This window comes from Colias philodice, chromosome 5 (assembly GCF_061535455.1).
Source record: "Colias philodice isolate Cphi_HAF_F1 chromosome 5, ilColPhil1 Martin Lab GWU primary, whole genome shotgun sequence".
Classification (NCBI taxonomy): Eukaryota; Metazoa; Arthropoda; class Insecta; order Lepidoptera; family Pieridae; genus Colias; species Colias philodice.
This window is the reverse complement of record NC_143090.1, coordinates 143,374-358,500: the sequence shown is the minus strand read 5'-3', so window position 1 is coordinate 358,500 and position 215,127 is coordinate 143,374. Positions and strand designations below refer to the sequence as shown.

The 215,127-nt window shown below is 35.2% G+C and overlaps 11 protein-coding genes, 1 long non-coding RNA gene and 1 other non-coding gene across 17 annotated transcripts; 7 read left to right on the top strand and 6 right to left on the bottom strand.

Annotated features, from left to right (window-relative positions):
* The first annotated feature begins 62,191 nt into the window (after window positions 1-62,191).
* Window positions 62,192-73,616, top strand: Muc91C (Mucin 91C). Its single transcript, XM_089695345.1, has 4 exons — window positions 62,192-62,293; window positions 63,290-63,331; window positions 71,786-71,852; window positions 71,992-73,616. Exons 2-4 carry the CDS (start codon window positions 63,311-63,313, stop codon window positions 73,275-73,277), a joined length of 1,374 nt encoding a protein of 457 aa, XP_089551471.1. The 5' UTR covers window positions 62,192-62,293; window positions 63,290-63,310; the 3' UTR covers window positions 73,278-73,616.
* A 2,034-nt stretch (window positions 73,617-75,650) lies between these two features.
* On the bottom strand, window positions 75,651-94,742 carry ChT (choline transporter). Its single transcript, XM_089695344.1, has 10 exons — window positions 94,402-94,742; window positions 93,411-93,601; window positions 92,063-92,170; window positions 88,997-89,152; window positions 85,985-86,283; window positions 85,665-85,794; window positions 85,321-85,519; window positions 84,991-85,125; window positions 79,200-79,472; window positions 75,651-78,333 (listed from the first exon to the last, which is right to left on the bottom strand). Exons 2-10 carry the CDS (start codon window positions 93,574-93,576, stop codon window positions 78,015-78,017), a joined length of 1,785 nt encoding a protein of 594 aa, XP_089551470.1. The 5' UTR covers window positions 93,577-93,601; window positions 94,402-94,742; the 3' UTR covers window positions 75,651-78,014.
* Window positions 94,743-95,647: 905 nt separating this feature from the next.
* On the top strand, window positions 95,648-105,854 carry LOC149488182 (uncharacterized). Its single transcript, XM_089695273.1, has 14 exons — window positions 95,648-95,659; window positions 96,053-96,176; window positions 97,494-97,640; window positions 99,626-99,801; window positions 100,804-100,998; window positions 101,267-101,482; window positions 101,962-102,142; window positions 102,601-102,814; window positions 103,232-103,376; window positions 103,631-103,759; window positions 104,088-104,236; window positions 104,540-104,780; window positions 105,196-105,342; window positions 105,766-105,854. The coding sequence occupies exons 1-14, from the start codon at window positions 95,648-95,650 to the stop codon at window positions 105,829-105,831; spliced, it is 2,142 nt and encodes a 713-aa protein (XP_089551399.1). The 3' UTR covers window positions 105,832-105,854.
* Window positions 105,855-108,126: 2,272 nt separating this feature from the next.
* On the bottom strand, window positions 108,127-112,298 carry LOC149488181 (uncharacterized). Its single transcript, XR_016315624.1, has 2 exons — window positions 111,882-112,298; window positions 108,127-108,159 (listed from the first exon to the last, which is right to left on the bottom strand). It is a non-coding gene; the product is annotated as an uncharacterized LOC149488181 (long non-coding RNA).
* A 605-nt stretch (window positions 112,299-112,903) lies between these two features.
* On the bottom strand, window positions 112,904-118,769 carry sqd (RNA-binding protein squid). 2 transcript variants are annotated; one of them, XM_089695341.1, is made up of 8 exons: window positions 118,541-118,769; window positions 117,467-117,507; window positions 116,991-117,265; window positions 116,662-116,793; window positions 116,291-116,558; window positions 114,758-114,820; window positions 113,684-113,806; window positions 112,904-113,474 (listed from the first exon to the last, which is right to left on the bottom strand). In XM_089695341.1, exons 1-7 carry the CDS (start codon window positions 118,666-118,668, stop codon window positions 113,721-113,723), a joined length of 993 nt encoding a protein of 330 aa, XP_089551467.1. In that variant the 5' UTR covers window positions 118,669-118,769; the 3' UTR covers window positions 112,904-113,474; window positions 113,684-113,720. The 2 variants fall into 2 exon arrangements, with proteins under 2 accessions (XP_089551467.1, XP_089551468.1); XM_089695342.1 differs by lacking the exon at window positions 114,758-114,820.
* LOC149488180 (small nucleolar RNA snR61/Z1/Z11) lies at window positions 117,331-117,400 on the bottom strand. Its single transcript, XR_016315672.1, has one exon. It is a non-coding gene; the product is annotated as a small nucleolar RNA snR61/Z1/Z11 (small nucleolar RNA).
* Window positions 118,770-119,393: 624 nt separating the features above from the next.
* Window positions 119,394-134,911, top strand: rin (ras GTPase-activating protein-binding protein 2). 4 transcript variants are annotated; one of them, XM_089695340.1, is made up of 9 exons: window positions 119,394-119,530; window positions 121,764-121,904; window positions 128,694-128,835; window positions 129,114-129,576; window positions 130,360-130,485; window positions 131,104-131,250; window positions 132,188-132,570; window positions 132,851-133,004; window positions 133,188-134,911. In XM_089695340.1, exons 2-8 carry the CDS (start codon window positions 121,807-121,809, stop codon window positions 132,995-132,997), a joined length of 1,506 nt encoding a protein of 501 aa, XP_089551466.1. In that variant the 5' UTR covers window positions 119,394-119,530; window positions 121,764-121,806; the 3' UTR covers window positions 132,998-133,004; window positions 133,188-134,911. The 4 variants fall into 4 exon arrangements, with proteins under 4 accessions (XP_089551466.1, XP_089551465.1, XP_089551464.1 ...); XM_089695339.1 differs by having other exon boundaries at window positions 131,101-131,250; XM_089695338.1 differs by having other exon boundaries at window positions 129,114-129,585.
* A 5,998-nt stretch (window positions 134,912-140,909) lies between these two features.
* SPARC (secreted protein, acidic, cysteine-rich) lies at window positions 140,910-154,946 on the top strand. The gene is made up of 9 exons (XM_089695336.1): window positions 140,910-141,055; window positions 150,528-150,596; window positions 150,838-150,990; window positions 151,328-151,406; window positions 151,645-151,760; window positions 152,134-152,280; window positions 152,613-152,815; window positions 153,522-153,669; window positions 154,582-154,946. The coding sequence occupies exons 2-9, from the start codon at window positions 150,534-150,536 to the stop codon at window positions 154,633-154,635; spliced, it is 963 nt and encodes a 320-aa protein (XP_089551462.1). The 5' UTR covers window positions 140,910-141,055; window positions 150,528-150,533; the 3' UTR covers window positions 154,636-154,946.
* A 2,133-nt stretch (window positions 154,947-157,079) lies between these two features.
* His2Av (Histone H2A variant) lies at window positions 157,080-159,511 on the top strand. The gene is made up of 5 exons (XM_089695335.1): window positions 157,080-157,233; window positions 157,377-157,454; window positions 157,628-157,741; window positions 158,597-158,796; window positions 158,976-159,511. The coding sequence occupies exons 1-4, from the start codon at window positions 157,231-157,233 to the stop codon at window positions 158,789-158,791; spliced, it is 390 nt and encodes a 129-aa protein (XP_089551461.1). The 5' UTR covers window positions 157,080-157,230; the 3' UTR covers window positions 158,792-158,796; window positions 158,976-159,511.
* A 2,036-nt stretch (window positions 159,512-161,547) lies between these two features.
* SF1 (splicing factor 1) lies at window positions 161,548-172,367 on the top strand. Its single transcript, XM_089695333.1, has 16 exons — window positions 161,548-162,007; window positions 162,086-162,190; window positions 162,272-162,404; window positions 163,029-163,230; window positions 163,595-163,741; window positions 164,724-164,799; window positions 165,937-166,089; window positions 167,524-167,630; window positions 167,908-168,074; window positions 168,212-168,370; window positions 168,535-168,660; window positions 168,888-169,026; window positions 170,566-170,640; window positions 170,754-170,836; window positions 171,145-171,205; window positions 171,603-172,367. The coding sequence occupies exons 1-16, from the start codon at window positions 161,721-161,723 to the stop codon at window positions 171,713-171,715; spliced, it is 2,133 nt and encodes a 710-aa protein (XP_089551459.1). The 5' UTR covers window positions 161,548-161,720; the 3' UTR covers window positions 171,716-172,367.
* A 3,041-nt stretch (window positions 172,368-175,408) lies between these two features.
* On the bottom strand, window positions 175,409-179,111 carry mats (MOB kinase activator-like 1). The gene is made up of 5 exons (XM_089695332.1): window positions 178,959-179,111; window positions 178,548-178,714; window positions 177,821-178,048; window positions 177,189-177,352; window positions 175,409-176,642 (listed from the first exon to the last, which is right to left on the bottom strand). The coding sequence occupies exons 1-5, from the start codon at window positions 178,970-178,972 to the stop codon at window positions 176,562-176,564; spliced, it is 654 nt and encodes a 217-aa protein (XP_089551458.1). The 5' UTR covers window positions 178,973-179,111; the 3' UTR covers window positions 175,409-176,561.
* Window positions 179,112-179,316: 205 nt separating this feature from the next.
* ND-MLRQ (NADH dehydrogenase (ubiquinone) MLRQ subunit) lies at window positions 179,317-180,329 on the top strand. The gene is made up of 3 exons (XM_089695196.1): window positions 179,317-179,477; window positions 179,897-180,043; window positions 180,206-180,329. The coding sequence occupies exons 1-3, from the start codon at window positions 179,436-179,438 to the stop codon at window positions 180,260-180,262; spliced, it is 246 nt and encodes an 81-aa protein (XP_089551322.1). The 5' UTR covers window positions 179,317-179,435; the 3' UTR covers window positions 180,263-180,329.
* A 459-nt stretch (window positions 180,330-180,788) lies between these two features.
* On the bottom strand, window positions 180,789-194,758 carry ALiX (programmed cell death 6-interacting protein-like protein AliX). The gene is made up of 13 exons (XM_089695361.1): window positions 194,477-194,758; window positions 194,216-194,334; window positions 194,016-194,143; window positions 193,792-193,945; window positions 193,297-193,421; window positions 192,902-193,217; window positions 192,517-192,640; window positions 190,875-191,052; window positions 189,719-189,913; window positions 183,839-184,318; window positions 183,474-183,629; window positions 182,966-183,071; window positions 180,789-181,999 (listed from the first exon to the last, which is right to left on the bottom strand). The coding sequence occupies exons 1-13, from the start codon at window positions 194,674-194,676 to the stop codon at window positions 181,797-181,799; spliced, it is 2,484 nt and encodes an 827-aa protein (XP_089551487.1). The 5' UTR covers window positions 194,677-194,758; the 3' UTR covers window positions 180,789-181,796.
* Window positions 194,759-215,127: the final 20,369 nt, after the last annotated feature.

Sequence of the window (215,127 nt, the reverse complement as noted above, 5' to 3'; positions counted from 1 at the left end):
TAATTTCCTACGTCGGCCAAAGTGCCAGGTTTCCGTGTGTGAAACACGCAAGGGCCATTATTTCTGGGAAATTTTAACTTTTATATTGTTCCGTTATGCCCTTGATCCAATTAACGATACTGCAATGTTACGTAAAACTCGAAGGTGAAATCCGTGGAAACGTATTGATTGTATTTTAGTGTGTAAATGGTCAAGAGTGCTTTTGGTAGCTTACTCTAATAATAGTAAGCTACCAAAAGTGGAGTGGGTTGGAGTTCAAATATAGTTTGATAAAACATGATATTTAATTGTAAGGTTATTTGATATTAATTGTTTTTATTAAGAACTAGTGGTCCGCCCCGGCTTCGCCCGTGGTACATATTTCGCAATAAAAGGTAGCCTATGTCCTTTCTCGGGTATCAAAATATCTCCATACCAAATTTCATGCAAATTGGTTCAGTAGTTTAGGCGTGATTGAGTAACAGACAGACAGAGTTACTTTCGCATCACTACATAGTATAAAACAAAGTCGCTTTCCCTGTCCCTATGTCCCTATGTCCCTATGTCCCTTTGTACGCTTAAATCTTTGAAACTACGCAACGGATTTTGATGCGGTTTTTTTTAATAGATAGAGTGATTCAAGAGGAAGGTTTATATGTATAATAAGATCCATTAAGTAGTGGAGAAGTACTGTTATTTTTGAGGTTTCTAATGTGATGTCGTAAAAAATTACATTTATTCCGCTTACATTGCAAACGCAGGCTGAACCCTACGAGTTTTATCAAAATAATGTACTAAGTATTATACACATTGAAAAGGTCTACAGAAAAGTCCGCGATGGTATATGTCTATCTCTTATGGATAACCCACAATAACTTTTTTTTGTCATTTACTTTTTACGACAAATAATGGCTAATTTTCGAAGCGATTTTAACCAATACAGCATTAATCCTTAACCAATTAAATACCATGGATACATTGTTCATTTAATATAGATCTATATGGCCCTTTACACCATATGATTTAAGTGAATATTTTCGAAGATATTACAGATTTAAAAATTGCAGGACGTAGCGTTTGCGGCCGCCCGGCTATGTATTTTATACCCGTGCGATGCCGGAGGCCGGAGCGGGCCGCTATATTTTTATACCTATACAACGTTCACAATTTTTCTGTAGTGTATTTAGTATCAGCATTGCACCCGTGCGAAGCCGGGGCGGGTCGCTAGTTTATAATATTAGTAAGTATGGATAATTTTAATTACTCAGATAAAGTAATGATTGTATATTCATAGTCGTTAAACCATATTGATCATCTTAATCAACCATTTGAACGTATCAGACGGAAAAGCATCGATAGAATTCATTTTGCCTTAAAAGTAACATGTAGGTAAGTTTAATAAAAACGACCGATATAACTATTTTTCATTGCCTCAATGGTAACACTAGTATTAAAAAATACACATTTTAGTCTAACATTCATGTAATTATCCACTAAAAATAAGTTGAAAACTTTCTGTTTCAAATATAGACAAAAATAAGTTATGATTTGCTGTGTTTTGCACCCTCGTTCCACCCCGGCCGCACCTCCCGTGAAGGTAAACAGACACATTCAATTTTAATGAAATTGCTATTTCTATGAACGACCGGTACACTCGCGTAGTCATTTAGTGGTTAATTTTTAATGTTATTTAGTTTAAAACGGAGATGAAACTTAATTCTGGCACGTTCTTCTGGGCATTGTGAATTTTAGCATAATGCAGTCTATAGAAGAAACAATCGTGCATGAATATAATAAAGGATAAATGCATCTTGTGACAAAATATTATGAAGTATGGGTTACGAATGCAGGTATTTTAAGCATCACATACAAGCAATGTTTTTGTCTTTACATACAATTATAGAAAACTAGCTTTCCACCCGCAGCTTCGCCCGCGCAGTCAAAGAAAAACCCGCATAGTTCCCGTTCCCGTGGGATTTTCGGGATAAAACTTATCCTATTTCCCGGGGTAAAAAGTAGCCTATGTCCTTTCTCGGGTATCAAAATATCTCTATACCAAATTTCATGCAAATTGGTTCAGTAGTTATGGCGTGATTGAGTAACAGACAGACAGACAGACAGAGTTACTTTCGCATTTATAATATTAGTATGGATTGTTTATTACTAAATACTGCTGGAAAGTGAAGTAAATTAATTTCGCTTCATATTTAATAATAATATAGTAAATTCTATTCAAAAGAAGTTGTCTACGACTGTACCGTCGGCGCGGCGTCTTCAAAGGCCAGGTGAGGGTTATTCCAGAGGGCGCTCTCCCAAGAGAGGTAGGGCGATTGAACCTCTATTCAATGTGTTTCCACAGCAAATTTAAACTCTCTTCCATTGGAATAAAGTTAAAAATCGGACGCTGGGCAGATGGAAAATTCTCGACCTTATAACAAAGCGAATTTAGCGCAGACGTGGGCTGATGGTGGTTTTCAATATTTAATGAACAGTTTCAGGCGCAGTAAATGTTTTACGACTTCAACGATTGTGAGAAATATGAAGCTCGCTTTTATTCTCAAACTTTTGCTGGGAGTCTATTAAAAATTTATGTTACGTTTTTTATTTTTAAAACACTGATGTTACTCGCAACGAAGAGTAGAGTTGAATATTTTACAGTAACTATGATAAACTGTATGTCTGTCGAATGCTACAAAATATTCCCTTAAAAATATTGCATCAGTACGCCTTTTGATTTTTGATTGTGATTTGATATTCAGATGTTTATTTATTTAATGCCAAACCGACTACCCTCACTTCGTCATAAGTCGCAGTCATTGACTAATAGGAAACAACTGTTGTTGTTGTAGTTGTACAAACAATTAAAATGTTCTATTACTTTCTATGAACTTATTAAATTTTTATCTTACATCAGATTAACACATCCCGTTATCCGTTTTCTATAATTTCTTTCCCTTACCCAAACATTTTACCTTCATTCTTTCTTCTACCTCAGTTTTGATTCGCGATAACAATTCCGCTTATACCGGTAAATAAAACACAAAATAAATAAAAATGTTCATGTACCACTGTTAAGTTATAACAGGTATAACAAAAGCTAAATCGCGCAAATTATCACAAGAATTGAGGAGAAACATGTAACCTGTAGGCCTGTACCGAGAGCCGGCCTGTAGAGCCTGTTTAGAGCACACTAATTATTTTTCTTCGTTATTTTTAGTTCCACACAATATTAAACAAATGTTATTCAGACTATTCACTTAAAATTAATTAGTCATGTACATACACTCGTATTGTGAGGCAACGGGCGTGTTTCTTTTGTTTGTCCATCGCAACCCTCTGTCCGCGACGGGCTTAGCCTTTTGTGTTTATTTTGACGAATTTAACGTGTTATTGTAAAATGTAGAGCTATTGATAATGTTTTCGTATATATGAAGAATATGAATAAAAATATAGCTGTGGATATGACATTTGATAAAATTACATAGGAGAGAACTTATGTTAAGTTTTCAGATACTTTATTATTCAAACAAGTATGATTTAATTCATATATTTGCAGACTGACACCTACTTACACCTCCCACAACAAATCATGTCTGCTTATTTTAATACAAGTGGATTACAGCCTATCCAAATCCCGTTTCAAAATATGCAAACTTCGCCATTTTCTTTAGACCAATTTACTTTTTCTTACACCTGCCTTAACCACATCAAAAGAATCATCCTATCAAATGCTAAAACAAAACCGATGCAACTATTACGTCACAGAATGATCTCGAAGCGGGTCAGCTGAAGGGCCCTCCGCGACTGCGATAGGGCACGCTTGACCCCGGGCCTTAGCACCCTTTGTGCGGGCCCTTAACTCGCGTATTGTTTCTTTATAATTTTTGTTGGCTTTATAATTGAAGCTTTCGTATAAATTTGTTCGTTTTTAAAACATATCAAAGAAAGGAAAAAATCATAGACATAAAGAAGATCGTGTGGGCTGAAGACACGTGTCAGAAGTTAAACTTCTTTGGAAAGATTAAAAAATACCAAAATCGTCGCCTTACTCCATGACGTGACAGTATTGCCATGACGCGACCTTGAAGTTTTACTCTCAACGCGCCTAAAGATGTTTCACTTATAAAATAAACAAAAACTAGGCATTTTCAACAACTACCTAGCTGGTAAAAAGTAGCCTCTCTGCTAATCTTGATTTAAATTTAAATCAATAAGAAGAAAGAAGTTTAATTAAATAATATAATCTAAAAGTTTCAAAAATCATAAATATGAACAACGCCACTACAACAAAAACAGATAAACGACAAAAATATTCCCTATAAAAAAGATATGCGAGGTCAAGAGTGAAAATTCTATATATCATTAGATTATGCAGTAAACTATAATTCTACATACAAAAGCATGTAGTAAAATGCAATTTCATTCTGAGCAATAAAATATAATAAAGAATGCACACACTAAAGGAAAAAGCATGAAAATAATTCATGAAAATAAAACATTTCTCGTCGCACAAAAAGTGGGAAAAAATTGCTTTTTCCGAATCCCATTTTGCGAAGAATGGTTAAACTGGATTATATCGCCAACGTCCCGAGGGGTTGCGGGGTGCGGGGTGCGGGGGGTTCAGAGGGGTTGCCCAACTAATCTTGTTTCGTCAGTTTGGTTAGCGCTACGTTCAAACATTTATTTGGGCTTACAATGTACTTTTGACTAACTAGGCTTTAACGGTTGTTATGCAATATTTTAGAGTGAACTAACTTTGTTGTTTACGTTTTTGTTTGTAGTTAGGTACATATTTAGTTTTCATTTGAAAAGATTTTAAGGCCTTTGCGCTAATGTAATTCATGATGAAGTAAATCATTTATAATACTAGATAATAAGTGCCGACTACCAATTTAGGAAGTTGTTACCGAGCGAAAAATGGAAGAAACTCAATAGTTATCACGTTTCAAACAATATACGTATAATTCATCCAATAGAGTTAAATTTCTTAAGACTTAACCCATCTAATAAATTTCGATCTCTTTTACTAAATACTGATACGAAACGATTATTAAAGTAGTGATACAGGAAACTCGAAGAAAATACCTTTTCAAGTTGTCCTCAAAATATATCAATTGTTGAAAGAACAAAAAGTTCACAACATCATCTGCACCATAAAAGAATAAACAAGCAGTCGAGGAAATAATAAAGTTTATATCCATTACAGTTCTGTAATAAGAAAAGAAATGAAAAAGAGGAAAAGCATCGCGTCAGCATTTCGTTCATATTCTGAATTATGTTATCCAAGTTACTTTGAGTTTATTTCTCGTTATCAACTTTCATTTTGAATATCTTCCTGACAAAAGTTTTGCCATGGCAGCATATTGGAATTTAAAGGAAGACATGCTACGCACGTGATGTTTATATTTCACGAAATAAAGTTGAGAATTGAGATGTTAAATAAACAAAAGCGTCACAACTTCTGTAAGTATGGTGTAGCGTTTTCACCTAATAGCGGCAGTACACATGGGGCCAAGGCGTTGGGCCAACGTGTTGGGAAAAAATGAAGGATATCAAGATTCCTGTTCACACATTGGCGTACTGATCATTCTGCATTGGCGCTTCAAAGATGGACGTAGTCCGTAGAAGTTCTTGCAGCCGCGGCAATTTAATTATATGTATACAGTGCGTTTAATTATTACGTACATGTGCATCAATAACAATGAGTGTACCTACTCTGCCGTCTGCGATGATACCATTTTCCAATCTCTATTGTCCTTTTTTTATAACTGTATAAATAAAACATTATTATGTTTAGATTTTTTCAAATGTTTAAAATGTGTACATTTTACATTTAATTTAATTTTAACTACTTACCTATAAAACGAAACTTTAAAGATTAGATTTTAGATATTATTTTATTAAATGATAATATTATTTATGTAATAAAGCACAATTTGATCAAAATAATGCTCATTGTAGGTATATTGTTATTTAATTTTTAAGAACAAGTAACTTTTTAATACTATTTTACTCATTTTATAAATATATTCATTTTTTTATCGCATTGTATGAAAGTTAGATAAGAAAAACATCTAGAATAATATAATAAATAGAAAATAGAACATCTAATTTATTGAGTCATATGGTTTTATTTTTGTGTAGTTCATGCCGTGGATTCCAAATTATTCCTTCATGTCGATACAAATCTACGAATTGTAAAACCTCGGCGCCGCCATCGCTATCGGAACATGGTTAAACGTAAATTTCATTGACGCGCAACGATACTGTCTCCGCTGACGAGTAACAACAAACTGAACAAGACACCAACGTGTGAACGCTGTTTGTGGAGCGCGCCAAGATCCTTTGATGTGTGCACAAAAAACCGACAACATTCGGTTGGCCTGCCAATATTGGCGCCAACTAGGCTAATGAAGCCAACATACCGCCAAGTAGCTCTCTACACGTTGGCCCAACCCGTTGGCCCAACACGTTGGGCCCATGTGTACTGCCACCATAACAGAGTAATAATACATCTAAACAATTTCCAAATAATCTGTATTTTGCATAAGCAATAAGCATAACAGAATACTTATTGAGGACTCAAATGCAAAGCAATCTTCTTTTATTGAAGTAAAACTTCTTTAGGCGCGACTAGGGAGTAACTCAGATTTTTTTTTCTGACGGAAGTAACGCTTACTATAGTCTGTGTAGTTTCCGCCATTTAAAAATAATAATTCTGATTGGTTGTAAGTATATGTCATATACTACACGCTTCTTGACTTATACGCCAGCTAGTGGCAAATATCATAATCAATTAGGATTATTTATTTTCAAATTTTCAAACGGATCAATTGTGAATAGCAAAGTGAATGAAAAATTCAACAGTTTTAAAAACATTATTTTAAATTGCAAAATTTTTTGAAAATCTCTAAATATACTTGTTTATTTATTACTTTTAAAATAAGTAAATTAAAAATAAATTTTCTGACAATTGCGACATTTTATAATATTCAATAACAAGGTTATATTGACATGTGCGTTTTACTTCAATCGCGCGTAAAGGTTACACGCACACACTTTTTTTATTAGCGCAAAGATCTATTGAAGAAAATACGTAGGTATTCAATCAACCACCAGATATAAAATATTAAAACAAAATATTTACATAAAGTACTTGACATGTTTAAGTTCAAGACCTGTATCTATAACAACTTTTGTTCACAGAATGCTTTCAAAGCGGATAAACTCAACTAAACCTCAATAAAACAATGACCACTAAGCTAGAAAAATATACAATATATACGATACATTTCCTACATAATAACAAAAGGAAGGAAGGAAAACATCGCCGCAGTCCGCACTTGATTAACTTAGCAGTCACTACCAGGTTCTTTGCTTGTTTCATGCTTACGTATTACAAAGTTGGCGGACAGAGACATTTTTAGATGCTTCTATTTATGTATTTATATTAAAAACGTATCATGGTTGAAAACATATGTTTAATAATATTTTTAATGAAAAATAACATATATGTCTAATTCCGTTTCTTCCTCTATTGGATTATTATTTTCATTTCCAATTACATTTACTTATAGGTAAGAAATATGCAAAATATCATGGAAAAAGTAATACAATATTACGTCGTGTTTATAAAGAAAACGCTTTACCTGTTTACGATTATAACCCGACCAAATACAAAAGCATCTTGAAATATTTCAACGCAGTTAACAACACACTCACTATTCTTAATTTATTTTAAAATAAAACAAAAATACACCTTATTGCTTCGTACTAAGTATTTTTAATGAAAGCGCAGTCATTACTTTCACACTTCTCTAGCATAATAATTGTTTGCGTAAAATAAAAGGTGAACGGTAGGGGACGTTAAGAATAGCTTTGTAAAAATGCACTCTAATTCTTACTTGCTAAGATTTAATTTTATGTGTCAAAATGTAACACGGTCTGCAGGTTTCAACTAACATGTTCGTAGCTCCCTCTGAGCTTGTATTTCAAAGGAAAATGTATTCATTTTAGCTTCATATTATCACAGGTAACCTTAGATAGAACTATTTAGTTGTTTACAATATCAAAATCCACGTATCCGACTCTCTTAATATAAATAATATATTATTTGTTATATTGTTTTCCTTGATAACGGTAGTGCCTGCTACAATATATTCCAATTTTCTAAATCCATACTAATATAATTATAAATGCGAAAGTAACTCTGTCTGTCTGTCTGTTACTCAATCACACCTAAACTACTGAACCAATTTTCATGAAATTTGGTATGGAGATATTTTGATACCCGAGAAAGGATATAGGCTACTTTTTATCCCGGGAAAATGACGCAATCCCGGAAATCCCACGGGAACGGGAACTATGCGGGTTTTTCTTTGACTGCGCGGGCGAAGCCGCGGGCGGAAACCTAGTTGGTAATATTTTTTTTTGAAAGCTAAGTTTTGACTTATTTCATCTGACCAGATAATTAACAATTTCTCTATCTTCTTGTTATTTTTGCCGTATTTTACTAAGTGTAATCCACATTTCGCAAAATACAGTAGCACCTCTATAAGTCGAATATCAAGGGAGACGCCAAAAAATTCGAGTTATAGAGTTTTCAACTTATGGAGAATTTCGACTTAGGCGGATTTTGATTCGACATATAGAGTTTGAGGTTTATTCTTATAAATTTTGACTTAGAGAGGTAAAATAAATTAAAATTCAACTTGCAGAGGTCACAAACATGTTTTTATTTATTATAAATCAACATTATTTCAAATCATTTTAAAATAAAAAATATGGCTTTAAAAGTTCTCTAGCATTTTATAATCTATAAAGAGCAGAAAATTCTTCTTTTTCAAAGATACTGGTTTGCTTTATAAAATTTCGTAAGGTATTCAATGCGGTTCTTGCCTCTTTAATGGAAACCCATGGAGCGCATGTACTATTCACATCTTCTATGTCATCTTAATCATTAGTATCGGTTTTCTGAGCTACTGAATCGATAATTTCGTCATCAGATACTTAACGCAAACACGTGTTTCGTGAGTCATAAATTAATATAATTATCGTATACTCCTAAAATGTTTTCTAAGAAACAATAGTGTACTTGCACTGTCGGCAAATTCTTAAAGTCGGTAACTTATTTTTGTTCGAACAATAGAGGTAATAAATTCCAAATCATCAAGTTATAAAGGTTGTAAAATAAAACGTTGCTATGTTCGAGATACAGAGGTCAAATTTGATTTTTCGAGGTATAGAGTGAAAATATGTACCAAAATGGCTTGGAGGGACTTGGTGATTATTTCGACTAACAGAGGGACAAAATTTCAAGTAATAGAGGTTTTCGGGTTTGAAGGGAAGGGAACAAGACATTTTTTCGAGATTTGGAGGTTTTTGACTTATCGAGGTTCGACTTAACGAGGTGCTACTGTATAACATTTTCTTTTGTTTCATTTCTTTTATAGCATAGATAGTGAACGCCTCAAGCCCCATACGTGGTGCCCCATATAAAGACGTCACTACTAACAGCTACTCGCAGTAAATTCCAGTAAAAATAAATTACAAGTTCCCTCAGCCAATCTTACGTAACGTCTCCCTCGAGGAAATGTTCCAAAGAATTCCACAGAGCATTCCGCTTTTAGAAATGGCGCAAATATTCCGCTTCTGTTATGACAACAGATTTGAATGTCAAATGTAGGGAACTGCTGTTATGGTTATTACTACCGTTACATTTAGTCGGTTAATATCAATGCAAGAACAAAAGAATGCAGACTTGTTTCAGAACCAGTGTTTGTTATAAAGAGCGAAGTCGAAATCTTAATATATAGGTAATAGAAAAGTACGTTGTAAGTGATTGAGAAGATTATGAAGCAAATAATTTATCAAACAATTACAGCTATATTGACGCATGAGCGTTTATGTTTTTGCTGCACCATACCCGCCCGCAAAGGGAACCTACTGTTACATATAGAACCATGACCATACAAAGCCCCTTGTATATATGCAGTCAGCAGCAAAAGTACCTACCTACTTGAAATATTTAATTAAAACTCATTTTAACGTTTACATGCCTTAACTGTATGATAGATAAACAAAACCTATCGTCACATAATTTATAACCACCGAAAGGACAAAATTGTAAATTCTAATTTCAATTCTAATTTTTAAAAGTTTCACTAGTAAACCACAACAAAATTTAAAAAACGTACCAAGCCTTTTTTGCTGACCGTCCTCACACTATCTGTCAGGCGGGACGTGTCCAAAAAAAGGCACTTTGTTCTCTCCATTAGCCATTTGTTCCCTTTGTGGAATTTTATCGCGAGTGTCGGGTGTAATGCTATCGGACATGACATGGATTTGAAAGTGTATATAGGTACAGTGAGAATTTTCTGCAATAATAAATTATATTATTGACGAGATAAGGATATCCATTTAAAATTAACAAGTGATACAGAGATGAAAGTCACAAATTTAATCTGTTATGTTTATAGGGATTGAGGAAATGTTCTGCAAAAGTATAAACGTAATTATCAACATTTACTTAATACTATTCACGTTATTTGTCTGAATCAAGTCTGAATGTACGTATTCGTGAACCCGTAAAAATGTATTTAGCGGCAATAACAGGTGTTATAAGCGAAAAATCAATGTCTTTTTCCGTCAATTTGATATTTCTGTTATCATCTGTTCATGTGATTGACGTGAAATGTCAATTTGACAATACATACATACAAAACAACATAATAATGATAACAATCCTGAATACTGTCCATACAATGCTTTGAAATTTATATAATTAATGGGCAAAGGTCAATTCGACCTTTATATCCAGTTAATTTTCCGAATACAGGGAAAAGATATAAAATTGTCACAAACGTAAAACACTTAGGGTTCCCTCAGAGGTCCCTACGCACCCTCCCTTCTATTGTGGCTTGCAATTACCGAGGGTTCATTAACAAAGGGCAACAGTTTATTAAAAATGGTATTAGGTTGGTATACCTTGTCTTTATTAAAACTGAAAACAAAAGAATGTTTCTTTAGAAAAAACTTGAGTAGATATTGAGTTATTGTCTGGCAAATCTTCCAAGCCATATTGGAATAATTTATAGGAATTAAAAATGCCATATCACGTTATGGCTTTTATTTTCTTTGAAACACTTTAACAAATGACCTTTTTAACTTACATACAAGTCGTTTAATAGTCTTCATAAGTTGAACATATCCGTTGATTTCAATCACCAATCGTTGTAGAGCTTTAGCTTCAACCTTTCTTACAGCCGACAATAAATCGTGATATAATATGTATTTTCAACAGAATAATTATAATTTTTGTAATTTAACTACAATCATATTATTATTTCCATTAATTTTAAATCCAACAGAATTTTCCAATGCATATAATAAACAACAAATAATCAAAACCGTACTACCCGAATCCTACCCATAGTAAACCAGGCACCACAACTACCAAATAATAGCCGAAACATGTGGCTCTATCGAAAACGTAATGGCGCGTGAAAAATAAGCAATAAAATGGCGGGAATCGCACCGCCTATTATGACACGATAATATTCGCGACCCTAAACATTTATCATTTAAGAAGCTGTCCTTATGCTGCGAGACAGCGTGGCCAAATATTTGCGTTGGGGCTTTGAAGGGAATAATAATATTGTTGTTTACATTTTTGTTCATTTTTCGATGAGATGAGATGTTTATATGTTTATAATATCTATTCATGTGGTTTTTACACATACTTTGCTTATTCTAAATTTATGGGGGAAGCAGTATTAATTAAAACACTTGTGATTTAACAACAGCTGAACGGATATTACTGATTATTTGCTTTATTTGCTTTGCCTCGGACTGAACAAGGATATTGTCCAAAATTAAATCATAAAAGTATCCAACTTCATTAAACGAATTTAAAGTACAACTAGACAGTTATTACTTCAGCCAATAATTATCTGTAACGCACAACATAAAAAAGTATAGGTATAAGTAAAAACCGCACTTATATTTCACGATATCCCAGCTCCCTATCATTCGAAACATGACCATGTAGAATCATCAAGAAGCGAGTCGCCCCCATGTCCGATTCTCCTCGGTTCACCCGCGCTAAATTAGCCGACAGAGGGGACCGGGGATGATTTGTGTGTGATAACGTAGCTAATACGACCCTCGTAACACGCTCGTGAGGAAAATTGACCAAGATTTACATCTGGGGGCTTTGGTAATGTCGTGGAAGTTTTTCAGTCGTAAAATGTTATCTAGCTAGCTATAAGTTATCATTCTGTGTCTTAAGGTAGGTTATATAGATAAATGTTAAAAGCTTAGGTTTCTACTTGACTGTATGCTGCAAAAGGAAGATTTTGTTTTGTATCTATGCAACGCAACAAACACGGTGGTAAATTGTAAAACAAGTGTATAAGTGTAATGGCGATTCAAAAGTGCTTCTGAAATCTAAAAGAAGTAGAAGAAGTGAATATAAATGTTTGAGTTTGAAGAATAAATTTAAAAGTTCCTTATTTCCTTATTTAGGCGAATTAAAACACCACAAACATCTCTAAAATGAAATAATTGTTATTTCATAACATATTCTAGCCATCGCATCGGATCATTCTCAATCAAGAACTTTCACAAAACATAAAACTATATTACATAGAACGTAATTTACGCATATATAAGTAAATGTCACACAACAAAGGTTAAGCATCCGCAAAGCCCCAATCCAAGTTAAATTATAAAATACGTGTTTGAAACACAAGTTCAAAATGGCTGCGGCACACCACTTCATACGATCGTTCTGTTAATTAGATTTTAAACTGCTAACGAACAACTTATAACAAGAGCAACAAAATCGAGGATTACGCAACGCCTCTTGTAAAATAATTCGGGGAACGGAAATTGTGCAAAATTTACTAATCTGCGGCAGATTTACCTTTGAAACTCTCAATTAACTTGTCTTTAGAGAAACATGAATTAAGCGGTAAACACAACAGATTAAATACAACAACAAATGTGTGTATTTCTTTATTAAGGCTTTTGTTACCTCCTCAAATAAAATGCTATTTAAAAAGCCGAATGAATGAATGTTTAAAAAATTAGGTTACAGTTTGAAACTATAATATAGACTAACTACTTACTTTAAAATTAACGCTAAAAAAATATTGATTACATTTACGAGAAAAAAAAGTTGAATTAATCGCGTCTAATCTAAGATAAAGGTTCATCCAATCAACCTACAAGTAAAAGAATTGGCACAAACTAAGATACAGTTGTTACATTTAAATTCAGTAGGGGGAGACCGTGGTGATTAGGTGATCACGTTCCAACCGTCGAGAGCAAATCGCTGACGGGGCAGAGGGCGCTGATTGCACACGCGATCGATAAATTTACGTCTATTTGCAAGATTTGATCTCGTTACAGTCACTGACTTATATTATTTGAAAAATGCTGCCTTTGCATCCAAATAATATTTAAAAATTTCAAAGAATAGTCCCTAAAGCTTAGTTGTAGGTACTTTGCAATTTTCACTAGGATAGTTGTACATATAATAAAATAACACTCAAAGTTCTCTAAAAATCCGATCATGCAAGACCTTTTTGCATTTTTTACTTTTTAAATAAATCTCATAAATAAATCTACAATAAAAGTGCCCTGCCATTATTACAATATAATAGCTTGAGATACAGAAACGTTATCGCAATCCTAATTAGAAGTCATAACCATTCCCCTCTACCCCATGTTTGCATTTTATCAGATCGTGTCCCACCGCACCTCTAGTTATCCCGGGAAATCCATTTGTCACGCGTTGTCAAAGCGACGAGGGCCACGCGACACAATAATACAATCGGCTGTTGTCGTTCGAGTGCCTTTGATAGTTATTTAATGGGCCCGTTTTAATTTTATTAATACCGTGATTTTCCTTTTATTGGAACGTGAGTTGTTGACTTTGTTACAACATAATCGCTGAATTCAGGTCACATTTGGGTATCATTTAACATTTGTCTACTTTACCTTCCTTTCACAATATTGTTGCTTTTTTTTGTAATTTTCATTTCTGTGCAATACATAAGTGACTTTTGTGGCCGCAGTCATTAATAAAAAAATGCTATATATTTAAAATTAGGAAATTTATAACTGTAGTGCTCCTTGGTTAACGTCTTTGTTAAATTTTCCTAATAAGTTAGTTAGTCACTCATAGACCCTTTTTTATTCAACGATCATTTCATCAACTGAATGGGTTTTTAATAAATATAATACCTGCTGTTGCTAACTAGTTTACAAATTACTAACAAGTTATGTACTAACTTATGTACAGTGTACTATTCTTAGATCTGAAAGAATAAATCTCAAGCCCCCAATAAAACCTATTTTCTCACCTTTACCCAGTACCTTCAACCACAGCCCCATACATTTTATCATTCTTTTCACAAAAGAAAACCCAAAATAAAACTTGTACCTACTGTATAGGAAAATCGATAATTCCCATTAACACCGTCGCCCCAGGCTTTTGTGTTATCCAATTTACCTGCGTAAATAATATACGAGCTTTTCGTATTTCTTGTATACAATGAATTACTTGGGAAATTTTAACGTTTTGGTGTTATTTTCTTTTTGTGTGACTATAGTTACCTACCTACTTAACAAGAATATAACCATTTCAATCAAATAATAGTGTATAAGACGTGCTATATGTGTTATTTTCAGCCCGCTCACAATTTTTAATATTAATTATAATGTAATATATGTAGGTACAGATACTTTCATTTTTGTTAAAGTAGGTACTTAATATTATTTGCTTTAAATTCAGGATTAGGTTAACACATTACATAAACAACGTAACTAATATTACGCCAAACCATACTATCTCATACATAAATACGCAACGCAATATCCCAAAGTCTAAAATAACGCAATAATTTCGTATTTGCATAGTACAAGGGTTTAGACTTATGCCGCCGGCGTCAAATATTCATGACATGGGATTCAGCCCTCCCCGGTCTCCCCTCAGGTACTCTCGGCAAGTAATGTATAAATATAATATTCGTACGTTATTAAGCTAGATTTTCATGTATATTTTGAGCCTAGAGCGATGCTGAGTTCTAAAATTTTATGAGGTTATTTAAATGTGTAAAGGTATCAACGTATAATATAACTAGCTTTCCGCCCGCGGCTTCGCCCGCGTTTTAATAGAAAACCCCGCATAGTTCCCTTTCCCGTGGGATTTCCGGGATAAAACCTATCCTATCTCTCAAGTTGGATCGAACTGCACATGGTGTGCGAATTTTATTATAATCGGTTAAGTGGTTTAGGAGTCCATTGAGGACAAACATTGTGACACGAGATTTATATATATTAAGATAATTTGTTATTTTATTATTACGTATATAATCATCAAACTGTTCGTTTATTGCATAAAAGAAAAGGAATCACCTTTAGATTCAATAATTAGTTTTAATATTAAGAGATATCTAGGTTTATCGTGCAAGTATTACCTATATTATTTGTGGTAAAAGTATGATCTGTATATTGTTTAAGGATTCAACATAAATATTAAAAAAAGACAATCAATTTCAAACATTACAATTCTAAAATTACACGAAATAACGCGAAGAGAAAACGACATCAATAAAAACGGAGAGAAAATATCAAGAGAGTAAAAATACTTGCACAAGTTACCTGTCTAGAAAATGTAAGGACTGACATTCTAAATTATTTATTTACACGATGCTGTTCCGTGTACGATGTTCTGAAAGTTGTTTTATTATTCTGTTCCTTTCTGAAAGACACATTTTTTTTTTCGAATAAACGAATGTTATTAATAATATTATGTCACCCTTAAAACCTGTTTTTAGTTATTACGCGTTTTCCCTAGTTAAAAATAGTACTTAACTAAATGTTTTTATACAACTTGACTCTAGTCAACGAAGACTTTTTCTATCGAAAAATGCGTTATAACTGTATCCTATATCTACAAAATGTTTGTAAATGTTAGACAAGCTCGTCGCAAACCACGTAACGAGAACTTCAAAGGATATAACTTGCTTCTTCACCTCACTCTAATTGCATCAATTATGTTCCCTTCTTACAATCTCCATTATTACCTCCCTTCTTTGGGAAAGTCGCGTTGAATGCTGTACATTGCTTGCTTTGAATATTATTGTATGATAGTGCTACGAATTGCGTTGTACGCAAAAATGCATGCAGCTTTTCACAAACATCACTGTTGTTAATTGAAATTTTTCATTTTTAAGCTATTGCATAGCTTCTATCGCGGGCCTTGAGCGCGGGGACCGAATCCAGAAATTCCGTAACGAAAAAACCTCACGCTCCCAACTCCGACGGGCACGGAGGTGTGGCTTGAAGGCATGCTATGCAATAGCTTTACCGCGGCAGTCCTCGAGTGCCACACGTCTTTTTTTTGTTAGTTTGTAGTAAGTACCTAACAGTTATTAAAAGAGATACACAAGAGCATTTAATTATTGATGTTATAAACCATCACATACTTAAATAGTTTAAAATATCTTCTAATAATCCACAACATTATACTACAGATGCGAATAAATACCTACTAAACAATGGGTAAGAACTTTAGCGATATTGTCCCAGTAACATGGTAGGAGGTTCGATCGCAGGGCGCTTTCGGCCATTTTGCCTAATTTTTCCCGTAATTGTATTTATGTCGTACACTAATTGCATGTTGTTAAGAACCATTACAGGGTTAGGGCAAGATATTATTAAGGATTCAGGAAATATTGGTGTTTCGTTAAATATTTAAAAGTTATCCTTTAACAAAAGCGTTCCTGTTTTTCTGCAAAAATGAACGAAAACTGGTACATTGGTAAATTAGTAATAAAATAGATAATTAGCATATTCCTAAATACAAAGCAAATGCAGAGAAATAGATACCTCAAACCACCTACACTTTTCATGAAAACACTTTTTATCTACAACTTACAAAATAAAATATTAAGACTAAGATCAAAGATGAACTATAACATTCTCAGTCTTGAATCGAGGTCGACATCTGCCCTTAGCCAAAGGCAATCATCCCTTTGTAAGCAAACTTACAACTCTGTAAGTGACGGCTTCAAATTGCCTGTCATTGAAACTTATTGACTTTCGATGAAGGTATCTTTCTTGTGATAAAGTCGTTTTTATTAGAACATTTGTGGAAGTTAGATTTGATTGCGTGATTCGCAAAAATAGAAAACACCATATTTCTTCTTATATCGCACAAATCTATAGATCTAGACATATAACTTGATCGCTATGAAGTTCGTTAGAATAGGCGATGATTTTTTTTTAATACAAAAGAGAACGACGCCATGACAACAACCTAACCTTTAAGAGTAGTAAAAATATATATTTTCAACGTTATTAGCGGGAAGAATAAAGATATATTTTGACGTTTCATTAAGTGGGTAAAAGAAAATTATTAAAGTATTTTGTTCTCATGTACCGTGCACTATTATAGTCTCGTATTTATTGAGTGAGAAATATGTGTAACGTTGTCCCTACGCCGACTTCGCTCCTGTTTGATTTCTTAATGAGGTAAATCTCATGTGTTTGTTAATTTCATATTCATTCATTAGAATGTAAGTTGTAGATATTCGTAATAACATTCATTATATGGTAGATATTTGTTTGTCTGCTACTCCATATTATGATTATGTAACGAAAATAGAAAATGGGAAAACCCAATGAATGAAAAATACATCTCATATTTATAGAAGTTATGTGTACGAAGAAGATTTCACTTTATAATATAGGTACAATAAAAATTACAGTAAAGAAACAAATTTTATTCAAATATGTTCCAAGAAACCATACCTACAATAAAAAATATAAGAACACTTTCCACGCGACACGCGCTCCTACCAAAGGTCAGACCGTCCAATAACCATTTTTAAAAGAGCAAAAATATAAAGAAAAAGCAAAAGCTTGAGTTAGAATCAAGACACGATATTTCCCAAGTCCCGAACACGCGACCCTCGCACGAGAGCATACAAGCCCGCCGCCCGTGTTTGCTCGTTATGTTTTGTTTTAGTATGTTTGCACATCGTTTGCTCCCTTCTATTATATTTACAAGTGATTCTTGTTTTAATAACATCCCGGTTTGTTCTAATATTGGATGGTATTTATGTAACTGTCTTTAAATGTTATTTTTAGAGACTGATTTTTGATAGAAATATTTTTTGGTACAGTGAAAAAATCGCAATGTAATCTACGACATTTTGAGTGTAATATAAAACTGGTAAGTATTTATAGAACTGACCTGAAGAAATAACGAAATAACGATGTTGTATTTGCTAAAGTTCATTTGTATATTAGGTAGTTCGGTAGGTAATTAGTTCAATGTGACTCACATAATATTTTAATTGTAGCATTTTTTTCAAACATGTCCGCGCGCCGTTCCAAATTCAAATAGAGCCTACAAAATTTTCAAACATTGTTAAAAACAATATAACTCACCTGTATCTCTCAGCTGTAGCGAGCCGACCTTGCTCAAGTAGCCCCTGATGGAGCTAGCGACACGCGAGGGCGAAGCCGCTGCGGCGCCGCCCCGCAGCGCGCCCTGCAGCCGCCCGAACAACGCTCCCCCCTCGTCCTCCACGGTCGGGCCCCAGGGGGCGACTGCCCCACGCGACAGATAAAATCGAACACTAACTTTTTAAATTTCAAAAATCGAAGGCTCTCGCTTAAACAGTCTAGTTGGCTATGAAATCGTGTATAATCTGTGCTTATTACTATGCTATCAGTGCATGTTTGATATGTATTGGTTGTCTAGAGCGGGCTCATGGTGCGCCGGATCTGTAACAAAAAAGTGATTTTTAATTTTATTTCTATTGTATTATGTCCTTTCAACGTCGTGTGTTCTATACTTGACTACCGTGTTAAACTTTTGTACTATAAAGTATCGCCCTTCTTTTACAAATGAACAAAAATGCATGTATTTACACTTCAAATCATTCTTTTTTCCCTTAATTCAATAATATTGAAGAGGAATCGCTTAAGGCAATCGACACAATACGCCACCCCAAATAACTTTCACTGTACGAGAAAATTAAAGTTGTAATTCGCTGGGGTTACATTTACGTAGGAAAAGTAACGGAAGTCATAAACTGAGCGGGTTTCCGCAAAATGGCGGCCGGAAGCGTCTCGAGAGTCTGTTTCCGGTGGCACACATCCGAAAGTACTTTGGCAGTTCTTAAAATTTTCTTTGTAGTTTATGTATTTAGGTTAGTGATGTTTTATGCAAAAAACTATGAATTAAGTGTGGGCTTGCTTAATCAATTTATTTTTTTAATAGTAATATGATCATTTTTCCGTCGGCATTCGTTTAAGTACTAATTCAGATTTATATTTTACCTAAACTTTTTGTTAAAGTTTAGTAACCATTAAATGAAGCCAGTTTACAAAAAAAATTCACTAAGTGTGTGTAGAACTGTTAATTAACACCAAAATTTAAACTGTAACAAGTGACGACAACGAAATACCTAATTAACGGCTGTGTTTTTATTCCAATTTGGCATTTACAATTGTCGCACATGTGAGTACATAACTTCAAATTAACATAATAAATAATTACATTTATATCTGGTTGAATCGAGCTTTTTACATAAAACCGCTTCAATAAGTTTTATTTAAATCAAATATAAAATAAAATATAAAATAACATTAATATCACATCGATCTCACATCCCCTTTCACAACTAGGTTAAACATTGCAATACCCGCAGAGCGGAAAAATGACAAGTAACAGTTACATAATACCGCCCGCCCTAACGGGATCAGAGAGACCTCTCTCTATATACCGCAAAAGCTTTACTGAAATCTCCCTACGTTTGACTTTTTTTTACTTTTTATTTTTTTCTTGGTAGTTTTTACAGTTAATTACAGGCGATGGTAACTTTTGTGTTTTTTAGATATTTTGTTGTTTTATTAACTTTATTAAGACTGACAATGTGTCTGTTTCTGTCTTCTGATGGCATTGGCATTATTAAATATTGTTAACCAATAAATGCATAATAAGATAACTATTAATGGACAGTAATTGTTACAAAAATAATCATAAAGGAAACTTCTAGAACATCAAATTATTATGATACAACCACGTCTAATTCGTATTAGACTATATTATTATAATGACATCATAAACAATTAAAACACATGTTTTAATTGTTTATTCTAGTCACTTATTTTGAAAATGTATAAAAATATACCGATTTTACAATTTATATTCGAAAATGATCGAAAAAAGAAATCGAATTGAGTAAATAAAATCAAATTAAGTGACATACTCATATACGACTAACATATTACTTATATCTAGTATATGTATAAGGCCTAAATAAATCAAAGCTTCTAGAAATAGCACTACATTATATTTTCATGATGGACCTCTCTCTCTAACACACATAACAACAAGCACCCTCTCACTCGCACACATTACGCAATCACCCTGTTACATAACTACACAAAAATTAAAAACACACACGAGATTCTAATTTTCGAAATGAGAACACTATTGGAATTAAATATAACGGTTAAATTTAAAAAATAGTATTAAAATATTGACCTTTGTTTTGTGTAGGCGCTAGCTTGGCACACCTGGTGTCCGCAAGCCCAGACTGGCAGGCTTCGAACAAGCTTCGTCGAAGCCTCCGCCGTCATGCGCAGAACCTTGCTCGCTGATTGGTCGCTGAAGAGCTGTGACGTCACGGGGCGCCAGCCAATGGCGTGCTCCTGAAATTCATGTAGGTATAGCTGGCGGGTCGATCACTAAAAATAGGCCCGAGGGCACATACTCCGGTCGATATGATCATAATGGTTCATCCCCTATGTGCTCAGATTTGACAAACGTTTGTGGTCTATTGCAAATTAGTTTTAGATTACAAACATTCACATAATTATTAAAAACAGAAAAAGAAAGTGTTATAAGCTAGATTAAGACATATTCATTTAGATTTTATTTGGATTGAACTTATAAATATATTTTCTATTATGTGCTACAACATTTATAGCATATTTTAAGAAGTTCATTCAGTTTGATTAAAAACATGTAAATACCTAGGATACCGTATGAAAAAAGGCTCATTCATGAAAATATGCTTTGACTATTCATTACATTTGCAGTGTCAATAAAAGGAATAAAACACTGACTCAGTTGAACGTAATTAATTAACCAAAAAAACATTTACACTTAAAAAGCATTCACGTCGCCGCTGAGTCAATCTTATGTCATAAAAGAAACAAATACAAATAATTAACTTGTTCTTCAGTTTTTCTTAAATTTTTAACGGAACAAATTATGCATTTAGGTACTTGCTTCTATTGAGTATCAAAGAGTGATTGTAAACTTATTAAAATATAAATAAAATTCTACTTTATATCTACACATTTCGTCTAGTGAATAGGTACTATTTAAAAGAATTAATCGTGAATCCCATTTTCCATTGGGAGGATAGTTTATTTTGAAATCTTCATTTAGTTAGTGATAAGTTTCTGCCTAAGGCTGCGTCTGGGGACTGAACCCAAGATTTCTCTGGTTATGGTCTATGGAATATGTTTGGTCTGGTTATATGTTTACACGTAACAGCTGTAATAATAAAGTGATCATAATATATTTAACAATTATTTTTTTATTTCACTCAATATAGAGAAATGTCAAAGATAAAAAAGTAGGTACCTTCATATAAAATGCTAACATCATTGTGCTTTAACAAAATTGATGATAAGACCTCGTTAGCAATATTATAAACTAGCCTCTCCGCTCAGATTAACACGCAATAGAAAATAATAAATAGGTATATAGCCTATGATTTACTAGAATAATATAGCTTTCTTGTAATAAAATAATTTTCAAATTGATTGATTTATTATAGTTTGTGGTACAAGTATTATATAGATAATACTTACTAACGAAATAAATATAGCCTACGTAACTCAGGAAAAATAACCTTCTGCTGGTGAGAAAAAATAAATTGAAATCGGTCAGTATTTTTTGTGTCAAAAAATTACAAACTTACAAAAACACATGTATTTCCTCTTTAAAATACTAGTTTAAATATGTCAATGTAAATTAATATAATATATAGAAATTAAAAACGTAGTTACATCAATGTACAAAAACCTCTACCAAGCTGCCAAAATAACACAAACTTACAGCAAAAGGGGTGGAGTAAGAATTTGAATTGCAAATGAGGCCAAATCGAGCGACACAATATCGAACCAGAGGAATTATAATTAGAACTGACGTCTCTAATCGGGATATAAATAAATATAGACCAAAAACAATTACTGTTACAATGATGTTTTTATATCAAGATAATAGCGATAACAGTTAAATAAAAAGGATTAAAAACTTGCTGTTGGTTTACTGATCTGATAGGAGCTTTATTGTAACATGACTTATTATTTAGCATTTTAGATGTAACTTGCTTTTCAACATTAATATGTATTTATCTGATGATGTGAGTTACTGCTTCTGTGGCCTGTTTAAAACTACTGCAAAATAAACTTCTCCTACCAAATACCATCTACAAATTAGTTTCTGCCAGGAAATGAATAAAAAACTACTAGATTAATATTCCCCGCTAAACTCACCAAGGGGTAGGGGCTACAGCAATCTATCAATTTGTTCCATCGATTAAGGTGTACATATTAACAGCAATATTCCTTATTTATTATTAAAGTTTCAACTATAACTATTGATGCTTTTAGTTATACATATATTTATATAAATTTTATTGGAATCTGTTCCTCGATTGCTGTACACACACAATTTTTTCTAAATTCGTATAAACCGGAAAGACTGTATATTAAAACACTAGCTGCGCTCCGCAGTTTCACCCGCGTGGCTCCGCTCCTGTTGGTCTTAGCGTAATGATATGATATATAGGCAATATAGCCTATGCCCTATAGCCTTCCTCGATAAATGGGCTATCTAACTCCGAAAGAATTTTTGGACCAGTAGTTCCTGAAATTAGCGCGTTCACACAAACAAACAAATTCTATATATCGCTATATATCATCACGCTAAGACCAACAGGATCGGAGCCACGCGGGTGAAACCGCGGGGCACAGCTAGTACATTATGATAGTTTATAGGTCGCGAGCAAAAATATAAGTTTTAAAATTCTGCAGCTTTTTAAAATCATAGAGAAACAAATTAGTTGTAGTAGGTAAAGGCGAAAAAATCTTCATGGGTGCAAGTTTAGATGATTTTATGACTTCTGACCAATCGGATTAGTTTTGCAATGGAGGATAGAAATCTGTATGAAGTCGATCAATTTGAAATATGTGAAAAGCTGCAGGCGAAAAGCCCGTTAAAAATAAATGTATGTTACGTAATAAGTATTTCTTAAAACTGCATTTTAAAATCACTAGCTTCTTTTTCAGGATCCGCCGGACTTTATCTGGTGTGAAAAGTAAAACAACTATATCATATAATTCAGGCATAATTTTCTTTTCTACTGGTGATAATTTTGGTTTAGTAGTTTTTGGTAAACAAACAAATCTTTTGTCATATTAATTTTACTAAGGGCCGATTTTTCAATGCTTGGATAAAACTTATTCGTCGAATAATGTATAAAACTACCATTTTAAAAACGTATTCTAATTGCCCGTATTTGACAGTTTACGTGACATTTTAATATTATCGTGTAATAATTTACTGGACGGATAAGTTTTATCCAAGCATTGAAAAATCGGCCCTAAGATTTAGAACAAATAAGTGAATACGTATCTAATATAATACGTGTCTTTGATCAAATATAATGCAAGTCTTTTTTTCTTAATGTATTTCCTTATTTCAAGCATCCTAGGGAAAATATAAAATAAATAACGTACCTAACAAATATGGGCCAACAACTACCCCCTAACCTTCAACATTTCCTTCCAAGCATAAGAAATGTAGTTTTATAAGTTAAAAGTTATTATGTATTACGCATGCGCGGTCCGATCGATTCGCACACCTGTGCCGTGGAGAGCAAAGCTCTAAGACCAGACCACTTGTATTTGGCTGGTGTATTTTTGGTGTACCACTGCCCTCGTTTTGGGTGGTATTATTGAGGAAATAAAGAAAATTTAATATCTAAGTCATATTTCTCTAGTTAATCATAAGTAGACAATTAAATGTGTCAGGGATTTTATGAAGAACATTTTTAGTATTGTTTTTTCTTATTTACATAATACAAGACCATTATTTTTTGTTAGTTTATCTGTCCATTTTCCTATTTTCCGTGATTATCTTGGAACGGGTGAACCAATTCGAACAGGTCTGACCGCTCTACATGTAATAAAATTATTATCGCTCTCCTTTTTAGAGACATAATATAGATTATAATTACAGAATGGATATATTTATTTATACGAGTAAACCTAATTCTAAAGCGCGTCACACACGGTGAAGATACTATAATGACCCACAAAATTTCGGGTTATTTGTAACAGGATGGCGGTTCTACAGGGGTCTTAGTACGCAATGACAAAAAGAAAAATGATGGTCAGAACGCCGATACTGGATACCTTAAGATACTGTAATATAAAATATTACAGTAAGATAAAATATTGTAGTATCTTCACCGTGTGTGACGCGCTTTAATTTAAGCGCATATGTACCTATGAAGCGATTACTTCAATTGCAGGCGAGAAAAGTCGCGGACGAAAAGCTATCTCTTAAGCTGTATTCTAAATATACTATGCGGTCTCAATTTCTACGGATAAAATGTAATGTAAGTTAAGACCAAATTGATTTCTGGAGCAAAAGTCACATCCATACAACAAGAAAACCCTAAATCCGTCTTGTTATCCCTTCAAAGCTTCCTACATTGTATCATTTTAAAGTTAATTACAACGCATTCAAACATACACTCTATTCCCTTAAAATAAATTCCAGTTTCGCTCAAAAGAGTTTTTAAAATTTACATCCTTTAAAAATGAAAAGAAAAATGTCGTGGGAAAATCTTTACAAAATGTGTGTCAAGATTATTTGAACTTTCTCCCTCGAGCAGTAAGGTCTATTTTTGATGCACACGATAACAAATTCTTTCTTTACAGCTTTATTTTATAAAGAACAATTTTTCTCAATGCATTTAAAATTGAAATCTTAAAAATGCTACAGTTAAAATTAATTTCATGGTTGCACCTGACTTTTAACTTTGACCTTTAAGACCTTTGCTATTTGAGTACATTTTTCTATGTGATGCCTTCTTAAGGCTACTACTAGTAGAAAGGGCTCAGGTCATCTTTTTTTGGAACAAATAAATAATTCCTGGATATTTTAACACTATTGCCCTTACCTCACTTCAGTTCCGAACGTGGGTAAAAAACAGTTGGGTAGCATTAAAATTACATTAATTAAATAATAATATAATATAACAAATATTTTGTTCAATTTCACGCGAAAGTAAATAATTTAAAGGATGGAAACGAAAACAGAACTTAGAATCTCCCGTCATCTTATTTAATAACAATTCAGAAACCGAATTCCAACAACAACTCTATAAACCAAATTGTGCAAAATACAGAAAATTGTTGCTAATTCATAAATCTTATTTTACACTCAAGTAAAAAACAAAGAGAATTTAAATACACACATCAAATAAAATTACCATATGTCGCCTAATCCCTCGCTCACAATTTACACAACGAATTTATTCATTGTATAAATATAGAGTTAATTAAATTTCCTTCTAGACGCGGCTAAGTAAAGTTCATTCAGTTCGCCTCTACGCGCTTCATTAGTCATCTCTTTTCATGGCACCTGGTAATTTGTCGCGTCTATTTTCAAAGGGCCTGAGCCCAAAATAAATACACCTTTCGAGAAAATGTTTTGAATATAAAACGCTATTTAACGTTGACATAATTGAATTCCTAAATGTGGAATTTATTTTTGAACATTATAAGAGTATCTCTTACTTGTAAATAATTGTCGTTGATTCAAAGAAAGGTTGTTGTCATATGTGTTCATATAATCATGAATTTGTAAGTATACCTACTACTAAAGTACGAAGGTTTGTGAGAATGATGATACTATGATAGATGAATTGTAGAACGCTTTTAAGAAAAAAAAAAGTGATGGCTTCTGGATAAAGAATAAAATATTAGCTGGTAATAGTTTTTATACAAATACCATCCAAATTGTACGAACCAGGCAGAAAAATGAGGAAAATGACAAGGATGAGGTTGATGACGTTCTTAATCATTATGATTTGTGTCGATAATTTGCTTGTAGAAGTATAGATGAAATAAAACCAGATACAACATAATAAACGTATATTAAATAAACATTACAACAATTTACACATATCCGCAAACATTACACAATAAAAGTTTTGTAAACCTTAATCTAGAGTAGAGTAAACCTAATAAAAGCGGAATGCTTTTAGCGTTGCAACTCTAAGGCTTTGTCAGATAGGACGCGTATTTTAGCGCTGCGTAGTAGCGCTACAGCGTCCTGTTTTAACGTCGCGCGAGGCTTCGTCAAACAGAACGCTTTAGCGCGCGTTAGGACACAGCAATTGATATTATTAAAGCTGCATGTTGTTTACATAATTATTACTTACGAACAAAACAAGGTACAGTGATATTAACTCCGGAGTCGGAAGAATTTTTTACTTACCAGTTTCATTAATTTCTTCTCCGATTTGTGCCCACAATTTTGCCTTCATTGATATATCTTTATAGTTTATATGAACTATCCTTCGTATTATATAAGCATGGATATTTTATAACCAATTCTATCAAATTTTTGGTCATTATGCAGTATTTTATTATTATTTTACGCCTATTAACTCCGACGCTAAAATAAAATTTGTAAAAAAATACAACACCCGACGTTAAAGCGTCCTAACGCCGCGACAGAGCGTTGCGTACTGCTAGCGCCGGCGCTCTGTTTGACGGTATTCTACGATGGTAGTAGAACACATCTTAGCGTCATATCGCGGCGTCAACTTAACGCTCTGACGCGCGCTAAGTACGCGTCCTGTCTGACAAAGCCTTAAAGGCACCGTAAAGACTTAACTGAACATAATGCGTTGCAAATCCCCTGCGGCCTGTAACTCAGACTCGGTTGGAAAGGTTTCAAACTTAATTCTACCCTCTTTTAACACGAAAATTTTAAAACAACAAAGCTGTATTTAGTCGAGTATGGATCTACTACTGTACTATTATGCTTTTGTCGAGAATGGATTAATTTCTAATCACTTTAACTGATCGATTTTATTTACCAGTACTATAACAAATGATCAACCTTCTGTACACTGCTACACCAGTTCACATACCTTTTAAAATTTAATTAAATTATTTTAAAATTTTCATCTATTCGGCGTCTCTTATAGAAGAAGATGATAGTGTCACGTCATGTCTGAATATCTTTATTATAAACTAGCGTTCTGCCCCGGCTTCACCCGTGATACATGCGTTTACGTTTTACCTCCATAAGAACCGTCGTCGTACTTCAAGGAATATTATAAAAAATAATTTACGAAATCGGTTCAGCTCTTCTCTAGATTAGCACTTAGCAACATAGGTGAGCGCAATTCATTTTGATTCTTTAGATAATAAATTAGCAAGGAACCTCAATTCCTGAATAATGCAAGTGTCACACGTTCTCTTATCCCTGTCATTATAACCACATCCTTTTTACAAAAACATTTCTACCCTGGCTTAGCTTACTCACATGAAAGTCGCGTCACATACCAAATGCGTTGATCCCTTGTGTTTTTCGTGGTCGTTTTTATGCGAATGGCAATTTGTTTACGATGTGTCTACCATTTTGTTGACGACTATTATTTTTATGTGAAACTAGACGATTATCCCGGCTTCACTCGGGGTGAACGGAAAAAGTGGAGCCTATGTTTGTTCATACAGATTTAGCTTTTAATGGCTATGACTTTTTTTAAATCGGTTGAGTAATTTCAGTTAAATCGTAACAAGCGATTATTTTTTTATCCTATTAGTAGGTAACTAAACTGCTTTGATTTTTTCGATGTAAAACGAGCTTAAAAATAACTTTTGAAAATCTTTGGCTTGAAAACATATTATTATACATAGGTATAATAATATGCTTTGTTATAGGCATAGGCCTAGTGCTAATATTACTTACGTAGATTTGAAATTTTCATTACGGCTAGCGCCTAGCTATCATAGGAATAAGAAATCCTTGTACATTTATTATTATCTACTTTCATATCACAAAATGATAAATCGGTACACATATCAAAAAAAAAACGAAACATTTGACTTAATACATATAAAGATAAAATATCTGCTATGAAAATGTGTATTTCAGAACGAACTTGCAGTTTCTCAACTAATGGCCTTAACTCATACAACCTCCACTTATAACCTTAAGATAAGTAAGCCTCACACAAGAGCCTCTAAACTCTAAACTATCAGCTTGACCTTACCAGTCAATGGAACTACAGATCTTCGTGGTATCGACCGGCCACGCCCACCCGCCCTCCCGCCGCCCCCGGACAATCGTGCTCATAATTCAATAGGACAATTTAATTAATGTCTGTATTTTCTTCCGTGTGTAGAGTGGTTTTTAATGCTAATATACAAGGTGTCCCACTGTTGGTATACTAAGCTCAAAGGAGGTTATAGTTTTGCATACGCTGAGTTCGTAAAAAATACTTATAAAATTCCAGACGCATTTTTTTTTTTCAAATAGATGAATTCTTAAAACTCTATGTGTACAGTGTACACCCCTAACAAGCAACCCGCCCATCTTTGCCACCAGCACGTGAGCTATCGTTTAAGATTATGTTTTCATAGACAAAATGCTCACATTAGCGAAACTAGAGAAGCTAGAGAAGAAAACATGGATTTTCAGGAAAATTTTATCAAAAAATTTTTGACTTAATTTTGTTGTTTAAGTATTTTTTTTTCGTGATCAGTGTATGCAAAACTACAAGTTCTTTCACGCTTAGTATACCAATAGTGGGACACCCTGTATAGTAGGTAAAGTAGGTCAATTTATTTAAGAAGTTAATAGTTATGTAATCATCATTCTGTTTAAGTATAATTTTGTACTATTTTGACAGCCATAAAAGAGTTTTTGTTATTTCAAGATTAATGTATTGAATTTTATTAATTTCGTTATTAGTTTCTATTTATGTATTTTAATTTACTTGAATGTTTAAAAATAATCACAAAATATAGACTAAGATTGCAAGGGTTCTTTCAGTATAAAACATATTTTTATGTTTTTGTTTAATTTGCTGTACGGCCATATTGACTCCATCGCTTACTGCTTTACCAAATAATTATTAGCATCGATGAATGAACAACGAACAAGGGTTAAACCAAACTAAATATACCTATATAAATTACTAGCGGTCCGCCCCGGCTTCACCTGTGGTACATATTTCGCAATAAAAGGTCCTATGTTCTTTCTCAGGGTCTAAAGATTGTCTGTGCCAAATTTCATCAAAATCGGTCCAGTAGTTTATGCGTGAAAACCATATATACATACATACATACAAACCTTTCCTCTTTATAATTATAGATTAATGCAAAGAAAACAATAATTGTTACAAATTATCTTAACTGTTGTTTTCTTTATTTTCTATTCAGCAAGTTAATCAACAGCATGAAGTTGGGTCATTTTTAGTCCTTCCTGTAGATTCAGATGGCGCCCAAAATAAGAAGGTAAACCGCGCGGCACAGCTAGTCTTCCATAAATCCATACATTTGACACAATTCGCAAATGAGAGCGCGGCAGAGCGCCAGAGATGTTATCCGAAATGGACGAGCGGTCGCCAATCAGCTTTTAGCTTAATTGGGAAACTGTTTGGGATTGCATTTTGTCATATCTCGATGATGTACTAATTTGTTAATTATTGTTGTGCTATAGTTACCAATGTTAGATATATGTATTATTGAGAGCCTTGATGCAGTGTTTTAAAACAGAATTGTAAAATTATGTGCAAGCCATAATAGCATCTCGTATAATACATATATTTAAGTAATTAATTAATAGAACTAAACTTGAAATATATACACTAATAATAAACTATTTAGCTATTCTTTATATGTCCACAAAACTTTAGATTTAGATATTTATCCTGACAAAAGCGATTAGACATACAAATACACATATTACAAGTCTATTGTAACTCTCACTCTATCAATAAAACTGTGTTTTCCCAATTTTGAAACAGGAAAATGCTCAGGCACGTAAGTTTTGAATGCAAATTCCGACTTTCCTGATAATCAAATTCTTAACAACCATACTGATGGTAAGGTAATTTAAAAGATTAAACAAAAAATTAAATAATTTTAAACTCATTTTTGAAACAAGTACTCCTCACCTTATCCAATAAATATTAATAACAACCTACACCATAACTTATAAAGAAGCATATTCACTTTAACTTTCACACGATTCTGGTTCCTATTTACTTTTGATAGCTACTATAATCGTATAAATCTTTAAACAAGTAAATATTCGGTTGTATGATAAAAAATAATTGATTCGTGAAAGCCCGGCCTCACATGTCGTGAAACAAAGGCTATGTCACACTAGGGATGGTTTTAACGAACGTTCATAAACAATATTGTTCGCACGAATTCACTTTATTTCTGCTCGGATGAACTGCTATAAATGTTTGTGGTAAAAATAAAATTTATTTATCGGCGATTTCGACTTACAAATATACATATAATAAATGACTAGCTCTTTAATGACTCCGGTCAAGGCAAAAATATTGAACATGTCGTTCTGAAAACTATTCTACCAGTAAAGTAAAAGTGGAAGAAGTTCTCCATTATAAATTTAGGAAATAAATAAATGAAAATGAGCTTGAAAACGTGATTTCTTTTGATTGCCATTTCCATATTAATTGGAACTTGGGCGAAACAATATAAACTTTTATAATAGCGCTAAAGATTTAATTAAATTTTAATTAGCTTCAGAAATATTAAACCAGAAACTTTATGACTGAATAAACCACGTCATTTACCTGGTTTCTTATGAAATGTTATATTTTATATCCATTTTAAAAATATCTTCCTATTTAATGATGCCTGCGCCTTCCTTGGGAATATAACACAATACGATCTCCTTCTTTTACCATAGGTACACATAGAAAGCACAAGAAAAAATAAATAAATATTTATCGTGTTAAATGGGCCTCATCACTTGTAAGCGATCTCTGCCAGGCAACCTTTTAATTCATCCGTTAGTAAAGAACCGAAGGAATCGATTCCGATGGAAAGTAAAATAAAAGTTGTCACAGTTTTCCAAAACTGCTTTCCGATGCAGACCGCCAACTTCACCTCAAAGATAATCGATCAGTGAAACAGATGTATAATGTATCTGTCCCATACCCCACGAGGGACTTGGGATTTCAGACAAAAAAATATTTGTTGATGGAGGATTTTCCACCCCACAGATGCCGATCTCCTGAGGATTCGTACCTCAAGTTTTCGAATAAAATTATCTTTATTTCTACTGAAAAATAAAAATTTTATGAATAAAATAATGATAAAAATTTAATCTCGTATACAGTTTATTCATGTTTTATGTTCTTCATTTGTATAATATCATATTTTGTAAACTTACTTACCTATAACATAGAACATAATATAATCTAACGCGACTCTATAATAACCAAAAAACATATTAAATGCTTATATTTATCAACTAGCTTCCGCCCGCGACTCCGTCCGCGCGGATGTCGGTCTTCGCGTGGATCGTTTATTTCTCCATTTTGAGTAACTCTGACAATGACATCTTATAAATATCTATTGGACCCAAATACGGCTAGGCCTATAATAATACGCAACGTGTGTTCGCAATTCTACAGAACAACGTCTATGGATAAAACTGAAAAATTAAGATTATTTTTTTTTCTACGTATTTTTCCAGAATAAAAAGTATCCTATTTTACGCCCAGGATGATAAGGTATAATTATACCAAGTTTCATCGAAATCGAACCGTTAGTTTTCACGTGATGTCTTCACATACAGACAGACAGACAGACAGACAAAAAATTTTTAATCACATATTTGGGTTTGGTATCGATCCAGTAACACCCCCTGCTATTTATTTTTTCAATATTTTCAATGTACAGAATTGACCCTTCTACAGATTTATAATATGTATAGATTATATATTACTAAGGATCCTAGAGAATTAATGAGACGAAAAATGGCTCATTACATCTCAAAGTTTTAGACATTAAACATGGCCTGCAGGGCTGTAGTGGTTGGGGTAGTCATACAAACAACAATAGCTATAACTCTCAACTAATTATCCTAATGCTTGAGCTAAAATTTCATTTGCTATGTTGTGTATTCACAATATAAACTTGGTTAAGGAATGAAACAGCGTTGTGAAATTACAAATTAAATCTATTTCTTATATTATACTAGCTCGTGCCGCGGCTTTGGCCGAGGTTTCATCTACGGATGAAACCGCACAAAACTGTTAGTGCACATTAATTTTTAAAATGTATTTAATATTATGGTAATTTCAAATTAGGATAAAAATAAAACTATTGTATTTATTAGACATAGATTATGGTCGTAAAATAATTCGTTAAAAGCTAATGTGTCACAACCCTTATTCACTTTTGAACTCTACTCTGGTGTGATCATAATTTTTTCTTTCATTACCTTGTTAATGATTAATTGCCGCTTAAAATATTTGTAAATATTTCTACGTATACCAAAATATTATACAGATATAAAGATTTTAAATTAAAATTAACAATGGCTTAAATATTCACTTTTTCTTGCTATTAGTTCTTCAATCGTCCCTGCACCTAATGCGGGATACACGAGGCTAGTTTAGTAGGATAGCAAGCTAGTGTCAGTAAGCTAGCAAGCTAGTACTTAGACAAAACTAGCTTCATTTATTAGCTAGTAATCTAGTAAGCTCGTGTATCCCAGGCATAAGGGAAATAATAATTTTGACAACAGCAACTTAAAACTACAAATGCAGCAGTGCTTTATCAAGTTACACATTTTATAAATATTGTTTTTTATTTAATATTAAACCAAACTTCCATTTCGCCAACAGAAGGGTGTTGGTAGTGTTGGACACCTGCCAATCAATGCAGTCATATCCTGTGCTCACCAAGGTACTAACTGCCTCGTTTGCCGTTTCATTCGTATTCCCTACAGAATTGTGCAGAATAAACATTTGTTAGCATTGTTGGTTACGATGGTTCTTTCTTTTTAACTCGGTTAGCTATGAGCTGAAAGAAAAGAGAGAAAGAAAACATGTATGATGTAAAAAAAAATGTTGTGTGGTTTTATGAAACCACGGTAAAAGTGAAACTGTTCGAACGGTTCTGAACACTGCTTTGTGTAGCGCATGTCGCGTGACGGTCGGCTGCCGAGTAGATACCTACTCGGCAGCCGCGATACGTACCTACGCGGCATGCGCTACACAGACCAAAAAGTTTGAGACGATAATTATAGTAAAAGTTTCACTTTAAAACAGAATTTTGATAAGATCCTTTTCGCAAGAGGTAGAATATAGCGTAAGACATAGACTGTGAATAGACCTGTATCAGGTAAATTAAAAATTAAATCTTTTCTATTTAAATTTCATATAATAATTAAAATTTCAATATATTTTTAAGGATTATAAAAGAAAAAGATACAAAAATGATTGAAATGGACATTACTTTTTTCTTATTTGGTACATTAAAAATAGTATCAGTCATCCTACCTCTCTACCTATACCAGACATATGCATCAATTTATCAACTTGCATACAATTCCCGTGAGTCAGTGATGGATGGCGTCCCGGTAAAATCTCCAATATTGCTGCAATGTGACAATCCGAGACGTGCACACCTGACAGATTTCACACCATTTGTAAACTATCTGGATACATGGAAGATATGGGTGTATTTTCAATGAATAGTAAAAGTATACTGTTAGTACCAGCAATATCTGAATGCAGAGTTACAATCAAATAGTATCTAAGTATTTCAACAGAATATTTTTAACGGATTGATATATATTGAAGAAATAAATTGATTTTATACATTAAAAACTAGTAAAAACTTATAACAGACGATTCAAGTTCATTCAATTTCAAATTCATAGATTACCAATTTCGGTTATAAGACGTGTTATTTTTAGTAAACTACAATGCAATAAAAACATAGAGATAAATTGTAAATCCTGTAATTTTTATTGTATTTAGACATTAAAACATAAGTTAACACGGTAGCAAAACAAAATTTCATTCCCCATAGTACCTAAACTCTACATCCGTGATAAAATCGCGAAATTAAAACAAATAAATTACACTCGTTTCACAGAATACGACAAATGATGGATTTCTCAGAACGGCGGTTTATTTCATTTTTGTTTTAGAACTCGACTTGATTAGGGTTCTGTTTTCCTCCATCGTTGCCTGTCTGGTTGTTCTGGTAAGCTTTTTAGCTATCTAATAAAATAGATTTAGTAGATCTGGATAGGATCACTTAGAGATTATTTTGTTATGAAGGGCTGCAAATCATGAAATTGGTTTTATCAAAATTCTAAAGGATTATTTTATGTTGTTGGAAGATACAGATAAAGTTCGTTATAAATAACACGAGTATGTGATGCTGTCACCGTTAAAATTGACCTCCTCCCTCCCTCCGTCCTTTTCAACATTTTTGCATTGTATTGCTTTAAAAGTAAAACATTATAATGATAAGAAATAAAAAAGAAATATGAATAAAGCAGAAACATACGTACACAAATTCTAAATACGGAATCCATAAAACTCAATAAAAAATAAAAATACTTTATGGTTTTATTGACCCTCAGTACAAAATGAGATTTATTTTTACCTGAAATTATATGAATATTATGCTGGTATTTTGCAATGTAGTATTTGCTTTCCATGTGATTTGAGCTTTTTGTTAAATCGAGCTTTCCATGTGATTTGAGCTTTTTGTTAAATCGAGCTTTCCATGTGATTTGAGCTTTTTGTTAAATCGAGCTTTCCATGTGATTTGAGCTTTTTGTTAAATCGAGCTTTCCATGTGATTTGAGCTTTTTGTTAAATCGAGCTTTCCATGTGATTTGAGCTTTTTGTTAAATCGAGCTTTCCATGTGATTTGAGCTTTTTGTTAAATCGAGCTTTCCATGTGATTTGAGCTTTTTGTTAAATCGAGCTTTCCATGTGATTTGAGCTTTTAGTATTTACAGACAAGTTATAATTTAATAATTAATTATTCAACTATCGCGATGATTTTAAAATGCATTACATATTTAGACATAATTTGAATAACGTCTCTTTTTAGATGTTTTAAGATAATATAATCAAAATTCAGTCATAATATACTTGTTTAAAAATATTATATTTCATTTGATTCTTAATCATTTCCGTAAACATATCACAGACGCCATCTAGTTTTAAAGTGTGAAAGCTTTGTACCATGTACATTGTACATTATAAATTATAATCAACAAACTTTGATATCATTTGCAGCGTGGAGTATTATGTTCACGTTTCAAAAACATATTTCACACACTAGGTAATTATAATCTATGAAAAAAGATTGCCAATCGCTTCATCAATCTACTTCTGTGCTATATTAATTATTCCACATAATTGAAGCCGTTCGGTGTTATCTTATTACGAACTTACGCATTCGTTACGATGTTACCTATGATCATTAGAATGAGTCTTATTTGAAGTAGTCTAGAAATGTTCCTCGTTCTATAAGGGTGGTGACTACTAATGAAATATAAATAAGGGAATTGTAAATGACTTTTTGTTTTTTCGTTGATAAGGTACCAATATTTTTGACTGACTTATTATTACTTATTTTATTCACAACTAGCTACGCTTCGCGGTTTCACCCGCATGGCTCCGCTCCTGTTGGTCTTAGCATAATGATATAATATAGCCTATAGCCTTCCTTGACAAATGGGCTATCTAACACCGAAAGAATTTTTCAAATCGGACCAGTAGTTCCTGAGATTAGCGCGTTCAAACAAAAAAACAAACAAACTCTTCAGCTGTCAGTATAGAATATTTTATGAAACATAACATAATAGAACAAGATAATATAAATCACAAGGTGTATTAACGATATTTTTCGTTGCCAAATGGCGAATACAAAACATACACTTTCACGCACTCGAGTAAGAACCATACGCGGCCGAGTGACCGAGAAATGACCGAATACAATTAGCGAGTATTATCTAAAACTTGCATAATACGTGGCCCTGTAGCTGTGGGTCACTTCCGATCAACAATGAGTAAACTTTAGGGTCTATTATTTGAGGAAGTTTTCAACTCTCTCTTATAAATATGTGTTATAAAGTGTCATTTTAATAAAGCTTTTATGTAGTAGCGCCATCTATTGGTGAGTCTTGAGAATTAATAAAAGTGCTATAGACCTAGTAACAATTTAGTTATGTGATAGTACCTGCAGTGTATGTATTTTAAATATTGTTGTACGTGGTTATACTATACACAAACTAACTTATAGAGAGTAAACCCATTTATTAGAAGGTAAGATCGACGTTTTAACTGCTCAATGGATATAAAACATTCTGCATATACATATAGATTAATGGAACCTTAGAAAAATTTATAGTAAGTAATACCTATAGGTTCCGGATTTATGGAGCTCGCGCGTGATATCTTCGAGTGCACGCGAGTCGCGACGAAAGCAGCAGTATATTAATAAACAAGGTAGGTAATTAATAGTGAATAGTATAGAATATAGCTTAAGATCTCTTGCTAATAAGATTATCCTTTAGAATTGGGCTATATTATACTTATTTGATTTAGATGTTTCATCACTACATAGTATAAAACAAAGTCGCTTTCCCTGTCCCTATGTCCCTATGTCCTTTTGTACGCTTAAATCTTTGAAACTACGCAACGGATTTTGATGCGGTTTTTTTTAATAGTTAGAGTGATTCAAGAGGAAGGTTTATATGTATAATAACATCCATTAAATAGTGAAGAAGTATTGTTATTTTTGAGGTTTCTAAAATGATGTCGTAAAAAATTACATTTTTTCCGCTTACATTGCAAACGCAGGCCCTACGAATTTTATCAAAATAATGTACTAAGTATTATACACATTGAAAAGGTCTACAGAAAAGTCTGCGATGGTATATGTCTATCTCTTATGGATAACCCACAATAACTTTTTTTTGTCATTTACTTTTTACGACAAATAATGGCTAATTTTCAATGCGATTTTAACCAATACAGCATTAATCCTTAACCAATTAAATACCTTGAATACATTATTCATTTAATATAGATCTATATGGCCCTTTACACCGTATGATTTAAGTGAATATTTTCGAAGATATTACATATTTAAAAATTGCGGGACGTAGCGTTTGCGGTGGTACCGGCCGGCCGCCCGGCTATCTATTTTATACCCGTGCGAAGCCGGAGCGGGCCGCTATGTTTTTATATACAACGTTCACAGTTTTTCTGTAGTGTATTTAGTATCAGCATTGCACCCGTGCGAAGCCGGGGCGGGTCGCTAGTACAAATATAAAAGGTCAACTAAAAATACATTTTATACAATTTCCTACAATCATTTCCCTATATGGTACCTACGCTAGCGAAATTGCTATTTTAATAATTGCGAATACAGATTGATCAATTATATAGCCTTAAAGCTTGTAATATACGCTAAAAATGAAATTAAGATAACCAGAAGTAAATATAATTAATGTATTCATCATAACAATTCATTTTTACTGCTTCTTACTCAAGAAGGAAGCTGTAATTTAAGACAATTCAAAGATGCACGCAATAAACATTTTATATAATGACATATGATTTTATTACTGCATTTTATTAGTAGTAATATCAATTTAAAATTCAATTTCCTACTATGAAATTGGTCAGAGTTCAAATGATATTAACATTGCATTTGTACAATAATTATAGCCACATATATTGATATATGTATATATAAACTTATATATTATAAGAATTGTAGGTATTTCTTATTTAAGATAATGGTAAATAAATTACCAGATAGTCAGAGAAACTATGAATTTGTAAAAATATGGGTTTATTAATATAATCTAATTTAATGACTCTACCTAGATTAGTTAAGACTAATTTGTATGGCTATCCTAATATTAGTCGCTTGCTTGTCGCTTGACTAATGAAAATTAGCAATTTTTTTCTCTTCAAAATACTACTGTAGATGTAGCCTAAACGCTAAAATATTCTTGTACATGTATCCTCCTAATCAAAAATCTTCTCGTCCTTAAAAACACCATAAAACGAATACATTATCAAGGTCGATAAACAAAATGGCGCAACACAAATCTAAATTCAAAATGGCTCCCTAATCCTTGCTACAGAATTAAACACATTGCGATACTTTACGTGATGGCTGTTACTTTTGAATTAACATAGATTGTCTATTATCTTACGATTACGAATTTGTTACCGAATAATACATGATTTTTGGCAGTGTGATTCGTCATCTTTTTCCCAACTGCCCGGAAGATTATATGTCATGGCTTATGCATGCTTCTTCTATGGCTCTAAATGACTTGATCGATTGGAATGATATAGTCATTAGTCATATTCTTTTTAATTGAGAAAAAAACAGTCATATGCCGTTTTTTTCTTTAACTTTATCTTTTCTAGAATCCTTAAAAATGGTATAATATTATGTTTAGCGTAACAATTTAAGTAGCGTTGTAATTTAAGTGATCTAACCACAAACATATCAGTGATCGTGGTCACATCAAAGCGGTCATCTGATCATGAATATATTTCAATATTTCATATTATATCGCTCACAATTATTAATACAAATAAAGTTGTAGTATTTATACAAGTAATAATAAATAACAGGTGTGTTATTATTCCATATCGTTGTTAATTCGATTGTGTTGAATTGGTTCAACCCTTATCGAAATTTTTGCTTAGTAACAAATATAGAAATTTATTTTTCTTTACAGAAGAATGAAGATTTAAGCAGATGCCCACTTCAAATAGTACCTAGATACCAAATTAAAATTATCCATTATAACAAAACTGTGCTAATTAAAAATAAATAAATAAAAGCCCACGTTTTCTACTTCATAGTTCCTAATAAAATCGACCTTACATCTCACGATCTATTTATTTAAGCAAGTCCTACACCATTTTCACAAACATCGAGGTCATGTTATGACTTATGCCGTTAGTACTGATACAATTAAATATTACGAGAGAATTTGCGTCAGATAAACAATATAACCTTCGCGAACATCACAAGAGCACTTGCTACACAGTTATTAAGTGCGGGTCAAGCGAAGCCGCGTTACATTGCGACACGGACACGACGCGATATCGCGGGATATGAGGGTGACAATATATCGATTCTATATCGATCGAATTGCAGGTCTAATCAGGCTTTTTTATTTGTAATCATAATAGTTGTGTAATACAAAGCTTCATAAAGAATTCTTGGATTAACATAAATCAAACATTTAAATTGAAAGCATACGGAAAATGACTGAGCTTTTAATATAGTCAATGATAGAACATGTGCAAACACACAGATTAAACTTATGGCACTTTTCGGTTAAAGAAAGGAGACAGAATGCTTAGCACATACACCTTAGTTATACTTTTATTAAAATCGAAAAACTCATTGCAATAATATAGAGTCCAAATATAAAAATAAAACCACTCATTTGTGTACATAAACTTTATTAAAGTGAAACTTTTATTACATCGTCTCAAACTTTTTGGTCTGTGTAGCGCATGTCGCGTGTATCGCGGCTGCCGAGTAGGTATACCTACTCGGCAGCTGACCGACACGCGACATGCGCTACACAAAGCAGTGTTCGGAACCGTTCGAACAGTTTCACTTTTACCGTGGTTTCATAAAACCACACAACATTTTTAAAAACATGCTTCAAATGTATAAAATAACAAAATTACATAGAACAACAAACTTTCACTTTTAACAGTCGTATGTTAATACATATTCAAAACAAAGTCTATTATTGCAGAAAACATTTTATTTAGCGTTGTACATTATACCATTTATGTATGAATCATTATATTTAGCACTAAGATCTTGTTCATACAGATCCATAAAGCGTGAATGAGTTAATTTTATCTCGCTCCTATTGTGACAAATATAACATAGACTTCAATAAAATGTGAACTTTATAGCCAACAAAGATATCCCAACATTTGTACTCATGAATCAACCAAACGTCTCAAAATGTTTATAACATTTTTTTATTACATGCAATATTCGCTAAAACTGGCGAAGTATATAAGTATATAAGTCAATTGTGTAATTTTTACACTATCATAAATTTTCTTAAAATTTCAAGGCTATTTTTAGCAAGATACATCTTAATTGCAACTAATGACATAGATATCGTGCCACAGTCGTACAGTATAAAAATGCAAAAACATGTCAAAACGTCTTGACCCCGAGCCTAAAGTAACATCTCTAGGTCGCTGCAGAATGAGATCATCCACATTTTGTCAGACCATCCATTTTATTATATTACGTGTGACCTAAACATTATAAACCCTTACCAATTTTTATTGACCTCTCATGTGTATGACTACTCGTATGTTACAGGGAGCAAGATACACTGGTGCACTTATGTTTCAAAACCTTAGTAACTACAGTCTCTACGTTTATATTTTTTTTAGTAGATCTGAATCATGTTACTTTCTGCCTATTATTTTTAGGGCCCTTATGATAAGTATTTTTTATGTAATACATGATTACGGTAAGCTTTGACTCTAACACTGAACACCATAATTTTTATTTGCTTAAAAATAAAACGGATATTTATTAAATCTAGCAAATAACTTTGCATAATGATCCGTCCTAATGAACGTTGTTTAAAAAAATCTCGTTGATTTTCTATTGTTCGGACCTGATATAAATCTAAAATCCTATAAACATTACCATAAATGTTCTTCCAGCTCTTCTAAAATTTAAAACTAAGTTAGGAATAAAACTTATAACCTCGTTCTTTTAACACAAAAAGATGAACCGAGCAGAACTTGTAACGTACTCGTATATTTTCTATTGTTCGAACCTGATATAAATCCTACAAACATTATTATAAAAATAGAGTCCAGTTCTTTTTCAAAGCAGTGTTACTTACAAAGTGACCGCTTTATTGCACGCCTCATAAGCGAAGCGTTGAGGTGGGTACTACTGTCACTTCGCGCAAAACATCTGATTTTTCAAACTTAAAATGTCTTTATGTATCATACATTGCACTTGTAAGATAATACATACACACACATATTAAGAAAAAACACTATTTTTAACGTTCATGATATTTTTGATGTCATTTTTGTTATTTAAACTAGTTAAAAAACAGTTTAAAAAAGTTCTGTCTTGGACGTCCGTGTGTCTGTATGTGCGGATCCTTTTTATAGATATATATATATCATATTTATTAAATAAACAAAAATAATAATTAATAAATATTTATTAAAAAAAAATTATGAGGCGTGCACTTTTGGATTTTCCAAATTATTTAATTTTACTAAGATCACATTGAAACCCACATCACATCATACAAGTACCATTAAAATCAGTGTGAAACAGAACACCAAACTTTTAACACAAATATTGTCCCTTCTATATAAAATTTTACTTAGTTCATCTCCCACGTCACACCATACAAGTACCGCTGACGCAATGAGCTATAAAACGCACCATACCTTAGAATCATACCGTCAATTATACATTCGACACATCGCGTGACTATGCCAGTTCCAATACCTTCGTCCTCAATACAAAGAGGCATGGAGAACTATGAATTAGCGAGGAACAAAGAAATATTATGGAAGTTCCTCCCAAAAAGGAAAATGTAGTAATGTTACAATCTGGATAGTTGAACATAATTCTTCTGAATTGATTTTCGGGAATGGTGGAAAAGCTTGTAGGAAGCAAGCCAATTGCGAATGATGCATATCTCTTATAACAGCTGGCTTAAAAGTACTAAGCACAGAACCAACGAAGAAGTCATTATTGACTATTTAAGTATACATTAGTACTGAATATGGTCTTAGACGCCGAGATGACACCGACTACCTAAAAGCTAGCTGTCAATTTGGTAATAGTTATCTTAATCAGTCTGGTTTCAATTTAATTTTCACATTGGCAGAATTGTACTCAAACAAAATTGCCACCCTTCGAAAAAATTGAATTAAATTCAATTTAATTTTGTACTTTTCTATTATTACTAAATATAGACTTCTGTTTCTCATAACTCTTAACAATATCTTGGACGTTATCACATATCCTATAGCATAACAAAAGAATAAAAATCATCAGAATTTAGACGTCATTCACCTCCTCTAAAAATCGGTTAAAAATGATAGACATTTTTATGGCTTATCACTTCGTTTATTGTAATTACGGAACCAGTCGAGAGAATGCATCGCTTCCGTGGAAAGGTTCCAAATGTCATCAAATGTCGACACGAGTGCGATCGTATGTACGTAATGCTATCATTTGTTATTCAATGCTATTTCTTTTGTGCTAAATTGTTGCCATATTGTATGAAATTAATGACGGTTCAATACGCGCATCTTTACAACGGATTATGAAAAAGTCGAATTTGGCGCCAAATAAAAGGCCTTATTATAGACTAGTTGTCTGCAGTTTTACCATCATAATCAATTGTCATGGTACAAACTTTCATCCCCTATTTTATCCCCTTGAGGGTCGAGTTTATCAAAATCTCTAATCATCACGTATCTGCATGCCAAATTTCAATCAAATCAGTCCCGTAGACCAGCGTTAATAGAACAGTCTGTCGACTGTCACTCAGTAAGCTTTTTCTTTTATATATTATATGAAAAACTTAATTTTTAAAAACTACAAGTTTCTTTTTTTTTCGACAATTATTTACGTTTAACACTTGGTTTAACATTATCTATTGTGACCCTGGCCATCAAGACTTCAAATGACAATAACCTTTGTTAGTCACTCATTCAAGAATGCGTAGGCTTCATAAAATTATAACCCGTATGTTATTACAAGTACCAAGTGAATAAGATATGAAATATGTAAGTAATTTCAACCCATATTATATTCTTCATATTTATCTAAATTAAGAAAATTAAATACATCAGAGTTTGTCTGAAGCTTCCTTCACTTAACCTTCACAATGTCATGCGATAGTTATGACGTATATAAAAGTAAATGCTGTAGAAATTGAGCATTTACTTCAATCTCTTAAATACATATATCAAATCTCAATGCTAAAATACATCGTAAATTTATTCGCAGATAAAAACGAGAGACGGGAGGAACGTACCATAATATAATGTTTGTTATCCATTACGTAATATGGTAAAAATTAAATATGGGCCAGAAATAAGCCTCAATTCATAAATATACTTAAGGGCATAAAGAAGAAGGAAATAAACATTTTACCAAATAAGATGGCCGGCATTCCTACCATCTACAATATATTATCATATTTTATAGCGCAGTCAAACTTGCTTCTTCGCATACATTTTTCTTATTTTATCACCGACGTCGACTCGACGCAAATCTTACCTAAACTTACCGTATCCTAGAATATATTTAAAATTACCGTGAAACTATGACTATTATTATCATTTTTTTATAATATCTTAACATAGCGATTTGTAGCGGAGTTCGTCACAGCCCATAAACGTATTATAACACTTTAGCATAAAGCTTTACGTAACTTTAATCGAGTCTTTTATGGTGATAATAATTTTGGTACCATCTACAGTTATGTTAAGTACTAGCTGTGCCCTGCGGTTTTATCCGCAGTGCTCTTAGTTGGTCTTAGCGTGATGATAGCGTATAGCCTTCCTCGATAAATGGGCTATCTAAACCCAAATAATTTTTCAAATCGGACCAGTAGTTCCTGAGATTAGCGCGTTCAAACAAACAAACAAACAAACTCTTCAGCTTTATAATATTAGTATAGATTAGTATAAAGACCTGAAATAAAGACTAACGTATAAAGCTCTTTTAGAAGTTGCACCAAATGAAGATAAATGTTTGAGTGTAAATTTAAAGGTAGTCACATTGTACTATCGAATTTATTTACCAAATTCTAATTCAAATTATTAACAATGAAATTAAAGAAGAATTTGAACTAAAATTATAAGACCTTAAACTAAAATTACAAATAGTTTTGTTAAATTTAATATTCATACTCATACCAGATGTAACAAATGCATTACTTAGGATAGTAGACTCGAAGGACCAGATGCTTCCCTTTTACTCCTTTCCTGTGTAGCCTCGTTCTTTGTATTTCAAACGAAAACATAAAACGGCAAAGGCCAAACATCAAGACCACTTGAACTGTAACAATTATGCCGAAATAAACAAAATCTTTTAATAAAGGTATTTTTATGAGTACTTCCACTACAAATGGAATAGTTATTTTATTTCAAAGAAACTCTCAAGCAAAATATGATTTTTAAATGTACCTAAAAGTTAAAAATATTTTTGTTAAATATTTTTCACAAATTACAAATGACCAAATCTTCTATTACTTTACCTACGATAAGTCTTTTGTCTAAATTCATTAAAATTAATGTCCGTTTGAAACCTTAACCTTTTTATGGGATTAGAGGTCAGAAATCACATGATGGGATGCTACGCACATTTTGTTTCGAATACGTTATTTTATTGAAGGTAAAAAAAAACTAAGACAAAAAGTATGAATTTTGAAACGGTTATTTTTAAATGACCATGTATCAGTCTGTATAATATGCAAGTGGATTTATGAAATTGATGTATTTCAGTCAGCTCCTAAGCTATATTAGTTAAATTTGTATTTTTTTAGAAATTTTTATGTTCATTACACTTGTATTTTTTTCTTAAACAAACTATCTGTATTTTGTAGTCATCTCTATCAGCACATGCCAATTTATTGTTATAACAATATAAAATACATATATAATATTTTTGTAAGAATTTAGAGTTCGATTAATAACATAGAATTAATTAACAGAAAATAGTGATGTTTCGTGTCAATATACCAATATGTATTATGTAAAATTTATAGAATTACAAGTAAACCCGTGGCATGCGCCGTATTTCGGCCGTGCACATTATAACAATTTTAAGCTAATTACTAAATGAAACAAGGCGGAGCTTCCCAAATGAATCGCCATTAATTTGAATCTTCTTAATTATGTTTAAACTGTTACGTATATTTTAGAAATTATTTCTATTACCTTATGCCACTTGGTTCTTAACTTGGATAGTATGTACTTCGCATCCAAACAGATATATATTATACTGTACATTATAATATTAAATGGTGTGGTACAATAAATGATTAAATAAATAAATAATAAATAAATAGTGTTAAAAATGTTATTTAATAGATACAGCCTTCAATAATTTACTCCTTTGAAAAGATACAATTCATATAACTTACTTATCTTAGGTACCTACTTAAAATGTATATAATCTGATAAGGAACATAACAAGGATTCCTTAAATTTATCGGATTATAAAACTTATCTTATAATTTAAATTATAGAACCAAATAAGACGTACATGCGTAAACACTCAAATCTATGGTCTTGGTATGTATTTATACTTTTATAAAAATAACCATTTTTTTTATTATTAAGAAGTTGAACAGAACACAGCTGTTCATGAAATTGTACACAGCATTTGTGTATTGTTACGTATTTTTACTCAAATAATATACTATTAACATAAAGTATTGCAAGTTCACGTATTTAAGTAATTACTGTTTTATTCATGTTACATTAATTTTAGAAATTTTTTGTCTATTTTAGTTAGGGTGTGTTTAATTAATTTAGATCACCATTACATTATTATTTTGAAACTTTTAAATATAAAAAAATGGTTTTAATAATACAAATTTCGACTTATTTATTTCATCTCAGAGATCTGAGATCAATTCTTTGATATCTCAATTGTAATGCTCATAGGTGTGCTACAACTATCTATTAAATATGGTATTATTATCTAGTACTCGTCGTTTTGACTCTACATTTGAGAAATAGTACTAATAAATTTTATATTCTGCTAAAAAAATCAACAAATAAACATATACATAAAGCTTAAATAGTAAATACAAACAACATAAACAGCTTTAAAATTTACGTCATTCCAAAGAATTACGGTTATAATTAGACTATACGCATAAATTCATTGCGTCGCGTAGGTAATATTGACAAATTTTACATAACCATGGGCGTGTGAGATTATGTATTTTCTTCTGTTTGAACACCGCTGACCTCTGATCTAACGGTTAACTTATTTGCAAATCGTATTTGTTTGGCTTAAAGAATTAGCAAATTGGGATAATGTCCAAGCTACATTAACATTAGATGCAACTACTAGATATGTTTGAATAGTTTACGGCTCCTTAAACCTATGTTTTCGGTTTGATTACATAGTATGGACGTTATCCATTACTTCTCCTTGCATTAAATTCGTTGAATGATTTTTTTTTATTGGTTGTAGAGCAGCACGAAGAGAGTAAATTCCACCTCGAATTTTCACGAACAGGAAGTATGCGGATTATCTACCTATATTTTTCTTAAAGCTAATGCGAACGTATAATATTGAAAAAGGAATTGTTATCTACCAAGTATAATTTTAATAAATTATATTATTGTAGACATCATTCTGTTAAAAATGTTTTGATACACAAATATTTATTTACGGTAAGGATAATACTGGATAAAAATAATGAAAACGACGTTCATATAACTGCTATAAGTGCCAAGCTTAGCTCTATAACTGTATAACCTGCGGAAAAATCATCCAATTTGCGCAGCTTACTTCACTCCCACACTCGTATTATATATGTTACGCTTTTAAAAGGAACACATATTTGGGATATGTTTTACTTACATTACTTATTACTTTCTAAGGGTTCGATAGTGGTAGAGATTTGTTGAATATATAATTTAACAAGAGCCTCGGCAAATTGGACTAATTGAACCATCTTACTCAATGACGTATTCAACACAATGCCTATAAGAAACAACAGTATCTATCAATACAGTTAATAACAATTAAAAACACAATATATCTATAAATAATATAGATACCGTGTAGTACGATATCTCCTTGATTGGTCAAGCGATCAATCAACAATAGCACATATTATATTATACTATAAATGTGTCAAAAAGCAGTGTCAAGTGTCTTGGAAAGGCGCGGTGTCGGGTGTCGGCGCGGTCTACTGGCTGTCTGATAACCTTGTAATTGAACACTGATGGCTTTATTGACTTCGTTATATGGATTAGGTAATAATGCTACCTGTCTTAAATAGATCTATAGGGTTGGTAATACAGTGCAAAAAGAATAAAACTTTTAGACTCCCTAAATTGACGAGGTGGAGCAGTGTCTTAATTAGTCTAGTTTACTAAAACTTGACTATAAACCATTATTTCTTACCAATATTAAGTCTGTAATAAAAACATTTCACCAAGTAGCGAACTACTTGTATATTTTACAAATCAAATTTAAAAATAAAGAAACAACTCCTATTCCTCACTCGCCTAAAATAATTTTAGTGTGAAAGCATTCGTCGAACCGGCAAATTCATCCTCAAAGTTTGGTTAGAAATATCAATATTCTTATGATATTGAAGCAGTTACATAACTCGATTTTCAGTCGAGTTTGCTGCTTGAACCAGGTTATCAGTTACCATGGTTACAGCAGGTTTGAAACCTTCGGAATTATTTTACTTTAATTCGATTTTAAATAGCAATATTAGTATTTATTTACTAGAGCAGCTTTTACAGGCTGCGTTTGTGTAACATCAGTTCTGCTATAAATCATTTAAATAATGTCAAAAAATCACCTTTTTTATTCACCATCTGAAACAAGTAAATTTTACTAACAAGCCTGCTACATTAGGCATACCTATAGGTTTTTTTACTAATAAAGAAGCCGGAGACACCTTAAGGATTTAGATGTGGCTTATTACTTTTATGGTGAATATACACATCCGTGTTACATCATGGTCTGGTATATACAATTAAATGAATCGTGTACTTTTTTCGAAACATTGAAGATGTTACGAAAAAAATGTTAACTATCGATAGATCTTTTTGCCAGTTACATAATAAACAATCGCCCGTCACTTGAAAAAAATTGCAACGTTTTTATACATTTTTTCCTTCTAGTTCTAGACTAGGCTATAAAATCCGTTAATTAATAATTATGTACCTATTTACATATGAAATATTTTTATTAAACTAGGTTGCCAGATGTATTTAATTTTCATCTTTCTTACTTCATAGTAATTAAAATCGACAAGTCGTCAACTTTTACGACAATTATTTAGAGAGAAATAAAGAAACTATTTTAAATGGAAATTCGTCCCATAATTGAGTTAAATTTACATAATATAAGTAATAACTATAATTGTCCGTATTTATGCAAAATGGAACCACTCGACAAATTTCGTTTTTTACTTTTATTGAAGAATACTCATTCAAAAGTGGTCTAAATTCTTATACAAACAAGAACCACATGATTTTTACGTTGGAAACAAGGTATACTAAAAGCAGAAAGGAACCACCAGCAACAACGAATAATACCATATTAAGCAAAACCGAACCACAGCACCACGGGACTGCTTTGTTCAAACAAATAAACGATATTACTATCATGTCATTTTATACAAAACAGATCCACACCTACTTGGTACCATTATACATTACACATATTTCTATTAATAACAATTATTTTTAATACACAAAATGGAACCAGGTTTCTGTGGTATGGTTATGCGTAAAATAAATACATAATTTAATTGTAATTTTTTATTGCAAAATAAAACCACAAGCATTCGGTTCTATTATGCATAAATAAATATTGTAAAACATTCTGAAACCCATCATCGCTATATGGAACCAAATGCCTTGACTTGTTACAATGCTTCTCATCTTTAAACGACGTATTTCATTACCTAAGTGCAAAACTCCAATTTTTTAAGTAAAACGTCGAACATCTGTCAATATAGGTGACATTCAGCGAAGTAGTTCGAATACGTGACGGTGTTTTTTTCCTCCGCGAAGTAAGTTCTATTGTTTTTGTTAATAATTACCTTTAAAATTAAATGTGAAAATGTTTAGTAATAAATAAATAAGCAAGCAATTGGTAAGAAGGAGACGGATTGGAGACGAACACCGAAGATAATAATGAAGATACAACGGGTAAGTAGTTTTATTTAATGCATTTAAGTACTTATTGAATCTGAGATGCAGGTACGCTTTATCCACTTTTGATTCATTCCCGATTGTGGTGTGATTTTAAGAAGATAGTTCAATAAGTAAGTGCAAGAGGAATCCTCTGTGGATTTACGTATTTTAACGACAATGTCGTTGTTCACGAAGGCGCGGCGAGTCGAATTAAGAGATCATTTTGTTACGATTCATCTGTCATTGTGAGATGAAACTACTAAAGTCTAAACCCTGTTTTAAAAATAACTGTCGATGATCTAGGTACCTACCTACTATTTTGGTAAAATACGTTTAGATTCAGATTCAGTACAGTACATTCAGCCACATCATTCAGCGCATATAATTATTTGTTTGATTTTAAAACTCGCGCGGCTACTGTTTTGACCGGAACAAGGCCCTAGCCTGCGAAATTCAAAATTTTAACAAGTTTATTTAATTTTTTGCTAGGATTGCCACTGTTGCGTATGATTTTTAGGGTTCCGTACCCAAAGGGTAAAACGAGACCCTATTACTAAGACTCCGCTGTCCGTCTGTCTATCCCTCTGTCTCATGAACCGTGACAGTTAGATAGTCGAAATTTCATATGATGTATTTCTGATGCCGCTGTAATAACAAACACTAAAAAACAGAATAAAAAAGACGTGTGGCACTCGGGGACTGCCACGGTAAAGCTATTGCATAGCATGCCTTCAAGCCACATCTCCGAGCCCGTCGGAGTGGAGAGCGTGAAGTTTTTTCGTAACGGAATTTCTCGATTCGGTCCCCGAACTCAAGGCCCGGGATAGAAGCTATGCAATAGCTTAATAAATATTTAAGAAGCTACAATAAGCCGTGATTTTTTTGGCGTTTTTATAGATAATGGTACGGAACTCTTCGTTGCGCGAGTCCGACTCCCACTTAGCCAGTTTTTTGTACATGGCGCATGAACATACAATATACTTAGTCGTCTAGTAGGGACACGGCTTTATAAGAACTAATAATATTTTGCTGTCGCCATATTATTAGTTACCTACCTACCTACATATAAAAGCCACGCGGCTTTATTATTTTGATTTAAAGCTTTTTCTTTTTATTACAGAAGATAACGAAGAACCTTATACGTCGCTGCCTCTGGAGAAGCTTTCTTCACCTTCTAGCGATATTCAGTCCATATTACATCTCATTCCACAAGATGCACAGTTTTTATAACGGTCTCATTAGTGAAGATGCAATAGAAGACCACATAGATGGACTAGACACGGTGGATTTCGAAATCCAATTTGATGATAACGTCGAATAAACGTCCTATATAAGTATTATTTTATATATTTTATTAATTAAAGCTTTAATTACGATATTATAAATACATAGTTTCATTTATATCATTAAATCCCTGGGATGTGGTTCCTTTTTGTATAAGAGAAAACCTATCAATTGATAAATGTTAAAAGGAACCACATGCACATTTTCTTAATTATCTAGAAAGTTTAAGAATATTCAGAGCAAATTTATATACACATACTTAAATAAATAATTTATCAATGAATTTAAATAAAATAAATTTTAATTTTACTTCGTCTGACAGAGCTGCAAATGTTTTTGTAAATCCTTTGATATCTCAGAAGTGCGTTTTTGCTGGGTGGTTCCTTTTTGCTTAAATACGGACAATTGAGACACTAAACTTTACCAAAATATAAGAGGTGAAAGAAACTTTTAAGATATAATTATGTCAATCTATATATATAAAAGAAAGTCTGTATGTTCCAACACTTATAACTCGAGTTCTACTGAACCAATTTTCATGGTTTTAGATTCGTTGGATTTGTCTCCGTCCAGAATAGAAGAATAAATCATAAAAACAACAAAAACTAGACGAATAAATATTTTCCCAAAATTTTGATTTTCGTACATGTCAATCATTAGTTGTCAATCCTGTCAAATACGGAAAATAATGTTTGACATTCATGCGTTCAAAAATGTATTATGTGTAAAATAATAAAAAATTAAAAAGGGTGAATAAATTTTGTTTGTATTTATTTTAAAAAATCAATTATTAAAAAGTGCAATAAAAGCAGATACATAAAAATTCCTCAAATGTTTGTTTACGCGTGTTTTCAGAAATTAATAAGGTATTTTTGGTGGGGAAACTAACCAAAAAGTTTAGTTCGATTAATTATTAAAAAAATTCTATAAAAATGTAAAAATTCTGACAATTATTTGTTGCGATTTCGTCGACTGCGTCAACAATATTGCTATCAAAATGCTATAAACAAGCTAAATTGCGTTTTGAAGATTACATCCATTTATGCGATGCAATTAGCACAGAAGAAGGTGCAGAAAATGTTGGTCTATTGATTATTTTACCGGCGACATACACAGGTAGCCCAAGTGAATATGCGCAAGATGCAATGACATATAATAATATGTTCGTCATTATGTTCGGCCAGATTTATTCATTACATTTATATGTAATCCGAAATGGATGGAAATTATTCAACTGCTGCTTCCCGGACAAATATCAAGTGATCGGCACGACATCACCACACGTGTTTTCAAGCAAAAAATCCGATCACTGATGAGTTACATTAATGGAACACATCTTTGGGATTATTCAATGATGGATGTATTCAATCGAATGACAACAATCTGGCTTGCAGCATGCACACATTTTAATTTGGTTAGTCGAAAGGATTCGGGCAGATAAAATATATGAGTGTGCGGGGATTGCTACTTAATCCTGAAACCGATCCAGACCGACATAACGTTGTTATCACGAATATGATTCATGGACCGTGTGACACCATCAACCACCAATCACCATGCATGGTTGACAGTGAGTGTACCAAAAGGCATCCACGAAAATTGATGGCAGAGACCATCACAGGCAACGATGGTTACCCACTGTATCAGCGTCGATCGCCCAATGATAATGGTAAAATTATTATCACAACTAAAGTGAAACGAAACGATGGCGTGGTCGATAACAGTTAAAGAATGAAAAGAGTTAATCCATGCTGAACAAATTATTAAAATTCAGTCATTTTTCTCTGAGACGTGTTTGAAGTAATAAAATAAAATACTATTACATATCAATCCATATAAATATTTATTTTGTATCATTGTATTGTTTTTCATCAAAGCCTAAATTAGTTCAGCTAAAAGGTAAAACAACATTCATTGACAGGGCGGTACAAAGTTCGCCGGGACAGCTAGTATGTATTAAAAAAGAGCGTGTCTGTTGAACAACCGTGTCAGAAGTATTCCGATAATGTCATAGGTACCTATATTAATTCTGACATTCCGTGACGAAATCATTATAATTATTAAATACTAGCGGTCCGCCCCGGCTTCGCCCGTGGTACATATTTACGTTTTCTCTACATAAGAACCATCCTCGTACTTCAAGGAATCTAATAAAAAAAGAATGATCGAAATCGGTCCACCCGTTCTCGAGTTATGCGCTTACCAACACATTTTGCGATTCATTTTTATATTAAACTAGTGGTCCGTCCCGGCTTCGCCCGTGGTACATATTTACGTTTTCTCTACATAAAAACCATCCTCGTACTTCAAGGAATATAATAAAAAAAGAATTATCGAAATCGGTTCAGCCGTTCTCGAGTTATGCGCTTACCAACACATTTTGCGATTCATTTTTATATATAAGAAGATATAATGATACGGTGTCACTTTAACAACACAGTTAAAATAATGTATCAATTGTTACTTGAATATTCACAAAATTATCCCTTATGATGTAATGATAATTACGAAATGTTTAATTTAAATGAAAAAAGGAAATAACCCACTTCCTAATTTTTAAATATAAGGAAAGCAAAAGAGTTCATTAAAAGCCTACCTACTAAATTCAATTCAATCATTTTTTAAATTTAATTTAAAATGAAATATAAGTAAAAAATAAAATAAGCTATATTATTTAATACTGTTAAAATATACATATATAAATCGTAGCACACTGAGTATGATTTTATTCGTATCTTAACAAAACCCAAATAAAACTGATCCCGTCAAGAAAATAATGAAACGCCTCTCAAATCCTCCATAATATGTTTTATTAAAAACAAAAAATGGAACTCAAACACGAAATAGAATGTAATTTATGTAAAAACACGAGTAATAATGTGATATAGACTGACTTTCATATTCCCTCCACATTTCAAGCGAGCCGTGATCGGCATACCCGATGCTTTGTAATTCCGGCTTAGCCATCCTATCCATGTATAAACATCTATCTGTATATCCTTAGTAATATCTATACCGATATTATAAATAGAAATGATATTCAGCTTTTGTAATAAATTCAAAAAATGGTTAAACGTGTTCATAAACCTTTATCATTCTTTTAGCAAAATATAAGTGCTGACTGCTGAGTGACATACAAAAAGCTATTTTTTTACGATTCAACCTAGACAAACCCGGGGTGAACGGCTAGTAACTGAACATGCCCATTTGAATTTGATGTAATTAATCGAACTTTAGGATCTTTTCTTTAGAATTTATATTCGATAACTTGAAAGGAAAACGAGCAACGCCAATTACTTTAACCCGTGTAAAATTTCTTTAATCTCCGTTTTATATACTAGAATATTTTATTAAAACTCTTTGATGTTAGTAAATTCTCCCGAGGAAGGAAGCAAAGGCCGTAACTGCTGATGGCGTTAATTAATCTCTTGAGAAAAGAAGCAAAAAAATGGTAGCTCGAGAAAATACAGAATGAGGGAAATATCGACAAATAAAAAATGTGACGAAGCGGAACTCAGGTGGAGATGGCACGAAACTTGCACGAAATAACTTTTTTATCCTATTGCGCAGAAAAACTTATGTTCTTCCAGTGTTTGTAAGTACGGGAAAAGCTTGATGGATTTTAGCTTTGAGGTGTCATTACTCATTATGGATTGCTGCAGTGAGCATTAAGACCCAGTATTATAGAAAATGTTTTTTACTGCATCTTTCTGATAGCTTATGATGCTTTTTTCAAACTAAGATAATTTATATAAGAATAAATCTTTCAATCTTGAAATTATTAAAAATATCAAGATTGCTTATCTGTTTACTACATTAATGTCAAGTATTTTAGGGCAGGAACCGATCTAAATTTTCTTCAATAAAACCTTTGTTTTACCTCAACATCCTGCAACAGAACTTCTCAACCAGGATGTTCTATATTTAGTCATAAACCACAGACAGACAAGTATATTATTTATAAGCAGATGACATAAGACGTGCGGTAAGATGTAAAGCCGACCGGTTGCTATCTACCATCTCTGGGGCAATGTCACGGACGGGGCTGTAGTAGCATCCTGGACATTTTAACGGGTTTAAAGTCAATTTTTCCTCAAATCATTTACTACTCACGATACATTCGCCAATAAGATATTAAAATAATAAAAATCTAGAACCTGAGCTTAAAATTAAGAACTATTCTTCTAAAGTGACTCAAAACATGTACCACATAGCTATTGTTTCATTTTTTAATTTGTGTAACTACTGTGCTATAAATTAAACATTATTCTTATGACCTAGAAAACCTGATTTAAATATAAGACAAGGAACGACCCTCTTACAACCCTCTTTTAACTCTAATTGGGTACTACTGATCTTGGACGATATTATAGAGCTTACAATTCTTGTAATATAGACGTCCTTTATTCGAATCTTATTACAACTAATGAATGGAAAACAGACTAAAAGTTAAAACAAATACTTATAGTTAAAACTAAAAAACACGCTTTAATAAGATAACGTCATGAAATGATTGTATCTTCACCGAGCCTTGATAAGTGTTCAATGTTTGAATTAAATCTCTCCCTTTAAAGTAGGTCAAAATCGGGTCTAAGAATCGGTTACACGCAAATATACAGAAGGTATTTATAAATTTATAATTCCACAATAATCCTTTAGGATTCTTCAAAAAACTTAACATTTCAAAGGCCAACAACACATACAGGATGTATGACGATTTATCTGCATATGGCTTCTCTCGGTCACTTCTATTAGATGTATTTTTTTTTTTTTTTTTTTTTTTTTATGAGAGAGGAGGCAACAGAGCAGACGCGACGCCTGATGGTAAGCGTTCAGCGTCGCCCATAAGCACCCACAACGCCAGGGACATTGGAAGTGTGTTGCCGGCCTTTTAGGAAAGAATACGCTCTCTTCTTAAAGGTCCCCAGATTGTAACCATTCGGGAATACCGTACTAGGAAGCTGGTTCCATAAGACGGTTGTGCGCGGAAAGAAGCTTCGTTTAAAGCGCACAGTTGTCGACCGCCAGCAGTCAAGGTGGTGAGGGTGGTATTTCTGTTTATGGCGGGCTGTGCGGTAATGGAACTCAGCGGTGGGTAATGTTCCAAACAATTCCTCAGAGCACTCCCCATAGTAAATGCGGTAGAGAACGCATAAGGAAGCGATATCTCTTCGCAATGCCAGAGTATCAAGCCGATCGGTGAGACTCGGTTCGCCAACGAGTCGTACAGCTCTCCTTTGAATGCGGTCAAATGGAAGGAGGTATTGTTGGGGTGCCCCGGCCCAGAGATGGGAACAGTATTCCATGTGCGGCCTGACTTGCGCCTTATAAAGATTGAGGCGATGGCGCGACGTGAAATACTGTCCCGCTCTACAGAGCACACCAAGTTTCTGAGAAGCCAACTTGGCTTTGCCTTCCAAATGACAGGAAAACTGCACGTTACTCGAGATTTCGAGACCGAGAATACCAATACTAGCTGTGGCTGATAGAGGAGTGCCCTGAAAAATAGGGGTTACATCGAAGGGAAGCTTTTTAGCGGTAAACGCGCAAACCTGTGTCTTCTTCGGGTTGAATTCGACTAAGTTTAGTCGACCCCAATTAGAAACTTCGTCTAAAGAAGCCTCAATTTCAGACACGAGGTTGTTCCGGTACTCAATGACGCGATCCTGAGAGACATTGCTACGGCCGGAGTAAACTGCATCACCAGTGCTGTCATCTGCATAACAATGAATGCTGCTGTTGAGCAGCATATCATTAATATGCAGAAGGAACAGAGTGGGAGACAGAACGCAACCTTGTGGGACACCAGCATTCACAGGCTTAGGGTCGGAGCAAGAACCGTCGATAACGACACTCATGCTACGCTCTGTGAGAAAACTGGCTACCCACTGGCAAAGTCTCTCGGGAAGCCCATAGCATGGAAGTTTTGCTAAGAGCGCTTTGTGCCAAACCCGATCAAAGGCTTTCGCTATGTCCAAACTGACCGCCAAGCCTTCACCTTTGCTCTCAATCGCTGCAGCCCATCTGTGAGTTAAATATACAAGAAGATCACCAGCTGATCGACCGCGACGGAAACCGTACTGTCGGTCACTAATCAGCTGGTGATCCTCCAGATATTTCAGTAGTTGGCGATTAATAAGGGATTCCATTATCTTGGAGAGCAAGGAGGTGATTGCTATAGGTCGATAATTGGACGGATCAGAGCGATCGCCTTTTTTCGGGATTGGGTGCACTAACGCTGTCTTCCATGAGTTCGGGACAACGCCTGTGGAGTAGGAGTACCGGAAGAGTCGCGTGAGGACCGGTGCTAGCTCAGGTGCACACATCTTCAGCACAATTGGAGGAATACTGTCGGGGCCACTCGACTTGTGGACATCTAGGGCAAAAAGTGCTTTCCGCACAGCGCTCTGGGTAAACCGGATGTCCGGCATAGAGCCCTCATACTGCGGGATGGTAGGTGGCGAGTTTCCCATGTCATCCAAAGTCGAGTTTGCGGCGAAAAGGGAGCCAAGAAGATCGGCCTTCTCCTTTGCCGTGTGGGCCAACAAGTCATTCTCCATGCGCAGAGATGGTAGTGCAGGCTTGCAGAAGTTTCCTTGCACAGCTTTGGCGAGTGCCCAAAAGGCGCGCGTTCCCGAAGGAAGTCGGGCAAGTTTCTCGCCAAGCTTAGCAATATGCTCTGACTTTGCTTTTGCAATTGCTCTTTTGAAGGACCTAGAGGCCGAGTTTAGTTCTCTCTTAAGTGTATGGGCGTTTGGATCACTAGACACGAGCGCATTAGCCCAGGCCTGGTAACAGTCTTGTTTTCGGCGTGATGCCGTTTTACAAGAGAGACCAAACCAGGGTTGGGACTTGCCACCAATGGGTACAACAGAGTTCGGAATAAAAAGTTCCATGCCCTGAAGTATCACATCGGCAACAGAGTCTGCGCAGGTGCTAGGATCGTCTGCCGAGAAGCAAACACGGCCCCAGGGATAGGACGAAAAGAATGTACGCATCTCATCCCAATCTGCTGACTTGTAGTGCCAAACGCGTCGACGGCCAACACGCTCCGGCCGTGAAGAGCGCAAGATTGGCACTACACTCCGCACTAGGCAGTGGTCCGATGAGCCTAAAGGGGCATCAACATGGACCTGATAGCCATCCGGGTGAGATGTCAACAGTAGGTCCAACAGGGAAGGCGTATGATCCTCAACATCAGGGATTCGCGTTGGCGATTGTACCATTTGAGTAAGATCATAAGCAAGAGCAAAGTCGAAAACAGATTTACCCGCGTGGTCAGTTGTTCGGGACTTAAGCCATTCTGAGTGATGGGCGTTGAAATCCCCAAGGACTACAATTTCAGCGCAGGGTATCTGATTGAGCATAGTATCTGCCGCCGATTGTATATGCTCGATGAGTCGGTCGGTTTCCTCATTACCGCTATGGGATCTGTATAGGCACGCATAGACGCGAGGGTGGTCGTCGCAGTCTACACGCAACCAAATGATAGAAAGATCCCTACCTTCAAGATAGCTGAGGCGTCGAAAGCAGATATCATTCCGGATAAAGGCGCATACACCAGCGCGGGGTAAAAAGTTGTGCTCCAGATTGTAGCCTGGGTAACTGAGATAAGCTGTATTAGAGGGGGATGATATCTGCGTTTCGGTTAAAAAGAGCAAGGCCGGCTTCGCCGTCTCAAGGTGGTAGTGGACGGCATTGATGTTTGAGTGTAAGCCCCTGATGTTGCAAAAGTTGACGCAGAGCGTAGAAGGGCGTGCACAGGACTTGTTGCTCTTATTGCCTCGTGCTTGAGTATTGAGCGGGATTTTGCCCTCCCCAGAATACACAGGGCAGCCTGAACAAAAGTGCTCAGGGAGGGATTCTCCAGCACCTTGCGTGTTGGTACCCTCCTGGGGTAATAAATCTTTTAATTCCGCTGCCATGATTTTAAAGGGAAAAGGGGGGGGGGGGGAAGTGGGCCTCCGGAATGTCTCACTCACCTATGCGAAACGCTCAACGCTTTACGCCGGTTTTTGTGAGATAGTGGTATCGCGCCGGACGGACTACAGCCCATTTGTGCTGCATATAATAAATAAATAAAAAATTATATGCAGCTGTAGTCCTGCCACTCTAGAAAAATAACGCCAGAGCCTCGTCCGTTGATCGGCAGGGTGCACCGCGAGCAGGTGAGGTTGGCTTTGGCCGTTAGGTGGTATACAGCCATTGCACCCCAAAATATGTATCCCCAATATAATGTATTTTTCAATACAATAAAAAACGCCCTCATAACCTTGTTCTATGAAACTAAACTAATAGGAAAAGACCTTATCATATAGTTATCTAAACTATCTAGGTTCTGTTTTTCTAATAAAAAATCAAGATGCTCTTTTAAGCAAGGAAAGGAACACTAAATTATTAAGCCAATAGACAATGTAAATTAAAACCGGGTTGGAATCCCGCCTGATCAACTATGATTTTTTTTACGAGTCCAATTTATACAGGGTGTACCAAAAAGTAGTGATGAACGGAAGCTGAGAGGTAGAGGACCTAGAGGGCTATCCGAATAATCCCCATGTATGTTATGCGATTTTTCGTATTTTCGGAGTTATGACGTTTTTTTCAATTTTTCACCTATCGCCGAGTACGATGATATTTTCACTCATGCTGACGTCAATGATTGCGGAAAATGCTTGATTTTTTTTGTGTGCTAAGCTGAAAGATAGGCCAATTCAGTATGGTAACATTTACTATCGTTAGATCTTTGAATGGAATAAAAAAAAGAATTAAATGGCAAGAAAGATAAAATTACCCAGTATGTTCACCACTTCAAGGGCCCGTAAAAAAATAAAATCACATAAAAAAAGTTTTCCGTTTGACTTTTAAAAACTTGCTCTATCTATCAGATAGCTACCCTGAAAATTTCATTTTATTATTCAGAAGGCTTCAATCGAAAAATTTAAATCTAAATGTGGTAAGTGCAAAAATTGAATTAACATGATGATCATTAAAACCAATAAATAGGTGTTTAATTACCAGAAATTCTTAAAATAACCCCGCTGTTGCTCAATGCAAGTGCGACATCACTGTAAAAAGTTGTCTTTTAAATGTCTGAATGCCCTTTTATCATTTTTAATGGTTTCTTCTGCTACTATGAATTTCCGGGTTATTTCGTCCAAATTGTGGCATTCTCTCAAGTAGCCGAGGTCTTTTTAGTATTCCCATTGAAACAAATCAATGGGGTTTAGGTCGAGGGACCGTAGAGGCCAGGCTTTAAGGCAGGCGTCACCGGCGCATGCGCAGGCTGCAACGACCAATCCATCTTTCAGGGTATCTTTGCCCTTTAGCCTGGCCTGCACGGTCCCCGGACATAAACCCTATTGATTTTTTTTCGTGGGGATACTACAAAGACGAGAGACTGCCACAATTTGGACGAAATAACCCGGAAATTCATAGTAGCAGACGAAACCATTAAAAATGATAAAAGAGCATTCAGACATTTAAAAGACAACTTTTTACGATGATGTCGCACTTGCATTGAGCAACGGCGGGGTTATTTTAAAAATTTCTGGTAATTAAACACCTATTTATTGGTTTTAATGATCATCATGTTAATTCAATTTATGCACTTACCACATTTAGATTTAAATTTTTCGATTGAAGCCTTCTGAATAATAAAATGAAATTTTCAGGGTAGCTATCTGATAGATAGAGCAAGTTTTTAAAAGTCAAACGGAAAACTTTTTTTATGTGATTTTATTTTTTAACGAGCCCTTGAAGTGGTGAACATACTGGGTAATTTTATCTTTCTTGCCATTTAATTCTTTTTTTATTCCATTCAAAGATCTAACGATAATAAATGTTACCATACTGAATTGGCCTATCTTTCAGCTTAGCACACAAAAAAAAATCAAGCATCTTCCGCAATCATTGACGTCAGCATGAGTGATAATATCATCGTACTCGGCGATAGGTGAAAAATTGAAAAAAACGTCATAACTCCGAAAATACGAAAAATCGCATAACATACATGGGGGTTATTCGGATAGCCCTCTAGGTCCTCTACCTCTCAGCTTCCGTTCATCACTACTTTTTGGTACACCCTGTATAATAAATGCTTAAGTTGGTGAGGATGGAAGTATGTATGTTTATTACTCGTTCACGAAAAAACCGATTATATAGACAGATATTATCTATATAATCGGCCCTATTATTGGACCGATTTGGATGAAACTTTACAGAAACGTAGGAAATACTAGATTTGCCCTTGCGGGTTTATCCGCGGGTAAAACCGCGCGGCACTATGGATATTTTACAAAACTATAAATTTACATATAATACTGTATCTTAATTTAAGCTATGTCCGCAATGAGGTTACAAAATATGCAAATGAAATTTGACCTGCTCAGTAATTATTTACAGAAAGTGCATAATAATTGTATTTCAAATGCAAGAGTGATTCTTGTATTATGTAATACATTACCATCCTAAATTATTAGATGAGCCAACCTACCCTTACGAGTTACGACAATAAGAGAAATAAGACCATACAGCATATAGGCCTCTCCCAAAGACTTCCAGAACGGCTGATCATCAGCGGCCTGCATAGCTACTGCCTTTAAATTATAATTCAGTAATGTTTAGCTTAAATTATGTGTGTGTGATCATTCATTTATTTATTTATTTATTTATTTTGGTCTACCAACGTTTGTTTACATTACATATAAAATATCAAAATTTATATACACAATTATAAGGTCAATGTAAAAAAACACTTACAGGTAAACACAACATGCGAAAAATAAGTTTAAAAGTATACAATTAGCGATAAACAAAAAAAAACAATGATTTATATTATGTACTTAATCTATCATATTCCTTAAAAAGTGAATTAAAAGTGATTCATAGCCTTTTCATTAAATATATGAAAAGTAACACATTACTTTAATATTATTAAATGAGTATGTCTTTCTTTCACGTCACAACGCTACGATTTTATGGAAAAATTATAGTAGGATTTAGGAATATAATATATAATATAGTAGGTTTACCTTTTACCAAGGCGAAACATCTTATTCCCATTTCTTTGACCAGTCAAAGTCGCGGACAAAAAGCTAGTAAACTATGTATCAAAAATTAATGATTTGAACTGATTTTTTGGGATAATCTCAATAATTATCTTTCAATGAACCGACGTAATATACTCCTAATGAGATTGTATTATGTATCAAACTCAAGATCTTAGAATAAGATAGTAACACCAGATCCAATTTTTAGTAATGATGGGAAGCATCTTGACATTTTTCTTATCCATAATAAGCTAATTAAAGCTATAAATCTATCAATTAAAGTTCAACTTGAAGTCGGAAGTGTATCGAGTGGTGTATTTTTTCGTTATAGCTCTAACGAGCTTTCGATTATAATCGATTTTTTTGTATATTCTACACTGAAATATTATCTAGTTTAATGAAATAAGTTAGTAATTTTGTGTACTGGTTTAAATTGAAGTTATTTGCCATTTTTTTAAATATATAGAACACAATGGTGTTCCCGACTGTTATTATCCCGATTATTTCGTCTGTTTTAAATTTTCTGATTTTCAGCTTTGAATCATTACGCTATAAAGACAAAGACAGAGATTTTATAAAATAAAAAGAGTGAGACAGATTTATTGTGTTCCTATCAAAATAAGTTTTTGATGATCATATATTTTATTTTTTTATTAACTGAATTAAAGGTTAAAATTAGACATCAAGTGCTCCCGATTTTAATAATGTCGAGATGAAGCCTCCCACCGTATGAGAGGGGGCGGCCATATATATCGGAGATGTGCTACCCACCGTCAGTCGGCGCACGCGCTTTGCTGTTTGTCTGTGTGTGTGATATTCGGATAGTTTCGCGCCCTTTCGGTGAGTTGCGCGGGAAAATTTATTTTTTATTTTTATGGTAGTTTATTAGTAAAGTTATTTGATAATTTTGTAGTGTGCTTAATTTGATTAAGTGTCAGATGTAATTAAATTAATTATTTAATCATATCAATTACGTCTAATAATAAATTATTAACTTTAATATCCAATAATAAATAAGATTGTATCATTCAGTAGAATCGTCGTAGTACTTTTATTCTTAATAAAATATTTTAAATAAGTTTATTCAAAAATGCGAATATTTCCAAAAACCCGTATAATATATCAAATCATAAAGTTGCTTCAAAATATATAAAAGCTCTTCATTATTGTAAGTTAATAATTCATTTTTCCTTCAGTTAACAAAAAATATTTTAATATATTTCGCAATTAGCATTATACAGATTTAATTGTGCCGAAAGTAAAATTATTCATAATTAAATTTTGCAACATATCATTATGCAGAAAATAATGATTGTATAACTCTAATTTTGACGTAGAAAATTTATATTTATACTTGTTATTTAATTATTTTATCATAATGTTTGTAACATTAAATTATTTATGAGATATGATAATAATTTACGCTGCAATTAAAAATGTACAAAATACTATTACTGTAATATCTTCATTGTTACATTAAGTTTATGCCTTCTCTTAATTTAAACTGTAAAAAGTTGCTTATTATTATTTTTAAACTGTTTTATACGAAATTCATTTTTGAACTCATCGGAACAAAAACATCGGATAATATAAAAAATGTTACTTTTGAGCTAAGAATTAATAACACGAGAACGTATAGATTTTAATTAATTATATTATCATCACATATCTCGATTTTAACAATTACATAAGATTTAATATAAATTACATACTTACCTTTAAATGTAAGGAAATTATAACCCCAATTACCGCTCTTTTTAAGTAACCATGATTTTACTTCAGATCGTTTTTCAGGAATAAATTAGAGAACAAAATATATTTATTTTTTCTTTACAGACAGACAACAATCAAACAACAATGATGCATCTTAAGGCGATGGTAAGCTTTTATCATTTTTATATGAGATTTCTTGATGAATGAATACAAAAAACAACTCTTTTATAAAAAATCATCACTTAAACGTTCAAAGAACAAATAAATAATAAAAAATAGCGTTTATTATATTTTAATTAGTTTTGCATTGAGAGATATAGAAAGTACATCGACGCGACAGTAGATGCGGGCTAACTTATTGATTCATTGTTTAAATAGAACACATTTCTTTTATTTGTGGCCGTGAACAATTTATTATTTAAGTATATTAATACATATATATATATATATATCTATAAATAACTGTTTGCACTAAACATCTTTTTGATATTGTTCAATCGCAAAATTATTTACAAATCACTTGATTAGTTTTACGGTAAATAATTAACTTAATGTCCACATTATCAAAAATATGTATTAATCTATAGAAAATATACCTACTGTCTCTGTCTCTATGTAGAGCTGTTTAAATTCATCTGCCCCTTACCCGCAATATTTAACTTCAAATTAACGTATTTTTATAAGAAACATAGTCATATAATATGAATATAGCAACACATACACAACGATTCAATCTGGTAACATTTACATATTAAAATAAAACTCGATTCCCGATATATGTGGCTGGTGAATAAAACATTTGGGGGAGATTTAGCGAACGAAATTTATACGGTCCAGTGGGATATTTTAAATGTGGTTTTGTCTAAACGAGTCAAATTTGTATCTGAAATAACGTTTATTGGCTCTATATAACAACTATATTTACATATTGTGCCTAATTTGCTTAACATATTTCATATGGGTTGGTAAGTAATATCAATTCACAAATAGATAATTTTTCACTATGGCACAGATAATAAAACATGGTTTCGAACGACCGACGCGGAAATTAATAAATAAAGTTATTTCTTCAGTCATTCGCATAATTAATAAAAGAGAAAAACACATATCATTTTTTCTTTTGCAAATTCACAAGAAACTAACTCTCAACACAACCTCACACATATTTTTATTCTAAACAAGAAGTAATAAAAAATATGCGAAAATTCCTTAATTTCCATACAGCTACAAAGAACATTGCGTCACACGTTACGTCACGTGAAATATGAAACTCGTTAGATTTACTTTTATTACTTTAAATGGGAAAACACGCGGCTCTAACATATACATATACCATAGACGCTAAAGAAGATACATATAACCATAACCAGTCAATGTAGACATCCATATTGTATGGCAGCTCATATGTTATAGAGCTCAAGTAGTAATACTTTAAATGGTTACTATTGCTCGCGACGTCGATTATAATCGAAACTATGGTATGGTTTATGGATAGTTAAATCATCATTACACAAAACACTGTCCCAAATTCTATACAATAAGATGCCTAGTATTAGCCGTATTTACATTTCAATAGATAGAAACACTTTTTAAAACTATTCTCTAAATAGATTCAACAAAATCTAGAGTTAAAAATAAGTGTCTTTATAAAAAAATAATTCAGCACACGTTAAAAACTGATTAATAATATCTTTCTAATATTAAAACATTATAAAATCGAATAGAAAGCTACAGAAGATCAAGGGCAAAGTGACATAAATCACGCAAACCGTCACGTAGCGCTGGTACCTATAATATCACAATTACTTTAACCCTTTTTACATTATAGCTGCCCTAAAAAGTTTTTTTCAGATGAACACATTTCTTGGGTTAATTTATCTCGAAGTACAGCCCATAATTAAAATACCATTATACCTTTTTCAGATTAATGCAATTTAAAATGCTTTTTAAATCAAAGTTGAAATAAGCCCACCCAAAACTTTTATAATAAATATTTGGATAGCTTTTCCTTAACTATAATTACTACTACTAGTATACTAGCAGCTGTCCGACGGTCTTACCTATAACCTTCCTCGATAAATGAACGATGCAAATGTGCCAAAAAGAACAATATAACATCGCGAACCGGTACTAACACAATTCGTACGAGACGAAATACCTACATATACATATAAATATAGCTCTTCCGCGTTCATACCTCTAGTATCCGCTATCTAATAATATAATAGACGTGACAAACAATACAAGAAACATGATATATTCGCTGTCGTGACACAAAACATCTTACTTGCTCTAAATAGTTTCACTTTTCTATCACATCGTGGTACATCTGATTGTGACCCTTTTTCTATAGATGTGTAGAAAATAATGAATAGTAACAGACATAGTTTTTAATGGTATGTAACATAAAATATAACGAATTGAAACATAATAATGTGTATTGAGTTATATTTTTAACAGATCATATACTTACTTGACAAATTAAATGTTTTCAATGAGAAACTAGAGGAAATAAATAAATATATGTACACAAAAATTTGTGCAAACATCGAATTTAAATTCTTAAATAAAAAATTGTAGAGTCATTTTTATTTGCAGTTATTTTAAAAACCATATGTGCATGTAATCCGCTCAAAATATGTTTAGATTTTATTATATCAATTTGCACAGATAATACGAGGGTCATGCCAAAAGTTGTTAGATGCTCTTTACTTAATAATTTGATACTGGCAAGTTATACACCATCGTAAACACTAGTTATTTAGTGTCAAATTTAAATATGGAACATATTTGAATTCAAATATTTTTTGCTCATAAAGGCTTATTTTTGTGACAATCTGGCGGGAATTTGCTTGCAACAATGGAACTCAATCGACGAGATTTTCGCGCTATGATTTATTATGATTATAAAAAAGGTTTAAAGCCGCAAGAATGTTTTAAACTTTTGGTTACTACTTTTGGTGAATCTGCTTGTTCACGAGCAACAGTTTTTAATTGGTTTGCTGAATTCAAAAGAGGACGGGGAAGCTTTGAAGATGAAGCGAGGACAGGTCGGCCGCCAACCGCAGTCACTAAAGAAAATATTCAAGCAACTGAAAAATTTATTCGCGAAAACCGACGAATTACATATGTAGAGCTTGAGCGAGAACTGGGTATTGGATCAGCAGCGTTGCAAACCATTATTCATGATCACCTTTCTCTCCGTAAGCGTTGTTCAAGATGGGTGCCGCACAAACTGACCGATGAGCAGAAAGACCGCCGGGTAGATTGGTGCCGATTTATGATAGAGAAATTCGACGGAGGCGAGAAGAAAAACGTATACGATATACTTACAGGTGACGAAACATGGCTGTATAACTACGATCCCGAAACAAAACGACAATCGACTGTATGGTGCTTCGATAATGAACCAACACCAACGAAATGTCGTCGTGCACGCAGCACGCAAAAACAAATGATTGCCTCGTTTTTTTGTAAGACCGGTCATATCGCTACTGTAGTGCTAGAGGATCAAAAAACAGTTAATTCTGAGTAGTATGTGTCAATTTGTGCCCCCTCAGTATTGTCAGCTTGGTGTGACAAGCGACCGAAGTCAGGAATCCGGCACCTTCTTTGGCACCACGACAACGCCTCGGCGCACACGTCCGCCAGAACACTTGATTTTTTTAATTCAAAAAATGTGTCTATCCTGCCTCACCCGCCATACTCTCCTGACTTGGCACCTTGTGATTTTTACTTGTTTCCCAAAATTAAAGAAAATTTGAAAGGAAATAGATTTGAGAGCAAGGAAGATGCATTGGCCGCCTATAATTTCGAAATTTCCGAGGTATCTGGAAAAGAGTGGTCAGAGGTGTTTTCCAAGTGGTTTAAACGCATGGAAAAGTGTATACATGCTCGGGGTGAATACTTTGAAAAGATAGATATAAGTAACAAATAATAAATATTATGGTTTTCGAGTATCTAGTTTTTTTTGGCATGCCCCTCGTACTCGTGTAAAATTGTTATTTTACACTAATAATAATATTCAATCGGGCTCCATTTAACCGACTTTCAAAAGGTTATAATATTATGTTCGTCTATATATTTATTTGTTTTGTTTTTTTAAACATAAAAAGTATAAAATATTTGAATTTAAAACTTAATTCAACCATAAAAGTGAGTTCAACTCTTTTGTCAGTCATAGTACTGCAGCGGGACAAACGCGCACTTTCCTCGCGTGTTTAAATTTCAAATAGATGACATAAGATGCAACAGTCGTTTGACCACAGACTCTATTGACTGACAACGTCGTAGTTTTGGCGCGGAAATACTTGTCTATGACCTCACAATTCAAATACGGCACAGATAATATACCATAGTGTGTAACATATTAAAGAACGAAATAATAATTTTGAGTAAACGATGTATAATTTAGGCCTAATATTATAAGATAATATCATTTAAATATGTTGATTGATGTAACTTATTTAAAATGTTTATTATAAATTCTCATAAATCAAACGATATGAATAATTTTGAAGTTAAATAGATTTTTTTCTTTCTCAAGTCTCTAATGATCAAAGTTATGCATTCGGATTTTTTGCATTAAAACTCACAACACTGTAAAGTCTGACCCAGAAACATCATATTTTCCAAACGTACTTCGAAACGAATCGTAAAGCCAGTAAAAAGCAATGTATAACCTGGGTCATAGTTCACGCAACTGTGTTCGTTCGCATTTACATAACTCAAATGACAACGTACATCACCCATTCAAACGTTCGAGCAACCATAAAGTTGATATCAAAGCATCAATGTACAGTTAACAATGCGAGATCGTCGCTCATGTCTCGTTACTTACACTTTCTACGCACGTGACGGATTATATAACGTTTGTTATTCAAATATTCAACGGTGCATTATTTTACAATGTTTTCCCATTTATGCGCATAAATTAAAACACAAAATATTAATTATTGGGCTCGGTCCAATAAAAACAGGTCAAACTGAACGGAAGAAGAGTTAAATTAAATTTCGTTTTCGTTCGTTCTGTTTGATGATTATCTTCAAAATTATGTTAAGATAAATCGTTTTAAGAAGGTCAGTTTACGTTATTTATGATAACATTAACATAATCATATAATCACATTCGTATGAACAGAACAATGCAATATCATCGTCTTCATAATTGCACCTTTACGTGACAGACACATTGCATAATCTGTGCAGTGCAAGAAAATGGGCGGCAAAAAGATTCATTGGAAAGTGTCATGGCGTCTTTAAGTTCCGTCAATTCTGATCATCTGTAACGACTTCCTTTCGAGACAACTCAATCAAAAACGTCGTGTGAAGTTCTATTCAATGCTTAAATAAATTAATCTTAACTCGTTATCCGTTCGCAATAAAAAGATGCGGCATTGTTTCGCAGATTCACGTAATAAATTAAAACGGTTGCATATTTGATTTGCACAATTTTGGAACAATACGGGGTGTTGCGCAGACGGCGGGAGCTGGCTGTAGACTTGGCAGTTCCCGTGAGATACCTTGTGACTTATGGCTTATTTGATTATTGCAAGCCTCCGTATACCAGTTCGTTTATATAGACATAACATAGATGTAAAAAAAACTTGCTGTTGAAGGTACGCGTTGAAGTATGTAATTTAACATTCAAGTTTAATATTATGTTTGGATAATAATCAACAATGTTCAATATTAAGTTGTATTTCACATGCAACAAGCCAAAAATTTTCTTTAAATATCAATCTTAACATATTATTGATGAAATAGATAGCCACTTAGGTAGTTCTCGCTATTTCAAGATTATAAATTCCATGAAAGTAAACCAGAAGTTTTATTTCAAAGTTGTGATGTTTTAAAGTTTCAAGAACACAGCTAGCTGTGTTTGAAAGTTGTTATATTTCCTGCTCATCCAATTTCAAGTTATTTTCGAGACTATCCAAGAATAAATATATTTTCCGTAATAAATATAGCTCGAAAGTTATACGTCTAGTTCGAATATTACTCACAAATATATAATAAACATAGAGTCAGAATAAGCGTTATCTACAGCCTACGTCAATCTCATACATTCGTAGTCTTATTCTATTGAACGCTACGCTAACAGAAAGCCACTTGACTAGGGGGGCAGAACGGTTGTAGTAATCGAAATGAAATGTTTATCCATTATATTAGACTGGAAAAAGCATCTTTCATGTACGTATACCACGGGAATAAAACACACTAGGACTTGGAACCATTTTATTAAAAAAAGTCTTACAAAGTTTTGAAAAGCTCAATTCAACGTGAACTAAAAAGCGAAATAAAAGCCTAACAATGTTACAATAGACGTAATTCCGATATAATCACAAGAAACTAATTAATCACATTCATTAGCATAGCATTGTACTTGCAGTTCATATTTTATCATCTATACAATGCCTATCGATGACAGGTGCGATGCTGTGTGAAGGTATCACATATACTTATTGCCTAATAATCTTTCTGTACATTTGAAATTTGAATATATTGACTTAAACCTACCTAAAATCTACCAAAATTACCTGAATCCTATGAAGGTGGAGAAGAAGGTAAGAAGAATGTAAACGGCTGAACTGATTTTAATGATTTATTTAAAAGTATTTACATACTATAGACCAGTTAGTAATATCTACACTACAAAAAACCATATGTAATACCTACCATGATTACTAAGTACAAACCACGTAATTTTAATCTTGATAATCTTAATTTTAACCGTAATATAAAATAATGACACTGTCCTTTGTTCTAAGCGCTCATTATTTCGCCACACTAAACGGTGTTGGCATTTATAAGTACATTCCGACCTTAGCCATAATTACCAAAATATAATGAGAAACATCTGGCCCTTATATTTTATCAAAAGATAATTTCTCTCCAAAGAAAAACATGAATACCTACAAATAGAACATCTGTGAAGTATCTCTTTTCGACGCTAAAATTACGAATAGTTTAAGAAGAGAAATGTAGCATAAACCTACTCATACTAATATTAAAAATGTAATCATATCTCTACCGGTCTCCTAGGTACGTTTTCCCATTACATTACTGAAATGAAATATCAATCGAAAGGTTCAGAAACGCCACTTCATGTCCCGAATACAACAATATAACAAAACATACATTTCTACAAGCAAACACAAGACTTGTGGACTTGTTGACTTAGTCACCGCAAAGCTGCCAACAAAAACGATCCTAATTAAAGCCACGTACGCAGATAAATCTTAGCGTTTCTATTATCCGCACAAAATACAAATTGTTGAGATAACATCAGTTAGAAAGTGTCCGCGACCTGCGTGCCAATTACGTTAATACTTTTAAACTTTCCTCATCCTTTAAATTCTAAACATTCATTGGTATTAACTCGTATTTTTGGATAAATAATACCAGATTTAATCCTTCCTTCCGAAAACTTAACAAATAGCTGCCTAATAAGTAGTAATGCATGTTTTTTACAGATAATGAAGGCATACATATATCTTCTCATATCAGGAAGTAGGATGGATTATCTAATTAAAAAATTATACATTGTTACATTATATAAAACAGCCGTGCTGGTTGAAGCTGGTCACTCAGATGAACATCGCATTGACAATAGTTATGTAACATGATATAACAGTTCAAAGATGAGTTTACAATATTATATTGTTACTTTTCGAAATTTCGTAATCATATTTAAGAAATGGTTTTGAATCAATACTTGAAGGCAGAGCAAGACCGCCTCTAGACAGCCTTTAGAACTTGAATCTTTAAAATAAGATGAGCTTTATATTATTATAAATTATTTTCATAAAACTTAAAGCGTAGAGTTTTCGTAAAATGGGAAATAACATTTCACTTTGTAGTTGTGTGGGTTAGTTAGAAAACTTTGAAGGCTTTTCCACCATTCAAAGTTTCCTCATTAAAATAACATTCACTAACAACTATCATTTGTCAAACTCAAACTAAAATCAGAACATTACTTTTAGTAATATAGTTGGGATAAAAATCTCAACTTTTCGATAAAGTCAATCACTAAGCATATATACAGGTTGCGAATACTCAAGCTTGCTAAGTCAGTTATATAAGTGACATTTCTATTTTTTGTCGCCTTAACATCAATACAAAGATCCCTTGAGCCAAAGGTCATATACTATTGAAGTACGAATTATATAACGCAATTCCAAACGAATTGACCAAGTACGTTACGTTAATTGTATTCATAGCTTTCCTAATTCTTAACACCTACTTATACATATTGTGTTTATATTCGTCACATATGAAGTTTTATAATTTCTTATCATCGGTGTTCTTTAAATTATTATATTTTGGCTTTGCGATTATTTTACTTCAAACATAATAGACTTCTAATTCTATATTAATTTGTTCAAATATAAATTAATTAAACTATTCACGTTAATTTCTTCGCTATTCAATATCTAATTTAATTCTAATTTCATCAAAAAATATGAAACAAAAGAAGGTTAACGAGCAGAAAATGTAAACCATTGTGTTAATTAATATTCTTTCTTTGCCTATTTAATAAAGTTATCTTTGGGAGTTTAGAATAATGTAGTATCAATTATTTTTGACGTTAATTGAATCTTTTTTTTTAATTTACAGCTTGCGAGCGTGCTCCTAGCGGCTGCCCTAGTCTCGGCAACACCGCACAAAAGTCACAAGCGTGAAGGTAAGATACGATTAATACCTAGTTTGTAAAAAAAAAACAGCAATTCAGTGATTTATAATTATTTTTTGTTAAAATTTTATTATTAATATAAACACATTTAAAGGGATAAACAAGTAACAAAGTAAACTTCTTTTTACAGCGCCGCTGAGTTCTTCCTACCTACCGCCATCTAGCGGTGGGTTCGGCAAACCCTCCTCAACGTACGGCGCTCCACGACCGTCCAGCAGCTACGGTGCCCCCAGGCCTTCATCAAGCTACGGTCCGCCGAAGCCTTCAAGCAGCTATGGAGCTCCCTCTCGCCCATCATCGTCATACGGACCTCCCAAACCGTCTAGCTCTTACGGCGCCCCTGCTAGGCCACCATCGACCAGCTACGGCGTCCCCACTGGTCCCTCTTCCTTGTACGGTGCCCCTAAGCCATCTAGCTCATACGGCGCACCATCATCCAGCTTCTCCGGTTCATCATCTGGCTCTTTCTCCGGTTCTCATTCAGTAGGAGCCCCATCAAGCTCTTATGGCACTCCATCCAGTTCGTACGGTGCTCCATCCAGCTCGCACGGTGCTCCTTCTAGCTCGTATGGTGCTCCTTCCCAATCTTACGGTGCTCCAGCCCCTTCTTCTTCATACGGAACTCCCACTGACTCTTATGGTGCACCAGCGCCATCATCATCTTACGGTGCTCCTTCATCAGGTGGTTTTGGATCCAGCCATGGCTCGAGCAGTAGCTTCAGTTCTGGACATGGCAGTAGCTTTGGTGGCTCTGGGCACGGCAGCAGCTTTGGTGGTTCCGGACACGGCAGCAGTTTCGGTGGTTCTGGACATGGAAGCAGTTTCGGCTCTGGCTCATCTGGCTTCGGCAGCTCTGGATTCGGCAGCAGCGGCTTCGGTTCAAGCGGATCCGGTGGAATATCTTCCAGCTACGGAGCTCCAGCTGCTCCATCAAGCAGCTACGGTACCCCCTCCAGCTCTTACGGAACACCATCAAGCAGCTATGGAGCCCCTAGCAGCGGTGGTCATGGCTCCAGTTTCTCATCTGGTGGCTTCTCTGGTATCTCAAGCGGCTCCGGTGGATATTCTTCTGGAGGATCTGGCGGCTACTCTTCCGGCGGTCACGGATCAGGTGGCTTCTCGTCTGGCGGACACGGATCAGGTGGCTTCTCGTCTGGCGGCCATGGAGGTTTCTCTGGCAGTTCCGGCGGCCACGGTAGCTCCGGCGGTTACTCGTCAGGAGGTGGTTACTCGTCAGGCGGATCAGGCGGTTACTCTTCAGGTGGTTCAGGCGGTTACTCCCTAGGAGGATCAGGAGGTTACTCCTCCGGAGGATCAGGTGGTTACTCTTCGGGTGGCCACGGGTCCGGCATCTCCGGCGGAGTGCCCGCTACCATCGGTCAAAGCTACGACTCCAACGGTGGTTACGTTTACTAAATTATTCAATAAGTTAGGAGTTGTGAAATTATGTGATATACGTCACGACTTTCATCAAATAACGAGAGTTACCAAATGAATTTAAAATGCGATTAGCTTCAAATGTATAATGATCACCAAGCAATACTAATAATAAGTCGATAAGTGCATTTGAAGGAATTGTAATAAAGGCGAAAATAACAATAGTTGCACCGGTTAGTGGCTGCTTGATGACGTATGTATTAACAGCTAAGTGTTCACCGCTGATGTTAAAGTATTATTATTTAATTGTTACGAATTATTGTACAAAATGTAGTTGTAAGTGCAAATTATTTTGTATTAAATAAACTATTGTAAATATGTTATTTTGTTTTATTACCTAACATAGTTCCTTTTAAAACAGATCGAACACGAGTACTATACATATTTCCTTAATAAAAGTAACTAAGTTTAAAACAATATATTATGTATATAGTAACTTTTATCAAGACCAAGTCCTTATTAAGACAACTATACTTCCTATATTATGGGTACCTTTTTTCCATGATTATAGATATTGACAATTAGTTATTAGTAAGTAGGTAAATCTGATTTTAAAACAAATAGACTTACGCCATCTTGTGCCAATAATAATTAAAATACTTACCGTATCTACTCTATTTATTTTAATTAAGTAGTTAACCGGTTGTTTTTGTGTTATATAGATTTGTGGCTTTTGGTATTTGTTCTGAATAAGTGTAATAAATCTGAATAAGTGTTTCAGGAAACTAAGCTAAGGTTCATAACTCACAACACACATAATATATTAGGTACCTATGCATTATATACTTGTTAGCAAGTCATGTAAATATTCTGTAGTTGTAAGGAATATGCTTTAATGTTAGAAATATAGACGATAGTTAGTATAGACGTTTGTGACTAAATCACACTTAAACTACTGAACTGATTTTGATGAAACTTTATAAAATTGTATCTTAGGTACCAAGATAACAACATAACATAAATAACATACATGATACATGAATAACAAGAACATAGGTAATCTATTGCACAATACTAGCTTTTATTCACGTTTTGTTGTAATTCATACATCAATGACGAGTTGTTCAGCTGCTGGTTTAAATTAAAAAGGTTAATTCAAACAATCTCATATAGTCTAATTTTAATAATCTTTGTACCCAAAACTATTAATAATACTACGCACTTCTATCTACATTTATCTATCTACCTAAGCGAATTATTTCTCCCAAAAGCTAAGTGAAGGTCAATTATTTATGTTCATTTTTAAATTTAGGCATAGGAAAAGTGAAAAAGTTGGTGATAAACCTTCTTCTTTTTCGCTCTTTTTAATTCCCACTGGGGATCGAATCCAGGAACCCTCGGTGTCACGCTTATCTATGCGTTAATCTCTAGCCAGTAGGCAGTCTAAAGTAAAATCAAAGGCGGGTTATAAATAAAACAAACGAAGCCAGTCAACATACTATATTTTGTTAGTAACGCAGATTACTGCGAAGTCACAACGTTACACATTTATACACATTTCAAATGATCAACAAGAACTAGGAATAAGTCAATAGATACTACATCTAACAGTGGCCCGGCCGTGGTTCGTCGAACATTTAACATCTCATCATCACCATCATCACCATCAATACAACTTATTAAAATTAACTTATAATTAACTAATTAAAGTGTTGTTCCTTATTGATTTTAAAGGTTTAACTTATAGAACTATTCACTGAAGTAAATACTCTCTGTGATGTGTCTGAGATATGTAAATACTCTCATCATAAATATACAGAAAAAAGAGAGATTGATATCTTGATGAAATAATGGAGAATAAAATTTGACGTTAGGTAAGTATGAAATAGAACTTTTTAACGACAAATTACAAATAAAATATAAATATCCATAAAGATAAATAATTTGGAAAATCCAAAAGTGCACGCCTCATAATTTTTTTTTAATAAATATTTATTAATTATTATTTTTGTTTATTTAATAACAATTAAACCACATCGAATCGGACCCTGAAAAATGAAAGGGTTCTATTCCTGAGCATACTCAAGCGTAAGAGAAAAAAAAAGACTCGATTAGTAAAGTATTTCGGTCGCTATCGTGTTAACAAGAAAAAGGATCCGCACATACAGACACACGGACGTCCAAGACAGAACTTTTTTAAACTGTTTTTTAACTAGTTTAAATAACAAAAATGACATCAAAAATATCATGAACGTTAAAAATAGTGTTTTTTCTTAATATGTGTGTGTATGTATTATCTTACAAGTGCAATGTATGATACATAAAGACATTTTAAGTTTGAAAAATCAGATGTTTTGCGCGAAGTGACAGTAGTACCCACCTCAACGCTTCGCTTATGAGGCGTGCAATAGGACGTTTCTTTGATTTTAAAAACAAAACAATAGTTAATTAACACATCAAAGTTTTTATTATTTATTCAAATAAATTATCACAACTCACACAGAGACGTTAAATGCGCGACGATAAATACACATACACACAGACATCATAACAGTCGATAAACATCTATAAAATATTATTTAAAACTAAATATAAATCAATCCAAACTTCAACAAACTAAATTATGTTACATGTCTGCATATAGATGTAAGAACGACTTCGAAACAACAATAATTACATACTACACTTAAATATAGTGATATGCATTGCTAAGTCTATCGTAGGTTCACATTAGGTACCTTAATAATCTGATATGTATCGTTTCATCGCCTGATAGCGACTATCACATCTATGTACATTAAGTAGCAATGTATAATTTACTTCATACATTCATCTCAATTTATTACACAAGCTTTTATATCACATTTTTGATAACATATAAGTATGACAATCTTGCAATTTAGATTTTTCTATCGTTTCTTGCTTTTAAACTTTTGTAAGCAACTTCAACTTTCTTGTGAAAAATCATCAAACTTTGATAGTTACTGCATATTTTCGCAAGTTTCAATTATTACATAGTCATATGCTTTGCCCTTAGGCTTTGCCTGATCATTTTGTTTAATACCATTTTTGGCGTCATGTATATGTAGACTTAGATCTACTATCATTTTAAAAATCATTTTTATCAAACGATTACATTTATCGAAAACATAGCCAATTTAACTTTTCAGAGGCACTTTGACCCTTAAACTTTCAACACTTTCATTTTACAAGCAATTATACATCGCCACTTTACAGGATTCATATTTATATCTATAGAATATAATCAACGATATAATATACTTTAGAAAAGCCAATAAAACCATCGAATATTGATATAAATAGGATTTTACAATTTTTGAAATACATATAATATATTAAAAGCGTCATAGTTAACATTGATGTTTATTACAAGGAGGGAAGGGACACTGAACACGGATATTAATTAAAACTACATTTGTCCATTCATGACACCAAGATTTTTCGTTGAATTGGATACTTTTTTTATTTAATACTGAATTCTTCTAGTCTATGAAGATATTGATCCGCGAAGACAAATAGACCAAGTTATTATGTTTATTGGAAGATATTAATTTGATATATTTAAAGATTTCCTTAATATTGTAAAAGAAAGCAAAATAAGGAAACTCTTTTTATCCATAATTTAAAAAACTTCAATTTCAAATTTCGCTTGGCAAAAAATTGATGGCATGAAATAATTACACATTTTTTTGTACTAAATAATAAATTAATTTGTACTTTCAAGCTAAATTTCTCCAATATAATAATCAATTTTAGAGACAGCCATTGATCGTTCATAATTTTCAATATTTTGTTTGTTTGTTCACATTTCTGATAGAATATTTTTTATTCCTTGATTAACAGTAATATAAATTTAGCCTTCTTAAGATTCTCTTTCTAAAAGAATACAAAGATCGATGACTGTCTACAAAACCTTGTTTCGCTAAAAAGCTGTGCGAAAATTCGTTTAGCATCACAATATATATCAAATATAATCATTAATCTGTGTAAAAATACTAAAACTCTAAACACTTTAATTTACAGAATAAACTTTCATGATATTATGTATTTTTGCGCTTTACTTATGAAATATAATCTCGTTTAAATGTATCGTAAAAATATGAAACTCTAAACTATCAACTAAATACAACATTAGCAGATATATTTTATAAGCGATATGTATGTAGCGGAATACTTCAAATTCGTTATATAACACACGTTTCCGCACTTCTGTGTGCTCGCACTTATTATAATTGACGTAAATAAGGATCAATATAATAGATAATATATAAGTTATATAAATCTAACATCGATTCACAACATGATATGTATGCGTTACTTTATCACTCCATTTAACATTTAGTCCGACTACAAAATAAATTCTCTTAAATTCAGAATAATTTACACTACGAGTATTGCTGGGCTAAGTCAGCTCTGTCGCTTCGGATAAAAATATATTGGCATTCAAGTGTGCTTCGGAAGATGTCCGTCATTGAGCATACTTAGGCCATTTACACACGCGTCGCATCGTATGTCGCCACCCCGTATATTTTAGGAATTTGGCCATTAAATACAAGCTTGCCGGCACGAATTTCCCTGATGCTCTAAAACCTACAAAAGGTCAGATCTACGCTATGTACTATGTCACACGCATACGACACGACTCGTGTACAAATTCTCTAGATGTTTATCAAAAACAGCTTATAGAAAATCATTTCTAATTCATGTGCAGTCACTACGTAAAACCATCGAAAACACTCACGTACATCAGTTGTCTCAGAAGGCGGTCTGTTTGCCGAACGGCTGCACGGGCGGGGGGGCGCTGCTGTTGCCGAAGAGGGGGGTGGGGCCGTCGTTGGGGTCGTCGAGGTCGTCGTCGTCAGTCTCCAGCGCGGGGTTGATGCGGCCGGACTTCTCGTCGGGACCTACTAGCGTGGACGCGGCGCCGTACAGCCGGCCTGGTACACCACCCAGCACGGACATCTGTTCTCCTGCCTCAGAGGGCTCGTCCACGCGGCGGATGTCTTCAGGAATGTTTACAACACAGTTGAAGTAGTCTGACTCGGGGCTCAGGTAGCCAGAGTTGAAGAGGAACCTAGAAGGTGTGGTTATTTAGGCACGACAACGATCAACCACATATTAGCATAGACAAATCTCGTCGAAAGCTTTGACAGATCATAATATCGCAAGTTATTATAATGTTGAAAGTATGCAGGCAAAACATAACTTATTAATTTTACGACACCATTTAATTAATTTCGATTTTACTTCTACTTAAATCAAATAACAAATATTTAAATCAAATCACAGAAATAACTCTCGAATATAAACCAACTCTGAAAGCTTCGGAGAAATTTAATAACAAGAAAATAAACTAAGTCCGCCTTCTATACTCTCAAAGGACTGAAAGTTAAACATTTCTCTTTCGTATAATTAATTGAGCGAGGATATTTGTTCTTCCAATATTTCTTCAGTTTTCTGCGTTTCCAAGATTTATAAGCCTTAATGAACTGAACTCAAATAAAAATGCTGTAATAAACAGAAGGAAAAACTGGAAAAGGTATTTTAAATGGTTGGCTCTACAAAGAGAAATATGAAGTGCAGGTGTACTTGCATAGTTCTCTAAGTGCTGTTTTATTCTCACGTACTTCTTTTAAATTAGAAATAATGCACTTTAGTGTAAAGTTTTGCATTAACAGATGTTTCTGATTCAGTCACAAATTAATTCGTATGTCTCTATCACCTCACAATTCCACATTATTCTGGAAAACCGCCCATACCTGTAATTTAATCTTTCACGTCCACACCAACAACTGAAAACCTAATTACCTTATAACCATTTAGAAAAATACTATTCTATTATCAATATACAAACACACGTTGCCAGCATTTCTGTAATCACAATTATCAATACCTATTCCCACCTTCCCCCAATTTTGAACCAAAAATTAAAATACTCACACGGATAGCCAGGATATAAACGCCAGGGTGAAAAGCGACAGCGACATCGCCAGCGTCCTGAACGGGAACAGCTGCACCTCGTTCTCTGCGTCCCACCCTGGGTAGTGTATCAGTGGGGGGAGCCCCAGCAGCTTCTCCCCCCCGGAGAGCCTCACAAACAGCGCCACGATGTAGGCCGCCAGCGACCCGTAAGTATTGCAGTACTTCTTGAAGTGCACAACCATCAGCAGTTGCGGGAATAGGATCACGTACACCAGGTCTGAACACATTGACCTGGACAGAAAGGATGATGCAAATATTTTCCCGAAGATGTGTTAGGACAATTATTCAGGTTTGAACTTTAATATATATGTAACAATACAATGTAACAACGGTAACGTGCGATAAATTTGTTTTAAGCCGTTAAATCGTAACATGTGAAATTAGTGACATCAATTTGAGAGTACCTAACAACAAAATTATGTTAAATATAGGATTACGAACAAATGATAAAGGATTTCGTAAAACTGGTCGATTTAGTATCATTACAGCGTCTATTAGACCTCAGCCCCGGTTTTTACTCAAAGTGTTACAATGTTACAGCCAGTGTCATCGCTTAGCTGATTTCTTGTAGATATTAAAGTTTTTGCTGTAATTCCGAGTAATAGATTAGTTACAACAGAGTTAAATGTCTGTATCATAACGTATAGGTCAATGTAATACTAAGATTAATCTATAAATCATATGCCTTCAAGATATAGAGAGTCTTAACACTAATTATATCAAATTTAAGTTCATACATGATACAAAGATTTTCCTCTGTGTATAAATAAGAAGATATTTCTATTAATCGATGTAGAGCTGTCGTAATTTTTATATTAATAAAAAAGTTAAGATATCATAATTCTTCAATTTCAATGTAGATATAATTATATTTGAAGAACGATTAAATGTGTATACTCTGAAACTGTTTCCATTTTTCTACTTTGCGAATGTTTAAAGACTTTTGTACCTACATAGTTCAAAAAACATAGCACAAGCAAATTCAAACAACGTGGTGATGAACCAGATGCATACTTTTACTGAGAAATAACATAAAAATTTAATCTAGTATCCTCTTCAAAGTTCAACATAATTATTTTATCGTTTCTAAAACCCGAGAATAATCGCTGAAATTGAAACACATCTCTGTTGCAGTTTAATTGAATTTTAATCATCAAATTCAAAATCCTCTTTGTTCTCGTTTGTTACTGTACATATAATGAAATAATAATGCACGAGCGGGTTTGTGTTATTTCTGTTAGGTAAACTAGACGTTGTATAATAACTTCATATTATATACTTCAAAAGCGATCACGTATTCTATTAAAATTGAATCGTGATTTAGTTCAAAACTGAAGGGACGTTAATTGGGTTATCAGTTTTATTAAATAAACGTGATTTTGTGGTAATTGACGCCAACAACCCTTCTATTAAGTGTATTAAATACATGTCTGTTATAGCGAAGTAAATATTTCAATTATCGTATGTCGTACCAGTTTAGGCTCAGTATTACAAAAAGGAGACTACAGCACATTTAAAAAACGTAGTTCATTTACTCTAAGAAAGAAGACGGAGTATTTGAAAAAGCATTTCTTGATAAATATACGTCCAGTACGATGAATATTGTCTTTAATTATAATCAATAATGTCTGTACTAAGGAGAAAATTGTAAAAAGTATGTAAAGATATTATGTAATAGCAGTCCACACTTGCGAACTCTTTCTTCACGAAATAAGTATATGACATATGTAGAATATAATATTGAATATAAGAGTTTAACCACATAATAATTCGCAATCATATTATATCACAGTGAAATAACATTTGCATAAATGACTACAAAAAAGCCTATAGGTCATTAGAAGTATCTACATATTATACATTTGCAGGAAGCGTTGTTTGGATTATGAGCTGATGATCGAATAAGCATAACTTCCCTATATTTCTATTTGCTACATTATAAAACACAGAAAAGTGGTAGTAATTCGAGTATGGGTACCTAATAAAATATTTACGGGAAAAGCAAGAGCTTTTTTTAAACGTCCGTTTACATTGGTTGCGTTTATGCATGATTAAAAATAATCTATCGGAAGAATTTACGCGAGCCTACTGAATGAAAATCTTTTAGGGACTATAAACTGCTACAGCGTTTTATACTTTGATCGTTACATGAATGTGTTAAGCAGAAAAATATTTGTTTCATGTTTATTTATTACCTACACTGTTCAATAACTCCATATCGTTACCATCATCGTCTCCATATTAACACAATATTAGTGAGGATTATTATAAATCACAAAATGAAGACAAATTGCGTTCCAAATCCCTTCGTATTTATTTGAAGGTAACGGGTGACATTTAACCGCAAACCAATATAATTAGAGCACATCGCATGTTTGTGACATTATCTCGTAACACATAAATCTTTGGCCAGTCGTATAATCGTGCAATATATCCATGGGACTTTTGATAAAATTAAATGTAGCAGTAATATATTATTTCTTCTTTATATTTATGTAGTATAAATGCTCTGATTCAATAATAAAAACACATGTATTTTCAAAACCAAACTATCACAATACTTATAAAGTTAGTATTGCAATTTTTAGATGCCTTAAAAAACTGTAATCCCACTTCATTTTGTTGTAATTCCTGTAAATAAAAATTACATTTCATTACTTTTTATAAAGATATTGTATTATATCCAATATCCATATTTCATACGTTACATACATGTACTAGCTTTATTTATTTATTTCTAAAAGTAGAGATGATAGAGCCGATATCCGTCAATCGTTAAATCGCCGTTCCACTATGTAAACGTTATACATGTTTCTAATTACGTATTCCGAATAATAAGATAATCTAACTGCAATCATTCTCACGTGTATCACAAAATACATAGCAAGTGTACAATAATTATTATAATATACACGAGACAAGGCTTAGATTTCAATCAGCCGCGAGCGGGCAGCGCGGTAACTGACTCGGGAATTATATTTTAATATTTCACACATGTAATTGCTATTGTTTACACAAGGAGCATAAAGAAAACCTATCTGTGTTCATTTGAATATTTTTATATTTGGAATGCCAAATATGAAGTTTTCTTTTGTGTTAACATATTATAGAGAATTTATCGACTTTTAATACCTATATTGCTGTTCAAACCTCGCTTCTGTAATATAAATTCAATCTCTCAACGATGTGTGAGATTGTTCGTTAAGAAATCACTTTATCCTACTCTAGTAGATAATATAATTAACATAACAATTTAAGATTATTTCAGCTTTTTGCTAATTTATATACTTTTAAATGGGGAATAATAAAAAGAGCGACTGAAAATAAAGTGAGCGATTGATTATGAGATACTGATTTAATAACTTGAGCGGTATGAAATTGAGTAATCGACAAATGAACTAAACAAGCAACGAAAATTAGTTGATAATAAAATACAGATTGAGCGTACTAAAGGAGGATTGTGATTAATCCATTTGATATATTAGAATTCTAACTGTGTGATTACATTACTATATGAGCGACTAAATTACTAATTGAGCGAATAGATTACTAAGTGAGCGACTAAATTACGCTCATCTAGAGCGACTAAAAACACTAAAATAAATTGTTCAAATAGTTATTTGATAAAACTTTCAAAAACAAATTGAACTGATAGTAACTACTCTGTCCATTATAGTATTTTTCAAAGTGATTTTTCTATTCGAAATACCTCGATTAAGATAAAATGCCACTCAGTATAAATAAATCATATGCCAAATAATGAATATAATACAAGACGTAATTTTATCATTCAAACAATTAATATTAGGTCGCTCAAATATTATGAAGCTGCTCATTTTGTATTTTATGTATCGCAAATGAATGTTTGTTAGTTGCTGATCTATTAATTTTTCATCGCTCGCAGTCAGTCGCTCACTTAGTAATTCAGTTACCCCAATTTATTATTTTTGTTATCTAAAACTTTAATTTACAGTCACTCGTTTAAATACTACCCCTTTTAAATCTATTCCTTATTTAAAACGACACGAAAGATCTGAATACGATATTTCAATAGTAAAATTAAATACAATTATTGATAATAATGAATAACAACAATCAACAATTAGATCGAACATAACACTGCAATGAATAGAATCCAGGTCATCAATGCATCTAGACCGTAATCTGCGACATTCGGTGTGCGATGTGACACGTCGTGCGACGGGAGGACGCGTTGGTGACGCAATCCAATAATTGGATGACTATCGTGATCATCTAGGGTTGACAATTAATTATTTTTGGCTTATAAAAGCCCTAATAGGTACTCATTTAAAAGTTATACGTCATCTTTGTGACTTGAGTTTATTTTAATTATAATTTATCAACACGTTTTTCTAGCTTTTAATACTCTTCAATTTTTTTACTTCGGTTATATTATGCTTATAAGCTTAATTAAAACGATGTTGGAATTACATATTATTGTGTAACATACATATTTTCATTACTGGGATTAGAAACTAAAAATCTATAATAAGGATAATTTGCCATAATATTATATCCTTGATAACTAGGGCTTCCAACCCCTCAAAGACGGGATTCAGATTCATTCTCTATTCCCCGTGTATAACGGGATTACAGATTAATCGTTATATTTAGATAATACTACCTACAACTACTTACTACATATTATGCTCTACCACAGAAATCATAGACCGTGTGAATTGGATATGTATATATCTTGTAAGTTCAGATATAGTTAGGTACAAATATTACGAAATATTGAAAATAATAAAAATATTTTCGTTACTCGAAAATCGAAATCATAATAGCAACAATTTTCTTCACCTCCTTACTAGTAGAATCAGATTTTCTTCAGTGATGTTAATTTATTACTTCCACAAAAAATCTGAAAAGTTTTGCTAAAAGTTGCAATTATTCAAATGGTAAATAATAAATATCCACAAAGCTATTACAATAGCGTGTCACAAATTAAAACACTAATGAACTATTTGTACACTTAACAGTCGTATGTAATTAAATCATTTGTCGTTCAACATTTATAATTGTATCGCACACGACATACTTCATTACTTCATTCATAATATATTCAATGAAATAATCATATTATTATCAAATGAATAAACAAGAGAGAATGATAGCTTCAACTGTACTGTGCTTTGCAATCGATGTCAAAATTGTCCCCAAATCATTAAAAAATAAATACATATACAACTGGAAAATCATTAAAGCTCATTAAATTCGTAATCTCTGCGTGCGAGAAACATAAAAGGCTCTTACGGGCCACAAATGTGAAGGTATCCATTGCCGCGCCCGGCACGTCTCCGTTACGAAAGCTAATGGAGCCGTCACGATCACAATCGACCATAAACCCATTTTGTGACCACACTCAGCCACCTACTGTGATGAACGTGCTACAATTATTTGGAGATTGTCTCACGTGATATACACTTCGTGCAATTTTCGCATGAACATCCGCTGATTTAATTTTGATTAGTCAATCTTAAACATAACCAACTACATATATCACGACGATATTGCAAAGCTTAATGTTGCAAAATACATAATAGTTTGATACATAAAAAGTATAAATGAAAGAAATAAACTTGACGAAAGCAGCATAAACCGCTCCAAATAACACGCTGAAAACACGTAAAAATGTATAAGCACCCATTTCTTCTCCCACATTATAGGGTACTGACTACTGCTGCTAGGCACGGTGTATTCAACAAGAAAAAAGCACTAGACTCACCATAGACCATAGATGGAAGGTATGGTGAGCGCCATGATGGTGGACAGCACGCCCACCACCAGGATGGAGACGCGCATCACCCAGATGATCTCCATCTCTGAAGCGTTCTGTCTGAAGATCAGCTTGTATACGTTCCTGTTGCGAAAAAGAATGTGTAGAGATGTATCTTTTAAAGCGCTCTCGTTATTTATGCAGTTTTAAAAACGATGAAGCTTTATGGTTTTTGTTTATGATCATTTTAATAATCACGCAATATGTACAATCTTTATAGATGATTACGCAGCTTAACGTACCAATCAAAAACATGACTTAATATTGTTCTTTACAAACCTGGCGAACATAGACGATGCACTGAGCACGCTAGAGTCAGCTGAAGACATCACAGCTGCTGAAATGGCACCAAGCCCGAAGAAGGACACAAAACTCGGCGTTAAGTGCTGGAGTACCAATGGTAAGATCATTGATGTTTGGTCCGAGGTGAGGTCGCCTTCTGGAGTCAGGTCGCCGTGGAAATCCGTTTCGTTCCATGCTAAATAACAAAAAGGCTAGATAATCTTCACCAATTTTACATAGCATTAATTAACAAATGACTCAATTTTCTTAGGGATAAATTTTTCAGGATTCAAGAAAAGGAGCCAAGAGAAATTCTTCAAAAAAGTGGAGATATAACTTACCAGTTCCCTTAGCAATAGCTCCAATGAGCACTGGCGGGATGGCCATGATGATGCAGCCGATAGCCGCCACGTAGGAAAGCACCTGGGCGCGTCCCGCTGTCTTGCTGCTCAGCACGCGTTGGAAATATACCTATGCAATACGTTATTATAAGAAAAATATGTATTCTATATTTAAAAAAAATACATTGATACACATATAATAGACTACAATTGTAACGCTATCTATCAAGTCAAAAAACACACAGGGTAGGTTCTAACATCTATTTAATAAAAATATACATAATAAATAAACCTATATTCATAAACAAGAACATCCTTACCTGCCAAGGAATCCCTCCAAAGATCAGCAGCAAGCCATAATCCACGTAGAACCAGTAATAATCAGGATCGACTCTGCCAATCCAGTCCACTTCCATGGAACTGAGGGGCTTCACATGCGGGCTGGCCCACGCGAACGGGATGCACATCCACAGCCCAATGAAGATGCAGAACAGCTGGATGACGTCAGTGTAAGCCACGGAGTACAACCCTCCAAAGAGGGTGTAGAACACGGCCACACAGGCACTGAATATCACGGATGTCTTGTGGTCCATGTCAATGATAACGACCAGGGTGGCACCTACAAAATTAATGATAATTTACCCTAATTTGGTGGTTCTGATAAGCGTTTATGAGATTTACGTGAATACAATATTATAAACACAAAATACTAAAGTGGATAAAAGTAATAAAACAGACATAAACGAAATATATTGTTGAGAGTTATGTATTTTATCAGACGCAATTTCGTTTGAGATAATGAGAGTTTTCCTTGAGTTTAATGTAATAATAGAATATCATTCAATATTTATTCCTCTTTATAATAAGCAAAGAAAACGATTCAATGTCGAAAATCAAAGAGAATTTTAAATAATCACAAAAATATCATAAACAAATAATTATTCTGTACAAAGAACTTGAAATAAATATTTTCTATTTTCTTTGACGAAGAACATCGTATTTCTTTGTCATATATTTATAATGAAAAAGTTTTATTTAAGTTTAATATTCTTAAATATTATTATTTTAAGTAACATGAATATAAAACATAAACGTAAAAGATAAACTGGATTAATATATCTCATATTTTAAAGTATAATTATATTAATATTCATTTATTTAAGTAAATCTGCTCATTATCCATAAAAATGTTCACTTCTATAATTATAAAAACATCATAGCTCATTAGCATTTACCCGTGACTAAACAAATAGTACACGTCGTTCAAACAGGCAAATTAACGAGCTACAACATCGCATTAGAAATCTGTTGGAATGAGAATCTAGCTGAGAGCTCACAAGCTAACTCAAGTGAATACAAAGAGATGCTTTCAAACATAAAATCAATATTTTGCAACCGCTCACATCACAGACTGCGTCAAACCACACGATGAAGTTATAGTGGTTATAGTTAGCTTACCTATATATATATATATATATATATGAAACTAGCTGACACCCGACTTCGTCCATTTTAAAGGAAAGGCATTAGTTTCTACTTATAATATCTTCTATCTGCCTATACTCTATTAAAATTTATCCGATTGTTTAAATAGACGGACGTAGTTATTTATGCAATCCTCATAAAGTACATAATTTAAAATATTATTACGTTAGTACGCATTATAAACATCAACTAATCAAAAAAATACAATTTGTACAGTTTAAAACGCTTTGTCTTCCAATATACGCAGTTCATTAAAAAAATCTTGTGAAAAATCGTTTACTTGTTTGTATTCATAATAATTGGCCACTCCAATCTGTCCACAAATACATTTATGTATTTATGTATTTCAAATACAGATCCCGTTTGAGATCACAAAGCTGGCCTTTAGTCGCCAATTTTGCTTTATAAATAATTCCAGGCGCATTTCAATGCTTTGCTTTGTTAGAAAGGATTTCACAGAACTTCCGAAGTGTCCTTGACATTTGACCGAAATAGAATTGTTTCACTGAGGAATCTCTACGTGCACCAATTTGTATTCGCGGATATATTGCATAAGTCATTAGGAACGTTCAACCGCTGTAGAATATATTATGGCAATTTTATTTCATCTGTTTTGTAAGAAAATTAAGATGTTTTACCAGTTTACTGAATCACCTATGGTTTATTATAAATTAGGAAGGAAAGCTACTTTTTCATCAAATTACGAATATGATGTAATTTGCTATTTTAACACCGTAAAGTTTATGTTTTAAAGTTTCTTGTGCAATACCCGAAAAAATGCGTCCTTCCAATTAAACCGCCGGATTTTAAATATATAATTGATTCATTTACAAACATTCCATTCATAACTCAATACCAAAACTATAACAATGTAATTAGTCACTATTTAATGACGAGATATTATTTCAAAGGCATTACAAAGCTAACAATAAAAATACTGCTACGACGTAGCACTCATATTTGTATGTCATGGAATATAGCCATTAATCGTCCGTTTAGTAACAGTTTAGTAACATACGATTATTTCGTACATTTTACGTAGAAATAGAAGCAGACTAAGTCTTCTGAATATTTGATCAACAGACCACTCTCACAGCGACTCTCTTTTACTATGTTAATGCTTTTATTATGTATATCTCGCCCAGACCCGGATTAAGACATTTAGCAATTTCATCCGATGAATTTTAGCAGGATTATATCTTATTATATTTATGAGTGAGTGGAATATTAGCTTAAATTATTATTTTATCACTTATAAAAAAATAATAGCGCTACGATTTATTCATGTTTGTAAAAAATAATCTGTAGGAACGTTTTAGATATCAGAATGTTCTCCTCGTAGCGTTATTCGTTTTTGATGCAAAGTTTACTCATATATTAATTTTATCAATTTTGCGTTATTTACTTTCCCTTTCCACTTTTTAAATATTTTTTAATGAGAAAGGATTTGAAACATACCAATGTAGTAAAGTTATTTAATCACAACTAACTATAAGAAATACATATTATATTTGAACGGAATCAAATCATACTTCCAAGATAAGTTATACGTAGTATATTATCATTTTATCATGCACCCTTGTTATTAAAGGTACTGTTTTCTCAGATAGGTACACGCCGCCGATTTGAAGATAGAGCAATCATATCTGTGATATTTGAATAACAGAGTTGCTAATCTATACTAATTTTATAAAGCTGAAGAGTTTATTTGTTTGTTTGAATGCGCTAATCTTAGGAGCTAATGGTCCGATATGAAAAATTATTTCGGTGTTAGATAGCCCATTTATCGAGGAAGGCTATAGGGTGAAACCGCGAAGCACAGCTAGTAAATATTATACTTCACTCACCAAGCGCAGCCAAGATGCCGGCCGCCCAGAAGACCTCCCCGCACAGCGCGGGCAGGAACAGCAGCCCGCCCATGCGGCTGCCGAACGAGTCCTGCAGCGGGTCCAGCATAGTCACGTAGCCCTGCTTGCGCATCGGGTTCGCGAAGAATATACCACCTAACAATTTATATCTTAGATTGGTCATCGTAGTTTAAGACTGGGTTAACTGACTTTGAAGAATAAAAACTATTTCGAAGGGATGGACATCATGAGCTGAAGATGGATACAGTCAAATAAATATTCAAAACTACGTGAGCTTTTCATTTTTATTTTAACAAAAATGTATTTGTTCAAATCAATACAAAAATAGACGCGATTTGAGAAAATAAAGTTTCGATTTAGCTAACGTAATCATCATCAACCAATTAAAACATGTTCCAATCTTTCAAGTTATTCAGATACGTATGAAAATTAGCAAACCCGCATAATTTAAAATTAGAGTAGGTAATAATTATGCAAATCCGTATGCTACAAAGATTTACGGAAGCCCAGAATACCTCGCCTTACCTATACTTTATCAATAATAAAGTGAAAGCTAATACCTAATTGTGAAAAAGGAATATGTAATATGAAAATGCTGCTTAATGAAAATTCTTCTAAAAAGATCTTAATGACTCCCAATTGTTACAATACTGAAGTTTTATCACGTATTTGATTAATTAAACTCATGTAACATGTTCAATATCTACTGAAGTCATAATGAATATTCCGTGCCCATATTTTCGAACTAATTAAACACACAAGTACAACACAAAGGCGGAGATCTTGACAATGCAAAATAATTAAAGAATTAGCGTCATATATAAGGTAACAACGAAATTAATAATTTCACAAGAGGCCCTCGTCCCGCCTCGTTAACCCAGAACGTGCGAAGGGCTCTCCACTATGGCCACGTGACCAAACTACTTATAAAAATATATCTAGACACAAATTTAACAAGATAAAGGGCAAACGATGAGGGTGTTGTAGTTTTGGTGCATAGTTGTGTGGCTTTTCACAAGACATTCAAATATTCAAATATAAAATATCAATATAGACTGGGGTAGAAGCCTTTAAAAATAATGAAAAGATAAAAAAAATCGCAGTCGGATGAAACCCATTAGAAAAGGAGGGGAATATGATAAAAATGTAAGGAAAAATAAATTACGGTCAATCCGAGTTCGGGAAGCGGGAGGGGGGAGCTTTTAAGAGAAAAAAATGGTTTCTCTCGATTTCCGACAAAACAACAAGTCCTATAGAAAAAAGTTCAATGGCAAAGTTGTAGGTAATTAAAAGTTCTACAACTTTTGTATTCACAATTTTTTCACATAACCTCAAAATTTAGGTGAAAAATTCAAAAAACCAAGTTTTTGGTCTTTTATTTTTATCTACTTCAAAATTTATTTTTTTTTCTACGAAATTTGGTGGAAACTTACTTTATTATGTCCCAAATACACTGTAATTTATTTGATTGAAAATATTTATTTTTCCGCCTTATTTTGAATTAATACCAAAAAAACAACCTAATTTTCAATCGAAAAGTCACCCGTCAAAATATCAGCTTTTTTCAAAAACTTGGGGTGCCTTTTATTCATTGAAATCTCTACTTTCATATGGTGTAAAAAAAATAAACACCACTATAGTAAATGTTCTCAGGAAATGCATACAAACAGTGTGATAATGAGCTTTTACTAAATCAGGCACACTTCTTGAACTCTATATCTTCTCTTGTATCGGCTTTTTGGTAATATTTCAAAAGAAAAATAATTATCTGTTCTAAGTTTAATATTTTACAGCATATTCAAAAGCAAAATGATGTCGATAAAAACATTTCAGGTATTTCGAGAAGTGTGTCTGATTTAGTAAAAGCTAATTTTCACACTGTTTGTATGCATTTCCTGAGAATATTTACTATGGTGGTGTTTATTTTTTTTACACCATATGAAAGTAGAGATTTCAATGAATATAAGACACTCCAAGTTTTTGAAAAAAGCTGATATTTTGACGGGTGACTTTTCGATTGAAAATTAGGTTGTTTTTTTGGTATTAATTCAAAATAAGACGAAAAAATAAATATTTTTAATCAAATAAATTACAGTGTATTTGGGACATAATAAAATAAGTTTCCACCAAATTTCGTAGAAAAAAAATAAATTTTGAAGTAGATAAAAATAAAAGACCAAAAACTTGGTTTTTTGAATTTTTCACCTAAATTTTGAGGTTATGTGAAAAAATTGTGAATACAAAAGTTGTAGAACTTTTAATTACCTACAACTTTGCCATTGAACTTTTTTCTATAGGACTTGTAGTTTTGTCGGAAATCGAGAGAAACCATTTTTTTCTCTTAAAAGCTCCCCCCTCCCGCTTCCCGAACTCGGATTGACCGTAATTTATTTTTCCTTACATTTTTATCATATTCCCCTTCTTTTCTAATGGGTTTCATCCGACTGCGATTTTTTTTTGTTTCAAAAATTATCTACTCTAGTCTAATAGTATAATTTTCATACTAAAATCATAGCTGAAAGATGAAATTGATAACGTTAATGAGTACATAAAACACAATATTCATTAATCAATGATACGATACCAAATTTTTGACTCAGTTTTATTTCAAAATATACAAGCTCTTCCTAATAATTATATTGAACTGTAATGTAGAGCTGGGGCGGGGTAAATCGTAATCATTTTTCGTTTTCTTACTTCAAATTGTCTTATAACTTCGGAATTACATTTCCAAAGACTTAAACGACATTTTATACCCATTAAAATTCAGTTTATTGCTTTTCTTTACTTTTATGTTTTTGATAATCTTCATCTCAATTTTATTAAACATCGATTCTGTTCCTATGATATTTTGGTAATAAAATTATTAAAGGGTAATCATGATTCAATAAACGCACATACTGAATAATACATTGATAGAATTTTTTACATCTCTAACAGTGATTGTAGAAAGCCCTCCTTTCCATTCACAAACCATCATCAAAACCAAACGATACATAGAAATGTTAACAAATAAGGTCATACTAAATATAAAATATAACTTACCGAACACCAAAGAGAGCGCATAACCAAACGGTGCCTGACACCACACCAGGCCCGAGGTGTATATCGCCTCAGCCGTGCCGTTGATGTAGCCGCCGCCCACCCACGTGGCTGCAACAAAACTTTGGTACTAACTACTAGAGGAATGTTAGTTATGTGTATAAACCCCTGTACCATTATATCTGATAACAGTATACTATATAATTCCCAAAATGAATGTGGCAAAATGACAGCTTTAATAAATGCATTTTCTTTTCTTCTTTTTTCCCACACTGAAAAATAATATACATACCTACTGTATACTGCTATTAGACATCACGATAACTCTCCTAATTTGTTGGTACAAAGTATACTTCTGTCTTCAGTCTTTCTCTGTCGACGCTGGGAGTCTCGGACTCTAGAAACCATTCATCTATATTCTATTGTAATAAATAATGGCCACAGCCATTTTTAATACGCAACTAACTTTTACTTTTTACGTTGTCTAAATATATGTATTTTGCCCGTGTTTATTAACGTGTCTCTACAGGAAATGGGATAGGACCTTTGTAAATATAAACTCACTATTTTATTAGAATGATAATGAACTTATACACTTCAGGAAGAAGGTATAAAAAATTAAAACGTGATTAACTAAACATTTTATAATTTAGTAAACCGACGTCTCACGTGTTATAACAATTAACTCAGTTAAGAAACAAAAGAAAATACTCAGTGTTATTACAATGGAATATAATTGAAAAGCTTTTGTCCATCTGTATTTGAATAAAACAATTCCGACATGAATGGCCGACCACAACAATTACTTGCGGTTGTGAACTCAAACGGGGTTGCGATTTGAACAGGGAAAATGAAGAAAATTGGATTTTTCTTAGTAATTTAATATTCCTTGGTCTTGACCTCAAATATTTATGGAAATTAATTATAGAAATAACAAAATTGTAGAAATGTAATAGAAATTAAAGATTTTACGATGGAAGTTTAATTTATTTCATAATCCAATAATACGTAAGAGCTTTCCCGTTACATATTAAAGAAATTACATTTCTCTTCTGCTTCTACCTTAAGATTTATTTATATGTTAAAATGTGTAAACTTATTTTATGTAACTGATAAGAGAAAATAAACTCTTTTTTTATTTTTATTTTATTTAAGCTAGTTAAGAATCATCCAATTGTATAATGCTTATTGCAAATACATACCCAATATCTTTCAATAATATACACTGCATTTTTAGTGCCAATCAAAATCCAATCCCGAATTAAATAAATCTACACCAACCCTCTTAGTGGTGAAGCCATCTTCAATCCAATTTCTACCAAACCAACCAACACATACAGTCCACATTTACCTGTCATAGTGAAGATGCCGACGAAGAGGCCGATGGAGCGGCCCGCCAGCATCACCTCCTCCTCCGACTGGTCCCCGGCGGGCTTCTTGCGGCCCGCCCATATGCCCACGGCCAGGATCAGCACGTAGAATATTATGATCGAGATCACACCCGCTATGTTTATCATCTTGGATTGTTTGCCCCCTCCTTATCTGAACAAGAAAATTATATGCATGAGGATGGTGGTGATGGTGCTTCTTTTGTAATCAAAAAGCTTTTTTATTATCGAAAGCAGTTCCTTTCTTGGTTATAATCTTACTTAAATAATCTCCTTTCTGTTATGAAATACATTAAAACGATAGCATATAGACGAATTATAGTATTTTTAAGTCTTTGAAGAATAAGTCTACTAGTTCTAATGTACCTATATGTAAGTATATCTACAATTATTAATAAAACTTTTCATTAATATAAGGCTTATTAAAATAAGGTAATTATAGATAAATATTTCTAAATATACATATCAATTGTCACACAACTTCGTACAATTCAATATTGTATCATCACTTGGCCTATTTCAATCGCAGCTATTATTACGATTTTGCACAATTACACATTGAGTGTCGTTTTCTGATTTACATAATAATAATTAGTTTCATTCCGTCGGCGAATCTTCAATGAAAATCGTGCTTTGATCATTTAAATAAGTACTACTTACATTTAAAATGAATGTATAGAGAGAAGGTATGAGCAAATATGAGCTTTTAAGTTTTAACACACGTTATATTTAAATGTCATCATGAACTTAATACATAATGAGGGTAACTGTCACCTATTTTTATTTCTTATATATTTGGCGATTACCTAATGGTTGAAGAACGTTACTGTCAACTAAAATGTATTCGGTTCCTCACTTCCTCATATAACTTGACATTATGCCCACAAACTCTACTTCTAAGCTCTTGACCTTTAACCTTACGTGTAAGATAGAAATGATGAATAAAACACTTACTTATATACAAAAAGCCAGCAGTAGCGCCTCCCTCACACACAGCGAACGTCTTTTACGTATAACATTCAAGAGAACGGTACATTATTATATCTAATTTACACTATTATGTCACTCGCGTGCGGGTGCCTCCGGAGCGGTTAGACGCGGGGGCAGCTATCGCCCCATCGGAGGGAGGTCTTTTGAGATGGGCTATTCCTTGTTCTAAAGCTGAGCCCGCACATGAGCGCGCGTAACCTCGGCTCCAGGCATCCAAAGGGTTTCGTTACATAACCGCCCCGCGCTCCTCGGTGTGCCTGCTGTGACAGCTCCAACCTGCGCCGAGCTTCGCGATCGATCCTTTGACGTCATTGGTCTCTACTCCGGTCGACCGCGCATGCTCTACCACCCACACACCCTCTACACCACTCTACGACACTGTCGTTAGGGATACTATACATTACTGCACATCCAGAGCTCTATAGTGACTCGCCACGTTATCTGACATGCAATGTATGGTACACAAGGAGCTTTTGCTAACATAAGTACGAGTAGGCGTTGTAATCGTAACGAAACGGTAGAGTTCGCTTTCCCATTGACAAATTGATTGATGAGAGTCCGTAGAGGCTGTCAAAAGGCACGTATCGAAATAGCATTCAGGGCTCCGAGACCCTTCAGGGTAGAGCCCTTGTCTGTTTTATTATTCAAACCTACAATGTGGTTTTGATTTTACTCACGTCGTGACAAAAGCTTTACTTAGTTTCAGTAGGTAGGAAAATAAAATATGCTTTAACTTATTTTGTTTTTCATTACACAATCTAGATAAAATAAAATATTACAGTAATAGTAATAAATAATAATAAATAAGAGAGGTGTATGGTACCTATACGTTAGTTTAGTAATCCAATCATAATTATATCCATATTTCATTTGTGAAAGGTCGATAAAAACAATACCATTATAAAATACCCACATTTTATAACACGTAACAATGGAACAAAAATCACGACAGTTTTATATAATGATTATATACAACCTTAATGAAGATACAAATTTTCATCAGCAAGATCATCAGTCATTATTTTGACATACTTCAAAACATTTTCTATCAAATCAATGTAGCTTTTAAGCTTGTTCAAGTATCGTGCTTTTATACATTTCAATTCAAAATTATTTGCTGAATATTAAAATTACCTGTGAAATTATCAGATATCATCAACAACATTTGTTGAATATTTTATTAAATTAGTTTACAACTGTGTGATACAAAATGCATGATACAGTAAGTTTTACTTACCATTCTGATATTTATAAATACCTATGTAGGGGTTGTTGTATACTTACATTTTGTTTACAAAAATAAACCCCATACTGTTTTACAGGGAGTGAATCCCATTAGGTATGAGGTACCTTCTTAGAACTACCAAACTTTATGCTTGACTCACAGGACTTAAAAAAGAACGAAACATAGAATAATAATCATCACACCTTTTTTTGCTATTAAATAAAAATGAATTAATAACATATTAAATTTGCGTTCCTGTGCATCTGTACAAACTTTTTTTCCGAACCAGTCGTTAATGATAGAAAGTAAACGTTCTAAAAGACGTCTAATTGGATAAATACATGTTTGAGATCCTGATAAGGATACATTCAAAGCAATAATAATTTGTAGATCGTTCGTCTGGCCGATGTTTGGAAGACGTGCAATAAGATCCGCGCCGCGGCGTTCCGCGTCGGCCTCAACCTGTGGGACTTCTACCGGCCCCTCGATCCCGAGGGAAACTCACTTATTTCTGGTAAACCGCAATTTAACCCAGATATTGCTAAATAATAATCTTTTGTTGAAAATAATTTTATGAAAACTATACCCTTCGTTTGGTGGACAGACATACGGCTTACCTGTGTGACGTACAAACTTTTTTGTTAAATCTTTTAAAGAGGTGACTGCTGTCGATCTATGGAATGCATTGCCACATAACGAAACTATTTCTTGCTTTTATTTTTGTTTATTTCAGTACCTAAGACCGTTTAGATGTATTAAAGTACTCTTTTACCTACTGGTAATTAAATGAAATAAAACGATTTTTAATCATTTTTTACGCTTTTATTAATTCCAGTATCTGATGATATAGAGCAATGTTCTTATCGTTACCTAGTTATATTATAAACAACCTAGCTTATTAACATTCTTATTACAAAGCATGGATTCTACCGCAACCAAGAGTTGGCAACATTCTTATAATACTCTAAACTCTAGTATTATGTCAGTATCTATTGCTTTCTTTTCTGTAGTAATACCATGGACCAATATATATCAAGGTAATACGAATATAAAACAACTCAGTAAAACAATGTAGTTTGACTTGACTTGTTCTATATTCTCAGTACAACTTTATCAGAAAATACGTAAACATTATCAAATATATTTTGCCAAAATGTAAGAGATTTTAAGAATCATTTCCACGAATTTTCATGAACCACTTTTATGGATCGTGAAACATTTATCCATATCATTTCATTCCATTACTGTTTGGAACAACGCGAGGTAATATCGTAGCATCATTTCATTCATTTTAATAAAGCAATATAAAGGTACTTGCTGCTTTTACCTTTTTCAGCGAAGTACATATTCCTCATCTGAATTAAATTTTCTTTTCAAAATAAGTCTCGCACGTGTGAATTTCTGAACAAAAGTGTAGTAGGTACATAGTACTAGAAAGTAGTAGATATTATATTAACATACTTTCTAAGAGGATAATTATTCGTCACCAAGTGTACGATCAATATTTTTATCATGAGAGTGATAGGTACATTAGGTTCCCTAAGTACCTAGTAACTGTTTAGTAATCTCTTCTTTAGGTTGATTTACTGCCGGGACATGATCGACATAAAAAAAACTTCTCACAAGATAGACCGTACCTATTCGATATTGTCATATAAATAAAATAAGAAGTCGGTTAAAAATAAAAATTTATTTTCTCACAACTTAAAATTACATAAAATAAATTAATAGATACATTTATAAAAAATAACATGGAATTGTTTATGAAAAGTTACAAGAGAATTTATACAAAATAAACATCTGTAAGACGATAAAGTAAATATTGTTACAGAATCAAAGTTCGTGTCGGTGCTGGCCGGGCCGCTCCGCTCGGTCATCGGGCTGTCGGACGCGGAGATAGCGCAGCTGGCCGACTACTTCAGAGCGCAGGACGGCCGTGTGCTGTACCACCAGCTCTGCCAGATTGTGCATGGAGAAGGTGATGATTGATGGGACTCTCGAACCAGTCTATATGTCGCAGGCAAATTGTATAATGTCGCTGTTTAAAAAAGTCGTCAGTTTACAAACGCGTATTGTATTCTGCCTGCGATCAAGATTATTGACGAATTTTAATGTTGTTCTTGGTAGTGATAAAAAGTGTAATAAAATAGTTGAAATATGGCTATGCTTTTGATGTTTTCATAAGTACTTAGGTAAATGTTAGATTTTGCTTTCAATACTTCATAAACAATGATGAATTTCTTAAAAATTTAAAAAACATGGGTTTATAAGTCAAAATCTGGTCGGTAAAAAATCGGCTAGAGCCTACAAAAATATACGACAAATCATTATCGCTCTCAAAAGATCTATTTGAGCTAAAAGTTGCAAGTGCAATATATCAATAGCCACTTCATTAGTTTGTGATCAATGATTATTCTATATTTGTAGATTGTAGCTACATTCGATTTTTCGTAAGATAACGAATATCTCAGTTCAAGGATTCCGGATTAGCTGATCTTGTCCGCTGGCTACTCTCCAAGCTTGTTGTATTGCTTCAGTCACGTCCAAATATCGACATGTGTTAACATTTAAAATTTCTTCGTCGTACTTAACGTCCAATCCAATTTATATACATACTTAAAACACTTAAAATGAGTTGATGTATAAGGGATCTGTGCAATATAGGTCAATAATGAATCGAAAAGTATCATGTATAGGTACAGGGTGTACCAAAAAGTAGTGATGAACGGAAGCTGAGAGGTAGAGGACCTAGAGGGCTATCCGAATCACCCCCATGTATGTTATGCGATTTTTCGTATTTTCGGAGTTATGACGATTTTTTCAATTTTTCACCTATCGCCGAGTACGATGATATTTTCACTCATGCTGACGTCAATGATTGCGAAAGATGCTTGATTTTTTTTGTGTGCTAAGCTGAAAGATAGGCCAATTCAGTATGGTAACATTTACTATCGTTAGATCTTTGAATGGAATAAAAAAAGAATTAAATGGCAAGAAAGATAAAATTACCCAGTATGTTCAACACTTCAAGGGCCCGTAAAAAAATAACATCACATAAAAAAAAATTATGCCACAATTAAGACGAAATAACCCGGAAATTCATAGTAGCAGAAGAAACCATTAAAAATGATAAAAGGGCATTCAGACATTTAAAAGACAACTTTTTACGGTGATGTCTCACTTGCATTGAGCAACAGCGGGGTTATTTTAAAAATTTCTGGTAATTAAACACCTATTTATTGGTTTTAATGATCATCATGTTAATTCAATTTGTGCACTTACCACATTTAGATTTAAATTTTTCGATTGAAGCCTTCTGAATAATAAAATGAAATTTTCAGGGTAGCTATCTGATAGATAGAGCAAGTTTTTAAAAGTCAAACGGAAAACTTTTTTTATATTTTGATTTTATTTTTTTACGGGCCCTTGAAGTGGTGAACATACTGGGTAATTTTATCTTTCTTGCCATTTAATTCTTTTTTTTATTCCATTCAAAGATCTAACGATAGTAAATGTTACCATACTGAATTGGCCTATCTTTCAGCTTAGCACACAAAAAAAATCAAGCATCTTTCGCAATCATTGACGTCAGCATGAGTGAAAATATCATCGTACTCGGCGATAGGTGAAAAATTGAAAAAATCGTCATAACTCCGAAAATACGAAAAATCGCATAACATACATGGGGGTGATTCGGATAGCCCTCTAGGTCCTCTACCTCTCAGCTTCCGTTCATCACTACTTTTTGGTACACCTGTATAAGCTGAAATTAACTTACATTCAGACAAGTATGAATTGAATAAATTTGAGTATACTTACCTTAATTAGGTTACATAATATCAAATACGTAAGTGCCAATTATATTATACAATATTTTTCGTTAGACGTTACCTACTTTAAACTCTAATCAATCATTAAGCTCTATTTACGCGCCCACATAATTATCGTATATTTATTATCCAGATGCCGGCGGGCGCGATAAGACCACGTCGGATTGCCTGCTGGAAGCGTGCCCGCCGCCGCCCGAGCCAGCCTGTCACAAGCTCGACATGTGGCAGCTGCGTCGCCTGTGCTGTCTGCTCGCCACCATCGCGCAGAGGGACATACCGCTCAAACCTTACTTTCAGGATTATGAACTAGTAAAATATATAGTAGATAGTAGATAGCAGTAAATATAGTAGTAGTGGTGTTGCTGATTTGCAATTTGCAAATAGATAACAATGTCAAGATGAAATAGCACTTAATGTAAATTAGGCATTACTTATCGAATCAAAAAATATTTTTGATCGGTACCTAAAACAGAAATGATGAGGGCTACCGGTTCCATGCTGAGTCCGAAAGAACTTGCAGAAAAATATATAAAAAAAAACATATGTACATACTAACCTACCTGCACATAAGGTTAACGTGTACGGTGTAAAAAGGAGACTCGTTTAAAATGAGTAAAATAGACCATAACGTTCAAATGATTATTTAATAAATTTGCATTGAAATAGATGGCTCTATTTGTGAAACCTTTATAAAACTGGAGCAAAGATCAAAGTCGATATCTGCAGACAAATTGATCGGGTCACAGCCGAACGCGGTCTATTCAAAGCTTCCCTCATTAGTCAGTAAATATAAATAAGAAATGTAGAGTCTCTGAATATTTAATCATTTTATAGCTAGCGTTCCGAGAGACAGTTTAAATCAATATCCGCCGCGCAGTTCCACTACGAAACCGTCACAAAAATAAACATCGTACCTTTTCCTCGTGGTCGCAAAGAGTCTGTCCTACATAAATTATCAGCATATAGTTCTGTTCCTGTGAGATTTCCAGGATAAAAAGCCTGTGTCTTATTCTGGGTCTTCATATACCTACCTACATACCAAATTTAATTGTAATCGGTTCAGTAGTATTTGCGTAAAAGAATAACAAACATCCATCCACCCATCCTCACAAACTTTCGCATTTATAATATTTGTAGGATATTTATAGAAATTTGAGTCAGTCTTCCCGTGACCACGCTCAATGTAAAACGTCGATATTTTTGTTTTTAATCCACCAGCTCAGGATGTTGGTTGTATTAAGAATAAATCTTAGAAAATTGAGCAATTATAGTTCTTACGCCATGCAATTAAACAATCTAATCTGTACATAGGTTGCCAAAAACGATGGTAGGATAACATTCGCCCACTTTGCGCGTATCCTCAACTACATTGGGATCCTGGTGTCTCCGGAAGACTTCAACCTTCTCGTGCGTCGCTTCATCAAGGATTCCTACACGCTGGATTATGTGGAATTCATTAAGGCCGTTGAAGCGGTCAAGAAAGAAGGCATTCAAGGATTAGGACCAGTGCGTATGCTTTGCAAAATCACATAAAATAGGGGCGATTTGTCTTCATTTAAATTTAAAATTGTTTATTTTCATGATAGGTTCCGTATTTATTCCATATGAAATGAATGTTATGAAAGAATTAGCCATTAGGTATTAGTTAATTAATTGATTCATTCTGTTATTCATATAGATAATAGATTTTAGATATCGTTACGCCATTTATATCAGAATTCAGCTTTTTATTTTTTAAAGACCTACAGTAATCCTTCTTCATATCTCGTTTTAGGAATACAACAACCCGACCGCAGTGATAGACACCACACTGCCCAAGATGGTGCGGCCGGAGATCGAGGCGGGGCGCTCCTCCGCGCCGCTCGGAGCCTCCGACGTGTTCCACCCCGCGCTGCAGGCTCCCAAACCGACTCGGCAACTGTTAGACCTTATGCTGCGGGTGCAAGAATTCGTGATGCAGCGCCGAGTGAGAGTGTCTGAGTTCTTTAGGGTGAGTGCGTGACAAGACTTTAGAAGTAATAAACGAAAAAAAAATGATATGAAAAGTATTGGTAACTAACTGTGAAATAAATAGTGTTTGTGAACTTAGTAGGTCACTCTCCAGCGGAGCATGTATCTAATAATTGGAGTTCCGTTAACATGAACCATAGTCCATCAGTTCCTGATAATTTTAAGAAAGAGTTTTGGAAAATTGAGCCCAGAAAATCATCTATTTAAAAACATAATTTTATGCTTACATGGCAGAGCATTTGTTGATTTTGAAAAAAAATATGCTGTAAGTACGGAATCTGACGGTGAACTTCTACAGGTCTCTCATACTTTTATAGAGCATTCAAGGACGTAAAATATTTAAAGTTATGAAATATGAATTAATATCAAACCAATAAGTAGCTAAGTACCTATATATGTTACTACACGGAATAACACAAAAGCTTAATTTCTCAAATATCTATCTCTAAACTGTTTCAGGACTACGACCCCCTGAACAGCGGCCGCATATCGCCGCAGCAGTTCCGGCGCGCGCTGGACATCATGGGCTTCGGCGCGATCATGTCGGACCTGGAGATGCTGTGCGTCACCAGGCACTACCTCGACCCCAACCAGCCAGACCGCGTGTGCTGGAGGACGTTCGAGGACGATTGTGATCAAGGTAAATTGGTTATATGTTGTGGTAACTTGATTTAATAAATTGTAATACTTTGAATGTAGGCAGCGTGGAAGCTTAAATTTTTATTGTTATAAGTATTTAAAAGGTTGTCTAAATAACATAGTGACGTAGGTACTTATTTACTGTGTTTTAAGATATAAAAACTATGTAAATTTTACCTATCTAATTACCGAAACTAATTTCACGCCAAAACAGCTAAATAAATGTTAGACGAAATTTTGACACAGACAAAATGATTTGCACCGCATGATTGTGAATTTTACTCAATATAATTTTTTTAATAGTAAAGCATTTTATAGGTAGGTAATGAATGATTAGGTAGGTACCGCAATTTTAAACCAGTAATTTAGACCTGTTTCTACTTATTTCAATATGTAGCCACATTCCTGTACATATTTCAATCTGTCTGCAGCATGAATGAAACTGTGAATGTGTTTCAGTTTTCACGATAAAAGAGCTAGAGAAGCACCCGGACGTGTCGGCGGGCGGTGTGGCGGCGGCGGTGGCGGAGCTGCCGGCGGTCGGGTCGGCGGCTGAGCGCGGCGGGCCCGCGCCTGCCGACCTCGACCTGGCGCAGGCGGCGCTGCTGCGTGTGCGCGCCGCTTGCAATGAGCGCGCTATCGATCTGCGACCCGCGTTTGGGGAACATGATGAGTCAGTATATTATGTTAATTATGATAGGCTTTAAGATAGAAAAGTTTAAAAGATTTGACGAGCAAGAACTTTCTGGCTTTCGTTTTACCTTATTTTTTAATTTGAAAAATATGTAGGTATTTTATAATGTAGGTGCTTATTTTTACATTTATTTAGCACTAACATACTTACCGCTCGCGGCTTCGCCCGCTTTGTCTAAAACCTAATAAATTATATATACTAAAACCTTCACCGCATCAAAATCCGACTTTGTTTTATACTATGTAGTGATAGTGATATATATCAATGAATGCCGTAATACTCGAATGTAGTAACCATGATCCAAACTTTTCAGTCGCAATTCACATAGCATACCTTTAGATAGGTATTGCTAGACTTGTTAATCTTCAAATTTTAACTTTTATCCACATTCCACAGGCACAACAACGGGCACGTGTCCCGCTCGCAGGTGCGGCGCGTGCTGGCGCGGCTCGGCGTGCTGCCCACGCCGCAGCAGATACGCGCGCTCGAGACACGGTATTTGGATGATTGTGGGTTTAACTACGTGGCTCTGCTTGATGAGGTTACTATTTTTTCTAGTGAAAATTGTAGAATAAGTTTAATAATAGATACTTATTAAAAAGGCTGCTGATTTAAGTCGTTAATCTCTTATAACTAGGTATTCATTATCGTACTAACTAAGTCTTTTAAAACTTTTCCTGATACTAGTAGAACAAATTAAATTATTATTGTAGAGATTGAATAAAGTTTGCAAGTTTCAAAATGTTGAAACTAATTATGCTAAGTAATGACTTAGCATAATTTTTTTGTTTCCAGCTGGAGGAGCGACCTGCAGAGAGCGCTACTATCGCAGGTCCGGCGATCGCACCACGCCGCCCGCAACAATCTGCCGCAAATCCACTCGAAACTGATATTGTACAAATCCTTGCCAAAATCAAGGGAAAGGTATGATTTTAAAATAAGCTTGACCAAAAAGTAGTTACTTCATAGTAAATCCGACTATATTATATAAATACGTATGTACTTACCTGTTTTAAAATTAAATGTGATTTTACAACAAATCAATTTACTAATACATAAGTACATGTTTCTGTTTGTGACTAGTTAATCGTGCTGTTTATACTGTAAAATCAGCAAATAAGATAGTCATAACTTTTGTTACACTAACATTAATTATCGTAGCTGTTTCGTAGCTATGTAGAGTTCGTTTATAAGTCTAAAATAAATGTCTCTAATATTATTAGCTCATTATAAGATTTCTCAATGCTAACAGATGGTGCGAGAAGGTGTACGTCCGCGCGATTTCCTGCAGCAGTTCGACCCGCGCCGCGAGTTGGTCATCCCTCGCGCGGACTTCTACCGTGGTCTGGGCTCCGCTGGCCTGTCGCTTACTCCACGGGAAATGGATACACTTATGGAAGTGTTAGTATAGAATTTATGGTACGTTAATTGAGTGTAGGTACCTACACTCAATTAACGGTCAACAACAAAAATATTTACGCCTGATAAGCCTGTAAACCGTTTCTTGTATTTCCATATTTATTACAAACACATTACTGGCGTAATCAGATAATAAAGTACCTACAAAAAAAAAAAACACTAAGTACAATTATTTTTCGTCTAAACTTAGTAAAATGGATGCATTTCAAAAATAGATTACGTATGATCATCATCATTTCCAATAATGATGTGATGTGAATTTACAATTGTTTCGTCTTCAATTAGTTTCTGTGCGCCGGGTCGCCGCCGCTACGTGGAGTACGACAGGTTCTGTGCCACGGTGGGCGAAGCGCTAACGCAGAGCGGACTGGAGCGCGCGCCGCTGCTGGAGCCGGTGCCGCACGTGCCGACCATCGACACGCCGCTCAACTTCCTCAACTTTGAAGAGAGGAACATCGTCGCGATGGCTCTGTCCAAGCTGGCCAAATTTCCTGACCAACTCTCGAATATACTCGAGGTGTTTAAGGTAATTACAACTTTTATAGCTTATCAGAAATGAAATTTACTATTTATTAGTTGGCAACAACATAGATTTGAAACTTGTTTTCGTTATATGAAATGGAGTAATTACATTTTCGAATAATTTAAGTTTATATAAGTTACTAGCTTTCCGCCCGCGGCTTCGCCCACGTTTTCAAAGAAAAACCCGCATAGTTCCCGTTCCCGTGGGATTTCCGGGATAAAACCTATCCTATGTGTTAATCCAAGTTACCCTCTATATGTGTGCTAAATTTCATTGTAATCAGTTCAGTAGTATTTGCGTGAAAGAGTAACAAACATCCATAAGTACATCCTTACATCCATAAATCCATACTTACAAACTTTCGCCTTTATAATAGTAATAGGATGATAATAAAATAAATTTTACTCTTTGAAAATAGGACATCGACAAAGAACGTTGCGGCACAATCCCGCGGGTGTCCATTGAGCGAGCTCTCTGCCAGCGAGGTCTGCTCGCTTTGCTGTCTGCTCGCGAAAGAGATGTGGTGTACAAATGCTTCGGCTATCGAAGAGGGTGTGGTGACGAGGTTAGTATCAAAGCAAATCATGATTATTTTACTGTAATAGCGTGAGAGCCAATAAGCTTGGGATTAGCGCCATCTTACGATAGTAACTATTACTTTTATTATAATGTAAGTTCAACCATTTCAGTATTGTGATGGAACATGAAATTTTCAGATCTCCATTGATCTCTTATAACATAACGCCACAGAATATGAAATTAATGTTTCATCTCTATAATAATACAGATCATACCTTTACGAATTTCATTACGGAAAATGACTCAGGACCTGCTCAGTTTGCTGAAAGAACAGCCCGTTGTTCTTCCCACCGGGAATCGAACCCAGGATTCCTCGGTTCTAACTGCAGTACCAAGAAGGCGATCATAAAACTAAAACTAATTTTACTTAAATTTTTAATATTAAATTGTTTCGTCGTCGTCGTTTCAGGTCAACTACAGGGCTTTGTGTAATGCATTGGATTTACTGTTTGCTACCTCCGCACAGCCTTGTTAACTATCGTATCGCTTACAATAAACGTTGGTTATAAAAACATTTTGTTTTATTCCTAGTACGTGCTAGTACCTCCAAATCGATAAGTTACCTACCTCCAAAATGATCTAATTATCAAACACTAGCTTTCCGCCTGCGGCTTCGCCCGCGTTTTCAAAGAAAAACCCGCATAGTTCCCGTTCCCGTGGGATTTCCGGGATAAAACCTAGCCTATGTTACTCGTGGATAATGTAGCTTTCGAATGGTGAATTTTTAAAATCGGTCCAGTAGTTTATGAGCCTATTCATTACAATCAAACAAACAAACAAACAAAGTTTTCCTCTTTATAATATTAGTGTAGATGAAGCACTTCTACTTATGGCCAAGATCCCACTACTGCGATTCTGCATGTATCAGTTATTTGTCCGATATCCACACAGCGAATTTGCATTTATGTTCTAGTAACATTTCGCAGTAAGCATGTTGGTACTTCTCTTGGAAGCAGTCGATCAATAGAAGACATATTCGTGTCCTGAGTTCGTGTCGCAGTCTTCGAACTTTTGCAACATTCGCTCGTTGGTTATAAAATTGTGTCCCTTCGTCCAGCATACTCACCATGGAATCCTGATATTTCATGAATGTCAAAAAACTGTTCTGAAATAGTGCTAAATAGTGCCCAAAGGAAAAAAATAGTGCTCTTGTACTTGCGAAGTTATAGCCATAGTTCGATGAGTATGCTGGACGAAGGTTTCGCCCAGCATACTCACCTCCGTCCGGAGAATCTGTATACGCTTCAAACATAATTCATACTTCAAAAAATAGTTCCCAAATAGTGCCAAACGGTGCCCAAAAAGAAAAAACAGTGCTCGAATAACTTCGGAGTTACAGGCTTCGTTCAGTGAGTATTTCTGTATGCTGGGCGTAGAACCTACGCCCAGCATACTCACCTCAGTGCGCGAATATCGAACGAGCTATAGGTACAATTTACGTCTCAAAAAATTGTGCTTGAAATAGTGCCCAATATCAGTCCAATTTTTGCTTGACTTTTGACCTAGAAAACCATTAAATTTGATTGTAAACTTCTACATACATTACATTGAGTACAGTCGAATACAATATTATTAACTTTCTTTCTAACAATTTTTGTCTTGTGTAAATTATTAATTGTCTATGTAAGGGAGTATTTACTTTAGAATCGCAATATTATTAATTACACATTATTTTAATAATACTTTATAATAATATGATTAAGCCTTCGCGCGTCGCATGGGACCCCGGTAGCTAGGAACAATGATTTTATATATTTTGTCTAGATCACGGCGCTTGAAGGATTAAGATATCAAATGAAGTAAATCATGCATGAAAAATAAAGTTGCTGTTATTAATGCTTACATTACAACTGACAAAATTATTCAAAATAATCATTTTCCGGATCAAGGACGGTACCACAACGTTTACGGAATTGACCTGTATTCCTCATGTGATAAAGTTCAATATAGTGTGGCAGTAATGGATGCACGTACGGTCAATAGGTATGGGGCTTACGACGCGCGGCGCCCGCGACGCAAATGAATATGTTTATGTTTAAATACTAGATGGCGCTGCCCTAACATTTTACGATTATTAGACAAGACTGATCTGTATTTTGAAGGTGATAAGGGTCCATTTTGTGTCACAAAGCAATCGAAACGAACAAGCGCTTCTCAGTTTCTTTGTTTGTTTACTTCGTCGCACATCATTATAATAACGCCGGCTTTTGAGTTTGACTACATAGTGGGTTGCAAAACCAAACAATGTGTTGGTGATGTCATTATTTACCTATATAAAATTGTGTATCTAGTACGTAATCAATATAGGAGCTGCACCCAAATCAGTAAGTATATTTCAATTTATAATAGTGGCATTTAACTAAATTGATTTTACACTCATTCATTAATTGCACTGTAAAACTAGGTAGCAAGCGAGTTGTTTTTTACAAAAACACGTTCATTTTTTCGTTGAATATGACACTGCACACTTAAAATTAAGGACATGCTTAAGAAGTTTTAAAAATGGGTACCTACTTAGTTACTTTTTTAAAGGTTTGATGTAGGTAGGTACACACATAATAACGTAATGTAACTTGTTTGTTTATCTAATTGGATCTCAAATACCTATTTATATACCTACTTCTGCGGAGGCCTGGTTTTATCCTCCAATTCTACTGGAAATGAAACACTGTCTTATTTGCTAGGATATAATTTACTTTTCTTCAATTTTTTTATTACAAGCTTGTCCTCGTTACCCGTCAGGATCTGTAACTAATTAAAAATGTAAAACGTAAGTAATTAAAAATGTTTTTTATTGCTAAACCTTTCATTGATGAAACTATTGGAATGAGTTTTAAAAATTTGTATAACTATGTCACAGTACTAGTTTTGACTGGTTATAAGTTTTGCCTGCAACATATATACAAAAAGAAACTATAATTTCCTTTTTACAATTTTTCAAGATATTAATTTTATTGGCTGCAAATGACTGTTTTTATTCAGACAAACACACAATGCAATGAAGTAATAGACTTAATTTACGCTTAAAGTTTCATTCATTTATTATTATTTATAAAATATATAATAATGCATTTAATCGAAAGTTTTTGACATGTGAGAAAATACCATAATTATTTCCAATAACATGAAGTCTACAATTAGAAAGTTTTTTTTGTCCAAAAACATGTGTCGACGACTGTACCCCATTTTACGTTAGTATGTAGAAGTTTACATTAAAATTTAATGGTTTTCTAAGTCAAAAGTCAAGCAAAAATTGGACTGATATTGGGCACTATTTCAAGCACAATTTTTTGAGACGTAAATTGTCCGTATTTATGCAAAATGGAACCACTCGACAAATTTCGTTTTTTACTTTTATTGAAGAATACTCATTCAAAAGTGGTCTAAATTCTTATACAAACAAGAACCACATGATTTTTACGTTGGAAACAAGGTATACTAAAAGCAGAAAGGAACCACCAGCAACAACGAATAATACCATATTAAGCAAAACCGAACCACAGCACCACGGGACTGCTTTGTTCAAACAAATAAACGATATTACTATCATGTCATTTTATACAAAACAGATCCACACCTACTTGGTACCATTATACATTACACATATTTCTATTAATAACAATTATTTTTAATACACAAAATGGAACCAGGTTTCTGTGGTATGGTTATGCGTAAAATAAATACATAATTTAATTGTAATTTTTTATTTGCAAAATAAAACCACAAGCATTCGGTTCTATTATGCATAAATAAATATTGTAAAACATTCTGAAACCCATCATCGCTATATGGAACCAAATGCCTTGACTTGTTACAATGCTTCTCATCTTTAAACAACGTATTTCATTACTTAAGTGCAAAACTCCACTTTTTTAAGTAAAACGTCTAACATCTGTCAATATAAATGACATTCAGCGAAGTAGTTCGAATACGTGACGGTGTTTTTTTCCTCCGCGAAGTAAGTTCTATTGTTTTTGTTAATTACCTTTAAAATTAAATGTGAAAATGTTTAGTAATAAGTAAATAAGCAAGCAATGGGTAAGAAAAGCATTGGAGACGAACACCGAAGATAATAATGAAGATACAACGGGTAAGTAGTTTTATTTAATGCATTTAAGTACTTATTGAATCTGAGATGCAGGTACGCTTTATCCACTTTTGATTCATTCCCGATTGTGGTGTGATTTTAAGAAGATAGTTCATTAAGTACAAGAGGAATCCTCTGTGGATTTACGTATTTTAACGACAATGTCGTTGTTCACGAAGGCGCGGCGAGTCGAATTAAGAGATCATTTTGTTACGATTCATCTGTCATTGTGAGATGAAACTACTAAAGTCTAAACCCTGTTTTAAAAATAACTGTCGATGATCTAGGTAAAGATTGTCTAATCTAAAAATGAACGCCCCTCCACTGTGTTTACGCTCACATTCAAAGTACGTGTATAGACGCAATACACACAAATTGGTCTGCCTCATTGGTCGTTCAGTCCTCCAGTCCCGTCCATGCCCGAACGACAGGACTAGTTGGCCAACTAGTGCATAAATGACGCGATGCACGACAGAACGGACGTGTCATTCCGTACATAGCGCGCTCTCCCCGCCATACAATGCTAGGCACCTGAACTGATCGCCCGATTAGTTGACAAATCAGTGCGCGAGTGTCAAAGTTTGCAGTAGAATCGACGCGCGCACACATATAAAGTGGTTCAATAATTATTTGTCCTCACACATTGAAACAATTAAGTTTAGTGGAGGGGCGTTCATTTTTAGATTAGACAATCTATACCTACCTACTATTTTGGTCAAATACGTTTAGATTCAGATTCAGTACAGTACATTCAGCCACATCATTCAGCGCATATAATTATTTGTTTGATTTTAAAACTCGCGCGGCTACTGTTTTGACCGGAACAAGGCCCTAGCCTGCGAAATTCAAAATTTTAACAAGTTTATTTTTTTGTTGCGTATGATTTTTAGGGTTCCGTACCCAAAGGGTAAAACGAGACCCTATTACTAAGACTCCGCTGTCCGTCTGTCTATCCCTCTGTCTCATGAACCGTGACAGTTAGACAGTCGAAATTTCATATGTATTTCTGATGCCGCTGTAACAACAAATACTAAAAAACAGAATAAAAAAAGACGTGTGGCACTCGGGGACTGCCGCGGTAAAGCTATTGCATAGCATGCCTTCAAGCCACACCTCCGAGCCCGTCGGAGTGGAGAGCGTGAGGTTTTTTCGTAACGGAATTTCTCGATTCGGTCCCGCGCTCAAGGCTCGCGATAGAAGCTATGCAATAGCTTAATAAATATTTAAGAAGCTCCCATACAATAAGCCGTGATTTTTTTGGCGTTTTTATAGATAATGGTACGGAACTCTTCGTTGCGCGAGTCCGACTCGCACTTAGCCAGTTTTTTGTACATGGCGCATGTACATACAACATACTTAGTCGTCTAGTAGGGACACGGCTTTATAAGAACTAATAATATTTTGCTGTCGCCATATACCTACCTACGTATAAAAGCCACGCGGCTTTATTATTTTGATTTAAAGCTTTTTTTTCTTTTTATTACAGAAGATAACGAAGAACCTTATACGTCGCTGCCTCTGGAGAAGCTTTCTTCACCTTCTAGCGATATTCAGTCCATATTACATCTCATTCCACAAGATGCACAGTTTTTATAACGGTCTCATTAGTGATGATGCAATAGAAGACCACATAGATGGACTAGACACGGTGGATTTCGAAATCCAATTTGATGATAACGTCGAATAAACGTCCTATATAAGTATTATTTTATATATTTTATTAATTAAAGCTTTAATTACGATATTATAAATACATAGTTTCATTTATATCATTAAATCCCTGGGATGTGGTTCCTTTTTGTATAAGAGAAAACCTATCAATTGATAAATGTTAAAAGGAACCACATGCACATTTTCTTAATTATCTAGAAAGTTTAAGAATATTCAGAGCAAATTTATATACACATACTTAAATAAGTAATTTATCAATGAATTTAAATAAAATAAATTTTAATTTTACTTCATCTAACAGAGCTGCAAATGTTTTTGTAAATCCTTTGATATCTCAGAAGTGCGGTTTTGCTGGGTGGTTCCTTTTTGCTTAAATACGGACAATTATACCTATAGCTCGTTCGATAATCGCGCACTGAGGTGAGTATGCTGGGCGTAGAACCTACGCCCAGCATACTCACTGAACGAAGCCTATAACTCCGAAGTTATTCGAGCACTGTTTTTTCTTTTTGGGCACCGTTTGGCACTATTTGGGAACTATTTTTTGAAGTATGAATTATGTTTGAAGCGTATACAGATTCTCCGGACGGAGGTGAGTATGCTGGGCGAAACCTTCGTCCAGCATACTCATCGAACTATGGCTATAACTTCGCAAGTACAAGAGCACTATTTTTTTCCTTTGGGCACTATTTAGCACTATTTCAGAACAGTTTTTTGACATTCATGAAATATCAGGATTCCATGGTGAGTATGCTGGACGAAGGGACACATAAGGCCGGGACTCCACCAAAGCGGAGACGAGACGAGCGGAGAGGAGATGTTTTTTAAACAACCAATAGAATTGAGTTATTGACACGTCTCCTCTCCGCTCAGCTTCAGTGGAGATCGCTGTGCGGAGATGTGTAATATTTGTATGTCGCGATGGAAGCGGAGATGTGAGCTGTGCGCGGACGACGCGCAGTGGAGACGAGAGATGTGAGCGGCGTGCAGTGAGCGATGTCACCCTCCCCCCTCTCGCCCGCTAGCAACCCGCAGAACCCCGCGCGAACCCCGAAACATCTCTTCTCGCACAGCACACAGCACACCGCACACATCTCCGCTTTGGTGGAGTCCCGCGAGCTGAAAAACATCTCTTCTCGCACAGCACACAGCACACCGCACACATCTCTGCTTTGGTGGAGTCCCGGCCTCAAATTGATTTCCTTACATATTATTAGGTACCTACCTATGTAATTCAATTATTAAATACAAACTAGGTTTTACTTAGGTATATATATTTTCCTGTTTACGATTATCCGTGGTAAAAAAATGACATTGAGATATGTATGTACCTAAATGATAATATTATGTATTATGTATGTACAATGTACATACTTGCAATATTTACAGGCAACCTATCGCTAGATACTTTGGGTAGATAGGGACCTAGAGCTACGACAGATATTTTCAATTACTACCTACCTATATGTATATAAGTAGGTAGGTATGTAACTACTCATTACCTAATAAAAATTAAACAGCAAATTTGAATAAACTCTGCCCAAATTGTATATTTCACGCAGGCGTAACTAAATTAATTATAATTCAAATAAGTGGGGCGTCTGTACCCGTGTTCAATGATAGGTACCTAATTTTCATATCAAAAAAAGCTGTATTTTTTATTTTAGGTACCTATGTATACCTAGGTATTTGTATCTAAACTTATTCTATCATTTTGGCTAAATGCATACGGATAAGCGAATGGGCCCCTCTGTTCAGGTAAATCTGAAGATGAGGACAAAAACGCAGAAAAAGTCAATATTTTATTTACACATTGTTTTATTCGACATACATAACTTTGTATATCTCCAGAGTTTGTTCATGTCTGAGCACTTACACTAATTTCATCCCTACGATTTGGAAGAAACACTATACCATACAAAATACATGATTCAGATTTTCTTTGTTCGATTACCAAATAAAAAATACAAATCTACAACATGTTTGAGATCCAGAACTTCCAGAGGGGGCGGCTTCGGACACGCTCACAGACAAACACCACGCACGTACACACACACTCGCGCGCCAAAGGGACTGTATTCATTAAGCTCTGTTATTGATCATTACTCTACAATCAGTTCAAAGGTGATTCGGTTACTATAATGTCAAAATTGAATCTATTCAATAATACTCAAGTAATCTATTAAATCCATACTATATTATATTAAATTTATGAAACGACCGGGACGCGGCCACGTCTAAGCGACGTACTTTTAGACTTAAAAAATCTTCTTATTTAGTTTTCTTAAATTAATTATGTGGAATGGAATGAGGCTTCCCGCGCGCCGGCGCGGGCCGCGCTCATCTCCGCTGGACTTAACCTGCAACAACATTGCGTCACTTGACAGTTGACACTCACTGCACCCACGTCATCGCAATTCAATTACAAGTCTAGGTCATCTACAATTAATAATTTTACTATTTTGTCTTTTATTTATTACAAGTTTTATTTGTGAAAGTACTTATTTATTTGCAATTCAGATCAAAATATAAATATGAAATGGTGGCAAGGTATCGTGTGGGTGAGCACCTTAATGGAGTGAGATGACTATCGTGTCGCAGGTACGTTAGTAGGGCTGGTGCCTCTGGTTGGCGCGGCCGCCGCCGCCGCCGCGCTGCTTGCCGCCCTGGTAGCCCGCCGCCGAGTTCGACCCTAGTGGAACACGCACCTCACTACACCTGCTCGCGATTCTACACTACCCACGCACAACTTGACGAACCGACCGTCCTATTCTTTTCAATTTATTTACGAGTACAACGATATTTCAAGTGTTTCGTCAAGTTGCCGAAGGTCGTATAGACAATCGTGAGCACATAGTGAAATTGAGAAAATAAGACCAACCGATTATTATCAGCGTGTGTAAACTATTATTCGATGTAGATTGTTCATCTCCGATATGTAATACGTTTTGGTCATATCTTCCGAAATTAATTATTATTACAACAAATGTGTGAAACATTTAAGGTTTGCCGAATGCCACTCGTGTCTATATAATTTTGAGAAAATGTTCCACCTTCTGTGTTAATAAAACGTGTGAATGAGAGTTAACAAGACCTCACACTACATGCAGTCTCCGTATTTTTCGTTTCGATGGGACGAATCTAAGTTTATATACGTTCTAAATAACCAACTCTAAGCTAAGACTAATAGGAAGTAAATGCGATATTTTAATAATTTTGAAACATTTTACGTAATCCTAATGTACTCGTGCATGTTAAAACGTTAATATAAGCGCAACACAACGTACTTGAAACATGTACTTTAAATTAATGAGATAAATGCCAATCGTTATACCAAAAAATGAAGCAGGGACTATCGGTGATTAGAATGAAACATTTGATTATCGCCTCTACATCCGTAAACTGTTTCGACACGTCGACTTATCGCGATATCACGTTTGCACCTAAAGCGATAACCAAATAGTTTACAAGTCGAGCTCAGTTTTGCCAACACTAGATGGTTCAACAATTTCTCTCTTTGGAATAAAACCAGTCACACATTTTTCAATCGAAGGATCCATTTAAATGAACGATGCGGTTGGCAATACAGAGCGCACTAGGCAGTGTGGGAGTGAGGCGAGGGTCAATGGGCAGAGGCCGGTACCTTTCCCGCGAGGAGCCGCGCGCGCGCCGTAGCCTCCCTCGTACCCTCCGTACCCGCCGTAGTCTGCCCGCAACACAAAGCCGTTAATAGCGCAGTCGCCCCGAGCGTGCCAATAGCGGACCGCGCTACTTGCCAACCAATCTTAGAGGAAAGCATCTCCCAGATACCGACAAACTATGCCCCCATAGACAAAAGTACTTACTAGAGTTCGAAGCTTCGCTTCGTGCTTTCAGCAAAAATTTTGAGTTCGCAGCGTCTGCGACGTTCGGGTGCGTCCACTATTGACATGTCGAATGGCACTAACTATAAGCCCTATCGTTTCGAACAGATAGTTCGCTTGTGATAAAAGATTCTCTAAATGTGGCATTGGCGAATCATTTTAAACGATTTTTCTATTATACTATTGTTTTCATTCTTTTGAGTAAACTTAAACATTATTAACCACAAATTGTAATAAATAAAAATAAAAATTTATTCTCACTAAAATACAAATTGATAGCAAATTTTCATTTCACAAGTCAGTTGTTTTTGTCTGACCCAGTCACTAAAGAAATATTTTTCAATATCAATCAAATTGAAATGAAGGAAATTGATAAAATATTTTATTTATAATAAATAAAAATGTTAGTAGAAAGCAGAAGGCTCGTTTTAAAAGTGTCTAAATTGAATGATTACTCCGAATAAAATGAAGATTAGTGACTATCACCCTGTATGTAGTTACTGAAGTCTAGATGTTCCGTGTGGCATGCAGATGATCTGTGGGGTTGGGAGCGGGAGTTGGGAGTGGGGTAGTGGGAGGTGCGGTGTATAGGAGTGGGGCATATATGGAAACACATTGGTTTTTGGTAACAGTGCTTTATTTAAAAGCTTCATCATATCTTTATCACTTTCACAATGTCTCTCCATATATTACCCCATTTACCCAGATGTAGCATGTGGCAAGAGTATGTAAGGTAAAATAAAAATATACCAAAATAAATATAAAACTCGGGCAACGATGCTACATATGTCAAAAGTGGTATTACAAAAACACTTAATAAGATAAGGCGGTAACATATATGTACAGAACATAACCCTAGTGAAACAATGATAAAGAGTGATCGCTGGGCACCGGAGACACTAGCCAAATGGAATTTAAACAAATGCAAAATCAGCCAAATATATATAACATAAGATTAGATTAGATTACAAATAGGAGAGTGCGAGTATGTCGCCCCGTTCACTACACATTATCTCGATAGAATATCAATGTAAATACGTAGCTATGATAGAAAAATAAATATTTTCTAAGCACTAAGGTATACCTAACGTTCACTGTACGTCGATAGGAGGCATCTCAGGGACGGAGTCTCCTCATTACACGCTAAGCCTAGCGCGGGCGGGGCGCCGCGGCGCCCGGCCGGAGCCCGGCGCTGCTGCGGGGCGCCGCCGCGCCCGCCCGCCTTACGTCTACATTTACATTCTACTATCAGGTAACATCAGTCGAGGTAATGTGTCGGTGAGAACGCGCCTAGTGCTGCTTGCCGCGTTTACCGTAATTCGGGTATCCGGAGTAATCGTAACCACCGTAGCCGCCGTAGCCGTCATAGCCGTAGCCGCCGTAGCCCCCGTAGCCGTCGTAGCCGCTGCCGTAGCCGCCCTGGCCGTAGCCGTAGCCGCCGTAGCCCTGGTTGCCCCAGGCCTGGCCGCCGTAGCCCCCGCGGCCGCCGCGCCCCCCGCGCGCGCCGCGCCCCCCGCGCCCGCCGCGCGCGCCCATCGCGCCGGGGCCGTCCGGCTTCGGCGTCGCTCTCTTCACGTCGACCTGCAACACGCGTCAACCGTTAATATGACTATTTACATGTCACATAATTTATGCGATTGCGTTCTATACGATTCAAGAAAAGATGAAGAAACTAATAAATTACCTCTTTGCCAGCGATGGTCTGTTTGGGAGTCTTGAGAAGTTCGTTCACCACCTGCTCAGACTCGAATGTGATGAAACAGAAGCCTTTCCTTTGATTCTTCGTTTTATCGAATGGCATCTCGACATCCACTATCTGTAAGACATGATTCGCTTAGAGATCTATTTAAAAATAAACAAATATAATAAATTTTAAGTTTTTGTGTCAGTGGCCCGGGTTCATCTGCAGCAATGTGTTAGAAAATTTCAATCTCACCAATTCCGGTATTTTCATCATTAAACATGTATCTATAAATGTGTTGGGTGGGTGTTAATTTCAAAACACATATTTACCGTGCCAAAATTGCCAAAGAAGTTCTTGATCTCATCATCTGAGATTTCACTGCTAAGTCCACCGACAAAGATCTTTCCGTGGCGGGCTTTGGCTTTCTTTGGATCCACTTTCTTGTTGTTGATGGTGTGGTCCCCGGCGGCCATGACCTTGTCGATCGAGTCTGGGCTTTTGAACACGATAAAGGCGAACCCTCGTGATCTGCCAGTGTTGGGGTCAGTCTTGACATTGATGCTTTCAATTTCTCCATAGGCGCTGAAGTGTTCACGTAATTCCTCTGCAAAAAAGTCTTAATGTAAACCTTGTTTTGTATAGTATTATTCATAATTAGTAATAATATTAACTTCAGTTTTGTGGGTAAAGGTTGTCTTCAAATCTATCAGAAGCAGAACTGATATGTTCATCATTTTAATTAAATATTTTATTTAGAATTATTCATGTTTTAACGAATAAATGTTGTTATATGAAATCAACTTACTGTCTGTTGTTTCCCAGCTCAATCCACCGACAAAGAGTTTTCTGTAATTACACAAAATAGAGTGAACATGGGTCATCAACAGTACGACAAATGTGCCGCGAAAAGAAACTGACTTAAACATTACAATTTAAAATTATAAAATATTACTATAAACTATGCAGTACTTGTTTTCAGTACTTTACAGCTACTTTTTTAGTCAACAAAAATAAAAACAAACTCCAAGCACTGCAGCAAAGCAAATTGAGAAACCTGTAAGTTACAAAAAAATTATCTCCAAAATTTTAACATTAAGACAACGAGAATATGATACAAGAATGTTACAGTTTAACGCAAGATTTGAAATTGGCAAGAGTGAGGGCCCAAAGTTAAGTGGCCGAGACAATGGTAACTAGTCAGTTTGGTCGAGTTTACTTTAGTGTGAGCCCAGCGGATATATACCATGACGTCCTCCGGCGGCTGCTGCGGCGGCGGCGCAGGCTCACACCTGCAGAGAGACAGGGCGTTAGTAGCGCTCCAAACTGACCGCGAGAGCGAGCCCTCGCACCTATTTCCACTACCACCGATTTAAAATCTTGCAAAATATACTCTCAATAAACCGTTAAAAAGAACGGTCCACGCCCGTTCATTAACCGTAACATTCGAACCACAAGTCGTGCGAAAAAACTGATGCGCAAAATCGATAACGGGACTGTGCCGGTGGAGTGAGGAGGGACGCGCGAAAGACGCCATTTTACATCGTGCGCCATCAAATTGATTTTACATGAACTTAACCTGCGAATTATCTGAAATGAAAACTATAATGTCCAGGACTAAATTTAATTCGCGAACATACCGCTGCAAAAACAGAAATAGTCAATTTGGAATAGATCTTAAAGATTAAAGTGGATTAAAATGGCCGATACGTTAAAATGCCGGACCGCCGCCGCCATTGCGGCGAATGAATAATGTACTGCAAAATAAGTTGAAAACAAAGAAAAAGAGATTAAAACCGCATAAAAACTTTGAAAAACATTGCTTTTTAGTAAAACTAAACAACAATATAGGAATATCTAAGTATAAATTATAAATCAATACCTGTCGTCATCTCGCCCCGGGGCATCGGCACTGTTTTGTTCTAATCCACCATCACCTCCACCGTTTTCCGCGTTTCCATTTACTTGATTTTCAGTAACGTCTTGTGCAAAGTTAACGATATTAGCCATGACTTATGAATAGACTTAAATTAACAATAAACTAAAACTAAGGTCTACACACGACCTTCAGTAACGAATGCCAAACGCAGAAGAAAGATGGAGTGACGAAGGAAGCGTAGGGTGAGTCGGCGCGAAACCGATTTTCATGTTGGTAATCCTGCAGGAAAATACGCTTCGCGTTGTGCGTTGTAATCCCCACCTTAAAATTAACCAATGAAATGTAAGCCGGGCTTGGGGTCAATGGCATCATTTTGTATCAACAAGAATAGCAAATAGCATGTTACACATATCAGACAGAGATAGATGTTAATTTACGGAATCAATACTTTGACCAACATTCTGGAAATATTTACCGCCATTTTGTGAGCACAGAATAATATTCGTCTAAAAATTGAATCCAACAATGTGCTAACTATTAATCAAATAATACGACTGCATAAAAAAATTGCATGAATATTTTATTCATAAGATAAGTGGAGCTTTTCATAAAAAGCCTCAATGACCATTTTATAACTGCATGATCTCTGGAGCTTGATAGTTGCGTCTTATTTTTTGTTTATAGCATAAGCGAAACGTATTTAATTTATAAGTATATAAAAAACTTAAAGATGTTCTAAATCTTTGCAGAAATATTGTAATAATAAAAATAAGACTTAAATATGACTATATTTCTACAATGCAAGTTACAATTTTAAAAAGTCGAAGCCATTTCCAAATTGGCAAATAAAAAAATGGCAATACCGAAATTGAATTGACACCGAACGGTGAGGTAGGCTCTTTTTCTGTTTTCGTGAAAAATAAGCACTGAAAACAGACACAATTCGTTACAAATTACAATCACAATTATTTTTGATGCCTATAATTTACTGAGGTAAGATTGTATTTATATTTTTTTCACCTATGTGCATAGGGATGCAATATTTTGATTGTCGGCAGACTGATCTCTTTCTTGAGGTTAAAGCCCTAATGTTTCGTTTTTGTGTCCGCTGCAATGTGCATATACTCGAATGCAGTAATATTCAATTTTATTGCACTTATTTTTGATCGAATAACACATATACTTGTAAACTTGTAGAATTCATGCAGAAGTGTAGCAAATTCGCCTATAGGTCGCCATGCATGCTTTGACATTGCAAGACTATATCACGGAATTATTTTGTGTTGTTAAACTTCGTAGCAAATTGCAAAAGGTCTTATCTAATTTCGATCCTATCTAATGATAAACATGCTTATATACTTTCTTCAATCTTGTGTATTTTATGAAACAAAGACCCATTGAGTTATAAATATATAATTTCATTTTTTACTTAGAATAGCTTTAAAGGGTTGGAAGTGAATTTTTTGTTCTGTGTATATTATTGTTTATATGTGTATATTATTATATTTTATTGATCGAGCCATTGAAAGGAAATTTATCGTTTATAATAATTATATACATACAGCATCATCAAAAAGTTTCTAGATTAAATAAATACTCAGAGAAATCAGTGAATAAGAAAAAACTCATTGATTTTATATCATTTGTTATTTATTATAATAAAAATTATATTATCATTAATCCTATTAGTATTGTAAACATGATAGTATGTAAGAATGTATGTATATTTGTTACTCTTTTACACAAACCACTGCATGGATTTTGATGATATTTGGCCACTATATAGGTAGCTTAATGTATTATAATGCTATCTACAACATAAAATACTTTGTGCTCACATCTGGCTCATCTACAGGGGAAATCTTGCAGCACAGCAGGCTGAGACAAATGTTGTAGAATAGATTAACGCTAAAGAATAGCAACTGCTATCGCTAATTATTGACATAAGATAATGACATTTTAGTAATGTTTCGGTCACACTACTAACGACAATGACAACCACAACCAAAATTCCCATCCAGACAAAATTTGTTTGAAATAAAAGATTAAATTTTCCTGTCATACTGGTACTCGGAAAGAAAAAAATGTCGAGTGCAATGAGTAAGAAAATATGTTTTTTGCTATTTTCGCCGAAACGGTAATTTAATCATATAATAACCTAGGACCAAAATTGTAGATCATAAATTAATGATCTATAAAAAACTTCAAATACTTACATCTTTTTCTAGGAGCCACCATTTCTACAGAAAATCTATTTTTTCATTCATTGATCTCAAAAAAAATTCCAATCACCAGAACAACAAGAAATTTAAATTTTTATAGACTGGATGAAAATTTTGTTCGTGGTCATTGTCGTCATTGGTAGGGTGAACAAATCCTAAGCAAAACATCATACGCTTATATGTCAATTAGTATCGATAGCGAATTCTATTCCTTTGCGTTTTAACGTTTGTCTTGGCGCTCAGCTGTCATTACTATTAGATATATCCTTTTTTACTAACTTTGCATGCAAGCAATTACTTGTCTCCTGTTAAATTATTTCTTTATATATTTTCTATTTTTACAAAGAAATATTTTTTATTGCAAAATCGGGGGGTAATAAGGTTTAAATGCATTGATTATAAAGTTTATTTATCAACATTTTTCTCATTTTTATTATTCTCCAAAGGGGCTGTTCATAAAATACGTTCGCATACAATGGGGGGGCAGGGGTGTTCGCGAGTGTGACAAGGGGAGACAGGGGGTCTACGGCAGCGTGACATTCGCCGTTCATTAAAAATTTTTACTGATTTTATTCGTTCTCTAGACTTTTTTTTCAATTTTGTAATGATAGAAGACATTTATTTCGTATTAGTAAATATACAGATATTTAAATGTATATATATATTTATTACAGTAAAAATAAATTGTAACTTGGCATATTTATTTTTTTCAACATGAGCGCTAATATTTAAATTTTATTACAATTAAAAAAAAAATTTCTAATATCAAAATTTGTTATCAATCAAAATTTATTATGTTTAGGGGGGGAGGGATCTTAGTTTTTGTGACGATATATTTGCAGGGGGGGTCACAGAAAGTGTGACACAGCGTGACAACCGGGGGGGCGGGAGTCATAAAACGTTAATTTTAGTGTGACGTATTTTATGAACGGCCCCAAAGCAGAGTTCAAGAAAACATTCTAGAAGCTCATATCCTTGTGCTTATAGCGTTTGTCACATTGCAGGCGTACAGCGCAGGGGTGTATCGGCGCACAGTGACCAACAGCGATGGTAATGGAGGCGTCCCCGTCCCCGCAGAGCGTCGGCCGCGAGTTTGTCCGCCAGTACTACACGTTGCTCAACAAGGCGCCCGCCCATCTGCACAGGTATTTATATTTATCTTATTTGATTATTCAAATTGTGAAAAAGCTATTAAGTATTAGCTTTTTCATAATTTCATAAATCCATTTGAAAACACAAAAAAGTTTAGGAGGAGCGTGATAAACACAAGCACAGAAGAATGTCTAAAGATGAAACTAGTTTTGTTCGTCGTCGATTTGTTTCATCAAATATAATATCAAAAGGAATATAAAATAGATGAACATAGTTAGTCAATATGTAAACAACCTCCTTAGTATTAGAGATAGCACATGACAATAATACAGGTATCGAAACTGTTGAGTCTGACTAAATTTATAGAATATAGGCTGAGGTTTCCAAAAACACTTGATAAACAGATCAACAGGCAGACAGGCAAATAAAAAATCGAAAGAAGATTTTAATTCTTGTATCCATTTGCAAGTATTATGGTGCAGTTAATTGATCTATTGTCTAAGTGCTTGAATTTAAGTGAGATTAGAGTATGCAAAAAATTCACCCTTGTATAAATAGTAATATGTTTGTAATACTTTTGTTTTGCTATATTAAAAGTTGTAGGTGGTGAAATATCAAATAAGTCATAAAAACTTGTATGAAAAATAGCTTCTGCACAATAACTTATTCACAGATAAGTTGAAAATAAATATTATTTCATATGATTCCCAAGAAAGCCCCAATGTTGCTGACAGCTATCTAACTTATTTCCTGATTGCTTTTAGCCTTAGATCATTAAGTAATGGATGGAGCACGCTGGCAAATGTTCTAACTAAACTTTCTGCCGGTTTTGGTGCGGGGAGGGCAACTCACACTTTGAAACACTATCACACATTCACAAAAATAATTTGTGTCTTTACAAACTCAAACTATTACAAAATGGACAGACTAGCATGTTTTTGCACACATACATCGATTACACAGAAAAATCTCTATACATATACGTAATAATACAATCGCTCTAAAGGGATGTAACCATATCGATATTACAAAAATAATAATTTTGTTGAAATTAGAAATAACATTAATATTAAATTCATAAAAAATACTACACAGGTCATTTGTAACGTTTTCATCATTATTATATGCATACGAAAAAACAATAAAACGCCATTTTATTTGTATTTGAATATGTATTTATTCAACACATCACATATTATATTCAATAAAATAAATATCGGTCCAGAAATTTTTATTATTTCTGTACCGAGGTGTCCATTCTGATTTTCTCCCACAGCATTCAATCCACCTTAGCTTTAAAGCAGGATTTTTTGTAAATCTGAAATATACGCAATATTCGTACATACATATAAATAAAGTAGCTGCTCCGCGCGGTTTCACCCCCGTGGCTCCACTCCTGTTGGTCGTAGCGTGATGATATATACCTTCCTCGATAAATGGGCTATCTAACACCGAAAGAATTTTTCAAATCGGACCAGTAGTTCCCGAGAATAGCGCGTTCAAACAAACAAACAAACAAACAAACTCTTCAGCTTTATAATATTAGTATAGATTACATAATAGAATAATTACAAGATTAACATTACAAAAAAAACGGCTAAATGCGAGTCGGACTCGTGCACGAAGGGTTCCGTACCATTAAAATGTTCTGCCAGTTAAAAGTAACCGAGCGTAAATTTTAATAAATATATACAAGACTTACAAAATAAACATTATACTCCTTTTTATGCAGTTGTGTAAAATTTTAATATTATAAAGATTAATTCTCATCTCATTTCAAATTATACTTAGAAAAATATTTTTTTATCGACGTTCAAGTTAAAAGCAGTCCGTCACTAAGAAAGTCGTAAAAATTAACGACCTTTTAAGCGACGAGTTTTTAAATTCAACTCTATCACTAAGTTCATAAGGATTAAATTTGAATTTCTCTTCAAGATAGTCTCGCTACATCACTTTATAGTCTCGTGGGGAGTGCGGTTCAATATCGCGTTCTAAATTCAACTTTATCGCTTAGTTTATAAAGATTAAATTTGTATATTTTCTCTTCAAGATAGTCTCGCTACATCACTTTATAGTCTCGTGGGGAGTGCGGTTCAATATCGCGTTCTAAATTCAACTTTATCGCTTAGTTCATAAAGATTAAATTTGTATATTTTCTTTCCATGATAGTCTCGTGAGGCCGCATCAATGATCGAGTACACACATGACTCGATTATTTGTCTTGATCATATCGCTAAACGATACATCGACGATTATTAGAAATTGCATTTAATTAGAAATGTACGTTAAAAAAATAAAAAAATATACACAAATGAAAGGTTATTCCATCTTTTTTAATATTCGACATGTTTGAATTGCTTCTGCAAGACTTGACAGTGCAAAACGGCATTTTTAGCGGAGCACTCGCAGACGTCCTTTCGATGTTTTACGAATACGCAGAGTGTTCGTAATCGATTACGCAAGTAGTTTTTATGAAAGCATAAGATTTTTCGATTCAAATAATCTTATACCTCGGCAAAAGGGGAAACGCTTGCGTGTGTTATCCATTACTTAATGATCTAAGCTTTTAGCTGACATACAATTCACATAATGTTATAATGATATCAACTTACAAGTATGACTGTGCTTGCCACATGTATGTACCTACTTAACTCTTTGGGAATAATAAATAATTTGGAAAATCCAAAAGTGCACGCCTCATAATTTTTTTTTAATAAATATTTATTAATTATTATTTTTGTTTATTTACTTAATAACAATTAAACCACATCGAATCAGACCCTGAAAAATGAAAGGGTTCTATTCCTGAGCATACTCAAGCGTAAGAGAAAAAAAAAGACTCGATTAGTAAAGTATTTCGGTCGCTATCGTGTTAACAAGAAAAAGGATCCGCACATACAGACACACGGACGTCCAAGACAGAACTTTTTTAAACTGTTTTTTAACTAGTTTAAATAACAAAAATGACATCAAAAATATCATCAACGTTAAAAATAGTGTTTTTTCTTAATATGTGTGTGTATGTATTATCTTACAAGTGCAATGTATGATACATAAAGACATTTTAAGTTTAAAAATCAGATGTTTTTCGCGAAGTGACAGTAGTACCCACCTCAACGCTTCGCTTATGAGGCGTGCAAAACACACAGAAATAGGAAAAAGTTACTATAGCTTTGAGTTACAATGATTATAAAAATAAAGAATCTGTTAATTTTCAACAACAATACAACAAGTACACTAACTAACAAGTAACAACAGTATAAATAAAACTCGCTAAGTTATAACCATGACATACAGGAAAATATATTTGTCGCGCTTATAGCAGACTTTGATAAAACTTAGCAAGGAAATGGATGAAAGATGAAAGCCAATCATTGGCACGAGATTTTTCTATAATTAATCTTCTTTAGAAGAACAACCAAAAGGATATTAAGCAGAACAATTTTCGCGCCATAACGTGAAATGCACGCGAGCGAGCCATATTTAAAAAAAGGTACTTATAACATACTAGCTTTCCGCCCGCGGCTTCGCCCGCGTTTTCAAAGAAAAACCCGTTCCCGTACGATTTCCGGGATAAAACCTATCCTATGTCCTTTCTCGGGTATCAAAATATATCTATACCAAATTTCATGCAAATTGGTTCAGTAGTTCAGGCGTGATTGAGTAACAGACAGACAGACAGAGTTAACTTTCGCATTTATAATATTAGTATGGATAGGATGAATAGGTAAAATGCAAACAATTTAGGTACAGAATTCTTTATCTGTGCAATACTTTTTCATCCAATGACGCGTCAGCGATTTGACCAAGCATTACGGGACAAGTTCACGAACAAAACACTCGTAAAACCCAAATTTACTTCCATTGTATTGTTGCACTGAATTCTTGGAATAATTTATTGTTAAAACATTTTTAGATAGCGCAGACCAAAAGCTTTGTTTTATTTTAGTTGTTATCTACCGGATTTGCTAATGTAATGACAAAAAGTATTGTTATTTTAGTGTATGTAACACGTGTGAGATTAGACCCATTATTATTATTATTAAACTCGATACCCGCCCTAGTTCAACTTGTTTTTCTAGGAAACACGATATTACTCGAGTTTCAACCCTCATACTGTTACCGTGCACAAATAATTCATATCGATCGATGTCGACAAACAAACAGTCTCATATTATATTGACTGCCGATATTAATCTATAGCGTCTGTACATGATACATATCCAAAATAATTGCCGTGTCGATTTCCGCTATGTTCAATTTTATTTGAAAAAACTTTAAAAACTTATAAACAATTAATTAATTGATCTCTTAACTTATCCAAAATCCAAATCTATTATCGAATGTTAAACCCGTTGATATGATGTTCTAAAAATAGATAGATACGTAATGGTCCGGGAGCCAGCAGCAGATTTTATGACCAAGTTCCTCTCAAGCGGTAATTAGTAAAATGCATCAAAGTATAGTATTATGAAGCCTCGTGAACGTCAGCTGGAGCTCGGTTGGGGGGAAGAGCGGTTGTAGCCTCCCGTATCAGCTGACGGTTTTTCCACCAAGATACAGCCAGCTGACATATATATTTATCCACAGTTACATATAAGCTATCATCGGGTAAATTTTTGTTTGAGAGGAAATAACGGAAAATAAATTTTTCTTTAAATTTAACTTTCATGTTCGAGACACCAGCTGACGTATAATACACCATGTTGTAACCAGCTGACTATTTTTTTTCGTTGAGATATTGGGTTAGCTACAATTTGACAAATTTTTAGCTGAGAGGAAATGAATGAATGAATGTATTTTTTTTCCTATGTGCGTGGGAGGCTACAACCGCTCACCCCCCCAACCGAGCGCCAGCTGACGTTCACGAGGCTTTATAATACTATACTCTCATGCGTCTGACGAATTATCTCTTGAGAGGAAATAGTTAACCAAATTTGCACCTGGCTCCCTAACCATAAAGTTTATCCGTGCATTTGATTGTCATTAATCATTTCATTTTTATCCTGTTTCTGACTCATACAACTTTTTTGCATAAGCCACTAAGCACTACAATGTTGGCTTTGTTAAAGATTATCAAAGGGAAATTAAAATAGCTGATAGATACTAAACATATTGCTAATTACACTATGAAATAATGTCCCATAGAACAGATGTTCTCAAAATCTTTTGTACTTTTATTCGTAGAATTTGTTCACATATTAATCATATTATACATGAATCTATAACAAAAGTTTAGCCATAATTCTACAAAGAATTATCAACAGCAATAAATATCTCTCTCTTTTATCAATATGTCGAACTACCTACAAGAAAACATACAAAGAAAAATTATTTTTTCTGATTGATAGATAGCCTAACGGTACGACAATGTTTCCATCATAAGTATAAACAACGATCTGTAGCTCGCGACTTCACTCGCATGGTGCGTGGCACAGGTGCGTGGTATGAAGAGAAGCTAAGTGCTTATCCTGTTATAAAAACTTATTTATACTTTGATCTGTCTCTGTACAAAATCATTGTGATAATGAGTAGCAAATAAGCACATTTTTGAATGAAGCTGTAAGAATCTTAATCCACAACTTTAACGTTTATTAGTTAAATATATTGTAATTTGACGAACCCGAAAACCTTTTCTAAGAAATTGATAATAAAATTCAAACACTATAACACGAAACGCAAAGACTTATTTTAAATTAACATTCGTATGAATAGTTTTTTTTTTAATCTTACACGATTGTAATTGTATATTTGAGAAGTAATATTATAGTAATAATGAAAAATGAATATTTTATCATATCTTAGCGATCGAATGCGCCCCTAATGTACTAAGAAATTCATAATATTAAAATAACATGTATCTATTTTGAATAGAATAAGGAAGTCTACAATAAAAAATAATATGAGAGGACAGCAAAAAATATCTCACGCGACCGTTTTCGTAGCACCTGCAACATGTCAGCTTTTACTATTGTAGTCAACAACTTTTTACTTAGCAATTCATAACTTAAGTTTATATTTACGTACTTACTAGTAAGTTTAAAATAACTCTGCTTTCTTTAGTTTTGTGTTTGGTATGATATATTTACGTACTTACTAGTAAGTTTAAAATAACTCTGCTTTCTTTAGTTTTGTGTTTGGTATGATTTGTGTTCAACACATTCAACGCATTCACAAATTATTATCCCAAGTCATTATTACGGACAGACATATTTAAAAAAAAATAGTCTTTAAGTTGTTATATTATATTATTTCAATTAACGTCAAGATATTTATAAATATCCAATGGTAGCAGCGTTATATAATTTTAGTAATAATATAAGTAAACAAGTAGCCATAAAATAAAAAGTACCTAGATAATATTATAAGTATTGGGGTTTATATGCGATGATGTCATCCCTCTGATTGTAATTGCATTTGAGTGAGTACATTCTGTATTACTTTGTTTACCTTCTGTCTGTGTTCATTGCAATCGAGTGTACTCATTTTATTATATCTGGTTTGTCTATACTTTATCTACTATCTAATAATATTTAAATATGTCTGAATCATTAAATTCACAAGAATGAATGAAAATATTAAATAATCCACATAATATGAACAGAACAGAAAAGAACAGAAACTTCGTTTTTCTTATGATTTTTTTATACATAATATATTATTTTAGGTAATTATTATAGAGATGATATGAAATAACATTTGAATACTTTCTTGCAGTAGTTTTAGTTTTTAATATAACCAACTACAGTTATGTTATGTTTGAGCAACTAAGGTAATTAGTTAAGTAGTAACATATTTTGTGTGAAATATCAATACAAAATGAGTTCATGCGTTGTCGACAGATTTTACAACAACTACTCGTCGTTCGTGCACGGCGGGCTGGACGCGCCCAACCGCGAGACGCTGCCCGTGGTCGGCCAGAAGCAGATCCACAACCGCATCCAGCAGCTCAACTTCCGCGACTGCCATGCTAAGATCAGCCAGGTGACGTGGACATTATTTGTGATGTTTTAGGATTTTACTATGGATTGTTTAACTTCAAATTTCTGTTGACTATATTTTTTTTAAATAAATAGTTATGCAGTGAACCTTATTACTTGTGAACCTTTGTGTGACAAGAAACTAAATTGGAAATTTGTAATTTTATATGAGCTTGAGCATTAGATTTATTGGATCTGTTTTCATTTTTCAGTTTATAATTATGTAATATTGACATATTGTATCAAAATAACAATAAATTAACGACGTGTCTCGGTGCACAGGTGGACGCGCAGGCGACGCTCGGCAACGGCGTGGTGGTGCAGGTGACGGGCGAGCTGTCGAACGGCGGCGCGCCCATGCGCCGCTTCACGCAGACCTTCGTGCTCGCCGCGCAGTCGCCCAAGAAGTACTACGTGCACAACGACATCTTCCGCTACCAGGACATCGTGTTCTCGGACGAGGAGGGCGAGGGCAGCGGCCGCTCGGAGGGCGAGGAGGAGGAGGGGCCGGCGGGCGGCTACTTCCCCGGCGGGTTCGCGGCGCCCTTCCCCGCGCCGCCCGCGCCCCCGCACGCGCTCGTGTCGCCGCCCGCGCACCTGAGCCCCGCGCCCCCGACGGCGCCCCCGGCGGCGCCCCCGGCCGCGCCCGCCGCGCCCCCGGCCGCGCCGGCGCCCGCGCCCGCGCCGCACCTCAACGGCCACCCGCATGAGGACCCCACGCGGCATCTCGTCGCCGCTCTGCAAGGTATGTACAGTGTACACGTCGTACTGCACGTCACATGTAAAAGTGGGTAGGCATTAAGCATATAAAACATTAGAAATTGATCGTTCCTTCCTTCAATGTACTATAAATAAACATTGCTGTACGGTTTGCGTATTACATCGAATGTGGACTGTATTTAGGTCGCGTTATATGCTGCTAATAATGCTATGATATTATGGGACAACTGGGAACACTTTAATTATCGCTAATAATTATATATAATTTACGCGGATTCGAGCGGATAGATTAGCACTCGGGCGCTGCTATAGAAGAACTGCCCTTTCCGGCCGGCTCGGCCGTCGCACGATAATAATGCTGAGGCAGCTTGACCTCATTTACGTTATTGCTCAATAATTGTCATTAATGTAATGTAACTATGGATAATAAGTGATTTAAAATAAAATATTTGTTCGTTGCTCGAACAATTGCTTATGTTGAAAATAGTTAATATCCACTTAGGCTAAATTTATATAACTCACTTTGAGTTGATCTATATCAAAAAGTATCACATAAAATTTTTTTTCGCTATAAAGTTGTATTTCTCGTCACTATTTCGATACATGTCTGTTTCAATACATGTCTGCCTCGCCAAACAAAATTTAAACTTGTCTCTTATCTGTTTAATTTCTACATTAATGACATTCTGTAAGTTAATTCTTATACATATTTTCGTTTCATTTATTTTTGCTTATATTTCTGATTTGTGGGTTATAAGTTTGAAGTGATAAGTTTTAAAAAATAAACCAATTAATGCAATATGTGCAGGCGCAACAGTATCGGGCGGTGCGGGTGCAGCGGGTGTGAGCGCTGCGGAGGCGCAGAGCCCCGAGCTGAGCGAGCCGCAGCCCGAGCCGGAGCCCGAGCGCGAGCCTTCGCCGCCGCCGCAGCCCGGTATGCACTCATGTTGTGTTTAATTTCACTCATTATGACCGTTAAATGTTAACACATATACAGTGGTGGTCGTATAATTAGAAACACTAAGGGTGGACACCTCTACGAAATAACTTGATAATTAATAATATTTAAATAAGCAAAGGAAATCTATCGCTGTTTTCATATTATCGACATCACTGAGTATTATTTGAGGCAATTTTTGAAAATTCCAAACAATTAATTTATTTAAGAAAATAAGAAAAACATATGGCATTGCTTAAAGCTGTATTATTTACGGTGGACACCAAATTAGAAACACAAGAATGAAAGGCTATTAATTAAAGGTTAGGTTAAGTTAAAGTTGATTTAAAAAAATATATTCGTGAAAATAATATACTAAATGCTAATTTATTAATAACTTATCCATTTACATTTAGTATGGAAGCCGTTTTTTTGGTAATGGCTTTACAACGTTGTGGCATAGATTGTATGAGATTTTCTCACGTTTGCGGGGAAATATTGCTCCAAACTCTAAGAAATTCTCTTACTGAGTTTTCAATATGTTTAGGATCATTGTTTGATACGACCAATTTATGTTCGATACGTATGCTTATGATCACTTTGCACCCTTAGCAGCGCCGCAAGCGCCGGCCGAGCCGAAGACGTACGCGAACCTGCTGAAGTCGGGCAGCCGCTCGTCGCCCCCCGCGCCCGCCGCCCCCGCGCCCCCCGCGCCGCTCGACCCGCGCCCGCCGCGCGCGCGACCTGCGCACGCGCACACCGGTCAGTCACATTCACAAAAAGATAAAAATGATATGTTATTATAAAACCCCAAACCTTTCATACAATATCTTCACGATACTTCGATAATCAGTTATCCAATATGCCATTTGGGTGGGTTCTTCTGTCGGGGTCACCGATTTGCCAGAGTTTGGGGTTTTGGCAATACAATAACGAGACTATATGTACTCGGATTTTTAATTAGATGAAGTAAACTGACAGCAGCTAATGTCACTTTGTAAAATAATGTTGCCATATTTAAAGTAATAGTGAGGAATTCAGTTCTCATTCAATCAGATGAATGAACAAAGAGTGAATAGTTCATCATTTCAAAGTATAAAATAACATTATTTCTAATTAATTAATTATAATATATAAAACTATATAAGATATAAGTTACTAGTAGAATGTAATTATAATTTTTTTATTTATAAAGTTACGCTGTTTACGTTATTGTTTTTGAAAATTTTTGCGTTAATTGTAACTAATTACGTTGTGTTTGTTGTCATTGTTGTGTTTATTTCATGTTATATTGTTACACACTAAATATTAACTAGACGATCGATGCAATTTCATTCATTCCCGATATTCAATCATTCACTTTGTGACAACGCTATTTTTATTTCATTAAAAACTGACAACTCAGTAAACGTCAGTTTACTTCGTCTAATTAAAAATCCGAGTATAGGTGTTCTAATGTATTCGTGACGACTGTATATTGTCTCTATAATTACTCTATAACGACTTACTTATTTTACATACAACATTGTTTTATATATTATGCACTATGTCCTGTTACAATCTTAATTCTAATAAAACGTGCATTAATCTATCTACGTGACAATATTACTGATACGTACAAATATGTAGTCGCTACGAACCCTATCTAAATATTTATTCTATTCTTCTGTTACAATTTTTATGAATGTAAATGTTTCAGGTATGAACGCGGACATGCGCGACGCTCGTGAGGGACGCGACATGCGCGACATGCGGGACCAGCGCGACCCGCGTGACATGCGTGACCAACGTGACCCGCGTGACATGCGTGACCAACGCGACCAGCGTGACCAACGTGACCAGCGTGACCAACGGGACGGGCGCGAGTCGCGGCGCTACTCGGACTCGCAGCAGCTGTTCCTGGGCAACCTGCCGCACTCGGCCACGGAGGAGGAGCTGCGCGCGCTGTTCGGCCGCTTCGGGCCCGTGGCCGAGCTGCGCGTGCACAGCAAGCCGGCCGCGCCCGGCGCCCCACGGCACCCCAACTACGGGTTCATCACCTACGAGACGCCGCAGGCCGCCGCCGACTGCCTCAACGCCGCGGTGAGTACTGATAACGTGCTTCTGTGTAATGCTAGACAAAATGTTGCTTTCTTTAACTATTATTACAAATTTGAGTGTGGAATTTCCTTACTGATTAATATGATTGTATACATACAAATATGCTAATAACATTGATTAATTATCATCATAAGTATTTATTTAAAATTATATATGAATGTTTATCAGCCATCTGGTTTCCATAACACAAGCGAAAGCTTAGTATGTGATCAGATCGTGCCGTGTGTCCCGAAATATTAATTAATTGTATGAATGTCGGTAGCCGCTGTTCTACCCGGCGGAGAGCGGCGAGGGCTGCGAGCGCGTGAAGCTGAACGTGGAGGAGAAGAAGGCGCGCCGCGGGGAGCCGCCGCGCCGCCGCCCGCCCTCCGCGCACCGCGCACAGCCGCGCCAGCCCTACCGCCGCTAGCCCGCACGTAACTCACTTTCATGATGCACTAGCTTTGTCCACGTCTGTCTATACACATATTTTTTAATGATTCATTTTTTAAGTGACTTAGAATTAACAATTACGACAATTTTATAGTTCCATTTTTTATTGTTTTCATAACTTTTCTTTCACATAAACACAGTGCTAACAAAATAACGTTTGTTTGCAGCCCCGTGGCAGGCGCCGGCGTGGCCCCCCGCCCCCCGCCCCGCGCCCCGCGCTCGCCCCGCGCCGCTAGCGCGACACACTGTACTCACTGGCGCGCCAGATACGCCATGACATCGCCGTGCCCGCGCCGTCGCCATGGTTACCGCGCCACGCCCGTTGCCATGGTTACGGCTGACGCGCGCTACACGTTCTCTATTTAAAATTCGAACAGTTGCAGTTATTTGGCGCGCAGTAATCTCTGTCCAAACGACGCTTGCGGCGCGCCGTAAGGTCGTTTGGACACAGACTGTTATGTTGCATAGATTACCTTAAATCAGAAGAAAAACTCCATTAGTGTTTAATGGACTCGATCGAAATTATTCATGAAGTTTTTCCGTTTATTGTTTTATAAAAGTATTCAATCGAATTTGAAAATATTCCACGATGAATTATTGCCGTACTCTGGTGTCGATATCGCTCTCAATTTTCGTTAATCGCCGTCGACGAGCGAGGATTATATTACGCGTGATCCTCTTCAATCCATACGATGTTATATCGTAGTCTGATCGTTCCCGTTACGTCCCCTCGGGCTGTAAACACGCTTCGCTTTCTTTTAAGTAGTTAGATAGTAAATTAATTTTATTAGTGCGTCGATGCTCGCGGCCCTTCTAACCTTCCGACACCGCGACCGTCGACGATACGATCTATACACGTGCTGGGTGATGTCACTGAACGATTTCTGTATTGGCTAAGATTCGCGCTGTCGTATTGGGAATTAACACTATTTTGTTCAATGAAGTCGTCCCGCAGCAATAAATATATTTATTTTTATCCTATATTCACATAAGACTTAATCATTAATGAAACGACATTCTCACCCTCATTAAAAATCATGAAGTTTTCATTTAGTCAAAATAGTATTAGTTCCATTTACAAGGCACGACCGGCGACGACATTTGGTTTTGTAATTATTATGTGTAAGTATTAAAATTGCAGGGAAACAATCGGATCGTTCAGTCGCGTCGCACTCGTCGCTGTATCATTATCAGTAATTTAGTTGTATGTTAAGGTTTCAATGTTTTGTTACATAATAAAATTATTTGTATGTGTGAATAACATGTATTTATACGATTACTAACGCAACGAAATAACACGTCACGTTTCGTTCCCCGATCTACTTTCTCGTGCTCATGAACATTTGTTTGATGTCTCAATACAAAACTGTATATATATACCATTTTTTCGTGATTCTTGTGATAACAATCTTCAATAGGACTAAACATGAAATTAACTATACGTATATAAAATATTATGAATTTCACTATGAATTATGTCAATTTTTAAAAAGACAGTATATAACTATACTTAAAGCTCATCGTCAAAGCGATGTTTATGAACACGCTCATTATTTGAGTCTTGCATAAATAGAATTGTGTTCGCGCGATCTCATGTAACGATGTACTATACAAGAAGCTCCGACCCGACTCTGTCCGCAGTCGGTTGCATGCTCTGGTAGCATTTATTGCCATATCGTGATCTTCTTGGTGTCGTATCGTCTAAATTGTACCGACCGTAACGGTTACATTATACAGAATATTGATTATAACATAGACAATATTTTTTTATTTGAATTAAGGTTTATAGTATTGTAAATCGTTCGAAAACGTCAAGGTGCCGTACGTCGGAATGTTCGTCGCTTACTTAACGCCTCGACTTAATAATTACAATAAAATTTTGTTTTGGAAACTGCAGTTTTACTTTTAGCTTCGTGCAACCCCATCTTCAGTTGGCGTTAAATGAACGACGCACTTGTCTCTGACGCCTTATGGTTGTTTCGTAAATCCTAACTACTGACTTGCAATGAAAGGGCCAGAAGTGTACTGTGACATGTTATTGTAATTTAAATGCAAATTGAATGTTGAAAGCTGGATATATTGCGAAAACAAGCATGACGTTTATTTATTCATTCCTCATTCAAGTTCACTTTAAGGTATGAGGGAACTAAATGACAATATCTACATGTCATAGTATATCTGCCCGTATAACTATATATTATGTATTATGAAATTTGCTATTGCATTATTGAAAAAAAGCCTATATGGTCTTGAATGACACCATAGCCCCACCATCAGGCGTGATGAAAACATATTTCGGCCAATAGGCAAGTTTTCTCTATCGCCTTTACAAAGTAATTATTTGTGTAAAGACAAGTTTACTCGATTGCTATTGGTCGAAACATATATTAGAGATTTTCCTCCTATCTACGTAAAGTGCGAAATATGTTTATCAAATTATGGTCCGTATTAATGTACATTATTATAATTTTAAAAAATCTGTATATCTAAGTCATTTCAAAAGATTGTGTTTCTTATTTGTTGAAAACTTTACAATACTACGGTCCATAAAAATGAATGTTTGTCCTGTAACGTGTGTAGCGTCCCGTCTTTACATCAATTTCCAGAAACTTAATTCTACCAATAAAACATTTTCAATAGGATTTGTGGTTTTGTTGATTTTTTCCCGCTTGTACCGAAGTCTAACATTTTCAGCCTAAATATTGCGGTGTGATTTACCGTCAGAGTTGTGTGGACGCTCCACATGTTGTGTGGCAAATCATTACATAGGACTATATCTTAGTGACCGTCTTACACTTCGTTCTATGTATATTTGTGTATTTTATACCTTTTTTATTAGAACCTATTATCGACCTTGAAGCGTTCTTATTATTTTTTTCCATAAATTCCAATTATGTTACTGTGACAATCTAGTAGTGGTTTTTGTATACGTAGCGATATATCTTAATGTCGATAACCACGCGAGGTGTCGCTGTCTTTTTAATATAAATTGATAGTAATTAACACTTTGATCTTTAAATGTATGCATACTCGTAATTTGGAATAGCTTAGGATAGTAGAGTATTGATTTTTAGATTATAATCATTCAATTATCAATCTAACTCGCTATATTTAACATAACTTCTAGTAAAGAGCCTTGAATTAATAATCACTGCATTAACAACAAAGGAATAACGCCTCTATTGTTTGTTAGTATGCAAAAGACACCAAACTTCAGAAAGAGTTTCGCTCATTCATAAAATACACAAGAACCTAAGAGTGCGAGTAAGAACAATCTATAGGTTATAGAATTTTGAATGAATTCTTAATTGGCACGGGCTACAAAATATCGTCAACTTATAATGCGAACTGATCGCGCTAGTTGACGTGTGTAATGCGTATGCATTAGGTAGCTGCGTGTTGCTGTGGGTGCGCCTCATCGTAAATAAATTGATTATCTACCGCCACTTTCAGGAAATTGTTCGTTAGAACTGTGATATCGTCGTGTCTCATAGCAAATTCATCAGTGTCAGTAATTAAAAATCAGCAGGCATATTATGAACATATTGTATTGACATTAAACAATTCAAAAGTATTTTTGACATGGATACTAGAAGCAGTTTACACAAAACGACGTGAGAAAGTGCCATTCCTTCAAGACACAATATTATGTGCATTAAAGTTGTGTTAATTTTGAAAACATTCATCTGATTGAAATTTGTTGTGATTGGGCGGGTACCCACAGCGCAAGAATGAAATGTCACTAAGTGTTTGATTACACGTATCTCCGTACTGACTGCACTGTAAGTGGTTGTATGTGTGTGCGGTGTTGCTGCGTCTTAGCGTTATTAAGATTTTATTTTTTCAAGAATAAATGGTATAGATTACAGCTATTCCAATGAAAATTATGTGACTATATTACTTCCTAGAGTAAAAGGCAATGTTATTTTTTATGAGACTTTGTCCAGTAACAGCCAAAAAATTTGTGAGAAGTAAAAAGATCCCAACTAAACACGAACCAGAAATAATGAAATTGAACGCGTTAAGATGAAGCAAACCCACACAATATGCTATCGTTTATGAAAATTTGGATGTACTTATTTATTGTAAATGTAACTATTTTCCCATCGCCGGCTTGGGGTTGCATCATTAATTATATATCTATCATATAGGTACATATTATTAACATACTCAAATCCGCAACACTGCCAAGATTTAAAACATATGTATCCTATTGAATAAAGAAATTACAATACTGACATGACCATAATAACCATAAACAATACACGATTGTTTTGATTAACAACATAATATAATTTATACCCATTTGCTGCCAGCGCATAATTGATGATAATATAAGATTGTGAACATCAATATAAAGCCAAGTGTTCATATAAAGTATTTGTTGAGCAACAGTTGTTCAATGTTGCTGGCGGAGGTTGCTGGAAACTGTCTAAATGTTGGCACTGCAAGGGCGAAAACATTAAACATGTTGACAGCAACTCTGCAACACGTTGAATCAACTCAAATGTTTACCAAGAATACGTTATATGAAATATTCCTCTGGTGCGAGTCACTTTCTTGTCTTTCTTCTTGATTGGTCTCAATCAGACCAAGGTGCAAACGAACAAATATAAAACAGTTTAATAGAGGCATGCCCAAAGAAGTGATTTATTATTGAACATAGGTAAACAGACTTCATAAATAATATCACAACCCAAGCCGGTCCTTCGACTATACTACAAAAGACCCTGGAACGATAGCGATCATAGAAATTAATGTATATTTTCTAGCCATTAGAATTATTTCTAAATTTGTGACTAGGGGTCTTCAAATTCTTGTCAAATGTAATGGTGTAGTGTGCGTGACACGCGCGTGTGTACGTTCGTGCGTGTGACGCACACCACTGCAACAAGTTGTCCTCTGTAATAGAGATGTACTTTTTGTAACAATTCGGTTGTTTTATTTGGAAACTCCTCTCCTGTTAATTGATTCTATATAACTATAGTCCTTTCCACCTAAGATGATTTCTGTGACACATGGATTTTTGACACGTGTAGAGATGTCTTTACTGAAATCATATCAATTGTTTTCGATAATCGATAATATTTTATATGGAAATGAAATCGATTTGAATAAAGTACCAAAATTAGTTTTTTCGGCATTTCGCCAACAATTAACTAAGGAAACTTAGCAAACAACAGCAACAAAAAGTCAACAATAACAATTAGTAACAATAACAGAATACCACGTAAAGTATCATTATAAAAATGCAACTTGTATGCACTCGTACAGACGATTGACTCGATTGACAAACGATCACAAGATGGGCGCCGATTATATGATTTTCCAACTCTATGATTTTTCAACGATCCATTTCATGTACACAAATTGCGTAGGTATTATATTTTTGTGTTATTTTATTTTATTTTTCATTATATTAAACTAAACAATACTGTTTTCGATTTAAGAGTTTATGATGTTTTATTTTTATATTTTTGGCAATAATTCCGCCATAAAATAAAAATATTATGCACTAAAATTATTTTGGCGTTTTAAACATAAAATACGTAATTCGGAACACGATGAAGTGTCACAGGAATCATCATAGGTGAAAAGGACTATAATTAGTATTCGCTCAAGATCTTTAGAGAAAGTTTTTTTCAATATTTTCCAATTAACTAATAGACTCTATAACCTATACCTATTACCTACTGAGTTAAAATTAAGGATTAATAACATAATGTTAATATAATAGTAATTATTTAAAAGAATGATAACTAAGTGCAGCGAAGACAAAATTGAACAACTATTTTATCTTCGTAAGAAATATAAATAAATGATCTCATGCTAACCGTCCGGTATTGATTACAATCAATTAAAATATATAGGACATACCGAAAGATTTAGAACTTTTTGTTGTTACATTCTTTAGAAACGACCAGAAAAATTCAATATATAATTTTAAACTTGATTCATTTTACTATTAAATTCTGACTCCCTGTTATTGTAGGTACCTATAGGTAGGGTCATTGCGCTGGTTTTCGTCCAGTTATGGCAGTTGCCAACTTTGTGATGCGAAATAAATATTTTGGAGCACCCTTCCTTAAACATATAATATTTTTATTTAGTCCTTATATAGTCTTCTTTAAGATAATATTAAGTGAAAATAAATCATTTTGACGTATCTTTTTATTTAAATTATTTTCTGCAAAAGTAGGGTAAATGCTAGTTTTCGTCCAAAAAAACTGGTTTTCGTCCTAGTGTAAGCTAGTTTTCGACCACCGTGTAGAAAAAGGAGGGTAGGTCAACTATTAAGTTAAAAACCAATTACAGGTATATATATACTTTTATTTAATCAACATCACAATTTCTCACTACCTTACAGGTTTAGTTTTACTAATAATAATCAATATAACTAGTCAACACTGAGATCTATGTAGCACTTGGCAGTCTTTATATGCGTTAGTGATGACTGTTTAATCATTCGTAATAAAGAAAGGAATGCGTTACTTACAATGTAAATGAATAAAGTAATAATTATAGGACTGAGAAATTACATCAAAAAACAGAAATATTCATTCTAATACTTTGTTTATCAAATGAAACGTACTATATTAAACACAGCCATAATAATACGTTTTAGCTACTAAAATAAACTATACTATGCCTTACTGAACTATGCATTACTGTCTTACTGATGCCTTTATTAAAGATTCTTCAGTGTACGTAGCGTTTTTTTTCTAGCTTTCTTAGACTCCTTCGAGGCCATCTAAAAACAATAAGATATACAAATAAGATATAAATATTGCATTGGCAAAACAGACCTAGAATAAAAGATGATACTCAAGTGAATGATAATCAAGAAAAATACAGTGTATTATGTCTGACCTACCCCCATTTATGCCACGAATAATTGAGTCTACTTCACATAAGGAGAATGATACATGACTGAATGAATGACAATATTAGGTACCTACAACACTCTGGCCCTCACCAATTATTTATAAGGAAGATACTGAATAGAAAACTTTTCAATACGTAAAAAAGACGAAAAGTACTGCAAAAGAATAGCCATTTTTAATTTTTGTCCACTCCAATACTCATTCATGGACGAAAACTAAAACGTTTAAAGCTAAATTTAGTTGTCGTCCACTTCTTTAAATATTTTTTTTATTTTGGCAGCACTGACAAAGCAGTGGACGGAAACCAAAAAATCTAAACTAATAGCAATAAAGATCATTTCGGGAGAAACTATTCAGTATTTTAAAGGTCCGATAGAGTAAAAAGAACCTAACAAATATTCACGTAGCTGTTTGAGTTTTCGTCCACTTGGACGAAAACCAAATATTTTGAGAATTTGGTAACCTAGTATCCGTCCACTTAATTTTTCGAAGAGTATTATAAAAAAAGTATGAAAAACACTTCTAATTGCGTTTAATAGGCTTATAACTAAACATACGTACCAAAAACATTACGTTAACTAGCTAAAACAGTGATTTAACTTACCATGAACTTTTCTCGCCGGCAAATTTTTCTCTCGCGCGATGACATCTGCAAGGCACGGATGGGAAGCGGCCACTTTTACGTTAATTTTTTGAACTCTCTTCTTGTCAAATCAAATTTTGATGTTGATAGTACTGTTGCTTACACATTAAGGACCGTAAAAAGTGCAAACTTGCGCGGGAAGGTAGGTTTGTATTCAAGTTTTACGCACGTGATTGTAGCAGGTCAGTCAAATGGACGAAAACCGAAACTGGACGGCAAACCAGCGCAATTACCCTATATACAAAATAAAAAAAACGTGTTCAACTAACTTTAAACTTCAAACCATAATCAAGCATTCACAATAATAATTTAGTTTCAACAATTCCTAGATTTTCAACTAAAAAACAAACCAAGAAAAATGGGTTACAGTTACACATAATTGCGTAGTGCGCATACGCATATATTCGGCGATCGATCAACACCTCGCACCAACGACCGAGCAGTCGGCGGCGCGCGCTCACATTAGGAGCAGCTCCTCGACTTTACACACCCTGCGGACAGCGACAAGGTAAGTACATCGATATTACATACAAAATATATGTATGCAATATTCATTTATTTTTATTACCATTCTAAAGTGTTTATACATTACCTATTTCCTACATAAATTTTGACTTGTGTTACGTTCATTATTCAAATTAATATCGCAAAAAATGAATAAAAATTAGGGATCCCGAAATCGATCCCGTTTGATAAACTGGTTTCTGGAACGTCTCCTGTGTTCTATTCATGTTACAGGTTGTTTGAGCTTTATTGTGAGCTTTTCAAATTGGATTTAACTAACTAGGTATTAAAGTAATTATATTAATAAATATATATTTAAAATTAGGTACTAGTTAAATGAATAAATTTTTGAAAATGCAGAAATTAATTCGATATTTAGTTAAATAAATTAAATACATAACATGTTGTGTATATGATATTTCATGCGAATGCATTTTACATAATTAAATACAGTCCAGAAGTCCTGTTTATTAGAAACGTAAAAATCAAATTAAATAATTTCGTAAATAATTACATAACTACATGCGTTTAATTTAAATAATATGGAATACCTTATTCAGCACGCAAGAGGAATTTTGTTTGTATATTAGTGAAATCAAACAACAATATTATACAATATACAGGTCATTGTTTTGTGTTACTGTTTCGATTTTAACGTCTGATTTAGCGTACCTATACTAGCTTAAACTTCATAACTACGTATAAAATATTTTATGTAGGTATTACTTGGCTGGCCAGGACATTTTTGAAAATAAAATATGTACCTTATACTTTCAACTACCTATAATTAATCGGATAAATCGGAATGATTTTCAGTGATTTTTCACAATTTTCCCTTACAACACGAAGTTATTAATGATTTTTTTAATGTATGATAACTAGATGTTTACCTAAAATATATTCTAATTATCATTGTAAGGAAAACACGAAGGCATCAAAACTAAATCGGCGTGCCAAGAAACTTAAACTAAATTTCTGTCATACGTATACTATATTCGAGAATAAATATTTTTTATTGAGTAACTATGTAGTTGCAAGTGAAGTAGGCATTGTGGCAGTGATATATACAGGGCATTTCCAGACATTTATAAATGGATAGGATTAGATTAAGACATTTAAAAAAAAACGATTTCCGGCAATTTTATATAAACCTAGTTACCAGCTGGCGCCTGGAACTGCAGCACCGTACTAAAAAAAATGAAGCTAATTCAGGATACCCCTTACAAATTATCTGATGGTACCGCCTTTCATCCACGTGAACAAGAAACAAACATACACAAAACCCGGACAATACATATTATGTTTGTATTTATGTGATAGGTAGTTTTAAATCGAATGGTTCCTCTTATTATTATACAAAATATATACTTAGATAATAATTATATCTAACTGGTAGCAATAATTTAGGCCGTTATCATCGCACATCCCAATAAGTCCATATTCGCTTCAATTAACCCGTTTATCGCAGCAATGTGACACAAAAGCTGTGTTTTTAATATTTTTATCATCGAGGCGGGGTCACGACTATCAACGGACACCAGATAACTTGGCTTCCGTCCGTGCGAATAACCAACCATGTTTGCCGCGATTTACATATTGTGACCCAATTTTTTTTTAATTTGAGTTTTTCCTCTCAAAGATATCAGAACTTGCAAAAAAGTTTAAGATAATCCGACTTGTCAGTGTCACGCCATAACTATAAGTACAAACACATTTGTTATGTTACAATATTTAGATACGAAGCAACAACTTATGGTTGTTGAAAAATCAAGCTATTCCTTAATGATTCAAACATTCCAATTTTTTTTAATAAGTTTGTTTTTCTTAGTTATTATATTTCACCTGGATATCTAGTGTCCTCCATAACTCCATGTAATGCCATAGGGTAGCAATGAATTAAAATCATCGTGGTTTAAAGTATTTTAACAGAGGACCAAAAGCTCGTTAGATGGCCGCGCTATTTTAAACTGAAACCTACCTAAACCTAATATTTAATGTAGATGTAGTAATCTACACTATTCCCTGAATAACGCATCCCGGTAGACGGCACAGTTTGGATGCTGTGTTATGAGAAATCGTAAATTTTACGAGTTTCACCCAACAACGTGCGACCGGCGCACACAGCCCGCGAGGCCGAGGGGTTATCGATGCCTTCATATTTATTTTAATCTATTTTAAAATATTTAACACAATCTTACTAGGTTACAAGTGCATGTTTTGAAACAATCAGTTAAGGACGCATATACAAATTGACGCGCATCAATTTTACGTTTTGAGTCTTACTACTACACGTGCACGGCTCACACACACAGCGAAATGCGAGAAACGACGAAATTATGACTAAACTGACACGACTTGATAATTGAACTTATTTTTATTGCCATGTTTTTTTTTTTTAATTTACTTTGATTTGTTTGTAACGTTGAATGGTCACAAAAGTAGATACCATTTACCTAATTTCATTGGACAGTGATTGATTGGTAAACAAGTACTTGCCAAAGTGTACTTCGAAGACGGCTACTGGAACTAATAGATGATTAGAGCTACGTGTACCAAGTTTGGGCTCATTTTGTTAGTTATGTTGAGACCTTACCTCCGGACTTGATGGAGTGACCTGAAGGTGTACTTCGAAGACAGCTACTGGAACTAATAGACGAGTAGAGCTAGGTATGCCGAGTTTGGGCTCGTTTTGTTAGTTACGTTGAGACCTTACCTCCGGACTTGATGGAGTGACCTGAAGGTGTACTTCGAAGACGGCTACTGGAACTAATAGACGAGTAGAGCTAGGTATGCCGAGTTTGGGCTCGTTTTGTTAGTTACGTTGAGACCTTACCTCCGGACTTGATGGAGTGACCTGAAGGTGTACTTCGAAGACGGCTACTGGAACTAATAGACGAGTAGAGCTAGGTATGCCGAGTTTAGGCTCATTTTGTTAGTTATGTTGAGACCTTACCTCCAGACTTGATGGAGTGACCTGCAGGTGTACTTCGAAGACGGCTACTGGAACTACTAGACGATTTGAGCTAGGTGTGCCGAGTTTGGGCTCATTTTGTTAGTTATATTGAGACCTTACCTCCGCAATTGATAAAGTGACCTGCAGGTGTACTTCGAAGACGGCAACTGGAACTAACAGACGAGTAGAGCTAGGTGTGCCGAGTTTGGGCTCGTTTTGTTAGTTATGTCGAGACCTTACCTCCGGACTTGATGGAGTGACCTGAAGGTATACTTCGAAGACTGCTACTGGAACTAATATACGAGCTGAGCTAGGTGTGCCGAGTGCTGTGAACGAGTGCTCGTTTTTTAGTATATAATTTTGTTGTGGTATCAAATGCAAGTGGGTTTTCGAAAACTAGAAAGAAAATACTTTTATTTGGCACATACATATACTACTGATAGGTACTTGCAAATACTTTTTAAGTTCCAATATACTGAAACATTACTATAAATAAAATGTTGTGTGGTTTTATGAAACCACGGTAAAAGTGAAACTGTTCGAACGGTTCCGAACACTGCTTTGTGTAGCCCATGTCGCGTGCTGAGTAGGTATACCTACTCGGCAGCCGCGATACACGCGACATGCGCTACACAGACCAAAAAGTTTGAGACGATGTAATAAAAGTTTCACTTTAATAAAATCTATCAAAAATCTTATATCATACGTATATAATATGTATCTTTATTTATATCTAACTAGCGACCCGCCCATGCTTCGCATGGGTGCAATGGCACGGCCGCGGCGGCCGGCCGGTACCGCCGCAAACGCTACGTCCCGCAATTTTTAAATCTGTAATATCTTCGAAAATATTCACTTAAATCATACGGTGTAAAGGGCCATATAGATCTATATAAATGAACAATGTATTTAAGGTATTTAATTGGTTAAGAATTAATGCTGTATTGGTTAAAATCGCTTCGACTTTTCTGTAGACCTTTTCAATGTGTATAATACTTAGTACATTATTTTGATAAAACTCGTAGGGCCTGCGTTTGCAATGTAAGCGGAATAAATGTAATTTTTTACGACATCACATTAGAAACCTCAAAAATAACAGTACTTCTCCACTACTTAATGGATCTTATTATACATATAAACCTTCCTCTTGAATCACTCTATCTATTAAAAAAAACCGCATCAAAATCCGTTGCGTAGTTTCAAAGATTTAAGCGTACAAAGGGACATAGGGACATAGGGACATAGGGACAGGGAAAGCGACTTTGTTTTATACTTTGTAGTGATGCCACTTTGCGTTGTAATTTTATAACTCAAGAACAGGCTCACCTATCCAAACAAAATGTTTAGGCTTTTTTCAGACTATTAAGTACATGGTTTATGTGAAGTTTGGTAAGGTAGAGTAGTGTATAGTATGGTAGAATAGGGTAAAGTAGTGTAGAGTAGAGTAGTGTAGGGTAGGATAGATAGGGTAGGGTTATGTAGGGTAAAAGTTAAAAAAATGGATAAAACTCAAGAAAAACAATTCTTTTTAATTAATTCTTAGTTTTCATTATATTACTATGGCAATTTGATGAATGTTCCTGTAGTTCCATATTTCTTTTGAATCTTGGATCGGTCAATTCTGGAAAAAGGCTGTTCTTATAAAATCGAATTAAATGTGTCTTCATGTTCTCCTACAAAAATTGATCGTCATATCTTTCCGGTTGCCCTTCGGGTGTATCATCACGACTACCTTCACGTAGCTCTAATCGTCTATTAGTCCCAGTAGCCGTCTTCGAAGTACACCTTCAGGTCACTCCATCAAGTCCGGAGGTAAGGTCTCAACGTAACTAACAAAACGAGCCCAAACTCGGCATACCTAGCTCTACTCGTCTATTAGTTCCAGTAGCCGTCTTCGAAGTACACCTTCAGGTCACTCCATCAAGTCCGGAGGTAAGGTCTCAACGTAACTAACAAAACGAGCCCAAACTCGGCATACCTAGCTCTACTCGTCTATTAGTTCCAGTAGCCGTCTTCGAAGTACACCTGCAGGTCACTCCATCAAGTCTGGAGGTAAGGTCTCAACATAACTAACAAAATGAGCCTAAACTCGGCATACCTAGCTCTACTCGTCTATTAGTTTCAGTAGCCGTCTTCGAAGTACACCTTCAGGTCACTCCATCAAGTCCGGAGGTAAGGTCTCAACGTAACTAACAAAACGAGCCCAAACTCGGCATACCTAGCTCTACTCGTCTATTAGTTCCAGTAGCCGTCTTCGAAGTACACCTTCAGGTCACTCCATCAAGTCCGGAGGTAAGGTCTCAACGTAACTAACAAAACGAGCCCAAACTCAGCATACTTAGCTCTACTCGTCTATTAGTTCCAGTAGCCGTCTTCGAAGTACACCTTCAGGTCACTCCATCAAGTCCGGAGGTAAGGTCTCAACTTAACTAACAAAACGAGCCCAAACTCGGCATACCTAGCTCTACTCGTCTATTAGTTCCAGTAGCCGTCTTCGAAGTACACCTTCAGGTCACTCCATCAAGTCCGGAGGTAAGGTCTCAACGTAACTAACAAAACGAGCCCAAACTCGGCATACCTAGCTCTACTCGTCTATTAGTTCCAGTAGCCGTCTTCGAAGTACACCTTCAGGTCACTCCATCAAGTCCGGAGGTAAGGTCTCAACATAACTAACAAAACGAGCCCAAACTCGGCATACCTAGCTCTAATCGTTTATTAGTTCCAGTAGCCGTCTTCGAAGTACACCTTCAGGTCACTCCATCAAGTCCGGAGGTAAGGTCTCAACATAACTAACAAAACGAGCCCAAACTCGGCATACCTAGCTCTACTCGTCTATTAGTTCCAGTAGCCGTCTTCGAAGTACACCTTCAGGTCACTCCATCAAGTCCGGAGGTAAGGTCTCAACTCTCAACATAACTAACAAAACGAGCCCAAACTCGGCATACCTAGCTCTAATCGTTTATTAGTTCCAGTAGCAGTCTTCAAAGTACACGTTCAGGTCACTCCATCAAGTCAGAAACTAAATATGAAATTTATAATCCCATAAGTATAAAATCTATAAATAAAATAAATGCGTGAAGGATCAAGTTTATTAGGTGAAATATTTTGTATTCGTACAGTGATCTTTTCGTAAACGAGGAGCTGCTTACAAGCGTCACAGTGTCTACTCACAACGGCGGCTGAGCGCAGACTAAATTACTAAAATATTTCATTACAAATTGTGTTGCAATAATTCAAGGTAGTGACAAATAAAATAACCCTTATTTCAATGCAATAAGTATCACGCGTTACAGCTAAATATGTGAAAAAATAAGATTTGATTTTAATTTTTTTCTCAGCCTATTTGTAACATTTTGATAGTTTTATCTAGTACCTTTTTGAGTTAGACATGTCTACTTACTTAAAATATTTTTAAATAAATCAATTTGTTTTATTAAATACAAGAAAAATGTTCGTTTATTCAGCACGATATTGTCAATTTTGGGTGAAGAGGCAACGGAAATTATTTTTTTCAATATTATAAACCAAAATTTTCGACTTAAAATATAGTACCTTTTAAAGATTAAGGAGTAATCTATTTATGGTAATTATTAGTTAAATTTGGTTTTGTACTATTTCGCCGCAAAATGCACCGAAAAACTGCGTATTTTTGTCAGATTCGTAAACGCGTCCTTAAAAACTTGTTATTTACGTCGCTACACTATCAACGAGTGCTGAAAGGGTTTTGTTAAAGCTCTCGTCTGTCGTAAATTCCCCATAATTATATCGTTTAGACTTTAGATAGATGGGTAATATATTTGTATATCAACTCGAACTTGAATGGATAATTGAGAATGAAGTACCATCCATGTTAATTTAAAAATTATAGGTAGGTACAAACAAGAACAAGCAAAGTAGCAATTATTCAGGCAGATATCTAATCCGGCTACCCGAAGGACACGTAATACTTGGTCAATAAGTTTGTGCCTACACAGTGGGCAGTGAGCACATCCTGATGACCTCCGCAGATGTGCGTCTGCAACTCGCATCAATATGACTAAGCACGTTTCATTTCGAAGCTTTTCATTCATCCCAACGCTGATTTATACAATGGCACCTTAACAACTTACGTGTTAATCGTATCAATTTGCAAAACGTGAATTAACTCGGAACTAGTTAATACTGATTAATTCATATTAATATTTTAATAAATTAATAAGCCTCACTTCAGAAATCATTCTATTAAAAAATGTAATATGTAGTACGAAAGCGATTTAAGGGCACAGGCACGTAGAATTTAAAGCGTAGTGCACTCTATCGAATGATACAAATACTGGCTACTTAAATATTAATAGTTAGGTACCAACCGTGCACCAACTCTGCAACTTCGATTCTAGAAAATATTTCACCTAAATCAGCTATAAGTGTCGCCTACAGTGGGTAACTAGAGTAACTCTCAATCTATTTCCAATATAGTTCAATTTCGCCGTGCAGATGATGCCCCGCCGCAGTTGACACGCTGACCGTCTGCAAGTAGAAATGCCTCTAGGGCTCGTATATCAATAATTAAATGACAATGATCATTCCAACGCCGTCATTGAATTAAATTGCGAGGTGACCGTTTATTTGGGTCAATAGAAACAAATGATACGCGCCTTCGTCACCACCAATTACTCTATGGTCCAATTTCTTTCTCTTCGCATACGCAAATGGGTCGAATGAATAGAATTCGAACTATGGGATGCCTTTATAATTAAACCATAATAAAGATGTACCGCAATTTTTTATGATGTTTTGATTATTCAGCCTACTAATATTAACCCATTGACCACCGAGCGGCCCGATCGGGCCGAGACACAATAGATTTTCTACCTATTGTGTCTGTGATCCGAGGACTGACGGATTAAACCTACTTATCAGTAAAGAACTTACGCTACTTGAAGAACTTGCAAAACATGTAACTATACTCAAGATTTCTTCGTATCGTTTTTTCAATTGAATTCGTTTGTCGACCAAAACAAAATATTGCTGAAGGAATAGGTACATTCATAAGCTGCGGATCAGCATTAATAGAGTTAGCATCTGTGAGTGACATCATCGCAAGTTCGCAAAAGTTCAGAACGTGACCTAGTTACTGAAGCCATCATTTAATGTTTACTGCATACCTGACAGGCGATAGATATGCAACATTTTTATTTGTATTGAAAAGCATTATCGTAAACTTACTGCATGCTGTGCAGGTGGCGCTTATCATTGAATAGAGTCGCAAAGACGTATTATGAACTACAAAAACTTATTGCTATAATACAATACATAGTTATTTAGATTTATATTTAAATCGTTAATCATAATATGTTATTACTGTAAAAGAAAAGCCTTATTTTAAATAGTAAACAAAGTGTCAAATATATTTTTTAATCTCCAGTATTTATTAGCAATATATAACCATTGTAAAACGTTTAAGCACTTTCTTCACATTAGTCATAGGAAACGTGATAGTGTGGGGTCACTCGGCAGGTCGGCGGACACTGAACTTGCAAGACGAGCGGGTGCGATGCCCCTCGATACTGCTGACTGGCGACATCCACGTGGTGATCGTTGACGTCATTATACTAACACCAGTCCATAAGTCCTATCACCTTACATTCAAACCCTATTCTAACTGTGCGAATGATCTTTCAATTGCACCCTAAAACTTACCATTTGATAAAGAGTAGATAGCTTAGGGCAGGGCAGTAATAATCCTCAGAATTGCGCTTAAAATATATTTCTTTTTGACAATAGCTGCTAAAAGATGTTACGTTTAAGTGCAGTGCACAGCTGCCCTAGTTAAACATTGTACATATAAATATAGGTGATAGGATTAACTGCTTTGGCCGGAAGCGAAACACCTCGATACAAGTCGTAAAAGCTCAGACAAATACTTGGCGGAAAATTAACTCGCACCTATAAACTATTTATTGTGGTGAACGATATTAATAATATATATGTTTGCATATTTTTAAAGAATATTTGCTTCACGGAATATAAGAATCGGATGTTAAATAAATTACAATGGTCGGAAATATTAATTAATGTCTCATTTTTAAATACACCGGGTTAGCAAATAAATCTGTATTTATTTAAACGTAAAATCGGTTTGTGTACGGCCTCATAGTTATTCAAACCTGAAAATTCCTTGACCTGAAAATTTTTCTCAATTATCATCCCTAGTTACAACCATAATAAGCCACAGTTGTGTAGCGTTGCAAACAAGCTGCAGTTATAAAAATTATCGCTCCTGTCCCATTGCGTCATTATCGATATATTGTTATTACATATATTGTTATATCTACTGTCCTGGCTCGTTATGTTGCAATTGATTCCTAGAAGCTGCGGAGTGATTCATTGCAAAATTTACGACAACCAATTCAAGAGCGATTGCAGATTACTTTGCTATCTTTTATAAAATTACGAGTGAGGATAATTTTCATAATAATAAAATCAACGGAATATTCTGGTATTCTTATTTTGAATTCCAATAAACGATTGATATCTATTGCAGGATAAGATGAGGGGCCACCTGCTGTTGCTGACCGTAATGGTCGCAGTTATCTGCTCCACGGAAGCAGTTGTAAGTTATTGTTGTTGAGTTTTATAAAATTATTTTCGTTATAATCTGTTTAAAATATCTCGTAGGCACTTTTCAACACGCTTTTATTAGCTTCAACTGATTTTGACCAATTTTAAAGGGACAGATTTAATTAAAACTTTCTACACATCGGTGACAATACAATAATTTCATGAGTTTAAGCGTATTTTTGCTATATTTATAACGATCATATGTAAGTAAATAAATGAATATGTGGTAACAGCGGCGGCGGCACCGTCGGCTGCGCACGACGACGACGACCGAGCCGGCCATGCTGGCGGCGGCGCGGCTGTTCCCGCCCGCGCACCGCGCAGACAGCGAGGCCGAGCACATCGAGCTCGCTATGGCCGAGAAGCTGGACGAGAAGCGCTTCCAGGTGAGTTCACTGATATGTGTCAATATTTTTGATGGCAAAGCCGGTTGGAAGCTGCAGCCTAGCATTCACTACTGTATACACTGCGAACCGAGTTCCGAACCGAACCCATCCGTGGACAAATCCATCATCTTATACACATTACACAAATGCGGCGAACGCGTCGTAGGTACATTTACACGCAGATTTATCTGCGTATGGGCGCGCCAAAAAATGGTAGTCATAAAAAGCTAATTTTATAAATTAAGTAATTCATCAATCATAGATATTTTTGGCAAGACCCATTATTTTATTTCATTCTTCATTAAAACACATTTGCTCAAGTGATAATATTTTTCAGGAATCAGAAAAAGCACGCGTAAATGAATTAATGAATGAAAACTCCAATGAAGAAAATGACAACGAAGTGTTCATGGATGGTGAGAACAAAAATTATAATTAACATTCTTTAACTTTTTTAAATCGGAATTATATAAGTGTATATTTTAAAATTTTACTGCTGCATCTCATCTCTTACAAATCACCTTTATAGGTAGATAACGATGATGTAAAATAGAAAAACCATCTGCAATATATTCCAATATTGATTCACATATTGATGTGTACATTGTATAAACGTATACATTATTTTTATCATATCTTTCGTGTTACCAATAGACCCGTGCCTGAAAGTGCACTGTAGCGCCGGGCGCGTGTGCGAGATCGACGAGCACGGCGACGCGGTCTGCAACTGCATCAAGGAGTGCCCCTACGAGACTGACTCTAGGAGAAAGGTCTGTTTTTGTACATCATTACATAATATTATTAACAAACTTCTATTAAAATTTAAATGATCTAGAAATTAAAGACTTTTTAACGGATTTTAAACGCGATTTATTCATTATATTATTTTCCCGACGTGGTCTGGTCTTTAATTTCTAAATGTATATTACTCGCGTAAAATCAAACACTAGAAAATACTATCAAGAAAACTGCCTGATACACGCACAGGCAGAGTTTTGCTTCGGACTACTTTAAATTGAGACTATGATTGTGTGCAGTTGTATGTTTATATTTTAAGTCAATAATGAAATTACTTTCATATTTTTTTTTTTTTTGCTTTATGATATTTAATATTTATATTATCATTACATGGTTTTTCGCCAGGTGTGCACCCAAAACAACGAGACCTGGTCATCGGACTGCGAGGTGTACCGCCAGCGGTGCCTGTGCCTCGACAACTCGGAGCTGTGCAGAGGACCCGAGTACCACCACGTGCAGATTGAATACTACGGCGCCTGCCGTGAAATGCCGGTATGTTATAACGTTTTGTTAAAACCGACCTTTAGGATGAACATTAAAGTTAACTTATAGTTTTTTTTAATTCAGTAAGAGATTCCGATACAACGATAATTTACAGTCTTCTAATTACATATTATATAATTAAAATTTATTTAGCTACATTCTGAGATATGATTTACTTATTATTTCTTTACATTTTTCAGTTAGGCCAGCCACTTTTGCTTATAACTTGGCTTTTGCTTAATTTTTCGTGGTCAAGTGCTTCCCTATCCGACTATAATTCTTTGCCAATTTAGCTGCAAACCCTTGTATCATGTGCTATATCCCGTATTGTGTGTGCGCAGGAGTGCACGGAGAGCGAGATGTCGGACTTCCCGCGGCGCATGCGCGACTGGCTGTTCAACATCATGCGCGACATGGCCGAGCGCCGCGAGCTCACGCCGCACTTCCTGCGCATGGAGCGCGAGGCCGAGTCCAACCTCACGCGCCGCTGGACCAACGCCGCCATCTGGAAGTGGTGCGACCTCGACACGCACGACAACGACCGGTCAGTTCTTGTGCTCACCACGATATGCATAGTCCTTCCTAGTGAGACTAGGAATATTCAGATTTCGTTGCTGTTCACTTCACCAGTCCGAGATAACGAGAATTTTGTCTGATACTTTTAAATAGTAAGCTGACATGTAGGAAGCATAGAGTAATTTGGGTATCATAAAATAACAAATTTTTAAAGTTATTATATAGAAAGAAAGAAAGAAAATACATTTATTTGTACCGATGCACATTAATACATAAAAAATAAATAAAATTAACTTATAACTAGTTACAACGGCACAAAATGGATAATATCCACTCAGTGGTTTGAGAATCTAGAACATATTATAAGACACTTAGATTCTCCACTGATTTTCAGTGGACACCACATTGACATATAACTGTTTTAATTAACAATACATAAATACTTACGTAACTACTTACTTACCAAAGCGTCCTTTCGTAGTCATCTTTACTTATAAACATACTTATCTAAATCTATGCTTTCATTAAAATACAATCAGCACTATTTACACGACAACAAAATATACGCATGCGCGCATGCGTATGTGTGCGTATAGCGCCCGGCAAACTTCTTGGCCAAAAAGTAGCGTGGTAGGGGAAGCTTGCGCATATAATAATGTACTAAAACTTGATGCGCAAACTTCTCCCACCACGCTACTTTTTGGTTATTCTCTACAACACATGTCCGTGTGCAGGTTCGTGTCCCGGCACGAGCTGTTCCCGATCCGCGCGCCGCTGATGGCGCTGGAGCACTGCATCGCGCCGTTCCTGGACCGCTGCGACGACGACAACGACCACCGCATCACGCTCGCCGAGTGGGGCAAGTGCTTGCAGCTCGATGAGGTACGTGCTGCAGCTTATAGATATATCTTATTTGATGACGTCATTATTCATGTTTCAATATTCACCCTGTGTCTGTAACTTTAATCTTCTTATATATAAAAATGAATCGCAAAATGTGTTGGTAAGCGCATAACTCGAGAACGGCTGAACCGATTTCGATAATTCTTTTTTTATTATATTCCTTGAAGTACGAGGATGGTTTTTATGTAGAGAAAACGTAAATATGTACCACGGGCGAAGGCGGGGCGGACCGCTAGTCTATAATATAAAAATGAATCGCAAAATGTGTTGGTAAGCGCATAACTCGAGAACGGGTGGACCAATTTCGATAATTCTTTTTTGATTATATTCCTTGAAGTACCAGGATGGTTCTTATGTAGAGAAAACATAAATATGTACCACGGGCGAAGCCGGGGCGGACCGCTAGTATATATTATAAATAGATGTTCGCGCTCATCAGAGCAGCGAATATAGCGGCGCCTTTAGTTGCCTACTAGATTTCCGCCCGCGGCTTCGCCCGCGTTTTCAAAGGAAAAGCCGTTAGTTCCCGTTCCCGTGGGATTTCCGGGATAAAACCTATCCTATGTGTTAATCCAAGTTACCCTCTATATATGTGTGCTAAATTTCATTGTAATCGGTTCAGTAGTTTTTACGTGAAAGAGTAACAAACATCCATACAAACTTTCGCCTTTATAATAGTATTAAGATAGTGTAAATAAATGATTCACTTTTATCGTGGTTTCATAAAACTACACAATATTTTTATAAACTTATTTTAAGTATCTCCATTAATCCCAAAATCTCAATTTAATTAAATTTTATTCCCATTTAATTCACACATTCGCAGTTTACATCACAATACTTAAATACCATTTAAATAAACAAATACTTACTTCATATTTTTATTTCTAGTATGAGCTGGAAGACCGTTGCGACGAGTTGTCTGACGACGCGGACGCGCTGTGAGGGGCCGCTGATCCTCACTTACAACACTAGTGTACAAAATCTCGTCATAAGCTAAATGCCTCTAGCTTTACTCACTCTAGAATACACTTATTGCATTTACTTATTAGTTTATTAATTGTATAAAACTTAAATAAAGAATAGCAATGAAAAAACCGAATATTTCCTCTGTAAAAATTTTAATTAACATTATGTTTACTGTCTTCTCAACGATCACTGAAATCACTGTGATTATGGAAACCAAAAATTTGTAATTAAACTTATACATGTTATATGTTACTTAAGTATTTTAATAAATTTTACTACTTACCAAATTGTTTTTTATTCATAGAAAGTTGTTGTTTCTTATTTTATTCTTGCTGAAAGCTATTACAGTGCAATATGTAAATATTGTGAAAAAAAAATTACGTACTTTATACAATCAGACTCACAATCGCCTATTAATTTAGTGTTTAATAAAACATTCATTGAAATCAACACGTTATTTGAGGCAATAATGTTCAAAATTTATTGTAACGCTCATTAAACAACTGTAGTCAAAGTACTGCTGCGGTTTTGAAAAAACTGAACCCATGTAGGATTACTTTGTTCTCTGCCTATCTGTATGTCTGTCAAGACCCTTTTTCTTATACCTAGTAATCAAGCTGAAATTTATATTGAAGCCCTTGAAGCTGTGAAAAAATCAAACTTATAATATGAGCCAAATTAAAACATAATAGGTTTGTTTGGAGCTTCGGTGCACGAGTCAACCTCGCACTTCGCCGATTTTGAGAAAGTTCTGGCGCGTTGAGAGTAAAATTTCAAGGTTGTGTCATGACTATAGCGCTACGTCATGGAGTAAGGCGACGATTTTGGTATCTTTGAACCTTGCTCACTTCTGACACGTGTGTTCTGTACACACGCTCTTATTTCAACTTATTCAATAGCATAAAAAATAAATAAGTAGGTGCTTATTTTGTTATTATTCCATTATTAATTAATGCATAGCAGCTGTACTGGGCTACTTAACCTTATTGGAATTTATCACGGGTAGTGGGGCGCCGTAACTATGTAATTGTGTATTATCTGGCAAGCAAAATCTCCTGACCTAAGAGTATTAATTAATTTGCATGATGTAAAGAAATAAAGTCTCAAGCATAGCGCAAGCGCATTTAAAATTACAAGGGTTAAAACTTAAAACAGTATTTTTAAATCTATGTTTGTTAAGGGTTAAGAGGAGGCTCCCTAAATTTTACGTGAATATGCATTAATATTCTGAAACAGTCACACATACCTACAATCAAAATGGAACTTTAGTATATGATTTATTGGGTCTTTTTCTTTCCATGCACAAGACAGTTACGTAATTGCTTACGTAATTATTGTAACATTTTCGCTCGATTCATTTTTTTATTCAAAAATTATGCCCTTTTTAAGGATTATTACATTTTTTTAAAGATTTACTTGGACTTTATGTCTAAAATAAATGTAAACAGTAAGAAAATACAGTTTACTATGCAATCCCAAGATATTTTTTCTCTAGATCAATTATTATTAAAGTGAAACTTTTATTACATCGTCTCAAACTTTTTGGTCTGTGTAGCGCATGTCGCGTGTATCGCGACTGCCGAGTAGGTATACCTACTCGGCAGCCGACCGACACGCGACATGCGCTACACAGAGCAGTGTTCGGAACCGTTCGAACAGTTTCACTTTTACCGTGGTTTCATAAAACCACACAACATTTTTTTATTACTTTAGGAGTCTCCTCTTAAAATGAATATATTCGGTATTCCAGTCGGCATGTCAATCATGGGTAGGTTCTACTAATGGTACTCGAGCCTCGAGGATGTTTATTGTACATATTGTATGTATTTTGTTCTAAGTAATTTAACGACATTTTTTAATTGAGGTGTCGAGAAAATATAAGGACAGACAGACGCGGCGGAAGACAACTTTGTTTACATTTTACAATAACTTCTGTCATTTTTAAAGTCGCTTTTTAAATAACTTTCTATATTATACATTACTACAGGACCTCACATTTTACACAGCATAGGTATCTTTTATTTTTTATTATCACTATTTAGTTCAAAATTATGCAATATTTTAGATACTGTAATTTTGAGTTGTTGGGAAATAAATTTAATATTTTATTTTATACAAAAGAGTAAAACTCTATTAATTGAGGCCGTTCTGATTATAATATTAAAATTTACTTTATTTTTCAAATAGTGAAGTTAATTTAAATAGAAAAAGAAATTATTATAATAATCATGAATAATCTTGTTAAAAATATTTTCTTTGCTAATTTTAGCATCTGTGCTACAAAACATCATCCTTGACTTTGACAATCATTGTCATAATGCAGTAGTGTTCGTTTAAGCCACTATTTGGCTTGGCAGCACTGAGCTAACCCGCCATTTTGAAGCACGCTTATTGGTATGCTTGGTCGATTTACGTCCTACGCAGTTTCCGCTTACTGTTGTTAGGTTGGCCAGCCTGTAAAAATTTCATCAAATAGCGCGGCGCTGCCATCTTTGTCTTGTCGATTTGGCTTGGCGCCTTTCCTGTGTTGGTTATTCTCAGTAGTGGTGATAGTGTGTTACACGTTTCAAAATGGTGAGTTTTGCAAGATTTTGTGAAAAATAGTTGGTGTTGTGTTTATTCTTTTACTTATTTCGGTGGACAATGTTGTGATTTACTTACTGGCAAAGTTTCAGCTTCGTACGACTAAATTAAATAGGTTTTTTCACGATTTTTAGGCTGGAGGTAAAGCTGGTAAAGATTCTGGTAAAGCTAAAGCGAAGGCGGTCTCAAGATCAGCAAGAGCAGGGCTACAGGTATGTTAATACACCATTTTAAATTATTTTATGATTTTACAAAGCATTAAATATAGAAATCAATGTATTTTTACATATTTGATAAAATTAAATAATACGTATGACCGAATCAGTATGGCGGCTTTTTCTGTGAAGTGCTAAATCGATGATAACAAAAATGTTAATAATTTCAGTTTCCAGTTGGAAGAATTCATCGGCATTTAAAAAACAGAACGACAAGCCATGGACGCGTTGGAGCTACAGCAGCGGTATATTCTGCTGCTATTCTCGAATATCTTACGGCTGAGGTAAGCGACGCCTTATCAATATGGCGGCTGGGAATATAACAATTCTAATGTTATAATTCTAGCGTTTTCTAGAAATTTTCCCTTTGTTTTTGCATTTGTTATGTTCTGTTATATTACATTTCCATATTTTTTTACAAATTTATGTTAATTATTATAATGTTTTATTGACATTAATTTTGGCGGGAAATTAGTTCGTTTGTATACACTTTACATATAAATATATAATTACTTTGTCGTTATTAGAAATCATTTTCTAATGATGATTACAAAGCCATTTATTGAAAAATTTTCAATAGTTTATTTATACTAGTCATTAATAATTAAAACGTCTACTTATTTCATCACTTTGTGTTATTATTACTCGATAAATAAAATTGGCGCCAACATTGCTTTCTCCAATCTATTAGGTATTATAAATTATTATTGTCCTTACTCTTAATAATAAGATGAATGGAGTGGTTTTTGTGTTTACGATAAATATATAGTTCAGGAATCAGGATGCAAAATGCAATGCTATTTTGATTTATTGATGCAATGACCTATGTCAGTTAAACAAATACTATGTAGGTACATAAAATTTTTAGTTTACTTTAGTCATATTTTTATATTGAACTGATTGTTATCATGGTTTTTATAATTTATATAATATTAAATTAAATACTTAACTATAATAATGTTAAAATTACATCCAATGAATGTGTTGTCACAAATGCAAGTTTAATTGCATTTGTAAGAAGTAAATCAATGCTATTAAATTATTGTTTATAGTAACAAAACCGATATTTAAATAAAATAACTCGATCTGATATTTCAATTGTTTTTATAAAAATGAAACCATTATTTATTTCATCCTAGGTTTTGGAGTTGGCTGGCAATGCATCAAAGGATCTTAAGGTGAAGCGCATCACTCCCCGGCACTTGCAGCTGGCCATCAGAGGAGACGAGGAGTTGGACAGTCTCATCAAAGCCACCATCGCGGGGGGTGGTGTCATCCCTCACATTCACAAGTCTCTCATCGGCAAAAAGGGAGGCCCTGGTGCTCCAGTCTAATAAAGGTACTACTCCATTATAACACTACTTTTAATTATTTGTATTACAAGGAAACATTTTCTCTTGGTTTTATTTGTATCTTTCATAAATGTAGATTTTAATGTGTAAATGTTTTATATTTAATCTTGCTGCTATAAAGTTTGTTTTCAGCCATGTTATTTCATAATAATCTTGTTTGTTTCAGTGTATAGCAAGAATTTCCGCATTGCATTTCACGTTGGGTGCATTATCAGCATTGTAAAATTCATCACGCATTGGTTAATAGTTATTAGTGATGTGGACAGTGGAGTGACTTCATTGAACTGTCTGTCTGGACTAACTTGTAGCATAAGGCATAGAATATTTAGCTTAAGGAGATTTAAATATGATTGTATTAGGATTAAGTTTTATTTCCTCTGTTCATGATGGGAATGTTTTATTTAGTAAGCATTGTGTTCTACTTTGACTTATAAAATTTGTTGTTGCGAGCCTCGGTGGGGATCTGTTGTTATATCCCTGTCGCCAGCTGCATTGACATAATTTTATTACAATATAACTTTATCTACATTTTTTGTTTGTAAGCTATAAGCTATTTAACATAATTTGCAGCATTTTGTAATTTTTTTAAGACAAATTGTAATAAGCAATGGTATATTGTTTGTAATTTGGTATGATTGAACTGTTACAAGTTGTAAGAAATGTATTTTGATCTTTAAAATATATTGGAAAACAATTAAATAATTTTGTCTACTTCATTTCTATTCCTCTCTATTTTAGTATAGTAGTAGACTCACAATAAACTGATTTATTACTATCATCAATAACTACGGGAATGCATTAATATTTAAATATAACCAGATTTGTTTTCACAAATCCATAATCTTTTATTTTATTTATTATCTTAATACTAGCTGTGCCCTACGGTTTTACCCGCAGTGCTCCACTCCTGTTGGTCTTAGCGTGATGATATTATTTAGCCTATTGCCTTCCTCGATAATTGGGCTAACACCGAAAGAATTTTTCAAATCGGACCAGATTTGAAAAAAAAAAAAAAAAATTGATTTTTTTTCCTGAGATTAGCACGTTCAAACAAACAAACTATTCAGCTTTATAATATTAGTATAGATGAGTATATAATACCATTGTATTATATTTACAGGGGTAATAATTATTTTGGAGTTATCATAAAAATTTGAATTCAATCAACTTATTATTTATAAATCAACTTGTTTCGCTGGGTGACTAAAATAATTAAGTGCCTATGCCACGCCTATGCATACATACATTTTATCACAGCATTTTATAAATTATAGTAATTATAATAGACTAGCTAGGCATATTTTGTTGCGGTTTGACGAGGGATAAAAAAGCCTGTTACATAGGTACTCCTGAATAGTGCATTCGAAGATTACAAACTAGCTCTTTATTAGCGATGGCGAATCCGTTTAAAATATTATATATTTTACAGTACACATTTTTCAAACAAATGAGTAGGTACCTAAACTAAATGATAAACTATTTTCAGCCTGAACTGCTGTAGGTACTGATTTGGATGGTTTTTGTTCAAGACGTAATCCTTAGTTCCTAAGTAGTTGATATAAATTTGTATGGAGTCCATCCAAAAGACATGATTAATTTTATCATTGTAATTTAATTATCCTATGAACTTCCTAATTATTATTATAAAAGCGAAATTTATTTTGTTTGTGTGTCTGTCTCTTGACGCCTACACCATTGAACCGATTTGGATGAAACATCGTGCAAAGTATTTTGAGATCTGAGAAAGGACATGATACCTATTACCGAAAATCCCACGTGAATTAGAACTATGCGAGTAAAATCCCGGGACTGTAATATATATTTCCGACTACGCGTATGCGGGCGAAAGCAAGTGCGTATAATATTTTTTAAAAAAAGCAAGTATAATATATTTATATATGTTATTTTGTAGGTATCACTGATCAAAATGTTATGTGGTAGGAATGTAATGTTGAAATAAAATGTTCATACTACGGCCACATTACCGTGCCCGTGATATGCCAATAATTATTGCCACAACTTTAACAACACCTATATAGGTGTAACCACGACTTATGGCCATAATTCTACAATGCCAATCAATATGACAAATGGCGGTAGGCAATAGCTCCGGCGGCGGTATTCTTTCGCACATCAAAGAAGATTACCGCGGTAATTATTGCGTATGCGGCCACACTACCGTTTGTCCAGTGTGCAATATATGAGCTCACCGGCGACCTTAGCCGGCGACGCACGTATCGACATGGAGTGGTCAAATGAAAAAGCGCTCGATGGCGCTCGAATTTTTGGAATTATATTCTAATCCGAACCGTCTCTTTGGGATACCCGACAGAAGAACTATAAAAATCGCAGTGTACCTACTACACATCGATTTTTATGTCGGATCAAACAAAATTTATCATCATTTCCAACTTTTCCAAGGATTCTAAGGTAGTGTGGCCGTAACATTCTGGTAAGGCTGGTAACTGGCCTATTAATTATTTCAGATGATTAAGAACAGTGATAAAACAAAAGTGCTTTGTAATAAATATACGAATTCGAATTAATAATGAAATTATAGAGATTAGATATATATTATGTAAAATCCTAGTAAAATCACTGTAAAATCTTGTAAATTATACGCCTGTAGCAAACGTCAAATAAATGTCAGGCTGTATGGTTTTAAACCTTTGCTTCTTTATATAAAAAAAACTTGGTTTTTGACATTAAATCACTAAAATGACTGTGTATAATAATGTCAAAATCAAAACTCCATTTTGATTTGTCGTGTAGAATGTGGATTTGTTATTTGTGAATTTTTAAAATTGTTTTTTTGCACGATAAACAAAGCTTTTTAGTATATAATTTTAACAATAATTGAAAAAAAAGCAATACATAATAATATTATAGGAGTTTCGATTAAGTATTAGTAATGAGTTCGCGACACAGAAGTCGTTCCAAATCTAAGGATAGGGATAGGCACAAGGAAAGAGATAGGGGCCGTGATCGTGAGCGTGATAGGGATCGGGATAAGGAGAGGGATAGGGACAGGGACCGGGACCGAGATCGTGACCGTGAACGAGATAGAGACCGTGATCGTGATCGTGGTCATCGTGATCGGGAACGTGACCGTGATCGCGACCGCGACAGAGATCGCGATAGGGACAGGGATCGTGACCGGGATCGCGATCGTGATCGCGACAGGCATCGCACCAAACGGTATGTTTAACTCAATTTGTCTTTATATGTTTCACAATTTATATCTGTAGAGGTCTATATTTATCACTGTTTTCACAGACGAAGCAGCAAAGAACGTGAAAGAAGTCGAAGCCGTCACAGAGAGAAAAAGCGAAGTAGAACTCGCTCTCGCTCACGCAGCAGGGGAAGAAAATCCAAAGACAGGTCATTTATTTATTCAATGGTTATATACTTTTTACTTTTGGATTATAATATTAATGTTATATGTATATATTACATTAACAGGGATGGCACAATTGCACTTCTGGACCAGATGGTGGGCACAACCACGAAGGCTACCGCCCGACAGGTCACCACAAACGGCAACATTAACCCGGCCACACAGGCTGCTATACTTGCTGCAGCTGCCGTAGCACAGGTAAGAGTCCTCCTTAATACTTATTGTTAACTAAAGCTGCACATAACATTTCTTAAATGTATTACAAACGGGTGATAAATTCCAGCATAAAACTCAAGAAGTTCAGGTAAATAAACTACTATCAAAATACTTATGTAATTTATAAATTCCTCTAAAGACTCAATATAATATGATTAATGTCCATATTAATTATTGTACTTATTATTTGTAGAATTACATCAATATAGCAGTAAGTTTTACTTCTATTGGAATTAATATTTATATTAAAACTATTGTATTGAATGTTAGGTAGAGGTTACATTTTATTGATATAATTGAATCTAAATTTATGATAAAGTCTTCTAAATGAATTTGAATGTGTTTCTAATAAATGATCATAATAACCAGCCATGGTTAATAATGGAATTATGTATATGAATTTGCCAGTCAGTTCAATTCACGGTGTAAACTGACTGGGAATTAGAGGTCATAACATGCCCCCTGATGATAAATCATAAAAGTGTTGTATTTTGATTCTATATGAATATTATTTAATCAATTTACTAAGTTTTAAAAGTTTGTTTTGAGTATTTTTGACTAATTAGTTGGGAAAGTGTACATGCGTTGCATAAATATTGTGTGCAGACGTTCGTCGCTCAGCGGCGCATCGCAGCCCCGGTGCAGCCCGCGGCAGCAGCGGCGGCCGCGCTGTCGGCCGCGACCGCCATCCCGCCGCCCACCTCCGTGCAGCAGAAGCTCGAGCTGCTGCAGGCGCGCACCGAGTCGCGCTACCGAGACAAGATGATGCTCGACCACCACCCCGACGACGACAAGGAGGACGGCCTCGGTGAGACTCCCCGCTCGCTATCTCTGGCCATTTGCTACTTATTCTGTGTTCACATGCTCATATTGCGTCAATGCTTACATATCACTCCCTGATGATAAGGAGGATGGATTGGGTGAGGCCTGCTTATTATTTTAACTATTTATAAATGTGCATCGCCTTACTTAAATTATTGTGCATATGCGTAAATTTAAATTGAATGAGCAAACGTTCAAATATAAATGTTAAATGTGTATCAGCAAATATTCTGTGCATGTACGATGCAACCTGTTTGTTGAGTGTTGTGTGGGCGCGCTACATATCGTTCTCTCGGTGTCGCTAGGCGCGGGGCACGCGTGTTATCATATGGAGTGCGACATGTGCGCAGGTCCGGAGGGCGAGACGGCGGCCGAGCGGCGCGCGCGGCGCCGGCGCACGCGCTGGATGGGCTCCGAGCACGACAAGACCTTCATCCCGGGCCTGCCCACCGTGCTGCCCTCCTCGCTTACCAAGGAGCAGGAGGAGCAGTACTTGTGTGAGTGTCCTCCCGCACGCCCACCACCCCTTTACACACACACATGCACATGCATTGCACCAAGCTTTGTGGCCAATTTGAAACATGTACTAGTATGAGACTAAAAAATGTTATGATAAGCCATCAAATACTGAAGTTAACATTGGTCAAAAAGATTGGTGTTGACCATACACTCTTAAATTACATATAAAGTGTATTTAGCTATGCTGAGAAATTCATGAAAATGAAAATTTTATCATGTTTCGTGGTTTGGTACAAATTATTAGATTTATGAGTGTGACTAAATGTATTATTTCCATCGAAATTCTCGGTATTGCTTGAATAATAACACTAATTAAATACATTCCACGATAGCTTTCAATCTATTTGTATCGACAAAACTATTGGAATTGAAAAACCCATTCTAAATAACATACCCATTAATTATCCCCCTATTATAACTGTATCAAATAGTATTGATGATTGAAAGTTATTGTTACAAATTATATCAAGAAATATAATTAAGACTTAATGAACAATCAGACAAATTACAAACACCAAATACAAATGAAACCAACACCAAATAAAATTTGCATTTATTGTAGGTAATCAATAACATTATTAATGCATAATTATTTTAATTTTAATTAATTAATTTACATTTCTAGGGGTTATTTTATTCTGAAATATTAAAATTTTATTTTCAGGATAACTAATGCTTAATGAATTTTAATATATTTTATATCCCCAAATTCAGGTTTAATTATTTTCAAATAACGATTAATTAATTTTTATTTTTTTCCTATTTTCGTAACGTAATTTTGTGTTTTCTAAACTTGCAGCATTAATAATAACAATGCAAAATATCAAGTTTGATTGATTTTTAACAATGAATTTAGAAAAAGATGAAAGTTTAAAGACGGATGCGCTAATTGCAGCCGGCGAAGTAAATGTAAATGTATAAGTATGTGTTGGTAAGTGTGTGTGTAATGCGCCCTTGCAGTGCAGCTGCAGATCGAGGAGGTGTCCCGCAAGCTGCGCTCGGGCGACCTCGGCATCCCGCCCAACGTGGAGGAGAGGTACACCAGCCTGAGTATCCGACACATCACATTATTACTAGACTTACACCCCCCCCCCCACCCCCTCGCTAATGTTTTCATGTTCGCAGGTTGCGCACGCGCCGCACCCGATAATTCAATTAAACTTAACGTTTTCAGGTTGACGATAACCTAATTTTTCAGCTCTAATCCCGATTGATGTTTCAGGATTTAATTGAATTATTTTTTTCTCAGGGCGTTAGGTGTTAGGCGTAGGTTAGGTTCGGTGCTCCCCGCTACCGACGGTCGCACGAATAAAGCCAAATTCATCTTTGTGATCATGGGGTTTCTTTTTCTAATTCACAATACTTGTTTTCAAATAAGTTGCAATATTTTCATATAATAATATATGGGGAGCATATAGTTAGCGTTATTACTGCTTGAAGAACAATTCAATTTAGAAAAAGTAAATAAAGGAATTGGAATAAACTTATCATTTTTATTAAATTGGTAAAATATTTATTGTGAAACCCAAGTTTTCTTAAAGTCAAGTTAATTGCTTGCATAGAAAAATATTCTAATTTAAGTTGATTGTCCTTGTGAAAAAAAATTGCCTGACAAAGTACTTTAAACCACCAATATTAAAGAACTCTTATGAATACTCCTCTTATAAAAATACTGATTGGCTAAATACAATTAAATTTACCAATCTTCCTCTATAGCTATATAAATGTTGTGATAATAATAATTCTTAATTTATCTAGTTTATTTTATAGGTGGAGTGTTGGATCTTACCATCGCACCCTATAATTATTACAAGCTAATATATTATCCAACAGACACATCAATATTTCAAATTTAATTGAATTTACAAATAATCTAATCTATATTATCCATTACAGCGAACATGTAGTTATGTCATAGTATATAGTTTATTTATAAGGGGATAGGTGTAATAATAGTTATTTTATAGAATTTAATAATAGTTTTAGAAGTGAAACTTCTTTAGGCGCGTTGAGAGTAAAATTTAACTGTCGCGTCATGGTAATATCCTCACGTCATGGAGTCGAAGTGACGATTTTGGTATCTTTGAATGTTGCTAAGGAAGTTTCACTTGTGACACGTGTGCTCGTGTTGGTTGAAGTGATTGCGCGGTATATACGTGGCGGTATGTTGCAGGTCGCCGTCGCCGGAGCCGATCTACTCGACGGACGGCAAGCGGCTGAACACGCGCGAGTACCGCACGCGCCGCAAGCTGGAGGAGGAGCGGCACCGCCTCGTGCAGCGCATGCAGCAGATCAACCCCGAGTTCAAGCCGCCGCCCGACTACAAGTGAGTACCGCACGCGCCGCAAGCTGGAGGAGGAGCGGCACCGCCTCGTGCAGCGCATGCAGCAGATCAACCCCGAGTTCAAGCCGCCGCCCGACTACAAGTGAGTACCGCACGCGCCGCAAGCTGGAGGAGGAGCGGCACCGCCTCGTGCAGCGCATGCAGCAGATCAACCCCGAGTTCAAGCCGCCGCCCGACTACAAGTGAGTACCGCACGCGCCGCAAGCTGGAGGAGGAGCGGCACCGCCTCGTGCAGCGCATGCAGCAGATCAACCCCGAGTTCAAGCCGCCGCCCGACTACAAGTGAGTACCGCACGCGCCGCAAGCTGGAGGAGGAGCGGCACCGCCTCGTGCAGCGCATGCAGCAGATCAACCCCGAGTTCAAGCCGCCGCCCGACTACAAGTGAGTACCGCACGCGCCGCAAGCTGGAGGAGGAGCGGCACCGCCTCGTGCAGCGCATGCAGCAGATCAACCCCGAGTTCAAGCCGCCGCCCGACTACAAGTGAGTACCGCACGCGCCGCAAGCTGGAGGAGGAGCGGCACCGCCTCGTGCAGCGCATGCAGCAGATCAACCCCGAGTTCAAGCCGCCGCCCGACTACAAGTGAGTACCGCACGCGCCGCAAGCTGGAGGAGGAGCGGCACCGCCTCGTGCAGCGCATGCAGCAGATCAACCCCGAGTTCAAGCCGCCGCCCGACTACAAGTGAGTACCGCACGCGCCGCAAGCTGGAGGAGGAGCGGCACCGCCTCGTGCAGCGCATGCAGCAGATCAACCCCGAGTTCAAGCCGCCGCCCGACTACAAGTGAGTACCGCACGCGCCGCAAGCTGGAGGAGGAGCGGCACCGCCTCGTGCAGCGCATGCAGCAGATCAACCCCGAGTTCAAGCCGCCGCCCGACTACAAGTGAGCCGCGACATAGTGCTTTAGTTTCATTTCGTATGAGAAAGTTTTCTCGTAAAATGACTTAAAAATATCGTCTGTAAAAGCTACCTTTCGACGACATCTTCTCATTCCGAATTGGCGGCAAAGTGTAATAAGATCATCTCGAAATCTATGAAATGAGCTGCCTTTCGACGACATTTTTTCATTAAAAATTTGAGGCTAAGTGTAAATATGAAAAGAGTATCTCGGTATCTATGAAATTACCAATTTTCTACGCTCCTGGAAATTTTTATGAACTGACCAAATTTTTTTGTAACATATGGCTGAAATATAAACAAAGCGACATAGCAAAAAAACTGCTTAAAAACAGACTTAAACATAGTCAAACATTTATTTAATCAAACTTCTTCTAGAAGCTCTATTACATCGTCCATAACAGTTTTAACATTTACAATCAATTCGAAAAACAGTATCTTTGGAGAAGAACGGGCAAGAAGTGTGTAGGTGTTTAAATTCACATAAATGAATGTTTGACCAAAATGTATCTGTTCGCAGGCCGCCAATAATCCGCGTGCACGACAAGGTGATGATCCCACAGGAAGAGCACCCCGACATCAACTTCGTGGGGCTGCTCATCGGGCCCCGCGGGAACACGCTTAAAGGTATGTTAGTCGCTATGCATTCCTACTTATAAATTTTGAGAATTTAACATTTATTTATGTCCTAATATAAGTTTTTTTTCTATGATTGCAAAATTGACAAAAATATTATAAATTTTTTTTTATAGCTTGATAACATTGGTAGGATCATTAAATTATTAATAAAGTTATGATATAACTGTACTGTATACTGGTATATTATATCAAATATTTTAGTGGATTGTGCAGATTATATTAACTAGTATAAATTTTCTTATTAATATAATGAATGTTTTATTAGCAATGGAGAAAGAAACAGGCGCGAAGATAATAATCCGCGGCAAGGGCTCGGTGAAGGAGGGCAAGGTGGGGCGCAAGGACGGGCAGCCGCTGCCCGGCGAGGACGAGCCGCTGCACGCCTACATCACCGCCACCAACGCCGACTGCGTCAAGAAGGCTGTGGAGAAGGTGATGTGTTTTTTGTACTTTAATAGATTTATAATAGATTGGTTACAATGGTTATTACGTTGGTTTTTAATTTCAGGAATTGTAAACATTTTTTTTTTTGTTTTTATTAAATTTTATGTTTTTTTTACTGTGTGCAGATCAAGGAAGTGATCCGGCAGGGCGTGGAGGTGCCGGAGGGGCAGAACGACCTGCGTCGCATGCAACTGCGCGAGCTGGCCCAGCTCAACGGCACGCTGCGCGAGACCGACGGCCCGCGCTGCGCCAACTGCTCCGCGCTCGACCACAAGACCTGGCTCGTGCGTACATACACACATACACACACGCGAGCGCTATTTATGTTATTCATCGTGTTATTGAACTTATATCATTAATCGCAACACCTATTTGTCTATTCCATTTATCTGATAACTACATAATATTATGTGCGTTACTATAATAGCGATATTGTTTTGTGTGTCAGTGCCCGGACAAGCCGAACGTGACGAACAGCATCGTGTGCTCGTCGTGCGGCGGCGCGGGGCACATCGCGCGGGACTGCCGCGCCAAGCGGCCCGGCCAGGGGCAGCTGCTGCCCGCCGCCAACAAGGTGCGCGCAATACACGTCACTATGTTTTATTTGTTATTTTAATTGTAAAAGTATGAATTTTAATATTTTCTTCGTCTAAAGTCGTTGGCCTATTTGATCTGTAGTAGATCATATAGGCCAATGACTTTAACGTCTAAAGTATATCTCTAAAAATTTTTTTAAATAGTTTTCATAATACTTTGTTGAAAAACCGAAGGTTGAATTATTTTTTCTGTAACGCCTGGCAGGCGAAGATCGACGAGGAGTACATGTCGCTGATGGCGGAGCTGGGCGAGGCTGCGCCGGGCGGGCCCGCGCTGCGCCGCGCCGCGCCCTCGCTGTTCGCGCAGCACGCGCACCCGCCCCGAGCCATCATGCCGCCGCCCGGTAACCGCACACACAGTACATGTCGCTGATGGCGGAGCTGGGCGAGGCTGCGCCGGGCGGGCCCGCGCTGCGCCGCGCCGCGCCCTCGCTGTTCGCGCAGCACGCGCACCCGCCCCGAGCCATCATGCCGCCGCCCGGTAACCGCACACACAGTACATGTCGCTGATGGCGGAGCTGGGCGAGGCTGCGCCGGGCGGGCCCGCGCTGCGCCGCGCCGCGCCCTCGCTGTTCGCGCAGCACGCGCACCCGCCCCGAGCCATCATGCCGCCGCCCGGTAACCGCACACACAGTACATGTCGCTGATGGCGGAGCTGGGCGAGGCTGCGCCGGGCGGGCCCGCGCTGCGCCGCGCCGCGCCCTCGCTGTTCGCGCAGCACGCGCACCCGCCCCGAGCCATCATGCCGCCGCCCGGTAACCGCACACACAGTACATGTCGCTGATGGCGGAGCTGGGCGAGGCTGCGCCGGGCGGGCCCGCGCTGCGCCGCGCCGCGCCCTCGCTGTTCGCGCAGCACGCGCACCCGCCCCGAGCCATCATGCCGCCGCCCGGTAACCGCACACACAGTACATGTCGCTGATGGCGGAGCTGGGCGAGGCTGCGCCGGGCGGGCCCGCGCTGCGCCGCGCCGCGCCCTCGCTGTTCGCGCAGCACGCGCACCCGCCCCGAGCCATCATGCCGCCGCCCGGTAACCGCACACACAGTACATGTCGCTGATGGCGGAGCTGGGCGAGGCTGCGCCGGGCGGGCCCGCGCTGCGCCGCGCCGCGCCCTCGCTGTTCGCGCAGCACGCGCACCCGCCCCGAGCCATCATGCCGCCGCCCGGTAACCGCACACACAGTACATGTCGCTGATGGCGGAGCTGGGCGAGGCTGCGCCGGGCGGGCCCGCGCTGCGCCGCGCCGCGCCCTCGCTGTTCGCGCAGCACGCGCACCCGCCCCGAGCCATCATGCCGCCGCCCGGTAACCGCACACACAGTACATGTCGCTGATGGCGGAGCTGGGCGAGGCTGCGCCGGGCGGGCCCGCGCTGCGCCGCGCCGCGCCCTCGCTGTTCGCGCAGCACGCGCACCCGCCCCGAGCCATCATGCCGCCGCCCGGTAACCGCACACACAGTACATGTCGCTGATGGCGGAGCTGGGCGAGGCTGCGCCGGGCGGGCCCGCGCTGCGCCGCGCCGCGCCCTCGCTGTTCGCGCAGCACGCGCACCCGCCCCGAGCCATCATGCCGCCGCCCGGTAACCGCACACACAGTACATGTCGCTGATGGCGGAGCTGGGCGAGGCTGCGCCGGGCGGGCCCGCGCTGCGCCGCGCCGCGCCCTCGCTGTTCGCGCAGCACGCGCACCCGCCCCGAGCCATCATGCCGCCGCCCGGTAACCGCACACACAGTACATGTCGCTGATGGCGGAGCCGCCCGATTACATCACATCTCGTACCTTTTTGTCCTTACACATATTTAGAAATAGGGTACTATACTAACTGAAACATTCCACTTCATAAATATAATAATGCTACTTTGTATGACAGGTATGTGCGGTCCAGGCGGGCCGGGCGTGCCGGGCACGTTCCCGCCGCACCCGCCGCACGCGCACCCGCAGCATCACGCGCCCTGGCTAGGTCAGTGCATTACATTAACTCATTTAATCATCGAATAAGTCAAATTGCAAAAAAAATCATAATATATTTTTTCTTTTAATACATTGTTAAAAAAAAAGAATATAATCGTGCAGGTGCAGGCAGCCAGCCGCCGCCGCCGGGCAGCCAGCCGCCGCCGCCCGCCTTCCCCCCACCGCCGCCGCCGTCAAGGCATCAGGTAATACAATCGTAGTCTAACACACAAATTAACTGAAATTGTCCAAAACTAAATTTGATCAAAAATTGTTCAAATTCACATCAAATCTATAAGTATAGATTTCAACATATTACTTTATATTTTAAAAACAGAGAATGTAAGTAATATTTTTAAATCACTGCACAAGTAAACATCATTAGTTTATCTCTTAGCGTATCGCAAGTATCTCAATAATATTGTATGGTAAAATTCAAAATGATTTACAACTGTATATTTTATGAAAAAATCTTATATTATTTGAAATTCAAAAGACGTTTTAATAATTTCAGGGAGAGAACGGATCCGGCGGACCGGGGCCTAATCCTGGACAGATGCCGCCACCTCCACCGGGTAATTGTAATTTAATTTAGAACATAAATACGATATTTTAATTTATGTGCAAATGCAGACATATTATAATATTCACGGTTAATCAATACAAAGATTTTTGAAGTGAAACTTCTTTATTGGGGTTAGAAAAAAATTTAGTGTAACATTTTTTCGTTACGCGTGACATTTTTCCGTTACGCGCCATCTTTTTCTTATCACTACCACGCGTGATTCGACGTATTTCTGTAAAATTGCATATAGTAAATTATTTTTTGAAAAATAAAGAAGTTTCACTTCTTACGTGTGTACCTAGTACACGCACACATTTTTAGTCTAGGTATCTACTTTCTAAGTAAAATTGATAATATCTGTAATATTTAAAAATAGAATGTATTGATATGCATGTTGTTTGTCCCAGGCATGATGATGCCGGGTGGCGGGTGGCGCGGCGGGTTCCCCCCCCCGTGGGCCGCGCCGCCGCCGCCCTTCCTCGCGCCGCCGCCGCCGCCGCCGCCCATCTCCTCGTCCTAGCCGCGCGCACAGCCAGCTCGCGCCGCACACACAGCATGCGCACCGCACACAGCACGGGCCGAGCCGCACTCACCCCCGCCGCCGCCGCCCGGCGACGAGCCGCCGCTCCCGCCATGTCGCTAGCCCACACTCGATACGCGTTTATTCAATTAAATGTACATTTAAAAACGTTCAACTTATTTAATTAAGATTAAGCGTTTGATTCTAAATTGATGTTTTAAACCGATAACGATTTTCGGTGACTCCGTGCGTCGCCCCGATGGACTGTGAAACTGTGGGTACAAATATATTTGCGAGCATTCGAGCGTAGACTTAATATGATAAATATTAATGTTGATAAGTAAAAAAAGTGTTCATGTCCATTTTACGCACACTTCGTCCGCATAGTTTCGTTACGTCTGATAAATAATTATTAATTAATTAATTAAAAATCGAGAATTAATGATATTGACGATTATGAAATATTGAGGACTGAATTAAATTTTACTAACTTAGTATTTTCTTCACTTTTTCTGCGAAACATTAGATTCAAATCGATAAGCATTAATGTGTTTGTTTAGTTCTTAGTTTAGAAACTGAGTAAGAGCTCTATCGGGTACACTATGTACTACTCTGTATTATAAATGATAATAAATTTATATAGCAATAAAAATTGTATTTTATTTTGATTTATTCCTCTCCTGCAGATATATGTATTATGTAGTGCCTTTGTTGAACAGAAATATAAATTTTCCCGACGTATAGAAATTTTCCTGGCTTATAGAAATTTTCCCGACGTATTGAAATTTTCCAGGCGTATATAAATTTTCCTGACGTATAGAAATTTTCCTTTCTTATGGAAATTTTCCAGCTTGTAGAAATTTTCTCGACTTATGGAAATTTTCCTGACTTAGAAATTTTTCCTGACTTATAGTAATTTTTCTATCAATCGAAATTTCCCTAACTATTGACATATATGACATATTGGATTGGGGTTCAGGCCCCCTTAGTATTGTTTAAATCATTTTTTTAATCTTCCTAAAATTGGAAATTGTGACGACTGATTAAAGTAAAACACATCTAAGTAACCCACCTATTCCCACCCACATCCCGTACGCTATGCTCTCTATCCACAGGCCGCGCGTGCGCAGATGGCTCAGTAATCAGTATCTGCATAGCTAGCGAACGTATTTAAACTCGCCTGGTCGTTGGGCGTTCATGAACAATATCATCATCATCATTTTTATTGAAAATAATATTCATATATTTTTCTTTGCCCGCGGATTCCCCTGATGTTAAATTCGCATTAGTATGAGTCGTTTCACCGCTGTCAAAAGTTACCCATGGCCATGTCACATTAAAACGAATAAACACACTTTCGCATTTATAATATTATGCTAGAGGTCCGCCCCCGGCCCCGGCTTCGCCCGTGGCACATATTTCGCAATAAAAGGTAGCCTATGTCCTTTCTCGGGTATCAAAATATCTCCATACCTTTCATGCAAATTGGTTCAGTAGTTTAGGCGTGATTGAGTAACAGGCAGACAGACAGAGTTTCTTTCGCATTAATTTATAATATAAAATATTAGTATTAATGATTTGTCCTATGAAATTAATCACTCAAAATTTATAATATTCGCCGATGACCCTAAAATATTTAAAAATATAAATAATACAGAGGATGTTAAATTTCTTCGAGACGATCTAAATCGAATCTCGGAATGGACAGTATATCTAGCATATTAGATTTAAATAAATGCAAATTTATAAAGTTTTCCAAAAAGTTACAACCTATCATCTTCGTATTCCATAAATAATATCATCCTTGAGGAGATTACCCAAGTGCGAGACTTAGGAGTAACATTTGATAAAAAATTAAGTTTTATTCATCATATTAGTAATATAGTAACGAAATCTCTAAAACTTCTTGGGTTTGTATGGAGAAATTTCAAAATGTTCAAAAGTGTGCTACCTTGAACCAAAAATTGTTTATTGTTCATTAGTAAGATCTCTCTTGGAATATTGCTCACCAGTCTGGAATCCATCTTATCGATGTCACATAAAAAGACTTGAGCCTGTACAGTAAAAGTTTCTTTTTCTACTTACTTTTCATCAGCAAAAACGTAAATCTTTATAATCATAGGACCTCAGATGAAACTTTTTTAAAATGGAAAGTCATGGATGGCAGATCAAATGTTGTTATATAAAATTGTTACAAATTCGTATATTTGTCCTAATCTTCTATCAAAAATTAATATAGCTGTTCCGAGGAGATACTCTAGAAAAACCAATGTATTTTTTGTCAAAAGATATAGAACCAATTTAGGCTTCAACAGCGTCATTGCTAGAGTTTGTCGGGAACATAATAGATTATTAATGAATAGTACAAAAGTTGACATCAACTTTCTTAGTTTGTTTGCATATAAATTATTAAAGCGTTTTACATAAAAATATTCGCAACGACGTGTACCTACGTGTAGCTTAATGAGGAAAATCTCCATTTCTCATTAACAAAAATCCTAAAACGTCTTCAAAGATGTAAACCACTAGGTTTTGATTTTACCATAAAGTGGATAAGTAAGTCGGAACGTACTTAATATGTAATACTTATTTAATAATACATATATACGTTTGCTTATAAATACTTCTATCTTAAAGACAAAGTCCCATCAAAATCGGTCCAGCCGTTCCGGAGATTAGCCGGAACAAACACACGAAATTTGTAAAAATTACTATTTTTTATAGTTAAAGCTGAAAGTTTGTTTTTTGTATGTTTGTTTGTTTGTACGCGCTAATCTCAAGAACTACTACTGATCCTATTTTAAAAATTCTTTCGGTGTTAGATAGATAGTCATAGCCTAAGGTCATAGCCCATTTATCGAGGAAAGTTATAGGCTACATATCATCACCCTAGTCCCTAAGTTCAACAGGAGCGGAGCCACGCGGGTGAAACCGCGGAGCACAGCTAGTATTCAATAAGACAAGAATAATTTTTAATCATAATAAGTGTCTGAATTCTCGTGTTACCACTCATATTTAGAGCAGATGCAACATACCAACATACCTAATATGTTTCACTTATAGATGTTCGTCCAAGAATGTGATTACAAGAGATAGTCCGATTATTGGTTTTTTATTCGATATTGGGCAGCTTTACTTAATATTTGGCTGAATCACCTAATGTTCGGCAAAGTGATACTCAAAGCTTTTACTGTTAAGAGTTAAGACCCATGTAATGAGGTGGAATTTTAGTTGAGACACTGGAGACGGTTCGTTGGACAAAGAGCCTCGTACTTAAATTATTATTGAAGTGAAACTACTTTATTGGGGTTGGAAAAAAATTTAGTGTAACATTTTTTCGTTACGCGCCATCTTTTTCTTATCCCTACCACGCGTGATTGACGTATTTCTGTAAAGTTGCATATAGTAAATATTTTTTCGAAAAATAAGGTCATAAAGAAGTTTCACTTCTTACGTGTGTACACTAGTACACGCACACATTTTTTTACGCAAAGGATTACTATAAGTAGGAGAGGAATTTTTTTTATGTGGACGCAAAAGGTCTACAAAGTTGTAGCTAACCAAACTCCGGTAAATGAATGTGAATGATTGGTATGGTGCTTCCCTAGAACGAACTCAATGGTGATAAATATTGTTCTCAAACCTAACAACGTACACAAGGAAGGAAATGAGGATATAAATAATAAAACAGTATATTTGATATTCCGTATAATACATTTGCTTCAAATACAAAATCATTATAAATAAATCGTACTATGTGAGTGTACACTAAATCAACAAATGTAAATGAAATGCATTCAATATCTACACTTAAACTATGAGATATTTTGTTAAATAAACTTATACATCGAGTGCTCTCTACAAATAGAATATAAACTAAATTAAGTGTAACTCGAATGCTCGTGCACTCGAGTTCAATTCATCACAATAAATAAATAAGGAACTTAAACTAATTCGTTTCAAACTTTTGCCGTGTTAAGTTTTTGAAGTGAAACTTCTTTAGGCGAGTTGAGAGTAAAATTTCAATATCACGTCATGGCAATACCGTCACGCCATGGACTTAGGCGACGATTTTTGTAACTTTGACAAAGAAGTTTCACTCCTGACACGTGTGCTCGGCACACGCGCTTCTTTTTTTATTTGTTTACTTATTGATAAGTCTGCAGTGTTAAGAAAATAAACACAGTATTAATGCCGAAAATAGTTGAAACAGCAAATAAATGTTTTTATTATAATTTTCACAGGTTATTTAACTGTCAAATAAAAAAGATTATTTTTTCCATTTGAGTTATAAAAAAAAAGTAATACAATTTGATTAAAAAAAAAACAGATATAATATAAATAACTAATGTTTAATCTATTCTTATATAAACCGGGACGAGATCGGAACTGCGAATGATGAATCGTCCCACATCTTATAATAATTGATATATTTCTGTATCAAATCTAGATCCTCTTTACATATAAACACGTAATCTCTCGCGAGCGCTAAGGCAGTGGTCGGGCGTCGAGCGCGGCTTCTCGACTGTCATATAAAACTCAGTTATTATTAAGGAAATTCCGTTTATCGCTTTTATTTCGCTACACTTTAGAGTTCATATATAAAAAATCGGAGAGAGTAACTAGGCACTCTGTATTCAGTCAAATAGCGTACTAAAATTGTAAAGTCCATTTCATTTCATTTCTCTCCGTTTCTATGGCCATGTAAACATTGCGATGGCTTTCATATGTTTCGCTATTTCCGTATTTTTAAGGTAAGAGAAGATGATGAAGAAGAGATGTGACAGAGAGAGAGTGAGAGTGAGTGAGATAGAGTGGGGGGAGGGGGGGAGGGTGGTGTGAGTCCTCATCGCGCCTCCTTGGCGGTGAGCTTCTCGATGAGTTCCTGCAGCGGCGCCAGCTCGCGTCGCTCGATCAGGTTGAACTCCTGGAAACGCGCATCTCATCATTATTTATAACTAGATTTCCGCCCGCGGCTTCGCCCGCGTTTTCAAAGAAAAACTCGCATAATTACCGTGGGATTTCCGGGATAAAACCTATCCTATGTGTTCATCCAAGTTACCCTCTATATGTACGCTTAATTTAATTGAATTCGGTTCAGTAGTTTTTGCGTAAAAGAGTAACAAACACACACACACACACACATCCTTACAAACTTTCGCATATATAATTATAATATTAGTAGGAAGTAGGATAAGGACGACTATGTTACAGTCCAATTTAAACTAAATAAATTATGTTCGGTTTTTCACATTATTTTTATATTATCGAGAATGTATGTCACCATAAGATTGTAAAATGAATTTATAATACTTATAAGAACAATCTTATGGCTAATCTAGCCACAAGATTGTAACTTGTTTACAATTTTAGGGTGACTTACCAATTATACATTTTATTTCATTAAATGTTTGCTTAGCAATAAAGTAAATTGTAAGATAATAGACATACAGAAGCCACATTGGGATAGTACCTGCACAAAGAAGATGAAGTGCTTGAAGGAGGTGTTGAGGTGAGCCTCCTCGCCGAGCTGCACCACCTCGGGGAAGTGCTGGTGGTAGATGTGCGCGTACACGCGGAACAGCCGCTTGAGGATCGTCTTCGCCATCACCAGGAAGTTCTTGGGGAACGGCACACCTGCGCACACAACGCAGTGATCAACATTTTTTCTTATTTATATTATACTAGCTTACCGCCCACGGCTTCGCCCGCTTGGTCTAAAACCTAATAAATTATATACTAAAACCTTCCTCCTAAATCACTCTATCTATTAAAAAAAACCGCATGAAAATCCGTTGCGTAGTTTTAAAGATTTAAGCATACAAAGGGACATAGGGACAGAGAAAGCGACTTTGTTTTATACTATGTAGTGATTATCTTGCCTCATTTTTTATTTTACAGAAAGTAATAAACATTAAACTTAAAACCATGTTTTTTATTATGAGTTACAGAATTAAATTGGAACAATTCATTGTTTCGTTATCATATTATATTACATTCCATTAAAAAGTAAACTGAAATATTAAATTAATGTTATCTCTCTGAACTGATAAGCTACGGTTCACTTATTACATGTATAATGTTAAAGATTTAAAAAATTCATACCTATTTTGGAGGGAAACAGTGTTTCATCATCGAGTTGATCCTGGGCCCACGTCATCAGGTAGTCAATGTACTTGGGGGCGGAGCACTTGATGGGCTTCTTGACGGTGTGTCCGTCGGCCCAGTGGTACTCGTACTTGGGCCCCGCGGACATCACCGCACACGACTCCTCCGTGCAGAACTCTGTTATTGTGCCGTACAACATGTTGATCTGGTTGAAGAAGTCTACAGCTGAAACATTTATATAATACATATATACATTATACATATTATGTAGACCAAGTATAATATTCACAAGTGTGTTTAAAAATAACTTATTAAAAAATAAAAATTAGATACAATACAATTCAATTCCTTCATTAAGTACCTTTTAGGTCATTGTTTATTTAACAACAAATATCTATGACATTTTCTATGTTTATTTAATATTTATATTAAGATGTGGTAAAGTTCTTAGTTCAGTCAATTTAATATTGCACATTATACACAATGGCCAGCTGGTGTGAATCAACTTCCTGTGGCAGCAAGCAACCATATCTGTACAACAATACTGTTTTGCACAATCACATTGCCTCACACAAACATTACTCATTCATTTCTGAAGAACTGGATACAATTAAAATTTACAATATTACTTTTTTTTTCATTTAAATAAAATTTATACAATTTCTTATACCAAATGTATTGTTAAAATAATTATTAAATGCTAGTCTATATTTGAAAGTCTCACTGTTGACGGCGACCCACTCGTTGAGGTCCTCCCCCTCGGGCAGCATGACGGCCAGCCGCAGGTTGCCCGAGCCCAGGGTCGCCGCCGCATGCCGCATGAGATCATATTGGTGGGTGCCCTCTGGGATGTTCTTCTTTGGCTTAAAAGTCTTGTTTGACCGGCTACCACTGGAAAAGTTAGCACAAAACTTTCGTGTTTCAAAACATATACATACAATGCGTTGTTCAATATTTTGAAAATGCGAACACTATCTATTAGGATACAATATTTTTTAATTTATAAAAAAATAAACTTTCATAAATACAAAACATAAAATAATGAATTTTAGGAAATAAACAAGACGTCAAACGACAGGAAGTCTTGTTAAAAATAGACCTTAACTATTAAAAACGATATTGCGGTTATACTCACAACAAAAAGCTCATTTTGTTCCTTAGATTATTCGCTTCCACTTAATCAAAATATTTTTAAATAAATAGCACCGAATCATTAAAGAATAGGTTATATATTTTAATAACAATAAAAATCTAAAAATTCTAGTCTTGGTAGATTTGTCATTCAGCAATACACTTTTTTAATGTCAATATTATGTTCATAGATACTTAAAATTATGTTAGACAATAAAACTATTATATTTAATAATGCAATTTATATTTAAGAACATATTGAAATATGTATATTTCAATAGCTTATATTAATTTTAGTTTAATTTCTGAAAATGATAAAGAAATCAATTCATATTTTATATGTTGGCAACAAAGTCTGCGCAATGCGTCAGATTGTCAATTTTATCAATAAAATTTTCAGAAGTGTACATAGTCGAAAGCAATTTTACGCAGTATTTTCAGAATAGAATAGTAACGAAAAGGTTATAATAAAACATTCAATATGCAAGGTCTCAGTATTCAAAGTCTTAAAAAGCACAAGGCCGTAAGTAAATACAGTATTCAATATACTTTCAACATTACCTATAATTGCTTACATAATTAACCTCGAATCGTTCTTATACTCATTATGATTTTATTTTCTCACATATCTGTTACAGTTTGTATGTCATGAAAGTGATATAAACTTAATCATATAAGCTTCGTTGGAATTAGTACCGATTTTTATTAAAAACTTTAAGTAGTATCAATGTACATTTCCAAAACAATAAAGTTTATTTGTTTTAATGATGACTCTTTAACGATTAATTTTCCTGTAACTAAACACAGTTAATATTTATCCTATTTTGTAGTTATACAATGTTATTTCAACTCCTATCAACTCATTACTGCTTCAACTGACCTATTTTCATTAAGTATATATATAGGAAACTGAAATAAGTTAATTATAAATTACGTTTTCAGTTGATCCCCCTGTTTGTGTGTGTGGGTTTGGGTTGTGGAGCGTCAGTGTTCTACACCCTGCGTCTGGCCCTCCGCAACCCCGATGTGTCGTGGAACAAGAAGAGCAATCCTGAGCCCTGGGAGGAGTACAGAAACAAGCAGTACAAGGTTAACTGTTTCATATAACACTTGCGAGATTATCAATTTGAAATATTTTTTATTTATTGTAAAGGATTTACTATGTATATTTTTCAAATTAAAATTACATGCTACAAGTATTGTGTATGTATCTAAATGTATATTATTTTAATATTGATACTCTTATTGCAGTTCTACTCTCCCAACAGAGACTACAGCAAGGAGGAATGCCCCGCACCAAAATACTGAGCTCTCAATCATTATGTTGCATAAAGTTTTAGATGTTTTAATTTAATAAATAGCCAAATGTGATCGCTTTTTTGTTTTTATTTCTCAAATCTCTGACTCAACTTACTTAGCATAGTAATCCATTTCTATATCCTATATCAATTACATATTATATGAATTATGGGCTATGAATTTTCTGATTATGGAGCTTTTACTTATTTATATGTTAATGATCATTCATTATACAGATACAAGGAAACCAGTAAAAAGTATTTACTTTTGTAATCAGTACAAGGGTTTTGGGGAAACCATAGCATTTGCATAAATTATTATTTATACTGCTCCAACTTAATAAAAAAAATATATTTTATTTTATCCTATCAAAGGGATGAGTAGAATAAGACAGGTTGTTCAATTAATCTATATATCTTAAAGAGGATGAGTTTGTTTGCAGTCCAACAACCATTTTGATAACTTTTCAATAGATTTACATTAATTAATCTTTAAGTCACTCAGGGTAAATTTTTTGTTCAATAAAAAACAACTGTTTAGATAAAAATATAATTATCAACTTATCAAAATACCAATGAATTAAAATTAACATTCAATGAAATATTTCCCAGCCATGAGAAATATAGTTTGGTAAATTCATTAAAATAAATATTTGGAACTAATGCATTGTAACCGCGCACGTCGTAGCACCTACAGCCTACGAAGTTCCACCTACAGCAGATCAGATGAATTAGTACACATTATTCACAAGCATATTGATGTATAACTACATACAGTAAAAATTAATTCAGTAACATTGAAGGATATAATATCTAATAATAATAATTTGAATATTCAACAATCACAACTCTTATAATAATAATTTCAAAGTCTAATAAAATATTAGAATGTTACATGTTGAGCCTTACATAGAAATGCATTATACAATATCCAACACCTGTATAAGATCGCACCATTCCTTGTTTCCTTTCATTCCATACCGTGAGTTAGACACCTGTTGTTGGCAGACCATACAACTGTATCGGATTTATTACAGCATGTTAGCAGAATTAATTTTATCAGGTATAAATACTGAAATATCGTTTGTGAATAGACGCTTTTATTTATTTCGAAAAAAATGAGATAGAATTTAAATATTCTCTAAGTATGGTCTACCTTCGTGTCAAAGTTGTGTTTAAAAAATTTAACACTCATAATTTTTATACTTTTCGAAGGCTCGTAGCTTATAAGTAAGCCTCGATAACTTGTTTGTTATATTATGAAGTTAATAACGAACATACAATATCATATTAGAACCTTATGAAATGCAACTTATATCTAATTCTTGACAGAGTTATAAAAATAAGTTTCGTTATACGCTTTCTACAAATAATATATTATGATCTTTGGGAAAAATACAATAGATTCCCGTTTATAGTATCGGATTTACGTAGTACAAAAAATATAAACAATTATTTTTACAAAGGGATACCTTTGCATTGTATATTCTTGTGTGTGTGTGTGTGTGTGGGGTTGTGGGGTGTATGGGGTATGTGGGGTGGTGTTACTGCGGCGCGGGCGGGTAGGGGTTGTAGCCGGCGGGCGGCGGCTGCGGGTAGCCGGCAGGCGGTGGCGGGTACTGGTAGGGCTGGTAGGGCTGCTGCGGGCGCGCGTGGTGCGGGTACGGCAGCGTGGCGTACGGGTTGTACATCGCGGGCATGGGCGCGTACACGGCGTACGGCGCCGCGCCGTACGGCAGCGGCATGCCTGCACACCCCACCAGTACATTATATAGCACACCAAGATGATTCGGTATAAAACTCAATAGTTACTATTTTTAATGATATTAATATATTACAAAATTAGTCCGGGATACATCGCCCATTTTTGCAAGTGATTACTATCAAGCTAATTTTTCGTGAGTAGCTTTATTTTGATGAGATGCCCAATAATTTCATGTACGAAACTCTCGATTGTGGTAGCTACCAGAGGAAACAAGGATAAAATATTTTGATTTGATGGTTCTCGAATATTAATCACTAACTGAATGTTTTTTTTTGTTCAATCTCAAGATAATTATCTAAATTATTCGAAAAAATATTTGTCCTACAAAATCTATGGTTTGATCAAAGAGTCCCCCTTTCCAATGTGTATCGATAACGAAGTCATCATAAATGATTACTAACCAGCTGATTTTTTTATTTTCACTTATTTAATACTTATATAATTCAACAGACATATTGTCCTACAAATTGCGTAATAAATATTTGAGAACCGTCAAATTAAAAAATTTTATCCTTGTTACCTCTGTAAGCTACCACAATCGAGAGTTTCGTACATGAAATTATTGGGCATCTCATCAAAATAAAGCTACTCCCGAAAAATTAGCTTGATAGTAATCACTTGCAAAAATGGGCCATGTATCCCGGACTAAATCACTACATAGTATAAAACAAAGTCGCTTTCTCTGTCCCTATGTCCCTTTGTATTCTTAAATCTTTAAAACTACGCAACGGATTTTGATGCGGTTTTTTTTTAATAGATAGAGTGATTCAAGAGGAAGGTTTTAGTATATAATTTATTAGGTGTTAGACAAAGCGGGCGAAGCCGCGGGCGGTAAGCTAGTACACAATAAAAGAGAATTTAAATGTATTGGCTGCTAATAAGCTGTCATATTATCGATTTGGACCGTAATATTGCACTTTGTATGAAATTTGTTATTCAAAGTGTCACCTTGTGGTTGCGCGGGGTAGGGCAGCGCGGAGGACGTGGCCGCGGGGGCGGAGCCGGCGCTGGGGGGCGGCGGCCGAGGGGGCGCCTCCTTCTTCACCACCGCCGGCTAGATAAGGGAAATAATACAAAATGAATTTTACATTGAAACTGAATTAGAAATATTTTGGATTTATTTATTTCAGAAAGAAACAGCCATTTACAAACAAAAATGCGTAATATTAATACACAAACAAACCTAGTTTAATTTTTTACCTAAGTGTAATCATTATAATTTTAGGCATTACTATTTTGTGTGTCACAACATAAACATTAACAGAAACTTTAGTTTAGAGTTCATACAATTTATTTTTGTAATTGCTGATATACGACATGATTCCACAAAAATATCACCATGAATATACACAGTGATTCTCGAAAATTGTTGTTCAGAATACTTATTCTGATTTGTAGTTGTTGTCGTCAAAACGCAGGTGTGAGTGGGTGTATGTGTACGTGTATGTACAGTCACCTCGTTGGCGGCGTCGACGTGGTGCTGCGGGGGGCTGGGCGCGGGGCGGGCGGTGCCGCGCGACGCCTCCTGCGTCAGGTCTTTCAGCAGCTCCTCCTTCTCCGTCTTGCGCGCGAAGCAGAAGTCCGACACTTTGTTCTGGAACGCCACTAGCAGCTGGGCACGGAAATGAGAGACTCGTTATTAAAATATTCAATAAATTATGAAACATCTATAAAATATACCTACTCGACAATTTATTAGATAAAAATTTAATAGAAAATAATATTTAGTGAGTATGAAAATATGTTTTTTTATCTTTTTTCAATTTAGGTAAACTGGAACTATTATATTCGCACAATAATCGTAACCGGCCAGAAGCGTACCTGCGTGAGGTCGTTGTAGAACTTGACGCCCTCTCGCAGGTTGCCGGTGAGGTCCTGGTAGGCGTCGTGCGCCGCGCACAGCTTGCCGAGCGCGGCGTCCCGGCCGCTGGCGCCGCCGCGCTCCGCCGCGAGCCGCGCGTGCGCCGCCTGCAGCTCGGCCGCCAGGCGCTCCTGCGCGGCCAGCGACGCGGCGGCGCGGCGCTGCAGCGGCGCCAGCGCGGCGCCCAGCGCGGCGGCCGACAGCGCGGGCTCGTCCAGCGCGCCGTCGGCCGCCAGCGCCGCCAGGAAGCGCTCGCGCAGGTCCAGCGTGGCGTCCTTGAGCGCCGCCTCCAGCTCGTCGCGCTCCGCCTTGAGCGCCTCCACGTCGGCCACGAGCGCGCGCAGGGCCCGCGCCGCGTCGCCGTCCGCCCCGCAAGGCGCCGGCGCCTCCGGCACGTCCGCGTCGATCTCGCCCTCGCTGCGGCTCAGCAGCTCGATGCTCTGCCGACACGCTCGCTCATTTAATACTATACGAGAATATGATACGTTCCACCTTATGCGAAAGATTAGAAAGAGACGTCACGAAGAGTGATCTGCCGATGATTTTCCATTTTTGCTTTAAAAAAAAATAATATAAAAATTTCTATAAACAAAGAAAATTTCCATTGAGGAAAATTTATATAAGCCAGGAAAATTTATATACGTCAGGATAATTTCTATACGTCAGGAAAATTTCTATGCGTCGGAAAAATTTCTATGCGTCCGGAAAATTTCTATACGTCAGGAAAATTTCTATACGCCAGGAAAAATTCTATTAGCCAGGAAAATTTCTATACGCCAGGAAAAATCCATAAGTCGGGAAAATTACGATAAGTCGGGAAAATTACGATAAGTCAGGAAAAATTTCCATAAGTCCGGAAAATTTCTATTCGTCAGGAAAAATTCGGAAAATTTCTATACGTCAGGAAAAATTCCATAAGTCGGGAAAATTTCTATAAGAAAGGAAAATTTCCATAAATCCGGAAAATTTCTATACGTCAGGAAAAATTCTATAAGCCAGGAAAATTTTTATACGTCAGGAAAATTTATATGCGTCGGGAAAATTTCTATAAGCCAGCAAAATTTTTATACGTCAGGAAAATTTCTATTAGCCAGGAAAATTTCTATAAGCCAGCAAAATTTCTATAGGCCAGGAAAATATCTATACGTCAGGAAAATTTCTCTTTGTGGGGAAAATTTCTATAAGTCAGGAAAATTTCGATAAGGGCCGATTTTTCAATGCTTGGATAAAACTTATCCGTCCAATAAAGTATAACACGATAATATTAAAATGTCACGTAAACTGTCAAATACGTGCAATTAGAATAGTTTTTGAAATGGTAGTTTTATACATTATTCGACGAATAAGTTTTATCCAAGCATTGAAAAATCGGCCCTAAGTCAATAAAAAATAATATTATACAGGGTGACTGGTAAGACGTCAGACGCATTTTGACAGGAGCTTCTTCTCATGAAACTGAACAACTTTTGTTCTACAACTTTGCTGAATTCGTAGAAAAAAAATTGGACTTTGTATGGAAATCGGTCAGCTGATTAGCGAAGTTTCCTTACAAAGTCCAATTTTTTTTTACGAATTCAGCAAAGTTGTAGAACAAAAATTGTTCAGTTTCATGAGTAGAAGCTCCTGTCTAAATTCGTCTAATGTCTAGATGCTCTCCCATCTCACGGAACCGTTGTATTAAGTTCTCTTCTGAATTATTTCTGAGAAACACGAAATATAAGGTTATTTATTATGCATACCATGTTAAAACTTAAAATATAAATTTATAGTTGAATCGTTTCCATCGCCTTAAATACGTATTTTATACGGAAGATTGCTCTAAACCGTTGTTAGGCGATTGTGAAGGTAATATTATTATTTATTTAATTAAGTATTTAATTTGATAGATAAATTAAAAAATTTAATCAGAGAGATAATGTAAAAAGCAGTTTTACCTACTAATATTATAAATGCGAAAGTTTGTGAGGATGTGTGTGTGTGTGTGTTTGTTACTCTTTCACGCAAATACTACTGAACCCACAGAACAGTAAAGTAGATAGAAGTGCGATGTGGGCGTGGCCCACGTGTCACTGGTAAGGTAAGATCACCTAACTTGCTCTCAGTTATGCGCAGAAAAATATTCGAGTCGGTTGTCAGCTGTCAAATCTTTTTTCCATATTTATTCATTAATTAGGACGTGTTGTTCGGTATTAGAGTGCAAAAATTATAGCAGACGAAATAATATCAGCAACGGAGGCATTTCATACCATCGGTACGTCTTATTTTTATTTATTTTAATTATATTTTATGTTATAACTTCGCTTGTCGTAATTTGTCAAAATTGTATACAAATATCTAGTCAAAATGAACCTTATGTATTAAGAAATTAGTACTTTTATAGATTGAACAGAAAACAAGACTTTCTGGAATATTATTGCAATAAACAAACGAATGTCGGTTTAGTGATGATTGTGGCGCATATCGATAGTATCGATACTTTAGAAAAGACAAACATTATAAATATTGAATTTTATTTTTTTTTTCCTTAGCTTTCATTTGACCAATTTATTTATAGATTTCCCAAAGAGGCTTATTTAAAAGAGAAATGGATAAATGCAACGTGACGAGTTACAGGTAAATTAGCTTGGAGAAATTTTTGCGTTTGTAGTAGTGTATGGTCAGCAAATAAAATAAAACAACATTTTATTTTTAGTTTTTATTTTATACAGGGTTACTTGTAAAACACCAGCAACCTCGCAGGACAAGATAGCTAACATCATAAGTAACAACATTTGTTCTACGACTTTTGGCATAACGCAATAAATTATTTTTAAATGATTTTTTAAACTTTTATTGTACTCTCCTTACATTTGTAAGTCTATGTTCTATTAATTATCGGATGGACGACGCGACGCCCCCTTCCCCCTCTCGTTCGCTTTTTGTTTACGTAATTTTTGGGAGGCGTAGAGTTTATAATATTCAGACGGAAAATTAAATGAATATTTATTTTTGTATGAAAATAAAATCTAACAAATTATCAAAAGTCGTAGAACAAATGTTGTTACTTATGATGTTAGCTATCTTGTCCTGCGAGGTTGCCGGTGTTTTACAAGTAACCCTGTATATATAAGGGATTTTAAATTAAACTATATGTGTTTCTCCTCTGAAAAAGATGAGACTTTATTTTAATATTTGCACATTTAACATACATATAACTTTTACATTAACAATGTTACTAAAATGAAAAATTTACTAACCTGAAAAAGAAACGACATTTAAAGTTTAATTCTTTAGTTTGAGAAGTCAAAGGCTTGCCTCGACCATGTTTTAACACTGGAGCCATATTGAATTAACAATATAAAGTTACAACACTTACACACAAATTAAACACTAGTTATGGCCCTGCCTTCATACAAAACTGCTGAATACGCCGTTCGCACGGGAATAGAATGTGGATGCGATTTCCCTTAGTTAGCATCCAAGCTTACGTCTTTATAATTATTAAACTGTATAAATTCATTCTTTAACTCCGGTCTGTATCGTGCAGACATGGGTGTAAAAGTCTCATTTTAGCTATTAAATGTAGTTTTTAAGTACATCTGAGTTTTCATTTGGGGCCTCCGGCTGCGGGACATGTAATTCACTTCAACAAATATTATAACAATAATAACAAATAATAACAACAATCAACAAATACAAAATTTATCAATTAAACTAATATTAATAATTATAATTTTTGAATGAAATGTGCTTTATGTTCTAACGGTACCAAACGACTGCACGTGGCACCTGTGGACAGCGTAAACTGGTTTTTTCTGGTTTTGTGCGTATTTCCACTTTCCACTATCAAGTGACGATTTATTTATTTGTTTTGTTTCGTAATTATTATGGTCAAATATTAATTATGAAACAAATTATTATGGACACGATATTTTATTGTTTCACGGTAGTCGCCTTGTCGTTTGCTCAAGGACGTAAAATTGAATGATATATTTTTTTTTATAAAGTCAAAACCATTTTCTTTCAAATAAAAACTTGTTTTTATTGAAAACAAAAGTGTTGCTAGGAATAAGTATAAAATTAAATAGTAATGTTAGGATATCGAAACATTTTTGTATAGGCCAGAACGATATAGTGGAAACGCGCTCTAAGATCTGAGTAATATACACACCACTACATATGCAAAAATTTCTCCAAGCTAATTTACCTGTAACTGGATGTCGAACAGCACTAAGCAGTCTAACAAAGGCCACCGATACATCAAACCTACAGCAGTTCCAAGATTTAAAATAATGCATATTTTCTGTTTGTATTTTGTAAATATAGATTTATACTATTCTATTCCGTTTTTTATTTAATAATAATAATATGAAAAGACGTACTTAGTAGTAATAAACATACTCCAAAATGTGACGCATTATGCTATACTCATATTATAATAGAAAGAAAAAAAATGCACAAAAAAATATTTATTTGTGAATTATTATCGATAACAAGGCTGACGCCTGACATCCCTTAGAGCATAGCATCAGATAAATATCAAGTTAATGTCATTAATGTTGAGTGACACAAATTTCAACCTTATCTCTATGTGTTGAGGTTCAAAGTTATATCTATCGAAAATTAACGCCCTCTGTTGTGGAGTAGCTGAATGTTTTCGAATTTGGAATTTCTGAGCAATGAGAAACAAAACAGCTAATATACCTAGGGATGTTATACTAAAATAAACCGTAACATGGTGCGTTAGGGTACATATTTAAATGCTGAATTTATAACCTAATTCAGTTTCTACTCAAATTAAGCTGTCCAATCAAAGACATAGTTTACTTGTAGTGTACTGTATAACTATCTGTTTAAATGTGTGGGTTTGGCGACACTGGTTTTCATACTAATTATGACATTAAAGCACTTCTATATGTTTTTACTGTTCTGTGACTGAACCGATTACAATGAAATTTAGCACACATATAGAAGGTAACTTGGATTAACACATAGGGTAGGTTTTATCCCGGAAATCCCACGGGAACGGGAACTATGCGGGTTTTCCATTGAAATCTAGTATATTAATAAGTTAAATAATGAGAGTACATAATGTTGAGATATTACTGAACTGACAACGAATAACGGAACATTTTTAATTTCTCCGAGTGAAATAATGTGATAAATCCTAAAATGTTTAAATCTATTTTGAATTGAAACTTTTTTAGGTGCGTTGAGAGTAAAAGTCTGTAGCGACTAAATATTTGTACGTATCAACAGTATAGTCACGTAGGTAGATCAACAAACGTTTAACTTATATTTTAAGATTGTAACAAGCACGTATATGCAGTATATTAGCTATGTTGTAAGCGAAATAATTGAGTCATTTTATTGATCCGTCAAGTTTGTATTAGTCTTCATTAATAAAAAAAAAATGTGTGCGTGTACTAGTGTACACACGTAAGAAGTGAAACTTCTTTATGACCTTATTTTTCAAAAAATAATTTACTATATGCAACTTTACAGAAATACGTCAATCACGCGTGGTAGGGATAAAAACAAGATTGCGCGTAACGAAAAAATGTTACACTAAATTTTTTTCCAACCCCGATAAAGAAGTTTCACTTCGATAATATCTTATACATAATGAACTATTTATATAAAGTTTTCTTAAGCGTCTAATATGGACATCTTAAGAGCAAAGGAAAAATGGTACATTTTTCCACAACTATGTATTTATGAAAATTTACAATCGTTCTTTATTGTATTAATTTGTATACTTTGTGTTTAGGAAGCTTTACTTTAAGCAAAAGACAATGGCAGTTATGCGATAAACATTGATACAATGTTGACATGCGTGTGTACTTGTGCGCGGGTCTCACCTCCTTGTGCTGCTGGAACTTCTGCTGCACGATGGCGTCGGCGCGCACGGCGTTGTCGATGATCTGCGCGTACTTGGCGCTGTTGGCGCGGAACGCCTCCGTGAGCTGCGGCGAGGCGGTGCGCGCCCAGCGGGCCCCGAACTGCGCGCGCAGTGCGGCGTCGGCTTGCTCCTCCTCGCGCAGCATGCGGTCCGCCTGACACACGCAACTGAGCTACACTTCTACGAGCTATAGTAGAACCATTTTAATAGGCAACATTTGACAGTTCAACAAAATTCAACAACGTAACCTAGTAACGACGACATAGAATATCATGATATTTCGTTTCGTTAGAACTGCACATTCGCTTAACTTTTTTCAATTACGATTACATATTTAGAATAATAATGACCTATACAAGTTATTTTATGATTTGATTTTACTGATAAACCATTCTAAACATAATAAGAAATTTCTGATTTAAAGAACTGACGTCGCTACAATTTTGTGTCACTAAACCTTTTTTCTTTTTAAATACCAGAGACTCTAAAAATCGAAATCTGACATCTACAATCGAATGCATTGATTACTTGTGAATAAAAATCATCATAAATTAATAAATGCGTTGTGTTTTTTTTTTAATTATGTATTATACTTGTCTTATTTTGCTCCTTAAATTTACGAAAGAAAGTGTATTATACTGGGACAGGGATACGCCTGATGAATTTTAAAATTGACACGTGTTTCAAGTTCGATTGACAAATGTTTCAAGTCCGTATCGATTAATTCACTTTAATCGATGTTTTTAAGCAGGTTACCTCTCTTCGAAGATAAAATTGATAGACGTCAAATGTTGCCTATTAAATCGGCTCGACTATAAAGACTCGATATTCTTATATTTATATACTTAATAGAATAAAAATAAATCCATTTTCAGAACTCGGCGAGCGTCTTTAACGTCGCAAACGGGTGTTCCGCAAGGTTTAGCTTTAGGTCCCAATCATATGGCAATAATATATAATATTCTGTCGAAAGACGATGCTATCTTATTATTTTAAAATTTAATTGTACGTTTTGTGTAATACGATGCATCGTATCGCAATACCTGCATGAGGTCGTTAATTATATGTATCAAATGTATCGGTATGCAATAAACGTTTAGAGCGCGGTGTCGCACCTCGGTGAGGATGTCGCGGTTGCGCTGCAGCAGGTCGGGCAGGTCGGCCATGAGCTGCTCCAGCGCCGCCAGCCCGCCCGCCCCGCGCACGGCGCGCGCCTTGCTGCGGATGGACTCGGGCAGCCCGCCGCCGCTCGCGCTCTCGATGCACGCCGGCAGGTTCAGCGACGCCATTATGCTGCGGGCACATTGACACTGTAGTTGTCGCACTCGGCCGATTCGTTTATTAGTTTTGTCCCGCATCACTATGTGTTTTTAGGCCCGAAAAAGTTTCGTTCTTGTTTTATTGGAAATATCTAAGGAGCTTCATTTTTTAAATGCACGAATAGAACACCCAGAGTTTTATTTCGAAAACACGATTTTTAAAAAAATGTTGTGTGGTTTTATGAAACCACGGTAAAAGTGAAACCATTCGAACGGTTCCGAACACTGCTTTGTGTAGCGCATGTCGCGTGACGGTCGGTTGCCGAGTCGAGATATGCGCTACACGGACCAAAAAGTTTGAGACGATGTAATAAAAGTTTCACTTTAAAAATATTTAAAATATTGGAATTTTCGCGGCCGACTGAGCTAAATAAATTTTTATAAAAAAAATAGATACACTAGATAATTTATTATGTTGCTAATATATGAAGTGATTACAGGCGCAAGTTATCCCTTTTTGAAATTTTCGATATTGTCGATAGAGGCGAAAATATTGTACTTTTTATTGATTTTCGTTTTTATTTTTTTATATTATATGCATGCGTTAGTAGAAGCTCTGTTTAGTACCAAAAGAAGCCTTGAACTACATGTGACAAAAATACCACATTCTAACCACGAAGTTATTACGAGATATACATTTTCAAAGAATTCAAAGATAGGGTTGTCACTATTTTTACCATTAATTACGTTTGACTTTTAATGAGATTACTATGATCAATTTTCGAAATATTGACAAAAAGGAGATTAATTTTTATTAATTTGATATTATTGAATTGTCTTAAAAATATAAGATATTTTTTTATTCAGTTAATTAATTACATATCATAAGGATTACCTACCTATAATAATGTATTGAATAATATTAAAATATCGACTATAACTAACGACTTAAAACATAAACAAAAACTTGGTAATAGAGAGATGATATTATATATAATTGTTAAAAACAGCTTTGACTTTTTCTTTACTAAGGACAACCCTGACATTGAATTCTTTGAAAATCTATATCTCGTAATAACTTCGTGGATTTCTCGTAATAAATGTGGTATTTTTGTCACATGTAGACCTCAGTTCAAGGCTTCTTTTGGTACTAAACAGAGCTTCTACTAACGCCTGCATACGAAAATTCCAATATTTTAAATATTTTTTAAAAATCGTGTTTTTGAAATAAAACTCTGATTGTTCTACTCGTGCATTTAAGAAGAGAAGCTCCTTAGATATTTCCAATAAAACAAGAATGAAACTTTTTCGGGTCTAAAAACATATAGTGCGCATTTCAACGTGCGTTCTCGATAAACGGCCTATCGAACAGTGAATTGACCAATGGTTCTTGAAATTTGTGCGTTAGAGCGAACGAAATCTTTACCTTTGCAATATTAGTATAGATAATATTATCTAATCGTCAACTAAGTAAAAACGAAATAATGACGAGGCCGACCTGTTGAGCAGCTGCGTGGCGTCGCGCAGCTTGTTGATCTCGGCGCCGACCAGCTCGGCGCGGCGCGCGTCGCTGGCCGCCAGCGCCGCGTGCACCGCCGCCGGCAGCAGCCGCTCCCACAGGTCTGCGCCCACACGGGCAGAGGCGTTATAGGTACAGAGACATAATACTGATTATAAACATTTTGCTCCTTGAGTGAATTCAACTAACTACTGACAAATGACTACAAATAGAGGAGCCTCCGGATGAATATTCGGTGAATGTTTATGGCAAATTTGTGGGGGTTCTAATTTATTAAGTTATACTTGAGAAAAAAGAAAAAAGAGAACGGGTACGAAAAATTCGGTGAAGCGGACACGATAGAGGTAAAACGAAAGTTCGGGACCTGGGGCGGCGCCCCAGCGGGGCTGCGGCGGCAGCGGCTTGGCGACGGGCGCGCGCGGCACGGGCTCCAGCGCGGCCGCCTCGGGCACGCGCTCGTGGTAGATGAAGTCGTTGTCGCGCGCGGCGGCGGCCAGCTGGCGCGCGGCCCGGCCCGCCAGCTCGGCCACGCGCCCGCCGCCCGCGCCCGGCGCCGCGCGCAGCATCTCGCCCGCCAGCCGCAGCCGCGCGATCTCCTCGCCCACGCTCTTGTTGGCGCGGCACACCTGCGCCTGGTGGTACTGCGTCAGCCCGCGGAACGTGGCCTGCTTCGCGCTCATCTGGTGAGACACACGCGATGACGTCAAATATTGTTATAATATCGCATGTGAGTAACTTTACGTATGTGACGACACTCACCATGGATAGCCAATCTCTCTCCCACAAATTTTTGAGCGCATCCTTCTGCATGGAGCGCAGCGCGTCCGTGAATAGCTCCTCGCACTGCGCGCACACCTTCGCGACCATGCTATCTTTCATTTCATCTAAAAAATTAATCCCATTGTGAAAATTAATTCTGTGTTTATTATAGTCTGATATGTTTACATGACAAATGCGACAAACTTTATTCCAGTTCCATTATGCGATCGAACACACTTTAAAGTTGTGACAATAAAATATAAATTAAATATTTGCACACCCAGATAGTGGGTAGAATGTATTAGCGCTATAAAATTGTAATAACAACACCTATATTTTTAACTGCATTCTTGCAAATAATTATAATTTGAATTTGAATAATACAGTATTATCTCACTAATACAGCACTTCAATATATACCAAACTAGTGAGATTCCACTGTATATTATAGATAAAATAAATAATGTGACAATTTTATTAAGTTAAGGTTTGTACCTCTGATACACTTGTAAGCGATGACTTCCTGAGCCTGAGCCAGCATCAGTTGTGACAGAGCATTCAGAGTGTCTGGGTTGAGGTCGGAAGTGGTCTCCTGGTGCACCGCCAACATTATGTTCCCTTTCAGATATGCAAATATACCAGCCGATTGCTGTGAATTTAAACAAGCATATCAATCACAGGTCAGACGAAGCAAACGATCAATGAAAGGATTTAAGTACCTGCAGTAGTTTAGCTGCTAGTTTTAGAGATTCTTCAGTGTCCAGAGGCTGCTGAGCAGCTATAGCACTCTGCATGGCTGCTATGTTGAACAGGATGCACATTCTTTCATAAGCTAAAGAGCTTATAGCTACAACACATTGAAAATTAATTTCCTGTAATAACAAATATATGAACAGCACTCTCTGATCGTTGTACTTACTGAGACTCATTCGACCGCCAAATATTGATCCTTTGTCGAAGGCATCCTTCCATTTAAACGGAATCTGCACCTCCTGCGGGGGAATCTTACTCTCCAGTGATACGAGTTGGTCATAGTAGCTAGAAAGATTACGTTTTCTTAATCCTTTTATCTTTTAGTATAAACTAAACGGATCGTATTTGTATCAACGATAGTAAATAGTTTTTATTAACTTGAAGTATGATTCAATAATAATGAATGACTCATACTGCGCTAATATACCTGTAAAGATCGTCCAGTGTGGACTTCTCGAACACTTTCCAAATAGCTGCGGTCCGCAGGCGGCTTAACTCGTTGATCGCATCGCTAAAGTCTTCTGTACTTTGACTACCACTATACGTATTTTGAATTAAATTTTTTAATGGTTTGACGATGTCTACGTCGGAAGATTTTTTAAACGGGACGGCTAATAGTTCAGCCATTTCTAGCTTCAATGACTTTGTTTGTGAAATGTCACAGTCACAGAAATGTGAATTGTGATTACTGATTACAGAAAAGTTGCGATATTTGACACATGTGACATGACAAACAAATACAAATGTTGGCAGTAGCAAAAAATACTTAATAAATTTAATGTCAATGCTCCTTGCAATGCTCTAAAATTAATAATTTTAGTGATTTTAATAGTTTCCTTTTCTAACTTATTCGTTTAATAACTTTCGTTCGTCCCAGATCTGCCCCGGATCTCGGTTTTAATTTTTTTTCGATGGGCCCTGGAAGGAAAGACGAAAGTACTTGAATAGAAATAGAAAGTTTTGCAGAAAAGAAACATTTCTATATTTTTAAAAATAAATAGAACTGCATTCAGAGATTTTCGAAAATTCACTTGCTTCAACCGGAAATTGAACTACCGTAACTAAAAATTGTTTGTCTCTTAACTCCTCTTAACGGCTGGACCGATTTTAAATAAAGTTTGGGTGGCTGATGCAGATTTGAAAATGGTTTAAATCACAGAAAGGTAAAAACAACTTAATTACTTTGTTTTTACTGTTCTGTGGTTTTAATTTAAAATGAAATGAATATAGTTTTATATTAGATACTACTACCACATCACAACACAACCACATCACAACACTACTACCGTGAAACCTGCTTATAGGTCTACCAGAATCTGATGGCATATTTATATTTCAAAAATACGAGATTTTCATGTGGCAACTTTATTTGACAACTATCAAATTGGTTGTCAAATTATTTGTGTTGATGATTAATTTTTAGGATTTTGTCTTCAAAATCTTCAAAATGTCCATAAAACCGCTGCGATCACAAGCAAGAGGTGTTGTTTACAATGTGTATAGAAAAATATTCGATGAAGAAGGGTCAAACACATCACAATTTTCAATTTTAAAGCGCGTGAAAGATTTTATTGCTAAGTTGGACTTACCCGGTTTTGATACTTTAATTTAAAAATGTTATAAATAGGTAACTATAATATTGTTTGTTGATTAAAATATAATTTTATGAAAACTTATAACAGATTCGGCTATTTGTCAAGTCCAAGGTGTACAAGTCAATTTTATAATGTGTTAATACTTACGAAAATAAACATGATTTTATTTTATTATTGTTTTATTTTATAAAAAATTATAAACAATCGTTAAATATACCTAGTAAATAAGTTTTGATCTGCAATATCATTACATCCATATTTTCACATGCCATAATTATATACATATATTCAAATATAGGTATGTGTAAATACATAATATTATTATGTATTTTAGAAAAGTAATATGTATATTATACATGTAATAAGTACCTAGATAATAATACGTGGATATCTCATTATTAAATACAGTATTATCCACTTGTGTAATGTGACTAATGATATTGAGGACAAAATAAAAAATACGCAGTATCAAGATCGTTCGGTCCATTTTCCCTAGGGTTGCACACTCTAAATTTTGATTTCCCTAATTGCCATCAGATTCTGGTTTACCTATACCATCTGCTTACTTTGCCACTTTTTCATGTGTCAAAAAGTTTGATTCGCTTTAAAAAAATATAATTGTATGAAAACGTAATGAGTAACCTGCACCTAGACGTAGTAAATTTCATGAAGATTTACATTATTACTAAATATCTATTTCATTTTTGTAAATTATAATATTTTAAGCATAAAAACAATTATGGCAAAGTTAGCTGTCACTTCTGGTAAATTTGCCATATGAAAGAAAAAATGAAATTTTTGGAGTTTATGAGGTTAAAAAGTAATATATTTGCACTCTTCCTATATCCCGTAAAATAAAGTAAAAACTTTATATTATTTAGCACTGGTAATTTAACTCTCTAAGAAGGTGGCAAATTCACCAACCTGTAGCGACGACAAGCCAATTTATGAGTTATCGAATTTCAAGTGTAACGCTGAGAAAGTTCACACGGTAACTCACTTATATAAACAGTTCGTGCGCTATGCACAGACAGTTAAGGGCTTGTCGGGACGCGGGTTGGTCGCATTAGGTCGAATATTAATTACATACGAATATATATATGTAGTTAACGGAATATAACCTTTGCGTATTTATCCATCTTTTATTACACCCGCACATAACAAGCCCCTACATTGGTGACCCCTACATTGGTGACTCCCGACGAAGAGTGAACATTATTATAGTGAATTGCATAGATATCGTTTGTTAATAATTAAAAATGAATCCGGCAGTTCCAGTTACATCAGTTTCGTCGGTACAGTTAAACCTTCTCGAGCATTTAGCACAACTAAAGCAGCGGGTTAACCAGCTGGAATGTGCAGGCTCGAGAGGCAAATCGTTTAGCGGTCGAAGATATGGAAATAGCACGCATCGTTCCGCAGCTCAAAATCACGATCGTACAGGAAGGTCAAGACAGAGAAGACCAAATTGGTTACGTTTTTTCCATTACTGCTTTAAGCATATCGCCAGATTGTACTATCGTCAACCTTGTGCGTGGCAGAAGCAGCAGAAGAGCCGACTTTTAATAATTTTACCAGTGTCGAAAAATAACCAATCCGCGAGTGAGTGTACTGTGTAGTGATTATAAAGTGTAATTAAGACATTTGGTACTAAGTTAATGACTTTAGATCTTAGTTTACGGCGACCGTATAAATGGTTATTTATTATCGCCAAGGTAACTCAACTTATGTTTTTGTTTATAAAGTGCAGATTTTTTTAGCACCCTAGGGCCGATGCATCGCTCGGACTTATGACGGACGCATCGGATACTCATGTAGGTTATTTTTCTAAGAATCTATCTAAGATTGAACGCAAGTATAGTACGTATATAGGGAGTTATTAGCAATTTACTTGGCTATTCGTCATTTTCGGAATATGGTCGAAGGACGACAGTTAGCGGTGTATACGGATCACAAACCGTTAATTTATGCATTTTCTAAAGTAAATAGCGAGAAAGAGTTACCCAGACGTACACGACACTTGATATTCATTAGTGAGTTCACAACGGATTTGAAACACGTTAGTGGGCAAGATAATGTCGTTGCAGATTTGTTATCACGAGTCGCAACAATAAGTTGTCCCACTGTAATAGATTACGCAGAACTTGCTTAGAATCAACAACAAGATTCTTATATGTTACAATTATCTAATTTGAAAGACGCTAATAATAGGTTAAAGAAAATTATGTTACCTGAAAGTGGTACATTTATTTATTGTAATAATTTAGATAATGATAAAATTAGACCCTACTTGACTGATAAATTTCGACGTATTGCCTTTGATATTCTACATAATTTATGTCATCCCGGAATAAGGACTACACGCAAATTGATTTAAAATCGTTTTTATTGGCCAAATATGAATCGTCACGTTGGCCAATGGGCTAAAACATGCATTGCATGTCAACGATCGAAAGTTAATCGACATACAGTGTAAGGTTTAGGATCGTTTCTGCAGTGCGATAGGTTTGAACATATTCATGTTGATTTAATTGGACCTTTACCCACTTCACCCGAAGGTTTTAGGACGTATTGCCTAACCATAGTGATAGGGGGACGCGATGGCCAGAATGTTTTCCTACGAGATATATAACTGCTGAAACGATTTCGCGTGTAATATATGAAGGATGGATCTCTCGTTTCGGTTGTCCGAAAAAGCTAACAAGCGATCAAGGACGCCAATTCGAAAGTCAATTATTTGCTACACTAATGAAGTTATTAGGTATTAATAAGTTGCGTACGACACCTTACCACCCACAGAGTAACGGGGCGGTAGAGCGTTGGCATAGGTCGCTTAAAGCGGCATTAACGGCTCGCTTATGCAATATATCATCATCTTGGGTTACGGAATTACCAACTGTGTTGCTAGGACTTAGAACAGCAGTAAGAAGTGATACCGGCATAAGCGCAGCAGAAATAACGTACGGAACAACTTTACGATTACCAGGTGATTATTACGATAAAAAATCGAGTTTAAAAATAGATAGCAGTCTTGAGTATGTAAGTAAATTACGAGACTCTATTAGAAAATATCAGTCAGTAGCTATTAGGCAGAATGAAAGACGGAACATATTTATACACCCCGATTTAGAAAAGTGCGATTATGTTTTTGTAAGAAACGACGCAGTACGTAAGCCTTTACAACCAACATACGACGGTCCTTATCGTGTGTTGAGTCGAGAAGAAAAGGTATTTTATATTCAAATGACTGGCAGGAAAGTTAGAATATCTGTAGACCGTCTAAAACCTGCATATTATTTGAATGATGATAGTGATACGACATCTGGGGCAGATACTGAGGTTCCGTTACAAATTCCAAGTAGCGAATTGCCTAATACACATACCACGCGTAGTGGAAGAGCTATACGATTACCAGTACGATTTAGGTAATAGTATTGTATTTGTAATTGTTTCAACTATTTTAAATTTATTAGAATTACGATGATTATAAGTATTCATAAGACTTCATAGAAATGTGTAATAAATACTTAGTAATCAACACATCGTATTTAATAAATAATAGCACTTATGAAATTTGAAACGAGTTCATTATTAATTATTGTTTAACGTTTTAAGTATGGTATTTCAAATTTATGTTTGTGTTGAGTTTTTATTGAAATGTTTACTACTTAGAAATTTAAGTACTTTTGATTTATGGCTTTTGAGTGTATAGTAATAGCCTTTGTAATATTAAACGATACATGTGTAAAGAACGTATTGGGATTTGAAATGTTGATGTTACTAAGTGTTAATTGACGTGTAAAAATTATCGCACGCCACTTAGAAGACCCAACCGAGTTTTTGTAAAAACATAAATAGTTTAACGAAATTAGGTGTTGTAGCGACGACAAGCCAATTTACGAGTTACCGAAATATTTCAAGTGTAGTACCTAATAAGAAAGTTCACACCATAGGTTCACACGGTAACTGGTATATAAACAGTTCGTGCGCTATGCATGGACAGTTAAGGGCTTGTCGGGACGCGGGTTGGTCGCATTAGGTCGAATATTAATTACATACCGAATAAATATATGTAGTTAACGAAATATAACCTTTGCGTAGTTATTCATCTTTTATTACACCCGCACATAACAAAGCCCCTACATTGGTGACCCCCGACGAAAAGTGAACATTATTATAGTGAATTGCATAGATTTCGTTTGTGTGATTATTTAATTTATTGATTAAATAAAAATTTAATTCAAAATGAATCCGGCAGTTCCAATTAGAGCGGATGATTACGCGGAAAGATTACGCGGAACTTGCTAAGGAACAACAACAATATTCTTATATGTTACAATTATCTAATTCGAAAGACGCTAATAATAGGTTAAAGAAAATTATGTTACCTGAAAGTGGTACATTTATTTATTGTAATTTAGATAATGATAAAATTAGACCCTATTTGACTGATAAATTTCGACGTATTGCCTTTGATATTCTACATAATTTATGTCATCCCGGAATAAGGACTACACGCAAATTGATTTAAAATCGTTTTTATTGGCCAAATATGAATCGTCACGTTGGCCAATGGGCTAAAACATGCATTGCATGTCAACGATCGAAAGTTAATCGACATACAGTGTAAGGTTTAGGATCGTTTCTGCAGTGCGATAGGTTTGAACATATTCATGTTGATTTAATTGGACCTTTACCCACTTCACCCGAAGGTTTTAGGACGTATTGCCTAACCATAGTGATAGGGGGACGCGATGGCCAGAATGTTTTCCTACGAGATATATAACTGCTGAAACGATTTCGCGTGTAATATATGAAGGATGGATCTCTCGTTTCGGTTGTCCGAAAAAGCTAACAAGCGATCAAGGACGCCAATTCGAAAGTCAATTATTTGCTACACTAATGAAGTTATTAGGTATTAATAAGTTGCGTACGACACCTTACCACCCACAGAGTAACGGGGCGGTAGAGCGTTGGCATAGGTCGCTTAAAGCGGCATTAACGGCTCGTTTATGCAATATATCATCATCTTGGGTTACGGAATTACCAACTGTGTTGCTAGGACTTAGAACAGCAGTAAGAAGTGATACCGGCATAAGCGCAGCAGAAATAACGTACGGAACAACTTTACGATTACCAGGTGATTATTACGATAAAAAATCGAGTTTAAAAATAGATAGCAGTCTTGAGTATGTAAGTAAATTACGAGACTCTATTAGAAAATATCAGTCAGTAGCTATTAGGCAGAATGAAAGACGGAACATATTTATACACCCCGATTTAGAAAAGTGCGATTATGTTTTTGTAAGAAACGACGCAGTACGTAAGCCTTTACAACCAACATACGACGGTCCTTATCGTGTGTTGAGTCGAGAGGAAAAGGTATTTTATATTCAAATGACTGGCAGGAAAGTTAGAATATCTGTAGACCGTCTAAAACCTGCATATTATTTGAATGATGATAGTGATACGACATCTGGGGCAGATACTGAGGTTCCGTTACAAATTCCAAGTAGCGAATTGCCTAATACACATACCACGCGTAGTGGAAGAGCTATACGATTACCAGTACGATTTAGGTAATAGTATTGTATTTGTAATTGTTTCAACTATTTTAAATTTATTAGAATTACGATGATTATAAGTATTCATAAGACTTCATAGAAATGTGTAATAAATACTTAGTAATCAACACATCGTATTTAATAAATAATAGCACTTATGAAATTTGAAACGAGTTCATTATTAATTATTGTTTAACGTTTTAAGTATGGTATTTCAAATTTATGTTTGTGTTGAGTTTTTATTGAAATGTTTACTACTTAGAAATTTAAGTACTTTTGATTTATGGCTTTTGAGTGTATAGTAATAGCCTTTGTAATATTAAACGATACATGTGTAAAGAACGTATTGGGATTTGAAATGTTAATGTTACTAAGTGTTAATTGACGTGTAACAATTATCGCACGCCACTTAGAAGACCCAACCAAGTTTTTGTAATAACGTAAATAGTAACGAAATTAGGTGTTAACTGTTAACCACTTGTATACGTTATGATTGATTTATATTGTGAACATTTTTTTATACTTTATATTGTAAACATTTTGTAACCTTATATAGCGACACTTTATATATACCCCTTTGTTTATTGTTTAATTTTATTGTAAGATTTTTTTACTTGTATACCTTTTTTATTTTAAGGGGGGAATGATGTAGCGACGACAAGCCAATTTACGAGTTACCGAAATATTTCAAGTGTAGTACCTAATAAGAAAGTTCACACCATAGGTTCACACGGTAACTGGTATATAAACAGTTCGTGCGCTATGCATGGACAGTTAGGGGCTTGTCGGGACGCGGGTTGGTCGCATTAGGTCGAATATTAATTACATACCGAATAAATATATGTAGTTAACGAAATATAACCTTTGCGTAGTTATTCATCTTTTATTACACCCGCACATAACAAAGCCCCTACAGTGTTAACTTTTAACCACTTGTATACGTTATGATTGATTTATATTGTGAACATTTTTTATACTTTATATTGTAAACATTTTGTAATCTTATATAGCGACACTTTATATATACCCCTTTGTTTATTGTTTAATTTTATTGTAAGATTTTTTTACTTGTTTACCCTTTTTGAAGTGAAACTTCTTTATCGGGGGTGGACAAAAATTTTGTGAGACATTTTTTGCGTTACGCCGCGCGCGTTACATTTTTTGCGTTACGCCGCGCGCGTTACATTTTTGCGTTACGCCGTACTCGTGACATTTTTTTTCTTATCCCTACCACGCGTGATTCGACGTATACTTTCTCCAGCGGAGTAGGGATATCGTATCGTTTTAACGTACGTCCTACCACTTTACTTGACCGTTTTGCACGCCTCATAAGCGAAGCGTTGAGGTGGGTACTACTGTCACTTCGCGCAAAACATCTGATTTTTCAAACTTAAAATGTCTTTATGTATCATACATTGCACTTGTAAGATAATACATACACACACATATTAAGAAAAAACACTATTTTTAACGTTCATGATATTTTTGATGTCATTTTTGTTATTTAAACTAGTTAAAAAACAGTTTAAAAAAGTTCTGTCTTGGACGTCCGTGTGTCTGTATGTGCGGATCCTTTTTCTTGTTAACACGATAGCGACCGAAATACTTTACTAATCGAGTCTTTTTTTTTCTCTTACGCTTGAGTATGCTCAGGAATAGAACCCTTTCATTTTTCAGGGTCTGATTCGATGTGGTTTAATTGTTATTAAATAAACAAAAATAATAATTAATAAATATTTATTAAAAAAAAATTATGAGGCGTGCACTTTTGGATTTTCCAAATTATTTCTATTGCACTCGTATTTATTTCCAACGCTCTATGGTGACGTGATAATATTATATTAAAGTGATCAGCACAATCAAAGTGTTTATTTTAATTATTCTAATTCCAGTGAATTTAAAAAAAAAGTAAGTAATTACATATCTTTTTCTAATACTTATAGACTGGGGTAGAAGCCTTTAAAAATAATGAAAAGATAAAAAAAATCGCAGTCGGATGAAACCCATTAGAAAAGGAGGGGAATATGATGAAAATAAAAGGAAAAATAAATTACGGTCAATCCGAGTTCGGGAAGTGGGAGGGGGGAGCTTTTAAGAGAAAAAAATGGTTTCTCCTGATTTCCGACAAAACTACAAGTCCTATAGAAAAAAGTTCAATGGCAAAGTTGTAGGTAATTAAAAGTTCTACAACTTTTGTATTCACAATTTTTTCAAATAACCTCAAAATTTAGGTGAAAAATTCAAAAAACCAAGTTTTTGGTCTTTTATTTTTATCTACTTCAATATTTATTTTTTTTCTACGAAATTTGGTGGAAACTTACTTTATTATGTCCCAAATACACTGTAATTTATTTGATTGAAAATATTTATTTTTTCGCCTTATTTTGAATTAATACCAAAAAAACAACCTAATTTTCAATCGAAAAGTCACCCGTCAAAATATCAGCTTTTTTCAAAAACTTGGGGTGCCTTTTATTCATTGAAATCTCTACTTTCATATGGTGTAAAAAAAATAAACACTACTATAGTAAATGTTCTCAGGAAATGCATACAAACAGTGTAATAATGAGCTTTTACTAAATCAGGCACACTTCTTGAACTCTATATTATCTTCTCTTGTATCGGCTTTTCGGTAATATTTCAAAAGAAAAATAATTATCTGTTCTAAGTTTAATATTTTACAGCATATTCAAAAGCAAAATGATGTCGATAAAAACATTTCAGGTAGTTCGAGAAGTGTGCCTGATTTAGTAAAAGCTAATTTTCACACTGTTTGTATGCATTTCCTGAGAACATTTACTATGGTGGTGTTTATTTTTTTTACACCATATGAAAGTAGAGATTTCAATGAATAAAAGGCACCCCAAGTTTTTGAAAAAGGCTGATATTTTGACGGGTGACTTTTCGATTGAAAATTAGGTTGTTTTTTTGGTATTAATTCAAAATAAGGCGAAAAAATAAATATTTTCAATCAAATAAATTACAGTGTATTTGGGACATAATAAAGTAAGTTTCCACCAAATTTCGTAGAAAAAAAATAAATTTTGAAGTAGATAAAAATAAAAGACCAAAAACTTGGTTTTTTGAATTTTTCACCTAAATTTTGAGGTTATGTGAAAAAATTGTGAATACAAAAGTTGTAGAACTTTTAATTACCTACAACTTTGCCATTGAACTTTTTTCTATAGGACTTGTAGTTTTGTCGGAAATCGAGAGAAACCATTTTTTTCTCTTAAAAGCTCCCCCCTCCCGCTTCCCGAACTCGGATTGACCGTAATTTATTTTTCCTTACATTTTTATCATATTCCCCTCCTTTTCTGATGGGTTTCATCCGACTGCGATTTTTTTTTGTTTCAAAAATTATCTGCTCTAGTCTATTAGGTGTAATTATGGTATTTATTTTTCTAAGTTATTTAAAATTAACCTCACTTTTTGATTGTATTTTTCAATTTTTTCAATTTTATTATAATATGTATAGATAATATGTATAGATACACTAGCACGTGGGTGGAATTATGTATAAATTTTTTCTAATACTTGAATGTTATTGTGGTACATATTTATTTTTCTAATTCTAAAATATTTACAGTTATTCTCAGTTTATGATTGAATTTTGAAGTGAAACTTCTTTATCGGGGGTGGACAAAAATTTTGTGAGACATTTTTGCCGTTACGCCGCGCGCGTGACATTTTTGCGTTACGCCGTACTCCTGACTATATACATGTTATACATATTAAAGTGATCAGCAAAATCAAAGGGTTTGTTTTAATTCTAATTCCAGTGAATTTCTAAAAAAAGTAAATAAGTAATTATATCTATTTTTCTAATACTTAGGTGTAATAATGGTATTTATTTTTCTAAGTTATTTATGATAAACCTCACTTTTTGATTGTATTTTTCAATACACTAACACGCGGGTGGATTTATGGTATCAATTTTTTCTACTACTTGAATGTTGATTGTGGTAGGTACTTATTTATTTTTATAAAATTGTATTTAAAGTTAACCTCAGTTTTTGATTGAATTTTTTAAAACACCAACACGTGGGCGTGATCATGTTATTTATTTTTCAAGTTATTTAAGCTTAACCTCTGTCTTAATATGTATATATTATGTACTATGTGCGTCATTAATTTCTGACTGTTTCGAGATTTGGTGCAAAATAAAACAGTGTGTAAATAAAATTAAACAATTGAGTAAAAGTATAATTTCATAGATAACACGTTGAGAAGTTCCCTGTATAAATATATAATATACATATCTTGTATAAATACATACATAATATGCCTATAGATCTTTACTCAATTGTTTTATTTTATTGATTTTTTACAAATTTTATTTACACACTATTTTATTTTGCACCAAATTTCGAAACAGTCAGAAATTAATGACGCACATATTATATATACGTTTTAATATAGAATATTTTTTATTTTACAACCTTTACAACTTGATCATTAGGAATTTATTACCTCTATTGTTCGAACAAAAATAAGTTACCGACTTTAAGGGCTTGGTCTAGTAGTGCAAACAAATGCATCCTGTCATCCTATATGTAAATAATACAAATATACTAAGGGAAAGTTGCTCCACTTAATTTTTTAAAATTAAATCATTCGTATGCATAATTTAATATTCGTAATAAGTACCAAAAATGACAATTTGAAACAATTTTCGTGAAAATTACACCGGGTGATTTTTTTTTATCAGTACACAAAATTTGCGAATACTTTCTATTGATATCTTCAACTTCATGTTTATATAACTGATCAACTTTTACAAAGAAATTTGGACGAAATATAAAAAAAATAAGCTTTCCATACAAAATGCATAACTCTATACATTTTTTTCGACCTAAGTTTCTTAGTGAAAGTTGTTCAGTTTAACTAATAAAACGGATAAACAAATTTTGTATATAATAAAAAAAATGTAATGTTTGTGTTAAAAAATTATAAAATAGAAAAATACGCAAATGAAAACAAAAGATATTTATTTCTGACTAGCTTCCGCCCGCGACTCCGTCCGCGCGGATGTCGATCTTCGCGTCTTCTACAGATTTATTATATTATGTATAATATATAGATTTATATTGATAAACTAATAAATCTTTTGCTAGCATTCTGATGCTTTATCGATTGCACTGGATTTATCTCTTTTTTTTTTCAATCGCTTGAATGATATAGGATGGGTCCTTGATGGGCATCGAATGCTGAAGTCTCGAATCAATCAATTCTGACAGTAGGCAATTTATGTAAAATCTTGATAATGGTCCATCATTTTATTTTGCCTAAACGTTACATACTTTTTTATATATTCTATTTTTAACGAATGATTCACTCCAGTCCAAACAGCAAATAAGCAGACTTCTGCTTCTGCAACGTTTAGTTGTCCCTGAATTTGGAAAAAATAGTCATGATTCTTATCTATGACAAAAGTGTTATTTTTTGCATTGTATTTCAAATATTTTTTTTTTTTATTTTTAACCGCATCTACCGCATTCATGTCTTTTGCCGGAATTAGACATTTAACTTCTACTAGTCCCATTTTCCCTTTTTGATACGGGAGTGTATAAAGTAAATTTTTTAGATATTTCTCGTTATACTTTTAAAAAGTTATTATTGTCATTTTGCTCATTAGGTAAAGTCATTTCGATATCAGTTTTAAGTTTTTTGATACCTGCAATAATAACGTCATAATCGCCTGCACATACTTATCGATTACACCCTGTATACAATCCACCATCCACATTCATAATGTTTTCCTGTCCTCCTCTCCTTTACGCTGTTCACCGATACATTTTAAATGAGTAAATCTGCTACCACTGAAGCATGTTTCATTGTGATCAGCAAATTTTCACCACTGTTGTCGATTATTTGTTTTTCATTTTTAATCAGCAATTGGGAATCATCAGTTTTGTTTTTTGCAGATTGGTGATGTACCCTAACAATACGTCGAAAAGGGAAAGCATCAACGAATTATCGTTTTCGTCCTCTTTTTTTATTCTTCGCGTCTCTGTTACTTGTGTTTGTTTAGTTCTCAACACCCACTGAATTTTCTATGTTATTGTAATCTTCCATTACATCTGAGTTTTGATGATGTGATGATAATCCATTCGTTTTAATATTGGTACTTAGAGTTGGTGGACTAAACTAGAAATGGCGGACTAAATTTGTCAGCGCGTCTGTAAGATCAGAATATAAAACCAACATCCTGTATTTAAGTTACAAAATCAAATTAATAATCAAACAACATGCCGCTACGTTGAAAATGACTAGAAGAAAAAATTAAAACACCTTGGCATATAATTTTGGAGTAAACAAATCATTTTCCTTGGGGATTTCCCCGGATGAACTTGGGAAGTTCAAGTTCTCAATACAAGTTTATATTATATTTCGTATTTCTCAAATGAAAAATAAACATTTTTGGAACTTCAAAAAAAAATGTTGTGTGGTTTTATGAAACTACGGTAAAAGTAAAACTGTTCGAACGGTTCCGAACACTGCTTTGTGTAGCGCATGTCGCGTGTCGGTCGGCTGCCGAGTAGGTATACCTACCTACTCGGCAGCCGCGATACACGCGACATGCGTTACACAGACCAAAAAGTTTGAGACGATGTAATAAAAGTTTCACTTTAAAAATTATATTATAAGAAAATTTATGAGCTTACTTTAGTTTTAAAGAAATATACATCCCTTTACTGACACTCCGTAAAATAAAGAAATTGTTGCCAATCACCTTTGCAATCTATTTGGTTTCATTAACTTTATGTTCGAAGATAATTTTTTTTCTAGTAGTTACACGCGTATTTTTTTCGTTTATTTTCCATATCGAAATCAAATGTTTAAAAATACGAATATTTGCACAAAACTAAGATAAAAATAATCAATTAACAAAAATATTAAATTTAATGAAGTAGAGCAACTTTCACTTCGGTATGAAGGAAAATCGAGCGTAGAGCACACGTCAGAACGCTCCGGCCCAAGGAGCGCGACTAAAGAAATTCGCTAGGATTTTTCCTAATTATTTTAAATATTTTTTTAATATTTAAAGAATTATCAAAATTCAAAAAAAAAAAAATTTTTAAAGGATTAATACTCATTGGTCTTCAACCAACTCGAATAAATTAATGGAAAAAATAACTTTTAGCAGTATTTATCAATAGATTTTGTAAGGCAAAAAATGGGAAATTTAATGAATTTATAACGTTCTAATTAGGAAAATCATAAGGTTTTCGGCAATTGTATTCAGCAGTTTTTAATAACGACTATATAAGGATAATAATGCGCTGATCAGATTGTGTAAATTGTAATCGGTTGCAACGTAGTGAGTGCACAAACTTAGCTCGAAATGTCTTTGGGGGAAAGAGACTTATCTTGAAGGCCTGATTAAGGTAACATAAAGTAACTTTATAAATGTGAAAAAATTCACGCGCATTTCTTATATAACACTAATTGATAAACAAGAAAAAAAAATTCAGTTTATCATTTCATTAGCCGGGAAAAAATTGTCAAATAACTTGTTGAAAACGCAATTTTGCTAGACTGCAGCCTTAAGAACGTGCCGACAATGTAAGTACACTATTGTTTCTTAGAAAACATTTTAGGAGTATACGATAATAAATCTATGACTCACGTAAACACGTGTTTGCTTGATTGGTGTCAGGTGTTCAATTATAATTTTATGAATTCAAAATTTATAAGAATAAACCTCAAACTCTCTGTCCAAACAAAATCCGCCTAAGTCGAAATCCTTTATAAGCTGAAAACGGCAGTGGCCGGCGTAAATATTCAAATAGGTAGCGAGGAGCGAAGCGACGAGCATCTTAGGTTAACTTTTGAACTACCGCACGAGCCGAGCGAGCGAAGCGAGCGAGTTGCAGCAGCGGCCGGTGTAAATATTTAAATAGGTAGCGAGGAGCGAAGCGACGAGCATCTTAGGTTAACTTTTGAACTACCGCACGAGCCGAGCGAGCGAAGCGAGCGAGTTGCAGCAGCGGCCGGTGTAAATATTTAAATAGGTAGCGAGGAGCGAAGCGACGAGCATCTTAGGTTAACTTTTGAACTACCGCACGAGCCAAGCGAGCGAAGCGAGCGAGTCGCGGCAGTGGCCGGCGTAAATATTCAAATAGGTAGCGAGGAGCGAAGCGACGAGCATCTTAGGTTAACTTTTGAACTACCGCACGAGCCGAGCGAGCGAAGCGAGCGAGTTGCAGCAGCAGCCGGTGTAAATATGTAAATAGGTAGCGAGGAGCGAAGCGACGAGCATCTTAGGTTAACTTTTGAACTACCGCACGAGCCGAGCGAGCGAAGCGAGCGAGTTGCAGCAGCGGCCGGTGAGGTAGCGACGAGCGTGTGACTAACGTATTTCTTTAATATTGTATATAGTAAATTATTTTTTGAAAAATAAGGAGATAAAGAAGTTTCACTTCTTACGTGTGTACTCTAGTACACGCACACATTTTTTATTTTAAGGGGGGAATGATGTAGCGACGACAAGCCAATTTATGAGTTATCGAATTCCAAGTGTAACGCTGAGAAAGTTCACACGGTAACTCATATATAAACAGTTCGTGCGCTATGCACAGACAGTTAAGGGCTTGTCGGGACGCGGGTTGGTCGCATTAGGTCGAATATTAATTACATACCGAATAAATATATGTAGTTAACGAAATATAACCTTTGCGTAGTTATTACATCTTTTATTACACCCGCACATAACAAGCCCCTACAAACCTTTCCAAAATATTTCCTATAAATGAAGAAGTTAGGATTAGGGTTGTCAAATAAAAATGTATTCGTAGTAGGAACAATTTAGTAAAAGTAAAAAAAAAAATGTGTGCGTGTACTAGAGTACACACGTAAGAAGTGAAACTTCTTTATCTCCTTATTTTTCAAAAAATAATTTACTATATACAATATTAAAGAAATACGTTAGTCACACGCTCGTCGCTACCTCACCGGCCGCTGCTGCAACTCGCTCGCTTCGCTCGCTCGGCTCGTGCGGTAGTTCAAAAGTTAACCTAAGATGCTCGTCGCTTCGCTCCTCGCTACCTATTTACATATTTACACCGGCTGCTGCTGCAACTCGCTCGCTTCGCTCGCTCGGCTCGTGCGGTAGTTCAAAAGTTAACCTAAGATGCTCGTCGCTTCGCTCCTCGCTACCTATTTGAATATTTACGCCGGCCACTGCCGCGACTCGCTCGCTTCGCTCGCTTGGCTCGTGCGGTAGTTCAAAAGTTAACCTAAGATGCTCGTCGCTTCGCTCCTCGCTACCTATTTAAATATTTACACCGGCCGCTGCTGCAACTCGCTCGCTTCGCTCGCTCGGCTCGTGCGGTAGTTCAAAAGTTAACCTAAGATGCTCGTCGCTTCGCTCCTCGCTACCTATTTAAATATTTACACCGGCCGCTGCTGCAACTGCGCCGTCTGTCGCCTCACCCTGCATAACTCCTACACAGTCGGTACACAACGTACCCAGCCACTCCACCGCCCACTCCCACGCGCAATTGGCGCCTCCTACCGTTCCCATCGGTTCTGTGTCGCTCCCGGGTTCCCTGTCCGTCCCTGGCTTAAACACAAGTTTAAGCCGGGCTCGAAAAACTAAACACGGGTCGGTTGAGTCATCGCAAAATGCGAAAAGATTAAAGATATCAAAGTCGGGCACAGTCTCCTATACTGTGCCCCAAATAACTAACACTTTTATTCCCAAACAGGGCGATTCGTCCTCCCAGTAACCCGCCCGTATTAGCGGGCGGCGCCATACACCTGCTGCAGAGGACGAATCGTCCTGAACAGCATCCCCCACGCAGCCTCCTAACGGAGGCCGCGTGTGTGAAGACCCTTGCTTGCTCGTCGCTTCGCTCCTCGCTACCTATTTGAATATTTACGCCGGCCACTGCCGTTTTCAGCTTATAAAGGATTTCGACTTAGGCGGATTTTGTTTGGACAGAGAGTTTGAGGTTTATTCTTATAAATTTTGAATTCATAAAATTATAATTGAACACCTGACACCAATCAAGCAAACACGTGTTTACGTGAGTCATAGATTTATTATCGTATACTCCTAAAATGTTTTCTAAGAAACAATAGTGTACTTACATTGTCGGCACGTTCTTAAGGCTGCAGTCTAGCAAAATTGCGTTTTCAACAAGTTATTTGACAATTTTTTCCCGGCTAATGAAATGATAAACTGAATTTTTTTTTCTTGTTTATCAATTAGTGTTATATAAGAAATGCGCGTGAATTTTTTCACATTTATAAAGTTACTTTATGTTACCTTAATCAGGCCTTCAAGATAAGTCTCTTTCCCCCAAAGACATTTCGAGCTAAGTTTGTGCACTCACTACGTTGCAACCGATTACAATTTACACAATCTGATCAGCGCATTATTATCCTTATATAGTCGTTATTAAAAACTGCTGAATACAATTGCCGAAAAACTTATGATTTTCCTAATTAGAACGTTATAAATTCATTAAATTTCCCATTTTTTGCCTTACAAAATCTATTGATAAATACTGCTAAAAGTTATTTTTTCCATTAATTTATTCGAGTTGGTTGAAGACCAATGAGTATTAATCCTTTAAAATTTTTTTTTTTTTTGAATTTTGATAATTCTTTAAATATTAAAAAAATATTTAAAATAATTAGGAAAAATCCTAGCGAATTTCTTTAGTCGCGCTCCTTGGGCCGGAGCGTTCTGACGTGTGCTCTACGCTCGATTTTCCTTCATACCGAAGTGAAAGTTGCTCTACTTCATTAAATTTAATATTTTTGTTAATTGATTATTTTTATCTTAGTTTTGTGCAAATATTCGTATTTTTAAACATTTGATTTCGATATGGAAAATAAACGAAAAAAATACGCGTGTAACTACTAGAAAAAAAATTATCTTCGAACATAAAGTTAATGAAACCAAATAGATTGCAAAGGTGATTGGCAACAATTTCTTTATTTTACGGAGTGTCAGTAAAGGGATGTATATTTCTTTAAAACTAAAGTAAGCTCATAAATTTTCTTATAATATAATTTTTAAAGTGAAACTTTTATTACATCGTCTCAAACTTTTTGGTCTGTGTAACGCATGTCGCGTGTATCGCGGCTGCCGAGTAGGTAGGTATACCTACTCGGCAGCCGACCGACACGCGACATGCGCTACACAAAGCAGTGTTCGGAACCGTTCGAACAGTTTTACTTTTACCGTAGTTTCATAAAACCACACAACATTTTTTTTTGAAGTTCCAAAAATGTTTATTTTTCATTTGAGAAATACGAAATATAATATAAACTTGTATTGAGAACTTGAACTTCCCAAGTTCATCCGGGGAAATCCCCAAGGAAAATGATTTGTTTACTCCAAAATTATATGCCAAGGTGTTTTAATTTTTTCTTCTAGTCATTTTCAACGTAGCGGCATGTTGTTTGATTATTAATTTGATTTTGTAACTTAAATACAGGATGTTGGTTTTATATTCTGATCTTACAGACGCGCTGACAAATTTAGTCCGCCATTTCTAGTTTAGTCCACCAACTCTAAGTACCAATATTAAAACGAATGGATTATCATCACATCATCAAAACTCAGATGTAATGGAAGATTACAATAACATAGAAAATTCAGTGGGTGTTGAGAACTAAACAAACACAAGTAACAGAGACGTGAAGAATAAAAAAAGAGGACGAAAACGATAATTCGTTGATGCTTTCCCTTTTCGACGTATTGTTAGGGTACATCACCAATCTGCAAAAAACAAAACTGATGATTCCCAATTGCTGATTAAAAATGAAAAACAAATAATCGACAACAGTGGTGAAAATTTGCTGATCACAATGAAACATGCTTCAGTGGTAGCAGATTTACTCATTTAAAATGTATCGGTGAACAGCGTAAAGGAGAGGAGGACAGGAAAACATTATGAATGTGGATGGTGGATTGTATACAGGGTGTAATCGATAAGTATGTGCAGGCGATTATGACGTTATTATTGCAGGTATCAAAAAACTTAAAACTGATATCGAAATGACTTTACCTAATGAGCAAAATGACAATAATAACTTTTTAAAAGTATAACGAGAAATATCTAAAAAATTTACTTTATACACTCCCGTATCAAAAAGGGAAAATGGGACTAGTAGAAGTTAAATGTCTAATTCCGGCAAAAGACATGAATGCGGTAGATGCGGTTAAAAATAAAAAAAAAAAATATTTGAAATACAATGCAAAAAATAACACTTTTGTCATAGATAAGAATCATGACTATTTTTTCCAAATTCAGGGACAACTAAACGTTGCAGAAGCAGAAGTCTGCTTATTTGCTGTTTGGACTGGAGTGAATCAATCGTTTAAAATAGAATATATAAAAAAGTATGTAACGTTTAGGCAAAATAAAATGATGGACCATTATCAAGATTTTACATAAATTGCCTACTGTCAGAATTGATTGATTCGAGACTTCAGCATTCGATGCCCATCAAGGACCCATCCTATATCATTCAAGCGATTGAAAAAAAAAGAGATAAATCCAGTGCAATCGATAAAGCATCAGAATGCTAGCAAAAGATTTATTAGTTTATCAATATAAATCTATATATTATACATAATATAATAAATCTGTAGAAGACGCGAAGATCGACATCCGCGCGGACGGAGTCGCGGGCGGAAGCTAGTCAGAAATAAATATCTTTTGTTTTCATTTGCGTATTTTTCTATTTTATAATTTTTTAACACAAACATTACATTTTTTTTATTATATACAAAATTTGTTTATCCGTTTTATTAGTTAAACTGAACAACTTTCACTAAGAAACTTAGGTCGAAAAAAATGTATAGAGTTATGCATTTTGTATGGAAAGCTTATTTTTTTTTATATTTCGTCCAAATTTCTTTGTAAAAGTTGATCAGTTATATAAACATGAAGTTGAAGATATCAATAGAAAGTATTCGCAAATTTTGTGTACTGATAAAAAAAAATCACCCGGTGTAATTTTCACGAAAATTGTTTCAAATTGTCATTTTTGGTACTTATTACGAATATTAAATTATGCATACGAATGATTTAATTTTAAAAAATTAAGTGGAGCAACTTTCCCTTAGTATATTTGTATTATTTACATATAGGATGACAGGATGCATTTGTTTGCACTACTAGACCAAGCCCTTAAAGTCGGTAACTTATTTTTGTTCGAACAATAGAGGTAATAAATTCCTAATGATCAAGTTGTAAAGGTTGTAAAATAAAAAATATTCTATATTAAAACGTATATATAATATGTGCGTCATTAATTTCTGACTGTTTCGAAATTTGGTGCAAAATAAAATAGTGTGTAAATAAAATTTGTAAAAAATCAATAAAATAAAACAATTGAGTAAAGATCTATAGGCATATTATGTATGTATTTATACAAGATATGTATATTATATATTTATACAGGGAACTTCTCAACGTGTTATCTATGAAATTATACTTTTACTCAATTGTTTAATTTTATTTACACACTGTTTTATTTTGCACCAAATCTCGAAACAGTCAGAAATTAATGACGCACATAGTACATAATATATACATATTAAGACAGAGGTTAAGCTTAAATAACTTGAAAAATAAATAACATGATCACGCCCACGTGTTGGTGTTTTAAAAAATTCAATCAAAAACTGAGGTTAACTTTAAATACAATTTTATAAAAATAAATAAGTACCTACCACAATCAACATTCAAGTATTAGAAAAAATTGATACCATAAATCCACCCGCGTGTTAGTGTATTGAAAAATACAATCAAAAAGTGAGGTTTATCATAAATAACTTAGAAAAATAAATACCATTATTACACCTAAGTATTAGAAAAATAGATATAATTACTTATTTACTTTTTTTAGAAATTCACTGGAATTAGAATTAAAACAAACCCTTTGATTTT

Bases quoted from the DNA above. Each gene is read 5' to 3' on its own strand.
- Muc91C (XM_089695345.1), top strand. From the start codon at position 63,311: ATGATGCATCTTAAGGCGATG. The intron at 63,332-71,785 runs GTAAGCTTTTAT...TTTAATTTACAG, and splicing joins TGATGCATCTTAAGGCGATG to CTTGCGAGCGTGCTCCTAGC. The intron at 71,853-71,991 runs GTAAGATACGAT...TTCTTTTTACAG, and splicing joins CAAAAGTCACAAGCGTGAAG to CGCCGCTGAGTTCTTCCTAC.
- ChT (XM_089695344.1), bottom strand. From the start codon at position 93,576: ATGATAAACATAGCGGGTGTGATCTCGATCATAATATTCTACGTGCTG. The intron at 92,171-93,410 runs GTAAATGTGGAC...GTTTTGTTGCAG, and splicing joins CGGCATCTTCACTATGACAG to CCACGTGGGTGGGCGGCGGC. The intron at 85,795-85,984 runs GTAAGGATGTTC...CGTATTGCATAG, and splicing joins TTGGAGGGATTCCTTGGCAG to GTATATTTCCAACGCGTGCT.
- LOC149488182 (XM_089695273.1), top strand. The intron at 102,143-102,600 runs GTAAATTGGTTA...AATGTGTTTCAG, and splicing joins CGAGGACGATTGTGATCAAG to TTTTCACGATAAAAGAGCTA. The intron at 105,343-105,765 runs GTTAGTATCAAA...TCGTCGTTTCAG, and splicing joins GAAGAGGGTGTGGTGACGAG to GTCAACTACAGGGCTTTGTG.
- sqd (XM_089695341.1), bottom strand. From the start codon at position 118,668: ATGGCTAATATCGTTAACTTTGCACAAGACGTTACTGAAAATCAAGTA. The intron at 117,508-118,540 runs GTATTGATTTAT...GTGTAATTACAG, and splicing joins CCGGGGCGAGATGACGACAG to AAAACTCTTTGTCGGTGGAT. The intron at 117,266-117,466 runs GTAAGTTGATTT...ACTTTTTTGCAG, and splicing joins GAGCTGGGAAACAACAGACA to AGGAATTACGTGAACACTTC.
- rin (XM_089695337.1), top strand. From the start codon at position 121,807: ATGGTAATGGAGGCGTCCCCGTCCCCGCAGAGCGTCGGCCGCGAGTTT. The intron at 121,905-128,693 runs GTATTTATATTT...CGTTGTCGACAG, and splicing joins GCGCCCGCCCATCTGCACAG to ATTTTACAACAACTACTCGT. The intron at 129,586-130,359 runs GTGTACACGTCG...CAATATGTGCAG, and splicing joins CGCTCTGCAAGGTATGTACA to GCGCAACAGTATCGGGCGGT.
- SPARC (XM_089695336.1), top strand. From the start codon at position 150,534: ATGAGGGGCCACCTGCTGTTGCTGACCGTAATGGTCGCAGTTATCTGC. The intron at 150,991-151,327 runs GTGAGTTCACTG...AATATTTTTCAG, and splicing joins TGGACGAGAAGCGCTTCCAG to GAATCAGAAAAAGCACGCGT. The intron at 151,761-152,133 runs GTCTGTTTTTGT...GTTTTTCGCCAG, and splicing joins AGACTGACTCTAGGAGAAAG to GTGTGCACCCAAAACAACGA.
- His2Av (XM_089695335.1), top strand. The intron at 157,455-157,627 runs GTATGTTAATAC...TAATAATTTCAG, and splicing joins CAGCAAGAGCAGGGCTACAG to TTTCCAGTTGGAAGAATTCA. The intron at 157,742-158,596 runs GTAAGCGACGCC...ATTTCATCCTAG, and splicing joins TCGAATATCTTACGGCTGAG to GTTTTGGAGTTGGCTGGCAA.
- SF1 (XM_089695333.1), top strand. From the start codon at position 161,721: ATGAGTTCGCGACACAGAAGTCGTTCCAAATCTAAGGATAGGGATAGG. The intron at 166,090-167,523 runs GTGAGTACCGCA...ATCTGTTCGCAG, and splicing joins AAGCCGCCGCCCGACTACAA to GCCGCCAATAATCCGCGTGC. The intron at 167,631-167,907 runs GTATGTTAGTCG...ATGTTTTATTAG, and splicing joins CCGCGGGAACACGCTTAAAG to CAATGGAGAAAGAAACAGGC.
- mats (XM_089695332.1), bottom strand. The intron at 177,353-177,820 runs GTATGAATTTTT...TTGTGTGCGCAG, and splicing joins ACTGTTTCCCTCCAAAATAG to GTGTGCCGTTCCCCAAGAAC. The intron at 176,643-177,188 runs GTACTATCCCAA...GCGCGTTTCCAG, and splicing joins ACTTCATCTTCTTTGTGCAG to GAGTTCAACCTGATCGAGCG.
- ND-MLRQ (XM_089695196.1), top strand. From the start codon at position 179,436: ATGCAAGGTCTCAGTATTCAAAGTCTTAAAAAGCACAAGGCC. The intron at 179,478-179,896 runs GTAAGTAAATAC...TTACGTTTTCAG, and splicing joins GTCTTAAAAAGCACAAGGCC to TTGATCCCCCTGTTTGTGTG. The intron at 180,044-180,205 runs GTTAACTGTTTC...CTCTTATTGCAG, and splicing joins ACAGAAACAAGCAGTACAAG to TTCTACTCTCCCAACAGAGA.
- ALiX (XM_089695361.1), bottom strand. From the start codon at position 194,676: ATGGCTGAACTATTAGCCGTCCCGTTTAAAAAATCTTCCGACGTAGAC. The intron at 193,422-193,791 runs GTACAAACCTTA...TTAATTTTTTAG, and splicing joins CGCTTACAAGTGTATCAGAG to ATGAAATGAAAGATAGCATG. The intron at 183,630-183,838 runs GTACGCTTCTGG...TTCCGTGCCCAG, and splicing joins TCTACAACGACCTCACGCAG to CTGCTAGTGGCGTTCCAGAA.